Consider the following 288358-nt stretch of genomic DNA (forward strand, 5'->3'; position numbering starts at 1 on the left):
AATTGTCTACCTGTCCATACTGTAGTTTTTTTATGTCGATAAATCCCCTTCCTCCTTCCTTTCTGCTTAATGTGAATCTTTCTGTTGCTGAATGTATGTGATGTATTCTATATTTGTTATTGTTATTAAGCTTAGTTTTCGTAACCAACTGCAAAGTCCATGGCGACTTTGGTATTTTTTTCATTGTCTATTCTTCCATAAGTGGGGTCAGATATCTGAAAATGAAAAATTATTTAGGTTTTACAATAACAGAACAGAGCTGACACCCACACAAAATATAAATAAGAACATAATTAGATGAACGGATTTTCACTGAATAACTTTTGAAGTTGAAAAGTTAGCTGTAACGAAGGAGATAAATACAGTTATTTATGACAGTATTAGTTATGCAAAAAAAAAAAAAAAAAAAAAAACAAATGCTGGCTGGAGTGGCTGTGCGGTTCTAGGTGCTACAGTCTGGAACCGAGCGAGCGCTACGGTCGCAGGTTCGAATCCTGCCTCGGGCATGGATGTGTGTTATGTCCTTAGGTTAGTTAGGTTTAATTAGTTCTAAGTCCTAGGCGACTGATGATCTCAGAAGTTAAGTCGCATAGTGCTCAGAGCCATTTGAACCATTTTTGAACAAAACAAATAAGCTAAACATGTTCTATTTACTGCCTTACAAATATTGCTTGATGTGTTTGTATGTATATATTTTCGCTAAAAAGAAATGTCAATGTTCGGTAATGGCGAATGTACCCAAAGTGCAGTAAAAATAATTTGTGAGAGTAGTTAAAAGTTTGACAAGTTACAAAATTAAATGTAATATGGTATCTGTAGGTCCATGAATAAGCAAGAGAAACAGCAAAAATAGTAATTTAAACTGGCAACTTAATAATGGTTACAAGTATGTGAAGTATGAAATGTGATTTATTAATCTCATTGCATATCATTTTCAAATAATTTCATTCGATGTATAGGAGACATGTCGAGTTTTACAATAAGAATATTTTAAGAGAAATATGACATTGCTGAGTATAGCTTCACAAATACTTCTTATGGTTTTCAATAACCAAAAACAGCATAAATCTCTTGTTAAAACTGTGCAACTGTCCTCAATGAATTCGTTAACAGAAAAATAGCACTTTTCTACCAGAAGACGAAAGAGCAATCTTTCCAGTCAACCAAACTCCATGTTGAATATATTACTGCCTTTTATTGTATTGTAAATTTTAACCTCATATACTCTGATGTCAGTTTGTCAGTTAGAGGGAATATTTTGAAGAGTTGCTCAATGTAGGTGAAAATGCGATCAGTAATGTTTCAGATTTTGAGGTAGAATGGGATAGGAATGATGATGGAAATAGGATCACATTTGAGGAAGTGGAAAAAATGGTCAATAGATTGCAGTGCAATAAAGCGGCTGGTGTGGATGAAATTAAGTCGGAACTCATCAAATACAGTGGAATGTCAGGTCTTAAATGGCTACACAGGATAATTGAAATGGCCTGGGAGACGGGACAGGTTCCATCAGACTGGACAAAAGCAGTAATCACACCAATCTTTAAACATGGAAACAGAAAAGATTGTAACAACTACAGAGGTATCTCTTTAATCAGCGTTGTGGGTAAAATCTTCGCAGGTATTGTTGAAAGGAAAGTGCGAGTATTAGTTGAGGACCAATTGGATGAAAATCAGTGTGGGTTTAGGCCTCTTAGAGGTTGTCAGGACCAGATCTTTAGCTTACGGCAAATAATGGAGAAGTGTTATGAGTGGAACAGGGAATTGTATCTATGCTTTATAGATCTAGAAAAGGCATATGACCGGGTTCCTAGGAGGAAGTTATTGTCTGTTCTACAAGATTATGGAATAGGAGGCAAACTTTTGCAAGCAATTAAAGGTCTTTACATGGATAGTCAGGCAGCAGTTAGAGTTGATGGTAAATTGAGTTCATGGTTCAGAGTAGTTTCAGGGGTAAGACAAGGCTGCAACCTGTCTCCACTATTGTTCATATTATTTATGGATCATATGTTGAAAACAATAGACTGGCTGGGTGAGATTAAGATATGTGAACACAAAATAAGCAGTCTTGCATATGCGGATGACTTAGTTGTGATGGCAGATTCAATTAAAAGTTTGCAAAGTAATATTTCAGAGCTAGATCAGAAATGTAAGGACTATGGTATGAAGATTAGCATCTCCAAAACGAAAGTAATGTCAGTGGGAAAGAAATATAAACGGATTGAGTGCCAAATAGGAGGAACAAAGTTAGAACAGGTGGACGGGTTCAAGTACTTAGGATGCATATTCTCACAGGATGGCAACATAGTGAAAGAACTGGAAGCGAGGTGTAGCAAAGCTAATGCAGTGAGCGCTCAGCTACGATCTACTCTCTTCTGCAAGAAGGAAGTCAGTACCAAGACTAAGTTATCTGTGCACCGTTCAATCTTTCGACCAACTTTGTTGTATGGGAGCGAAAGCTGGGTGGATTCAGGTTACCTTATCAACAAGGTTGAGGTTACGGATATGAAAGTAGCTAGGATGATTGCAGGTACTAGTAGATGGGAACAATGGCAGGAGGGTGTCCACAATGAGGAAATCAAAGAAAAACTGGGAATGAACTCTACAGATGTAGCAGTCAGGGCGAACAGGCTTAGATGGTGGGGTCATGTTACACGCATGGGAGAAGCAAGGTTACCCAAGAGACTCATGGATTCAGCAGTAGAGGGTAGGAGGAGTCGGGGCAGACCGAGGAGAAGGTACCTGGATTCGGTTAAGAATGATTTTGAAGTAATAGGTTTAACATCAGAAGAGGCACCAATGTTAGCACTGAATAGGGGATCATGGAGGAACTGTATAAGGGGGGCTATGCTCCAGACTGAACGCTGAAAGGCATAATCAGTCTTAAATGATGATGATGATGATGATGATGATACTCTGATGTTAGGATGTAGAATTTCGAATAGTATGGTGGAAGTTGGAATGATCTCTGTGGTGAGTTTTGTAGTTGTGGTGTAAGTGGAATCTTTCAGGTGTGTTTTTGTATAAGAAAATTAGCATCTCATATATGAAAGGAGGATATGCATAATATTTTTAAAATTTTAATAGTGATTTGGAGGATTCCCATTGATTGACAACATATATTCTCTAATCATTTTCTTTTGTGGTATTTGAATAACTGAGACATATGCTGAATTTCCATGGAGGATTATGCCACAATGAATAATCGACTCAAAGTAGGTCTCATATACTATCTACCTGGTGTTTGTGCCAACTGAGAAAATATACAGTGAAAATGTTAAGTTGTTTCATTTATTTGCTAAGTGGTCAATATATACCTTCCAATTTAAATTTTATCAAGGTTCAGGCTCACAAACTTCACATGGTTTGCTTCTGTGAGATCCTGATGATTACAAGTTACTTTTATTTCGCTACATTGTAATGATTTAGTTTCAGATTGCATCAATATAGCTTTAGTTAAATTTAGTTTTAGTCCACCTTGATGGAAACAAGAGTCAGGTTTTTTAAAGAGTTTTTGAGATTTTATTTGGTCACTCTTCTGATTTTAAACACTTCCGTTGGCCACCAAACTCCCCAGATATGAACGTTATTGAGCATATCTGGGATGCCTTGCAACGTACTATTCATTAGAGATCTCCAACCCATCGTTCTCTTACGGATTTATTGACAGCCCTGCAGGATTCACGGTGTCAATTCCCTCCAGCAATACTTCAGACATTAGTCGAGCCATGTTATATCGTGTTGCAGCACTTCTGCATGCTCGCAGGGGTCCTACTCGATATTAGGCAGGTGTACAACTTCCTTTGCCTCTTCAGTGTATATTCTGCACTCATTGTATTGTAACTCCTGTTAGCTTCATTTTCTGTTGGTCCTGGACTTTCTTCATAGAAAGATTTTCATTCTAAAGTTATGTGCGATGCTTTGATACATTTTAGTAGTCCCTAAATAAGCTTAGCATCTGAGATTGCTTGTATGTTTAACAAGTGACGATTCCTAAATATCTCTGCACTTTTGTTACTAGGAGATATGATGGGGATATTCGTACAATCCACAGCGCCTAAAATACAAGGAAAACGCTATATTTGATAAAAAAAAACCATGCTGCGTTTTCGTCATGTTATTTTTTTCCATATGTATTTTGATGAAATCTTTCTTTGGTCAGGCAACGCAGGCTGATACCTTTGGGACAACTCTGCAAGCTGTGGCCACATATGTTTGAACAAATCGCCAGCCGTCATCTGTAGCACAAAATCTTAATGTTAAATATAGCATGCATGTTGGAGTCAGTGGCTGGTTTCTTCTCAGCAGTTTCGTACTTCCTCAACCTTAGTTCTAACTGCTACACAGTTTTTTTTTTCAAGCATAAATAATTTCTCACTTAATTTCGAGAATGAGTTCACCCTTTCTAGTCCTAAGCAGACACATCAGTGTACTGAGATCTATACAAAATAAACAAAAGTAGACAATATACTGTTATTCACATCGTGTAAGTTCCTTGCACACAGAATGCTGCTTACCACAGTGGTACAGTATGCTTGGAAAATGGAAAGAATTATGTGTTTTCAGAATGTAGTGTTGTCATAATTATCTTTATGGCCAATACAACACTGAAAATAGTGTCAAATGGAAAAAAGTTCCTGGAATTAAACTGTGATTTGAACTTGAGGTCCTTCATACGAGAAACCAAAACACAAGCTCTGAGGTATCGGTGTATGGAACTTTGGGTCTGGCCATGAGTCGTGCTCAGATACCCAAATGGTATGCAACCAATCTTGATAAGCGGGAAATCTGGATTCGATTCCTGGACTGGGACAAATTTTCATTATCGTCATTCCATTAACACTTGTAGGAATTATACATGATATACAAGTAAAACAACTTGCTAAACCAGTTATGTATACTTGCTTATTTCTCAATTATTCATCAGTGCTCATGCAGTTGCCATAGCAGTTTATTCATGTCTTCAATAGTTTAAAAAAATAATACTCATTGTATAGTTACTGCTACTAGAACTGAGAGAGAACATATTTATAATGAGACTTTCAATCATTATTGGCTGTTGTCAATATCAATTTTCCTTTCTTACTCTGCTGCTGAGTGTATATAAAATACGTTTAAATTAATCACATGAATTGCGAGATGTCTCTGTGAATTGTTATGATATTAATTTTTATCTGCACTCATATGTACAAAACTGATAAGTCCCTTAACCTAACCTTAGAGATCGAAAAAACTATTTCGAGCTTCAGCAGTGTGGGAATAGCATATGTGTTAATAACAACTTCTTTATTATTTCGTTTTGTATTTGCACAACACAGATGTATTGTTCTGTAATGTCACTTATTTAAACTGATGATTACATTTGAACCTGATTCTGATCTGCAAATTTTCGCCAGTCAAATTTGACCCTACTTCACCATGATATAATCTCGAATTAAAGTTTATACAATGCAGATTTCAGAGTTAAGCTTGAGCTGATTTAATTTTCTGTGTTAATCTGTTCTAGCAATTAAAATGCTTTATACAATCTGCCCTAAATCTGACTGAACCTGTGGTACATTCCTGGGCATTAAGATTTTGTTTTGTTGTTGCCTTATGCGAACGAGCTGTCAAAAGTGTTACTGTAGAATAAGTTAATCAGGGATAAACTTGGGTAGCTTAATAGCACTGTGTTTTAGTTGTCTGATGGCAGTAATTATGAAGATTAAACAGCAGTTAGAAGTTATGTAGCTGACCCTACATAAGTTGATGTTTTCTTTGGTACAATGAGTGTTTCAGTTGTTATTTCTGATTATGGCCAAGTGGCAGACATTGTAAACTCTTATATTGTTGCTGGTTGCCAATATAGGGTAAGAGTGAATTGCTCCAAATTTGACACTTTTCTATTATAGTTAACAGGATGATCCGTTTTGTCTATCACATAATCATAAGTAAATGAATTGTTAGATCAAATAAACTGTTCTAACAAATCATATGTACATAATATTTTGTAAATAATTTTCTTTCGCTAATAAAGTTATATTTCATGTATATTTTCCCCTTATATCACAAATAAACTTTGTAACATGAATAATTTTAGCTTAAAAGCTGCATTTAAAATAGATAATGTAATCACTGCTAAATAATTCTAAATTAAGACTATGTACTAAAGCAAACAGAGTTAGAAATCACTTAGCTGCTTTGTTTGATGAAACACATTTCCTTAATAGAATATTTTAAGAGGAACCTAGCAGTCAAAATACACAACTTGAAACATCATTAAATAACTTACAGCAAAGCAAAAAAAGGTGATATTAGATTTTGATTAAACTTTTTATAAAATAACTTGAGTCAGTCACCATTTGGTATAACCATTTGATATATTCTAACTACCATAGTACAACTACAAAAAAAGCAGCTCACAAAACTCAAAGAAAAAGAAAATATCTGTTATGCAGCATTGCATGGATTTAGGAAAGATAAATCTAAAAAATGAGAGTAGTGAGTGAAAGATAATAATATTATTGGGGAGGAAAGAAAACTATGGTTTTGTTTGTACTTTCTTAAAACCCTTTGGCAATGCTCGTATTTTGCTTTATGCAGCCCTCATTATTTTTGTGGATTTTCTTGTTTCTGTTATGCTCTAGAAGCAGGTGGAAACCGACACCTGACATTGGCATTAATAAAAGAGGTAGTCATTGCAACTAGCCCTGAATGGAAATGGCGCAACAGATAATTGGGGGAGGGGTACTTGAGAACGCTGCCTAGAGAACAGAGCATGTCCTATTTTGCACATTACTAAGCAAGGGGCTGAAGGGCTCACACGCTGATGTGTGGGTCCTTCGATTCTATGCTTTTTTATTTTATAACTCTTTTCCTTCTATAAATGAATGCTCTTTACATTGACTTCATTGGGATTTCAGGGTATGTTTAAGATTGATGATCAGTGATAACCTATTTATTTTAAACATAAATGTTCCACTTTATGACAATTACAGTAATTTTTCCACTTTACAGAGATTACAGTTTTACAACATATAGCTTCGCTATATTGTATGGTAATCTGCACACACAGTGTTGTTTTACAGACAAGACGGAACTGCAGTTGGCCAAAATGTGTTCTGCAAAATTCTACCATTACTTTACATAGAACATCCACTATGTGAGAGAGGATAACGGACAGGCTGGGGACCAGAGACATTAACACAGGGGGTCGAAGGAATTTAGCGGAGTGATGTCTGTTTTGTCGCTATTTGAAACTCATGCCCTCTGGCAACAAACGATCGACCAAGTGGAATTACAGTTCATCCAACTCCAAAGGGAGTGGAAATGACAATCAATTTAACTGTGCCGTGAGGTGGTGAATTATGCTGTGACTGTCCAATGCTATAATTGACTACCCAATAATCAACCACATTCACTATTACTAGCATAGGGCATACAACGTGTTCTAAGACCCCTTCACACAAAGAAACATTTTTACGGTTCAATTTTTCGACCAAAGTAAGTCACTTGCATTTGAATATATTTCGTTGCACTCGATTTGCGCGATAGAATTTATACATTGGAACTACTGATGAGACTTTGTAGCATACGACACCATGTGGCTTTGTACAAAGGATGGGAGCCTACTCTGTTTCTACACGAAATTTCCGAAATAAACGAGAAAGCAAGCATTGCATACATTCGTTTCCCTACATAATCTGAAGCTGGAAATAAAAATGCATCAGTTCCAATATTCAAATACCCTTATTCCTGTGAACACCAAGACAGATGCACTGAGGGCATGTTTGTTCACTACCCACTTTCTGTAGAAGTTCTAGAATATGGCAGGCATCCGGAGGTCTTCCTGGATCCCAGTGGAGGGGATGGCCGAAGCACTTGGCCGTGACCAACCTCTCCACCCCAAATCTTATGATACTGGAAAACCTTTGACTTTGACCTTCCTGTGCTGTATCTATGATCCCCTACCCAGGAGTACAGTTGGCACTACTACACTACAGAACTACTTCTGTTGCTTCCCAACTAGTATTTGGCCATGCTTTATGGAAAGATGGGAGGAGGCTTCGGAATGTTCAATTGCATGATTTGCATTCAAGTACAAGTAATACATGAAACACGACATATATAAATACGTATAATGAGGACTAAAATATAGCTGTCCACGTCATGCAATAAAATGGCGGCAGAGCCACCTCAGTTTGTATTCCTGGTGTGAGTGAGCAGCAAAACCTGCTGTTTATGGAGCGGTAACTACTGTACCATTTCATCACCCCCTGCATGGATGGAAAGATATGATCCGGAATGTTCTTCTAATGGGAGGACAATTCCAGTTCATTTCTTCTGCCAATGCTATGTTCCATGATTACCTGAAAAATGGAAACATTCGCAAACAATAGCCTGCACTATAGAACAAGTTACAAAAAAAAAGTTTGCATGGTTCTGCTCTCCTGCTACAAGTGGAACAAATATGAGGCCACTTGGCATAAGGCGATGTCATGTAAACAACATAGCAAGTGAATAACATAGGAAATGTCTAAATTAACGTCCTAGGCAAACAATATTATGACCCTTACAAATCATTTGTAAAGATGATCTGATGAAATAGTTGAGTTAACATGAACAAAAAAAATGATATTTGTAAAATCAGATGGTGCTCACATACATTTAAAAGTCTAAGTGGAAAGCGCAAAATCAGAAAATCATTAATAAGTTATGTGAGCATGATGTCTAAAACTTAATTGATATAAACAAACAAACACAATGATGCTAAAATCTTTAATACAAGTGGAACAAAAATAAGGCCACTCAGCATAAAGTGATGTTATGTAAACAATGAATAAGTTAACATCGAAGGCAAACAAGTGATGATCATTCAAAATCATTCATCATGTGATGAAAAAAGTTAAGTTAAAATGAGCCAAAAGAATGCCATTTGGAAAATCAGATGGTGCTGACATACACATAAAAGTCTAAGTGAAAAGTGCAAAATCAACAATCAAATGAAATGATGCTAAAATAATTAATTAATACATGAAATTGAGGGTGATCAGCGCGTAACCACTGACGTTGTAATGAAAATGTCATACAAAACGAAACATATAATCTTAGAATAAACCTTTGGTTGACCAGTGGAATTAGCCAAGAAGGCTGTCTACCTTTGTCCTTGATTGGAGAAGCTGAAGTGTTTGCTTCCCATTAAGTTATATTGACATTTCCCAAATCGGGCTTAAATGAAATTTTGACTGATTAACTCAACTGCTAAAATTCAGAGTCCATAGTGAGCAATGTAACTGTCAATTTTTTTTATTTAACTCATCAAACATTTGAACTCCTCTCTGGGACCCTTATTTCACTTGTTCATTTGTTGAGAAGTAAATAACCACACATGCAAAAAATACACAAACACATATAGAAATGAACTCATCGACACCCTATTTTTCTGCAGTTTTGTCACACAATAGTTTCACTGGGTATTTTTTCGGTGCTGGGGTTGACGTCTCTTCTAAAGGCGACTTGGAGGATAGGCTACTAGGGAACCACAACACTGAAATGGGGAGTTTGCAGCAGCATTGGGTGTGACGTCTGTCGTGTCGCCCAGGTTGTCATCTCTATATAGCAGCCTGCAATATTGCCTCTCATCTAGTTCCACCTCCTGTGTCCATACAATGGGAGGGGTCGACGTTGGAGTTTGGCAGGACCTCATTGTTTGTCGACCCTGTCTCGTTTTCGAGAAGCCAGCTTGGCGGTTGGCGTCTGCATATTGTGGAGGGATGTGCTTGACGACACACGCCCCCTTCTTCGTCACATCATCTCGTGGTCACTGTCAGTTGGTGTGTGTGGTATTGGTGACACGCCCCCTTCTGCTGGTGTGTGCCAATGGTGAGACACACTCCCTTCGTTGTAGCATCATCCTATGGTCGCTGTCAGTTGGTGTGTGTTATTGGTGACACGCCTCCTTCTGCTGGTGCGTGTCAATGGTGAGAAACGCCCCTTTCTAAAATGTTTTTAGTTATGACTGGTCTCATTGGTGTACAATAATAAATACATCATTGATGACATATAAAACAAAATACATCTGCCAATGTGGCATCACATTGTTGACAGTTGCAGCACATACCATATTGGCTTACAATTGCTCTTTCTAATTTATTAGCTCCTATCTGTCTGTGATATTATGTCTCATGACATAGGTAGAGTATTGGAAATGGGATCAAAGTGGTGTCAGGTGGTTTTGGATAAGTTCCATCACGTCTATTCTACATTTAGATCAAAGCTATTCTCACAACTACCAAGAAATATTGACGTGAGCCAACATAGCCTTTAGGCATGATTACATGAAAAATGCCACTACCTAATACTTGGTCGCTTTCCCTGTGTTATTACGCACATCTAGTTCAAATCGCCAACTCTTTTTCATGCGTTTAAGATACATATATGAAGCTACTGTTCAAGCATAAAATAAGCATAAAAAACAGTGGGCGCCTATTTTACCCTAATGGCAAAACAAAACAAAATGTTGTCATGGAATGACACAATACTATACCAGCTTTACCACAGTTGTCCTGTGTTGGCCTCTTGAAGGTTTCCAGCTTGTAGTTAACATGGTTACCCTTACTTCGTTTTGTCAGTGGGACGTTGGGAACGAATTACCGCTGTTTTAGCAGGTTGTTGTCTCCTGTATTCATTTAGTCGCTCTTTCCTTTGGCTCTGTAGGCATAATTCAGACACATATAAAACATATATTCTCATTAGGTGTACTAGATCACCAACATTTAAAGTAAACGTTTGAAACAGTATATCTAACATTTATTAGATTGCACTCATTGTTCTACATTTAAAAGATATTTACTAAGAGATGTATGTATACCGCCTGTCCCATTTATTTGTTTACGGTTTCTTTGTGCAGATTATTGGCGTTATTATTTGCCTACCTCGATTCCTCTTTTACTGCGGTCTTGCTTTTATCATTCATGTCGCTTGTCTTCACTGCATGCCCAAAACAAACACTGCAGGGCTTTCCTTCTATGAGCGTCCGTTCTACAAAATCACATTACAATGTAAAATACACTCCTGGAAATTGAAATAAGAACACCGTGAATTCATTGTCCCGGGAAGGGGAAATTTTATTGACACATTCCTGGGGTCAGATACATCACATGATCACACTGACAGAACCACAGGCACATAGACACAGGCAACAGAGCATGCACAATGTCGGCACTAGTACAGTGTATATCCACCTTTCGCAGCAATGCAGGCTGCTATTCTCCCATGGAGACGATCGTAGAGATGCTGGATGTAGTCCTGTGGAACGGCTTGCCATGCCATTTCCACCTGGCGCCTCAATTGGACCAGCGTTCGTGCTGGACGTGCAGACCGCGTGAGACGACGCTTCATCCAGTCCCAAACATGCTCAATGGGGGACAGATCCGGAGATCTTGCTGGCCAGGGTAGTTGACTTACACCTTCTAGAGCACGTTGGGTGGCACGGGATACATGCGGACGTGCATTGTCCTGTTGGAATAGTAAGTTCCCTTGCCGGTCTAGGAATGGTAGAACGATGGGTTCGATGACGGTTTGGATGTACCGTGCACTATTCAGTGTCCCCTCGACGATCACCAGTGGTGTACGGCCAGTGTAGGAGATCGCTCCCCACACCATGATGCCGGGTGTTGGCCCTGTGTGCCTCGGTCGTATGCAGTCCTGATTGTGGCGCTCACCTGCACGGCGCCAAACACGCATACGACCATCATTGGCACCAAGGCAGAAGCGACTCTCATCGCTGAAGACGACACGTCTCCATTCGTCCCTCCATTCACGCCTGTCGCGACACCACTGGAGGGGCGTGAGCGGAAGACGGCCTAACGGTGTGCGGGACCGTAGCCCAGCTTCATGGAGACGGTTGCGAATGGTCCTCGCCGATACCCCAGGAGCAACAGTGTCCCTAATTTGCTGGGAAGTGGCGGTGCGGTCCCCTACGGCACTGCGTAGGATCCTACGGTCTTGGCGTGCATCCGTGCGTCGCTGCGGTCCGGTCCCAGGTCGACGGGCACGTGCACCTTCCGCCGACCACTGGCGACGACATCGATGTACTGTGGAGACCTCACGCCCCACGTGTTGAGCAATTCGGCGGTACGTCCACCCGGCCTCCCGCATGCCCACTATACGCCCTCGCTCAAAGTCCGTCAACTGCACATACGGTTCACGTCCACGCTGTCGCGGCATGCTACCAGTGTTAAAGACTGCGATGGAGCTCCGTATGCCACGGCAAACTGGCTGACACTGACGGCGGCGGTGCACAAATGCTGCGCAGCTAGCGCCATTCGACGGCCAACACCGCGGTTCCTGGTGTGTCCGCTGTGCCGTGCGTGTGATCATTGCTTGTACAGCCCTCTCGCAGTGTCCGGAGCAAGTATGTTCTGGAACAAACTGAAACTCCGTTCACAATTTAACCCACCAATCGTGTCTCTCTGTTCGCCCTCGCGCGAGAAAAGGTCATTGCACTAGCTTAACCGCATTTCTTAGAAAGCCCCAGAAAACGTTAAGATTCTTGGGAAGGCTCCCTTAGGCCAACGAGGCGCCGTCCCTCGAAGGCCTGCTTGTGTTGTCCGCGCAACGGGTGCCTACCTGCTCCGGCGGCGCGTCTCCCCCAGTGGGACGCTTTCGCATGCCGACTCGTAATGGTCGGTTGTAAACTTCTGCACCCCTCTGCCCTGCCTTTGAGCAGTGCCGTTCGTCCGCTCCATCCAAACTCCGTGAAAATATCACCTGAAGCCCGACTTCATGATGAGTTGGTTGTGTGTCAGTATGCTGTGCAAGATGGCCCAGGGCACATCTGGGTGGGTGTTTTGTGATAGTGTGATAGATATACCGTATGGTTAAATAAATTGTTTGAAAAAATAAATAGAGTGCTGTCAATCATTACACGCCCCTGCAGCGCAGATCAGAGTGATTGGCTTTCCGTCACCATCTCGTTTGCAGGCGAGTACTAAGTGTTTTAGCGGCGGCGTTAATTGTGGGTGTAAACAAGCTATGGGCTATTCTGTCTATAGACGTGAAGGCGGGTTCAGACCTGAGACGCCGGCGGTATACATGAGAAGAATAATGCAGCTTTCAGATGTGTCAGAGGAGAGTACCCTTTCTGGTCGGCTGTCACGAGCACGCGGAAGCTGAACTTGGTTGGAGGCTCTGGAACCCCCTTTCCCGCCGACCGCACGCGTGCGCGGCCTGGCTTGGAGCGTAATCTAAGGCGCATAGGTGATATCAGTTTCTCCGGTGTTAGGCGCGAATGCGACTGTGTTGAGGTCATGTTTGGGGGAGGCCGTGCAGAGACTTTTGGTCGGTTTGGCAGCTGGGGGTGTTTGAGCGCGTCACTTGCACTATTTTGCGAGCATGTCTGTGCACTGTGCTGTGCTTTATTTGGAGAGTTTAAGCGTACAGAGCTCATCTGCCGATATTGTGTACTGCATAATTTAAGAGCAGTTTGCTATTGTGTGGTGAAATTAGGAGTTGTTTACGTGTTTGTGGCCTGTGTCAGATGACCACAGTCGGATCAGTGCGGGTGTTTTGTGACAAATATACTCCACGACTAAATAACAGGGCTCGAAATAAATAGAGTGCAGTCCTTTCTCACTTCCCCGAGCAGCACAGTGCAGTCTGAGCGGTTTTTGCGCAAAAACGGCAATCTGGTCAGACTGTGAGTGAGTCAACAAATAACTGGACTAATTTATCTGCAGAGGAGTTACAGGTCTGGATTGGAATGAATGTCTTGATGGATGTGGTTGTGTTGCCAAGTGTAGTGCACTACTGGAGTTCAGAACCTGCCTTAGGTCAGCCTTACATATCGAAACCTATGAGATGCAAAAGTTTCAAAAAGCTATGTCCCAAACAAATGAAGTACACTCCTCCCTACTCCCATCAGCCTATGCACTGAAATTATTTCCGAAAATTAGGAGTTGTTTGGCTATTTGGAGGTAAATGTTTTGCATTATTTACGAGCGGTTCGCATGTCTGTAGGCTGTGCTATGCGTTATTTTTAACTGTTTACAATTAGCAAGCGTGTGTCTAGAGCATTATAAATGAGTTATGTAGGAGTGGTTTGCAGGTCTGTATGGTGTGTGGGACATGTCAGTGCGTGTGTTCTGTAATACATATACTCCATCCCTAAATAAAGTAAATTCGTTCCTCCATCCATGGGCCTAGTGCAGGATGAGTCCTTTTACCTGAAACATGTAGGAAGAGGTTAAGTCCTGGTGGCTTAGTTTAGTGGTGATGAGCTTCGTTTGCAACAAGTTTCTTAGGTTGGTGGCAGAAGCGCAAGTGAACTTTGTTTACTGGCAGAATTCAAACTTGACACTGGTACCTAGGAGGAAGTGGCGGTCGTAGGCTGAGGTTAGTACAAGTGCCCTTTCTTTCCAACTATTTTCTTAGGTTGGTAGAGAAAGCGGAAGTGACGTTTCTTTACTGCCACAATTCAAATTCGGCACTGGTTCCTAGGAAGAGGAGGCGGTCCGGTTCTCGAAAAGTAGTTGAACACCTTTGCATATGTATATGAAATTGTAAATTGAATTATTTAATATGATTAAAATTGAAATGGAATTAAGTACTTACGTAATTGATAGGCAAGATGAGCGATGTGGGAGTTTGCATATTTACAGAAGACTATGTTTGTCGCGTGTATGGAGAGCGCGTGACGTAAGCGGTCGGACGTCAGCGGGGCGGCGGCGCGGCGGCGCGGCGAGTGTCCAGTTATAAGGCGCGAGAGAGAGTCAATTAGCGAGCGTTCTCGTGGCGACCAAACGTGCTGTTATACAGTCATGGCGGATTCCACTGTCGAGCAAACTTTGGGGCCAAAAGTGTAGCACGGCGTTCTCGGTCGCACAAAGACACATGGTGGACGGTGAACAGTCGGCATCGACAGGTTTGAACGTGTCCAGCAAACAGCTTTGGCGCCAACTGGTCGGTGGGGGCAGAATCCCCTGTCCACGAAAACATGTTGTTGACGAGAGCGCTGGACCGGCCGTGACGTAGGGCGATGCAGCCGCTTCCTTACCTGTGGCGCGCAGGGCTATGATGCCGCTCGCTCGGCAACCGTGTCGCCGGGGAGATGGGGCCAGGTAGGGCGACGATTTCAACTAATTCACTCGTAGCGTGGACATCGTGTTGACTGCACTGGGATCTGGAAATGTGTACTGATTGTGTTGGAGAAAAAGTGATGACCATACTGCTTGAAATAATGACATAAGTCTTTTTTTCCCACACAAAATCAGAGGATGTGAATTAGGTTACTATCAGTGAACTTTATTATTGGACGCGATTTTGATAAGTTGAAAAAAGATAAGTGACGGCAAAAGTTTGTACATGTGATAGATTATGGTGTTCGAATTTGAACTTGTGACAGATTTTTTGCTATGAATGTAATGCAAATGGCTTTCTTCCCACCGAAATCAGATATCTTGAATAAATAATAAATGATAATAAATAGAAGTACAGTTTTCGAAACATTATCGTGTTGGAGTTCGAATTTGGTGCAATTTTCTAGTGGAGGTAGGCCAATAATAATAATAAATGATAAATGATAGTGAATAATAATCAATAATAATAAAGACAAGCACGGTTTTGCAGCCATTATCGTGCTGGAATTTGAATTTGGAGCGAATTTTTTAGTGGAGGTAGGGCAATAATAATAAATAATAATATTAATAAATGATAATAAATAATAATAAATGATAATAAATTATAATAAATGACAATTAATTATAATAAATGATAATAAAGACAAGCACGGTTTTGCATGCATTATCCTGCTGGAATTTGAATTTGATGCCTATTTTATGGAGGGGCAGGGGTTAGGTTAAGTTAATTGACGTAGCCCAATTGGTGTATTTACCCGCCAAAATTCAAAATTCCCGCCATTTTTTCTGGGGGTTAGGTTAGTGCACGTAGCGGAGTTGGCATTGTTTCTCGCCAAATTTCTTATTTCGTGCCATTTTTATGGAGGGTTAGTTTAGTGGACGTAGCCCAATTGGCCTATTTTCCCGCCAAAATCCACCATCTTGGATGACGTCAGCGCCGCCATCTTGAATAAATTTGGTGACAATGCAGAGTGAAGCCGCACCTCCCTTGCCTTCCTACTGACAATATATTGATAGCAGAAAATACGTGGGAGAGACATAACAATCTCTTAGAAGAAATGTTAAGCAGTCTGAAAAGGTATGGGGTGACCACAAACATTCTACATCTGCATCTACGTGATTACTCTGCTATTCACAATAAACTGCCTGGCAGAGGGTTCAATGAACCACCTTCATTCGATCTCTCTACCAATCCACTCCCAAACGGCACACGGGAAAAACGAGCACTTAAATTTTTCTGTGCGAGCCTTGATGTCTCTTATTTTATCCTGATGATCATTTCTCCCCATGTAGGTGGGCTCCAACAGCATGTTTTCGCAATTGGAGGAGAAAACTGGTGATTCGAATTTCATGAGAAGATCCCGTCGCAACGAAAAACGCATTTGTTTTAATGATTGCCACTCCAATTCACGTATCATGTCTGTGACACTATCTCCCCTATTTCGCGATAATACAGAACGAACTGCCCTTCTTTGTACTTTTTCGATGTCATCCGTCAGTCCCACCTGATGCGGATCCCACACCGCACAGAAATACTCCAGAATAGGGTGGACAAGCGTAGTGTAAGGAGTCTCTTTGGTAGACCTGTTGCATCTTCTAAGTGTTCTGCCAGTGTATCGCAGTCTTTGGTTTGCTCTACCCACAATATTATCTATGTGATCGTTCTAATTTAGGTTATTTGTAATTGTAATCCCTAAGTATTTAGTTGAATTTACAGCCCTCAGATCTGTGTGACTCATTGCGTAATCGAAATTTAGCTGATTTCTTTTAGTACTCATGTGAATAACTTCGAACTTTTCTTTACTCAGGGTCAATTGCCACTTTTCGCACCATACAGATATCTTATCTAAATCATTTTGCAAAACGTTTTGATCATCTGATGACTTTAAAAGACGGTAAATGACAGCATCATCTGCAAACAATCTAAGACGGCTACTCAGATTGTCTCCTACGTCGTTAATATAGATCAGGAACAATAGAGAGCCCATAACACTTCCTTGGGGAACACCGGATATTACTTCTGTTTTACTCGATGACTTTCCGTCTATTACTATGAACTGTGACCTTTCTGACAGGAAATCACGAATCCAGTCGCACAACTGAGGCGATACTCCGTAGGCACCCAGTTTGATTAGAAGACGCTTGTGAGGAACGGTGTCGAAAACCTTCTGGAAATCTAAAAATATGGAATCAATTTGACATCCCCTGTCGATAGCACTTATTACTTCATGAGTATAAAGAGTTATTTGTGTTTCACAAGAACGATATTTTCTGAATCCGTGTGCCTATATGTCAATAAATCGTTTTCTTCGAGGTACTTCATAATATTCGAATACAGTATATGTTCTAAAAACCTACTGCAAATCGAAGTTAGTGATATAGGCCTGTAATTCAGCGGAATACTCCTACTTCCCTTTTTCGGTATTGGTGTGATTTGAGCAGTTTTCCTGTCTTTAGGTACGGATCTTTCTGTGAGCGAGTGGTTGTATAAAATTACTAAATGTGGAGCTATTTTATCAGCATACTCTGAGAGGAACCTGACTGGCATACAATCTGGACCGGAGGCCTTGCCTTATTAAGTGATTTAAGCTGCTTTGTTACACCGAGGATATCTACTTCTATGTTTCTCATCTTGGCAGTTGTTCTTGATTGGAATTCAGGAATATTTACTTCGTCTTCTTTGGTGAAGGAGATTCGGAAAACCGTGTTTAATAACTCTGCTTTAGTGGCACTGTCATCAGTGACTTCACTGTTGTAATCGCGCAGTGAAAGGTATTGATTGCGTCTTGTCACTGGTGTGCTTAATGTATGACCAGAATCTCTTTGGGTTTTCTGTCAGATTTCAAGACAGAAATTCGTTGTGGAAATTATTAAAAGCTTCTTGCATTGAAGTACGCGCCATATTTCGAACTTCTGTAAAACTTTGCCAATCTTGGGGATTTTGCGTTCTTTTAAATTTGGCATGCTTTTTTCGTTGCTTCTGCAACAACGATCTCACCCATTTTGTGTACCATAGGGCATCAGTACCATCACTTATTAATTTATGTGGTATATATCTTTTAATTGCTGTTGATACTATCTCTTTGAAAACATTCCATAACTTTTCTACACTTACATGATCAGATCGGAAGGAGTGAAGACTGTCTCTTAAAAAGGTATTAAGAGCATTTTTATCAGCTTTTTTAAATAGATATACTTTGCGTTTCTTCTTGATGGTTGTAGGTGTTAAGGTATTCAGCCTAGCAGCAACTCCCTTGTGGTCGCTAATCCCTGTATTCGTCACAACACTCACTATTTGTCCAGGATTATTTGTTGCTAAAAGGTCAAGTATGCTTTCGCAACCATTTACGCCTCAAGTGGGCTCATGAACTAATTGTTCAAAATAATTTTCTGAGAAAGCATTCAGTACAATTTCGGATGATGTTTTATGCCTGCCGCCGGCTTTAAACGTAAATTTTTTCAGCATAGGAGGTAGATTGAAGTCACCACCAACTATAATTGTATGAGCGAGGTACTTATTTGAAATGAGACTCAATTTTTCTTTCAACTGTTCAGCAACTACGTCTTCTGAGTCAGAGGGTTGGTAAAATGATCCAATTAATAGTTTAGTCTGATTGTCAGGTATAACCTCTACCCATACTATTTCACATGAACTATCTACTTCAATTTCGCTACAACGCAAACTACCTCTGACAGCAATAAATACTCCACCACCAACTGTATTTAATCTATCCTTTCTGAACACTGTTAGATCGTCTGAAAAAATTTCGACTGAACTTATTTCCGGCTTTAGCCAGCTCTCTGTAGCTACAACCATTTGAGCTTCAGAGCTTTCTATTAGGGCTTGGAGCTCTGGATCTTTCCCAACACAGCTACTACAATTTACAACTACAATACTAATAGTTTGTACAACTACCTTACTGTGTTTTACCTGCCCACTTTCTGACGGACGCCCCTTCTGTGGTTCCCTGAGACCCTCCAACCTAAAAAAACCGCCCAGTCCTTTCCACACAGTCCCCGCTACCTGTGTAGCCGCCTCCTGTGTGTAGTGGACTCCTGACCTATTAAGCGGAACCTGGGAACCCACCACCCTATGGCGCAAGTCAAGGAATCCGCAACCTACACGGTCACGGAACCGCCTGAGCCTCTGATTCAGACCCTCCATTAGGCTCTGCACCAAAGGACCATAGTCGGTTCTATCGACGATGCTGCAGATGGTGAGCTCTCGGAAGCAAGACTGGCAGTCTTTACCATTTCCGCAGCTGCCCGAAACCAGACAGAATCTACTCCGATCCAAAGCGACACACGTCATTGGTACCGACATGAGCCACCACCTGCAGTTGGCAGCACCCTGTACTCTTCATGGCATCCGGAAGCACTCTTTCCACATCCGGAATGACTCTCCCCAGAACGCACACAGAGTGCACACTGGCTTCCTTCCCCTCCTTGGCAGCCATGTTCCTAAGGGGCCCCATTACGCGCCTAACGTTGGAGCTCCCAACTACCAGCAAACCCACCCTCTGTGAATGCCCAGACCTTGTGGGCCGAGAAGCTTCCTCTGGAACAGGATGGACGACTGCATCCGGCTCAGAGACATCGTCAGCCACAGATAACGCCCGAAACCTGTTCGTCAAACGAACCGGGGAGGCCCTACGATCGGCCGCACGGAAAGTTTTTCGCTGCCTGCCAGACTTTGGAATGGTCTCCCACTCGACCACGGGTGAGGGGTCAACATCAGTGCAGGGAGTACCCGGGGAGGTCACAGCAGTGGACCGATCGGAGGACACGTGGGACGTGCTCGACGTCCTTCACATCCCCGCATCCGATCCCCCTCAGTGACGCCCCTTGGTAGCAGCCTCAAGCTGTGTGACGGAAACCAACGCAGCCTGAATCTGTGAGCGAAGGGTCGCCAACTCAGCTCGCATCTGTACACAACAATCACAGTTCCTATCCATTACTGCACTACTCCTGATTGAAGCTCGTAAAAATATGTAAAAAGCGAACGATGTACTCGCCATATTAGTAGCAGGAACTAGCAGTGCGCTCTCGCTGACGGTCTGACATTGAGAAGTCTTGTTTTGAGAACAGTAGGGTCAGGTCTCTGTGACACGTGATAGCAGGAGAAGGAATTAGTTCCGACCCAGAGAGGATGGTGGCAATCGCAAAGTTTACCACTCCTACAACCAGAAAACAACTAAGAGGGTCTCTAGGAATAATAAATTTATATAAGAAGTTTATCTATGTGGAAACATTAGCAAGTCCCCTACTCTGCCAATTAACGGGAAAAGGAGCACCCCGCGTGTGGGATGAGTGTGCAGACCGAGAATTCAATAATTTGAAGGCGGCATTCGTCAATGCTACTATTTTATCACATCCTGACTTATCATAGGGTTCTTTCTGGCCACTGATAGCGCGAAGACCGGTCTGGGAGCTATGGTGTTTGAAGAGTTTGAACAAGATGGCAAATTAGTACACAGAACAATCGCCTTTGGTAGCAGGGTACTATCCAAAAGTGAAAGGAATTACTCTTTTACCGAACTTGAGGCCCTCGCAATAGTATGAGGATTTAAAAAGTTCAGGTACTTTCTGTTCGGTAGAGAAACAAAAGTCTATACGAATCATAGGGTCCTAGAGTTCTCCTAACCGCCAAACTTCAGCATGGAAGACTAGCGAGATGGGTAGCTGTGCTTGAGGAGTAACAATTTTCAACGATCTATGTACCTGGTCCAACAAACGTCATTCGTGACGCCCTGTCCCGCTCACCTATTAGTATAACAGAATAGACGGCTGAAGCATTAGAGCAAGAGCACTTTTCGTTGTTCTACCTCAAAGGCGTGACATTTGAAAACTTCGTTACTGGAACGATGCGGAATATTCAGAATGAGCAAGACAAGGACCCAGATTGAGTCCAAATAAAAGAAAATGAAGGGATCGGACGTAGGCCTGCATAAGACAGCACTACCTCTTGAGAAAAGGGATTCTGTTTTATAGGGCAAACATTAATGATTCACTGTGGGTGGTGTGCATACCAAATGATTTAATAAATAAGTTTATACGGTATACACACCTAAGTTAAGCACATTTCGGCCCACGAAGACGTTTTATGAAAATGAGGAGTGTCTGCTACTTTAAAAACATGGAGAAACGCATACGGAAGGTACTAGCCATATGTAAAAACTGCCAAAAGGCGAAATCCATAACTGAAGGAACCCAGGATTCTTTATACCCAATTATTCTTGAGACGCTAAGGCATATGGCAGCAACGGACTTAATGGGACCATTACCCAAGTAATGTATTGCAGTAGTTCAAGTAAAGAAGATTTTTGTGAGGTAAGTGATTCATGAAAGGTATAGGTTATTGTTAGTCAGGGCCATTCTTTTGTAGGGATTATTGAAAGTCAGACTGCGTTGCGCTAAAAATATTGTGTGTCAGTTTAGTGTTGATCAGAATAAGTAAAGAGAAAAATGTCTGAGTATGTTCAGTTATGCTCAGCTGTTTGAAAAACAAATAACGTATAGGTTTTCCAGCACTATCCGTTCATAAATTTTTCTAAGGGGACGTTACACAGTGCCATAAGATTTACTATTTCCTTTAAAAGAAATGACAGAAAGGCAACCATATTTCTTTTGCGGACTCAGACATTTGCTTTTTGGTTTCATGAGATTTATCTGACAGCACACAATTCACAGTATGGTAGTTGCAGTGAGGCTTTGAGAAATTCCGACAACAGCGAAAGAATTGAAACCACCACTTAACCAGCTGAGCACCGCATCTCGTACCCAATAAGCCGTGGATGCAAGGAGGAGCTGATCCTGCGAAACTCGTATGGTTTTCTCAGCTGTGGAACCAACGTTTGCTTAAAAGTTTAATTTTTACCATGGATTATAACTACAAATATTTCGGCTTTCATAGAATTCTGCGAGCTCTACGCAGCTATGGTGGAAGGGCTGCACAAAACTGTTTGCCCACTCTTAGTCAAAAAAGTACTACAGTCTGTGGCTGCAACCGTCAGGAGCATAAATGACTCGAACAACGGAGATGGCTAAGGTAAGACCGTTCTGCCAGCCACTGGAAGTGAAGCCAGACGATATTCAACAATTACCCAGCGACATTTCCCAGTTTCCATTGTTTGTTGTTTTGTTTCGATTATACTTGTACACAGGACAGCTTCTGTAAAGTTTGGAAGGTAGGAGACGAGATACTGGCAGAAGCAAAGCTGTGAGGACCAGGCGTGAGTCGTGCTTCGGTAGCTCAGATAATAGAGCACTTGCCCGCAAAAGGCAAAGGTCCCGAGTTCGAGTCTCGGTCGGGCACACAGTTTTAATCTGCCAGTAAGTTTCATATCAGCGCACACTCCGCTGCAGAGTGAAAATCTCATTCTGGACAGTGTATCTCCTACATACTCCGCTAGCCATCGAACCGTGCATGGGGGAGGGTACGAAGTGCCCCTACTAATCGTTTCTTCCTGTTCCACTCACAGATAGAACGAGCGAAAAACAAATATGTGTATACTTCCATACGACCCCTAATTTCTATTATCTTATCTTCATAGTCCTTACGCAAAATGTACGTCGGCGGCAGTAGTACCATTCTTCAGTCAGCTTTAAATGGCGCTTCTCTAAATTTTCTCAATAGTGTTCCTGGAAAAGAACGTATTCCCCCTCCGGGATTCCCATTTGATTTCCCGAAGCATCATGTAATATCTGCATGTTGATCTAACGTACCGGTAATGAATCTAGCAGTCCGCCTCTGAATTGCTTGGATATTCTGCCGTAACCGGACCTGATGCAGATCCCAAACACTCGAACAGTACCCAGGAGTGGGTAGCACTAACGCTCTATACGTACTCTCCTTTACAGAAAAACCACTCCCAATAAACCGGAGCTGACCATTCGCCTTCCCCATTACAATTCTTACATGCTCTTTCCTTTTCATATCGCTCCCTATGTTACAGGACTGCTTTGTGTCTTAGGGTCATTAAAGATACACGAGTGGGCCTTCGACTCTGAAACCCCATACCGACGATGTTTCATTGAATGGTTAACAGGCTGAACCTTGTTGATGGCCCAGCATTGAAATCCGCAGTAATTCGTGGAAGCGTTGCACCTCTGTCACGCTGAACGATTCTCTACAGTCGTTGTTAGTCCCATTCTTGCAGGATCTTTTTTCGGTAGTAGCGATGTCGGAGATTTGACGTTTTACCAGATTCCTGATACTCACAGTACACTTGCGAAATGGATCTTATGGAAAAATCCCCACTTCATTGCTACCTCGAGATGCTGTCCCATCACTAGTGCGCTGACTATAATACTCACTTAAATCTTTATAACCTGCCATTGGAGTAGAAGTAACCGATCTAACAACTGCGCCAGACACTTGTCTTATACAGTCCTGGGCCCATCAACACCGACAATGGACTGTTCATGACTGGAAACATATTGCCTGGTCAGTCAAGTCTTCTTTAATTGTATCGAGTAAATGGACTTGTAGCAGTATCGAGACAACTTCATGAATCCATGGACCCTGCATATCAGCAGGGGACCGTTCAAACTGGTGGAGACTCAGTAATGGTGTGGGGTGTGTGCAGTTGGAGTGACATGTGACATCTGATGTGTCTAGGTATGACTCTGACAGGAGGCGTGTACATAGGCATTCCCTCTGATCACAGTTAGATTAGATTGTGTTAGGTTGTATTAGGTTGGGTTGGGTTAGGTTGGATTGGGTTGGTTATGTTAGGTTGGATTAGGTTGGGTTGGGTTGGGTTACATTAGGTTGGGTTAGGTTGGGTTTGGTAGGGTTAGATTTGGGTTATGCTAGGTTAGGGTAGGTTAGGCTAGGTTAGGTAAGGACAGAGGTAGGTTCGGTTAATTTAGTAGTATGTTAGTGTTAAGTTAGTGTTACGTTAGTGTTAGGTTAGTTTAGATTAGGTTAGGTTAGGTTAGATAAGGTAAGGTTAGGTTAGGTTAGACTGAGTTAGGCTGGGTAAGGTTGGATTAGTTTGAGATAGGTTGGGTTAGGTCAGGTTGGGTTAAGTTGGCTTAGGTTAGGTTAGGTTAGGGTAGGTTGGGTTAGGTTAGCTTAGGTTGGGTTAATGTAGGTTATGTTAAGTCAGCTTGGGTTAGGTTTTATTAAGTAGGGTTACTTTGGGTTATGTTGGGCCCAGCTAGGTTAGGTTGGGCTAGATTGTGCTAGGCTGGGTTACATTGGGTAAAATTAGGTGGTGTTAGGATAGTTTGGGTTGGGTTGGGTTCAGTTGAGTTGGGTTGAGTTGGATTGGGTTGAGTTAGGTTGGTTTGGGTAAGGTTAGGTATGGTGATAGGTTAGGTTAGGTTAGACTAGGTTATGTTAGGTTAGGTCAGGTTAGGTTACATTAGCTTACATTAGGTTAGGTTAAGTTAGGTGAGGTTGGGTTAGGTTGAGCTAGGTTGGGTTAGAGCAGATTAGGTTGGTTTAGGTTGGAGTGGGTTGGGTTAGGCTGAGTTAGGCTGGGTTAGGTGGAGATAGGCTGGGTTAGACTGGGATATTCAGGATTAGGATAGCTCAGGCTCAGTTAGGTTGGGTTAGGCTTGGTAGTTTGGGTAAGGTTGAGTTAGGTTGGATAAGGTTGGGTTGGGTTGGGTTAAGTTTGGATGGGCTGGGTTGTGTTGGGTTGGGTTGAGTTGTGTTGGGTTGGGTTGGCTTGGATTGGGATGGGGTGAGTTGGGTTGGGTGAGGTTGGTTTGGGTTGGGTTGGATTTGATTGAGTTGGGTTGGGTTTGTTTAGATTGGGTTGGGTTGAGTTGGGTTGGTTCAGGTTGGGTTGGGATACTTTGGGTTAAGTTAGGTGAGGTGAGTTGAAGTTGAGGTGAGGTGAGGTTAGGGTAGGTTAGGTGAGGTTAGGATAGGTTAAGATATGTTATGTTAGGTTTATTAGGTTAGGTTAGGTAAGGCCTGGTTATATTAGGTTAGACTTTAGTTTAGGTTAGGTTATATTATGTTAGGTTAGAGTAGGTTGAGTTAGGTTGGGTTCTTTTGGGTTAGGCTGAGTAAGGTTGGGTTAGGTTGGTTTATATGGGTAAGGTTAGGTTGAATTAGGTGGGTTAAGGTTGGGTTAGGTTACAATAGGTTGGTTTAGGTTGGGTTAGGCTGGGATAAGCTTGGTTAGGTTCAGATAGGCTGGATTACACTGGGTTGGGCTGGGTTAGGATGAGATAGGCTGGGTTGCACTGGGTTATTCTGGGTTATGCTGGGTCAGGTTGGGTTAGGTTAGGTTAGGATTGATAGTTTGGGTTAGGTTGAGTTAGGTTGGGTTAGTTTGGATTAGGTTGGATTGGTTTGGATAAGGTTGAGTTAGGCTTGGATGGGTTGGGTTGGGTTGGGATGGGTTAGGTTACTTCGGGTTATGTTAGGTGATGTGAGGTGAGGTTAGGTGAGGTTAGATTACATTAGACAAGGTAAGGTTAGGTTAGGCTGGGTTAGGTTAGAATTTAGGTTGGGTTAGATTTGGCTACGTTAGGTTAAGTTAGGCTAGATTAGGTTGGGTTAGGTTGGTTAGGTTATGTTAAACTAGTTTAGGCCAGGTTATTCTACATTACGTTACGTTGGGTTACATTATGTTGGATTAGGTTGGGTTAGGTCACGTCGCATCGGGTTGGGTTGGGTTGGGTCGGGTCGGGTCTGGTTGGGTCGGGTAAGGTCAGGTTAGGAACGGTCAGGTCAGGTCAGGTCAGGTCAAGTTAGAATAGGCTAGTTTAGGCTAGGCTAGGCTAGGCTAGGTTAGGCTACATTAGGCTAGGTTAGGTTAGCTTAGCTTAGGTTAGATTAGATTAGGTTAGGTTATGTTAGGTTAGGTTAGGTTAGCTTAGGTTAGGTTGGGATAGGTTAGGTTAGGTTAGTGTTAGATTAGTGTTAGGTCAGGTTAGTGTTAGGTTAGGTTAGGCTACATTATGTCAGTTTAGTGTTAGGTTAGGTTAGGTTAGGTTAGGTTAGTGTTAGGTTAGTGTTAGGGTAGGTTAGGTTGAGTTAGGTTAGGTTCATGCAAAGTCTTAAGGTCCTCAGTAAACTGCAAGGCACCAAAACCGGCCAATAATTGAATTTTCGATAGCTAAAACTTGACATGTACTACTTCTTACTTGCCGATTGCATGACCTTAGATGCTTCTGTTTTGTTGCTTGTAGTGCCACAGCATACCTCAGAACGCGACATAAGTTTCCAGACGATAAATGTAAACGTTTCCGAGAGAAAAGCGACCAATGTGACGATGTAGCATTATGTCATTACGAAAGCAAATGACAAAAAAGGGAGGTTTTCTTAGGTTTATACTACATACGTTTCGCATTTTCTCGTGTAATGTGGCTGCCAGACCTCGGTTCATGCAAAATCTTAAGGTCATAGATCAAATGCAAGGCGTCAAACCCGGACAGTAATTGAATTTTCTATATCGAAAACTTGACATGTACTACTTCTTACTTGCCAATTGCATCAACTTTGAAGCTTCTGTTTTGTTTCTTGTAGTGCCACCGCATTCCTCAGAACGCGACATAAGTTTCCAGACGATAAATGTAACGGTTTCCAAGAAAAAAGCTACCAATGTGACGATCTGGCATCACTTCTATACGAAAGCAAATTACGAAAAAGGGAGGTTTTTGTACGTTTTTACTACATATTAACACGTCTCGCATTTTCTCGTGTAATGTGGCTGCCTGACCTAAGTTCATGCATAATCTTAAGGTCCTCAGTCCACTGCAAGGCACCAAAATCGGCCAATAATTAAATATTCGATAGCTAAAACTTGACTTGTACTACTTCTTACTTGCCGGTTGCATCAACTTAGAAGCTTCTGTGTCGTTGCTTGTAGTGCCACCACATTCCTCAGCATGCGACATAAGTTTCCAGACGATGAATGTAAACGTTTCCGAGAGAAAAGCAACCAATGTGACGATCTGGCATTACATCATTACGAACGCAAATGACGAAAACGGGAAGTTTTCGTAGATTTTTACTACATATTAACACGTTTCGCATGTAAAGTGGCTGCCAGTCCTCGGTTCATGCAAAATCTTAAGGTCCTCGGTCAATTGCAAGGGACCAAAACCGGCCAATAATTGAATTTTCGATAACTAAAACTTGACATGTACTACTTCTTACTTGCCGATTGCATCAACTTAGAAGCTTCTGTGTTGTTGCTCGTAGTGCCACCGCATTCCTCAGCATGCGACATAAGTTTCCAGACGATGAATGTAAACGTTTCTGAGAGAAAAGCAACCAACGTGACGATCTGGCATTACATCATTACGAAAGCAAATAACGAAAACGGGAGATTTTCTTAGGTTTTTGCTACATATTAACACTTTTCGCATTTTCTCGTGTAATGTGCCTGCCAGACCTCGGTTCATGTAAAATCTTAAGGACCTCAGTCCACTTCAAGACACCAAAACCGGCCAATAATTTAATTTTCGATGACTAAAACTTGACTTATAATACTTACTTGCCGATTGCATGAACTTAGAAGCTCTCTTTGTGTACTTGTAGTACCACCACATACCTCAGCACGCGACATAAATTTCCAGACGATAAATGTAAACGTTTCCGAGAGAAAAGCGACCAATCTGACGATCTGGCATTACGTCATTTCAAAAGCAAATGCCGAAATCAGGAGGTTTTCTTAGGTTTTTTCCTCATATTAACACCTTTCGCATTTTCTCGTGTAATGTGGGTGCCAGACCTCGGTTCATGCAAAATCTTAAGGACCTCAGACCACTGCAAGGCACCAAAACCGGCCAATAATTGAATTTTCGATAACTAAAACTTGACATGTACTACTTCTTACTTGCCGATTGCATCAACTTAAAAGCTTCTGTGTTGTTGCTTGTAGTGTCACCGCATTCCTCAGCACGCGACGTAAGTTTCCAGACGATAATGGAAACGTTTCAGAGAGAAAGCGACCAATGTGACGATCTGGCTTTACGTCATTACTTATTTATTTTATTTTTATTTATTTATTTATTGTTCCGTGGGATCAAATTAAGGAGAAATCTCGATGGGCATGGAACGAGTCAGTACTTGGAATTATAACACGATAGTAGAAACAGATAAAATGAAATACAAGAAAGGTATTCAGGCGACAATTCGTAAGTTCTAATAATGAAAATGAACATTGTAACACTGGAATTTGCTTAATTTTTCAGCTCTTCCAGGAGCTCCTCGACAGAATAGAAGGAGTGAGCCATGAGGAAACTCTTCAGTTTGGACTTAAAAGCGTTTGGGCTACTGCTAAGAGTTTTGAGTTCTTGTGGTTGGTTACTGAAAATGGATGCAGCAGAATAGTACACTCCTTTCTGCACAAGAGTCAAGGATGTGCATGCCACATGCAGATTTGATTTCTGTGTAATATTAGCTGAGTGAAAGCTGCTAACTCTCGGGAATAAGCTAATATTGCTAACAACAAACGACATTAAAGAAAGTATATACTGTGAGGGCAATGTCAGAATTCCCAGACTATTGAATAAGTGGTCGACAAGAGGTTCTCAAACTTAACACCACATATAGCTCGAACAGCCCGTTTTTTATGCAAAAATACCATTTTTGAGTCATAAGAATTACCCCAAAAAAGACAATATGACATAAGCGTATGAAAATATGCGAAGTAGACTACTTTTCATGTTGAACTGTCTCTTATTTCAGATACTGTTCTAATGGTAAATAAAGCAGCATTTAGTTTCTGAACATGATCCTGAACATGGGCTTTCCACAACAGCTTACTATTTATCCGAATGCCTAGGAACTTTAACTGTTCCATCTCGTTTATAATAAGCCCATTCTGTCTGATCAAGATATCAGTTCTTGTTGAATTGTGAGTTAGAAATTGAAAAAACTGAGTCTTTCTGTGATTTAGCATCATATTATTTTCCACAAGCCACGAACTTATTCCATGAACTGCATTATTTGATAATGTTTCAATATTACACACAAGATCCTTCACTACCAAGTTGGTGTCATCAGCAAACAGAAATATTTTTGAATCACCTGTAATACAAGAGGGCATATCATTTATATAAATAAGAAACAGCAGTGGCCCCAGCACCGACCCTTGCGGAATGCCCCACTTAACAGTGCCCCATTGGGACTGAACATCACTACCACTCTCAATATTGTGGAGAATTACTTTCTGCTTTCTGCTCTTAAAGTAAGAGGCGAACCAATTGTAAGCTACTCCCCTTACTCCATAATGGTCCAACTTCTGCAGTAATATTTTGTGGTCAACACAGTCAAAAGCCTTCGTTAAATCAAAGAAAACACCTAGCGTTCGCAACCTTTTATTTAATCCATCCAAAATCTCACAGAGAAAAGAGAATATAGCATTTTCAGTTGTTAAACCATTTCTAAAACCAAACTGTGCACTTGACAGCAAATTATGTGAATTTAAATGCTCCAGTAACCTTGTGTATACAACCTTCTCGATAACTTTATCAAACACCGATGGCATAGAAATAGGTCTACAATTGTCAACATTATCCTTGTATCCCTCTCGAAATACACCGAGGGTCTCACTGAAGCCTTCACTGACCACAATTATCCACCCAACCTTGTATAAAAACAAATTGCCTGTGCCTTATCCTTCCAGTCTCCCACCACCTCCCAAAGCCCACCACCTGGCCACAGAGGAGCATTCCCCTCGTAACTCAGTACCATCCAGGACTGGAGTAACTGAATTACATTCTCTGCCAGGGTTTCAATTACCTCTTGTCGTGCCCTGAAATGAGAAATATCCTGCCCACTATCCTTCCCACCCCTCCCACAGTGGTATTCCACCATCCACCGAACCTACACAATATACTCGTCCATCCTTACACAACTCCTGTTCCCAATCCCTTACCTCATGGCTCATACCCCTATAATAGACCTAGATGCAAGACCTGTCCCATACATCCTCCCACCACCACCTACTCCAGTCCGGACACAAACATCACCTATCCCATCAAAAGTAGGGCTTCTTGTGAAACTAGTCATGTGGTCTACATGCTAAGCTGCAACCACTGTGCTGCATTCTATGTAGGCATGAATGGCCATTGACAAACTGTGGCCAAGAAACAAGTGGACCACCCTGTTGTTGAACATGCTGCCAAACATGATTCCTTCATTTCAATGACTACTTCACAGCCTGTACCATATGGATCCTTCCCACCAACACCAGCTTTTCTGAATTTCGTGGGTGGAAACTTTCCCTGCAATACATCCTACATTCCTGTAACCCTCCTGGCCTCAGCCTTCGTTAGTCGCTGTCCTCACCTATCCAGCCCCCTGTTCCCATTCCAGCACTACACAGCTGTCATTCCACCACCACATCCAGTCTTTTTTTATTTTATTTTATTTTTATTTATTTCTCTCTATTTCTCTCCTTTTCTGCTACACCCCCCTCCCCCCCTCTCCCCACCTCACGCCTGGCCACTGTCCAACCTGCAGCACTTCACTGTCTGCCATCCCCACCGTACTATCCCTCTCCCTCCCCACCCTAGCTTCCTCCTTTACTCCACTCAGTCCCCACTCCCATCATGGACTGGTGCTGTTGCTCGCAGTGTGGTTTCAGTTGGCTGAGATTGCAGTCGTGTGTGTGAGTTGAGTTTGCATGAATGTATGTGTGTGTACGTATGTGTGTCTATTGTTGACAAAGGCCATTGGCCGAAAGCTTTAAGTGTGAAAATCTTTTTGTTGTGCCTATCTGCCACTCAGTATGTCCACTATATAGTGTGCACAGAAATTTTTACAAGATGGAGCAAGATTCTAAAATTGTCAGTTTTGATACACTATATGATCAAAAGTATCCAGACACCCCGAAAAACATATGTTTTTCATATTAGGTGCATTGTGCTGCCACCTACTGCCAGGTACTCCATATCACCGACCTCAGTAATCACTAGACACCCAACTACCTGACCACGTTCAAGGTCCGTGAGTTCCCTGGAGAACCCCAGCTCCATGGAACTCACGGACTTCGAACGTGGTCAGGTGGTTGAGTGTCACTTGTGTCATATGTCTGTATGCAAGATTTGCACACTCCTAAACATCCCTAGGTCCCTTGTTTCCAATGTGATAGTGAAGTGGAAAAGTGAAGGGACACGTACAGCACAAAAGCGTATGGCTGACCTCATCTGTTGATTGACAGAGACTGCAGACAGTTGAAGAGGGTCGTAATGTGTGATAGGCAGACATCTATCCAGACCATCACACAGGAATTCCAAACTGCATCAGGATCCACTGCAAGTACTATGAGAGTTAGGCGAGAGGTAAGAAAACTTGGATTTCATGGTTGAGTGGCTGCTCATAAGCCACACATCACACTGGTGAATGCCAAAAGATGCTTTGCTTCGTGTAAGGAGTGTAAACATTGGATGATTGAACAGTCAAAATACATTGTGTGGAGTGACCCCTTGTTGTTTTGCATGGCACTATCACAGCACAGACCTACATTGATGTCTTAAGCACCTTCTTGCTTCCCACTTTGAAAGGCAATTCGGGGGTGGTGATTGCATCTTTCAACATGATCGAGCACATGTTTATAGTGCATGGCCTGTAGCGGAGTGGTTACATGACAATAACATCCCTGTAATGGACTGGCCTACACTGAGTTCTGACCTGAATCCTACAGAACACCTTTGTAATATTTTGGAAAGCTGTCTTTGTGCCAGGGCTCACCGACCGACATCATTACCTTTCCTCAGTGCAGTATTCCATGAAGAAAGGGCTGCTATTCCCCAAGAAACCTTCCAGCACCTCATTGAATGTATACCTGTGGGAGTGGAAGCTGTCATCAAGGCTAATGGTTGGCCAACACCATATTGAACTCCAGCATTACCGATGGAGGGCGCCACAAACTTGTAAGTAATTTTCAGCCACGTGTCCAGATACTTTTGGTCACATAGTGTATCATGGGTTCAGTGACATTGAAAATGTGTCATACCACAACATCAAAATTTGACAAGAAGCACAGAAAACGTATTGCACCTAAAAATTGATAGTTATCCACTATTTTTAAGATAGAGTACTTTGATACCTGAACGGTAAGTGTATTTCAATAATATATGGAGAGTACATTTTTTTCCACACACTGTTCATGAGTGGAAAAGTGAGGAAATAGCTTGAATGTAGTTCAGTGAACCCTCTGGCAAGCACTTAATTGTGTACTGTAGAGTAATCATGTAAACAGAGATGCAGATGTAGAAAATCATATTTTTCAACATTATTTCCATTGACTGTGACAGCTTTACAGCAACTTGCTGGGAGGACCTGTATGGCCACATGGTACAACTGTACTGGTGGAAGCTGGAGCCTATGTCTTGCTGCATGAATAGCCTCCCCATCATCCATGTACTGCTTCAAGTTGAATGCATCCTTCATTGGGCCAAACAGATGGAAGCAGAAAGGTGCTAGACTGGGGCTGTAAGGTGGATGAGGAAGAACAGCCCAATGAAATTTTATGAGCTGCTCTCAGGTGTGCAGATGTCATGGAGAAGGAAAATTTCATTTGCATTTTTGTAGTGATGAACACAGTGATGACATTCTTCAATTTCCTGGGAGTAGCACAATACACTTCCGAACTAATTGTTGCATCATGATGGAGGATATCAAACAGAATAACCCCTTCAGAGTCCCAGAAAACCATCACCATGACTTTACTGTCTGAAGGTGCGGGTTTGAACTTTTGGTTCAGAGGAGGGATGGTGGGGAGCCATCTATGGACTGCCATTTTGTTTCCAGTTCAAGTGATGAACCCATGTTTAGTCATCTGTGATAATGTTACACAAAAAATTGCCAAGATCAGCCCCATAGGGAAAAAGCAATTCCACACAGATGGTCCTTTGTGTCTTCTGCTAGTCAAATGTTCAAATGTGTGTGAAATCTTATGGGACTTAACTGCTAAGGTCATCAGTCCCTAAGCTTACACACTACTGCATTTCTGGATGAGGTATCAAATATATTGCTTCCCCCTACTTATACCTCCCGAGGAGATCACGAATGTAAAATTAGAGAGATTCAAGCATGCACGGAGGCTTTCCGGCAGTCGTTCTTCCTGCGAACCATATGCAACTGGAACAGGAAAGGGAGGTAATGACAGTGGCACATAAAGTGCCCTCTACCACACACTGTTGGGTGGCTTGCGGAGTATAAATGTAGATGTACTTAACCTAAATTATCCTAAGGACAAACACACACACCTGCCGCACAGTCCATGACTGCAGTGCCTTAGACTGCTCAGCTAATCCCGTGCGGCTTTCTGCTAGTCACATAGGAACCCTGAGGGCACACACCTTTAGATTACCCCAACTTGTTGCTGAGTGAGCCATCACTACCAAAGGAAGACGTCCAGTTGTACAGCTAGTGTTGATTGTAGCCATTGATCATCTTGAAGGGGAGTGTCTGCACTTTCCAACATTCTGTGAGTCACAGCTGTGTGTGGCTAGCCAGCAGATCGAACAAGTTTGCGCAACCTTGCGATGATGACAGACGGCTTGCCTAATGGCTCACCATGCTTTTGTTCAGTGACAGGTCTCCAAAGACATTCTGCAAGCTCCTAAGAATATCTGCAATCCTCTGGTTTTCCACCAAAAGAAACCCACCAGCTCTTTGTTTGGAACACACCTTTGTTGCAGATGCAATTTTGAAGGCTACGTATAGTGCCACCACCTATAGAAAGTTCATAAAACTATAGGGGTTAAAGCAAGAATATTCCACAATGTCCCACAACAAACTGCATTTTTCAACCAAAACTGCTGAGAAAAAAATGTGTTGCATTACTTACTGAAGCACACTATTAATACTGTATTCAAACATTATGGGATTGTTTTTCCTACTCATATGCTTTAATTCAAATTTTTCTACATTAAACAATAGCTACCATTTTCTTTGGTTACTGATGTCTTTGAGCTGTGGATTAAATATAGATATACACATGTACGTTGTTGGGTTCTTCAGAGTCTTTTACAGTAGTTGTGCCATGTAAAACTGGATGTGGAATTAGCAAGCCATTATAATCTTTGTTGCAGGTGCATACGAACGAGTATCACAAGTAATATTATGCAAAATAGTGGCAGTTTATTGTTAAGATTCTGCTATCCAGCGATACCACAGAGGTGTCGTGCACAAAATAGCAATCGATGGCCGGTGACACCACAGTGGTGTCGTGTGCATAGTATCACTCAGCAGCCGATGACACCACAGTGCGGTCACGAGCATAGTACTGGGCAGTGTCCGACAACAGCACTTTTGTATCTTTTGCATTCTGTTGGTGTTTTGTTGAGGTAACAATAAGTTACACACGTCAAAAAGTTTTTTGTTTTTATACGTACTTGTGCCCTTTCATTGTGGCAGTCAAAAGAGACGATACAATTATTTACGATGAATGTGCAGAGCAAAACTTGGAGGTTGCCACTACATCATGTACGTCTCATCATGATCTGCTTGACAGACTTTCCAATCATGTAAAGCAACACCAAGTAATAGGCCTACGTATTTCCGAAACCAGTAAACGAAAACAAAGAAACTGCCATGTATGTTACAAAAAAAAAAAAAAAAAAAAAAACTTAATGTGCAAGTCTTGTGGAGTTGGATTACATCTTGGAGACTGTTTTGCTGTGTGTCATATAAAAGAGAAATATTAAGTACCAAAGACAATGCAAATAAACAAATATATGAAACAAACAAATTTTGTATTTATTTACATATGTATATCTTCGAAATCCCATGAAAGTAGGGGAACAGGGTTGAGAACTTAAGAGAACTAATGATGAGATTAGTAAAATGTAACAATTTATAATCTCCCAATAATGTCAAGAATGGCCAGCAACAAGCCAAGTAATCCAAATTAGCGCTGCCAGCGCCAACCGAATAAATTTGTACAAGTCGTGCGGATGGCAAAGTGTTAATACGTGTACAGTAAGTTTCTATAGATATATTTATTGACTCAGTCTGCATCCATGAAAGTTCTCTTTCGTAATGGGATCTGTGGAACAAAAATGATAAATGAACTGAATGAATGATTGTTTCGACACTACGTTGCAATAACACCAGTCAGGCTGCAGGACTAGGAGACAACAGTGGTTTCTTGTTGTGTGTGTGTGTGTGTGTGTGTGTGTGTGTGTGTGTGTGAAGACAGTTTGATTAGATTAGACACAGTTTTCATTCAATAGACCCCAAAAATGAAATGATTCTCATGGGTGTGGAACATTTCAGAAAGTATAACATAAAAAAATTGAATATAATACTTACTACCCTGATCATTTGTCAGGAGACAGTTGAAATAGGTTAATACAATGCAGTGAACTTGAGCAGCTAAAATTTACAGAATTAATGCACTGTGAGAATGAAACACTGTTGTGCACTATTAATAAATGTATCACACACAGAATACCTGATCTTGACTGTTGTGACCAAGTGTTGTCAAAACTGAAATCTAAACAATATTTTTACTTAAGCTGGCTTAACAGTCTCTGTTGAGATATTCATTTATGGAGTAGAAGGAGTTGCCTATCAAAAAGTATTTCAAACTCTGTTCAAACCATGCTTTACCTGAAACATTTGACATTAGGAAATTCATAATTGAATTACAAAGACCTATCCTTCTAAAATTTAACCAAATATTTAGATTCTGAGTCTGCAAATCCCTGTTACCGCTATAGCAACCACATTTACTGAAACTAAAACTTCATTCCCCCAATAATTACACCTATTATGATTCATAATGCTTACGTAATTGTTAATTATATACAAGGTCTATTCAAAAATTTTGCGCCAATGGTACGCTGGAGTGAAATTCAGTTGGCATCCCTGCACACTTCTGTGTTTAATGTATAACTGCCAGAAGTTTCATTGGTGTATGTCTGTTAGTCATTTTTCAATGCTGTATTGAGTAGAAAATTATGTCATTCAGTTAGCAAATTTTGGGATGGCAGAATTAGAGGAGCAACATATCTGCATTAAATTTTCCATTAAACTCAAGAAAACCTTTACATAGATACACCAAATTATGCAGAAAACTTACGGTGATGAGTGCTTAAGCCATATACGGTGTAAAAAATGGTTCATATGGCTTAAAAATGGCGAGGTGGAAGTTAAAGGTCACCCTCATTCAGCATGTCTGCTGATGAAGCTCATGTAAAGAATGTAATGAAATTGTGCATGCCAATCATAGATGACTATCTGAGAGATTGCAGAAGAATTTAACATTTCAGTTGAATTATGTCATGAAATCCTGATACAGCATCTTCAAATGGATCATGTTGCCGCCAAGTTTGTCCCATGACTCATGAGTCAAGACGAGAAAGATCTTCACCTCACAACCTGTGAAGAGCTTTTGGATTGCACAAATGAGAAAGAGATGTTCCTTAAGAGAATCATAACTGGTGATGAGACATGGGTCTCTGGTTATGATGTTGAGACCAAGGTTCAGTCTTCAAAATGGGTAGGGAAAGGTTCTCCAAGACCAAAAAAAGTTTGTCAAGTCAAGTTAAATGTCAAAGCCATGCTAATAGTTTTCTTTTACTTTGAAGGATTAGTTCATCATTAACTTGTGCAATGGGGACAAACTGTTAATCAATGGTACTATCAGAAATTGTTGCAATGCCTGTGAGAAAATGTGAGACGGAAATGGTCTGAAAAGTGTGAGGTGATTCATGATAATGCACCCACACATTCAACCCTGTTAGTCCATGACTGCTGCACAAAAAACGAAATACCTGTGCTGCTCATCCCCCATACTCATCAGACCTGGAACCTGTGGACATTTCTTTTTATTTCCAAAGTTGAAAACCCCATTGAAAGGAGAAAGATTTGCAATGATAGATGAGATAAAGGAAAAATTGCAGACAGCGTTTTGTGTGCAATCCAGCAGGACGCGTAACAAGACCGCTTCTGGAAATGGAAATAGTGTTGGCAGCAGCATGTCAATTGTCGAGGAGACTATTTCAAACGAGACCATATACAATAAGTGAAAGGTAAGTGTAGAAAAATTTTGTGGGCCAAGTCCTGGGATGTTTTGAACAGACCTAGTGCTAATAAATAGATAGAACTCTTTTTCCCCAAATGAGTTAATTTTATGCTGACTGTTTATGATACAAATTCATAACATTTTTAAATGTAAATAAATCTCAACAAATAATGGGAAACTAAATATCATTAGTGATAGTAGTTAATGTAGTCATCAAAGGAAACTAATCATAGCTGCAGTGTTTTGTGGTAATATACAGTTTGATTGTTCTCCATCTCAAATACTTTTCCTAATGACAGATATGTAGAAAATGGTGCAAATGTGTGACTAATTAAAAGAATGTGTGTATTAAAGCATGTACAGAATTCAAAGACTGTGTGTCACGCTAAAGAAAGGAAAAAAATATTCATTGTTGTAGGTAGATATTTTATTGTCTTACAACATTACATCATCTGTACTCTTTGGTAGACCTGTATTTCCTTAACTATTTCAATTGTACATTAGTAAAAGTTTCATTTTTGTATATAAAATTATCACAGATAATATCAGTTATTTGAAACTGATAACTGTATTAAAATCATGTTGATATTTTGAAAAGAAAGACTACTCTGTGTATATATAAATTGGTAAAATGCTATTATTCTATTACAGTAGCCCTGTAGAACTTCACTCCTGAAAGAAGTAAAAGAAAAGCAGTAGTTAGAATTTCATGTCTTTCAACTCAAAACAACTATTTCTTTTTATGATGATATAAAAGCCAAAGTCTAAATATGAAAGTCAAGAATGATGGTCTGAAAATAGGAAATAGTTTGACATAAATTTCTGATCACCCATAGCTTGGAAAATAATTTCACTGAGTACTGCACACACAACAAAGCATGTTACAATGTGCCAGCCATGGTTTATGATGCAAATGGCCATCATTGGTATATTTCACTGTAAAGAAACCAATTTCTCATCTTCTTCTCATGTCTTGTTCATATACTTGAAAAAGTCTACCTTCCTTTCCCTTGCTTATTGTGGCATCCCATATTCCCAGGGCTACCTGACATTCATCCCTTGTCAACAATATTAGGAGACATCCCAACCTGGAGTTTCCTTTGTTCGATCCATGTCATATATTTTACTAATATCCTTGAATATTCTCTCTGTTCTGACATTAACAGCTTTGGTGCAAGCCTGGAAATGTATATAATGTTAGTTTGTAATTGCTTTGTCCCAGCTGTGAGAAGAATTTGTTTGCCATTGCACTGCTTCCAGCAATTTATCCTTTAGCCATTGTCCTGCTAAACAAGTTGCCAACAGCTACTACATTAATCACTGTTGCTATTCTATAACTGACCAAAATCCTTGGCAACATTTCCCATCTCTCTTCTTTCAATACAGACATATTTATTCCCCTGAGTACATCCCAAAATATTTGTGTGTTCTCTGCTTTGTTGTATTCTTTAGTGGCTTTTCCTGATGTAACAAGTGAATGAATTATATTGAAACAAATCTGCTACATATATTTTGGCTCCCCTATCTTAAGAGGATTTAGGAGCACTGCTTTGTTTTTTAGCATTAGAAATATTAATATTTTATATGTTATATTATAACAGTAACTATTTTTCTGTTTGCCTTCAATTGTGATCTATCAATAAATTATATTTTTCACTAGTTTCTCATCTCTGTACAATGTTGCTTCTTCTCACATAGCCCAGCAGTATGAGATTTTAGATAATTTTTTTATTTATATCATTATTGTTCTCTGTTGGCCCCTTTGAGCTGCAAGCATTTCTGTCAGAGGAAGAGAGTTTATTTTGTAGGCTATATTTCATCCTCCACTTTGCTCATGAAGTGCAGTTGTTTACTTATTGTTAGTGAAATGTCTATTGAATCACAGTGACCGTCAGAAAATTTTTCAAACAATTAAGTATAAAAACCTTCTAAGGCCAAGGTCGCATAAGTATTTCTTTATTTACAGCAACTGGTTTTGACAGATTTTGCTGTCATACAGGTCCTCAAATTTTTTGTTACAAAACATGTTGATTGTGAGCTGGAACCTCATGGCCAGTTGTCAAATTAGTGAAAAAAAAGATAGCACATTATACAAAACGTTTGTCAGGAACAAACAAACCGTTTACTATCAAAATGCACCTTGTGCGCATGGCCATGTCCATACATGTAATGGTTCAAATGTCTCTGAGCACTATGGGACTCAACATCTGAGGTCATCAGTCCCCTAGAACTTAGAACTTAGAACTACTTAAACCTAACTAACCTAAGGACATCACACACATCCAAGCCTGAGGCAGGATTCGAACCTGCGACCGTAGCGGTTGCGCGGTTCCAGACAGTAGCGCCTAGAACTGCTCGGCCACTCCGGCCAGCTCCATACATGTAATGCTCACAGATGATTGTTACATTGTAAAAATCACTTTATGCAATAAAATGCATATTACCACAGCAGTTTATGTTAGCTTGACATGTTCTGTTCAACTATGATCCACCCTATACAGCATATATTGTAGTGTCAGCATTACATGTATAGTCATGGCCATGTGCACAAGGTGCATTTCGATAATAAATGTTTTATTTCTAACTAACATTTGTATAATGTGCCACATTTTATACAGTAACATGATAACTTGGCATGAGGTTCCAACTCACAAGGAAAACGTTGGCTAGGAATGTGGGAGGGGTGGCAAGTATATGAGTTGGGACCCCGTACTGGCCTGAGGAAAGTAGCACACACAGAAGGCAATGTGAGGATGTGAAATGGGATGGGATGAAAGGACAGAGGAACCAGAGACTGTTGGGTGGAGGGACAGTGATTTAGCTGAGATTGAGGTCAAGACAATTATGAGAGCAGAGGAAGTGCTATAAGGGTAACTCCCACCTGTGTAATTCAGAGATGCTGATGGTGGAGGGTAGGATCGAGATCAGGGATAGTCATCCTTTTTTACCTAACACCCACTTTTGTATCCCTGTTAGTAGCAAATCTTTCTAACCGCCCACATGTACCATATTAATGGTGATTTATAGACTAGGGAAGTAACTTAAGTTCATAAAATTTATAAAGCAGAGTTACAGTAAGTTAAAACAGATAATAATAATTATTTATTTTAGGTCAAAATTTTATGAAAATCTGTCTACTGCCCACCATGAAAGCAAGAATACCCAATAGGGGGCAGTTGGGAACAGGTTGATTACCCCTAGATGACTCAGGTTGAGAAGCAGCCACTGAAATTGAGAATGTTGTGCTCAGCTGCATGCTGTACCACCAAGTGGTCAACTTCATTCTCGGCAAGAGTTTGGTGATGGCCATTCAGCCTGGTGGACAACTGGTTGGTAGTAATACCAACATAAAAAGCTGTGCAGCATGTGTGGCAGACTTTGTGTATGACATGGCTGCTTTCACAGGTGTTCTGGCACCTGAGGTGATAAGTCTGTGAGAGGTGCTGAGTGGGTGGATTTGGCGGATCTTTTGGTCCCTGTGGCAAGGGGTTGGTTGGTTGGTTTTGGGGAAGGAGACCAGACAGTGAGGTCATCGGTCTCATCGGATGGGGAAGGAAGTCGGCCATGCCCTTTGAAAGGAACCATCCCGGCATTTGCCTGGAACGATTTAGGGAAATCACGGAAAAGCTAAATCAGGATGGCCGGACACGGGATTGAAACATCGTCCTCCCGAATGCGAGTCCAGTGTCTAACCGTGGCAAGGGGTTAGGAGTGGGACTGGTCTAAGGGTAGACTAGGATGTTGTTTAAGTTGGGTAGGTGACAGAACACCACTTTGGGAGAGGTGTGAAAGATCTCTGGTAGAATGTAGCTTTTATCAGCGCAGGATGAGAGATAATTAAAGCCCTGGTGAAGGATATGTCTCAGTTGTCCCGTTCCAGGATGATAATGGGTGATGATGGTGGTGCTCCTTTGTAGCTGTTTCTTGGGGGTGATGGGAGGATTACGGATTTGTGGGGATATGGCATGGGGATCTGTCTGTGGACTAGATTTGAGGGGGGGGGGGGTATACTGCCTGTCTGTGATGGTCTTTGTGAGGCCTTCAGTATATTGGGCAAGGGAGTTCTCATCACTGTAGATATGTAACCCAGGATACGAGGAGAAGGTGGAGAGAGAGCGGTGGGAGGAGGAGATGGCCAAAGAGATGGGGGAAAAACGAGATGGGGAGAGAAAGGGAGGCAGGCATACTCGGGCGATGCCATGGGTAAAACACTAGTTATGAGAAAAATTGCTCTCCTTTGTTTATTAAAAAGCTCAAAAAGTAACATCAGCGTATAATGTCAGCCTCAATTGCATGGTTGAAGCTACAGTCAAAACTGTTCCCAGCTCCCCCCCACCCCACCCCACCCCCTCAATAATACTACATAATCTTCTTTGCCAAGATCTTCACCCAGAGAGCTTAAATTACAGGTGTCACTGCTAAGCCTTGCACTTGACCTAAAAATATTTGTTACCTGATATTTTGTATCCAGTGAGTTCTGTACTAACTTGAACATTTCCTTGCCATCACCACTTTCTAACAGAAGGGCCTCTTGGTCCTTTAATCTTCAACCACTACTTAGCTGAACTTGCCCTTTTTCCTTGTCTTGTCAGACTGGTCCTGAACTCCTTAGTTAGTTCACAGACTAATAGAGCAGTGAAGCCCTTGAAAGATGTTTAGATTAAAGCCAGCAAAGTTCTAGCTTCTCTTAAACCTCTTGCATTATTTGACCACAGTCTACCACATTCATAATCTTACTACTGTCAAATGCAGCTCTGAACTTCTTCCTCTTCTTCTTTTTTTGCCATACAGTGATACATCACATTTACAAAGCATTTTTCTGAATGCTTATTCCACTACACGTATACATCATGTGAATTGCTATTTACAAAAAAAATTGGGCATGAATAAATGATTGATACATGTCACCACTATAAGCTACTCATGAAGTGATTATACCATGTTAATAAAAAAAAAAAAAAGAAAATGTAACATCGCACAAAAATTCATACATCATGTAAACAGTGTCTCCAGATCACATACATATATTTAAGTGGTTGAACATCAAATTTAATACTAGTGTGCACTTCTCGGTTGACAACAACATTGCAGCCAGTGTTGGAAGATAAATCTTTGCATTAACATATGTCCTGATAAAGAATTTTTGTTGTGCCTTTTTATTATAACCCCCAGTGGCTGTCACAATGAAGGCAGACAAGCTGACATGGGTAGAACAGCAGAGTAGTTCTAAAAATCTGCCGTAAAGGGCACACACATTGTATCATATGGGCAGACCTGCTGATGGATGTGTTTGCTTACAAGTGGCAGTAAGTAGAGCAGGGAGTGCTCCTGTGAAGTTTAACTCCATGGACCTAGCCTTGCACTTCATGCCAAAAGTTGTCATGTGCTCAGTTGAAAGCCACCCGTATCAGCCACATGCTGAGTATGTTTCTGTTCCCCAGTTGTCACTGAGTCATCATTGTGTGAAGTACCCACCCCAACTATGGTGAGTAGCAGCAATGTCATGCGTTCTGCAGACACTGAAGTCTTGTACCTGGTCTGTGAGAATAGTAGATGATTCACATACCCTAGTTCATTGCATAACCACACAAAGTAGATTCAATCCTGCTCAGAACAAGTGCCTTGGGTCTCAAATTCTGCCTATGATACAGCCTTATCTGTTTTCAGTTTTAAAGTCAACTGCTCCTTGGGTGTGGGTTGGGTGGAGAGAAGAGCACTGTCTGGTGGAATCCGCAGGGAATACATGGAGGCATGACAAGACATTGGAAGGCTGTGAAGCAGGGAGAGCAGGGAAGGGGAAAGTTGGGCGGGTGCATTAGATAATGACAAAGGATGTGTTTCAGTTGTTCCAGTCTGTGGTGGTATTGGTTGACTATGGAGACACTTCTTTGTAGCTGGTTCATGAGGATGGTGGGAGGATTTGGGGTGTGTGGGGAAAGGCACAGGAAATCTGTTTGTGGGCTAGGTCTGAGGGATAGTGCCTGTCTGTGAAGAACTTGATGAGAACTTCAGCATACAGGGCAAATGAGTTCTTGTACTGGATGGCTAGGCTGGATGGGAGGGACTTTTTGTTTTACATAAGGAGGACCAGGTGAAGCGTATGGGAGAGTAGGTGCTGAGGTTGCGAAGGAATGTGGTTAGGGCTTCTTGACCTCGAGTACAAATCCTTCTCATCCCTCCTAGTAGTGTTCCATTGTCCATCCAACCTACACAACATCCTACTCCATCTGTATGCCACTCCCACTCCCAACCCTTGCTACAGGGATCATACCCCTGAGGCAGACCAAGGTGCAAGACCGGTGCAATCAATCACCTAGCACCTCCTGCCCCAGTCCTCTCACAGGTTTATCCTACCCTGTCAGAGGCTGTGTCACCTCTGAAAGCAGCCATGTCATATACAGACTCTGTTGCAAACACTGCACAGTTTTTTTTATGTCGGTATGGCTACCAACCAACCGTCCACCAGGATGTATGGCCATCACCAAACTCTTGCCAAGAACAAAGTTGATCACCCAATGGCACAACATGCAGTTGAGCACAACAAGCTCAATTTCAATGGCTGCTTCACAATCCAGATCATCTGGGTTTTCCCCTCCAACACCACCTTCTCTGAACTGTGCGCGAACTATGCATCAAATCACAAGCTCCAGTGTGCCACTTAAATGTTAAAATACATATTTATAATACATCCTTCACCCCTGTAATCATCCTGGCCTCAGTCTCAAGCAACCCTTTGTCCCCACACTCTTTACCCATCAGTTTCCCCTTCCCTCATCCTGCCACCCTCTCCTAATTCATGTCTCCGACTACAGCATGTACCGCTCCCCACCACCCTCTACAATTGTGTGTTAAATGCCTGGCCCATATACATGCTATCCCTCCCTGTACCATTCCTAGCTGGCAAAGGAGCTGGCACCCACCGAGCTACTAGCCACAGTACTCCCAGCATCCCACCTCCCTCTCGCCTTACTCATCCCATCTGACAGTACCCCACCACAACCAGTCATCCTGCTGAACTACAGCTCTGGCAGTGTGTGTGTTTCCTGTGTGTACTTACTGTAGCTCATAAAAGAACAACTCTGAAAGCTAGCTAGTTTTCTTTCTTTTGTGTGTGTCTATTGACATTCATCACTTCTACATTCCTGTGAGTGGTCTCCTTTAATCCAAAGTATTTACAGTCTTCAAGAACTTTCCTACACCACAATGTTTTAAGTGTAGTATTGGTGATTATATACACTCATGCTCATAAATTAAGAATAATGTGGATACATGGTGAAACAATGCTCTGGCAGGTGGTTTGCGGGTTTAAATCACCTCGGGGTATGACCATGTGGTGCTTTTGACCTGCAGTTGTTGCACGGTGGTGCTGGCAGCAGTCCACATATGCAGAAGTATGTTGGTGCATGTCAGAGTACAGTGCAGTGAGTAAGTCTGCAGGCATTTTCAGACGTGCTAATGGTGACTGTGTGTAGAAAATGGCTCAAAGAACCCATATTGATGACATTATAAGGGGTAGAATACTAGGGCGACTGGAGGCTGGTCAAACACAGCAGGTCGTGGCATGGGCCCTCTGTGTGCCACAAAGTGTGATCTCAAGATTATGGCAACAATTCCAGCAGACAGGAAACATGTCCAAGCACTACAGTATGGGATATCCACAGTGTACAACACCACAAGAAGACCAATATCTCACCATCAGTGCCCGCAGACGGCCATGGAGTACTGCAGGTAGCCTTGCTCGGGACCTTACCGCAGCCACTGGAACAGTTGTTTCCAGACACACAGTCTACAGACGACTGAGCAGTCATGGTTTATTCACTCAGTGCATGGTCATTGGAACAATGGTCCCAGGTTATGTTCATGGATGAGTCCAGGTGTAGTCTGAACAGTGATTGTCGCCGGGTTTTCATCTGGTGTGAACCAGGAACCAGATACCAACCCCTTCATGTCATTGAAAGGGACCTGTATGGAGGTCGTGGTTTGATGGTGTGAGATGGGATTATGATTGGTGCATGAACACCCCTGCATGTCTTTGACAGAGGAACTGTAACAGATCAGGTGTATCGGGACATCATTTTCCACCAGTATATCCACCTTTTCAGGGGTGCAGTGGGTCCCACCGTCCTCCTGATGGATGATAACGCACGGCCCCACTGACCTGCCATCGTGGAGGAGTACCTTGAAACAGAAGATATCAGGCAAATGGAGTGGCCTGCCTGTTCTCCAGACCTACACCATATCGAGCATGTCTGGGATGCTTTCGGTGAAAGTATCGCTGCACGTCTTCAGACCCCTACAGCACTTCAGGAGCTCCAACAGACACTGGTGCAAGAATGGGAGGCTATAACCCAGCAGCTGCTCGACCACCTGATCCAGAGTATGCCAAGCCATTGTGTAGCCTGTGTATGTGTGCATGGTGATCATATCTCATACTGATGTCGGAGTACATGTGCAGGAAACAGTGGCATTTTGTAGCACATGTGTTTTGGGACGGTTTTCTCAACTTATCACCAATACTGTGGACATACAGATCTATGTCGTGTGTGTTCCCTATGTGCTATGCTATTAGTGCCAGTATTGTGTAGTGCCACATTGTGTGGCACCGCATTCTGCAATTATCCTTAATTTATGAGCATGAGTGTATATGTACATAATCAGAAATGTGTACAATTTTACAAATGTTCATTCAAATAGTTTGATGGAACTGTGGTTTTAGCAAAGATATGTAATCTTATTTAGAGTATTTAAGTTGAAGAAAAAGAAGCAGCTGAAATGAGAGTTAATTATGAGTCATACTGGGAGCAGACAGTTACCTGTTGGCACCACTCTTAACTGCAATGTGTCATTCTGGCTGATAATGAATGTGTCATTGCTGCTGAAGAGCTCCTACAACACAAAAAGTGCATTTATTTTATCAGTATTTACTTAATGTTTCAGAAATAATATGTAAATTATGTAATGTAGACTACAATAGATTTTTAATACCTGAAATGTGTAGCCATTGGGATTATTGAGATTCAACTCCTGTAAAGTAAATTGCAGTGGATATGGAATACCATCCGTTCGTAGACTCACAAATGCAACTGCATAAGAATACTGCTCATTGACAACAGGTGTTATTGGTCGAATCCATATCTCTATATTTTGTTTCTGTGTAAAAAGAAAAAAAAAAATTATCACATAGCTGATCTCCATATTACCTTGAGTGCTTGAAGCAAGTTAAAACCAAGTATAAAGTACATTAAAAAGAACAATGAACGTTACATTAAATTATTAAAATACTGCAAGCTGGATAGACTTTCAGTTTGGAAAAGAAAAAGATAGATTTTTATGGATTTTGCTCTTGCAGAAGCTTTGCAGTAACTGTAGTGTTCTCACAGTTACATGGACGAACATTTTTATTTCATTCAGTTTTTATTGATCCCAGAAATTCTTATGTGTGTTGTTACAAAAGGATATGGGACAATTCACAGTTACAGTTACAGAAATGATCATATGGTGTTATTGGCTGGAAAACCCCATTTGGGTGTGTTCACCCACCTGGTACAAGTCTTTCTATTTGATGCCATTTTGGTGACTTGCACATCAATTAAGATGAGATGAGGATATTAGAACAATACAAGCACCCAGTCCCCAAGTGAAGAAAATGCACACCCAGTCAGGAATCGAGCCCGTAATCCAGTGATCTAGAGTCAGCAATGCTAACCACTAGACTACAATTTGCAGATTATGAATATTATGACTAGCTCATATTAAAGAACACAACAGTTACATTTGTAGAGTGAAATAAATCAGCTAAAAGCTGATAGTATTTAAGGAAACATTTAACTTGGTTCTTCTAGATGCATAATAAGAAAAATAACTTTAGAATGAACTAAAACAGTTATTTTCTTACAAAGATTTAATTTTGTTATATTAGGTGCACATTCTACTGTAAAAAAGCAGTTCTTACAAAGTAGCATTTTTACTTTTTCTCTAAACCCTTGTCATTTGACTTTAAGTTTTTGGGTAGCTTGTTGTATAGAAGGTCTGCCATGTACCTTACACTGCTGTGTCCTTTACATAGCTGTTGGCTAGTTATAGATAATGAGGGGCAGTTGATGAAAACTGAACACCCACCACAATGAGACTAAGTTATGGTTCCACTCAAAAAGAAATCATCATATGTATTAAGACATTTATCCCACTCAAAGATGAGATGATCAGTTGCTGTTTCATAGAATGCAGTAAGCCACTGATGGCTCCACAATTGCACCCACTCCTGTACTTCCTCATCTGACTGAAACCAACACCCATGCATGTCTTTCTTCAGGTCACAAAAGATGTGGAAATCACACGTTGAAAGGTCCGGCTGTATGAAGGATGTTGCACTGTTTTCCAAACAAATAACTGAGGTGCAGCCTTCATCTGATTTTGTAGGACAGGACTTTATCATGCACATAGAATGATTCCATCTGACAGCATCCCTGAGCATTCTGACTTTATGATGTGTCACTCTTTCTGCAAAGTCTCTTCATAGTGCTGCACTTTGATTGTGGTTACACACTCAAGGAACTCAGTAAGTAGAGAGCCCCTACAGTCAAAAAAGAAAGTCATCATGACCTTACTGGAAGTTTCGCAGGAGAGCTTCTGTAAAGTTTGGAAGGTAGGAGATGAGATACTGGCAGAAGTGAAGCTGTGAGACCGAGCGTAAGTCGTGCTTCGGTAGCTCAGATGGTAGAGCACTTGCCTGCAAAAGGCAAAGGTCCCGAGTTCGAGTCTCGGTCGGGCACACAGTTTTAATCTGCCAGGACGTTTCATATCAGCGCACACTCCACTGCAGAGTGAAAATCTCATTCTGGAAACATCCCCCAGGCTGTGGCTAAGCCATGTCTCCGCAATATCCTTTCTTTCAGGAGTGCTAGTTCTGCAAGGTTCACAGGAGAGCTTCTGTAAAGTTTTGAAGGTAGGAGACAAGATACTGGCAGAAGTGAAGCTGTGAGACCGGGCGTGAGTCGTGCTTCGGTAGCTCAGATGGTAGAGCACTTGCCCGCGAAAGGCAAAGGTCCCGAGTTCGAGTCTCCGTCGAGCACACAGTTTCAATCTGCCAGGAAGTTTCATATCAGCGCACACTCCACTGCAGAGTGAAAATCTCATTCTGGAAACATCCCTCAGGCTGTGGCTAAGCCATGTCTCCGCAATATCCTTTCTTTCAGGAGTGCTAGTTCTGCAAGGTTCGCAGGAGAGCTTCTGTAGAGTTTGGAAGGTAGGAGACGTGATACTGGCAGAAGTGAAGCTGTGAGACCGGGCGTGAGTCGTGCTTCGGTAGCTCAGATGGTAGAGCACTTGCCCGCGAAAGGCAAAGGTCCCGAGTTCGAGTCTCCGTCGAGCACACAGTTTCAATCTGCCAGGAAGTTTCATATCAGCGCACACTCCACTGCAGAGTGAAAATCTCATTCTGGAAACATCCCCCAGGCTGTGGCTAAGCCATGTCTCCGCAATATCCTTTCTTTCAGGAGTGCTAGTTCTGCAAGGTTCGCAGGAGAGCTTCTGTAGAGTTTGGAAGGTAGGAGACGTGATACTGGCAGAAGTGAAGCTGTGAGACCGGGCGTGAGTCGTGCTTCGGTAGCTCAGATGGTAGAGCACTTGCCCGCGAAAGGCAAAGGTCCCGAGTTCGAGTCTCGGTCGGGCACACAGTTTTAATCTGCCAGGAAGTTTCATATCAGCGCACACTCCACTGCAGAGTGAAAATCTCATTCTGGACCTTACTGGAACTTATGTGAACAGCTTTGAATTTCTTTTGTGGGGGATATGTGGGATGTTTCCATCGTTGGCTTTGCCATTTGCCCTCAGGTTCTCAAAGTGCTGTTGGACGGAATGATCTTGTTGCATGATAATGCCCACCCCCACACTGCTGATTGGACAAAGGCTACACTTTAGGGATTTGGTTAGGAAACACTGCAATATCCTCACAGCCCAGATCTTCACTGTGTCATTTTCACATCTTTGGCAACCCAAAGAAAGACATGTGTGGATGTTGGTTTCAGTCAGATAAGAAAGTCCAAGAGTGGGTGTGGTTGTGGAGCCATCAGTGGCTGACTGCATTTTATGAAAGAGGAATTGATTGTCTCGTATCCCTGTGGGATAAATGTCTTAATGCATGTGGTGATTACTTCTGAATGGAACAGTTCCATGGTTTCGTTGCAGCAGGTGTTTGGTTTTCATTTGACTGCCTCTTATATATGACTGGAATTACAGATCTGGTGATGTATGTCTTCATTTTTTTTAAAAAAGTATGTAAATTTTCATAAACAAAGCATACTGTTTCATGAATATAAATACAAGGCACTGGCAGGCTACTGAGCTTCAGAAATAGATGTTTAATGGTGAAGGAGTGAAGCTTGTGTCTCATTATCTTAACTACTCTCTTCTGCATAGTGAATATCTTTGTGTGAGATTGTGTATGTCCTGTCATCCCACTTTAAACAATATTTGAACATTTAAATAGCACTCTGGCACTTGTGATCTGATTTGAGACATTGTCGTGGCCAGCATGGGCATGAGGCAGTCAGCTCTGGTTGTACCTGTGTGACCAACTAGACAGTGCAATATCATAAAGTAAATCATGTAGCACAGAACATATTCACATTTCCTCAAAGGCTTTGTTGCAATGTAGTTTGAATATTGTGAAAAATTAGACAAAAACATTTTCATAGAAATGTACTGAATTTGATAACTAACGGAAAGTATTAATGTTCGCATTATTTATGTACATGTGAGCATGAATAATTATCAAGATATTTGTGAGTGTGTCACTGAGAAACTTCAGTAACATTAAAAAACTGAACACTGCTTGTGTATAAATGTGTTCACCAACAGTACGATGCCAACATAGATGTCTGCAAGGGGCAGGCAAAACGGGCCATTTGCCTCATCCTGTAATCTGGAGCACAAATTTTTTGTTGAAAACAGCATTAAGTATTCTCATGTATTTCTAGCAACTCTAGTAAACTGTGGATTTAACATTCCCAAGCACAACAGGAAATACTGTGAATTTAATAGTCACAATATATCTTCACTTTTTTTATTGGCATGCTGTTTATTGGAAATTATAGCAACTGCTTGGTATGGCACCAGTCTCATACTATTATTATTTCCTCAATATTTTGTCTGTAGCTTCCTATGATAAAAGAAAAAAATGTGAGACTTCAAGGTTGAAAAGACATCCATTCCAAACTCTTTCTCAGACTCAGTTGTGTGCAACACTGTGCCACATACAGTCACAGAATTATGAATATTATATTATGTCATGGCTGCATAATAATATGACAAACTGAAGATGTGAAGGCAGATCAATATGAGGGTGGTTTTGGGGGACTTCCCACATTCATCTAGTTGTATACTGACACTGAGTTACACTTTATCCAATCAACACAAAACAGCTTACAAAACATAATTTGTTCAGCTTCAGCTATACCAGTCTATATCAGGAAATAGAAATCATGAACTAAAAAACTAAAACTCCTCCCAAACAGGCCATGAAGGCCCAACGGTACCGACCGGCCACCGTGTCATCCTCAGCCCACAGGCATCACTGGAAGAAATCATGAAAGTAATGTAATAAATTCACCTGTTAAATCCAGCATGCAAACAAAGTGTCCTCAGAGCTGAATAAACATTTTTGAAGTTATTCCCTGTTTCTCCACTTTGAGGAGCATAATGTCCCATTTTTTGTTAGTTATTGCACTTGTTGTGGCTTTTATTTTTACTTTTCTAATTTTCAGTGTCAATCTAACATTAGAGTGCAAACAGTACTTCTGTGAATATTTTCCACTTATGTTTTTAATTCATTGGATGTTGTGAATTTAATCATATTAGAATTTAAATTTAATATCATTGGATTGAAAAGGTAGCATCCATATTCACAGTAACAATATAAAAGATGCATTTTTCAGATGCTATTGAAATATGCTTACCACTTTGGTACCAAAGTATACAACCTTAAAAGTGCTAAGTGGATAGCTATCAACTGAAAGAGACAGAATAAGTTTGGTATACATCCTGTCAAAACATGTGTTTTGAAGTGAAGAAACTTTCTATACTCTCTCTGAGAGATATGACCTAAGCCAATCATTGCATTCTACATCTACATCTATACTCCGCGAGCCACCTTACGGTGTGTGGCGGAGGGTACTTATTGTACCACTATCTGATCCCCCCTTCCCTGTTCCATTCACAAATTGTGCGTGGGAAGAACGACTGCTTGTAAGTCTCCGTATTTGCTCTAATTTCTCGGATCTTTTTGTTGTGATCATTACGCGAGATATATGTGGGCGGTAGTAATATGTTGCCCATCTCTTCCCGGAATGTGCTCTCTCGTAATTTCGATAATAAACCTCTCCGTATTGCGTAACGCCTTTCTTGAAGTGTCCGCCACTGGAGCTTGTTCAGCATCTCCGTAACGCTCTCGCGCTGACTAAATGTCCCCATGACGAATCGCGCTGCTTTTCGCTGGATCATGTCTATCTCTTCTATTAATCCAACCTGGTAAGGGTCCCATACTGATGAGCAATACTCAAGAATCGGACGAACAAGCGTTTTGTAAGCTACTTCTTTCGTCGATGAGTCACATTTTCTTAGAATTCTTCCTATGAATCTCAACCTGGCGCCTGCTTTTCCCACTATTTGTTTTATGTGATCATTCCACTTCAGATCGCTCCGGATAGTAACTCCTAAGTATTTTACGGTCGTTACCGCTTCCAATGATTTACCACCTATGGCATAATCGTACTGGAATGGATTTCTGCCCCTATGTATGCGCATTATATTACATTTATCTACGTTTAGGGAAAGCTGCCAGCTGTCGCACCATGCATTAATCCTCTGCAGGTCTTCCTGGAGTACGTACGAGTCTTCTGATGTTGCTACTTTCTTGTAGACAACCGTGTCATCTGCAAATAGCCTCACGGAGCTACCGATGTTGTCAACTAAGTCATTTATGTATATTGTAAACAATAAAGGTCCTATCACGCTTCCTTGCGGTACTCCCGAAATTACCTCTACATCTGCAGATTTTGAACCGTTAAGAATGACATGTTGTGTTCTTTCTTCTAGGAAATCCTGAATCCAATCACAAACCTGGTCCGATATTCCGTAAGCTCGTATTTTTTTCACTAAACGTAAGTGCGGAACCGTATCAAATGCCTTCCTGAAGTCCAGGAATATGGCATCAATCTGCTCGCCAGTGTCTACGGCACTGTGAATTTCTTGGGCAAATAGGGCGAGCTGAGTTTCACATGATCTCTGTTTGCGGAATCCATGTTGGTTATGATGAAGGAGATTTGTATTATCTAAGAACGTCATAATACGAGAACACAAAACATGTTCCATTATTCTACAACAGATTGAAGTAAGCGAAATAGGCCTATAATTATTCGCATCTGATTTATGACCCTTCTTGAAAATGGGAACGACCTGCGCTTTCTTCCAGTCGCTAGGTACTTTACGTTCTTCCAGCGATCTACGATAAATTGCTGATAGAAAGGGGGCAAGTTCTTTAGCATAATCACTGTAGAATCTTAAGGGTATCTCGTCTGGTCCAGATGCTTTTCCGCTACTAAGTGATAGCAGTTGTTTTTCAATTCCGATATCGTTTATTTCAATATTTTCCATTTTGGCGTCCGTGCGACGGCTGAAGTCAGGGACCGTGTTACGATTTTCCGCAGTGAAACAGTTTCGGAACACTGAATTCAGTATTTCTGCCTTTCTTCGGTCGTCCTCTGTTTCGGTGCCATCGTGGTCAACGAGTGACTGAATAGGGGATTTAGATCCGCTTACCGATTTTACATATGACCAAAACTTTTTAGGGTTCTTGTTTAGATTGTTTGCCAATGTTTTATGTTCGAATTCGTTGAATGCTTCTCTCATTGCTCTCTTTACGCTCTTTTTCGCTTCGTTCAGCTTTTCCTTATCAGCTATGATTCGACTACTCTTAAACCTATGATGAAGCTTTCTTTGTTTCCGTAGTACCTTTCGTACATGATTGTTATACCACGGTGGATCTTTCCCCTCGCTTTGGACCTTAGTCGGTACGAACTTATCTAAGGCGTACTGGACGATGTTTCTGAATTTTTTCCATTTTTGTTCCACATCCTCTTCCTCAGAAATGAACGTTTGATGGTGGTCACTCAGATATTCTGCGATTTGTGCCCTATCACTCTGGTTAAGCAAATATATTTTCCTTCCTTTCTTGGCATTTCTTATTACACTTGTAGTCATTGATGCAACCACTGACTTATGATCACTGATACCCTCTTCTACATTCACGGAGTCGAAAAGTTCCGGTCTATTTGTTGCTATGAGGTCTAAAACGTTAACTTCACGAGTTGGTTCTCTAACTATCTGCTCGAAGTAATTCTCGGACAAGGCAGTCAGGATAATGTCACAAGAGTCTCTGTCCCTGGCTCCAGTTCTGATTGTGTGACTATCCCATTCTATACCTGGTAGATTGAAGTCTCCCCCTATTACAATAGTATGATCACGAAACTTCTTCACGACGTTCTGCAGGTTCTCTCTGAGGCGCTCAACTACTACGGTTGCTGATGCAGGTGGTCTATAGAAGCATCCGACTATCATATCTGACCCACCTTTGATACTTAGCTTAACCCAGATTATTTCACATTCGCATTCGCTAATAACTTCACTGGATATTATTGAATTCTTTACTGCTATAAATACTCCTCCACCATTGGCGTTTATCCTATCCTTGCGGTATATATTCCATTCTGTGTCTAGGATTTCGTTACTGTTCACTTCCGGTTTTAACCAACTTTCCGTTCCTAATACTATATGCGCACTATTTCCTTCAATAAGAGATACTAATTCAGGAACCTTGCCCTGGATACTCCTGCAGTTTACCAATATTACGTTAACTTTTCCTGTTTTTGGTCTCTGAGGATGGACATTCTTTATCAACGATGATAATGTCCTCTCTGGTAAGCCGTCAGGTATTTTATCGTTTCGCCCAAGGGGGGGTCCCTCTAACCTAAAAAACCCCCGTGTGCACGCCACACGTACTCTGCTACCCTAGTAGCTGCTTCCGGTGTGTAGTGCACGCCTGACCTGTCTAGGGGGGCCCTACAGTTCTCCACCCAATAACGGAGGTCGATGAATTTGCAACCATTATAGTCGCAGAGTCGTCTGAGCCTCTGGTTTAGACCCTCCACACGGCTCCAAACCAGAGGACCGCGATCGACTCTGGGCACTATGCTGCAGATATTAAGCCCAGCTTGCACTCCGCGTGCAATGCTGGTTGTCTTCACCAAATCAGCCAGCCGCCGGAAGGAACCAAGGATGGCCTCAGAACCCAAGCGGCAGGCGTCATTCGTTCCGACATGTGCTACTATCTGCAGCCGGTCACACCCAGTGCGTTCAATAGCTGCCGGAAGGGCCTCCTCCACATTACGGACGAGACCCCCCGGCAAGCACACCGAGTGCACACTGGCATTCTTCCCCGACCTACCCGCTATTTTCCTGAGGGGCTCCATAACCCGCCTAACGTTGGAGCTCCCTATAACTAATAGGCCCGCCCTCTGTGACTGTCGGGACCTTGCCGGAGAATCGGCCACTGGCCCAACAGGCGAGGCATCCTGTGGTGGCTCGGAAACGATGTCATCACCACTAGGAAGCACCCCGTACCTGTTGAAAAGGGGTAAGGCAGCTGCCACGTGGCCAGATCCCACCTTCGCCTTTCGGCCAGGCACGCGCGAGCCCACCACTGTCCGCCATTCACCCTGGAGTGATGGCTGACCGGTAAGATGCTCACTGCCGGAAGACGCAGCGACATCAGGGGTTCCATGTGACTCCAAGGCCACCGAAGTAGGCATAGGTCTCACCACAGTTGCCCCAACGCCACTACGAGCCGACGCCTGCGCCTCGAGCTCGATGAGCCTAACAGACAAAGCCTCCACCTGCCCCCGAAGAGTGGCCAATTCTCCTTGCGTCCGCTCACAACAACCACAGTCCCTACACATGACTATGTTTACCCTACTCTATACGATGACAAATTCCCAAGATAATCTTCTGATGAGCTACTCTGATAATCAAGAAACACTCACTGAAATACGAGACGCGAAAACTACGCTAGGTTTTCCCAGAAAAACTATTTAAAAGCTAAGCGCAGCAAATAAGTACAAAAACGCTTTATACAAACAGTACTCGCTGCTGCTGGTGCTCTCGCTCTGGCTGTCACAAGACAACTGCTGATTCAAGTGACTAGTGGCTAACGGCCGCGAAACAAACAAAAGACGGTTTTAGGGCGCTTTCTGTTCTAAAAGATCAAGAAAACACTAAGAAATATAACACGAAAACTACCTAAAGTTTTATCAAGAACTGTTAGTTACTATGCAGAGCAGATAAACACAAATAGAATCCCTTCCTTAGTGGAAGGTCGTAAACAAAATGCAAAATAAACGCTTTATACAAACAGTACTCGCTGCTGCTGGTGCTCTCGCTCTGGCTGTCACAAGACAACTGCTGATTCAAGTGACTAGTGGCTAACGGCCGCGAAACAAACAAAAGACGGTTTTAGGGCGCTAAATAATATGCCTTCGAAGACAGTTCTTTACCAACTGTTTAAGTGCTTCTACCTCTGATGGATCAGCACAAGGGTGGTAAAGCATTACAATGCCACCATGCTCCAAGCTATGCAACCACCTCTGCCTTGGAACAAACTTATATTCTCCATATATTGGCCAGAGTGGACGATGTGGACCAAATGTAGGCAGGTCTCTGTCATACTCCAAGTGTTTATCCATGCAATAATGCTGTGCCACATATGCCTTTGGAATGTTTTCCTTTTCAATCAATGGTGGAGAGGTTGGATCTGGAATGTACCTGTCTTTAGGAGTGAAGCATGTATAGTTCACTGGAGAGTAATTCCAATCTACTGTCAGGTTTGTCTCTGCATCATCACAGAACCTCGAAGCAACGCCCATTTTAACTCCATGTTTAGCATCCTTTAAATTATGATTCACATCATGAGCAGCTTCCGTAGTTCTTTCAGGAAGCCACCGTCCCGTCCAAGTTTCTGGTTTCGAGGTTGTCATGCTCTCGCATGGTTTCATCGCCATTATTACTAAAAATACTGATATAAGGAAACACCATTCCGTTCCATGGCCGACGACCATTTTTTCTGTCTTATGCACGTTTGAAAAAGTTATATACAAAAAAAAAATGCTCTTCCGCAGTTCTTGATTGTGAAGCTTCCCTCCCAACTGTCACTCCCCCTAATTCCAAACATTAGCACTTTATCTATGAGTAATTCAAGGCTGATGAAATGGAAGTCCTTTGTAATATTGAGAAATATTCCTTTTGTATGCTTTCTGTTACTGATGCTCTATAAAATTCAGTTAGAAATGAAAGTAGGGCACCATGTATTGATCTCTCTTTACAAAAGTCAAACTGAAGAGGAGTCAATAAAATGCTTTCTGGCAACTTAATAACATAGTCATATACTGCTTTCTCAAGAACCTTTGTTAGTTTGACACTGTCAGGTTTAGCTCAAGAGGGATCTGTAGTTATCAACATCACTCCTTTCTAAAGAGAGGTATTGGCCTGACAACAAGGAGCATTTTATTATATCTGATATGGGATAAACACATTATAGCAGATTTGTTTGAAAAAGTAATCAGATATGCTATCAGAACCACATGTGTGAGTTTAGTTTCTTCTTTATAGCAGCTCAGATTTTGCCTCGTGTGAATGGATTGAGAAATAATGTTTTGATGAATAACTCTAGCTCTGAAGAGAGGTGTAAAATAGGAGTACCAATTTGCTACCAATGTTTATGAAGTGGTTGCTGAATGTTTCATATATTTCTTTAGGGACAGAGATATACTTTTTGGTAGCATTAATACTTCATAATGTTTGTTGTGGTAGTTGATAGCTGTGCACAGTTGTCAGGTCTTTGTCAGACCACACATATGTAGTGGTCTCTTTCCCTTGGACAAAAGCATTGGGGACATGTTCTGTGTGTGTGTGTGTGTGTGTGTGCGTGTGAACACATGTTTGATGCTGAGGTACTGTCAGAAATATCTTGTTTCTGTGCTTTTCATCAGATCAATACTTCATTTATATGCTGAGTGATTTGTATTTCTTCACATAATTTACATTCCATCCAGTATTTTCTGTTATATTATAGGATGATAGGATAGTACCAGATAAACTGTGGTATATGTAACAATAACACATGACATAAAAACTTATCTAAAGTCTGGATCCGAAGACCTTAACAATTTTCTTATAGCCATAAAACAGAAAATGAGAAGAAACTCCCTGGCAGATTAAAACTGTGTGCCGGACCAAGACTTGAACTCGGGACCTAAGTCTTTCATGGGCAAGTGCTCTACCAACTGAGCTACCCAAGCAAAACTCACAACCCATCCTCACAGCTTCAATTCTGCCAGTATCTCATCTCCTACCTTCCAAACTTCACAGAAGCTCTTCTGCGAAGAGACGAGATACTGGCAGAACTGAAGCTCTGAGGACAGGTTGTGAGGGTAGCTCAGTTGGTAGAGCACTCGCCCATGAAAGGCAAAGGTCCCGAGTTCAAGTCTCGATCCAGCACACAGTTTTAATCTGCCAGGAAATTTCATATCAGTGCACACTCCGCTGCAGAGTGAAAATTTCAATCTAGAAAATGGAAACTGTACCTTATAATTTACTCCAGTAAATCATCTGAAAATAGTATCTACAGGGCCAAAGGTAGTTTTCTTATAGCGATTGTTATCGGCCAATAATATTGGGCTGGTGCACAAGTTCACAGCATTTTTATATGATCTTAATAAACACAACAGATAACATAAAAGAGACTTTAGTCATCAATAATATAATCTCCCAAACTATTTATAACAGTCTGTCAGTGCTCTGATAACTTTTCATTTCCTTGACTGTAGAATCACATGATTTTGAGGTAAAGAACTCATAAAGCCATGTTCAGAACACATTTTCATCCAGAAAGTAATTTCCTTGAAGGTTGTTCAATAGAGACTGCAAAAGGTGAAAATCTGAGGGTGCAAGATCAGATGATTACAGTGAGTGAGCAATGACTTCCCAACCCAACTCCTGTATAGTGCTGTTTGTGAGTATAGCAGAATCCATGTGGGCATTATTGTGAGGTAGCATCACTTCACACAGCCTTCCTGATCATTGTTCTTGGATTGCATTTGCAAGACCTCTCAGTTGTTGGCAAAAAATGTCAACAGTGATGGTTACATGTAAGTGAAGTAATTTGTACTAGACCACACCATTGCTGTTCCACCAGGTAGAATCTTTTCTGGATGTGCGTAGTTGTACAGGGAGTTGCTGCTTTGTTTGTACTCAGCCATTCCTTTCTTTTCCTTACGTTAGAATGAGGACACTATTTCTCCTCACCATTAATGATACAGGATAGTAATGGTCAGTGTTATGTATGAGCCAATTGATGACGAGCAAACAGTGATATGCATATGGCCACCTGCCAATTTTTATGATTTTGGCATAGAGCATGCAGTAGCCATACACCTTCCACATTGCATCAAAATGTTGCAAAATGGTGGAATGATCACAGTTCATTACATTTACCAGTTCTTGAATATACTGACATGGATCATTGTGGATTAATGCCTTTAAACGATCATCATCAGACCCCGAAGGTCTCCCTGAACATGGATTGTCACTAAAGTCAAAATGACCCTCCTTAACATAAGAAAAATCATTTTATTGTCATGGTCTGTCCATTGGCATTATCTCCACACATGGCACAAATGTTTCTGGCTGCCTCCACTGCTGTCACCCCTTTATTGAACTCAAACAGAAGAATATGTTGGAAATGTTCCAACATCTCCACTTGACACTCCATTTTCTGATATCCACAGCTCCACTCACTATCTCCAAATTGACAAAATGGCAATATGTAAACTCAAACAGCAACAGTGAACTACAAATAAAAATGACAATCAATGAATGTACCCATAGCAACCAGAATAGCAACATGCAAAACAAAAATGCTATGAACTTATGCACCAACCTAAGATGAACATTAAAAAATAAATAAAGTGCTCCTAAAAATATTAACTAATTACAATATTTACCTTTCCATATCTTCTACCTTGAATACCAAGTGGATCTTGATTGATAGCAATAGCATCTGTATTCTGAAGAACTGCCTTGAATTGTGGTTCAACAGCACTCAAGTCATTTGACATAAGCAATGGTGCTGCAAGTATAGCCCACACAGCCATCTGAGCTTTACTCTGTTCCAAGCTTAATCCATAATTTCCAATAATCAGCTAAAAGAAAGAAACAGTAGCATAAGTGCAAAAACAGGAAGATATGTTAACAGTAATCCACAATCCATATAAATATGTTTCTAATTGGGGAAAAGGTTATATGAACCTTTGCTGTGGTACTGAATTACAATCTCTTAGTAAGCGACAACATACTGAATTCAATTATTTGCCTTGATTCATGGCTTCCAGGTCATCATGTGGGAGAAGTTCACATGTTGCATTTCACATGAAAGATGTTTTCATGATCCATGATGGTTGGCATGGAGGAGGTCATTCTGTTAGAGATATTTAATTAAATTTGAACTCAGAATATGTTCTAACATTCTACAGTAGATGAAAGTCAATGATATTGGACATTAGTTCTTTAGGTCACTTCTGTAACAAGCCTTATAAATTGGTGTGGCCTGTGCTTTCTTCCAGCAACTTAGTACAGACATTAATTGAAGGAATGCCCAGTATATTACTAGGAGAGGAAAGCAAAGGAATTTCCCTGGGCCCAGTAGCCTTGTTCAATTCTAGCAGTTTTTTTTTCATTTTCCATGTCAGTGGCACAAATATGTATCTCATCTGTATTTGCAATGGTGCAAGAAGTAACTGGAGGAGTGTGCCCATATCTTCCTTAGTAAAGGAGTATTTTTGCTTTGCTGCCCTTGAGTTCAGTTTTTGTGTTGTTCATGAGTGCCAAAACAGTATCTTTTGTGCCGCAGACAGCATTTACATATGATCAAAATTTCTTTGTTTTGTGAGTTGTGTTTCAATAAATTTGTCCTGTGGTAGTTATTGAAAGCTTCAGCATTGTCCCTTTGACAGATAAATGTGTTTCATTTAGCATGTATCTGTCTCTAATTTTGTGATTTGTTTTACACATATTATGCAATAGTTACTAGTGTCTTAGAAGTTACTACCATCAAGAACTGATCTACTTGGTGCTTGATCAAATATTCCTTTAAACTTGAACCATAGTTCCTCTACAGCCTACATATTTTCCCCAGAACTAAAGTGCCATCTCTAAGAGGTCAGGTCTGTTCCCATTAGATCTAGCACATTTCCATCATGAGTGAGCTTTTAATCTCTTTCTACTAAGTAGTTTTCAGAGAGGACATTTAGTATAGGTTTACAGCATGTCTTGTCATGCTCTCCAGGACAGTTGATTATTGGAAGATTAAAATATCTTCCAATGAAGACAATGCAACAAGTACTAGTAAGCTAAGGTTTCATCTGTAGTTTTTGGTTAATATTGCATTTCCAGCAAGGTACTTAAAGCTTGTTCCCCACAGATAAGTAAGATTCTCAGCCACGTATGTAATAGCTCTTTGGAGCAGGGTGTTTTCCCCGATAGACTGAAATATGCCATTGTAAAACCATTGCATAAAAAGGGGGATCGTCGGATGTCAACAACTACCACCCAATCTCTCTTCTGACAGCTGTATCAAAAATTTTTGTGAAAGTAATGTATTCAAGAGTAGCCTCCCATATTTGTAAAAATAAAGTACTAACAAAATGTCAGTTTGGTTTTCAGAAAGGCTTTTCAACAGAAAATGCTATATACACTTTCACTGATCAAATATTAAATGCTCTGAATAACTGGACATCACCCATTGGTATTTTTTGTGATCTCTCAAAGGCCTTTGATTGTGTAAATCATGGAATTCTTTTAGATAAGCTAAATCATTATGGTTTGAGGGGGGCAATGCACAAATGGTTTAATTCGTACTGAACTGGAAGATTGCAGAAAGTTGAAATAAGTGGTTCATGTAATGTTAAAACAACAGCTGATTCCTCAAACTGGGGGCCTATCAAGTACGGGGTCCCACAGGGTTCGGTCTTAGGTCCTTTACTGTTCTTGATATACATTAATGACTTACCATTCCACATTGATGAAGATGCAAAGTTAGTTCTTTTTGCTGATGATACAAGTATAGTAATAACATTCAAAAACCAAGAACTAAGTGATGTAATTGTAAATGATGTTTTTCACAAAATTATTAAGTGGTTCTCAGAAAACGGACTCTCTTTAAATTTTGATAAAACACAGTATATACAATTCCGTACAGTAAATGGCACAACTCCAGTGATAAATTTAGACTTTGAACAGAAGTCCATAGCTAAGGTAGAATTTTCAAAATTTTTAGGTGTGTCCATTAATGAGAGGTTAAACTGGAAGCAACACATTGATGGTCTGCTGAAACGTTTGAGTTCAGCTACGTATGCTATTAGGGTTATTGCAAATTTTGGTGATAAGAATCTCAATGAATTAGCTTACTATGACTACTTTCATATGGCATCATATTCTGGGGTAATTCATCGTTGAGTAGAAAAGTATTCATTGGTCAAAAATGTGTAATCAGAATAATTGCTGGAGCCCACCCATGGTCATCCTGCAGACATCTATTTAAGGATCTAGGGATCCTCACAGTAACCTCACAGTATATATATTCACTTATGAAATTTGTTGTTAATAATCCAACCCAGTTCAAAAGTAATAGCAGTGTGCATAGCTATAACACCAGGAGAAAGGATGATCTTCACTATGCAGGGTTAAATCTGACTTTGGCACAGAAAGGTGTAAATTATGCTGCCACAAAAGTCTTTGGTCACCTACCAAACAGCATCAAAAGCCAGACAGACAGCCAACTAACATTTAAAAATAAATTAAAAGAATTTCTAGAGGACAACTCCTTCTACTCATTGGCTGAATTTTTAGATATAAATTAGGAGAAAAAAAACCTTAAACATTAGTGTCATGCAATACTTTGTGTAATGTAATATCTTGTACAGACATCTTTTATTAACCTGACACATTCCACATCATTACGAAGTGTCGTATTCATGATCTATGGAACAAGTATTAATTTAATCTAATCCAATGCAAAGGTAAGTCTTGGTCAATAGAAAGATCCAGTTATAAAGTGTTTTAAAACTCTTGGTATAGAACCTTGGCTAACAGTCTCTCATGTGCTTAAATTTCTTTCTCAATAACTTGTCCATTGCAAATGGATACACTTCCTCCATTTTCCACAAATCAGTTCATTTAATATATACTTAAATTTGTCTCCATAATATCTTGGCAGGCAATCTTGGGTGTTACCCACTTCTGTACCTAGTATTATGTGAACTCCACTGGTAGAACTAAACTCTCTCAAAATAAGTTTTGTACCATCATCTTCACTTGCATGGCTTGTGATTTTTGATTGAAAACAATATTAATCAATGCTTCTTTCATTACAGGAAATTGCTGCAAGGGGTGGACAAAAATAAGAATAGACCATGAACAGCACTTGTGCAATACATTGGAACTGTCAGCTGTGGTCAGAAGAGTCTTGGTTTCTTTATTAAGCATTACAGAGTGGCAGGCTGCCCCCTCCCCATGTCCCAGGGTGCATGGGAGTGGAGGAAAGAACTGCACTTGAGTCCTGGCATGGTCAGTCAGCCTCTACTTTGGGGGCCATATGGATGTCTCTCAGCTAGTAGCACTCACAGCACATTCTGGCCAGTAATGGGTCACAAGTGGAATTTAATGGTATGTACTATCTCTGTTTATGAGACCATCATTAGTCCTAATTTCAGTAGCTCCCTATATTAAGCTTACTTTACATGGAAACACTGAGTTGAAAAAGTCATTGTTTGAAGTCAGCATTGTGAAACTAGTTTAGCAAATGGCTGTCTACACATTGGCATCAATTCAGGTTTGTCTGTCTAAATCAGTACAAAAGAAAAGGAGCAAATGTTTCTTGATGTTTGGTGCGACTGTACCTGGTGACTGTACTCATTCTGTTTCATGTGAAATTCTAAAGTACTGATTTCATGTCAATTTTGTGCTGTTTCATACAATATGGTGTAATATTTTGATATAATCTTAAATGGAGCACTCATAAATTCAAAACTAGCAAAAATGAGCCACGTAGTAAGAATTCTTTGCAACAATACTAGTGCAGAAATGGTTAGGGCTGTATGCTTTGCTCATGCACATTCAATACTGAAGTATGGTATTATTTTCTGGGCAAATGTACACCAGGCCATAGCAGTTTTCAGGAAACAAAAGGCAATTATAAGAATAATAAAAAAAGTGAGCAGCAGAAAACCATGCAAACCTTTCTTTAAAGATCTAAAGATCTGTATACTGAAAGTAGTCATACATGTCAAAAAAAGTATACTGAGAAAAGAAAACCTTTTTCCTCAAAACAAAAGTGTCCATGATTACAGTACCAGATCAGACAGTGACATACATGTTAATCATTGTAACACCACACTATGCCAAAAAGGTGTATATCATGCAGTGACAAAACTATACAACAGATTACCAAGACATATAAAATCTCTTCGTGAACTACAGAGCTTTAAAAAGTCTGTGACAGCCTACCTTCTGAAAAACTGCTACTATTCAATCTTGCAGGATCTCACGCAAGAAAAAAATGTAATTTGTATCTTTAATTGTAGAAATAAGTTAAAAATATACAGTATTTAAAGAAATTGCAATTATTATCTGTATGGATCCAATTTGTCATAAAAATTTAAATAGTGTAAGTTTGATGTTTGAAAAACCAAAAAAAAAAAAAAGGGTTTTCGTCCAATATCTTGTATACGATATATGTACTGAAAAAGAGATTGATGTGGATAGATAAATAAATAAATAAAAATATTTCCTGTTATTTTTTGACTGTTCACTCCATAGATATTTTATATTTGTTTGAATTCATGACTGAATACAGAGAAGATTTCAGCTTAGATTCTCAGTGACAAAATTTTGGTAGATTACTCCAGAAGCTACATCAACCATCTAAAAAGATCTCAGAACAATTCACAGTTCTTTACAGAGTTGAAGGTGCTATAAGGAATGGTCACTAATGCATGGAGCATTATCATCAGAACTGAAACTGGAGAACACACAGTGTTTCTTTTCAGCAAGTAGAGATTTTTGTTCCTCATCTCCTTAGCATCCATATGGCATTCCAAAGTTCCTTATCTCTGACTTTTGGGCATGAAGTTATTTGGGTTTCTTCCCATTCCATTCATGTGTGGAGCACTGGAAGAATGATTGTTTGAATGCCTCTGTGTGTGCAGTAATTATTCTTATCTTATCCTCATGATCCCTATGTGACAGATATGTAGGAGGTTGTAGTAAGTTGTAGTATATTCCTAGAGGCATCATTTAAAGTCAATTCTTGAAACTTTGTTAATACACTTTCTTGGAATAGTTCAGTCTTCCTGTTCAGTTCCTTCAGTGTCTCAGTGACACTCTCCCATAGATCAAACATATCTGTGACCATTTGTGTTGCTCTTCTCTGCATACATTCAATATCCTGGAAAGGAAAGATGCTACTCAACATATAGCAGAGATGCTGAGTCGCAGAGAGCCACAACTTGGCATCTCCATTATATAGTGAGTAGCAACTTTCCTTTTCACAATATTGTTACATTACATCCTAGATTTTCCATTGTTTGATTACATTCAATATCCTCTGTTACTCCTATTCGGTACGGCTCCCATGTGCTAATATTCTAGAACTGCTCATACAAGTGATTTGTAAGCAATCTCCTTTGCAGATAGATTGCACTTCCCCAGTATTCTACCAATAAACTGAAGTCTGCCACTTGCTTTACCCACAACTGAACCTACGTGATCATTCTATTTCATACCCATACAAAGTGTTACACCTATGTATTTGTATGAGCTGGCCAGTTCCAACAGTAACTCATTGAGATCATATCCATAGGATACAACTTTTTTTTTCATTTTGTGAAGTGCACAATTTTACATTTCTGAACATTTAAAGCAAATTGACAATCTTTGCCTAACTTTGATTCTTACCAAGATCTGATTGAATACTTAGGCATTTTCTTTCAGACAGTACTTCATCATAGACAACTGCATCATTTGCAAAATGTCTGGGGTTACTATTAATATTGTTAGCAAGGTCATCAATAAACAACATGAACAGTAAGGGTCCTAACACACTTCCCTGGGGTACAACTGAAGTTACTTGTACATCTGATGATAACTCTTCATCCAAGATAACATGCTGCATCCTCACTACCAAAAAGTCCTCAGTCCAGCCATAAATTTCGCTTGATATCCCTTATGATCATACTTTGGATGATAAGCATAGGTATGGTACTGAGTCAAATGCTTTTCAGTAATCAAGAACTACTACATCTACCTGACTGTCTTGTTCCAAGGCTTTCAGTATGTCATGTGAGAAAGGTTCGAGTTGGGTTTCACATGATCAGTGTTTTCTGAATTCATGCTGGATGGCACTGAGGAGGTCACTTTGTTGGAATATGTTCTAAGATTTTACAACAAATTGAAGTCAAGGATATTGGATGGTAGCTTTGTGGATCACTTCTACTATTCTCCTTGTAGATGGCTGTGATCTGTGATTTTTTCAAAGAACTGGGCATGGTTTTTTTTCTTCATGGGACCTGTGATGGATGTTAGTTAGAAGAGGGGCTAACTCAGCCACAAATTCAGTATAGAATCTGACTGTGAGATTCCATTGGGTCCTGGAGCTTTGTTCAAAATCAACAATTTCAGCTGTTTCTCAGCACTACTGACACTAACACTTATTTCATTTATCCTTCCAGTGGTATGAGGATTAAACCTGGGCAATTCTCCTGGGTTTTCCTTTGTAAAGGAAAATGGAGTTAAGCATTTAAATGGAGTTAAGAATTTCAGTTTTTGCTTTGATCCCCTCAGTTTCAGTTCCTGTCTCATGGCCACTAACTTTGGTGACACCAACAGCATTCATATACAACTAGAATTTATTTGGGTTTTGTGAAATATCATCTTTAAAATTCTGCTACATTAGTCACTGAAGGCATCATGCACTACTCTCTTGACAGTCAAATTCATTTCATTCAGCATCTCTCTCTGTAGTCCTATACTTTGTTTAATCCCTGTTATGCAGTAATCTCTGTTTCTTTAGAAGTTCCTTTCCTGTGACTGTATACCATAGAGGCTCCCTCCCATTATGAACTGTTCTACTGAGTACATACCTACCCAATGCATGGTTAACTATTCTTTTAAACTTGAGCCACACTTCCTCCTCATACTCTGCCCTGTGCTGAAAGTTTCAAGTTCCTCATTGAGAAACAACACTACAATTTTTTATCTAGCTTACTGAACATATATATCTTTCTGTTTGTTTTAGTTGTCCTTTGTACTAAGGTAATTATTGTTACCACAACCACGTCATGGAGTGTGACGAGGGCCTCCCGTCGAGTAGACCGCTCACCCGGTGCAAGTCTTTCGATTTGATGCCACTTTGGTGACTTGCACTTTGATGGGGATGAAATGATGATGATTAGGACAACACAACACCCAGTCCCCGAGTGGAGAAAATCTCCGACCCAGCCGGGAATCAAACCCGGGCCCTTAGGACTGAAAGTCTGTCGCGCTGACCACTCAGCTACCGGGGGCGGACAACCACGTCATGACCACTGATAACAGTTTTGATGTGGATATCTTCAAAGAAGTCAGGTCTCTTTGTTGCCATTAGATCCAATATATCATGAAGAATTGTTCAGGTGCAGTACTGTATAGCACTTCATCCTTGTAATGATTAGAATTAATGTCCCACAAGCACCTATACATAGCATGAATACCGAGAAACCAATAACTTTCTTGGTTCCAGACCCCATGTTGGATTTATTAAAGAGACACCTTAAATAAAAATTAATAAGAATAATAGTTTTGTATCATGGAAGTTGTAACACGCAGAAACTGAATAGTTTGCAAACAAATTTTGCCACTGTAGTCACATCTTCACAGCTCCTGAGTGCACAGTTTCAAAACTTAGTTTCACAATATGGTGTCTCCATGTAAGCCTGGCTTCATCTCTCCCAAAATCCACTGCTCTGCCCTGCCCAGCACTCTCACCTATCAAAATCAAACACATTCCTTTCTCCCAAGGTGTGCACTGCAAGCGCCAATTTGTTTTTCTGCCCCCAGACAAATGAACTAATGTGCTCCAAGTGGTGCTACTGAATACAGCGTTATATCTGTGCAGTATACCACACACTCATATTGAGTGCTTAAGATGCCAGGTGTATGGAGTTCCACTAGGTCCTTGACAGAGTGAACTAGATCTTTAATATGCTGTGATGGTCAGAAGATTGTTCTAACAACATATTACTTAAAGGTCCATGCCATCTCTGCTGTTTGTCATTCAACATAAGGAAGAAACAGCAATTGCTTGACCTCTTCCTTTGTTTATTTTGGAGCTGCATGTTGTATCCTTTGTCTTACTAATTTGTGTGTCATTGTAGCCAGTCTTCAGACACACTTTCCTCACATGTTCAATTTGGGAAAAGGCTTTAGCATAGGATGGAGAAAAAATATCAAACAGAAGACATTTCTGGTGATTAATGGCAGACACAGCTATGTCCTAAGCTACTATTTATAAGAAATATTAGTCACTAGTAAAATCAGACTCAGTGCAAAGATCAGTCAGAAATGCAGGATATAGGACCATTGTCCATTGACTTCCCAAAGCAGAATCTTATAGTGGTAGTGAGTGGGATAGGGAACAGTCTGGGTAGGACTGTGGCATATGACATCAACAGTAACATGGAAAACATTGCTTTTTGAGACTCATGGTGCAAATATGTATTTTTCCAGGTTGTTTTGGCTCTTTGAGGTGAGGTGGGTGAGTGCACAGTTGCGAATGGCTACACTTAAATCTGGCATAGGCTTCATTCAGTTGGTATAGGTTTTAGAATGTTGATAGATGGGGATTTACAAGGCACAGCATAAAGCTAAATAGGTGTGGAAAATGGGTGCTTGTCCATCTTATTAGTCAAAGTGCAGTGGGTGGGACTGAGTTAAATTGTGGTGTTTCAAGTAGTTATAGGCAAGAGAGATAAATCATTCAATGGAGACTCTAGGACGGAATAATGACACTATTATGAAAAGGATAGATTGCTACTCAAAATGTATTGGAAATGTTGAAACACAAACAGGCACAACAAAAAGACTGCTAAACAAGTAAGCTTTCAGCTAAAAAAACTTCTGAATTAGACACACACACACACACACACACACACACACACACACACACAGAGAGAGAGAGAGAGAGAGAGAGAGAGAGAGAGATATTTAGCCAGAGAACTGGTCATGTGTGTGAGGGTTCAGAAGAAGGCTTTTTGGATGAATGATTACTTGCTTAGCAGTCTATTTGTTGTGCTTGTCTGCAACTCAACATTTCCACCATATGATGAGTAGCACTCTATTCTTTCCATAATACTGTCAGAGATGAATCATAGTCCATTTGAATGTGGCTTACAAGTATCTCTGCTGATGTGGGCTACTTTATAATTAAAAATGTTTGGCCAGTAGTTACAGAAAAAACATCACAGGTCTTTTATTAAATCATTAGCAGACTGCAGTGGCTGATATATGGTGTTTCTTGTTTCAAATTCTCTGAAGTGAAAAGTTTGTGTGATTTATTCTGTAGGAAGGACCAACTCTACCTACAGATATTCCTTGCAGATGGGAGGAGTTACCTTTTGTGCAAAATACATTGCTTGTTGTTGTGGTCTTCAGTCCTGAGACTGGTTTGATGCAGCTCTCCATGCTACTCTATCCTGTGCAAGCTCCTTCATCTCCCAGTACTTACTGCAACCTACATCCTTCTCAATCTGCTTAATGTATTCATTCTTGGTCTCCCTATATGATTTTTACCCTCCACTCTGCCCTCCAATGTTAAATTTGTGATCCCTTGATGCCTCAGAACATGCTCTACCAACCGGTCCCTTCTTCTTGTCAAGTTGTGCCACAAACTCCTCTTCTCCCCTATTCTATTCAATACCTCCTCATTAGTTACATGATCTACCCAACTAATCTTCACCATTCTTCTGTTGCACCACATTTTGAAAGCTTCTATTCTCTTCCTGTCCAAACTATTTATCGTCCATGTTTCATTTCCATACATGTCTACACTCCATACAAATACTTTTAGAAATGACTTCCTGACACTTAAATCTATACTCGATGTTAACAAATTCCTCTTCTTCAGAAATGCTTTCCTTGCCATTGCCAGTCTACATTTTATATCCTCTCTATTTCAATCATCATCAGTTATTTTGCTCCGCAAATAGCAAAACTCCTTTACTACTTTAAGCCTCTCATTTCCTAATCTAATTCCCTCAGCATCACCCGACTTAATTCGACTACATTCCATGATCCTCGTTTTGCTTTAGTTGACATTCATGTTATATCCTCATCTCAAGACACTGTCCATTCCATTCAACTGCTCTTCCAAGTCCTTTGCTGTCTCTGACAGAATTACAATGTCATCAGCGAACCTCAAAGGTTTTACTTCTTCTCCATGGATTTTAATACCTACTCCAAATTTTTCTTTGTTTCCTTTATTGCTTGCTCAATATACAGATTGAATAACATCGGGGAGAGGCTACAACCCTGTCTCACTCCCTTCCCAACCACTGCTTCCATTTCATGCCCCTCGACTCTTATAACTGCCATCTGCTTTCTGTACAAATTGTAAATACCCTTTCGCTCCATGTATTTTACCCCTGCCACCTTTAGAATTTGAAAGAGAGCATTCCAGTCAACATTGTCAAAAGCTTTCTCTAAGTCTACAAATGCTAGAAACATAGGTTTGCCTTTCCTTAATCTATTTTCTAAGATAAGTCGTAGGGTCAGTATTGCCTCACGTGTTCCAACATTTCTGCGGAATCCAAACTGATCTTCGCCGAGGTCGGCTTCTACCAGTTTTTCCATTCGTCTGTAAAGAATTTGCGTTAGTACAGGGCTATTACAAATGATTGAAGCGATTTCATAAATTCACTGTAGCTCCATTCATTGACATATGGTCATGACACACTACAGATATGTAGAAAAACTCATAAAGTTTTGTTCGGCTGAAGCCGCACTTCAGGTTTCTGCCGCCAGTTCGCTTGAGAGCACAGTGAGACAAAATGGCGACAGGAGCCGAGAAAGCGTATGTCGTGCTTGAAATGCACTCACATCAGTCAGTCATAACAGTGCAACGACACTTCAGGACGAAGTTCAACAAAGATCCACCAACTGCTAACTCCATTCGGCGATGGTATGCGCAGTTTAAAGCTTCTGGATGCCTCTGTAAGGGGAAATCAACGGGTCGGCCTGCAGTGAGCGAAGAAACGGTTGAACGCATGCGGGCAAGTTTCACGCGTAGCCCGCGGAAGTCGACGAATAAAGCAAGCAGGGAGCTAAACGTACCACAGCCGACGGTTTGGAAAATCTTACGGAAAAGGCTAAAGCAGAAGCCTTACCGTTTACAATTGCTACAAGCCCTGACACCCGATGACAAAGTCAAACGCTTTGAATTTTTGGCGCGGTTGCAACAGCTCATGGAAGAGGATGCGTTCAGTGCGAAACTTGTTTTCAGTGATGAAGCAACATTTTTTCTTAATGGTGAAGGGAACAGACACAATGTGCGAATCTGGGCGGTAGAGAATCCTCACGCATTCGTGGAGCAAATTCACAATTCACCAAAAGTTAACGTGTTTTGTGCAATCTCACGGTTTAAAGTTTACGGCCCCTTTTTCTTCTGCGAAAAAAACGTTACAGGACACGTGTATCTGGACATGCTGGAAAATTGGCTGATGCCACAACTGGAGACCGACAGCGCTGACTTCATATTTCAACAGGATGCACTTCCATCATGATGATTGGCATTTCTTAAACAGGAGATTGGAAAACCGATGGATCGGTCGTGGTGGAGATCATGATCAGCAATTCATGTCATGGCCTCCACACTCTCCCGACTTAACCCGATGCGATTTCTTTCTACCAAGAAACGTGCCAGAACTGCGAGCTCACATCAACAATGCTTTCGAACTCATTGATGGGGACATAGTGCGCCGAGTGTGGGAGGAACTTGATTATCGGCTTGATGTCTGCCGAATCACTAAAGGGGCACATATCGAACATTTGTGAATGCCTAAAAAAACTTTTTGAGTTTTGTATGTGTGTGCAAAGCGTTGTGAAAATATCTCAAATAAGAAAGTTATTGTAGAGCTGTGAAATCACTTCAATCATTTGTAATAACCCTGTATTTTGCAGCTGTGACTTATTAAACTGTCAATACCTGCTTTCTTTGGGATTGGAATTATTATATTCTTCTTGAAGGCTGAGGGTATTTCGCCTGTCTCATACATCTTGCTCACCAGATGGTAGAGTTTTGTCAAGACTGGCTCTCCCACAGCTGTCAGTAGTTCCAATGGAATGTTGTCTACTCCCGGGGCCTTGTTTCGACACAGGTCTTTCAGTGCTCTGTCAAACTCTTCATGCAGTATCGTATCTCCCATTTCATCTTCATCTACATCCTCTTCCATTTCCATAATATTGTCCTCAAGTACACCGCCCTTGTATAGACCCTCTATATACTCCTTCCACCTTTCTGCTTTCCCTTCTTTGCTTAGAACTGGGTTTCCATCTGAGCTCTTGATATTCATGCAAGTGGCTCTCTTTTCTCCAAAGGTCTCTTTAATTTTCCTGTAGGTGGTATCTATCTTACCCCTACTGAGATAAGCCTATACATCCTTACATTTGTTCTCTAGCCATCCCTGCTTAGCCATTTTGCACTTCCTGTCGATCTCATTTTTGAGACGTTTGTATTCCCTTTTGCCTGCTTCATTTACTGCGTTTTTATATTTTCTCCTTTCATCAATTAAATTCAATATTTCTTCTGTTACCCAAGGATTTCTACTAGCCCTCGTCTTTGTACCTACTTGATCATCTGCTGCCTTCACTACTTCATCCCTCAGAGCTACCCATTCTTCTTCTACTGTATTTCTTTCCCCCATTCCTGTAAATTGTTCCCTTATGCTCTCCCTGAAACTCTACAGTTCATAACCTATAGATTGTGGTCAGAGTCCTCATCTGCCCCTGGAAATGTCTTACAATTTAAAACATGGTTCCTAAATCTCTGTCTTACGATTATGTAATCTACCTGATACCTTTTAGTATCTCCAGGGTTCTTCCATGTATACAACCAAAATACACTCCTGGAAATTGAAATAAGAACACCGTGAATTCATTGTCCCAGGAAGGGGAAACTTTATTGACACATTCCTGGGGTCAGATACATCACATGATCACACTGACAGAACCACAGGCACATAGACACAGGCAACAGAGCATGCACAATGTCGGCACTAGTACAGTGTATATCCACCTTTCGCAGCAATTCAGGCTGCTATTCTCCCATGGAGACGATCGTAGAGATGCTGGATGTAGTCCTGTGGAACGGCTTGCCATGCCATTTCCACCTGGCGCCTCAGTTGGACCAGCGTTCGTGCTGGACGTGCAGATCGCGTGAGACGACGCTTCATCCAGTCCCAAACATGCTCAATGGGGGACAGATCCGGAGATCTTGCTGGCCAGGGTAGTTGACTTACACCTTCTAGAGCACGTTGGGTGGCACGGGATACATGCGGACGTGCATTGTCCTGTTGGAACAGCAAGTTCCCTTGCCAGTCTAGGAATGGTAGAACGATGGGTTCGATGACGGTTTGGATGTACCGTGCACTATTCAGTGTCCCCTCGACGATCACCAGTGGTGTACGGCCAGTGTAGGAGATCACTCCCCACACCATGATGCCGGGTGTTGGCCCTGTGTGCCTCGGTCATATGCAGTCCTGATTGTGGCGCTCACCTGCACGGCGCCAAACACGCATACGACCATCATTGGCACCAAGGCAGAAGCGACTCTCATCGCTGAAGACGACACGTCTCCATTCGTCCCTCCATTCACGCCTGTCGCGACACCACTGGAGGCGGGCTGCACGATGTTGGGGCGTGAGCGGAAAACGGCCTAACGGTGTGCGGGACCGTAGCCCAGCTTCATGGAGACGGTTGCGAATGGTCCTCGCCGATACCCCAGGAGCAACAGTGTCCCTAATTTGCTGGGAAGTGGCGGTGCGGTCCCCTACGGCACTGCGTAGGATCCTACGGTCTTGGCGTGCATCCGTGCGTCGCTGCGGTCCGGTCCCAGGTCGACGTGCACGTGCACCTTCTGCCGACCACTGGCGACAACATCGATGTACTGTGGAGACTTCACGCCCCACGTGTTGAGCAATTCGGCGGTACGTCCACCCGGCCTCCCGCATGCCCACTATACGCCCTCGCTCAAAGTCCGTCAACTGCACATACGGTTCACGTCCACGCTGTCGCGGCATGCTACCAGTGTTAAAGACTGCGATGGAGCTCAGTATGCCACAGCAAACTGGCTGACACTGACGGCGGCGGTGCACAAATGCTGCGCAGCTAGTGCCATTCAACGGCCAACACCGCGGTTCCTGGTGTGTCCGCTGTGCCGTGCGTGTGATCATTGCTTGTACAGCCCTCTCGCAGTGTCCGGAGCAAGTATGGTGGGTCTGACACACCGGTGTCAATGTGTTCTTTTTTCCATTTCCAGGAGTGTACATTATCTGATCAATATATGGCAAGGCAGTATATATGCAGCATGCAGGTAAATTCACAAGTGTTATTTCCGCTTATTTTCAAAGTTTACAAAAAAAAAGTGGAGAGAGAGACTTTTGTACACAGTGATGAGGCTCAAGAGATACCAATAAAGCACTTGAGAGACGAATAAAAGTATTTGTATGTCACCAGAATAACAAAATGTCACACAATGCATGGGCATCAGTGATGACTGTATGGTGTGTTGTAAACATACATGGAGATTTGAAAATATTGTATCTCAGACATGAATTCTGTAGTCTGTATGTTTAATTTTTTACAACTTTACTGGCTTTAAAAGTCATGGGCCAGTAATACTGAAGATTCTTCTGTACTAAAGACTACAGCATGTAAGAGACAGGTAGAGAAGGTAGGCAGCTAAGGTAGGCCACTTTAGACATATCAAGAGTGAGTAATTATATTGAGAAGTAGCTATAGTAGACAGTGCAGCACATTTTCTGATGTACACAGATAATTTTTAATGCTTATAGAAAATGATCATATATCAACCAGATATCAGAGCTACATACCACTGTCCCACACTCAGGAGAAGATGGTCCACAAACATCAGCCTTACTTCACCAAATGTGAGTGCACACATAAATAAGTATAGTCCATGTGTTTATTATTATGACTGTTATATCAAGTGCTCAAAAATGATGATGTTGAGCATTGATACGAACAATAAATAGGTTTCAGACAGACACAAAACTCATTGTCATTTTGTTGTAGACCTCTTGTTCCAATTTTCCACACAGACAAAAATGCAGAGGTGTTGAGTCTAGTGACCATGCAGGCCATTTTGTGTATCCTGACCTACTGATCCAATGATCTCCTAATGTTCTGTTAAGAAGGTCTACAATTATCTGTGTGAGATGGGCAAGATGTCCAACATACTGGTACCATATGGATTGCCTTATATCCATTGAGATGTCTTCCAATAACTGTTGCAGCATATCTATCAGAATCTGTAGACACATTTTGCAATTTAGAATCCCTTCAGTAAAACAAGGACCAATGGTGTAATTCTTGAAAAGCCCGCACCACATATTGATGAACCAAAGTCATTGTTTATTTTCTCTTAGCCAGCATGGATTTTCAGATTACCATTAACATGTATTGCAAAATAGATTTTCCCATGGTTTGTAAAAGATATTTCATTTGCAAATACACTCATTCATAAAAATGCTTCATCTCTTTCCAGTTTTTGTAGGTACCATTCAAAGTACAGTAATTGATTTTGAACATCATTGCTGTGCAGCTGTTTGATGGAGTTAGATGTAGAAAGGATGAATTGCAATGGAATCTAGTATTTGCAAAACACTCCTTTGGCTGGTCACATTTTCACATTATAGATGCCTCATTGTGACATGTGTATTGTGTATTACAGCTGCTAAAATGTTAGTTATATTACCACTGCTAAAATGTTACCTCCATTTCTTTGATCAGTTGCTGTTCTCTTTGGTTGGTATATTTTATTCTTCACATTTACAGTTTCCTATCGAATGAGGAAAATGTATGAGAGAAGTATGAGGATGGAGATATAAATGAAGGAATGACCCAAAGTATAAGTAGGAAGAAGTCGAACACACGATGAAGAAAATGAAAAATGGGAAGGCCCTAGTGGCAGACCAAGTCCCAATAGAAGCATGGAAAATTATGTGAGAACAGGGAACTGATATTTTCTGGGATCTAATGCAGAAAATCTGGAAAGGAGAAAGATTGCTACATGTGTGGAGAAGCAGTATACTGGTTCCAATATATAATGGAGTAGGGGATATCCAAAACTGTGGCAATTATAGTGGGATAAAACTGATGTCCCACACAATGAAGATCTGGGAAAGGATAATTGAGAAGAGGTTGCATCTAGAAACTGAAGAATGTGAAGAACAGTTTGGATTTAAGCCGGGAAGAGGAACAACTGACGCAATATTTGCACTAATGCAACTGATGGAAAGGCACAGAGAAGTACAAGCCAAATTGCATATGGCTTCTATTGATCTTGAGAAGGCATATGACAGAGTGCCAAGGCAAGAGATATGGAGATGTCTGAGAAGTAAATGCCTGCCAGAAAAATATATCAGGGTGGTAGAAGACATGTATGAAGGTGCGATGATATGAGTCAGGAGCAGTGTAGATGCACCAAAGGCATTTCCAGTGAGAGTAGGGTTACATCAGGGATCTGCTCTCAGTCCATATCTCTTTGACCTTGTCATGGATGTACTAGTCAAAGATTGGGAAAAAAAAGAGGCACCTTGGAGCATGATGTTTGCCGATGATGTCGTAATCTGTGAATCCACCCAGGAGGCACTTCAAGACAAGCTTGAACAGTGTAGAGAAGCTCTAGAGGAAAGAGGAATGAGAATTAGCAGAGTGAAAACAGAATATATGTGTAAAAAGGATGCCAAAGATCTATATATTAACCTGCAAGGAGAACAACTGACACTGATCAAGAAATTTAAATACCTAGGCTATTACATGCAAAGTGATGGAAGACTGCAGGCTGAAATACAGCACAGGATAAATAGTGGATGAATGAACTGGAGGAAACTGACTGGAGAACTGTGTGAAAAGATAGTTGGCTGCAGAATAAAAGGAAAGCTTTACATGTCTGTGGTGAGGCCTGCAATGATGTATAGTGCAGAAATTTGGCCAATTACATAAGCCCAAGAGAAAAAGATGGATGTGGCAGAAATGAGAATGTTAAGGTGGATGAGTGGGGTGACATGAAAGGATAGACTAAGGAATGAGTACATCTGGGGAACAGTGAAACTGGGGCCCATAGGGAAGAAGATCCAAGAACGTAGGCTAAGATAATAGTGAATAGTGACTAGTGTAGTGAATAGTGTTTTATTCGCCTCATAACATACAATTTCTAATCATATGATTAGTGTACAGGAGACATGTCAAAAAATGGATAACACAACTTAGGCCTAATTCGTACAAAGAATTTTAACATTAATATAAACTTTTATTTTTCTTTCCTCCCTTTTGTGAAGGACAGATACATTTACACACAAGACTATATGTAAATTTATCCTGCTCAAATGTTCAGTTCATCCTTCATGAACTCCTCAACAGTGTAGTAGCAGCGTTTGACAAGTATATCATATAGCTTTGTTTTCAGTGTCTCTAGGTTCATATTCAGGACATTCTTTCCTTTTAGCTTGTTATGAATTTTCATTGCCATATACTGAGGAGACTGCGCATATAGGTTTAACCGATGAGTGGGAAGCATGAAATTGTCTTTGTTTCTTGTGTTATATGAGTGATTGAAGCAGTTTTTCTCGAATAACTCTAAATTGCTATGTAGAAAGATGATAATATCATAGATGTATAAGGAGGGAACTGTTAATAACTGTTGTTTTTCAAATAGTGGGCGACATGATGTCCTTGGATGGGCGATACACATGTTCCTTATTATTCTTTTCTGTAGCTTTAGTATGCGCAATATATTGCTTGAATTTCCCCAAAAAATAATACCATACCTTACAATTGATTGAAAGTAGCTGTGGTATGCAATTTTCCTTGTATTCATGTCTGTTGCACCAGCTAATATTTGCATAGCAAATGCAAAGCTACATAATTTGTTTAACAGGTAGTCAACATGTTTATTCCAATTTAAATTTTTATCTAGGTTTAACCCTAAAAACTTTACAGAATCTACTTCCTCTATATCCTGATTTTTATGAGTTATTTTAATTTCTTGGGGCTTTGACTGTTTTGTTCTGAACTGGACCATGTGGGTTTTTGGGGATGTTCAATCTTAATCCATTCAGTTGGAACCATGTTTCTAGTTTGTTCATTGTGTTTATTATGTAGAGAGGGATGTTTTCTGGCTCCTGGTTTTCAATTAATACAGATGTGTCATCTGCAAATAAAATTGATGGAGCATTTATATTGTTCGGTAAATCATTAACATAGAACAAGAACAAAATAGGTCCTAGAATCGAGCTTTGAGGGACACCTTGGGCTACTGTTTTCCATTTTGAATAGTAATTTGCTGAATTTGATGAGACAATCACTCTTTGTTTCCTATTTGATAAGTATGAAGTAAGCCAATTTAGAACATTACCCTTGATCCCAAACTTGTCAAGCTTATAGATAAGCAGTGCATGATTTACAGAGTCAAAGGCTTTTGTGAGATCACAAAAGATTCCTGCAACTTTATTATGGTTGTCTAATGATGTGCTGATCTTGTCGATAAACTTGTTAATTGCATCAGTAGTACTTTTGCCACGCTGGAAACCAAATTGGTTTTCCGTAATAATATCATATTTCTCGATAAAATTTCGAATCTGCATAGCAGCAGCCTTTTCAAAGATTTTTGAAAGGACTGGAAGGAGGGAGATGGGACGATAATTCCCCATATCCTCTCTTGACCCTTTTTTGAGCAACGGTTTTACTTCCGCATACTTCAGCACCTCTGGGAAGCTTCCTTGTTCAAAGGATTGGTTTATTATTTTAGATAGTGGGTATCCTATTATTTTACACACAGACTTAAGGACTTTTGCTGGTATTCCATCCCAACCTGCAGAATTTTTGTTTTTTAGTTTTAATATAATTTTTTCTACATCTATTGTTGAAACTGTTTTGAATTTTGTGAGGCATTCAGAATTATGATTTAGTCCAAAGGGACATACATTGTTCCCATAATCTGCAACATTAACCTCTGGTTTCACTACTTTAATGAAGAACTCATTGAAGCATTCTGAAATTTGAGCCGGATTTACAATGATCTCATCTTCAAGCTTAATTGTACTAATTCCATGTCTAGAGGCTTTGATACCTAATTCGTGTTTTACAACTGACCACACTGCCTTTGATTTATTCTCATGTTTTAAGATTAATTTATTATTTGTCATTTGCTTCGCTGCTTTGACAACTTTCTTAAATGTACTTTTGTATCGTTTAACATATTCAATAAATTCAATTTTTTTATTATGTCTTAGTTCCTTATGTAGCTGCCTTTTCTTAGCACCTTTAGTGATCCATTTTAATTTTGTCATTTTATTAAAATAAGTTTTTTGTGGAAACATTTCATTGAAAACACTTAGAAAATATGGACATGTGCAGAGAAGATGGGAGTACTACATGGGGAGAAGAGTTGAAGACGTAGAAATCAAAGGATGAAGGAGAAGACGAGGACCAAAACTGAGATGGAAAGCCAAGGTAGCAGGGAGCCTATGGGAGAAAGGATGGCTCAGAGGAGAAGCACTGGATAGGCATTTATGGAAGAGAAGGATCCAGCAAAGCAATGCTGACCCCACATGATGTGGGAAAAGGGTGAGATGATGATGATGATTTACAGTTTTATGAATTTCTTTTTGTAAGTTTAGCAAAAATGTATTTTGAGGGCTTGACACAGTCAGAAAATCTTTCAGCATACACCCAGACCACTGCTCTAACAGTTTGTTAACATTTGCCACAAATGGAAACAATAGCCAGTTTCCTGACTGTCATACAAATTATGATTGTCTGAATAGCTCACATTCAAGTTGTCAGATTACTGCAACAGCGGAGCTCAGTCTGATGGACTTCAAGTACATGGGTAAACACATTAAGGTTGTCTTTAACACAAAAAGGGAAGCACAATGCTGCAACTAAAATCTTTGACCACTTACTCAGTGATGTAAAGTGTCTGACAGATATAAAAGTAAAAACTGAAAACAAACTGAAAAAGTTTCTCCTTAACAACTCCTCCTGTTTCACAGAAGAAATTCTGTTATTGTAATGTGTAAATGGTGGTGGACAGGAATTACTAACTCACATCTGTATATTAAAAAAACAGTACTTATAGATTTCTGCATGTTACTGTATTTACAAATTAATTTTCAATGTGAATGTAAAATGGCCCATTCCACATCATTACAATTTATTGTGCAAAATGATCCATGGAACATGAAACTAATTAATTGTACTTGAGTTATGTGTTTGCTTACATTTATCACTGTTGGGCAGGCATTCATGGGACCTTGTAAAGGGACATCCTCACTAGCATTACTTTTCCTCAACAAAAGTAGTCGATACCAGAAATATTTTCGACTTTTAGACAAGTCAGTATTATCTCAGCTGATTTTCTAAAAAATTTCATATGATTTTGTTCACAATGTTTTATATTTAAAGTTAAAATCTGTAAAAAGAAATTACCTTACTTTCCTTTTCACAATCAATTTGTACTAGCTCTGAATGTACAGTTGAAATTACCTTTTTTTTTTAGAAACATTTGAAATTATGAAATATTTGGCGCACTTAAAATTTCTGTTATAATTACTCAATCTGATATTGTTTATTATTTTTATTTCTGGATTCACTTATAAATTAATATAAATTCATTTGTCAAGAAAATTTGTAAATCCTTTGGAGTATTGTTATTGCTGCAGAGTGAGGAAGTAGTAGCAGGCATGCCTCTGATGTGATCACATGTGCTTTTGTATTTTGGAAAAATAATGTTATTTTGGCTTTGTTAATGTGAAAATTCAAAAGACAGAGTGATATAGTAAAATATGAGAGAATAAATTATCATAAAAACAAAAAATCTGCACGGGCACTCTTCAAAGTCAAATATGTCAATTGGAGCCATGAGAACCTCCAATGTCAAAAACTTCAGCTTCAAGAATAAGCCCCTAGACATACAGAACTGGAGACAACTATGAGAAAAGAAGATAAGTAAAAAGTTTACTGTAAATCTTACTCCTCTAGTATTTTTTTAAAAAGACTTTACCATCAGCAATAGTAGTGATGGCAACCTCTTATACTGATGGCAGGACTTTTATCTTGTTACAATATGACGAAGTTTCACAAGTGTTAGGTCATCCAAATCTTCTTTGAATATCCTTTCAAATACCATTGAAAAAGTACATAGTTTCATATAAACCACAAAAAGTATACCCCATTATAGTCACTCATTCTTGATATATTTGGGATGGGCTTTCTTGGGGATTGCATATAGAGGGGACAAGTAGCCACATTTTAACTTCAGGCATTGACATGTTTAAAATATTGTCTGCAAAATTTCGTGGGAGTCACTTTGCAGACCAGAGAAATGTCAGTAGAAAAAATATGCACGAAATATGAATCATCAAAGCATTTTTCTTAAACTAGTAAATCTGCTAGTTAGTTTTACATCATGTAAATCATATTCAGGGTGAATATTGTGATGGGAACTTACCATCTGAACTAAAATTGCATAGACTGTATGATAAAATGTTGGTCATCTACAATTTTTTAACTAACTACTTATTTATATTGGAGTTAAATTTTGAAATATTTGAGAAAAAAAGACATATCTAGATGGAAGACTGTAATTATTAGATGGATCACAAAATGTATACTTATGGGCAGAAAGACATGGGTTGTGATGCTACATTGGAACAATGTTAGGTCTATCAAATGTAGAAGACGATAAAATTTCAAGGAGGCAGAATGGCTGACCAGTACTTCAGTAGGTGAAAGTCTAAGCACTGCACACAGGTACATATAAATGTGCAAAAATCTAATCTAGCTTTCAACAATGTTAGTACCTTTCTCTGGGAGAAGAAAGAGATAGATTGGGGAAGTTTATACAGGAGGGGCAGGTGACTCAGGTTCCAAATTCAGATGGCCCCACCTTTTGTAAGGGCAAGGGAAGACAAAGATGGAGGAGATTTCAGAGAGCTCATTAAAAGGAAATATTTTTAAAGCAGACAACCCTGCCTTATCTGTGTTTTAAAATCAGTATCATAAACTAGTTCAGCTATACAAAGTTTGAATAGCAATTCTATATAGCTTGCAACATCACAACATATTCCTCATCATTATTTGTCTGCAAAACTGTAAATTTATGTTTACCAGAAATCTTAATTTTTTATTGTATTAAGTCTGTCTTATTTTTCACTTGTCACACTTCTTTATCTTTTGCATGAAATTCTGTTCTCAGACTTACCATGTCAGGGTCATTCCAGTGGCCTGGTCCAGCATGATGTGCAATTCTGTCTTGATTTGAAGAAAAGTAGCTCATTATGCTTGTAACACTGTTCCATGAATCATCAATATCACCATAATTGCGCCACAGATTACAATATTGTTTTAAGAGCTCAAAATTAACCTGAAATAAAAAGTGCAGTTTTGAACTGAATGATCACTAAATACATAGGAAAATATAAAATAATTTTTTTTTCTGTCTGTTTAGCTGCAGGGCTGTCTTTTTACTATCCTTTCACCTCAAAGGCTATTGTTTGGTTTCATTTGTAGTTTATTTGATTGACTAAATTATCTAACTGCTTATGCAAATAATTTGTTTTAATCATCCAAAATATCAACTCAATTGAAGAAAACAGCTGTTAACATTAAAAACATAGCTTACCGGAAGGCCATCTTGCTCTTGATATACAGGCCAACTGCAAGAATACACCATAGGTCGACCAGTTGCATTCAAGTACATGCCAAATTCTGGATACCCTGTTTGAGATGTTCAAATTCTATTAGCTTGCAATGAACAAAAATGATACAATAAAACTGCAGACTTTGAGCATTGTTTTGCTATTTATTAAATACAGTTTCTTTGTCTTCAGTTTGTTTTTCTTTTCTTGTGCAGCATTCTACTTCTGCTTATCATACACCAAATTCTCCATCACTAAATGCTTATTGAAACAAAAGCTATCAATAATTCATTTCTGTCTTCATTTTCCCATACAATTTTATTTTCACAGCTTACTTCATAATTGCATTTACTAAGCTTGGATGTTTTAAGAAAAAGTTTATTGGAAACCTTCTGACACATTAAAACTGTATGTTGAACCAGTACCTAAAGCAAAAACCTTACCTTTGACAGAACTACAACAATGAAGATGGGTGGATAAGTCATATCTGTATCAATAAGACAACTGTCTGTGAAAGGCTAGGATCCATATTCAAGTCCCCATCAAGCTTAAAGTTTTAATTTCTCAGACGATCATAGAGCGCTCTCCTCTGTAGAGTGAAATATTAATTATGAAAACAAACCCCAGAATGTGACTGAGCAACTTCTCTGCTATATCCTTTTTTTAGAGGGTGCTGGTCATCAAGATGTGTAGGAGAACTTCTGAAGTGTTCAGAACCTAGGAGAGAGTTACTTTCAGAACTGAAGCTGAAAGGGCAGGCTGTGAGATATGCATAGATAGAAACTCTGTTGGTGAGACCATTGACCGTAAAAGGTGTGGGTTTGGATTATGATCCAGCACTTTAATCTGCCAGAAAGTTTCACAGTAGTGCCCACTCCAGTATAGGGTGAAAGACTCATTTTGGAACAGTTTGTTTGCTCTGTTCTTCTAAGTAGCAATTTTTTTTTGCCATAGTTGGATTATTAACTTAGTTTCTATCATACTTCTGTAATGTAAGGAGTTGCTCTCTCTGTTCCAGGTCAACTTTTAATGTATTCTGATCCCTACTACACCTTCTTATCTTTTTTTATTTTATTTTCCCAATACAAAATTGCCTATAAGTAATCATTTATTAACCTGTAGAACATTGGATGTATGACTGGGTCATGTGATAAGTTCTCCATGATGCTAGACTGACCACCATCCTTTAGCTGAAATTTTCACATTAACCTTGAATCTGAATAATGATAATCTTCCACATGATAAGCCCTCATATCCTGAATTTTTCCTTTAGGTTTATTATTGCTTATTGAGCGTGTAAGTGTGCTGCTATCATAGTAGAATTCCATTTTTTCTAGTATTTTTTTATTTTTCTGGCACTTTGTTGTAAGGTATTAATATTTTCAGTTGTAACTCATCATCTTCTTCATTGTCATCACCATCACCACCACCATCATCATCATCTTCTGCTTCTTCTTCTTCTCCTTCTCCTTTCAAGGAGTAAGTGATTCATCTATTTCAGTCACAGAGGAAATTGTTGGCAACATTTCCTTGATTTTCCCGTGAGTCAAACAAACCTGTGATGATTCGTGCTGTCCTCACTATATATGTATGATATCCCCTCTTAATCATATCTGGTTATATTTGTCACACTTGAGAAGGGATGCTCAAGTGTTCTATAAGCAATCTCCTTTGTAGACTGCCTGCATTTTCCCAGTATCCTGCCAATCAACCTATGTCTGCCACCTACCTTCCCTTGGACTGAGCCTATCTGATCATTCCAGTTAATGCTGATATTCTTTTTCTTGCATTCTAGTCAGGTGTCAAAGCTGCCTGTTTTTATTTTTACTGATTCTATATTGTATTTTAAAAATATCCAATTCTTTCTGATCATCACCATTTGTAAATCTATCCAGTCTCAGGCAGACTTTTATGAGTCTCAGAAATCTTATTTCTGAGCCTTGTATCTTACCAAGATATTTAGCCTCTTCAGCGGACACTGCCTTGTAGGGGTACTGTCTGTGAGGTCAGAAAGGTTTGCATGTTTGAAACAAGCTGAGGCCTATGCCAGTGGTAGCACAGCTACTAGCAGGGTCTCTCATACTGGACAGACCTCAATGGATGAACCAGAGAAAAGGTGTCCCAAAATGCCTCATCTTTCCCCTATCCACTTCTATACTCCTTCCTTAATTTGATAGATACCCAACCCAAGATATGATTCAATCTGTGTCAAATCATGCATGGCACAAAGGAAAATGTGTCATTGATGGAGCCTAAGTGATACCGAATATCCTCCCTGACTAATTAGCTTTGCACCATGTGGGGTTCCACGGTGTCAACCCAATGGACCCTAATTATCGTGGGATCAAAATGGAGAACATGGAAAATAAAATAGAAACTCAGGGACTTGATGAGACAAGTCCAAGAAGTGGAAACTGTTACTGAGAGGCTGGACCAGGACAAGATCAGATCCTTGTCTGAGATTCAGAGGATGAATTTCCTCAAAGTACAAAAAGAAAAGGAAGATAAAGAATGGCTTCCTAAATCCTCAAAAAATATACCTATTCAAAAAAGCAGATAAAAATTCACTTGACACCTTCCTATGAGAAAATCTCCACTCATTCCAAATTAATAATATAAGTGTAGACCAGATGTGGCTTAAATTCAAAGAAATAGTATCAGCACCAATTGAGAGATTTATACCAAATAAATTAACAAACAACGGAGCTGATCCTCCTTGGTACACAAAACGGGTTAGAACACTGTTGCAGAAACAATGAAACAAACATGCCAAATTTAAACAGATGCATAATTCCCAAGATTGGCGATATTTTACAGAAGCTCAAAATTTAGCACGGACTTCAATGCGAGATGCTTATAACAGTTTCCACAATGAAACTTTGTCTCGAAACCTGGCAGAAAATCAAAAGTGATTCTGATCGTATGTGAAATATGTTAGCGGCAAGAAACATTCACAAACAATAACAATGGAGATACCATCGAAGACAGTGCTGCCGCTCGCGGCATGACTTGCTTTTGTGCGCGCTACCGCTGCATTAAAAAAAAAAAAAAAATGGCAAGAGACTGCAGTTTGTTGTTACTTACACTGCTGCTTTCTTTGATAATGATCAACAAGAACCAAATAATAGACTGCGTATGATAGAACATGTTCTGAACGAGAGTTAGGCGCAAATTTTTCTCCGTTTGAAAATCTTTGTGGCCGCTTCTTTAGTACATCAAATCCTACACAGAAATTAGTCATCTTACATTTAAAATCTAGTCAGTTGCCGTGCTTCATTTCTGACTATATCACTATTAGGCATAAGAATAATACGAATATAAACATGACACGATACGTATATTCTTCCGCGTTTGCTGTTGTTTCACTCTAGTTTCGTAGTTTATTAGGCAGACAGGATTTAAATGAGAGCAGCAAACATGAAAGAATACATGGCAAAATGTTTATTTTCGTATTATTCTTATGGTGAAGAGAATACTGCATGTGATTCACATTTCATCAGGTTACTATTAGCAACCATCTCTTCTCACGGGTAGGAAAAAACTCGGAACGTAGAGTTGGCCATATTGACAAACATCCCTAACAGTCTTGCCAGTCGGATTTTCATAGTACATTGAAATTCTGCTACATTCGAAGATGAACAATACGGAATTTGTATTTACTTCGTTGGACAATGTATGAAAATGCAGTGGTCGAAACTCGGGGCGGAGAAAAAAAAAAAAAAAAAAGGTTTTGGCGCCAGTATTTATCTTTGTGCCCACAAAGCATCCTTGTGTAGCGCTACATATATTCGACGGCAGAAGTTAGTTGCGGCGGCACCTACCAACATTTTTCAGAACTTCCGCTTGCTTTGCACTCGATTCTAAGCCGCAGGCGGTTTTTTGGATTACAAAAACCGGAAAAAAAGTGCGGCTTAGATTCGAGTAAATACGGTATGTTCTGATAACTATACTGTTTGTAAAAGAAAATATGGAGCACCCATAAAATGTAGTAATAAAAGAGCAACAGATCATAGTCCATTTTCTGCTGGAAGACATTGCCAAATAATATAAAATTGTTAAAAGGAAACATATTTAAGACAAAATTAAAGCAACTGTTAATCGATTAATGTTTGTACTCCATCAAAGATTTCTAATGTTACTGTGTATAATTTTAATGTTCTTGTGTTTGTAAACTGACTATGTCCATGACTGCTAAGTTATTACAGACAAATAAACCATTTATTATTATTATTATTATTATTATTATTATTATTACTTCTTTGTGTCTGTTTCAGGTGTTAGCAGCAATCACTGGGCATGCTAGGAGTATTTTTCTAAAACAATCTAATGTGGAATTACCACCTACAACTAATTGTAGGAACAATATTTGCCAGGCTGAGATTCATTGGAAAAATCATAATGAAATTTAATTTACCTACAAAAGAAATGGTGAATAAAACATTTGTTTGTTCATTCCTCGCATACTGCTGATCAGTCCGGAGTCTTTACTGGCATGATTAATAGATGTGATGTGTAAGATACAAAAAAGAATTACATATTTTGTCATGGGTTCATTTAGAGGACATAAGAGTGTAATGGGGATACTCTTCAGATTACAGAGGCAGATACTGCAGCAAGGGCTTAGTGTGTCATGGATAGTTTTGTCAAAAATACATTTATGTCAATCCACGTTGTATGAGTGTTTTGGTTTATTTTTGTTAGAAACTTTAGTAATGCTTGCTGCTACTAGCGAAAATGTATTATATTATCTGTTTGTTCTTCAGCTCCAGACAAACAATGAATTAACATGAAATATTATGATTCATGTCATGATGATGTCAAGATAGTTCTTGTTACTTCAGATTTACTGTTAAGAAAGTTATATATTTGAACAACATTGTTTATAGTTCTTGTTTCTTGTGTTCTAAGTACAAAATTTCACAAATTATAAAATAACGACAATAATATTGTACACAAAAAATATGAAGCTATTTTTAACAGCTTAAAAATGAAGGGAGTGCATAAAGTTCTTATACCTTCATTCATATCTTTTGTGTCCGCATAACAACCATCTAGTTTCACATAGTCTACTTCCCAGTCAGCAAATGTCTGAGCATCTGTTTCCAGGTGCCCCAGAATACCAGGATATCCAGCACAGGTATTTGTCCCATAGTCTTCATATATTCCAAATTTTAGACCCTTTGAGTGGACCTTTAAAAATACATATGATTGATATTTAATACACAGTTGATTGTTTAGTCTTTAAGCAAATGGAAAGGGATATGGAAAAAAATGGTACAATAATAGACATTCCAGAGCAAACAATAAACAAAAGTGGGGAAAGGCTGTAGCCTTAATTAATTCTACGTGTGGTACAAAGAAACATGTAACAGGACAAATGTGTTAATAGATTTCAAGCTATCACTCTTTTTCTACCACAATCATACTCCCACAGACATCCAAATGGGTCTACCCATAGCTGGAACAACACTGACTGGTTACAAATCTGTGCCACTGTGGGAGGATGCATTTGGTGTGTAATTTCAGTAGAAAAAGAGTGATAGCTTCAAAGGTATCCCTGTGCTTTTATTTGTCGCTATGAACCATGCATGCAGTCTGCAACAGGCAAGTTGTTGCCTTTTATCATTTCTATTTACAGAGACATAAAATTACTCTCTAGGGGAATATGTAACTTGATATCAAGATATTCAACTCACGTAATCAGCCAATGCTTTAATACCACTTGGAAAACGATCTGGATCAGGCTGGAGGCGACCATTTGCATCTCGTGATGATGCCAGCCAACAGTCATCAATAATGACATACTCATAACCAACATCAGCATATCCTTCAGAAACCATCAGGTCTGCTGTTCTCTTGAACAACTGCTCACTGAAACATGATTTTACCCAGTCTACTTATTTCCACATAAAAAGAGCATTCCCCTTTCAGCTTATTTGTATATAAGAAAAAACAGATAAATATATAAAATGTCAAATCCTTTAATTGCCTTTGAAGATTTCACTTGCAGTGGGTCTTTTTGAATAAATAACTAGGTAAATGGCAATAACTTCAAGAAATTAATACATGATAGATACACTCCATGAATTATGGTTATACTATACAGATTGTTGTCTATTCATAGTTGATTAGTATGAAAAATGTAGGCTATTTGTTACACAGCTCTGGAATCCTCGAGCAGAGTAAAATCTTTTACTTTTTATCTACTAACACATTTATTTAACAGTTCAACAACAATGCAAATTCCTGGTTGGAACAAAACCTAAAATAAGAAAAAGGCAACCACTCACCTATATCAGACTGAAGTTTGCAGCATAGAAACACATAACAACAAACAGTTTCAAACTCTTGCTCTTCTTGTAGCAAAAGCCCATCTATTCACAGAAACAACCACACAGACATTCAGATGAACACTATTGAAGCTGAGGCAGGACTAATTATTAATTACTGATTATTAAAAGCAGTTGCCTGGGATAATGAATGTGATGACGGGATAGGGAAGGATGAACGAGGCAAGGAATGAGTAACAAAATTGAGTGGGGCAGGTCTTTTGACAGACAACTCAGAGACTGCACAACAAGACGAAAGCACTTGAGAGGGTAAGGTATATAAGAGATACAGAGAGAGGGAGAGGGAGGGGGAAGGAGAGAAAGATGGAGATGGAGAGTGAAAGGGGGAGAGAGAGAGAGAGAGAGAGAGAGAGAGAGAGAGAGAGAGAGAGAGAGAGACTGCCCGCATGGGAGGAGACGGGAGTGAAGTAGTGGGACAAGGCAGTACACAATGTGGATGGGAAGGAGTGGTGTGGACAGAAGATAAGGGAAAAGGGAAAATGGTAGGTGAGGTAGTGGGAAACAGGTTAGTGGAAGCTTGGAAGCTGGATCAGGGGGATTGCTAGAACATGGGATATGCTGGACAGACAATTTCCGCCTGCGTAGTTCACACAAAATAATGCTGGAAGGGAGTACCCAAATGACACAGCTGTTGATGTTATTTGTGTTGTATGCAGTATGTTCAGCAGCTGGATGATCACGTTTACAGTCTGCCACAGTTTGGTGGTGGCCATTCATGCAAGTAGACAGTTGGTTATTTGTCATGCCCACATAGAATGCTGTGCAGTAATTGCACCATATCTAATAAATAACATAGCTGTTTTCACACATGAACCTGCATTTTATTGGGTAGGAAATGTTGCACCTGAATTGTGGTAGGAGTGGTGGATGGGTGTAAGGAGCAGTCTTGCACCTGTGTTGAGCACATGGAAATTACCTATGGGGCACAGAATTGGGACCAGAATTGGAAGAGGGATGGAAAAGGATATTCTCGAGGGTGGGTGGTGGAATGCTACTTTTGGAGTAGTGTGGGTAGGACGTTCCTCATCCCAGAGCATAACCAGAGCCTTATAGACAGACAGATGCTCTGGGCTTAAGATGTGGATGAGTATTTCCAGCAACAGGGTGTGTGATTGTAATAATCATACTGTAATGTGATGTATGATGATAATGTGTAGTGGCCTATAGACTGTCACACACTTACTTTCTACATCTGCACCTATACTCTTAAAAACCACCATGAAGTGCATGGAGAGGATACATTCCATAGTACCAGTTCATAGGGGTTCTTCCAATTCCATTCACATTTGGAGTTCAAGAACAATGATTGGTTAAATGCCTATGTCCATGCTGTAATTATTCAAGTCTTGTCCTCACGATCCCTACATGGGCAATACATAGAGGGTTGTAGCATGTTCCTAGAGTCATCATATAAAGTAGACTCTTGAAACTTTGTAAGCGGGCTTTCCCAGGATAATTTACACCCATTTTCAAGTCTGCTGGTTCAGTTTCTTCATCATTTTTGTGACACTCTCCCACAGATCAGACAAAAATGTGACCATTCATGGTGTTCTTCTCTGTATACGTTCAGTATCTCATGTTAATCCTATCTGATACAGGTTCCACACACTTGAGCAATATTTTAGGATGGGTTGCATGAGGTTCCATTTTTTTTAAAGAAATCTCATTTGTTGACTGATTGCATTTCCCCAGTATTCTATTGATAAACTGATGTCTACAACCCCTTACCCACAACTGAGCCTATATGCACATTCTATTTCATATCCTTACAAAGTGTCACACTCAGGTTTGTTTTTATGAGTTAACTGATTCCAACTTTCTCACTGATATTGTAATCAAGGAATTCTATGTTTTTTTTTGTTTTGTGAAGTGCACAATATTACATTTCTGAACATTTAAAGTAAGTTGCTAATCTTTGTATAACTTTGAAGTCCGAATATTTATGCACCTTCTTTCAGAGAATACTTCATTGTAGATAACTGCATCATCTGCAAAAAGTCAGTTATTATCAATATTGTCCACAAGATCATTAATATACAGCATGAGCAGTAAGGGTTCCACCACACTTGCGTGGGGCACACTCAAAGTTACTTCTACATCTGTCGATGCCTCCTTGCAAGATAACTTGCTGCACCATCCCTACAAAAAAATCATCAATTCACTCACAAATTATGCTTGATACCCCAAATTAATATACTTTTGATAATAAGTGTGGATGTGGTACTGAGTCAAATGCTTTTTGTAAATGAAGAAATAATGCATCTACCTGACTGCCTTGAACCAAAGCTTTCAGTATGCCATTTGAGAAAAGTGTGAAGTGGATTTCACATGATCAATGTTCTCAGAATTCAGGCTGGTTGGTGTGGAGGTGGTCATTATGCCAGAGGTACCTCATTATGTTTGACTTCAGAATGTGTTCTTAGATTCTGCAACAAACTGATGCAAAGGATTTTGGATGGTAGTTTGTGGATCACTCCTACTGCCCTTCTTGTTAGTGGGTGTGACATGTGCTTTCTTCCAGGTACTGGTAGAGTTTTATGATTGGGAGATCTGTGATGGACTATAGTTAAAAGAGGGGCTAACTCAGCCACAAATTTTGCACAGAATCTGATGGAGATACTATCTGGCTCTGGAGGTTTGTTGAATTTTACTGACTTCAGCTGTTTCTCAATAACACTAGCATTAACACTTATTTCACTCATCTTCTCAGTCATATGAGGATTAAATTGGCGCAATTCACCTGGATTTTTGTTTGTAAAGGAACATTTGAAAATGGAGTTACGCATTCCTGCATTTGCTTTGTAGCCCTCAGTCTCAGTTCCTTTCTCATCAGTGAATGGCTGGATGTTAACTTTGGTGGCACAGCCTTTACATGCAACCAGACTTTCCTTGGGTATTGTGAAAGATAATTTGACAATATTCTACTATGGCACTCAATGATGGCTTTGTGCATTGCTCTCTTGACAGCCAAACACAATTCATTCAGCATCTCTTTATCTATCACCCCATTATTAACTGTCCTATTGGATATGTATCTATCCAGTGTATTCTTTTAAACTTGATCCACAGTTCCTCTACATGCCCATGTCCTGTGCCAAAAGTTTCAAGTTCTTCCTTGAGAAATGACACTACTGCTTTTGTATCTAATTTATTGGTTCAAATGGTTGTGAGCACCATGGGACTTAACATCTGTGGTCATCAGTCCCCTAGAACTTAGAACTACTTAAACCTAACTAACCTAAGGACATCACACACATCCATGCCCGAGGCAGGATTCGAGCCTGCGACCATAGCAGTCGCGCGGCTCCGGACTGAGCGCCTAGAACCGCTAGACCACCGCGGCCGGCTAATTTATTGCATATACATATATTTCTATTTGTTTTAGTTGCCCTGTGTACTTTGGTAATCATTGTTGTCAAACCCATCTCATGCACTTCCTATGCATACTACATATGTTTCATCAAGCATGTATATTCCAATTCTTTCTACATGTATCTAATATTTACTAAATTTGTGTGCATTACTGATTGCTATTTTCAGTATCATTGTTCATTTGCAGCCAATTGGTAAGTGAAGTCCTGTGACTACTGTTGATTGTATATTCTGGGTGAAATCAGACACATTTTGTTTCAATTATGTGGTGTCATGGATGCTAAATAAATATAAATCCATAAATCAGTATGGGTCCACCAATGCTCTGTATTAGATTGGCTATAGTGGAAGAGTCCCCTGTCAACGTCAATAATTTTATTATTGTGGTTTTCCAGGTTTTCTCAGTGCAGTTCAGTGGTTACGAGTTTTTGGGTTTGCAGCCAAGTTGTCAATATATTTGCAAAATGTTCTGACAATTTCCCCTAATTGTCTTCCTCAGATTGCAGTGTGGACTTCAGCCAGGCTATGAATTGAACATGTTATGTTGCCCAAGCAATTATTTTCTGCTGCCATCAATGAACATGAGGGGGAAGTTCAGGTTGGTTACACTAAACAACACTCATTTTGCAATAGTACATTTATTCACCTAAACACATGCAAGGCTCACAAAGAACTGACATGGCGGAACTGCCCAAAGAGAATGTTCAGATTCCAAAGACGAATGCATATCGATGCTGGTGGTGACCTCATCGGCGCCACAAATATAACAGTCTCACAGAAATGAACATGACAATCTGTAAATAATGTAGAGAAAAAGACAGCTGAGCTGTAAGCCCAAAAACTAGTTATTATTGAAGGAGAACTTCAAGGTGTATAGGAGCTCAAACATACTTTTATTCAACTTGTACCTTCACCAGCAGTATGCTTTGTATAATTATCAACATAATAGTGATGGCTGTAAGAGACCTCCTCAGAAGGAAAAAAAGGGGAGGTAGTTTTGAGTTCAGTGAAGATGATAAGGCAGGATAGAATAACACCCCACTGATGGAATGTATTCATTGAGATAAAACATTAGACAAAGTTCATTGATCTAAAAGGTGACTTTCAAAAATATGTTAATTTTTTTATCTAAAAAAAGTCATATTGCTGTTCCAGAACACTGAAGACAGTGTACTGTACACAGTTCTCTTGTTATCCAGTGCACTTACCAAGATAAATGTCAAATGCCCTGCAGGCATTTCAGTCAACAATTCAGTGCCCCCATTATGGATACATGAGATGCGGGAGATGACAAGAAGACCTTTGATGCTGTTTGTGATACTGGCAACATCCAGTAATCAATTGTGGTAAGATGTGGAAATAGAGTGACCTAAGAGGTCATCTGACAACTACATGATAGACTTTTTGCACAACTGCAGGACTGCAATGCAGCTAGGGGAAGCTATACACAGTTCTGAACTTGCTATCCAAGATAGTCAGTCACATTTCATCTGTGTGCAACCATTACTTCAAGATGTACTGTGACCATTTGTTCAGAGTGTTTATTTGTCAAATTGCACTACCAGTATGATATTAAAAACAAATGCTAGTTAAAAAGTGTAGTATGAAGTAAAGACAAGAATTAAATGATCTGTGAAAAACATTGTGCAAGACATATATACAGAAGAGCCAAAGAAACTGATACACCTGCCTAATATCTTGTAGGGCTCCCGCAAAAACACAGAAGTGCTACATGATGTGACATGGACTCGACTAATGTCTGAAGTAGTGTTGGAGGGAAATGACGCCATGAATCCTGCAGAGCTGTCCATAAACCCGTAAGAGTATGAGGGGTGGAGATATCTTCTGAAAAGCACGTTTCAAGGCAAGCAAGAGTGTCTCTGCAGCCAGTCAGTAGCAATTCTGGACATGTGGGATGTTGAATTGCCCTGCTGTAACTGCTCAAGTCTGTCGGAATGCACAATGGACATGCATGGGTGCATGTGATCAGACAGGATGCTTACGTACTGTCACCTGTCAGTCATATATAGATGTATCAGGGGTCCCATATCACTTCAGCTCCACATGCCCCACACCATTACAGAGCATCCACCAATTTGAGCAGTCCCCTGCTGAAATGCAGGGTCCATGGATTCATGAGGTTGTCTCCATAGCTGTACACATCCATCTGGTTGATACAATTTGAAATGAGACTTGCCCAACCAAGCACCATGTTTCCAGTCATCAACAGCACAATGTCGGTGTCAGCTGGCCCAGGCGAGGTGTAAATCTATGTGTTGTGCAGTCATCAAGCATACATGAGTGGGCCTTTGGCTCTAAAAGCCCATGTTGATGATGCTTCATGGAATGGTTAGCATGCTGACACATGTTGATGACCCAGCACTGAAATCTGCAGCAATTTGTGGAAGGGTTGCACTCCTGTCACGATGAATGATTTTCTTCAGTTGTTCTGCAGGACCTTTTTCCAGCTGCACCAATATAAGAGATTTGATGATGTTTTACTGGATCCCTGATATTCACAGTACACTTGTAAAGTGGTCATACAGGAAAATCCCCATTTCATTGCTACCTTGGAAATGCTGTGTTCCATTCCTCATGTGCTGACTATAAGATCATGTTCAAACTCAATTAAATCTTGATAACCTGCCATTGTAGTAGAAGTAACTCAGTAACTGATCCAACAACTGTACCAGACACTTGTTGTCTTATATAGGCATTGCTGACTGCAACACCATATTCTGCCTGTCTACATATCTCTGTATTTGAATACACATGCCTATACCAGTTTCTTTGTTGCTTCAGTGTAGTTACCTGTTTAACACAGTATTATTTTTGGTCATGTATGTTGATTATTTCTTTAGTAACTTAATTACCATTGAAGATAATTTCATATGACATCCTAAGTACATGTGTCTTAAATAAGCTGATATTTTTGTCTTCAAATCAACACAATTACAGTTACTACTAAATGCACAGAAGGGTGACAGGAAAGTATGTGACAACTGTCGAGGGATCACACTCATATCCCAAGTAGCAAAAATAATGGCGAGGATACTGGAAAGATGAGAGAGAAAAAGTGGAAGGGTAGTTAGAAGAGGAGCAATATGGCTTTCGCCATGGTAGATCAACAGTGGACCCAATCTTTAGCATGAGACAGTTGATGGATAGACATTGGGAGCATGGGAAAAATCTGGTGATGACATTTCTTGACCTAGTGAAAGCATATGACAGTGTTCCCAAGGAAAAGGTATGGGCAACCTTGAAGAGAAAGGGAGTTGGAAAGCAAACACTTGAAGTCATCCAGGGAATGTATGAAAAAAGCTTTAGTTGTGTGCAGACACCAGTTGGAAGAACTGAATGGTTGAAGAATGTTATTGGACTAAGATAAGGAAGTGTGATATCACCACTACTATTTATAATGGTGATGGATGAAATAGTCAAAGAGACGAAGGAAGCCCATAGAGGAAGGGAGATGAAGCTGTTACTATTTGCTGACGATATTGTGGTGTGGAGAACAAGCAGTAAGGAGGTACAAAAACAAACAGACATCCTAAATGACAAGTTCGAGAAATATGGAATGAAATTTAGTGTGGAGAAAAACAAGACCATGGTGGTAACCAGAGGGGATAGAGAGGGCAAGGGACCAATTCATATTAAGGGAGGGGATATTGAAATAGTAGACAACTTTAAATATTTAGGAAATGTATTAACGGGGAATGCTTGTTTGGAGACAGAAATTAGCAAAAGAATATAACAGAGTAGTACATTTTACCAGTGCGTGAGGGGCTTGGTGTGGGGAAGGGAAGTGCCAATGAGGTACAAGCTGGTGCTATACAAGACTTACCTCACACCCGTATTAACCTATGGCTCAGAGACTTGGACTATGACTGGACGAGAGAGAAGAGTAGGATACAATACACTGAAATGAAGTTTCTGAGAAATACACTAGGAAAGACATGGAAAGACAGAGCGAAAAATGAATATGTTAGGAAGGAAGTTGGAGTGGAGAAGTTGACTGAGAAAATTGAAAAGAATAGATTAAAATGGTTTGGGCATGTGAAGAGGATGGGAGAGGGAAGAATACCAAGAAGAATGATGGAGTTCAAGATTGAGGGCAAGAGGCCAGGAGGAATACTGAGAACAAGATGGATTGATACAATAGAGATGAGTTTAAGGAGGAGAAACCTGCTATGGAACCAAACTGTGGAAGAAGAATGGTGGAAAGACCGAGTAAAGTGGCAAAGTGCCATTGATGCCCCAACCTGACCAGATGTTGGATAGAGGGGAAACGAAGATGATGATGATGATGATGATGATGATGATGACTAAATGCACAGCAAAGAAAATTGAGCTGCTTGATTATGAAAAGGATAGATTGCTTCTCACTGTAATGATGACACATTTAGTTACAGACAGGCATAGCAAAAGACTGTTGCCCATTGAGCTTTTGGCCAAAGCCTTTTTCAGAAAAGAAAACACACATACATTCACTCAGGTAGGCACACCTCAGGCACACATGGTCACTACTTCCAGATTGGTGCTTTCATTCAATGTGAGAGTTGTATTCTGGCTGGAGTGGCTGGAGATAGCAGTAATGTGTGCACAAGGTGTGTCTCCTTGTGTGAATGAGAGTGTGTTTTCTTTATGGTTAGTAGCAATCTATTCTTTTCATAATGTTCTTGATATTCCGATCTGGACATCCCATTGTTTGAGCTACTTGACTAGTTTACATATGTATTCAAAGGGAAAATTGACATGAGAAACTGTAAATTTGTGAGATGGAATTGTTGGCCAGTACACCTTCAGGAGTCAAAATATTTGGTACTGACAGGCAGTGCAGTGCCTGAGAGAAAAGGCAGCAGCAAGAGCAGTTGAGTCAACTAGTAACTTATAGCAGACTGGAATGAGGTGGACACAACCAGTGCTCTGGTCTATAGCTGGTAAACAATACTGCATCATTAACAGAGCAGGCACAAACCAGAAGTATCAAAGGGAGAAAGTGACCTCTGTGTCTCAAATCCAGAACATGCACAATGTTAAGGGACTGATGATACACAATGTGGGAACTGCCAGTAATGTCTGTCAGCATAGCCCAATACTAAGGGATGCAGCTGTGAAATGTCTCTGCACAGGGGATCCATTTGCTCTACAAAAGCTGCAAAGCTCACTGGAGTCACCATTACAAACAGCTTGCTCAAGCATGGCTGGGATGCTGGTTCCACTAGTGGCAGGGAGCATTGTGAATGCATATATAAGGCTACTGAAATTCAACTGCATGGATTCAGTAATGCACGAGACAGCAAGTTCAGAAGGACTTGATGTCCACTGAGCCTCAGGTCCAGACTTAGAATTTGCTGTCACTTTTTTGCTCAATACTTAGCCTCACGTACCTCATTCATGGGAACTTCAACTTTGTACTGAGTTAACTCTTGTGCCTTCAAGCATTCACTAAGGCAAAAATGAAAGGTAATCAACTGAAGTTTGCATTGTTGTACACAATGATCTTGTCAATGTTTCAGTTCTAAATATCCCAAGAAGAAATGCACAATAAAAATGTAATGCTGTCTACAAATGACAAGCTATAAGTTGTGTAATACATCTAAAGTTACCAACATGTGAGGCACATAAACAAATGTATGCATCCATTTTATTTCCAAATTTACTACAAAACTAGAATGTTTAGACACATCATAAATGAACAACGTGGAATGACTATCTCAGTGATACATGTCTCAACTCTGTACTGTATGAAAACTAATGTAAAATATTTCACAATAATTGATCTTTTCACAAAATAAATAATTTTGTACCAAAAGTTTCTTTACAGGTTAACATGTAACAACATTCTTGCAACAATAAAATAAACATATAAACCCACTGAAGATACCACAAAAAGTGCACAAACATGTCTGGGTGAAAACAAAAGTAAAAATAGTGTCTTGCATTAAGCAGAATTCCTCTCCGATATTGTTGTTCATGTTCCCTTCCCTGTCTACATCTTTGACCTCCTACACACACTCTCTCTCTCTGACAAAACCCCTTCTCCAATCCCCCACCCCTTCTTCATCTTTGTCTCCTGTGGTCCTCACAACAAATGGGTCCCATTTACCCGGTGTGAGTGACCTGCCCTTCCTTTCCAACCTATTCGCTCTCCTCCCTTACAAAGAAACAATTAATGCTGGAAGCTAGGGTAATATGTATTTTCACTTATGCCTACCGGCAGTAACAAATAGTTCATCTTCTGAAAATAAGTAATAGCCAGAAATTCAGTGTTTTATTTTTGTATTCACTACATTTTAATTTCTAACCTGGTTGGACATAAAAAATAGCAAACGTAGTGTTTCACTTGCTGTATGATCCTGCATCTTTGAAGGGATAGGAAGCAACTGATTTTGGAATTGAGTGTTGATTTTCACAGCACAGATGTAGGAAGTCATTTGTTCTGCTATACTAATCACCCAGATCTACTACCAACAACACTGCTTCCAGATGCTGTAGGTGGGAATTGGCTATACAACAGATATTATATTCTTAATATTCACCAACTCTTAATTTATATTTATCTATGCATGCTTGTCTCTTTCTTCTTTTCCATTTTCTCACTTACATTCTTCACTAAGTGCCTCTCTATCTGTTTATAAATGTTAGCTTATTTCCTTTCAGTTTATTTTCTCTGCTCTTCCGAATGCCACTTTCTAATCTTCCTTCTCCCTCTCTGTTTTTTTGCTTGTCTCTCTTTTGTTATCCATTCACTCAATTTCATTTTACCAATCCTTTACCTCTCTTTTTTGCTCCTCCATATCCCGTTTTACATTGTTATCTCTCTTCTTTTACTTACATCTGTAGTTTATATTTTTGCCCTTGTTTTTAAATATTTTTTTCTCTTTACTTTCTCCATGTTCAGCTGTCACAGTTTTTATTTCTGAATCTGGCCAACATGGACCTTTTATTATTTGTTTTTTTCTTTTTTACATCAACTTCTGTTCTTAACTTTTAACATTTGTAATACATTACTAGCAGTGCTTTATAATTTAAAACTGGACTTTTTTACCTCTTCTTTATTCCTCTGGACAAAGTAACTTCTCCTCCTGTGTCTGCAGTGATTTATATCTCTTCAGCATAACTCTTTTCTTTTTCTTTTTAAATACTGACAAATTAATTTATAAAATTTTAAAAACTCAAGAGTAACAATACTTTTTTAAATTTGTGGGACTTGTCAATGCACATCAGTTTGTTCTGTTTTATTTGCTTACAAATAAGTGCTCCTCCTCTATCATAAATATTGTTGGCAATCTTTTTATTATCATTTTGAGGCAAAGTCAACATTATTCAGTTTAAAACAGTTAACAATAAACTGTAGGTCCTTCAAATAATTTTTAATGGAAAATCATTAACTCAAGATCACTGTTTAAAACCTCCTAATGTATAGATTAAATGGAATAGTAATGAGTTCAGCACACTGCACTCCTGGCTATTGTCAACATTCTGAACTTGGTGCCACTATCTCTTAATCTGGTAGCTCCTCATTTGGCATCACAATGTTAAGTACAGCCAGGTCCAGGCCTCCCAAGGAAAAATTTCTTGCAGTACAGGGAATTGAACCCGTGTCCCCAGTATGAGGGTCTGTCACGCTGAGCAGACAGCTATGGATGTGGACTGATAATATGATTAGAGAACTTAATTTCAGTGACATGGTACATACATGTCAGTGTGACATTTTTTGATAATGAAAAGAAAAGTCAGATGACACATACCTATTACATCCTTATCTACTATTGAGGTGCAGTTTGGTATTGTAGTACAGAAAGATTTAATGAGTGTAAAAAAGGGATTATGTAAATAGCCACAAACAGCAACTGAATAATACAACTGCAAAAAGTAAGAATTATTTTCAAACAATAACAAAATTTTCAAAAAATAAAAATTATTTTCAAACAACAGCTTTTAAAGTTTTTGAACACCTTTTGATTTGCAGAAATTTTAAAATACAAATAAAGTTGTGCTGTGTAGTCAGTCATTAACATGAGCTGATAGTAGCTGTAACATGCAAAACTGGTCTAAACACCTTTGTATCTGTGTTCTCCTTCCACTGTGATATATAAAGAACAAAATCAGTGAAAGAATGTAGTGTCTACTTCCGGAGAGGCGCACACATCAAAAGATATTAATGTTAATAATTAGTCAACATGTACTTACCTAATACATTCATCAGGATAGTTTGTACAGTCAATAACACAGCGAAATCTTTGCCATGCTAACCATCCCATTGGAGGTGTCAATGCCAAGCCATTATCCAAGGCGACTGAAGTTTCAGCCAGAATTAAAGAAAGAAGCAGCAATTCTATTCCAGCCATATCTGGAAAGAGTAAGACCAAATCAATACCAGTTATTTGTAATGTGTCGGGTTTATAACGATATCCAAATGTTATCAATTGTTTCTTCTCCGTGTTATCTGTTTGATAATAATTTAATATATTTAATGTAAAGATAATGGGTACTTGGAGAAGGTGTCCCCTTAAGAAGATAATACATTACAGAAATGTGAAGAGTTGTTTTCAAATCTCTTTCACCTGCCCTCAGTTGAGGCCTTGAAAGCAACTGGTATCTGCTTTCTTTGCTAGTGTAGTATTATCAAACCTTCTCTATTGATATAATCTCTTGATAAAGTTTTAATGCTTCTTAATTGAGGTGAATGGTCGTTTCAAGAGTGGTTCTTGAGAGGGCTGACTTTCCTAACTGATATGAGCACTATCAAGAGCTGGCTACAAAAACACTTTCAAATGCCCTAAATTGTGGCCTGTACAGGGTGATGTTATCTGAACTCCTTTCTTTTGTTTGCTGTCAACTACAGTTAAGTATTTAGTTCAACATTTATCAGGAACAAGTATAAGTACATTTCTATGCATTATGAAATCCTAGTTTTATGAGGCAAGCATTATATTATTTTAAATTTATCCACTGGATTTACATTAATGCAAACAATTACTGATTTCACCCCATTATCTTACAAAGAGGAGTAAAGTATTTGCTCGATCTGTCTATTTTACAGACAGCGAGAAGCATTGTCACATCAGTTTGGATCCTTAAAAATTCTAAAATTTTGTTTTCGTTTTCATTATGAGAATATTTAAACTAAAAATTTTCATGCACTGGCGATTCCTAAAAACAAGTACTGTACAAAGTAAATGGCATCTCCACAGACAGTTAACTGTTTTATATCTGTATCAGTATCTCTCATCATGCCTATATATTCTTTATATCACAAAAAATGAAGAACTTACAGTACCTATACCATATGTTAGATCCCTGTGGTTTCATGTTGTAGGATCTACAAAGAGGTGATTTTTTTTAATTATACAGGAAATCTCTTAAATCATCACTGTTTCATGCCTAATATTCGCAAACAATGGAAAGTCAGTGTTCCCTGTTGAGTGGCACAGGGACAAACAGTGAGTGTGGCAGATTGGGGCATAATTGTATACAACATGCAATCTTGACTCCAGAGTATTGAAGGCAACCTTACTACCTTGTCACAATTCTTCAGTAACCATAGTTGAAGCTCCATGGATTTAGATACAAACTAGGAGTGTCTCCAAGGTCCTATTGTGTTCCATAATTCAGAATTTAGAGGCTCTGACTTCAGTATTCTGGGAGCTCACTGCAAACCATATCCAGTTCTGCAATATCAGTATTTGTGTTCTCATTTGTATAATCTGTGGTATGAGGTCCATTTCAGACACACATGTCCTTTTTGGGATTGCAATTTTCATTAATGTTGAAATATTTATATGAAGTAGTTTTTATGAAAACTGTCACTTTTATGTACATATAATACTTCAAACTTCTTTTATCCCAGGCAAACACTCTAGTGTGTGTATCTTAGCCCTATTATCCTTTATTCCAATCAATAGATTTTAATGTCATGTTGAACCATTTTTCCAATACCAAGTTCATACAGAAAGATTTAAATGTTAATTTTTCCCACACACTGCTAGACAGTGGAACATACTACACTACATCAATAGATCAAGAAGCTCAAGCTGTTAACTAGAAATAAACCACAAATAATAAATGTTATACATTTTATCAAACTATTTGTAAAGGACATTAATATGATAATGAAGAAATAATTAGGGTGCTTTTATACGAAGCATGTCAGACAAAATAAAAGAGAGTAAAATAACAGGAAAATATCCATTTCAGTTAGTGTAGGCAATAAAAACATAATCATAGATCATGACAGGGTCAGAGTGTTTAGAAAAAAAGAAATTTTTTTGTTATAAATATATTAAAGAAAGGCTTTTATTAGTAAAACTTTTATTAAATTCAAATGACTATGTTCATTAGCAGAAATTAAGCTACCACATAAACAGTACTACATAATATTCCAACTTCATCAGGCTAATGGGGAATTCAGTCAGGCCATGAGATTATACATCACCAAAACAATTTTAGTATCACTACAGGAAAAACAGGAAACAGGAAAAAAGCAGATGGAATACTTGTTTGTGCAATATGCATGAATCACTATCATTTTGTTGACTACATTGTACTGTTTGTTAGTGCAGATAAGCTTCAATAACTAATGGAAATGCATAATTGAAATAGTTTTAAAGAAGACCTAAAAATCATTTATAATAAGACTAAAATAGTGTATGCAGTAATAAAAATACAAAAAATGAGTAGTACAAATTAACAACAAAGTAATAAAACAGCTCGTGACATGTCATATAAAGGCCAGTTGGAAACAATGATTGGATTGATAGCAAAAGATATAAGAGTAAAATGGCCTAGAGTACTTTTGGTAAACTATGCAGAGTTTTAAAACTCAGCTTCTGGTGTGTTGCAATGGAAAATTAAGAAACAGTGATTGCCAGTTTTCACTTGGGACATGCACTTACAATGCAAAAATTCTTCAAAAACTGATGGTTGCTCAGTGAGTAATGGAGAGGAACATGTCAGGCAGTACTAGGATAGACAGCAAAACACAGGAATAGAAAGGGGAACAAATTGAAAAGAGAGATGTAATTATGCTTGTAGTCAAAGTGGAATGGAGGGGTTGGACAATATCCAAGCAAACTGAAAGTTGAAGGGCCTAGGGAACACTTTCCTGGTTTTTTACAGATAAGACCTAAAAGATGATCTGGGAACATTAAAATCTTGCAGGAAATACAAGGATGCTTATAGCTGGAGACTGTAAAGCATGGAGAAGTCTGGAGGAGGTTGCAGATGTCAAATGGCTCATGGTGAAACACTGCTTCACTGAGTCATAGAAAGACAGAAAGAATGCTTTTGTATCTGAAAGGGCATGTCAATGTTGCAAATCCACCCTGTCAGCACAAATGTCACTACTGTAGCCAACAGTGGTTGCTCGACCCAAAGGCTGGGGAGATGGCCCCCAGAAGAGAAAAACCTTGGCATGAGGGTCAATCTACAGAGGAGCATAGAGACTGGAATGGAGAAAAACACAAAATGTGACCAGCACAAATGACTGAAACTAGCATGTGGAACCAAGAGCCTGGTGTGACATGAAAGCCAGGTCCATGTTAGTTGATCTCAGCATAAGAACTGACTGGCCCGGCCTCTCACCACTGGCAAGTAAACATCTGGGTCAGCAGTTCTGTCATATGGTTCTCTGTGCATACTGTCCATGGTAGCATTATGCATTACCCTGCTGCCAGCTTATCTGTGTCAATATGTATGTCCACTGACAGGGGATAGTAAATTCCTCTCCTCTAAAAGGCCATGTAGGATCAAAAATGTCTCAGTTTCTGCCGTGATCTCCATTGCGAAACTGGAGAGGGCACAAGATTCTCTGGCAGTCAGTCTACCACAGTAGTGGGCAACGATGACTCAGTTGACTCCATTTTGAACGAAATTATCCACATTGGCTGTGAAATACTTTTTACTGAAACTAATGACCAGTTTCATTAATTGAAGATGTATCCTCAGGTGACAGAGATTCTTTTTAACAAACTGTAGGTGAAAGGCAACTGTCTTAGAGCAACTCTGTATCATTCACTTCAAGATATAAACAAATTATGCACTTAAAGTAGTAGCTGACAGTTAAAATGAAGGGTATAACAGAACTGTGCCACCATGAAGGTTGTTAAGCCGCAGAAAACCAGGTAATAACATGTTCAGCCAGTAGATGTATCCCTGTGTTAAGGCCTTCATAGAAGAAATAGCTCAGTGTGACATCAGCTGGAGTATGCGAGGACAAAAAGCTGAAGGAATAATGACTTGATAGTTTTGCTTCTGTGTGGTAAGTATGAGGACCCCTTGAATAATGTTGAATTTACTGCATGGTAGGAAAGATGTATGCCACACTAAACAGGCACATTTGGGCCACCCCATCTAGACTGTCATACGATTTTCCAGAAAAACAGGAGGTAGTCATGGTAGTTGTGACCAGCCATGCCATCAAGGGACAATCCAGCAATGTCTGCTGCAAGTATTGTCCAGTGTTGAAATGAGAGCCTCCTGTTGATGGAATCTGGATCAGGTCCCACTGGCAATAGCGATAATGCATCTGCATCAGCAAGCTGAGCAGTGAACTGGTAAAGAATGTCATACAAGTGCCCACCTTTGCAGTTGATGTGCAGGCCTATCAGGTAGCTTAGAATAGGAGCCAAATAATGAAATCAGTGTTTTGTGTTGGTGATGAGTATGAACTTAGCACCATACCAAAAGCACAAAACTTTTAATGCCACAAATGTAAGCCAGTACCTTCTTTTCCACCTGTGAATAGTTACTTTGCTCCACTGAAAGTATCTTTGATGCATAAGTGATGGGCTGCTTGGTACCATCTGGGTTCTGATGTGATAGAACTGCATCAATGCCATACTTGGATACATCAAAGGCCGGGGTTAATTGCTTACCTGGCTTAAAAGAAGTCAAACAGAGAGCAGAGTATGAACACTGCTTGAGGAAGTGAAAAGTGCACTGACAATCCACAGACCACATAAATTTGACCCCTTTTGATGAAGCTGGTTAAGAGGTTGGCAGATGTATGTGAAACCTAGGGAATGAACTTAGCATAATAAGAAATCTTGTTCAAAAAGGAGTGGAGCTCCATCAGATTCTTGGGGCTGGCAGGTGGATGATGCATTTGATGTGCTTGTGTGTAGGGATAATGCCATATTTGCTAAGCACATGACCCAAAAAATGCACCTTTGGGGCAAAAAGATACATTTTTCAAATTTGCCACAAAGACCACTGTGCAGAAAGCTGCCTGCAGATTCCATAAATGCTCCTCTTGCCATGGAGCCTATGGCCCAGAGGTCATCAACTTAGGTGACGCAGCAAGGATGTCCTTAATCAAATGCTCCAAATACCTTTGATAAACTACTGGGGCAGCAAAATTCTAAAGGGTAAGAGAATAAACTGGTAAAGCCCATGGTGGGTTGCTGTATCTTCACTCCTGACATGTGTGATTTCAGAGATCGCACATCCATACAGTTCACAGGCCCACTTATAAAGGCTAAATGGGTCGGCTCCCTGACACGTTCTGGTGAGCCACCAAAGAAACAGTATTATTTAAGCAATCGCAAATGAGTGCTCAGCCTATTCTGTAATCTGTATTACTGTTGTCCATTCAATGTGTTCAGTGCTATGCACACCCTGTACTGTACTGCATCCTACATTGGCTCTATGAAGTACTACATTCCATAAATCACGTATGTTCTTGCTATAACAAACTTGGTGATGAGGGAGGGTTACTTTTTCTATGTGTGTTAGTGTCAGTGTTAAGTTTCCCAACAAACATATTGATGGAAGAAATACTCCAACATATCACAGTCCAAGAGCAAGCTTTTGTGGAACAACAGTAGGCTCTTATCACTGTTCTCAATTAAGTGGTATGCACTTGTTCACAGCAGATCACTCTTCCATCAGTACAACCATCATGCTTCTTGGCATATGATGAATCAGCTGAAGATTGGGACCCCTATGAGACATGGTTATGCCAATGTCTCCAGGGTTTTTGCATGGGTTATGCGAACTTTTGTAGCACTTTCTTTCTTTCTTTCCTGGCTTTTGCCGTGCATGTATCAGTTGTTGTGCCAATATTGTGAAAAGGAAAGTTGCTGCTCACCATATAGCAGAAATGCCGTGTCACAGACACGCACAACAAAAAGACTGTCACAAATATAGCTTTTGGCCAGTAAGGCCTTCATCAAAATTAGACGACAAACACACATGTACACATGCATGCAAACACAACTTGCACATACATAACTGCAGTCTCAGGCAACTGAGGCCAACTTGCACCTCTGCAAGAACTGGCCAGCTTGCCATTTGGTGAAATGTGCAACTTCTCTCAACCTATTACTGTGACAGAACACAATGTCACTGAGATGTGTGTAGAATTTTACCATTATCAGAAATGTGCAAACCAATCTTACAAAGTCTGGGCTGCAGAATTACACGGGTTGAGCCATCGTCATAAATTTGTCATTGGTACCCTTCATCAATCCTATGTTGATAACATGGTGCATGACGTTATTATTCATCTACCCTGGATAGGGAAGTGTGTGAAGAAGCACTTACGTATGAGAATCTCACACTTACGTATGTGTTTAATAGAGCAAAGTCCTTTGAAGCATCATGAGTCACAGGTGATCAGATTGCTGCATGGGGAAAGGTACTGGAAGTTACTCAGTCATGCCAGTTGGGCACACAGCAAATGTACAGGCAAGTTGGAAGCCATGCATCAGAATAACCTTTGACTCAGTGTCATGAAGGGCAGCATCGGTTACAGCCACAGCAGCAACGGGATGTATCACAGCAGTGATCACTTGCTGTCTTTCTGTCTTGCCTGTACAGCTTTATCCAACATAAGTGTGCTGAATGCCCTAAGAACTGGGCTGTTTGCAACAAGTGTTGAAAGAAAGGCCACATTGCATTGGTGTGTAACTTCTCTTCAAATGTGGTGGGCACAATAGTACTGATGGACATAAACTGTATCTCTACAGTGACTGTCCCCCTGAACAAATTGTTTATTGACTTGCATATGTTTAAAAAATGGTTAAAATGGCTCTGAGCACTATGGGACTTAACATCTATGGTCATCAGTCCCCTAGAACTTAGAACTACTCAAACCTAACTAACCTAAGGACAGCACACAACACCCAGTCATCACGAGGCAGAGAAAATCCCTGACCCCGCCGTGAATCGAACCCGGGAACCCGGGCGTGGGAAGCGAGAACGCTACCGCACGACCACGAGCTGTGGACATATGTTTAATAAATTGCTAAAAATACAAGTGGACACAGGAGGTGCGGTGACTTCAGCAAAATCACAAACGTACATGGACTTGGTCTCCCTTCTCCTCTCACAGGTTTTACAGAAGTTGATTAGCTACAGTAAACAGCAGATTCTGATCCTAGGTCAGTTCTCCACTCCCATCTCTTACAAATCTGTTGTTTGCCTTCTCATCTTCCTTGCTGTGGATCTTTCTCATACCGCAGACCTGTTCGGGTTAGATACATTTAACGCTTTTGGTTTCTCCATTGCCGATGAGGTAAATTTACTGGCAGATCAAGTTCTGTATCAGCAATTGGAGTCCCTCTGCTCTGAATTTTCATCAATATTTTCCCCTGGGCTCAGTTGTACTACTGGTTTTCAGGCCCACATTACCATGAAAGAGTCCACCTGCCCTCCTTTTTTCTGGGTGCGGCAGGTGGTTGTCATGTAATATGACTCTGTCAGGGCTGAATTGAACCATTCAATGTCACATAATGTCATTTGGCCTATTTCTCCCCGTGATTGGATACACAACTGGTCTTCGTTAAGGTGCCAATGAGTAAGCTTCACCTCTTTGCTGACTTCAGTGTCACGATCAATGCACAATCTATGATAGATGTATATCCTTCGCCCCGCTCTGACGAGCTGCTCATAAAATTATCAGGTGGCCACTTTCCACTGAAGACCACCTTACCAATTGTTTTACGTTTTGTAGTCTCAAGTACAATGTTGTTTTTAAGTTTTCTTACACAGTGGTCAAGCTGTTGCCTCATCCTGTCGATGCAATTATGGCTTTGCAGTGGCTGACCTCTGTTAAGAAACTCCAGCCATTTCTAGGTAAAGTTACATACTACGGTAAGTTTTTACTGGGCGCATCCACTGTTGTTCAGCCCCTGCATGCACTTTTGCATAAAAATGTGCCTTTTTTCTGGTCTCCAGCTTGTGGTCGGGCATTCAATTTGCTTAATTCTAAGCTTCAGTCTGTCCCATGTCTGGTCACTTTTCAGCCAGGTCAGCATCTTGTGTTGACTGAAGATGTCTCTCAGCATGATCTTGGCACACAGATATGTGGACAGGTCTGACTGACCCACTGCTTAAACTTCTAAGCCTTTAACTCCCACTCAGCAGAGGTATTCTCAGATTGAAAAGGAGACTTTAGTGATGGTGTTCACCATCAAGAAATTTTACATCTTCTTGTGTGGTTCTAAGTTCCATTTAATCATAGATCACAAGCTATTGGTTGCTCTTTTTAATCCTTCAGCTTCTGTACCAGACAAGGCTCTCTTCCTCTCCTGTTATCATTATCATATCATTACAAGCCAACTGCGCAACACGCCAACACTGATGCCTTATCTCACCCTCCAATTGGGCCGGATCCGTAGCTCGATCAGGACAAGTTGATTTGTTTATACGTAGATACTGAGAACCAGAACATGGTCAATGGTTTTCCCATTACTAGTGCTACAATAGTGTCGACCATCGCCATGGATCCTGTACTCAGTTGGGTCCTCTCTTTTGTGTTGCACAGGTGGCGAAAAAAACTGCGGACTGTGCCTCATATCCTTTGCATATTTACTTCTCCCTTCAGCATCACCTTTCTGTGTTTGATGGGGTTCTTCTGTTAGCTATGGAGGATGCTGCTCCCCAGGCTGTGATTCCCTCTTTCTTACACTATAATGTACTGTGGCTTCTGCATGTCGGTCACTGGGAGACCTCTCACACCAAGACTTTGGCCCACTGACTTGTGTGTCGGCCGGGCATGGATGGGGACATTACATGGCTCATTGATGCTTTCACTCACTGTGTTCAGCAGCAGGTGGCCCCATGGGCATCTTTCTAACCCAGCCAAAGCAAACGCAACAGCGCCCTTGGAAGCAACTAGCCGATTTTGCTGGGCCCTTCCTACAACAGTGTTAGCTCATTGTAATGGATGCCTATTCCAAGTTCACCCTACATAGTGTGTTGTTGGTCCACATCCATAGCAGGCATTATTTTGGCCCTGTCTAAGATATTTGCAATTGAGGGACTTCTGTATATCACAGATATTGTTAGCAGCCCCCCAGTTTGTTCCTCGAGAATTTACATCTTTTTGTCAGGCTACTGATGTTCACCATACCACAACTCAACCATTTCAACCTCAATCTAATCATGAGGCTGAATGCATGGTTCAGATGTTTACAACTCAGATGTGGAAGTATGTATCGGGCAGGTCCCCTGAAGTTGCTTTAACCCATTTTTTCAGTGTGTACCATTTCATTCCAGTGGGGGACAAGAGTCCAGAGGAGCTGCTACACGGATGCCAATCATGGACCCTTCTTGACCTGCTGCTTCCTACACAATGCTTGTGTCGCCAGGTGTACCTGTCTCGGCTCGTGATTTCGGTCACATGCCGAACTGCATTCCTGCCTTCATCAGGCTTCACTGGGCCAGAACCTTTGCATCATCTGCACTCCTGATGGGCATCACTTCAACCAGCTGCGGATGTGCATGGGTGGGGTGGGGGTTCTGTCCTGGAGTGCCCACCGCCACTCCGTGCCCACCACCACCGATGCCTGTTCCTGTGTTGCAGATGGTCTTGTTCATGCTGCTGCAGGTGTCACTGTCATGGAAATGCTGTCCCTCGTCCTGCCCTATGGCCTTTCAGGAGAGGGGGCAATGGCAGGCCAAACTGCTCCCTCACCACTTCCGCCCGTACCTGCCAGTGCCTGCCCACCACATGCTGCAGCAGCCACCATCATTGGGAGATGAAATGGATGTTAGCAGCATCTTTGGGGTTTTCTGTGACTAGTAATATCACTGCCTTGTGCAATCAGTGCTTTTTTACTACCAGCGCTTTTTTGGTACCAGTGCTTTCTTGCTACCAGTGCTTTTTTGGGACCAGTGCTTTATCAGTACCATGAATTTTTTCTGTACCACATATTTTTCTGTGCCTAATGTTTTTATGCATGTATACGGTTTTCCCGCCCCCTACAAGAGAGGACTGATGTATCATCACTCATGATGCACGTGATTTCAGAAATTGGGCATCCATACAGTTCACAGGCTTGCTTGTAGAGGCCACCTGGGTCAGCCCCCTGGAGCACTCTGGTGAGCTGCCAAAGAAACAGTATTATTCAAGTGAGCACAAACGGGTGCTCAGCCTATTCCGTAATCTGTGTAAGTGTTGTCCATTCAATGAGTTCAGTGCCACACAGCCTGTACTCCATCATTGCATCCTACATTGGTTCTATAAAGTACAATATTCCATAATTCATGTTTGTACTTTCTATAACAGGGTTATTGAGCTCTAAGATGTGTTGAGAAGTGGAGCCCAATGGCAATTGCAGGTATGTATTATGCAGATTGTTGTGGGGGAAAATACTGGCCTCTGACAACTTAACCATCTTCTCCAGACGTGGAGTGGCATATGAGTCTGCAACAGATTGTACATTGACTGTTTAAAATTGCCACAAAGGCACACAGCACCACCTGAATTTTGGACCAGCACCAAAGGGGTGGGTAGCTCACTGACTAGATGGATTAGGAAAAATGACACCAAGTTCCTGCCAATGCTACAATCTGTCCTTCACTTTGTCACATGTGATGAAGGTAATGGGGTAGGTGTGACAAAATTTAGGTATTGCTGATGACTGAAGGAAGACATGGGCCTCAAAATTTTCTGACCAACACCAGGTATTTTCAAACAGCTGACCATACAACCATAATAAAGAGACCAAATCTTGGAAGGGGACCAGTTGGGAGACTAAATGGATTCTGTCAATGATCTGGACTCCAAAAAGGAATCCAGACCAAAAATATTTTGTGCCGACAGTGAATTCATCACTAACAACAAAAGTGTCCATTCCACACTCTTATAATATACAGAGATGAAGAATTAACCCCACAGTGGAATACACTGTTTACTATAAGATACTGCATGATATAATGGTCACTGCAATGCAGAGCAGTCCAAGAGTCTGTATGTGTCTAATTTAATTAGGATGACTGGTGCCCCATATCTACCTGAAACTCAAATCATTCAGAACCAACATAAGCAGAATATGCTGCGACAATGCTTATGGAATATGTGCTCTGCTCACACAACCATGTACATTCAAATGCACCCACCTGCAGCACCAGTGACAGTACTCGCACTAGAAAGGGAGTGGTAGTTCGAAAGCTAGAGGCACACACGTGCGCGCTAATGCAACTCACACACAGAGACTGTGGTCATGTGCGTGTGTGTGTTTTTCTATTTCCATTGAAGACCTTGTTGGCTGAAAGCTTATTTGCTGACAGCTCTGAACCAACTTATGACCTAGATGCAGGTGCAACTAGGAATGTTGTATATGTAAATAAGTCATCAGCTAGAATCTAGTGTATTACAAAGGGCTTAGGAAAACTATTTCACATTTTTGCATACTCCCAGATTTACATGAGCTGAAACAGAGAAATCAACTCTTCATCCTTCAAAAATAAACAGGACTTATACACCGCAAAAAGCAACTACCGTATTAAATATGTAAATGTTAGAAGGCAGAATTCAGGCTGTTGGACAATTGTCTCTACCTACACTGCTCTAAATGCTCTCATATAGGATAAATTCATTGAACTAAACATTTTATTAAAAATAAATGTTTTTGTTAACGAAATGTCATAATGACAGTGTTACCAGCTGTATGTAATATACACTGTCAACTTATTTGACATTGTTATGTAATTTTGTACATATATAAATGAAATAAACAATTTACTAACAATGATTTGGTAGCCACCCATATCACATAATACACATTTTGTCTTTAAAAAATAACTTTATCCTTTATTTAAGCATATGTTTAAACTGTTGACCAGGAACTGAAAGGCACATTTGCAGTCACCATTTGAAAGAATGATGAACAGATGTAATTACAGTGGATAATATGGTAGAGCATGCACTGGTGATTTGACTACACATATTGTCTGGTGTAATTGGGACTTTGTCATAGACTGCATCTTTGAGTGTTCCTCAAAGAAATAAATCAAGAGGAGTCAAATTAGGAGACCTCGTAGGTCAACTGACAACAGAATTTTGTCTTATCCAGTGTCCAGGAAAATTGTCATCTTTAATTGTGTTGCAACACAGGATGAGTGAGCTGGACAACCATTGTGTTGCAGCCACAAACACTGTCAAATATCCTGTGTTACCTTTTCTAGAAGAAATGGCAGGACAGTTGTCAGAAAGTGCACATATGAATGTCCATTTAGAATGCCTGATATGAAGTAAGGTCCCACAGTGTAATTTCCTATGATGCTGCACAATGCTTTTATGCTCCACAGTCATTGATGTTGCACCTGTGCCAGTGTGGATTTTCAGCTGCTCAGTAGTGCATGTTATGCACATTTACATTAGCATGGTTAGTAACCATTGCTTCATCATCACTAAAGAGCACACATTGAAAAAATGAAGTGTCATCTCTCAGTTGTTGAAGAGTAAACCGGTAAAATTCTGTATGATGTTTGAAATTACTGCTGGCAAGTGCCTGACATAGTAACAGATGATAGGAATTGAAATGCTGTCAATGCAGACGAGAATGACATTTATCTGGCTGATTCCATGTTCCTTGGCAATATGTCTCCTACCACTGTGTGGATTCATTAGCATCATAACCAGAACACCTTTTTTGTGTTCTCTGTCCATTGCAGTCTTCTTTCTTATACCATTTTTCACATTAAAGCAACCTGTCTACACTAGACTCTTAATAATTCATGCAATGGCCTGCTGTGTCAGACTTGGGGATGTGGATGGATAGCCCTATTTCACTGTACTGTTTCTATGAGATTTCTTTTACATTCATCATATAAAATCAGTATAGTCAACTTCTTCTCATTGATGTACTGCAACAAATGCTGAATCAGAAATGAGCAGCCTGCAGTGCAGATGAGTAAACAGGCAAATGTGTTGGCATTCTGACTCAATGTATTCAAATTCTGACACAGTGCAGCATGAGAGCTCTGCTTGGCAGTGTTTGCACCACTAATGCTAATTCCAGCCACCGTGCCCTGAAATTCTAGGACATTTCTCAAATTTGTTGATATTTTATCATAACCATGACATTTCTTCCTTCTTTTTTGTTTTAAAGATTTTATGGTGGACATTGCTTATACTAGTGTAATAAGTGTCATATTAATATTACTGAAATTATTTGTGATAGCTAACCTGAGGTATTCAATGGCAACATACTATGAACCTGACAGCTCCATCTTTTGAATACTGTTGTGAAATGTTTATTAAATAGTTTTGCAGTACTGTACACTCTGTTACCAATGTATTATTTACCCTTAATGCTATCTTTTCATCTTCGTTTTTAGTTCTATCAGTTTTCTTCTTCACTATATCCCATATTGTCTTTATTTTGTTACCTGATGTGCCTATCTTTTTCTTGTAATGCATTTGCTTTGATGTCTGTATTACTATTGTCAACATTTTGCAGTGTGTCTTGCAATGAGCTACAACATTAATAACCAAGCTGTTTATGACTGACAGATGCAGTTTCCTTTTGTCTTAACAAGGTACCTTTATTCCTTTAATAATCTGTGACTTCTTTGTAGAGTTTGGCCTAATCTGGTCTACTTTTTGGGGAAAACAACTTTCAGACAAGGTGAGAACTTCATCAGTAAAGCATTGTATTTTTCATTCATACCATGAGTACTGTATATACCGGTATCACTCCAGTTCATCTCTTCAAGTAGTTTCCTAAGATAATTTTTGTCTTACTGACCAACCTCTTGAACTCAGTAAATTTTGTATTCTGAGCAGTATGAACTTTTAACAAAAGAAACTGGTATTTCATGGTCTTAGATGCCATTGACAATTGGTTTTGTAATATAATTTTGTTTTTTTAGAAATTTTTATAAAAATATTATCACTGAGTGATTTTGAAGAGTTAGCTATCCTAGACAGGAAGTGTACTATAGGAATTAAGTTGAATTATAATTTTCCTGACTGCAATAAATTCTTACTGGAAGAATTTTAGGATAAAGACATTATCAATGGCTGTTTTGAACAGTCAACTATCATAGTTGAGAAGGAATTAAGTTGAATGATAATGTTACTGTTCGCAGAATTTTTAAGAAAATCTACCACCAGAAACCACTATTTCAAAATTTATGAATGTCTATGTTCTTAAATTTATGATACTTTCTGAAGAATGTGGCAACTCCTCATCTCCCCATTTCTTATGTAGAAAAGTAAGATGCTAACTGTAATTCTGTAACACTTTATACATCTATACTAGTGGTCATATGATGATCATAGAGGCAGATTATGTCGACTGGGTTTGATGACCCTAATTAATCAATGGAAATAAGTACTTCATTAATTTTACTTTACACTCCTTTAACATTTTGCCATTTTGTTTCAATAAAGATAGCTAGTAGTTAATATATAACTGGGTGGAAAATAAAGTTTTGGTGATTGGTGAAAATTTTGAATCTACAGCTGGTTGTTCTGATGCAGCATGCCACAATTATTTTGTTTAGTTTCTTTCTCATAGTGAATATCTGTTTCAAACTTAACCTCTCTTAAAACTTTACTTCTTACTGTCCTCCCTATAGAGATTTAATATATTTCTACATTCAACATTTATGAATATGCAGCACTCACCACTGAGTAGACAGAAAGCAGTATCTCCTAGAATGAAAAGTGCACTGGCTGGTCACAAGAAAAGAAGCTGCTTGTTGTTATTAGTTGGTACAGGTGTAGTGGAACATTAAAAGTATGGAAAAAACAGTGCTCATTATATTGAAGTGGTATGTTGTCCTAATGATCTTTGTGCTGCACAGAAATGGCTGTATGATAGCTTTTCAAATGCAAAATGTTTTTTGTATGCAAATTACGCAGGACCTCTCATTACAGATGGAGATTGTTCTCTCCAGGTAATTGCAGGAAGAGACTTTCCTGGTTGTGCTCAAACAGTGTTGACAGACAAAGTTAAAATGTCTGTTACCATTGACTCATTTTACAAACACATTATTAATATTTGTGGCACTGTCAAATACTTACCTGTAGGATTATGATTTCAACACTACTTAATTAGCTATCTAATTAAATTTTTTTGTAGTTGAAAAAAGATACATTACACATATAGCTCAATAAAATTTAAGACAAGAGTAGAATTTTGATCATAAGAAATTAGTTTTTTGTGGATCACTGCAAAACAAGCTTTACAGAGTTACAACAAGAGACATTTTCTATACAATGATATGAAAATAAATCAGTATGTGGTGTGAAAATAGTGGTAGTATGCTATTTGACATATTGTATTCATCATGTCCCAGGCAACTAGTGAATAGTCCCAAGTAATAGTATTTTTAAGTTAAGTGCAAGGCTCAGGAATGTGATCTGTGATGTGCATTCTTCAGGGGCTGATCTTGGGAAAGAAGATCTTATAACAATAGTAGTGGGTGCCAGTAACAGCTTTGACAGTAACCTTAATAATCTCAGCAGGGCAAAATTCGAAGCCCAGAAAACTCCACATTAGATACCAAGAAAAGCATGACAGTAAATAAACATCTTCAGTTACAATCTGGTTAAAGAAGACTGGAATGAAATTCAAAGTGCCAAAGGAAGTGCCTACAGTTTTGGTTTATGCATAACCAAATATTCTGAACATATTAAGGAGGCATTCCCTATTAAAAATTGAGGCATAACAAATGAAGAAAGACTACAAATAAGTAATAAAATACACAAAGAAAATTGATGTTGAATAGGACAATATAAACTGAGACAACAAGGGAAAAACAGTGGGAATGATCATAAATCCAGTAAAAATACAAAAATAAAAGCCCCTAAGAAATTAGATGGAAAAATTCTCTACAGAGAAACCCAGAAACTATAGCCAAAGCATTTAATGACTACTACATACATGTGTGCAAAAATCTAACAAAGGATATGTCAGCTCCAACAACAAGTGCTACAAATGCTTTAATAGAGAAAAGACATCTACTACAGAATTCTATAGATCTATATCCAACAAGTGAAGAAGGAGTAACGAGAACCACAAAAAAGTTGAAAAACACAAAGTCGCAGGACATATATGATATCCCAAATAAGATTATCTAACTTTCATCCAAATTCATCATTAAACTTTTGACAAGCATGATTAATGAAGCAATCACAGAAACTATATACCTATAGTTTAAAAATTTCTAGGGTACAGTTCAAAAAGGATAACACTACAGAACCTGAAAATTACAGATCTGTTAATATTATACCAGTAATATCTAAAATCTTTCAACACATTCCGCATAAAAGATAATTAAACTTCTTCATGTCATAGCCAGAAGCCAAGATGGGTTCCAAAAATATAAATCTACCAACTCAGTAACACAAGGACTTGTGAACCATTTACTGCTAACATTTGACAAGGAGGAATCCATAACTGGAGTATTCACTGATCTACCAAAAGTTCTTGACCTAGTAATTAATAACAACATTCTCCTCAAAAAAAATAAAATTCTAATGGTTGAGAGGCAATGCATTCAATCTTATAAAATCCTACTTAATGAACAGATACCAAAACATAGAATTAACAGATGATGAGAGAAATAAATACTACCCAGGTATGGGTGTGGTCCAAAATGCTGTGCCATAGGGAAGTGTCGAAGGGCCACTGCTGTTCTTGATGTATATTAATGACCTACCAGAGGAAATTAATTAAAATCAGTACTATTTGTAGATGACACAAACATCTTAATTAATGGAATGGATCTACAGGTAGCTACACATAGAGTTAAAAGTTTATGCAGACAGGAAAACTGGTTTAGAAATGTTGTTATTGTTGTGGTCTTCTTTCTGGAGAATAGTTTGATGTAGCTCTCCATGCTACCCTATACTGTGCAAGGTTCTTCATCTCCCATTACCTACTGCAACCTACATCCTTCTCAATCTGTTTAGTGTATTCATCCCTTGATCTCCCTCTGCAATTTTTACCCTCCACGCTTCACTCCAATACTACATTGGTGATCCTTTGATGCCTCAGAACATGTCCTACCAACCGATCCCTTCTTCTAGTCAAGTTCTGCCACAAGTTCCTCATCTCCCCAATTCTATTCAGTACCTCCTCATTAGTTAAGTGATCTACCCATCTAATCTTCAGCATTCTTCTGTAGCACCACATTTCGAAAGCTTCTATTCTCTTCTAGTCTAAACTATTTATCGTCCATGTTTCACTTCCATACATGGCTACACTCCATACAACTACTTTCAGAAAGGCCTTCCTGACACTTAAATCTATACTCGATGTTAACAAATTTCTCTTCTTCAGAAATGCTTTCTTTGCCATTGCCAGTCTAAATTTTATATCCTCTTTACTTTGACCATCATCAGATGTTTTGCTCCCCAAATAGCAAAACTCATCTACTACTTTAAGTGTCTCATTTCCTAATCTAATTCCCTCAGCATCACCTGATTTAATGTGATTACATTCCATTACCCTAATTTTGTTTTTGTTGATGTTCATTTTATATCCTCCTTTCAAGGCACTATCCATTCCGTTCAACTGCTCTTCCAAGTCCTTTGCTGTCTCTGACAGAATTACAATGTCATCGGCGAACCTCAAAGTTTTTATTTCTTCTCCATGGATTTTAATACCTACTCCGAACTTTTATTTTGTTTCCTTTATTGCTTGCTCAATATACAGATTGAATAACATCGGGGAGAGGCTACAACCCTGTCTCACTCCCTTCCCAACTACTGCTTCCATTTCATACCCCTCGACTCTTATAACTGCCATCTGCTTTCTGTACAAATTGTAAATAGCCTTTCGCTCTCTGTATTTTACCCCTGCCACCTTCAGAATTTGAAAGAGAGTATTCCAATGAACATTGTCAAAAGCTTTCTCTAAGTCTACAAATGCTAGAAACATAGGTTTGCCTTTCCTTAATCTTTCTTCTAAGATAAGTCGTAGGGTCAGTATTGCCTTGTGTGTTCCAACATTTTGATGGAATCCGAACTGATCTTCTCTGAGGTCGGCTTCTACCAGTTTTTCCATTTGTCTGTACAGAATTCGTGTCAGTATTTTGCAGCCGTGACTTATTAAACTGATAGTTTAGTAATTTTCACATCTGTCAACACCTGCTTTCTTTGGGATTGGGATTATTACATTCTTCTTGAAGTCTGAGGGTATTTTGCCCGTCTCCTACATCTTGCTCACCAGATGTTAGAGTTTTGTCAGGACTGGCTCTCCCACAGCCGTCAGTAGTTCCAATGGAATGTTGTCTACTCCCGGGGCCTTGTTTCGACACAGGTCTTTCAGTGCACTGTCAAACTCTTCATGCAGTATCGTATCTCCCATTTCATCTTCATCTACATCCTCTTCCATTTCCATAATATTGTCCTCAAGTACATCACCCTTGTATAGATCCTCTGTATGCTCCTTCCACCTTTGTGGTTTCCCTTCTTTGCTTAGAACCAGTTTTCCACACGAGCTCTTGACATTCATACAGGTAGTTCTCTTTTCTCCAAAGGTCTCTTTAATTTTCCTGTTGGCTGTACCCCCAGCAATATATGCCTCTACATCATTACATTTGTCCTCTAGCCATCCCTGCTTAGCCATTTTGCACTTCCTGTTGATCTCATTTTTGAGATGTTTGTATTCCTTTGTGCCTGCTTCATTTACTGCATTTTTATGTTTTCTCCTTTCATCAATCAAATTCAATATTTCTTCTGTTACCCAAGGATTTCTACTGAGCCCTCGTATTTTTACCTACTTGATCCTCTTCTGCCTTCACTATTTCATCTCTCAAAGCTACCCATTCTTCTTCTACTGTATTCCTTCCCGTTCTTGTCGATTATTCCCTAACACTCTCTCTGCAATCCTCTACAACCTCTGGTTCTGTATGTCCACACAACTGCAATAAACACTGGGTCTGTGTAGTGCAGCAGTTAACACAGCTGCCTTGTAAGCAGGAGATCCTGGGTTGAGATCCAGGTCCAACATACATTTTCACTCATCACCACTGATTCCGCATAAAATCCTGATGTAGATGACACCAATAGACCCTTACCTTTCTCCCCCTCCACCCTTAATTTTCATAAAATGTTTCACAGCTGCAGATCTCTTGTGGAGTCTATTCAACAGCTTCAGTGTGGATGTGCAATTACTTCCAACCTCCTGTGGGAACCTTAAAGTAACTAGAATGGAAGATGTGGACAGGGACTGCAGATAGGCAACGCTAGGTGGGAATGTGGGTCAGCTGGGAGGTGTGCCGAGATAGTCCACATAATTGCTATAAACATTGTGTCTAGGTGGTGCAGTGGTTGATGCAACTGCCTAGTAAGCATGAGATCTCAGGTTCAGATTTCGCTCTACACACATTTTCACTCACTGCCGCTATTCTGCAAAAAATTCTGATGCAGATGACATCAATATTCCCTTCCCTTTCCCTTTCTTTCTCTTCCTTCCACCTTCAACTTACATAACATGTATCTCAGCTGCGGAATCAACATGGCGTCTGTTTAGTTTCGGACATGTCTGAAGTAACAGACACCATGCATTCATATAATATTGTGTAAAGCAGTTAACCATATGTCATGCAGAAGACTTTTTAATGATCAATGAATTCATTACTCTCACTTCCCAACATATTTACTTATTAATGAGTTTTGCTGCTATTAATAGACTTTACCCTCTTGCCTAGGACTCAGATTGGGGTCATGTTCTCTGGTAGGAAGATATTCAGGCTCCCAGCAAAAGTAAAACAAGAAATTGAGAATTCCTACCAGTTCAAAAGAAAATAAAAAACAAACCTCTTTAAGCACTATTTTTACAAACTATCTGAACATTTAGGATATAGGAGTTGAAAGATTCTGTTTCAGCTACATGGCAACTAGCAGTATTCATTGTAAAGCTCAAGACAAGTAGTTATGTATTGTATTGTAAATAGGACTCAGTATTTATATATTCATGTGCATATTTCCTTTCAAATATAACATCATAATCATGTAAATATTAACCTGCTAACTGCATATAAACAGCAAGTTTAAAGTACAAATGAGAAGGCAGGTGCTTTCTTTCTAATTTATTCAACTAAAGTTTGATAGCATAAGTGTGAAGAACATTTAGCAGCAATATTTTTCAAATAGAACACAGGTTAAATTTCTTTGATTTCCTTGTCTTTTATTAATGTGAACCTGGACTCATTCAACTTCACTGTAGATCTTCCTTGAATGATGCAGGCAATGAACTGGCAAATGACAGAGTATCAGAATGTGCTTTGGCTTAAATATTTATTTTACCTGTCAAAAGTTAGAGGAGTTTACATGCATTTTCTTCTGTAATGACAACATGGTACTTATCAATTAGAATAAAATACTGTGCTCACAGATTTTCCTATGTGGAGATGGAGAAGAGTAAAATGACTCAAACATTAAGGTGCAACACATGATAAAACGTGCAGTGGAATACGGGAGATCAAATGGGGAGAAACAGCAGCCTTATGTGGTATATGGAAGTTTTAGCTAAAGAACTAGCAGGAAGAAACATAGTAATACAAACACATAAATACTGACAGAGAAAATTCTGAACAAAGAAACAGATAAGATGGTTGACAAAGGAGATTAAATTAGAGAAAAACAGGTCATACACAGAATCTATGTCACCAGCATGTTGTTGTTGCCCTCAGTCTGAAGACTGGTTTGATGGAACTCTCCACACTAGTCTATCCTGTGCTAGACTCTTCATAACTTTCGCAACCTGTATCCTCTTGGACTTGCTTACTGTAGTCAAGTCTTTGACTTCCTCTGCAATTTTTACCCTTTACATTTCCGTCCATTACCAAATTAACTATTGCTTGATACCACAGGATGTGTCTTTGTTCTGTTTTGACATTTTTGTGCCACAATCACATTGCTTTCACAATGCTGTGACCAGGTTTGTTTGGCCAGTATCTATCTTGACCATCAACAGATAAAAAGAGGAAACAAAGAATCATTATAGAACATTTAACATATGCAGCACATACTACAAGCAGATTCAAGGTCACCATAGGAAGAGGTTGAGGGTTTGTACATGGAATTAAATTCTCTTTTTCTCCATTCGCACATTTTTATATTTACAAAAGGAATATCTGCTTTGGCAGTATCTCATTTTTTTCAAAAGGATGCATCTTATTTTAGTCACTTTGTCCCATACAGTTTTTTTCCTAATTAATTTCAGTACTGCTTCAACAGTTATATGATCTACCCATCTAACTTACACTATTTTTCTGAAGCATTTATATTCAATGTTAATGCTCTTTCTCAGTAAAGTTTCCTTTTAGATCTGCATTTTATATCCTCTTTACTTCTGCCATCATCAATTATTCCCCTCTTCCAAAATAGCAAAACTCATCTACCGTATTTGATATCTCATTTCCTAAAATAATTTCCTCAGCATGACCTGATTTAATTTGATGAAATTCCATTACCCTTGTTTTACTTTTGTTGATGTTCATCTCATAACCTCTTTTCAAAACACTAGCCATCCCATTCAGCTGAACTCCGAAGTTCTTTCCTGTCTCTGACAGAATTATAATCTTACTGGCAAATCTTGTCATTTGTATTTCATCTTCCTATAAATGTCCAGATGTACCATTATTGTTACCCTTGTCCAGGCTCCTACTTTTTGTTTCCCCACTGGTTACACACACACACACACACACACACACACACACACACACACACAGAGAGAGAGAGAGAGAGAGAGAGAGAGAGAGAGAGAGAGAGAGAAATCATATCATACTATTTTGAGAAACATTATCTTCCAACAGTTCTATAAGTGGGGTTCTTGTAGAAATCCATCAACTTGTGATTCTTCCTGTACAAATTTATTGGGGTATCTGGTTGGCCGTGTTCTGTCTGACCACTTCTGGGATATTCTAGCAAGACAACAGTGTCCACTAAGGGTACATTTTATAAGGGGTGTTCAAAACGAAACAAACTAGATGCACAATTACAGAAACCAGTACTTGTATATTAGAAGTATTGACCCTGGCTGTTGAGACATTTGTCCCACTGTGACACAGGGTCGTGAATGACTGTCTCATAAAATTCCCGGGGCTGCGATGTTAACCAGTTCCGCACGTACAGCTGGATGTCGTCATCCGAGGTGAATCATTTGCCCTCAGAGCCTTTTTAAGGGGACCAAAAATGGCATAATCACAGGTATAACAGTGAATGCCCAACATTATTCACAAACCTCGTCCACCCTTTGCCAAGCGATCAAATCAAAATGATCAGGCAATCTCAACCATGGGGTCATCCTGCTCCACAAAAACGCAAAGCTTCATATGGCCAACACAGTTGCGGTACTCCTGCAGAAATTCAAATCGGATATTCTCAGCCACCCTCCATGTGGTCCGGACTTCTGTCCCTGTGATTACACCATTTTTTGTCCTCTTAAAAAGGCTCTACAGCTCTGAGGGGCAAAAGATTCACCTCTGTCCCTCTGATTACACCATTTTTGGTCCTCTTAAAAAGGCTCTACGGCTCCGAGGGGCAAAAGGTTCACTTCGGATGACAATGTCCAGCTGTACGGGCGGAACTGGGTAACATTGCAGCCCCGGAAATTTTATGAGACAGCCATTCACTGCCTTCTGTCACAGTAGTACAAGTGTCTCAACAGCCAGGGTCAATACTTCTAAGATGCAGGTACTGGTTTCTGTAATTATGCCTCCATCCATATGTAGCCACATTCACTGTAGCTATTAATAGTATATTATGAAGGTAAGTCAATAATTATCTGAAATTTTGCTCTACTTGTCTTTAGTTTGGATCTACACCTTTGTGTCCTCATGAGCCACTAGATGGCACCATTGTCTTTGCCTTTGGCAGGTTGCAGTATTATCACATCAGTTGGTTGGTTGGTTTGGGGAAGGAGACCAGACAGCGAGGTCATCGGTCTCATCAGATTAGGGAAGGACGGGGAAGGAAGTCAGCCGTGCCCTTTGAAAGGAACCATCCCGGCATTTGCCTAGAGTGATTTAGGGAAATCATGGAAAACCTAAATCAGGATGGCTGGACGCGGGATTGAACCATCGTCCTCCCGAATGCGAGTCCAGTGTCTAACCACTGCGCCACCTCGCTCGGTATCACATCAGTCCACTTTGCACTATTGTGATGTAAAGATGGCCACACCACTCACTGTTCACACCATAAAAGAACAACATTCTGTAATCCATTATTTTATAGTCTAAATGTGTACCAGGAGTGGAAATTCATAGCAGATTTCCAGAACAATATGAAGAGATTTTTGTCACAGCAAAGTGTTTATAAAAGGATTGAACACTGCAAAAGTGGTTGAATGAGCATGATGGATGAGGAAAGAATGGTGCGTTCAGCTACAGCCACAAGTAATGCCAATATAGAACAAGTCTGTGCCACAGTTCTAAATAACAGGTAAGTGCCTGTTGATGATGTGCAAACCACATGCAGATCAGTCACAGTTCTGCATATGAAATCATGTTGGAAGGTTTTCTTTTCTTGCATGACAATACACATCCACATCCCCTGTCCATGCCATTCACACTCCTCAGATGCTGCGTTTTGGGGTGTCGCCACTATGTTGAAAAATGATATCAATAAAAATTGTGTAATCTAGTTATAATAAAGTCTAAAAATTGATTACAGATACTTATTGACTTAGCCTTACAAACACAGTACAAAGTCCCATTCATTATTCACTTTCTGGTAATGATTCTGCTATCTGTTACACCATCCAGTCAAGCTACCATGATTTTCCAGCTTTAGCTGTTGAATTATGGCCTGGAATTTCTAAAATCATTGGGAAAAGTGGTAGCAAAATGACTACTCAAGTTACTGTATATAATCTATGATACTGGCAATGTACCATCATAATTTAGGAAAAATTTCAGTCACACAATTCTAAAGATAGCAAGGGCAGATAAGTGCAGCAGCTACCAAATGATAAGCTTAACAGCTCATGCATCCAAGCTGCTGACAAGAATAAAGTACCAATGAATGGAAAATAAAATTGAGGATCTGTTAGATGACAATCAGTTTGGCTTTAGGAAAGGTAAAGGGACCAGAGAGACAGCTCTGATGTTGCACTTGATAACGGAAGTGAGACTGAAGATAACTCAAGATGCACTCATATGATTTGTTGACCTAGAAAAAGCTTTCAGCAACATAAAATGGCACAAGAAATTCAGAAAAAATGGGCATAAGCTACAGGGAAAGACAGGTAATATAAAAATGTACAAGAACCAAGAGGGAACAATAAGACTGGAAGACGGAGAACGAAGTGCTTGGATTAAGAAGGGTGTGCAACAGGGATGCAATCTTTCAACCCTTCTATTAATCTACACGTCAAGCCTTCAGATTCCTTGCCACCTGGGTCACTAATATACACTGATAGATACTTCACATCTGTCCCCTTACTAGACAGTTTCCTAACTCATAGGCCAATCTTAGCAACTGGGACTATCTTGGCTAATTGTCTTCCAAAATCTGTAAATTTCAAGAGAGATTTAGATTTGAAAATAGAGGGCAGAGGTTCTTTTGATCAGGTTGTAAGGAGTGATGAAAAAATACCTGCAATGGAATGATTTGACAATAAACCTATTTACGTTGCATCTTCTGGATTTGGAGTTCATCCCACTGCCCAAATTCAATGTTGGTCAAAGAAAGATAAGGTTTATGTCCAAATTCCAAGGCCAAATGGTTTATGTCCAAATTCCAAGGCCAAATGCAGTTACCAAATATAACAAATATATGGGTGGCGTGGATCTCCTGGATGGGTAGTGAGAAAATACCCAATGAGAAGCAGAACTAACAAACGGACAGAAAGTGTGAGCCACCACTTCATAGATTTTGCTGTTGCTGCAGCTTAGCTAGAATACAGGCAAGCAATGCAAAGTAATAAATTTATGAGGAAAGACATCATGCAATACAAGCTTGATGTTGCACAAAATCTTATTTTCTATGGTGTGCCAGAAAATGAGCAAAGATCAGACTCGAGCAATGATGAAGATGAGGGTGGTGATGATGAAGGTCCACCAGCAAAACGGGCAAGAGCACCAAAAGCTTTACCATCTTTGCCATTCAGGGTATCAAGTGCTAAACACATGCCTCAGATGATGAACAACATACAGAAAAATAGATAAAAATGCAGGTTAGAGGCCTGTAGAGGTCTAATGTTTGTAGAATGTTTTGCTCTTTTTCACAAGACGTGAATTTGAACTTATGTTATGTTTCTCACACAAAAACAGAATTATTTTATATGTTAAGAATAATTTTGTTGTGACACTCACATGTATTACTTTGTATTAACATAGACCGCAGGTATCACATATGATACCATCTGAAAAATATATGTAAAAATGTAAATAAAATTTTTCGCTGTATTTTTGACTTATTTGTGTCCTTATCGCTTGTGAATATCAGTTTCAGTAAAATCAGACTTCGGACCAACCTTCAGGACTCTAGAGGCTAATAAATGTTTTAAAGAAGTCAGCTGCTTATATTATGTAGGTGTCCTCTTAACAAGTGATAATAATAATTGAGACAATGTATTGGAGAAATGATACAAGCATGAAACAGTCAATTAGGCAAAGTCACAGATATTCATGAATTTTCTACTTGCATGATCAACCAAGTTAAGAGTACAGTAGTCCCTTGTGTGACCAGTTTTACCTATGGGTCAGAAATGCGGATGATGACAGAAGCAGATATGAACAACCTAAGGACATTTGAAAGGAAAATCCTGTGAAATATTTATGGGCAAATGTGAGGCAAAGGGTTGGAAATACAGTACATTATATAGGGGACAGATATAGTGAAATTTGTTAAATCTCAAACAATATGCTGGTTCGGACATATAGAGAGGATGACAGATAACAGGATGATCAAATGAATAATGAAAGACAGATTACATCCCACCATGAGCTACATGGCTGGAGAATGTGTTGGCTGCCCTTATCAAGATGGAGATCTGAGGATGGAAGAGAAAAGCAGAGATGTATGAAGATAGGGTTGAAGTGCCAAAGAAGAAGAAGAAGAAGAAGAAGAAGAAGAAGAAGAAGAAGAAGAATAGGCAAGATATACGAGACAAGTGAAATACTTTCAAGCTTCAAGAGGAATGCAATAATCCCAATCCAAAGAAGGCAAATGCTGACAGTTGAACCACCAATTTAATAAATCATGCTTACAAAATAATAGCACAAATTATTTACAACAGAATGGGACGACTGGGAGACGACGATTGGGTGGGGGGAGATTGATTTGGGGGGAGGCGATACCATCTCTACAATGTATCTTACAAGAAACATTTCTATCACTGAAACTTCCTGGAACAAGTATTCTACTGACTGAGCTGTCCAAAAACAACAGGCTTCACAGCTTTACTTCTGCCAGGATCTCATCTCCGACCTTCCAAACTTCACAGAAGTTCTCTTGCCTATCTTGTGGGACAGGCACTCCTGGACGTAAAAGCTCTGTCGATTGACCACTTACTTGTGAAAGGCAATGGTCTCAAGTTTGTGTCCCAGTCCAGCACATAACTTTGCTGTGTTAAGAAATTTAAAACCATCCCACACTCCACTTCAGGCTGAAAATTCATTCTGGCAACAATCCTCGTGGCTGTAGCTAAGCCATGTCTCCACAATATCCTTTCTTCCAGGAGTGCTCATTCCACAGGGTATGAGGAGAACTTCTGTGAAGTTTGGAATGTAGGAGATGAGGTACAGGTGGAACTAAAGCTGTGAGTGTGGGTCGTGCTTGGATAGCTCAGTTGGTACAGCACTTGTCTATATCTACATAGATACTCTGCAAACCCCAGTAATGTGTGTTGCAGAGGGGACCCATACCACTACTTCTCATTTCGTTTCCTGTTCCACTTCCAAATAGAGTGAGGGAAAAACAACTTTCTATATGTCCCTGAACAAGACCTAATTTGTGGTCCTTACATACAATGTATCTTGGCAGCAGTAGAATCATTCAGCAGTCAGCTTCAAATGCCGGTTCTCTAAATTTTCATAATAGTATTTCTCAAAAAGAATGTCATCTTTCCTCCAGGGATTCCCATTTGACTTCCTGAAGCAGATCCGAAACACTTATATGTTGTTCGAACCTACTGGTAATAAATCTAGCAGCCCGCCTCTGAATTGCTCCGATGTCTTCCTTAAGTCCAACTTGGTATGAATCCCAAACAATTGAGCAGGATTCAGGAATAGGTCACAACAGCATCCTATATGGTGTTTCCTTTACAGGTGACTCATTCTTTCCTAAAATTCTTCCAACAAATCGAAGTCAACCATTCACCTTCCCTACCACGCTTCTCACATGCTAGTTTCACCTCATATCACTTTGCAATGTTACACCCAGATATTTAAATAACTTGACTGTGTTAAGCAGGACACTACTAATACTGTATCCAAACATTACAGGTTTCATCTTCCCATTTATCCGCAGTAACTTACGTTTTTCCACATTTAGGACTCGACCATTCATCACACCAACTGGAAATTTTGTCTAAGTGGTCTTGTACCTCCCTATAGACACTCAACTTCGACACCTATTATTTATGAAGTCTTCGAGACATTCACAGATATGTCAACTTATTCCACATGCCTATACCTTCATTAACAGTGTACAATGGGGCACTGTGGCAAATGCTTTCCAGAAATGTAGAAATAAGCAATCTGCCTGTTGCCCTTCATCCATAGTTCTCAGTATATCGTGCAAGAAAAGGTCAAGCTAAGTTTCGCACGAGCGACGCTTTCTAAAAACATGCTGATTTGTGGGCATGAGCTTTTCTGATTTGTGGGCATAAGCTTTTCAGTCTCAATAAAGTTTATTATATTCAATCTGGGAATAAGTTCAAGGATTCTACAGCAAATAGAAGTTACAGACATTGGTCTGTAATTTTGCATGTCTATTCTTTTACCCCTCTTATATGCCGGAGACACCTGTGCCTTTTTCCAGTTGCTTGTGGCTTTGTGCAGGGTGAGAGATTCACGACAAACGCAAGCTAGGTAAGGAGCCAGTGCCATACAGTACTCTTTGTAAGATCGAACTGAGACTCCACCCAGACATGGTGATTTGTTTACTTCCAAATCTTTCAGTTGTTTCTCTAAGCTAGGGATGCTTATTACTATGTCGTCCAAACGGGAGTCTGCCCGATGGTCAAATGATGGTATATTCCTTCACATGATTCTCCTGTATGAACGATTTCTTGAATGTGAGATTCATCTATATCTACATAAAAGTTCCGCAAGCCACCATATGGTGTCTCCAAAAGCAGACACCCCACATTTGATTTCAGGCCCAGCACAGTTTTACTGTATCAGGAAGCTTCAAATCAGTGCACACACCATGCAGAGCAAAAATTCATTCTGGAAAAACGTCTACCATTCTTCGCACACCATATGAAATTCTCATACATTTCTACCTATGCAGTACCATACATGTTGTTTACCAAGTAACATGTGTTCACTGCAAAATGTTTTATATGAGAATGGCCACCACTGAACTGGTTGAGTACATGAATGACAATATTATGAAAAGGATAGTCCTACTCACCATATAGCGTGTGTAGCAGAGGTGCTGAGTTGCATATAGGCACAACAAAAAGTGTGTCAAACACACACACACACACACACACACACACACACACAGTGTCTCCGGCTGCTGGCAGACTCAGTCTGGTCTCAGCAGCCATAGACTGTTGTTGTTGTTTGTGTGTGTGTATTTCTGATGGAGGCCTTGTTGACCGAACGCTTAATTGCTGACAGTCGCTGGCCACTGCGGCTGAGCGGTTCTAGGTGCTTCAGTCCGGAACTGTGCTACTGCTAACGTCGCAGGTTCGAATACGGCCTCAGGCATGGATGTGTGTGATGTCCTTAGGTTAGTTAGGTTTAAGTAGTTCTACGTCTAGGGGACAGATGACTTCAGATGTTACAAAAAGTCCCATAGTGCTCAGAGCCATTTTGAACCATTTTGCTGACAGTCTTTTTTTTGTGACTATCTGTGACTCAGCATATGGTGACATATATGACCCTATATGGTGAGTAACAACTATCCTTTTCATAATATTGTCATTATTTTATCCCAGATTTTCCACTGTTTCAGTACATGAATGGGCATAGAAGAACTCTCTACTTTAGGGCACCAGTATCCAGCTGCTGGTGCATGCCCTACAGGATGACTGAAGGGACATGAGTGTCACTGAAAGAGTTTCAAAGGAACATGATGGATTCTCTGGAATGCATACTGAAACTTACACACAAAATGAATGCAATAATTCATCCAGTCATGATACCCAAGACCAGAATGGGAAAGTGAAGTCTGTGGACCACTTTATGAGAGAAAAAAATCAATATTAGTACAAGCCTGTGTAGGAAGAAACTGACTGTGAATTCCTAAACCAAACAACTGGAGGGAAAAAAGACACAGTTCATGGTTTGCATCTAAAAACAGCACAATACTGGTAATAAAGCATGCACAAACAAACAAGAGAAAAATGACGGCCCCCAATTGAAAGAAGCAAACAAGAATAGACATACATTTAACAAAAACAAGCAAAAAGGAACAGACAGCAATACACCTGGCAGCTAAATTTCAAACCTACGGTACAGCAAAAAGACATTAATGAACAGAAGGGTAAAAAGGGATTGTAGTAGAGTGAAAGTGATCTATGACTGCAGTGATTTGAATAATATCAGAAATATAAATAACTTTCTAGGATGAATGTCAAAGGCTACGAAGGTAATAAACCTTTCACATTGTGCTGTGTGCTAAAAGCATCACTTGAATGGGAAAGCATTTACAGACAATAAACAACTAACATAAATCTCTTACTATAAAGCAAACATACAATCTCTGCATTAGGAAGAAAATATTAGAACATTTTTGCAATGCTGAAAATGTTGATGATGTATGTATTGTCATAACTATGGCTGACAGACAGTCAGGTAGAATATTTCATTTCTCAAGGCTATTCTGTTGCAGACATTATGTGCAGAAATGAAAGCAAGAATGGAGATGGACGTGTACACACGTATGTGTTAGTTGCATTGCATTTGCATGAGTGTGCGTGCATGTGATATATTGTTGACGAAGGTCTTACTGGACAAAAGCTTTATTTGTGGAGTCTTTTTGTTGTGCCTGTCTGTGACTAAGCATCTCCGCTATATAGTGAGTACCAAATTTCCTTTCCATAATATTGTTAGAGATACAGTAATATTTTCTAAGTTGGATGACGGCTGTTAGCTTTTACTGCACAGAAATGGATGGAGAATTTAGTTGTACAAGACTGAATGCAAAGAATACCATAATTGGTGGGTTACATAGATCTCCAGGTTGAGACTTACACAGATTTTTTAGGAAAGATTTGAACTATTTATGAGGAACATATTAAAATCTAAAACAAAATTTCAGTATTGAAATGGCTAATGTTAATGAAAATGTTAAAAGAACATTTTGCAATATCTTAAGATCACTGAATTTCCGCTGTACAAGCTTCAGCCCCACGAAAAACAACACTTTCTTGGATAATAACATAGTTAATTTTCCAAGAGGTATGTATGATGTCAGACTTGCGGGTGGACCTCTGTCAGATCATGAACCACTTTTTTAACATTCTACTGTGAACAATGTTATAAGTTAGACACAACAATCAACAGCAAGTAAGGGTTACATTGCTAAGAGAGCAGAAAGATGAATATATTAATTTCTTTATTGACAGATTATATTATATATACCTGTAGGGTTAGCCGAGAGCGCTAATGCGCTGCTTCCTGGACTCGGGTAGGCACGCTGGCCCCTGGATCGAGTCTGCCTGGCAGATTAATGACGAGGGCCTGTGTGCTGGCCAGCCTGGATGTGGTTTTTAGGCAGTTTTCCACATCCCACTAGGTGAAAACCAGACTGGTCCCCATGTCTTGACACAGTTACATGCTTCGCAGACATTGGAAACACGTTCACACTATTTCATCGTTTACACTAGACCCAGACATTTGGGGTACACTCATTCTTTCCCGGGGGGTACGGGGTGGTGGCAGGAAGGGCATCCGGGCACCCCTTAAAATCAACCATGCCAAATCCGATTTAACAATGCCGACCCTGTGCAAAGATGCAGGACAAAGGCGCTAGCAAAAGGAGAAGGAGAAGAAGAAGAAGAAGAAGAAGAAGAAGGAGGAGGAGGAGGAGGTTAGGTTATATAAGCTCAGACTCGATACTCAATACTCAAACTGCGAAGGGCATTTTCGAAACAACACATTTATTTTGTCAACTTCATTCTTTCATTTTTAACACCTGTTTAGGATCCGGAGTTTTCTCTTAAATCTCACACCAGCTAAAGTGGTAACAATCTTTGAAAAGGGAGTTAAGCTTCTGGCCTCAAATTACAGACCAATTTCTGTTGTCCCAGGTTTCTTCAAAAGTTTTTGAGTCTCTAATGTACAATCAGCTAAATAATTATTTTGAAGAGCATGAGCTCCTCTCAAACAAGCATTCTGCGATTCAAACACGCAAAAAATTCTACTACTACTGCTGTATCTTCTGGTTTGTGATCTCAGCAAATCTTGCATTTCCTTCAATATCCCACTTGATAAACTGGAATTTTATGGCAAGCACAATTCATTTTTAGATGTCTCACTTAAAAATAAATACTCTTTGTTGAAGGAAATTCATACTGGAGTGCTGCAGACTCATCAGTGCAATTAATAACTAACCTTGCCATGCAGGAGCTAATTCAATCATGTGCTACACAGATAACAAACACTGCTCAGTACATACCATGACACTACTGAATTGAATCAGGCTACATAAGAAAAATTAGAACTAGCAATGAACTGGTGTTCTTCCACTGAACTCATTTGTAATCTTGATAAAACACAGGAACTAATTTTGGGTTAACTAGAGCACTAATTTACATCAAAAGTAATGCAGATGAGTTTAACACCAGGGAAAACGTACACCTTCACAGCACTAGACACAAACTGGACTACTGAGACATAGGCTGATAAAGAGTGCTAATCACATAAAATAACATGCTTCAAACTTTTTAATAAACTTTCAATATCTGCTCAGTGCTGGTCATGTAACATTTTCAAATTTAAGATTTATGACTGGTTACTGAAACACCCATTTGACAAGAAAGCAGAACTATTTGAAATAAATATTATTGACATTAGTTTTTAAGAATATTTTAAAAGAAGTGGAATTAAACTGTAATGACTTCTCTGTATAAAATTTTATTAATTGTATATTTAATGTCTAACCCCATTCTACTGTAAGTGCTGTCAGTAGTGAATAAAGAATTAAACTGATACATAACACAGATTATTTGGATGGATTCTTTTGCCTGATACTAGTTTCTCTGAATGTTGATGTGCCCTTCAGATAGCCTTGTACCCTGACAGCCTGGTACCCTGTACCTTCACCTCAGCATACAAAGGAGGCATTGGGTCACAGATTTTTGGACATAGTCCTTCTTTGGCAGTAGAAAAAAAGACAGTGGCCACACGTTGAGTTGTGCTTTTTTTTGTGTGTGTGTGTGTGTGTGTGTGTGTGTGTGTGTGTGTGTGTGTGTGTGTGTGTGTGTGCGCGCGCGCGCGTGCACGCGTGCGCTTGCGAGCGTGTGGGTGTTTGTGTGTTTTCTACTGCAGAAAGAGGACTTTGTCCAAACCTTGAAAATTTTAGCAGTCTTTCTCACTTCCTGTATGTGACTCAATGAAAGGTGATTAGCAATCTACCCTTTCCACATTGTTGTTATTCCATACCAGAATTTCCATGGCCACATTATAATTTATTTTTTATTTGTTTACTCAGTTATATTCTGGATTGATTTACAGCTTGTTTTCTTCTGCTCTCTTCTCCCTCCCCTTCTCTTTGTTTTGTCCCTCACCTTATTTTCTTCCTAGTTCTTCACTGGACCATTCTCTCTTCTTAGTTAATCTTCAGTTTTCACACTCTTCTACTATCTTTCTGTAATGAAGCTTACACTGGTGTGCACTGTCTTCTACCTCAAACTATCTCTGATGGCTCCCCCTTTCACTCTCCAGGGAAGGTACTAATAGTCCTGGAAACCATGATAGTTTCTTAGACTCTTATGTGTGCCTGGCAGTAGTACTACATTTTTGCCTTCTGACGATTCATCTTCATAATTCAGTAGTTCTCTCAAGTGAATTTTCCTTCTGATACAAGTGCAGAGCTGTGTCAGACTGGAAAAGCAAATTTGTATCATCTGCAAAAAAACATGGGCAAAGTATTTGGGAAACTAAATGGAAGGTCAACGTAAATAATAATAATAATAATAACAGAAAAAAGAAAAGTTCCAGCACTGACCCTTGTGGAACTCCACAGCTTGTCAGAATAATTTTTTTTTCAGGTCCTTCAGTTGTGATTTCTACTATTTGCTTTTGTTTGAAGATGTATATATGAAATAACCGAATTCTGTATCTCCTGTACTGTATGATTCTAGGTTCTGAAGCAACTCATGAATATTTATTGACATTAAAAGCCTTATTTAAGTCAATAAAAGGTCCAGAAGAAAATTCTTTTGATTGAAGGATTAAAGAAATTGGTCCGTGAAACTGAAATCTGCATCATTATCAGTTCTGTTTTAACTAAATTAAAATTGGTGTTTGGTCAATTATTACAAATTATTAAGAAATTCTGTAATTTGCCTTTTAGACGATTATCAATCATCTCAGATACAGCTGGGAGTACAGATATAGGATAACAATTGTTTACATCATGACTGTGCCTCTTCTTGAAGACTGGAATTATCTTTTATGTCTTTAACAATATTATGAAAAGAAAGTTGATACTCACCATATATTGGATATGCTGAGTCGCAGATAGAGACTCCCACAATTAAAGTTTTCGGCCAGTAAGGCCTTCGTCAACAATAGACGACACACAACACACACACACACAAATGCAACTCGCACACACAACTGCAGTCTCAGGCAACTGAAACCACACTTTTATGTCTTTAATACACATGGAAAAGTCCTCTGGTATTGAATTGTTTATCATTTTAAACAGGGTATAAAAATTTTAATTTTTACAGAAATATTACTTAATAAATAATCTGGGGTACATGAGTAAGATGATTTTGTAGCTCTTGTGATTTTTAACAACTTCTTGTTACTGAAGCTCTGAAATACTTGTACTTTGTGTCTGACTTTTTTAGTGTAAGACATTACTAAAATACAAAACTAAATACTTTCCAGACTGGACCCATATGTGTCTATTTCACCAGATGTTCCAGATTCAGAGAGATCATAATCAAGCTAGTGCAAAAAATGGTGACTGTTCTGCTATATCATTTGAGAACTCTAGTGCGATCTAAGCACTGACACACTGATGAGAAAATTTATTCTAATTTATTCCCCTTATGCTTCATAGACTCTTTTCATTGTTGTGCAAAACATTGTGTGATGTAGTAGAAATCAATAAGTACATTATTATGTTTGATAATGTGTCTCAAGCTGTGCAAATAGCTCCTGAACAAGGTTGACATTGTTTGGTCAGGCATGCCGCTACTGATGCTGAAAATTATGAATGAACTATGCAAGTACTTCTTAAGTACGAAATTGTACGAGTATAAACATGTACAGCGACTCCTACTTCTGAATGTAAAGCGAACTATAGTTTTGCACACTTCGCATCTGAAATTATGCACTGCCTACCATTTTTGTGTTGACACCTGTTTGATAGACATGTACTGCAAATGTGACAATGTATTTTTCTCAAATGAGGATTAAATGTCAAGCTTTAAGCAAGAAAATGTTCCTTCTGAGTACCACATATAGTCTATTTTTATGACAGAGACATATATAAACTAACACGAATAGTATAGCAAACACTTAACAGTTTCTTGCAGAATAAATATACTAGTTGTGTCTTTACTATTTTAATTTAATAAGTTAGTCATAATCTTTTGGTACCATTTGCAGCAACAAAAGCATGAAGTTTGTTATAAAATTGTAAGTTTATGTAAACTAAGGAATTATTATGGTTATGTGTAAGTCACCTAAAAATTGCAGTCTTTTGTTCAATGAACAGTTTCCTGGCTGAGACATTGTTACAGTCAATCACAAAAGGTCTATAAACACAAATAATCCTAAGTCATGCACAGACTGGTCAAATTTTTTTGCAAAACTACAACATGGCGGATGACAAATTTTTTGCAAACTGCAATATGGTGGTTGATACAGATGGCAAAAATCTGAAAGTGTATGGGAGGTTCCTGCTCCAAGGTCAAAGTCCTTTCTCCAGCTAGAATAGGGATCACTGACAGGTACTTTACAGAAAAGTTACTGAACAAAGATGTTGTCTCTATAGAAGATAGTTTCCTTTTTTTGGAGAGAAATTCTTTCTTTAATTACATGCCTACAAACACACCCTCCAACACTTCATTTTTCATTATCCTTAAAATGCTTAAAAAACTTGACAGAACTCCATCTTGTAAGACAATGTTGTCATTGGTAGAAATTCAATGAATATGAAAGTTAAGAACAGACCCAACATGTAATACATTGCAATAAAATAAAGTGTTACCTGAAAAAGATGAAATGGATATTTTTACTTTGTTGGCAGCAACAACATTTCCCTGCCTTTGTAGGTTTGCAGAAACATTTCGCATTAGCAAGTTTATTGAAACAACTCAAATGAAACTTCACTAAATTTTCACACAGAATCTATTCGTATGTTCTTACACATAACATTTTTTATTTAAATCTTAGTCTTCTGAAACTGGAAAGTAGACAAAAATTTTGTTTCATGGTTTATCGGTACTTAAGATTTTTCCACTTATATTAATTCTGTTATTTACAGCAGTAGATCAAAGATACTTAACTATGTGGTATACAGTTGTTTACTCTATGCACAGAATTATAACATGTGTACTTCCTGGCAATGGGTGTAATAGTCTGAAAACCATTTTTAGTATAAAAGTGAAACAAAGTGAAAAACCTTTTGAGGAAAGCAGACCACTGCAAATTAAAATCGAAATGCAATATTGTTTATATACACATGTTATTCACTGGTAACACAGCATCAAATATTCAGGAATTGGATTTCAGTTTGTGGGCTTGTACACTTTCATCAAGTATTCCAGTTCTTCTAATTTGTATCTCATTTTCTCTCAATTCTTATCCATTTCTTGGTGAGTTCTATTTATTCTGTTCAGATTACAAAGGAGAAAGCATTCTTTTCAAATGTAGCCTGTTACCAGTCCTTGGATGCTGATTATCTTACTATGCTCATTTTATGCGTCATATGCACTTCGTGACCTTTCATTAGTACATGAAATATGAACATCCTGCTTTCGAAATTGGCTACTTTATACAATACACTAAATTATTTAGAACCATTTACTTAATAACAAGAACAACCTTCATTTGCAACACAAACAACTGTAAGACACTGATCTTAGTCAGTAGGGCCCTGAACTGTTACCAAACAATGTTGAGAGCAGCTGGCATATGGCACATTTCACACGAACTATCCAGATGACAACATTGTAACCAAACAGACTACATGCAACAGAAACATCTAAAAACATTAATTTAGTGTTCTACAACCTATATGGATTTTGCATGAAGTGCAAAGTGCAAAAATGGATATCTTTCAGGAAAACGTGGAATATTTATGACACATTGTTAGCAGGGCGGGCACTGTGTGCCACTTAGCCATTATTGACACCATGGCGCTCCCAAGAAATTTCACAGATGATCAGATATCTTTCAGAAAAGTAAATTACTATGCGAAATTAATTCCACAGGTAGCTAAAATAATGTAACCCTTTAGTCACCTTAGATACAAAGGCATTCATTTGAGTGGTCTCCTAAGTGTGAAAAGAACTTTTCAGACCCTGAAAGAGGAACTGCAATTAGCTCCGTGCCTGGGTGTCTGCAATCCGGAACCGCGGGACTGCTACGGTCACAGGTTCGAATCCCGCCTCGGGCATGGGTGTGTGTGATGTCCTTAGGTTAGTTAAGTTTAAGTAGTTCTAAGTTCTAGGGGACTTAAGACCTAAGATGTTGAGTCCCATAGTGCTCAGAGACATTTGAACCTGGGTGTCTACGCTCCGTGGAAACTCTGGCTGCAGCTGATGCCTCACAGTGGAATGTACAGGCAACTGTAGCCCATTGAAAGACTGACAGTGCCAAGCAGCCAATCGCATTTACTTACAAAAATGGTGATATCTCCCCAATGTAATGATTCCCAAATAGCAAAACAGGCTTTCACTGTATAGCATATGTAATAGGCTTGAAAAGATGATACAGACTGAGAAGCAGATCTCTAGTACAAATATGAAGCTGACAGGATGTTCAGCCCCAGCTGCAGAAAATTTACCTTCTATCAAGGGCAATGGCCATCTTAAATGCTGTCAGCACCCTCTGTGGTAGTATAGTTGAGTTGCACACAAAAATATGCAACTAGCAAACACCTCTCAAATTTGACATCGCCATGTCCCAATACTCACCATGGAGTATACACCTATCTCGTGGGTCTGTCAATGGCTGCAAGACAGTTTCCCTACTTCTGACACCTACAGAAGAGGTGACACAAAGGCAGCCATACTGCCTTTACATGTCACTCCCAGGGTGAAGGGATTCAGTGTCCCACCACAAGAATGACTGAGACATCCTGCTAGAGCTCATGCACATTGATCTTATTCAGGTGGCAGGGTCACAGCAATTTAAGCACTCCTGTCGTGCAAAACATGTTAATGTGTGATTTATTTGTCACATCTGATACTGTAATCAAGAAGGTCCCAACTCTTTGCTATTGGTGCATGCCAATAGTAGATTGGCTGACTGCTGGTTCTCTATTAGTATGTGCGTGTATGCTCTGTCATCTTTTTCTGTGCTATAAGTAGAGTTAAACATTAGTCGGTACTGTCCTTTCCTACGAGTTTGTGGCATGCTTGTTCGAGTAAATTCTCACTTTAGCTGCATAATTGTGTAGCTGTTTATAATTTTTACTGTGCAATGAAAGGTCTATGAAGTGAAGACAGAAGAGAAGGTAATAAATAATATTTGGGCAACACTGGTACAAGCTGGCAAGGAAGGAAGGAATGTTAATGACCCATCAATATGGAAATCATTTTATACAAAATGTTAGCTCAGCCTTCTGGTTCAGTTGCAGGGATCATCCCAACGCAAACCTGAAGTAACGAGTTGAAACACAGCCGCAGCAGTGATCCAAGAAGCTATTTATATATTTTTATTCCAGATTCGGATCACAAAAAATGTTTTTTTGCGCATCAGCTTGTTAATATCAACCCATACTGACCATCTTCAGACCAGAGTACACAGTTTACTACCGTATTTACTCGAATCTAAGCCGCACCTGAAAAATGAGACTCGAAATCAAGGAAAAAAAATTTTCCCGAATCTAAGCCGCACCTCCAAATCAAAACAAAGTTGGTCCATTGTAATATGAGACACAATTTAGGTCGAATGAATGACGATACAGCTACAGTAGTTTGGTTCGCGTAGTAAGCTAAGCAATTAGGCTTTACCAGGTAGCCATAGCTATGCGTATGCGTCAGGCGTTCCATCCATAATTATACGGGTACCCTTCCTTTTTCACGTGCTTCGTCTGGTTTGGATCGATTGCTTATTTTTCTTTGATCTTATAAGTGCTGTTCTCTTTGTTATAGGTGTTTACGTCACTCTAAGCTGAAAATGCATTACTGTACTGTGTCATGCACTGTTTGTCGCATTCTGATAATCAGTGTTTACGGCCTGTCGCCGCTCGCGGCGTGGCTTGCTTTTGTGCGCACTACCGCCGCTTACAATTAAAAAAAGAAAACGAGAGAAATCGTCTCATTAGCGAAACAATGGCAAGAGACTGCTATTTGTTGTTACTAACACTGCTGCTTTCTTTGACGATCAACAAGAACAAAATAATAGACTGCGTATGATAGAAGATGTTCTGAACGAGAGTTTAGCGAAAATTTTTCTGTTTGAAAATCTTTGCAGACGTCTCTTTAGTACATAACATTGTGCACAGAAATTAGTCATCTTAGATTTAAAAATCTAGTCAATTGACTTGCTTCATTTCTGACTATCAGTATTAGGCATAAGAATAATACGAATATAAACATGAAATGATATGTATATTCTACGGCGTTTGCTGTTGTCTCACTCTAGTTTCGTAGTTTATTAAGCAGACAGGATTTAAATGAGATAGCAGCAAACACGAAAGAATACATGGCAAAATGTTTATATATGTATTATTCTTATGGTGAAGAGAATACTGCATGTGATTCACAATTCATAAAAGTTCCTATTAGCAACCATCTCTTCTCATAGGTAGAAAAAATTCAGAACGTAGAGTTGGCCATATTGACAAACATCCCAAACAGTCTTGCCAGTCGGATTTTCGTAGTACAGTACATTGAAATGTTGCTACATTCGAAGACTAACAAAACGGAATTTGTATTTACTTCGTTGGATAATGTATGAAAATGCAGTGGTCGAAATTCGGGGCGGAGAAAAAAATTCGTCTTCCATCTTTTTTTTTTATTTATTTAGTGACGCAGAGGTTTTGGCACCAGTATTTATCTTTGTGCCTGAAAAGCATGCATGTGAATCGCTACATATATTCGACGGCAGAAGTTAGTTGTGGCGGCACCTACCAACATTTTTCAGAACTTCCGCTTACTTTGCACTCGATTCTAAGCCGCAGGCGGTTTTTTGGATTACAAAAACCGGAAAAAAAGTGCGGCTTAGATTCGAGTAAATACGGTAATCATAACAAGACAGCATGTGTAAAAATGCCACAGTCACAACAATGAACCAAACAATCTGTGTCAGATACATATTTTCTTATCTGGAGTCCCTCAGCTAAACCACTGTTCCCATACTCCCCCCCCCCCCCCCCCCCAGCCCATAGATTCCTCTCTCTCTCTGTCCTGTCACCCCCCCCCCCCCCCTCTTCCCCTGCAGTCTTAACCTGCACATCTGCTGCCTCCCTCCAAGCCCCAGCTACCCCTCCCCTGCTTCCCCCATCTTTCTTCCTTTACCATACCACTTGACACAGCCACTTACCCACACCTGCCTACCAAATTTCAATCCCAGCACTGTGTGTCCACCCAACAGAGAGAGAAGGAGAGAGGGGGAGAGAGAGAGAGAGAGAGAGAGAGAGAGAGAGAGAGAGAGTTTTTTGTACTCTAGCTCATTAAGGATTTCTTCCAAAAGCTGGAAAAGTTTTCATTCTTTTTTGTGTGCCTGTTGATCACTCTATGCTTCTGCTATTCAGCAAGTGGTCTCCTTCAGGAGTAACATATTTACATTCCTCTAGAACTTTCCTTACTGTATTAATCACAAACAAGTTTTCCTTATTCACTGTTCATCTAAATAAAATGTGTAAACATACAACACAACTGCAATCCTAATTACAATATACTACATTAAATAATATTTCGACATAACTACTGCAAAAAAGAAGATATAGACATACAAAGTTGGAATGTTTTATTGGCCACAGTATAAATGACTGAAGCATATTTATCACAATCATTGAAAGTAGCTACGAAAAGACATTCATGAGTACAGAAAGGAAACACCTGCTACGAAACATGAAATACTTTTCATTTTACATTGCAAATAATTCTACCATTAATTAGCAAAAAAACTTCCATGATTCACAAATAAAGCACAAAGTATTTAAAAGAAACAGACAAAATAAACGTCTTGGTTTTCTACTAAACTATACATACATGGATTTGTTGAAGTTTTTGTACATGGTTTAATAGATAATTTCAGGCAAGTAGGTCACATACCACATAAGTCATAACAGTTAAACATATACAGAAGCTTTTCACAGCATGGAAGAAATATTTTCAATCTCAAAGAAATATCTTTTCTTGAGTAGATATGCAAGAATGTGATCATGGCCAGTAAAATGTTCAGTGAGCTGCACCATATAATGAACTGTACATTAAATATCACATTTTAATAACTTGAGAAATATTCAGTGGCACTGCATTTCTTGAAAGTATTGATTCAAGTAGATACAAACTTCCTTCAGCATTTGAGCTTTGGATACATCCTAGTGCTCGCATGTCTGCACAGACTAGGTGAAAAGACAGCAGTAGGAAGTCACCCTCTATGTAGAGATACAGATCTTATTTCCAATCAAGTGTCAAAAATAAAATGATGTTCTTTTCGTATTTTGAATGATCACGTAGCATGTTCTGTACGTAGTCTATATTGCAGCCAAGAGCGCACACACACTTGGTAGTATTTAAAACTACAAATAAATAACAAAAAATACTCATTCATGGAACCTATCACATTATCATTGAGTCCTTGCTGTGGGTACAAAAAATGATACTGTACTTAAAGAAAGACTTTGGCCACATAATGAGGAAATAATAATTCACAAAGACCTTTCTTTTATAAACGTTATTGTACTTCATTTTCACTGTAACGCGTCAGGCTTGGCCTTAAATAGGCTTTTTATGTACACTATATAAAACTATTAGGTCTCGGTTGAAAGATACTGTAGGGATCATAGGGTGTCCTTTGCTGAATGAAGGATTGTCTTGCCGTAGATGGTTCGAATGATGGTTGGACGTCAGCTCGGAGAATCACAACACCTGTAGTAAACAACAAAAGTGTCAACATACATATCCCTTCCCTCAAATGCTCAGGTGAAATGTTTACCACACCATTATTACTGACCTGATGGGTTCACCTTCACTTTAATCTTTGTGTTTGGCACAAGAGTGCCATAGTTGACATCTTCATAGAGGTCCTGTAATCAATTTAGAATTGATGTTTAGAAGTAAATAAACTGAAAAAGATTAGTTTGAAGCTTAGGAAATAAACTAAACAACAGAAGAAAAGAAGACCAAAGTAAGAAAACTGCCAATGAGCTTTGCTCAACAGAACTTTAGTGAGCTAACTAACGTAATTGGAAAACTTTAACATGCTATCTGCTTTCGAAAAATGCCTGGCACCAAGCCTAAATTCTGCAACATTTTAATCCCGTAAAAGTTACGATTTTCTAATATTTTTGTAAACACTAAACTCCACAAAAATGCATTACTTTGTTCAACTTTTGGTAATCAATCACTCACAGAAAAGACTATTTACACCTACTCTGCAGAATTTTGTTGTGGTTGTACTTCCATCAATGATGAATTTAATGAATGTTGACTAAAATAAGTGTTCTGTGCAACACTATTGAGAAGGATCAGCATGACTTATCGTGAGATAGAGGCATCCTTAGACATACTGAAAACTGCAGTACATTCAGTCTTCTATCAATATTTAACTGTGATAAAGATATTCGTTTCGGTGGATTCAGCACAATTTCACCAAAGCTCAAAATAGGCTCACATCAAATGATATACAGAAAAGTTCAAAATGAGCTGGACATTAACAAGCATTCAACTTTTTGAAAGTTATAAGCTTAACTGAAAGCAACAAAAGTTGTTAATTTGTGAAGCACTTCCAACAAACTCGTCGCTTGTTTCTTTGATTAGACTGGGCCGGAGCATTGCAATGAATATGAATCTATCTACATAGACAGACAGAAGCAGTCTGTTGTGATCTGAATTAGTGGCATGCATGCTTCTATTATCCAGAAACCACAAAATCCTCAGTATGTGGTGGGCAAGTGAACCCCATTGCTGGCATACTGAGTAGCAAATTGTATTGATTTCAGATGACTCCTGCTTTTATATGTCCTACAGTTACAGCTGTGACAGGTGCTACCATTATGTCACATTCTGGCACTGAATGCTATTGTCACAGCAGACAAACTGCAAGTGCGATAGCTTGGGGCATCATTGGATACAATATACTGGAAGTAATCTAAAAGCAACCACTACATCAGTGGAGAGTTAGGGCCCAATGAACTGCCCTTCCTTCAGGCAGATGCACAAGCCATACTTCAACAGGACAAAGTCTGTCCACACGTGGCAAGTCATTCAGAGAACAACCTGTACCATTGCTTCTCTCAGCTGCATGTCCACCTAACATAATCTGTCACACATGTCTGGATAACTTATTACAGTCATCAGTTACCACTGCTGAACCTTTGTGGACTCACATAACTATTATTTGAAGGGAAATTTCTCATGAACATGTCCAGATGTACTTTTGTTCCAAGTCAAGACATTTGGAGACTCTGTTTACAGAACACAGGGAGTTTTGTAAAATGGAAGACACCATGTTTTAAGGTATCGTTGATAGTCAGACCATCAGAGAGGAGAACACAAATTCAGACTTGGTAAAGATGAGAAGAGGGAATTTCAGAATAGTGTTGTTCAGACTGGGATTTACTAGCAGACCACAGGAATACACCCCCCCCCCCCCCTCCCCCAAATTAGCTTTTTTAAGCACAGTGCCATTTAAGTCACAAATTATTCCATCACCAACTGCTGATCACATATCATGTTGCTCTTGTAGTAATCTTTAAAATCATGAATGACAGTAAAGGAGTGCCCTCACTACTGTCAAAACTTGGTAAAAATGTACGCGTGATTCTCTTGACTTTGGTAGTGAGGTGATATTTTCACGTGACACAACAATGCTAGTAAGCTGTACAAACTCATTATCAAACAATTTACGTTCAGCCATTGAAGTAACCATTGTTTCAGAGCTAACTCATGCAGAGTTTTATTTTTCCTTCCAAATGCCAAATTTACAAAGGTACATATTTATAGGCGAAACATTACACACAGAAGGCTAGTCTAGAATATTAAACCAAGAGATCATCAGTGCCCAAATAATGACAACATGAGATGAACAATTTTATTTGTCACAGAGTGATGATCAATTACCGTATTTACTCGAATCTAAGCTGCTCTCGAATCTAAGCCGCACCTGAAAAATGAGACACGAAATAAAGCGGAAAAAAAAAAAAAAAAAAATTTCCCGAATCTAAGCCACACCTGAAATTTGAGACTCGAAATTCAAGGGGAGAGAAAAGTTTTAGGCCGCACCTCCAAATCGAAACAAAGTTGGTCCATTTTAATATGAGACACAATTTAGGTCGAATGAATGACGATACAGCTACAGTAGTTTGGTTCATCGTCGTAAGCTTAGCAGTTAAGCTTTAACACGTAGCCATTGCTATGCGTCAGGCGCTCTGTCCGTATTTATATGGGTACCCTTCCTTTTTCACGTGCTTCGTCTGGTTTGAATTGATTGCTTATTTTTCTTTGATCTCATAAGTGCCGTTCTCTTTGTTATAGGTGTTTACGTCACTCTAAGCTGAAAATGCATTACTGTACTGTGTCATGCATTGTTTGTCGCATTCTGATAATGAGTGTTTACGGCCTGTCGCCGCTCGCGGCATGGCTTGCTTTTGTGTGCGCTACCGCCGCTTACAATGAAAAAAAAAAAAGAGAGGAATTGTCTCATTAGCGAAACAATGGCAAGAGACTGCTATTTGTTGTTACTTACACTGCTGCTTTCTTTGATAATGATCAATAAGAACCAAATAATAGACTGCGTATGATAGAAGATGTTTTGAACGAGAGTTTAGCGAAAATTTTTCTCCATTTGAAAATCTTTGCAGACGCCTCTTTAGTACATTACATTCTGCACAGAAATTAGAGTCATCTTAGATTCAAAAATCTAGTCAATTGCCGTGCTTCATTTCTGACTGTATCACTATTAGGCACAAGAATAATACAAATATAAACATGACATGATATGCACATTCTTCTGCGTTTGCTGTTGTCTCATTCCAGTTTTGTAGTTTATTAGGCAGACAGGATTTAAATGAGATAGCAGCAAACACGAAAGAATACATGGCAAAATGTTTATATGCTTAATATTCTTATGGTGTAGAGAATACTGCATGTGATTCACAAGTCATAAAAGTTCCTATTAGCATCCATCTCTTCTCACAGGTAGGAAAAAATTCAGAATGTAGAGTTGGCCATATTGACAAAAACCCCAAACAGTCTTGCCAGACAGATTTTTGTAGTACAATGAAATGCTGCTACATTCGAAGATGAACAATACGGAATTTGTATTTACTTCGTTGGATAATGTATGAAAATGCAGTGGTTGAAACTCGGGGCGGTGAAAAAAAGCTCGTCTTCCATGCTGCATAATTCGACGGCAGAAGTTAGTTGTGGCGGCACCTACCAACATTTTTCAGAGCTTCTGCTTACTTTGCACTCGATTCTAAGCCGCAGGCGGTTTTTTGGATTACAAAAACCGGAAAAAAAGTGCAGCTTAGATTCGGGTAAATATGGTATGGTTTTTATCTTTAAAAGCGACTTTGAATGAAGCTCTGTAGGATGAGAGGAAGGAGTGACAGCTCTAAATGGTCAAGTAATTACCTCAACTGTGTATCCACCAGGGTAAGAGAGGCCCAGCTCTCTTAGGGTAACTGCAACATCTGATGGTGTTCCATCAGTCCTACGGTTAAGAAAAGCCACAGCATACGAAAAATAGTTTTGATAGACTGGAGTAATTGGCCGAGCCCATATCTCAATACCATTGTGCTGAAACAAAAATGAAATATGAGCTATGAAATGATGTGTACACAGCTCTTTCATCTCACAGGCTGAAAAATGACACTCACAAATGAAAATACAAATGCTACATAGACTAGGCATACTGTGTCAGGGGAACATAGTTTTATGACCTGAGGGTGAAAAATATTTTAACAAGTTGTATGTTTAATATACACTTGTTCTCTTTGATCAATGCAAGGACTTTGATTGTAGATTTTGTCATTATTTCAATGCTTTGTAGTAATGGGCAATAAATTTATTTATGTAAAACATGATGCACCATATGATATAATTAGTTTATATATAATTAATTGAAAAATGGTATTACTACTGTGTGTACATATTGAAAATGGATACTAAATAATTTATGGGTATAGGAGACCACTCACTGAATAGTAGAAGCTAGCAAGTTTTTATTCTTTTCAGTAAACCTGTCCTCAACTTAACACTACTTCTATTCAACCAGCAGTGCCCCTTACTCCTACATTATTTACATTTTACCAGAACTTTCTTGCAACACTTATAAAAGCAGACACTACTCATTCACTTTGAAAAGTATCTGCCATTATATGAACCTCGCTGAAAACAAAATCAGGAAGTTCCATTTAATGCTGAACATTTCAACCTATAAAACATTATTGGAGAAGAACCACACCATTAACAAGATGATAAAACATAACCTTGGCAAAACAATTAAAATGGACACAGAAATATTCATTCAAAATTAACTTACCTTGTATATTCTTCGACCTTGTATGCCCAATGGATCTTGATCAACAGCTATAATTTTCTTGTTCTGTAATATTGCTTTGTACTCAGGACGAATAGTGCGCAGGTCAACTGACATCAAAAGAGGCGCGGCAAGGATGGCCCAAATCGCCATCTGAGTTTTGCTTTGCTCATAACTAAGGCCAAAGTTCCCGATAATAAGCTGCAACAAGTACGAGAGGCTATGATATTAACCCTAGGATACTAAACTTTCATAAATTTGTTATTAGCAGTACGGTATAAATCAGAAGATTTTTTACTCAATTTGGTGTGTAACATAGTATTAGAGATATAATAAGGGTAATTAACTGATGCATAACCTATAAATTATGACTTCCTTTGAATGAAATATGAAGAGGAAACTTTGAATGATTTAGTAGCAGTTTAACTTTTCTTCCCTTTAGTGTTCATCGGTTAATACTGCAAACACTAAATGTCAGCAGACACTGGATAAGATCCAATATGAAATTGCCTCTTCCCCCCTCCCCCCCCCCCCCCCCCCTCTTTTCCCAGGACTGGGCAGAGGACATATGGAGGGAGAAAATTTGCAGCTTTCTTTATCAGTTGAGGTGTATATGGGGGGGGGGGGGGGGGGGGGGCATGCAAGCATGTGTGTTTGTTTTAGGACCTCAACATCATGATCATCAGAGCCACTGATCAAGTAGTTCAAGACTAAAATGTGTAAAGCTTGAAAAAATTAGGTTCACTCTTTCCTGTTTATGTACCTCGACCATTTATGCTCTCCTTCTCCCTAATGATGCAGTATAGTCAGTGTCTAATAAATAAATGCTGTCCACTACACTGTAATAGCTTTACTAACACCTAGATCCTCCCCCATGAAACATGGAACTTGCCGTTGGTGGGGAGGCTTGCGTGCCTCAGTGATAACAGATAGCCGTACCATAGGTGCAACCACAATGGATGGGTGTCTGTTGAGAGACCAGACACACATAGGGTTCCTGAAGAGGGGCAGCAGTCTTTCCAGTAGTTGCAGGGGCAATAGTCCGCATGATTGACTAATCTGGCATTGTGACATCAACGAAAATGGCCGTGCTGTGCTGGTACTGAGGATGTCTGAAAGCAAGGCGAAACTACAGCCATAATTTTTCCCAAGGGCCTGCAGCTTTACTGTATGGTTAAATGATATATTCCAGAGGTAAAATAGTCCCACATTCGGATCTCTGGGTGGGAACTACTCAGGAGGATGTAATTATCAGGATAAAGATAACTGTTGTTCTATGATTGGAGTGTGGAATGTCAGATCCCTTAATCAGGCAGGTAAGCTACAAAATTTAAAAAGGGAAGTTAGATATAGTGGGAATTAGTGAAGTTTGGTGGCAGGAGGAACAAGACTTCTGCTCAGGTGAATACAGGGTTATAAATACAAAATGAAATATGGGTAATGCAGGAACAGAAAAAAAAAGAGGGACATGAATAAGCTACTACGAACAGCAAAGTGAACGCATTATCGTAGCCAAGACAGACACGAAGCTCACATCTGCCACACCAGTACAAGTTTATATGCCAACTAGTTCTGCAAATGATGAAGAGATTGAAGAAATTTCTTAAGATAGTTAAGGGAGCCGAAAACTTAATAGTCATGGAGGACTGTGAGTAGGGAATGAAAGAGGAAGCTGGCTGGTAGAATTTTGCACAAAGCACAACTTAATCATAGCTAACATTTGGTCTAAGAATCATGAAGGAAGGTTGTACACGTGGAAGAGGCCTGGAGACACAGGAAAGTTTCAGATAGATTATATAATGGTAAAACAGAGATATCAGAGCTAGTTTTTAATGGAAGATATTTCCAGGGGCAGATATGGACTCTGATCATAATTATTGGTTATGAACTGTAGATTAAAACTGAAGAAACTGCAAAAAGGTAGGAAATTAAAAACATGGGACCTGGATAAACTGAAAGAACCAGAGGTTGTAGAGAGTTTCAGAGAAAACATTAGGCAATGATTGACATGAACAGGGGAAAGAAATATGACAGAAGAAGAATGGGTAATATTGAGAGGTGAAATAGTGAAAGCAGCAGAGGATCAAGTAGGTAAAAAGATGAGGACTAGTAGAAATCCTTGGGTAACAGAAGAGATACTGAATTTAACTGATGAACGGAGACAATATAAAAATGCAGTAAATGAAGCAGGCAAAAAGGAATACAAACGTCTCAACAATGAGGTCAACAGGAAGTGTAAAATGGCTAAGCAGGGATGGCTACAGGACAAATGTAAGGATTTAGAAGCATGTATGACTAGGGGTAAGATAGATACTGTTTACAGGAAAATTAAAGAGACCTTAGGAGAAAAGAGAACCACTTGTATAAATATCAAGAGCTCAGATGGAAAACCAGTCGTAAGCAAAGATGGGAAAGCAGAATGGTGGGACAAGTATACAGGGTGTTACAAAAAGGTACGGCCAAACTTTCAGGAAAAATTTCTCACACACAAATAAAGAAAAGATGTTATGTGGAAATGTGTCCGGAAACGCTTAATTTCCATGTTAGAGCTCATTTTAGTTTGTTCTTCCACCTATGCTCAATGGAGCACGTTATCACGATTTCATACGAGATACTCTACCAGTGCTGCTAGAACATGTGCTTTTACAAGTACGACACAACATGTGGTTCATGCACGATGGAGCTCCTGCACATTTCAGTCAAAGTGTTTGTACGCTTCTCAACAACAGATTCGGTGACCGATGGATTGGTAGAGGCGGACCAATTCCATGGCCTCCACGCTCTCCTGACCTCAACCCTCTTGACTTTCATTTATGGGGGCATTTGAAAGCTCTTGTCTACACAACCCCAGTACCAAATCTAGAGACTCTTCGTGCTCGTATTTTGGACAGCTGTGATACAATATGCCATTCTCCAGGGCTGCATCAGCGCATTCCATGCGACGGAGGGTGGATGCGTGTATCCTCGCTAACGGAGGACACTTTGAACATTTCCTGTAACAAAGTGTTTGAAGTCACGCTGGTACGTTCTGTTGTTGTGTGTTTCCATTCCATGATTAATGTGATTTGAAGAGAAGTAATAAAATGAGCTCTAACATGGAAAGTAAGCGTTTCCGAACACATGTCCACATAACATATTTCCTTTCTTTGTGTGTGAGGAATGTTTCCTGAAAGTTTGGTCGTACCTTTTTGTAACACCCTGTATAGAGGGTCTGTACAAGGGCAATGTACTTGAGGGCACTATTATGGAAATGGAAGATGATGTAGATGAAGATGAAATGGGAGATATGATACTGCATGAAGAATTTGACAGAGCACTAAAAGACTAACTCAAAACAAGGTCCCAGGAGTAGACAACATTCTGTCAGAACTACTGATAGCCTCAGGAGAGCCAGTCATGACAAAACTCTACCATCTGGTGTGCAAGATGTATCAGACAGGCAAAGTACCCTCAGACTTCAGGAAGAACATAATAATTCCAATCCCACAGAAAGCAGGTGTTGACAGGTGTTAAAATTACTGAAAAGTATTTGTATGGAGTGTAGTGTAACACCCCAAGAAACCCGAAAACCCAAATAAGAATGTCATGATAATTTAAAGTATGGAACAGTGTTATCCTGACAGGTACGACAACTTTGACAATAATATAACACCTTGAAGTTTTGATGAACATCAATTTCAATAATTACTGAGTATGTCATGATATAAAGGTAGAAAGAAAGAAAGGTTATTTTTAATTAGCTATCAAACATCTCAGTAGTAACTGTAAATCAGTATGATGAAAGTTAAGTCCAAAGTAATATGTTGGTCAGAGATAACATTTATTGTGAAAGAGAGTTGTAAATGTGGCAAAAAGGAAATTCAATGCATCTACAATGCTCGATCATGGAAATGTTAGTCGCTTGCTAGCTTGCTTGCTATCAAGTCATGAAAGAGCATCGTCTGTTATAGTACTACAAACAGAATGCTAAGAGATTGTTTCTACTTAAAAGAGAGAGAGAGAGAGAGAGAGAGAGAGAGAGAGAGAGAGAGAGAGTAATATTGTGTGATAGAGATGCGCAGACTTTGTTCTCAGTTATTCTGACTTGAGAACTTGAACTGAAGTGATATTCTGATAGTGTACAATGAGTTAATGAACTTTAATTATTGAAGATATTATTGTTGGACTCAAGCTTCATCAAAGTGAACAGTTACAATGAAGAATGGACATAGTATCGAAGTCTGCAACACTTGATTAGCATGGAGTAGGAAACATTAATACCACCACACAAAGATAATACAAATACGCCGATTGTAAAAGTTGTCATAATTGTCACGATCACCAAACTGAAAAGAATCGTAATTGATCTGATCCATTGGTGTGCGTGTGGTGTGATGATTATAAACTAATTGCTAAGAAGGAACAATAAAATTGTTCGTCAGTAATGGATATCTCACGTGTTGGCTCCATCATTAATTGGTGACAGTTGATGATCAAAATTAATTAACTGTGAACATTTTAAGTGAAAGAGTGACTTGATGAACCTATCTCTGAATTTGAGTCGTGCCGTAGTGAACAATTCTGCCTAGCAACGTAACAACTACTATTGATACTGAACCGCAAATGAATTTTTCCTCGCTTCAGTGGTGTGAAACGATGCCGATGATGAATGATTCACTCAATACTGCAATAAATAACTAACCGGGCATAGCAACTGATCACAATACCATAACAGACAATTAAAATCAGCAGTTTGCATCGCTGAGAAGACTGTGCGGACTCGCAAACAGACTTTCATACATTACACGAGGAACAATTTTCTTTACAGATTTTCAGGTGCTGTTCCAGGTTATCCGACAGGGACAACCATCACTGCACGTCGTATCTCCATTCCACTGACCGAGCTGTAGCAGTAGCGGCTCAACATCAACAATGACAACAAACAGGGGAGAGGGGATGTCACAGTAGCCATGTATGGAAGTGAACGTGGACGATAACAGTTTAAACAAGAAGCTTTCAAAATGTGGTGTTACAGAAGAATGCTGAAGGTACATCATGTAACTAATGAGGAGGTACTGAATAGAATTGGGGAGAAGAGGAAATTGTGGCACAACTTGATTAGAAGAAGGTATCGGTTGTTAGGATCTGTTCTGAGGCATCAAGGGATCACCAATTTAGTATTGGAGGGAATCATCGAGGGTAAAAATCATAGAGGGAGACCAAGAGATGAATACACTAAGGAGATTCAGAAGGATGTAGGTTGCAGTAGGTACTTGGAGATGAAGAAGCCTGCACTGGACAGAGTAGCATGGAGAGAGCTGCATCAAACCAGTCTCTGGACTGAAGACCACAACAACAGCAACTACAACAACATGACTGCCACCTCTTGACTTTGTACTTTACAGTTTATGACAACAGTATCTGTTTACTCCTAACTAACAATCCTTCACAGTTACAAAGCCACTTATGTAAAGCCTATAATTTGGTAGAAGAATCACTAAGCTCTTGTAGACGATGAGTGGTCGAGCATAAATGGTTTACAAAAGCAGAGAAGCTTGGTGCTGAGTAGTCTCTGTAATGTATAAGAAAGAAGTTTGTCAGTTTCACCATGGAATTTTGGATACATTATATAACTTAAGACTTAAACAATGGAAACTACATGTAAGAATTTCAACAACACAGGAAAAGTTAGATCGCTACTTACTGTAAAGATGATACATTAAGTTGCACACAGACACAATTAAAAGACACTTACAGAAAGCTTTCAGCCACAGCCTTCATCAGCAAAAGAGAAACACACACTATTCATACATACAAGCAGGCATACCTCATGCACACATGACTGCCAACTCCAGCATCTTGGGTCGAAATACAACTACCTTGTGGCACCAAGCAGCAATCTTTTGGGGATGGGGAAGGGGATGGGATAGTAGTGTATGGGTGGGGAGAGGGACGAACACTGTCTGGCAGAATGTGCAGGGACTGCAACGCCAACAGGTACAATGTCACGAGGTTGTGGTGGAGGGAGGTGGAGAAAAAAGAAGCAAAAAAGGAGGAGTGGATCAAGATGGGCAGATGTGTTGACAGAGAGCAGCAAAGAAAGAGGACCATAGGTTGAGGTCAGGACAATTATGGGAGTGGACAATATGTTGTAAGGATAACTACCATCTGCACAATTCAGGAAATCTGGTATTAGAAGGCAGGACTCAGATGGCTCAGGTAGTGAAGCATCCACTAAAATAAAGTGTGTTATGTTCAGCTGCATGTTGTGCAACAGGGTTGTCTACTTTGCTCTTGACCACAGTTTGGCACTGGTCATTCATTCTGGTGGACAGCTGGAGGGATCCAGGAGGTAAAAGGGAGAGTCGGTGAAGGAAATGGTGTTGTTGTTGTTGTTTTTTTTGGGGGGGGGGGATTAACTCCAACTTTGCCTCACCATCCTTCCCCAGGTCCCTTCCTCTGAACACCAACCTTTCAGTAGAAGAAAGAATAGCCAAGCACAACCCCAAAACAAATCCTGACCTAATCACCCTACCTGCAAACAAAGGTTCCACCATTGTTGTTATGAATCACAGTGACTACCTTGCAGAATGCCAATGCTGCTAGAGTCATCCAATCCCAGAAGTTCAACACAACTTCCAGTCCCTGCTTAAAGCCTTAGGCCATTCCCAGAACCACTCGCCTTAAGCTATTTCACTCCTCAACCTTACGACACCCCACACACGCACCTTCTACATGCTCCCAAAAATCCACAAATCCACACAATCCTGGGTGCCCCATTGTGGCTGGTCATTGTGCCACCCAGTTAAAGAATCTTGGTCCTCAGTGACTGACTACTCCGATCAATTGCTCGTAATCTAACTTCCCACGGCAAAAACACCAACCATTTCCTTCACTGACTCTCCACAGTATCCACCCCTTCACTTCCTGAATCCCTACTCATCACTGTTGACACCACCAACCTATACACCAACATCCCTCATGCCCATGGCCTTACCACTATTGAAAACTACCGCTCCAAAGTCCTTCAGAATCCAAACCCAGCACCTCATTCACCATACTACTGTTATCCTAACCCACAACTCCTTCTCCTTTGATGGGAAGGTATAGAAACAAATCCACGACACAGCCACGGGCACTTGCATGGCACTCTACTATGCCAACCTATTTATGGGCCATCTAGAGGACACCTTCCTAGCCTTCCAAAATTCCAAACCCCTAGTATGGTTCAGGTTCACTGATGATATCTTCACGATCTGGACTCAGGGCCAAGACACCAAATCTTCATTCCTTCACAAACTCAAACACCTTTTCTCACAACTGCTTTATGTAGTCCTCCTCAACCCAGAATGCCACCTTCGTGGAAGCTGACCTCCTCCTCCTCTTTAATGGTTCCATCTGCACCTCTGTTCACATTAAACCCACCAACCAACAGTACCTGCACTTTGACAGCCATCATCCCTTTCGCTCCAAAAAATTCCTCTCGTATAGCCTCGCCACCAGGGGTCAGCTTATCTGCAGTGCTGTATGCTCAGTGTGCTGAGGGTCTCACCAAGGCCTTCACAAATAGTCATTTACCAGCTCTGCTGCAATCAATGCACATGTTTTTATATTTTGTGACTACTAATCAGCTGTCCATCAGGATGAATGGGCACCTCGAAACTGTGGTCAAGAGAAAAGTAGACCACGCTGTGGCACAGCATGCAGATGAACATAACAAACTTGATTTCAATGGCTGCTTTACTACATGAGCCATCTGGATCCTCCCCTCTACCAACAGCTTTTTTGAATTGCTCAGATGGGAGTTATCCTTACAACACATTCTCCGCTCTTGTAATCATCCTGGCCTCAACATACGGTAACATAATGCCCCACACCCTTCACTCATCAGCTGCCAGCCCCTATGTCCTATCATCTCCTCCTCCACTCTCATCTCACACCCTCTGCCTATGCATCCATCGATCTTTCCCTGCTCTTCTTCTTTTTCACTCCTTTTCGCCCACATCCATGCCCCACTACTTCATGATGCTGTGCCTATTGGCATTCTAAGCCTTGCATACTCTGCCAAACAGCATCCATCTCTCTCTCCCCATCCATACTCCACTATCCCTTTCCCTTCCCAGCCCCCTCCAGATTGCTGCTTGCATCCCACGTGACAGTTGCTTTATGGCTTCAGATGCTGAAGCTGGCAGTCACGTCTGCATGAGGTGTGCTTGCTTGTGTGTATGAATAGTGTGCATTTCTCTTTTGCTGATGAGGGCTGTGGCTGAAAGCTTTCTGTAGGTGTCCTTAAATTGTGCCTCTCTGCAAGTTAATGCATCTTCTTTATGGTAAATAGCAATGTATTTTTTCCTACAGTGTTTATATAATGGTAGGACAGACATTCTGAAATCAGAGCTTAAACTGCAAAGTACATCCAGGAGCAGACATGACTTCTGACAACAATTTACTGATTGTAAACTGCAGATTAAAACTAAAGAAATGATAGAGACATAGGAAATTAAGGAGATGGAGTCAAATAAAGTAAAAGAATCTTATATTACTGATAGCTTTAACTGTCTGAAAAAAGTGAAATGAATACAATGAGTGGGTAGCTGTGGGATGTGAAATAGGGAAGGCAGCAGAGGATCAAACAGGCAAAAAGGCAAGCTCTAGCAGACATCCTTGGTAGCACAGTAGACACTGAATTTGACTGATGGAAGGATAAAATATAAACATGGAGCACATTTAGCAGGGCAAAGGGTATACAGACATCTAAAACACAAGAGATACACAGAAAGTGTAAAATGTGAATGAGGAATGCCTAGAGGAGAAACGCAGTACCAAAGGAACATGAATGAATATAGGAATGATAGATGCTGTGTATAGAAAAATTAAAGAAACCTTTAAGGAGAGACAGCAGTATGAATATCAAGAGTTCAGATGGCAAGCCAGTACTAAACAAAGTGGGGAAGTCCGAAAGATGGAAGTAATATAATAGAATGGCTTTATTATAGGAAGAAAGTTTAAGATGTATAGTGGAAAGCGATGAGGAAGTAGATGAAGATGAGAAGTGTGATGAGATCCTGCGAGAAGATTTAGACAGAACTGAAAGATCTAAGATGAAAAAGGCACTTAGAGTACAGAACATTCCCTTAGAATTACTGAGATCTTGGATCAATAACAAGACAAAGCTATTCTCCCTAATATATAGAAGCACGTAATAATTCCAGTTCCAAAGAAGGCAGTTGCTGAGGATGTAAATATTATTAAAGTCACAGCTGCAAAATACTGACACGAATTATTTACTGAAGAATGAAAAGACTGATAGAAGCTGACTTGGGGAAGATCAGTTTGGGTGCTGTAGAAATGTGAGAATGCATAAGGCAATAGTGACCCTTTGACTTATGAGATGAATTGAAAAATGACAAATCTATTCTTATATTAGTAGATTTTGCTTTTGAAAATTCTTATAATGTTTGTAGATTTAGAGACAGCTTTTGGAAATTTTGAGAGGAATATAATCTTTGAAATTCTGAAAGTGGCAAGGATAAAATACAAGGAGTGGATTATCTACAACTTGTACAGAAACCATACTGTTATTATGAGAGTTGAAAGACATGAAACAAGTGACATCCTGACAGACTGTGAATCACAGTTTTGCACATATTAATCATAGGTGGCCAGTAAAATCAAAATTACACTGCAGATCAGAATTTCTAGATCCACTATTACAGGGCCCAGGGAAACAATGTGTAAAATGAAGTTTAAGAGCATAATTTATAAACCAATTACAAAATTTTTCATACTGCACGGAAGAGATAAACCTAGATAAGAAAAAAGATGACAAGACTTTAAGTTCACAATGCAGCATCCTTCACAATGCTCAGGAGCTCAGTGAGTGAATATGTTGATTATAGCTTTTCATTGTGTAATGTTGGCTTCTGATGATCTATTGTGCCATATGACGCACAGAAGATGAGTCAAGAATTTAGATATAGTCTGTCACTGAAGCATATACAAATGAAATGGTGGTCCTACCACATTGTAAGAGAGCTACAGTGAAAGGAAAAATGCAATACAGCAATAAAGTCAGAGAATTATGAATCTGACTACATTGCTACCTGAAATCTATTTTTAATGCTTCTTACATTTACTGACATCATCTTACGAAATGTAATGAAGTGAGTATAAAAAACAACTCATACACATGAATAACTGACAACACAATAATTTATATTTGCAGTCACTTCTCTGTATGCCGTTTCTGGTGCTATTATCAATAGTCACACTGTGCAGATCTGATGTAAAATACTCACCATATCAGGGTCATTCCAATGACCTGGACCAGCATTGGGCACAATTATGTCTTGATTATTTCCATAATAATCGATAATACTTTCAACACTTGCCCATGAGTCCTGGATATCATCAAAATTTCGCCACAAATTACAGTGTTCTATAATGGAAGAAAAGTTTGGCTGAAAGGAAAAGTAGCATTTCAGAGGAAATTTTCTAGCAGCACAGAAAAAAATTATCAGAATTATCACTATGTATATGTAAAGGAAAACGAGGACAATGTAAATATTATCAGTGAAGAGAAGAACCATACCGACATTCCTGCATAGATCTGATAAACAGGCCAACTACAAGAATAGATCATTGGCCTTCCAGTCCTGTTCAGGTAGTAACCAAACTCCGGGTAACCTGGGAATCAATAATGCACTGTCAGTAAAATGTTAAAGCACTGAGGCTAAATAATTGTACATATATCTATGATTGAATTTGTCTGAAAGAAATGCATTGAGCATGTGGATAATATATAGCAATAGTGTCACACTTGACAATAGACAGGTCGGGGCACACTGATCTCTCCTACCACATCCCAACCACTGCCACATCTTTCATCCTTCCCAAAACTAAAATAACATCAGTCTTCAATGATCCCATTGCCTACAGAAAAAAAACCTCCATTTTCTATTCGAGGATAGGAGAGCTTGCCCAACATCTGGTATGGTATTGCTGATTACTGCTACAGGAAGACAAAGGTGAGAGAATAGCAGAATAAAGGGTGATTGCTGTGAAAACTGTGAGACCAATTAATATAACTACTCTCTGCGTCTCGCATTCCACAGCCCTGTTTCAATGGAACGCTCACAGAAAACGCTGTAAGCAAATTGGGAAACAACAGAAAATCTACCTGGATGGTCAGATGGAATTTGAACTACTGTCCTCTTGAACATTAGCACAGTGTCTTATCACCTATACAGCTCTTTAAGTCACAAATTACTGTCGGAACCAATATGGAGTGTGAAAACAGTGATCTTCACTATAGTCCAATTATATTACTTACAGTTGATGGGTGTCACTTGTTTATACAATGTTGCCACATCAACTGCTGGCTATCATTCAGTTGTATGTGACACACAAACATGGTGGGTCACTTTGCAGATGCTGTTACGCGTAACATGGAGCAATGTTGGAAGTGGCCGATGTGAGGTATGTCGGAAATGCGAGAAGTGCTGTCGACAATTTATTTTAATTGAGCAATGACTAAACTGTGGCAGACAATGCATTTTGCAGGCTTGAATTTAAACTAATGTCCTAAGCTAACCACAGCCTCATGATGTGCAATGTAGTCGAGAAAACTGTGGTCAATAGCCTGCAATTGGTCACTGAGGTAGAGTTATGGGTGGAATATGATGATGACAGAAGTGCATGTCTTGGTGGCTGAAAAACGGAAGCCTTGGATGAGAGCTCCAGGTTGTGCCTTTCATAATGGCACCCTGTAGTCAGTGTTCAGCAAAACCCACAGTAGAGAAGCAATTGTAAATGCAAAAACTGTCGGCATACGGGGGGGGGGGGGGGGGGGGGGGGGGGGGGGGGGGGGGGGGGGGTGAACTTCAGACCCGACAATTGCAGCTAGACCATTGACAGCCACTAGGAAAAGAGGCACACACAATACAGAAGCCTGCTGGACACCTTTCTCTTGTATATGGGGGTTTTACTGTGGGAAGCACTAACTTCAACCTGGAAAGTATTGTGTGACAAGAAGTTCCAGACAAAAATCTAGAGTGGGCTCCAGAGACCCACTCAGGTGGGATAAGGAGGATGTGAAGACCACGTGTGGTATCATAAGCCTTTTGCAAATCACAGAAGACAGCGATAAGGCTCCATTCAGACCAAATTGTCAGCTATAGAACGGCCTTGGCAAAAACTGCCCTGGGGACAGAGTCAAAAGACCCAGACACTCAAGATACCAACACAGCAGCCGGTTCACTGTATCTTCAAGCAACATGCAGAGAACATTCTGAGACTAACTGGACAATAGCTGTCCATCTCAAGGGTGTGTTTAACCGATTTCGGTACTGGGACTATCATGCTTTCTTGCCACTGAGACGCATAATCGCTCCAGGCATGGTCAAAAACAACAAGAACGTGACACTGGCACCGAGAAATACACACGCACTGAACAAAGAATTATATAGTACCAGGTGATGAATCATGAAAGATAAGTGAATTTGTTCCACTCACTGTTTGTGAGCACAAAATTCAGACTGATGATTCTTAGATGCAGAGGACAGTGATTTCTGAAGTTTGCCAAGGTACTCTCTTACAACGAGGGGATCCCAAGGAATTGGGGCTCGCTAAGTCTGATGCTAATAGAATGCCTATGGTTGTGCTCTGGACAGCCACATTGATACCTCTATGTGGTGGGGTGCTAAGTGTGATGGCAGAGGCAAAGGCATCCCAGTCAGTACTGTTGAGTGCCCATCTGGGTGGATGCTGAGGGAGGGACACGACGATTGGAAAATGGTCACTGTCATATAGGTCATCATGGACTCTCTAAATAGATGGAGGGGAAGGGACCAGGGCTCCAAATGAAAAGATCAATGAGTGAATAAGATCCAATTGTCACACTTAAGTGTGTGGGAGCACCAGTATTAAAGAGACAAAGATCGATAACTGCTGTGACAAAGCAAGCTGGGATAATTTACTTCCCCTCTTGTTTTGCCATCTGCCTCCTTAAAATTCTTTTTTTCAATTTTAACTAATTACCATTAACATATGTGAGTATACACTGCATTTTCATAAAAGAGAAATGCTGGCCCTGTTTTGAAGAATATAACACCAGATCTAATTTTGTGCTTAGTTTTATGTATGTAATTGATTTTCTTATTTTATTTCAACTATTCCTAGTTAGTACCTTTTATTATAGGGCAAAATCAGTAATTGTTTCGAAACTTAAATTCTATTGTTGACTTATAAATAAATATAAATACTGTAATAATTGTAAACACTTGGAAAACAAAATGCTAGTAACCTTAAAAGTATCTATTTGGCTCTATTCAAAAATATGTTAGCAAAGCCAGCTCTTAATTAATTCCAAAGTAATTAACAGGCTTTTCAAAAGTATTGTTTGCATAACTCTATATGTTAATTTCATGATTTAAACAAATAATTCAGCTTAACCCCCGTAGTAGAAGAAACTTAAAAAGAACCGATTTTTTGATGTTTTCAACTAATTTAACGAGTTAAGTTTTAATAGTAATTTCTGTAAATTTAACTTCGAACAGTGTGCAAGTTCAGTACCTATTATTGTAATCATATATAAGGGCCCAATTTTTGGCCATGGGACAGTCAGTCCACAGCCGAGAAACCTGTATTGATTAGAACAACAATTCCTCAAGTTAACTGTAAAATAAGTGTTACACAATAAGGCCGTGTGTTAAAAAAATGACAGTGTCTGCTCTGTACGTACCTTTCTACTCTTCAAGAACATTGAACTTTGTGGTAGGGTTTTTGCTGCTCGCAGATGTTCAATAGTGAAATATTATAGCAGTATGTGGAGGTTTGCCTGCAAACTGTTAATGAGGCTTATGGAAAGTTTAAACAATGGTGCACTGGCCATATATAACTCTGTATTATTGAGGGGTTGTGAACAGTGAAAGTAAAAGACTGTGAACTGCAACTGTGCATCTGTCAGCTACATCATTTACAGTAAATAGCTGTTGCACTTCCACCCCCTATTTTTTCAGCCAGTATGTCGACACCAAGGACAATCAACGAAGAAATCAAAATAGGTGAACCGTCACAATGCGAGCAGAGTTTCAATAACTTCACCGTGGCCAGTGGTCGTAGTTCCACCCCACAAGTGGTTGTAGACATTGTAATCATCCAAAATGAAGGATGGGAGGAGCATCAATGCCGACAAAATGGTATGAGACACTGCACCGGCAGGAGGGAGACACACAGTCACATGGTAAAATCCAGAAAATATTCTCACACAAACAGCCACAGCCTCCAAAGTAATATCAAGTGGCATGTGTTTTCTGTAGACAGAGTCCAGAACATACACACAAATTCCACTTGACAGTATCTCACTTCTTGAAATAGCTCTGACAGCTGCGGAGGGTAGGGGTTTGCAGTGCTGGGAACCGAGTTTTCTGGAGTGCAATGTGGAAATCAGTGGAAACACATAACAGATGCCAAAGTTCAGCCAGGTGGTGGAAAAAAACCACTGCAGTTCCGCTGGAGGATCACGCTATCAGTATTCTTTGGGGGCATTGAAGGGACCAAGGAGGCATGTCACGCCCTTGGTTTGCCTGCTGCCACTGGTTGTGAGGATAGAGCACCAACACACATTGATTCTGAAGCAGTTGTGGGATGATCCAGTGCCACAGAAGCCATCAGCAACTCTGCCTCATATACAGAGTCAGAACATGCAGGATCCAGCTGTATGGAAACCACCAGAACTGTCTTTGTCTTGGAGGTCTTCTTTTCGTCCCTCTTCTCGTTTGAGAATTTTGATGTCCATGAGGACTTGTCTGCCCTAGTTTTAGGGACAGGGGAGGAATACAAAGACCTATGACCAGCAGTCTGTCTGTGGATCCTTGGTGCGAGATGCAGGAGGAAGGTGTCCCTCCTCTGGCTGGGGGTTGGGCATTGACATCACCAGTGGGTGGGCAGTCAACGCTCTTAAAGTGGGTGTGTGGGCAACAGTATGAAGAGGCGCCTCAACCACTAGGAGAGCGGGAGTAGTCAAATGACCCCGAGGACCCAACATGGAAGACACCAAGAGCAAGGGTACTATCACTGGAGAGTATGACGTCTTTGTAGCCATAGTAAATGTCATCGCCATATGTACAAGATGCAGACAATCATATTCCTTCTCAGTCTCCTAATGTGTGAGGTAGTCAATAGCATTATATTCTTGGATTTTCTTTTATTTTTGGAAGACACTGCTGTCCGGCGAACAGGAGGAATGTTGCTACCAATATTTGACACAAACCGGGAGGTCTGGGGGTGGGGGGGGGAGGGGGGGGGGGAGCACAAGGAGTGTTCATGTGCAATGTACGTCTACAATCCCAACAGATGGGGCTGGCATTAAAACATGAAGACCTGTGCCTCCAGGAAATCAGTGATCATACGGCAATTATAGCATCAATGACTAAAGATGTCAATAAAAAATAAAGAAAGTATAATGAGAAACAGATTTCTTATTACCTGAGCAGTCAACACCAAGCATTCATCTCAGAGACTGAAAACTTTGAGCATAAATGGGTGAAGTTCACAAGAGTATTGTACAATTTGCCTTATGGAGATATGTGCCAAGCAAAATTCTGAGGAAGGGAAAAGATCTGCCACATTAAAAAGTTCCTCCAGAAGCAAAAAGGCTTCTTCACAGATTTAAACAGAGACAAAGCCTTTTAGACAAACAAAAAAACTAATCAAAGCCAAAATTAGCAGAAGGAAAGTCATGCATGAAGCATTCAAAGGAATTAAAAATAACATTCTATCTACTGATCTGAAAGAAAATCCTAAAAAGTTTTTGTCTTACGTTCAATCAATAAATGGATGAAAGCCATCTCTACAGGTATCCAGTGACCACTCCGGCACCGAAATGAAGGATGATAAAGAGGGGCCAAAATACTAATTCTTTTTTCCTCCTTTCAATCATCACCAAAATAACAGATATGAAAAAAGTGACTGTGGGACAGAAAATCAACTAAAATTGTTCAACAGAGGAAAGGTGCCTGACCTCATAGGATACCTACCTGCTCAGCTTTTAGGGGCAGTTTGCTATAGGTAGCACACAAGCAACAACCAAAAGGCTGGTTACTGTATGTTACAAAAACTGTTTAGTTACCTCCAAAACCAGTAAACTCACACACCAACATGTTATGGGATCAACTACATAGACTAATGAGAAAATGTTGTTGTTGTGGTCTTCAGTCCTGAGAATGGTCTGATGCAGCTCTCCATGCTACTCTATCCTGTGCAAGCTTCTTCATCTCCCAGTAACTACTGCAACCGACATCCTTCTGAATCTGCTTAGTGTATTCATCTCTTGGTCTCCCTCTACGATTTTTACCCTCCACGCTGCCCTCCAATACTAAATTGGTGATCACTTGATGCCTCAGAACATGTCCTATCAACTGATCCCTTCTTCTAGTAAAGTTGTGCCACAAACTTCTCTTCTCCTCAGTCCTATTCAATACCTCCTCATTAGTTATGTGATCTACCCATCTAATCTTCAGCATCCTTCTGTAGCATCACATTTCAAAAGCTTCTATTCTCTTCTTGTCCAAACTATTTATCGTCCATGTTTCACTTCCATACATGGCTACACTCCATACAAATACTTTCAGAAACGACTTCCTGACACTCAAATCTATACTCGATGTTAACAAATTTCTCTTCTTCAGAAATGTTTTTGTATACTTTGGTGTTCGGTCAATGAATCCAACAGAAGAAAAATGCTCCTTTCGGAGCACAAAAACGAGAACATTCTTCTGTTTAGAAGACTCTGACTGAAAACTGGGGAACCAGCTGCCTCATTCTGCCTTCCTCAGCACTTTTAAAAACTTTCATGAAATTCTCTCTCTCTCTTTCTCATTCAGCCCAACTCGTTGTTATTATCTCTTTATGCCTCTCTAACTGTCAGTGTCTCCCGTCTCACAACCATCCTTCATTCTGCCCTCCCCATACTATCCCCTCTCACTATCATGGTCTCTCTCTTGCACTCTCTTACTGCTACCATCTCATTATTCCTTCCCACTGCTGCTATCTTTTCTCACTGTCACAATCTCTCTCTTCCTTTTTTTCACTGTCATATATTTGTCTTGTTAAGTATTGACTGTATTTTTCTTACTTGTCACTTCTTCTTCCATGTGTTTTTGCTTTTAGGAAGCTTTAATTGTCGAGTGCTAATAATAGTGTTCCATAGATTTCGTGTTTGTTTTGAATACAGTCAGAGAGAATCCCTTTAGTCAGCCATAGTGCCAGCAGTGCTAGTGTTTGTTTTGAATACAGTCCAGAGACAGGTTGTGCTATTTTCATTGTTTTCTAAAAGAAGTGTCTAGTAACCACAGGTTAATCAACTATCAGCTGCCTTTAGTGATTTACCAGTGTAGTTAAAAGTTGATTAACTCTCTACAGTAAATTGATTTCTTAGGAGGGATAGGATGTGTGACTGCTGTGTATGGACGCAGGAGGAGCTGGCCACTGTTCGCGAACAGCTGAACGTGTTGATGACCGCGGTCAGCCGCCTTCAGGCTGCTGCCTCGGAGTGTAGCGGCAGTGGGGAGTCTGGTGCATCGCATGGTACACCCCAGGTGTTACATGCTTCATCCATTGTCCCTGCTGACGTACATCTTCGCGGGTCCGGGCGCAGTTGGGCCACCCTCTCCCCAAGGGGAGTGGCGGGTTCAGCGGCGTTCGCGGCACGCGAGGTGGAGGGTCAATGTGGAGGCTGGCCGTGTGGCATCGCCCGCTCTGCCTGTGAGTGGACATGTGGCCGTTCCTTCAGCAAGGTCCGAGCAGGCACACGGGGGGAGGGGTTTATTAGTGATTGGGAGCTCCAACGTTAGGCGGGTCATGGAGCCCCTTAGGGAAATAGCGGAAAGGTCGGGGAAGAAGGCCAGTGTTCACTCTGTCTGCTTGCCAGGGGGTCTCATCCGAGATGTGGAGGAGGCCCTGCCAGCGGCAAAAGAGAGCACTGGGTGCATCCGACTGCAAATTGTTGCTCATGTCGGCACCAATGACTCCTGCCATCTGGGTTCAGAGGTCATCCTCAGTTCATACAGGCAGTTGGCGGAGTTGGTGAAGGAGGAAAGCCTCGCTCGCGGGGTGGAATCTGAGCTAACTATTTGTAGTATTGTTCCAGAACCAATCGCGGTCCTCTGGTTTGGAGCCGAGTGGAAGGCTTAAACCAGAGGCTCAGACAATTCTGCGGAGATCTGGGGTGCAAATTTCTCGACCTCCACTATCGGGTGGAGAAATGTAGGGCCCCCTGAATAGGTCAGGCGTGCACTACACACAGGAAGCGGCTACAAGGGTAGCGGAGTACGTGTGGAATGCACATGTGGGTTTTTTAGGTTAGAGAATTCCCTCCCTAGGCCCAACAAGACGCCTCCTGAGACGCGGCAAGGTAGGAGTAGGCAAAATGCAACAGGGAATAACAATATTAATCTGCTAATAGTAAACTGTAGAAAGGTCCCAGAACTGCTCTCATTAATAAACGGTCACAATGCCCACATAGTACTAGGGACAGAAAGTTGGCTGAAACCAGATGTAAACAGTAATGAAATTCTGAACTCAGATTGGAATGTATACCGCAGAGACAGGCTGGACAGTGAAGGGGGAGGCGTGTTTATAGCGATAAGAAGTGCAATAATATCGAAGGAAATTGACGGAGATCTGAAATGTGAAATAATTTGGGTTAAGGTCACGGTTAAAGCAGGCTCAGACATTGGATGTGTCTATAGGCCCCCTGGCTCAGCAGCTGTTGTGGCTGAGCACCTGAAGGATAATTTGGAAAATATTTCGAGTTGATTTCCCCACCATGTTATAGTTCTGGGTGGAGATTTTAATTTGCCGGATATAGACTGGGAGACTCAAATGTTCATAACGGGTGGCAGGGACAAAGAATCCAGTGAAATTTTTTTAAGTGCTTTATCTGAAAACTACCTTGCGCAGTAAAACAGAGAACCGACTCATGGCGATAACATATTAGACCTTCTGGTGACAAACAGACCCGAACTATTTGAAACAGTTAACGCAGAACAGGGAATCAGCGATCATAAAGCGATTACTGCATCGATGATTTCGACCGTAAATAGAAATATTAAAAAAGGTAGGAAGATTTTTCTGTTTAGCAAAAGTGACAAAAAGCAGATTTCAGAGAACCTGACGGCTCAACACAAAAGTTTTGTCTCAAGTACAGATAGTGTTGAGGATCAGTGGACAAAGTTCAAAACCATCATACAATATGCGTTAGATGAGTGTGTGCCAAGCAAGATCATAAGAAATGTAAAAGAGCCACCGTGGTACAACAACCGAGTTAGAAAACTGCTGCGGAAGCAAAGGGAATGCCACAGCAAACATAAACATAGCCAAAGCCTTGCAGACAAACAAAAATTACGCGAAGCGAAATGTAGTGTGAGGAGGGCTATGTGAGAGGCGTTCAATGAATTCGAAAGTAAAGTTCTATGTACTGACTTGGCAGAAAATCCTAAGAAATTTTGGTCTTATGTCAAAGTGGTAGGTGGATCAAAACAAAATGTCCAGACACTCTATGACCAAAATGGTACTGAAACAGAGGATGACAGACTAAATGCCAAAATACTAAATGTCTTTTTCCAAAGCTGTTTCACAGAGGAAGACTGCACTGTAGTTCCTTCTCTAGATTGTCGCACAGACGATAAAATGGTAGATACCGAAATAGACGACAGAGGGATAGAGAAACAATTAAAATCGCTCAAAAGAGGAAAGGCCGCTGGACCTGATGGGATACCAGTTCGATTTTACACAGAGTACACGAAGGAACTTGACCCCCTTCTTGCAGCAGTGTACCGTAGGTCTCTAAAAGAGCGTAGCATTCCAAAGGATTGGAAAAGGGCACAGGCCATCCCCGTTTTCAAGAAGGGACGTCGAACAGATGTGCAGAACTATAGACCTATATCTCTAACGTCTATCAGTTGTAGAATTTGGAACATGTATTGTGTTTGAGTATAATGACTTTTCTGGAGACTAGAAATCTAGAGTAGATTTCTAGGAATTTCTAGGAATCAGCATGGGTTTCGAAAAAGACTATCGTGTGAAACCCAGCTCGCGCTATTCATCCACGAGACTCAGAGGGCCATAGACACGGGTTCCCAGGTAGATGCCGTGTTTCTTGACTTCCGCAAGGTGTTCGATACAGTTCCCCACAGTTGTTTAATGAACAAAGTAAGAGCATATGGACTATCAGACCAATTGTGTGATTGGATTGAAGAGTTCCTAGATAACAGAACGCAGCATGTCATTCTCAATGGAGAGAAGTCTTCTGAAGTAAGAGTGATTTCAGGTGTGCCACAGGGGAGTGTCTTAGGACCGTTGCTATTCACAATATACATAAATGACCTTGTGGATGATATCGGAAGTTCACTGAGGCTTCTTGCGGATGATGCAGTGGTATATCGAGAGGTTGTAACAATGAAAAATTGTACTGAAATGCAGGAGGATCTGCAGCGAATTGATGCATGGTGCAGGGAATGGCAATTGAATCTCAATGTAGACAAGTGTAATGTGCTACGAATACATAGAAAGAAAGATCCCTTATCATTTAGCTACAATATAGCAGGTCAGCAACTGGAAGCAGTTAATACCATAAATTATCTGGGAGTACGCATTAGGAGTGATTTAAAATGGAATGATCATATAAAGTTGATCGTCGGTAAAGCATATGCCAGACTGAGATTCATTGGAAGAATCCTATGGAAATGCAATCCGAAAACAAAGGAAGCAGGTTACAGTACGTTTGTTCGCCCACTGCTTGAATACTGCTCAGCAGTGTGGGATCTGTACCAGATAGGGTTGATAGAAGAGATAGAGAAGATCCAACGGAGAGCAGCGCGCTTTGTTACAGGATCATTTAGTAATCGCGAAAGCGTTACGGAGATGATAGATAAACTCCAGTGGAAGACTCTGCAGGAGAGACGCTCAGTAGCTCGGTACGGGCTTTTGTTGAAGCTTCGAGAACATACCTTCACTGAGGAGTAAAGCAGTCTATTGCTCCCTCCTACGTATATCTCATGAAGAGACCATGAGGATAAAATCAGAGAGATTAGAACCCACACAGAGGCATACCGACAATCCTTCTTTCCACGAACAACACGAGACTGGAATAGAAGGGAGAACCGATAGAGGTACTCAAGGTACCCTCCGCCACACACAGTCAGGTGGCTTGCGGAGTATGGATGTAGATGTAGATTATCATTGGTTTTCACTCATTTCCACTTTCTCTTTATTCTTTTCCCACTAACAATGTCTTCTTCACTCGTTTCATAGCAATGTTCTCTCACTGTCAATTATACTCCATATCCAGTGTGCCCCTCTTTTTCTGTCACACTGTCATTTTGTCCTTTGCTCTTTCTAAACCAAAACCACTATATTTTATCTTCCAGCATTTATTACTTTTCCATCTCTTCCCCACTGCCACTGTCTCCTTCTCTCTGACCATGCGAAAATTATGGTGAGAATGAGGCAGCTGGTACCCCACATTCAGTCATTTTTTTTTTTTTTTTTTTTGCCAGGACATATTTGCCTTTTTGCCTTCCAATACGAGAATTTTTCCGCAGGTTCTCTTTTTTCCCTGCAGCAGCAGGGCACTTCACTCACATGAAAAAAAAAATTATAGGTATGTAAAATTTTGATAATTTACTTACATGAAATTGAAATAATGCAAAACTAATTTTACACTTCATACCGGATTTTGCATTCACAAAAATTTTGCATGTGCTTCAGTACTACAGCAAGGGGTTTCCAGAGCACTTATGATAACAGAGATACATTACAGCATATTTCTCAATGCTATGTCATTTTGTAAACTACATTTTTGCCTCACACTGGATTTTGTGTGTGTATTTTAAGTGTACAAGTACTGTAACTTTGTACCTCTGTACCTTGGAAACAGATAAAGAAATTATATTTAAAAAAAATCATGGTTGTTTGAGTTCGGGATCTTATGACAATAATGCAAAAATCTCAGCCATTTGCTGTGCATATCCGTCTTGGAATCTAACGCACAGCTTTGGCACAAAAAACAAAAACAGTACAAATACCTCCTTTTTGGGTGTTATGTAAGGAACCTGCCATGAACTACTGGTTTCTCCATAAGCCCCTCAAGTCCACTGAGGGCCATATCAAATGCAAAAAGAATAAAGTGATTTGCTCTATTTGCCTGAGCAGAGGAAGTGTGTAATATTCATACATTGACCCTGTATTGTAGGGTAGAGAAACTAAGATGATGCTTGTGTTGGGTATGTTATGGTCCATAGCCCAAGGGCTATCCAAAACACTTGACCCCACTTTTCTATTACCAATAGGATCTGAGGTATTTTTCTATTACCAATAGCATCTGAGGTATAAGCCCCAGAAGAATTCCATTTTTACGTATGGCATTTTGGAACATACTGGTAGCACATGCTGTCTCATGCATACAGATGTGAGACAGTTTTTTTCTATTACATACAGTTTTGTCAGAATTTGGACTTGGTAATACACAATAAAATTTGTAAAACACTTGTAAATGGAATGAAAAGTAGTATTAATTTTTTCGTATAGGGAATTGTTTTATTGAAGTACAAATAAAATTTCTCTTTATTACATTAGAATTGTGTGCTCCCAGCTTCTTTCTTTCTTTCTTTCTTCTCCTTAAAGCTTCTAATACAGCTTTATCTCTGATGAAGTATCTGCCTGCTTAGCTGAGTGGTAACATGTTTGCCTACCATACAGTGGACCCAGGTTCGATTCCCATGTTGGAGATTTTCTCCTCATCACTGATGCGCAAGTCGCCCAATGTGGCAACACCTGAAATGAGACTTGCAACCCAGCAACTGAACTTTCCCGGATGGGGCCTCCCTGCCATCAATGCCACATGATAATTTCTTTCTGATGAAGTGATCAACAGTATTCTCTGACCATACAGATATTCCACAGCCTTGATACCATCTTTTCATGACTTTAATGTCTTGATGGAACACTCACCCCAATGCTTGAAAGTAACATGCTCCTAAAATAGCATGAACACCTCGAATTATTTTATGAGCATAACATAATGTCATAGGAGCAATGATGTATATAACATAATCTGCTATTAAAAAATCACCCATAAAATACTTGAAATGACCTGAGGCGAAAATGGTAAACTGTAAAGGAAATGAAGAGAATGGCAGCTGAAGGCTTCAAGAAATCTTTCAAAAAATCTCCCTTGTTCATCTGGACAACACCCGTGACTGTTCAAAGAGTGAATCTCGTAGTTCAACAAAAAGCGTAACTCCTAGGACTTTTCCTGTGGATCTAATAACTTAATTAACAGCTTCCTGAAATGATACCCAAGCCTCCCTCTGACTCACACTAATTTTCTGTTCCTTTCTACCCAAGATTTAACCAAAAGTAATGTTTCAAATGTAGGATCCAACAAACACAGCTTCTTTCAATTTCTGACAGGTAACAAAACTTCCCACAGAGATACTCAAAACATTCTCCATTTTTGGATTAGGCTTTGGCAAACTGCTCTGCTACAGCCAAATTAATGTCCAGAGACAGTGTCGTAGTAGTTACTACGTTTACTAGACAGTATTATCACTGCCACTGAAATTTCAACTTCATCTTCTTATTAACTGAAATATTATATCACAATAATGGACATTCCTGATGAAGCAATATGTAAAATAAAGGACAAGCAATCACTCGCTTATAGTGGAGTGATGTGTGGCACACAGAGACATGCAACAGGAAACAGCAGTCACACTAGCTTTCGAGCTCTTGCTCTTTTTCTAGTGAAAGTACGCACATTCATACACACAGGCACAGACACCCAAAAGTGCACTACCATGGCCTTATGTGTGTTAATGTGTGTTCTTTTCCTGGTAAAAGAACAAGAGCTCAAAAGCTAGCGTGAATGTTGTTTCCTTGTTATGTGCATCTGTGTTCCATGCATTGGTCCACTATATGCGAGTGGTTGCTTCTCTCTTACTTGACATACTGAAATATAATATGAAATACATTATCATTAAAAACCACTAAAAATCATTTATCAAACATTGAGTATTAATTGCAAAACATGATAGCTGATAATGCTTTTTGTTATTATATTAGGATTCCACCCACTAACCACCCCAAGAATAAGCCACTTTCATTAAAAAAAAGTTCTCTCACCATTAGCCTGTATTAAGTGTGGTTCAGTGATAAAATGCCAGACAACAAATCAAAAGGCCTCTGTCACTTATTACTTCTTTCACCTCTGACAATGTTTGTTGATGCGAAAAAATGCCGAGTTGCACCTTGGTTCAGGATCCACATTAAACTGATTGTACTACTAACTGGCTGGGTACATCAGATCAGAGGTTGGAAGAAGACAATGGAATATTGCCTCCAACAAGACCATACCTAGTAAAGCACTGTAATGGTCAAAACACTCTATGGATTGGTGACTGCTTTACTTTACATATGGTTTCAGGGGCTCTCATATCCTTGTAACTTCATTTCAACCTTACTGTTGACCAATGGGATCATAAATCTGATAGAAGTTCTGTTAACGGCTACTGGCACTAGTCCAATGTTACACACTATGCATCCAAAATGAGATGATACATCTGGCCAGTTGTTACAAACAGAAGCTGCATGCTCAAGCTTGATATAAGCACAAATTGTTACACTGCGGTGTAGGCAGTTTCAGTAGCTGTGACTATGGAAAAATGTTGTTCATGATTTCAATGTTTCTGCTTCAATTTCCTAACTACAAATATTACTTGAATTTTTATTGCCTACAACATTGCAAAGGTGCCGCTTTTTGATGCTGAATTCAATGAAGAGTATAGAACTTCTGTTTTAGTCACAATTGAGGAGGAAAACTTGAATCAAGTTAGATGCACCTTTATGTAATGGTGCAACTGAACTTAATGAAGAGGATCCTGTCCTGCTATCAGTTGAGCTACAAGAACACCATTGTCTAGGATGCATTTTTTCTACACACAAGTTCTTTCTGTATATGAGCTCTTTCTGTATATGAAATTTCAGAAGACTGGACCGAGTGAGGTGGCGCAGTGGTTAGCACACCGGACTCACATTCGGGAGGATGATAGTTCAATCCCACATCCAGCCATCCTGATTAGGTTTTCCGTGATTTCCTTAAATCGCTCCAGGCAAATGCCAAGATGGTTCCTTTGAAAGGGCACTGTCGACTTCCTTCCCCATCCTTCCCTAATGCATGAGACCGATGACCTCGCTGTCTGGTCTCCTCCCCAAAACAACCCAACCCAGAAGACTGGGTTCTTTAATTAAACTTTGCTTGGAGGTGCATGTTGCTCAGATCACTATCTGCATCATCTTGGTCGGATGCTATATGCATGACATTGCAAACTAAACTAATGGTGCACAAATTCTTAGATTGTGAGCACATGAAGTTTCACACTCCTAAGATCCTCCAGGTACACAATACAGGCCTTGAAAGATTTGTTCCTCTTTTGCTGATGATAAATAAATCTTAGTCTAGCAGCCACTATATTTGTTTGTTTCTGAAAACATGATTGTAGGAAACCACACAAGCTGTCAAATGCCAAGCAACAACAAGTGGTCATAATCTGCAAAGCACCTTGTATATTTAACAGCTGAAAGACAAAAGCAATGCTGACTGATTACCAGAATTGTAAAATGTTAGTGGTATGGCAAAACAGCAAAAACCAATGCATATAACGCTACCAAAGTCTCCTTCTCATCGAAGTCAGAAACATAGGTACTGTCAACACTGGCATAGGGACCAGTGTTGCTGCCATTATTGATGGAACTTTGTCCCCTTGACTATGCATGTCAGTAGCTCATTCTGCAGCTCTTGCAAGCTGACTTTACCTCTGTGGTCTGAAGAAGTGTACAATTTTATTAGTTAAACTACAATGTTCAACTTTGCTATTTCAATGATAAGCCTATCTTCTTCTTCAATACAGTGAGTGGTAATCTTGACACATTCCACTGTTTATATTAGACTCAGGCTTTTGCATTATCACATAGGCAAAACAAAAGAAGATAAGCATGTGCATAATGATTATGGGTTTACTTGATTAATCACAAAGTCTTTCACAGTGTATTTGTTGTGTTAAAAGTCATATCTCTGTCATCTGACAACAAGGCCCCATTACGTCCACCACCAACACCTCCGACGGCAGGTAAGAGGTTCCAGCGGGCCACCACATCGTCCTGGCTGCTAATGTCAAGCAGGAGATGAAGCCCACCTAACAGGCTGCTGTCAAGCAATTTCAATCATGCTGTGCTAAAGTCTCTATCTCGCTTAGAAAATTTCTTTTACGATTGGCCCCGTTTACTGGATTTCAGCTGGAGTATGCTTTGGACTGCTGTTTTTGACAGTTTGCTCGAACCCAGACTATCTAGGTTATTATCTCGACGTGTTGCAACTTACGACAACCCAGTGAGAGCTGGAATTGTCAACTACCAACTTATTATTGTGTGTTCATATTATGTGGGTAATGACAAGTGTGTTGCACAACAACAGGTGAAATATTGGCAATGTAGAGTCAAACTTAGTGTTTGTGTAACCACAACAGACTAAGTTTGTTGATTATGGGTCCAGAATTCATGAAACTGTGGCAGCACTGGCTGCAACTTCAAATGGAACAACAGCAGCACTTCAGAGCAGAACAGCAACCACCACCACCACACACAATATTTCACGAAGAAGAAGAAGAAGAAGAAGAAGAAGGCTGAGACTTGTACTACCGACACCTGCACTCCGCTTCCAGGTGAGTAGCACAGCTGATATTGCTAAACAGAGTGCTATTCTGCGATCTATTAATCCGCAAAATACAAATATTGTGTTCTCTTGATAAACCTGAGTTTTTAGATTTGTGTGAAATCCATGGTCTCTATTATAAGCAGCATACAAATGTTGCAGCAGGTAGGGTTACATTTTTCCATTATCGCAAGAAGTCACATTGTATGTAGCACAGACAGCTGATCTCAACGGGCTGACCCTCAAGTTTCAATTTTTGTATAGAAATGAAAACTGTAAATAACCAGATACTGAACTGTTAGCGTGTGATGCAATAACTACGTATACGGTGAAAAATAACAGTGCACAGGCACTGCTATTAACAACAGCTACTCTTGAAGAATATTAACAATAGCAAAAACCTTTGAAATATCAAATGCAGCACAGCACTATTTTCAGAAAAGCAGAGCGTCTTTTGTAAAATCATTTTAAATATTGACTGAAACACAGAAAAATATTGATGAAAGTTATGTAAATTCCATAAATCATCATTCCCATTCACATCACAGTAAAGTCATCAAAATCATCTGCGTCATCCAACTCCGGATTTGAACCCTGACATACATTTAGGGACAAAGCCCAAACAACAAATCAGCAGTGGCATGTATTTGACTCACAATCTTCAAATAGTTCCTCTGCTGCCAAATATTGATATAACAGCAGCAGAAAGTGGTATTCAGCATGCCCTGATTGATTTGCTAAACATACGCTCACTCAGTGCCTGCATACGCACTGCGTGCAGTGCTGTAAACAAGCAAATGCTTTCCATCCCCAGAACTGACTTCCAGCAAGGACCTGGAGACACAAACATCAGCTGCAGCTAATGCCAGCCTCAGCTCTCAGTCCCCGCTGCAGCAGAGGACACAGCGCCACCACTCATCGAAATGGACAGAAAAGATTTAGCTGCACTGCCTGCCCACATCTCCCCTATAACAGTACAATCATCATGGCACCAAAAGGAACACTTTCAGCCCTATGCACCAAGTAATGAAGGGAGGGATGCTACGTCTGCCGTCTGACAGCGAGATTAATACCCAGCAACATTCACTATCAATCACTCCAATGAGAGGTACCAGCATGTCGACAATGAACCCAGCTGCTGACATCAAGGCAGGGGTAAAACCCAGGAGGTACCTAACCACTGCAAGACACCTTGACTCCTCTTTTGCTAAAGACTTTACCTTGTTTACGACATACTTTCACGACACTTTCATTTCAACTGGATTATGTTTTGGATAGCTGTTCTACAAATTACTTAAGGACTTGTCTGAACTTGAACCATCTGGATTGTTCTCTTGGTGCATTCTCCAATTTACAACAACCCAGCATGATCTAGAATTGCGAACTATCAAGTAATTACAGTGCATATTTCCTGGGTAACAAAGAGTATGTTGTATCATAGCAAGTGTAATAGTGAACATTCTCAGTGTGCTAGTCGGATAAGTTCTCTATAAAAAACTGAGCTTTTGACACTATCCATAACTTTCACAAGTAAAGGTTTCGGCCATTGGCCTTTGTCAACAATAGAGGTGTGCACGCGCACTATACTGCAGTCTCAGGCAATTGAAAGCACATTGTGAGCAGTAGCACCAGTGCATGATGCGAGTGGCGACTAGGTGGGGGTAAGGAGGAGGCCGTGGCGGGGAGGGGGAGGGACAGTATAGTGGGGGTGGCGGACAGTGAAGTGTTGCAGGTTAGACTGAGGGCGGGGGGGGGGGGGGGAGTGGCAGAATAGGAGATAAATAAAAAGACTGGGTGTGGTGGTGGAATGATGGCTTTGTAGTGATGGAAGGGAAGGGGTTGGGTGGGTGAGGACAGTGACTCACCCATTCAACCCCTTGCCTGTTCCCATTCCACCACTACACAGCTGTCATTTCACTACCACACCCAGTCTTTTTAATTTCTCTCCTTTTCCACTACTCCCCCCCCCCCACCCCCTGCCCCCCTCCATCTAACCTGCAGCACTTCACTCTCCACCACCCCCACCTCCACCATACTATCCCTCCCCTACCCACCCCGGCCTCCTCATTACCCCCAACGTGTCACCACTCCCAAAATGCACTGGTGCTGCTACTCACCGTGTGGTTTCAGTTGCTGAGACTGCAGATGTGTGTGCTAGTTGCATTTGCGTGTGTGTGTGCGTATGTGTATTGTTGACAAAGCCCACTGGCCGAAAGCTTTAACTGTGAAAGTCTTTTTGTTGTGCCTATCTATGACTCGGCATCTCCACTATATGGTGAGTAGAAACTTTCCTTCTCATAATATTGTTACATTCCATCCTGGATTTTCCATTGTTTGATATCCATAATTTTATTTGTTAGGAATGCAGCCGACTACCAGATTTACTTTGTTTTTTCTTTAATAAAGCACATTCAGATTCATTTACAGACCCATTCCTTAACACACTTTTGAGGACAGTGAAACAGTTTTAAAGTCTTTCTGGGCAAAACATATTGGTGTATTAATAAATTTACATTAGACTCTTAATTAACTACTCATTTTTGAGCTCAAAAGTAATGACAAGAATTGCACAAATTTCCCAGTAAATGATAACAACATGATAACTTTATCATCACAGTTTATGTCAATATTAACCTTTCAACTCTGGTGAGCAAAATGTGGTAGATGTGCCTTGGGTGCTGCAACATCACACTGCTTTTGAAGCCCCCAGGCGGAGATTGTTTTGGATATGTTTGGCATTTTCCATCACACCTTTTTATTACAGAATTTGGGCAGACACTGGGAGAGTTTGTAGCATTTCTTTACACTACTTCTGTTCATGTGTGATGTGTTTTAATCAAAGAGATAAACAAACACATTCACACCTATGATATATATATTTTCATAAAACGTAACATAAAGTAGATTATTTACTACTGATTTTGTCATTCTGTTATATTTTAGGACACAAAGAGGTAAAGACAGTTTAACTTCATTCTTAACAACAGAGTTTTACTCGAGACACCATCTCTTGGGTATTTGAGATGCTATTTGTTGTGGATTTCAGATTTGTTGGGTTTATAGCAAAGTATTCAGTATGGCGTGAGTCCGCCAATAGTGCTGACAGCAAAGTGATGGTGAAGTAACATACTGTAAGTTGAAAAACTATGTGTCAAGTGTGGCACGAGTCTGTCAATAATGCTGCAATTAAAATGTTGCAGAAGTCTGGCACAATTAAGCAATAACGAAGTATGAATCTCAAAATATCAACAGCAGTTGACTGAACCTGCAGCACACCGATGTCATGTGTCACTTCTGTGGCAGTCAAGGGCATAGCACTACAACCAGTCACTACAGCCAAAGGATTAAAGAAACATGTCAGAAGTAGTGCAATAACTTCAGCCGCAAAAATCAATGAAGCATACCTCTGTCCATCTCCCTGGGATGAGAATAACAACCATCAAGTTTGACATAATCAACATTCCAGTCAGCAAATGTTTGTGCATCAGTTTCCAAGTAACCCAAAATTCCAGGATAGCCTGCACAAGTATAATTTCCATAGTCCTCATAGATGCCGAATTTGAGGCCTTTTGAATGTATCTGCAACAAAAAGAGCATTTTAGTATAAATACAAATCATACATAAACCACAGTGATGATAGATTGGAATCCATACTATAAAAGTAGATATACGAGCTCGATTTAATAAGTATGGTAAATTTCCATGAAAGAATACAGCATTTTTGTTGCATCTTCATGGTTGGTAAGCTTGATTATTTCAAGGATTGTACAAGGAATTGCGATGATGCACAGTGTACGGTTCAATGTTGACAACCGCCTGAATTGGTCATTGTGTCAACTGCGATTGAAAATGGAGAAAAAACGAGTTTTGTGCTGTTATTAAACATTTTCATTTGAACGACTGGACTGCTGTGCAAATCAAAACAGAACTGGATGAAGTTCACGTGAACTCTGCACCATCACTGAAGAACATTTGCTTTTGGTTTAATGAGTTTAAACATCGTTGGACAAGCACCAACAATGAAGTACGCTCAGGCCGTCCAATCGAGGACACCACAAAGGAAACCATTGACAAAAATCTATGATATGGTAATGCAAGAGTGCCAAATAAAAATTCATGAGGTAGCTGAGACTGTAGGCATCTAAACTGAGCAAGTGCGTAATATCCTGCACGAGAACTAGCTACAAAGAAGCTGTGTGAGAGGTGGGTACCGCAATTGCTCAGCTGACCAAAAGCGCATCCGAAAAAACATTTCAACACAATGTCTGGTGATTTTTAATTGCAATGCGCATGACTTCTTGCACTGATTTGTGACTGTTGATGAAGCCTGGATCCATCTTCATGCATCAGAGTCAAAACAGCAGTCAAGACAACTGACAAAAGGCTGCTGAAAGTGCACCGAAGAAGGCAAAGACCATTTTGTCTCCTGGTAAGGTTATGGCCACTGTTTTTTGGGCATCCAGATGAATAATCCTCATAGATTACCTGTAGGAAGCAGAACCATAGCTGGATCCCATTATGATCCATTATTGTATCATTTCACTCTTGCTGAAAATATACCAAGGATGCTATGCAAAAATGTGCTCTTTCACCAGGCTAAAGCACCGTCCCACACACCAGTGATGAAAATGGAAAAAGTGCATGAACTGGGCTTCGAATTGATTCCTCATCTAGCCTATACACCAGACTTAGCCCAAAGTGACTTCTTTCTTGTTCCTAATTTGAAACTCTGGCTTGCTGCAAAGAAATTTTCATCAAATGAGGAACTGACAGTTTGACAGAATTTATCTTTCCAGTGGAATGAAAGAGCTGGAGGATAGCTGGATCAAATATATATTCCACAAAGAAAACTACGTCCAAAGATAGGGTGAGTTGATTATGAAACACAGATTTTTTCTTGCTGTTTTACCAGGCTCTCCAAACTAGCCTTGTATGTATGTATGTGTACGGGGCAGTAAAATGAAAAACAAACCCTACACAATGGTGCCATGGAATAGTTCCATTCAAAAGTAGCCACCACATGCGTTAAGACATTTAACCCACTGGAAGAAGAGAAAATCAATTCTTGTTTCGTAGAACATGGACAGATGCTGAAGGCTCCACAACTACTATACTCCTACACTTGATGGTCTGACTGAAACTGACATCCACACCTGTCTGCCTTCAGCTCGACAAACATGTGAATTCACACTGTGAAACATCCAGAGTATACAGAGGATGTTGCAATGTTTCCCAACCAAATTGCTGAAGCGTAGCTTCATCCAATTGGTAGTGTGGGGCAGGCCTTATTGTGCAACAGGATAATTCTGTCCACACGTATTTCTGGGCTTTTTCTTTCCGACTTTATGGTGTGCCATAGTTTCTGCAAAGTGTCTTCATAGCAATGCACACTGATTGTGGTTTCACACTTGAGGAACTCACGATTGAAGGGACCCTAAAATTGAAGGAGTAGGTCATCATGACTTTATCAGAACTTATGTGAACAGCTTTGGATTTCTTTCGCGAGGAGGATGTGGGATGTTTCCACTGTTGGCTTTGTCATCTGTCCTATCTGGCTGTAGGGGTGCTGTCTGACAGAATCATCCTCTTGCACGACAATACACCTTCCCAAACTGCCAATCGGATGAAGGCTACACTTCAGCAATTTGGTTGGGAGACACTGCAACATTCTCTGTACGGCCCGGATCTTTCGTTGTGTGATTGTCACCTCTTTGGCCACCTGAAGAATGAAACACATGGATATCGGTTTCAGTTGGACAAGGAAGTGAAAGAGTGGGTGAGGTTATGGAGCCATCAGCAGCTAACTTGTATTCTATGGAACAGGAACTGACAGTATTGTCTTCCAATGGGATAAATATCTTAACATGTGTATTGATTACTTGTGAATGGAAACATTTCATGATCCCACAGTGGAAGTAGCTCTGTTTTCATTTGACTGCTCCTCAGATGTATTTATGTTCCACACACTACTCCTAAATCACTGGATCAATCTCAACCAAACTTAGTATACATATCACTTACTGTCTGGAAAGAACCACTGTGGGGTAAGAGCCACCTCTCAAAGGGTTGGGAATGGGGGTGAAAATGAAGCTTAGCTCATAATGTGCAAATAGCCAGCCCACATTCATCCAGTATTTGCGAATGACAGGACCTACTGACTTGCAACAAACTTGAATCATAATTTCAAGTCTTAATGAGACTTTTTATTGCTCACACACCTCACAAAATGATGAAAGGAAAAAAGTTTAATACTTGCTACATTTTTGCTGCTCATACAGTAAAACTGCCAAATGTTTCAACTGGTGACTTCTCAATTACTAACTCTGAGGAGGAGATGGATGGAGAGAAGGGGGAGTGGGAGATGGACATAGAAGACAAGAATAGATGCTCAGTGATAGGGGGGAGAGGAGCAGATGGACAGAGGGGGGGGGGCAGATGGGCAGGGGGGAGGTGGAGTAGACGGACAGAGAGGGGGTGGAGTAGCAGATGGACAGAGAGAAAAGCAGGAGGAAATGTGCACAGAGTGGGGATGAAGGAGATGGACAGAGAGAGGGGCAGGAGGAAACGGACTAACAGAACTGGAATAAATACACAGCTAGTATGTAATAGAAACAAAAACAGGCAGTTGGCCGTGAGCACAAACAGATGAGAAATGTCTGCGGGCTGAGGAGAGGAGCAAGGGGAATAAATCACACCTCCCTTTCTCTGGGCTGGCAGCCTACTCCAGGTGAGCTCAATGTGTATATTTTGTAAGTCTAGTCCACTGTTGTGAACAACACATCCATTCTCAAGACTAACTGAGTAACACTACAAAAAAAAAATCACCTGTTGGGCTTCTCCTTTACCTTTCAACAAATAGGAGAGCAGCATCACGTCTGCCTTAGGACTGAAGACAATGACAATGGCGACAACAAGTCCAAGATCAGACATCCTGTACTGCTGCTGGAAGTGGCCAATGATTCATTTTGTCTCTATTAAAATACATCTCCATATAGAGAAATGCTATCAGCATTCTATCAAGGCAAATCATTAATTAGGTGCACAATTTTAAAAAGACACTCCTGATTTTCTGCCTAGGTTCTGACCCAATTTTACAGACTAAGGCTGAAACCTCCTCATATTTAATGCAATCTATTCTACAATGCCATTACTCAGGAAAGACTTGTGGTATATCTTGCAAAATTATGAGACAGAGCTGCTGACCAGTAATGGAAGCAATATTTCAGTACTGCCAATACACACATATAAATGTACAAACACTATCCTTGCTCAAGGCACTAACAGCTATTCCTCACAGAGGAGAGAGGGATAAGGCGTAGATGGTTACAAAGGAAGGGCAGGCCACTCAGTCTTCTGATGTCTGTACACTTGTGAGTGTCTATGAGCAGTACTGAAAGCAATTACTGAACAATATTTTTGTCTTGAAATTTTATTTATTTATTTTACATGTGAATTTTCTTTCTGTATACTTCGGAAGTTTTTACTAACACTATTACCATTTTGTTCTATTAAAATAACTAACAATGCTTTCTTGGAAAGAGGAACAATACAGGCCTAGGGGACAAAACAACTGTTGTTTGACAATATACTACAAAAATAATTACCTAAAGCCTTAGATATTGTTGCACAGTAGAATAGTATACTTGATGAACCTAGAAACATTTCAAAGACCTCCCCTCACAACGCCACACATGAGCAGAGCAGAACGGGTCGATAACCAGGTGAAATTCCAATGAGAAAGAACCACTGATGGTGCAGCAGCAAACATGGAAGCTGTTGTGACACCCTGAATGAGCTGAGCACTGTAGGAGCAATGGTCTTATGACAACATTGTTGCTGATGCCACAAACTCTGCTGCTGTGGCTATGGGCTGCGCCCTTGTCAGCACATACCAGAAGGCACTTACGGTCTATGCTCCCACTAGTGCTGTCTGCCTGAATGTCTACACAGGAACTGTTGCATTTTGTGGACATTAAATATTTAATATCGTAATTCTGTTTTAATAACAGTCTCTCGGCATCAGACAGGCATCGGCTAACCAATGTCTCTCAGGTAGTCAACCATCGATCTCCTAACCTCAACCTAATCTCACACACTGTACCATTCTACCTCCAGTGGGCTACAGTATTCTTATTCTACTTTTAAGTATATTAGTAAACAACTATTTTATGAATACATATTTAACTGTTTTCTACTTCAAGAGAAGTAACCAATTCAATTGTTGTTGTTGTTGTCTTCAGTCCTGAGACTGGTTTGATGCAGCTCTCCATGCTACTCTATCCTGTGCAAGCTACTTCATCTCTGAGTAACTACTGCAACCTACATCCTTCTGAATCTGCTTAGCGTATTCATCTCTTGGTCTCCCTCTACAATTTTTACCCTCCACGCTGCCCTCCAATACTAAATTGGTGACCCCTTGATGCCTCAGAACATGTCCTACCAACTGATCCCTTCTTCTTGTCAAGTTGTGCCACAAACTCCTCTTCTCCCCAATCCTATTCAATACCTCCTCATTAGTTATGTGATCTACCCATCTAATCTTCAGCATTCTTCTGTAGCACCACATTTCAAAAGCTTCTATTCTCTTCTTGTCCAAACTATTTATCGTCCATGTTTCACTTCCATACATGGCTACACTCCATACAAATACTTTCAGAAACGACTTCCTGACACTTAAATCTATACTCGATGTTAACAAATTTCTCTTTTTCAGAAACACTTTCCTTGCCATTGCCAGTCAACATTTTAAATCCTCTGTACTTCGACCATAATCAGTTATTTTGCTCCCCAAATAGCAAAACTCCTTTACTACTTTAAGTGTCTCATTTCCTAATCTAATTCCCTCAGCATCACCTGAGTTAACTCTACTACATTCCATTATCCTCGTTTTGCTTATGTTGATGTTCATCTTATATCCTCCTTTCAAGACACTGCCCATTCCATTCAACTGCTTTTCCAAGTCCTTTGCTGTCTCTGACAGAAATTACATTGTCATTGGCGAACCTCAAAGTTTTTATTTCTTCCCCATGAATTTTAATACTTACTCCGAATTTTTCTTTGTTTCCTTTACTGCTTGTTCAATATACAGATTGAATAACATCGGGGAGAGGCTACAACCCTGTCTCACTCCCTCCCTTCCTAACCACTGCTTCCCTTCCAATTCAATTGGAAGAATTAAAAAGTTAAATCATAAAAATATTAAAGGCAAAAAAGTCTGTCACAAAATAAGCTTCTGGTCAACAAGGCCTTTGTCAAAAATAGGCAAACACACACACACACACACACACACACACACACACACACACACACACACACACACACACACACACTGTCTTCAGCTGCCAGAGACTGCAGTCATGTGAGAGGGGTGTGTGTGTGTGTGTGTGTGTGTGTGTGTGTGTGTGTGTGTGTGTGTGTGTGTGTGTGTCGTCTATTTTTGACAAAGGCCTTGCTGGCCAAAAGCTTATTTTGTGACAGCCTTTTTGTTGTACCTATCTTCTGCGATCCAGCATCTCTGCTATATGGTGACTAGCAACTATCCTTTTCATAATACTGTTACATTCCATCCTGGATTTTCCATTGTTTGATTAAAGATGAAAGAAAAACAAAACACAAATCCCAATTTGTACTGAAAAAATATGGCAACTTATGAGGTCCCCACTGTGGTTGGAGTTCAGAAATACATTGAACATTGTGGCATCTCATTTAACTAAACACTTAGTTTCAAAACCCTGTATAGTATTATGCTGTTAGCTTAGCATCTGAACTGTTCGTATTTAGTTTCACATCAAGTCATGTAGCTTCCATCACTTTTCAAAGGGACCCGCACTGTGATCTGCTTGTTACTTTCTAGGTGGCTGATGGACTCTTTTCAACTACCTTTGGGCTTTCAACATTGTGTTGTTTGCTATCTATACAGGATGTCTGGTGAGGAAAGGTCAATATTTTAAACAGTGATGGTATAAGTAATTCTGAACAAAAAATGTTATATGAACATGGGTCTGCAAACGCTTCATTAGGGAGGTATGGGTATTGAAAGGAACTTTAAATCTGCAAAATTTATGTGCACAACGTGAACGGATATGCAATACAACTGGACCGTAACGTGATTTTCTTGCAAACAATGCACAGGTACATTCCATGTTTATGTTGTGCAACCTACCTCGTATTATGGTCACGTGACGTACGTAGTACAATCATCTGTTGTTTCGCATATGTGCCGTGTAAGCCGCACTGTGTAATGTACTGGCGACGGATCAGTTAGCTGTGTAGTGTATGGTGTTAAAGGGAGTTAGAATGTAAATTTTTTTTCACATTTTTGGATTTTGATCTCATTATAAAATTTGAAATTTTCCAAATAAAATGATATATGTATCACTTATAAACTCACATGGGAAGTATTTTCTTTTCTTTTCTTTTTTTTAATATAATCTACACTGGTTGGAAATGTTAAAATTTTTACGTGCATTACTTCAAGATCTAATAAAATAGATAATTTTTTATATAGAAGGCTGTGGATTGCTTTGTTATAAAGGTTAAATTTCGTGTTTGTATTGGTGGCACTGTTAAAAACAGTATTGTATCTATTCATAGAACAAACAAGTGTTTTATGTCGAAGTGCTAATGTTTTTCCACAGAAAAGTGACAAATAGATTGGTAAATCTCTCAAAAAGTAAAGTATGATGTCAAAACGAAGAGATTTTAAGAAACACGGGTTTCATGGTAATAGATTTTCGAATAAAGGGAAACATTTTGTTCAAAACATGGCATGTGAAGTTAAGACAATGAAATACAGGCAAACTCATCAGTATCCAGAGAAACGCCCATTAGTCCTTCAAAGATTGAAATAAAACATTGTGATACACAGTTTTCTTAAAACGAAAGTGATGTAAATGGTAAGTTAGGTTATATTCTGATAGATTTACACATCCTAACATGGGTGTTAGGTGAATGTGTGTGTGTTGTAAAATATGTGGAGGGCCAGTTAGTTTACATGAAGATGGTGAGGTATCAAATGGACTAGCCAGGAAGATTAGCATTAATTGTGCCAGTTGTAAATATACTCATTCATTTTGGAATTCTGATAAGTGTAAAGATTTAACTCTTCAGGCTTTCCTGGCGATCTAATGACATCTTGGGTTGTCGGGTGTTCTGCCGGATATCAGCGTCGTACTTGCACGATATTTCGGTCACGTAGCTCGTGACCTTCATCAGGTGTGACCTGAGACTGCTCCTCGAGTGGACCTGGTCCAGTATTTATGCCTATGGCCTTCCCTCTCCACCAACGGCTGCAGGCGCTTCCTGTGTGGTCCACGCCCGGTCGCAGGGAACGGGCTCTCTTACGAGCAGGCATTTTTCATCCAAGTGTGCAAGTTAACAAACTATGCAAAAGCAGGAAGAAATTACTGCAAGTGTTGAGCGAAGTCCCAGTACGAGCATACGAAGAATGTCACTGCGTATGAATGTCCCACAGACAAGTGTATGGGAAACATTACATGTGGAAAACCTGTATCCATTTCACATACAGCGTGTCCAAAATCTCCACATTGGCAACAATGCCCAATGACTTCAATTCTGTTGCTGGGTAATTGAGAATAGTCATTGTTTCCATACATGCTATTCACTTACGAAGCCCAGTTTTCACGATACGGAATAAACAACATACGCAATAACCATCGATTGTGACGGGAAAATACACACGATTCAGTGGGTAGCAATTTCCAAGTTCGTTCTGCCATAAATGTTTGTGCGGCATGATCAGTAACCTTTCGATAGGTCCATTTATTATCTATCAGTGATTGACGGGGGAGAGGTACCTGCATTTTTTTGAAAAACTCATTTGTGGAACTACTGTGACATTCCTTTAGCCAAGTGAACTGGAATGCAGTTTCAGCATGACGGTGCCCCTCCACATGTTAACTTACGTGTGAGGAACTGTCTCAACTGCACCTATCCTAATTGCTTGATTGGCCATGGCGGTGCTATTAACTGGCCTCCAAGATCACCTGACCTTGCACCTTTAGATTTCTGTTTATGGGTTTGGATGAAATCAGAGGTGCACAAAGTGAAGGTAAATACACGAGAAACTGCTTCGTCACATCATGGGCCTACTTAACTGATTAGGAACCAATCACAGGCAATTGAACAAACAACACAACATGTTATTGCTAGAGTGCAAAAGTGCATTGAAGTTCATGGTGGGATATTCAAACGTGTTCTGTGAACTGTACAACATCTGTACGATAAGTATTAAAGCCGTTTGTAAAAGATGTGGTACACCTTTCTCAACTGAATACATGTAACATGCATGTTGCAGTGCATTATGTACTAAATGCAAAGTAAATAAACATTATGAAGAAAGGTGTAACATAACTGTACTTCTCTGTAACATTGTCTTGAAGAAAATCATGTTACGGTCCAGCCATATTGCATATAAGTTCGCACTGTGCACACCAATTTTGCAGAATTACAGTTCCTTTCAATATCCGTACTTCCTTAATGAAGCATTTGTGGACCTATGTTCATATAACATTGTATGTTCAGAATTACTTGTACTATCACTGTGTAAAATATTGACCTTTCCTCCCTAAACACCCTGTATACTATGGCCTCGCAAACTCAAGTATTAACTTCAGTTGTGCCTGTACATAAAAAAATTACAAGGCTGTATATATTCCAGTTACAGGATGTTACTGTAAATCTCCTTATGAAGTGAAATGGTTTTGCATGCTGAGACAGTTGGGAAACTGACAGAAAGTTACTAACAATAAAAACAGTAAAATATTGAGGTACTTATGCAACTGCAGACATGAGTAGATTAATATTTTACATAAATAATGCAATGAGTCACTATCTGAAGAAGGCTGCCAATAAAACAGTTTAACTTTGAATAATGCAGTTATTTTTAATGTGTTTCATCCTCCTGATAATAATTATTTTATACATGTAAAAGTTCTCTATTTTAAAAAAACTGGTCACTTTCTAATATCCCTGCCTTAATTATGAATATCAACAGTCTGTTACTCACATAAGAAAAGTAACACACATAAATTTAGTTCAAAGGAACAATACAAACAGTGACTCACTGAGCTCATTTTATTTCCAGTTTATGAAAAAAGTTATCAGTAAACACAAGAAAGAAGAAAACAACATATGACTGGAATCTTTTATCAGTTATTTCATCAGAGTAAATGAGAACTACAAGTAATGTAAGTACAAAAAGATGTCTAAGTTTTCAAGGAAAGGATATGCCACTTCTTCATTTGAGTCATAGCAAACGAACTGCCAGAAAAGAACTAGACAAAGCAGTTGGTCATAACATCTTAAATTTTAAAACTAAATCACAGGCAATTGATGTATCAAATACAAAAGTTGAAACAAAAGAAATCATGCAGAACAGCAGAACAGATAGAAAGAAAACAGGTGAGAGAATTATGGATGGAATGAGATGGGAAGGAAGGGGAGAATAAAGTAATAGCAGTTTATTACCAAGAAACTATTAAAATGATAAAAACACAAGACATACATATGCTGATGGTAAGGCAGACCGATAATTCAAAGTGCAAAAACAAAAGCAGACAAGCAATATATGTTAGAAGAGCAGAGAGGAGAAATGTCACTAAAAAAATACAGTAGTCAACCCATTGGCGTAGAATGTACCCATCATTATGATCGCATGCATTTATGCACAATGACATACGGCTATCACCATGCAATTGCCATGTTGTGCAGTGTTTAGGCATGTACTTCAGTACTGATGGTTATATTTTTAGAATGCTCAACTGCAGATAAACGGTATAATGCAAAGTTGGCACATTTTTGTAGATTGAGTAAAGCAACATAGATGATCCGTATGAGATCCAAGGCAAAAGAATACATTATCTCTCGAAGAAAGTGATTTGAGTGACACTGATGATGAAATAGATTCTGAACACAGTGAAAGCACAGAATCGGAAGTGAGTGACAACAGTGGTTGTGTTGACAAGGAAGATTTTTTCCTCGACAAGCCAGATGCCGTAGCAGAGCCGGCAACAGGTATATCGACAGTTACTGATACGTGGAACTGCGATAATGTTTGCAGTGATCCTTACATTATCAAAAGTAGCACTGGAGGCAAGATAGATTTAACTATTCACTGATCCCTAGGCCAAAACCTATCAGAGTTGAATGTAACCGATCAGTTTTTGACGCTACAGCTCTGGGAGTCAGTGGTCGAGGAAACAAATTTATTTGCTGCTGAAACGTGCACAGAAACAACTGTACATGCGGAACAGAGAAGAATGGTTGACAAATCACACTGCTTTCCTGTGGCAGTAGATGAGATGAAGGCCCATTCTGTACTCTGCATACTTACATACAAGATAACTGGTCGAAGAGAAAAATAATACAAACTCCTATTTTTGATAAAACCATTCCCTTTAGGAGATTCAAAGCCATTTCAAGGTGCTTTATTTTGCTACTGATTCTGCAGATACACAGTGTGACAAGGTCAGATCAGTTATTACTCTTCTTCTTGGCAAATTTCTGAGGGTGTACAAGCCTGGATTTTTTTTTTTTTACCGATGAGAGTTTGATGAAGTTCAGTGGCATATTGGTATATGTACACTACAATATCTGGTTTGAAAATATATAAAATCTGCTCATATGACAATGGATACTATTACTTAAAATTTATACAGGTCTTGAGCAAGAAAGTTGTTCTGCATTTGTGTGAGACTTTACTGGAAGAATGGAGAACAATATATATATGGATAATTGCTATAGTTCTCCCAGCTTGTTTCTACAGCTATTGGAGAGGAAGACCTACACAGTTGGAACTATAACATCAAACATGAAGAATATGCCACCACAGTTCAAGAACTCAGTGCTGAAAAAAGGCAAACTGACTTTTGCAACTGTGAATAAAGTTTGTGCTGTGAAGTGGATTGACAAAAAACTGGCGCACCTTCACGATCGACCTCACTATGAAGACCAGCAAAGAAATGGGAAGACTAAGCTGAAACCCAACTGCATCAGCAGTTACAACAAAGGAATGGGCGGAGTCAATGCACACGATCAACGCTTGGCACCATATCCTCTTCTGAGAAGATATGTGAAGGGATATATATATTAAAAAAAAAGTTTTTATATGTCAGGCAATGCAATTCAAATATAGTACACTACATGATAACTCCAGTAAAAGAAGAATGAGGTTCACAGAGTTTTCATCAAAACCTGGCTGAAAAACATTTGACGTCCGGATTACAGGATTTGTGGATGCCCAGGCCGAGGCCAAGGAACAAATCCATTAAGATTACCAGAAAGGTACTGGGAGCATTCTCTCACAAAAATAACTCCAACTGACAAAAAAGCAGCACTGTCCAGAAGATGTAAGATCTGTTACAGCGGAGGATAGCACGGAGAAACCTGTTTTGATTGTGACGAGTGCAAGTTGGTTGGTTGGTTAGTTTAAAAGGGGGGGGGGGGGGGGAGGGGGACCAAACTGCTAGGTCATCGGTCCCCCCACTCCGATTGAGATAATTCTCAGGTGGGTCCCCAAGACAGAGGAGGTAACCACGCGTTAGTCACGTATGACCAATGTGGAGCCAGCAGAGGACAACTGATTCCCTGCGAGCGGACTGCATGGAAGACTTCCACACATTCATAGTCTCCTTAATGACAGGCAGTTTATTGTGCGTACTGTCAAACAATTCCGTCTCCCGAAGCCGAAAAACCCTGCGGCATAAGACAGAACGCACGTCAGTTTCGGAGATGTCCATCTCCAGAAGCTGTTTCCATGTAGCCTGTTTGGCCAGCCTGTCGGCAAGTTAATTGCCTGGAATTCCGACCTGTCCTGCGGTCCACACGAACACCACTGAGCGACGGGACCGATCCAGGACGGACGCAACCAAAGGATGGTGATGGTAACACTGGTCGATAGCTTGTAGGCTGCTCAAGGAGTCAGAGCACAGGAGAAATGACTCACCAGGGCATGAGCGGATGTGCTCAAGAGCACGAGATATGGTAGTCAACTCTGCAGTAAAAACATTGCAGCCATCTAGCAAGGAGTGCTGTTCAGTATGTCCTCCATGCACGTATGCAAAGCCTATGTGACCATCACTGTAAACCACTTCATGGCCCCGGTACATGTCGAGAATTGGGAGGAAGTGATAGCGGAGAGCCGCCGCAGGGTTACCGGAATCCTTAGGCCCATGCGAAAGGTCCAGGAGAATCTATGGCCTAGGTGTACACCTAGGAGGTGTACGTGACCGGACCTCGAGGAGAGGTGGTAGCAGGAAGGACTCCAGTTCAGACAGAAGGGAGTGGACACAAACTGCAATCGTAAGCCCTGACTTGGGCCGCCAATGTGGGAGATGAACCGCCGTGGTTGGGAAAAAGGGACAGTAATTCAGATGCGCAGGATAACTATGAATGTGTGCAATGTTAACTGGTGAGCAGATGTGCATGCCTAACCTTCAATGGAGGGATTCCGGCCTCCACCAGGACACTGGTCACCGAACTTGTTCTAAAAGCTCCCATTGCTATGTGAATGCCACAGTGGTGCACTGGTCGAGTAAACGCAATGCAAAGGGTGCCGCTGAACCGTAAACCAAACTCCCACAATCAAGGAGGGATTGAACAAGGGCTCTGTAGAGCCGCTGCAGCGTAGAGCAATCTGCACCCCAGTTGGTGTTGCTCAGGCAGCGGAGGGCATTGAGGTGCTGCCAGCACTTCCGCTTAATCTGACTAAGGTGATGTAGCCAAGTCAATTGGGTGTTGAAAACCAGATCTAAGAATGAACACGCCTCCACTACAGTAAGGTTCTGGTTCTGGATGAATGGTGTGATGCCAACAGAAATGCACGACACACGACTTCGCGGCTGAAAACTGGAAGCCGTGGGCTAGAACCCATTACTGCACCTTGTGAATGGCTTGCTGTAGGTGCCGCTCAGCAACACCAGTACTGGAGGAGCAGTACGAAATGCAGAAATCATCCACATACAGAGAAGGTGAGGCCGACAGCCCTACAGCTGCTGCTAGGCTGTTAATAGCCATTAAAAATGGAGACACTCAATATGGAGCCCTACGGAATGCCATGGACACGGAAAGTACAGAGTGACAGGAAGTTTTGCATAAAAATTGGGAGCGGGTCCCGGAGACTTATACAACGTGGCAAGGATAGAATGTCGCCAGGTCATGTTGTATGCTTTACATAAGTCAAAAAAGATGGCAACCAGATGTTGGCTTCTGGAAAAGGCTGTTGCCGCTTGGCAGACTCGAGGGACACAAGATTATCAGTGGTAGAGTGACCCTCGCGGAAGCCACCCTGACATGGAGCCAGTAGGCGGTAGCGTTCTCGCTTCCCGAGCACAGGGTCGCGGGTTCAATTCCCGGCGGGGTCAGGGATTTTCACCTGCCTCGAGATGACTGGGTGTTTGTGTTGTCCTCATCATTTCATCATCATCCAGGAAAGGGGCGAAATTGGACTGAGCAAAGATTGGGTAATTGTACGGGCGCTGATAACCACGCAGTTGAGCGCACCACAAACCACACATCATCATCATGGAGCCAGTAGGTCATGTGACTCCAGGACCCAACCCAACCACCAACACACATTACGTTCCAGCAGCTTACAATGGAAGTTGGTGAGGCTGATGGGCTGGTAGCTATCCACATCAAGTGGGTTTTGACCGGGTTTGAGCACTGGAATGATGGTGCTCTCCCACCATTATGATGGAAAGACACCATCACACCAGATCCGTTTGAAGATGACGAGGAGATGTCACTTTTACTTAGACAAGATGTGTTTAATCATCTGACTGTGGATCCAATCCGGCCCAGGAGCTGTCGGGGCAATGTGCAAGGGCACTGACGAGCTGCCACTCTGTAATGAACGAGAGGACTTTCCTTTCCAACTGCCGTTTGAGGGTGCGAAAGGCTGGCGGGGTAGTTCTCTGCCGCAGAGGCTCGAGCATAGAGCTCAGCAAAGTGCTCGGCAATCATGTCTATGTCGGTAGATAACACGCCATTGATGTTAATGCCAGTGACACCTGTTAGGGTCTGGTACCCAAAAAGACGTCTGATCTTTGTCCAGACTTGGGAAGGTGACGTATGGCACCCAATGGTCGACACATACCTCTCCCAACACTCCTGTTTCCGTCGTTTTATACACTGGTGAACGTGGGCACAGAGCTGCTTAAAGGCTATTAGGTGCTCTAGGGAAGGGTGCTGCTTATGTCGCTGTAGAGCTCGCCGACACTCTTTAATTGCCTCAGCGGCTTCCAGTGACCACCAAGGGCTGTCTTTTGCCAGGGGCACCCTAAAGAACGAGAGACAGCGTTTCCGGCCGCAGAAACGATAGTTGTAGTGACCTGCTCAATGACAATATCGATGGAACCATGTGGGGGAGATTCAGCGGTGACAGCAGAGGTGAAGGCTTCCCAGTCTGCCTTGTTTAAGGCCCATGTAGGTAGGCGTCCATGGGCATGACGCCAGGAGAGTGACAGGAAGATGGGGCAGAGGTCACTACCACACAGATCATGTGCTCGCCAGTGGATAGATGGGAGAAGGCCTGGGCTGCAAACCGAGAGATCAATGGCTGAATATGTGCCACATGTCACACTGAAATGTGTGGGGGCACCTGTATTTAAGAGGCAGAGGTCGAGTTGTGACAGTAAATTTTTGACCTCCCTACCTCGGCCAGTAAGCAGGGCACCACTTGACAAGGGGTTATGCGCGTTAAAATCTCCCAAAAGTAAGAAATGTTTAGGGAGCTGATCAACCAGTGTAGCCAATACATTTAGGGATACTGCACCATCTGGAGGAAGATATACATTGTAGACAGTTATTTCCTGTGTCGTCCTTATCCTGACAGCCACAGCTTCAAGAGGCATTTGGAGGGGCACAGGTTCACTACATACTGAGTTCAGGACATAGACGCAAACTCCACCTGACACACGATAATAGTTGCTACGGTTCCTGTAATATCCCTTATAGCTGCGGAGGGCAGGGGTCCGCATTGCTGGGAACCAGGTTTCCTGTAGGGCAATGCAGAAAGCAGTTGCAAAGCTTAACAGTTGCCGTAGCTCAGCCAGATGGTGGAGAAAACTGCCGCAATTCCGCTGGAGGATTATGTGATCAGGAGACTGGGAAGACATGAAACACTCAATGAGGCAGTCTACGCCTCAGGGTCACCTGCTGCCATCAGATGAGTACCTGCGTGATCAACATCCATTGTGTCTGAGGGCCCAGCGAGATCTAGGTCCTCAGCGGACGCCAGAATCTCCACCTCATCCTCAGACACAGAGCTTGCAGGTAGTGGTGGTGTGGGTGCCACCACAGTACCTTGATTCTTTGGGATCTTTTTCTTTTTAGGTTTCTCTCGCTGTTCCTTAGGTTTGTCCGGCTGGGACGGCATCACTGATTCAGTCTCAGGGACTGAGGAGGACTGTGAAGCCCTACGATCAGCTACCTGTGGTTGCTTCAGCCACTGGCAGGTGTCAGCTTCACCACTGGGAAGGGAGTAACCCAAGGGATCCCTTCCTGGCGAGAGGAGCCGAAGAAGACTTATCCTTCTCCAGCTGAGAAGTGGGGACTGACATCCCCGATGGTTGGGGGGGGGGGGGGGGGGGGGAGGGTATTGCTCCTGAAGTAGGTTGTGCAGGAGCACTAGAGCCAACTGTATGCAGCGGAACGGAAGATGGCAGAACCGCTGTCCTAGCAGCGGCATAGGTTGACGTCACATGCACAGAATGTAGCCTCTCATATTTTCTCTTAGCCTCAGTGTAGGTCAGTCTGTCCATGGTCTTGTATTCCATTATTTTTCTTTCTTTGGAGAATCCTGAAGTCTGGCGAGCAAGGTGAATGGGGCTCTCCGCAGTTGACACAGATGGGAAGCGTGGCACAGGGAGTGTTGCGATGTGAAGGACGTCCACAATACTGACAGGTGACGCTGGAAGTACAGCAGGAAGGCATATGGCCGAACTTCCAGCACTTAAAAGCACCACATTGGGGGAGGGATATAAGACTTTATGTCACAGCGGTAGACCATCACCTTGATCTTCTCAGGTAATGTGTCACCCTCAAAGGCCAAGACGAAGGCATTGGTGGCAACATGATTGTCCCTTGGACCCTGGTGGGCGCGGCGGAGGAAATTGACATCTCACTGCTATAAATTGGCGCACAGCTCATCGCCAGACCGAGAAAGAAGATCCCTGTGAAATATGACACCCTGGACCATACTCAAGCTCTTATGGGGCGTGATGGAAACAGAAACATCCCCCAGCTTGTCACAGGCGAGTAGCGCCCGTGACTGGGCAGAGTATGCTGTTTTGATCAAGACCGACCCGGAGCACATTTTGGACAAGCCATCCACCTCCCCAAACTAGTCCTCTAAATGCTCCACAAAAAACTGAGGTTTCATTGACAAGAAAAATTTCCCCATCAACTCTCATACATACAAGGTACCAGGATGAATCAGCTTCGCTGCCATCCTTAGCCTGGCATTCCTCCCATGGTGTGGCCGGGCGGAGAGGGGGGAGGGGGACAATTTCGGGTTGTATTTCTTAGCATTGAAGTTAGACCTTGACTGCTTAGAGACTGGTGATGTTTGATCACCAAGAGATGACGTATTACGCTTCATGGTGTGTCATCCACCCTGATACCACCCACTCCGACCAGTGGCCCTCCCCACGGGCGCCACCCAGCCGCAGCAAAGGCCACCTGGCAGGATGGCCATTGCTGGGAGTCCCTATACCCCAGGGTGACAGGCATCTACTCCTTGGCATATGTGGGGAGTTAACGGCACACACATCAGCAGAGTGATCCCTGTGTGGTCAGGGGGCTACAACCAACAGAGCTTGCAGGTAGTGGTGGTGTGGGTGCCACCACAGTACCTTGATTCTTTGGGATCTTTTTCTTTTTAGGTTTCTCTCGCTGTTCCTTAGGTTTGTCCGGCTGGGACGGCATCACTGATTCAGTCTCAGGGACTGAGGAGGACTGTGAAGCCCTACGATCAGCTACCTGTGGTTGCTTCAGCCACTGGCAGGTGTCAGCTTCACCACTGGGAAGGGAGTAACCCAAGGGATCCCTTCCTGGCGAGAGGAGCCGAAGAAGACTTATCCTTCTCCAGCTGAGAAGTGGGGACTGACATCCCCGATGGTTGGGGGGGGGGGGGGGGGGGGGGGAGGGTATTGCTCCTGAAGTAGGTTGTGCAGGAGCACTAGAGCCAACTGTATGCAGCGGAACGGAAGATGGCAGAACCGCTGTCCTAGCAGCGGCATAGGTTGACGTCACATGCACAGAATGTAGCCTCTCATATTTTCTCTTAGCCTCAGTGTAGGTCAGTCTGTCCATGGTCTTGTATTCCATTATTTTTCTTTCTTTGGAGAATCCTGAAGTCTGGCGAGCAAGGTGAATGGGGCTCTCCGCAGTTGACACAGATGGGAAGCGTGGCACAGGGTGACAGGCATCTACTCCTTGGCATATGTGGGGAGTTAACGGCACACACATCAGCAGAGTGATCCCTGTGTGGTCAGGGGGCTACAACCAACAGGGTACATGGCGGCACTAACACAATGGACTGGCTATCGTGCTGGATATCAGGCACGAACAAGCTAAGAAGTCAATTATCGTTGACAGCACAGAAAGCGATACTACACAGAGGACGGAGGAAAACTCACCCAAGAGGGTGACCTCGCCCAGCAGCTGAAGAATGAGTGGAAATGCAGATTCACTTCAACAAAGGATGTGAGAGGTCTCAGCACATGATGGACACTATGCACCATGTAAGGCACCCTTTCCCAGTTGGCTTGCTCTTCGAGAAAATTTTGAAAAATGGAGGTGAAACCCTACAGGGGACCATCACATAAAGGCCGAAACATGTGAGAGTCCTCCTAGTCGCCACTTACGACAGGCAGGAATACCTCAGGCTTATTCTAACCCCTGGAACCGCAGGGGGGACGAGTGCAAGATTTGTCTACACGTAGGTAAGTGTTTTAAGCTTTATCACATTTAGACAACAGTGTAATAGAGAACTGCAATAAATAGAATGCTTTAATACAGCTTATAGTACATTGCTGTAAAAATGAGGAAAACAGCTGCAAAATAAGTTAACTGCTGTGTCACGTCAATGAAAAAAATTGTATGCCAATGGGTTAATAGTGAGACAGCAAAAGCTAACTATGTTGTTTGATACCAAACTCTCATTTCCACTACTAATCTGAATCACTGGTCTTGAGACAGGGATCCAAATGAATTAAATGACCAAGAAGACACACAGGCTTCTGTTGAGGTCCACGAAATATGACATCCCATGATGCTAGTGTGGACAGTTCATTTGAGGCTAGTCATAAAGAGTGAAGAGCCCCTGACAATGCAGTGCTGATTAATGAAATCCCTGGCAGTAAATTCTTTAGGTAAAGAATGGAATAAAATTCTATCTTGAGTGAGCAAGAGAGAGAGAGAGAGAGAGAGAGAGAGAGAGAGAGAGAGAGAGAGAGAGAGAGAGGGAGGGAGGGAGGGAGGGAGGGAGGGAGAGAGAGATTGAGATTTATCAAGCTACCAACATACAGAAAATTCACGACACATTTGGAGTCTTTGGGGCACATCTTCAGGTGTTTTATATTGGTTTTTCATTAATGCTTATACTTTTAGTACATTGGGCGTAAACACCTTAGTTGTAGAGAAGTTAAATCAGCACTAAAATAATATTTTTATATGCCTGTTCTTACTGGTTCTCATGGTGATTACAATGAAGTGCAGGGCACATAACTGACATTTATTACAATTATTTTTGCACAGTATTCAGTTTCATTTAATATAGAAATTAAAAGGAAAACTTTTTTCCCCAGAAAACAAGCTAAATGAACGTAAAATTTCCATAAGATACAACTATATTTGTGGCTTTACATAACTATTTTTTCCTTAATAAAGACAGTCTCAAAATTAATATACATGTGCAGCATACGACTAACCATGAAATCTGCAGAAAGCTACCATTTCACAAATGTGAACAGGTGGAAAATCACCACTGGCTAACCTGTTTACATTTAATAGGACCAATGGAAAGAAAAAAGTTAATATGAATGAAAAAAGCATGTAAAAATCTTAAAATTAGCCCCTAGGGCTGTAAATATAGGGTTGGTGCATAAGTTTATAGCGTTTTTCTGTAAGTTTAATAAACACGATAGATAAACATAACAGAGACTCTAGTCATTAATAATATACTCTCCTTCACTATTTACTACAGTCTGTGCCAATGCTGGGGTAAGTTTTTGATTCTATGACTGTATGTGGCTTCAAGGCGAAGTACTTTTCGACCCATGTTCAGAGTGCATTTTCATCTGGCAAGGAAGTTCCTTGAAGATTGTTCCATAGAGATCGGAAAGGGTAATAATCTCAGAGTGCAAGATCATGTGAATAATGACGGTATGAAATGCGTTCCCAACCCAACTCCTGTATACTGTGTTTTGTCAGTCTAGGAGAATGTGGGCAGACGTTATCACGGAGTAGCATCACTTTACACAGTCTTCCTGGTCGTTGGTCTTCGACTGCATCTGCAAGATGTCTCAGTTGTTGACAATAAATGTCAGCAGTGATGGTTGCACCTCGGGGAAGCAATTTGTAGTACACCACACTGTCACTGTTCCACCAGAAGCCTAACATTATCTTTTGTGGATGAACACAGGCCATTGTACAGGGAGTTGCTGCGCTGTTTGTGCTCAACCATTCCTTTCTTTTTCTTATGTTAGCATAAAAACACCACTTCTTGTTACCAGTAACAATACAGGATAGGAATGGTTAGTGTTGCTCAAGAGCCAATTGATGATTTGCAAGCAGAAATGAACATATGGCCACCTGCTGATCCTTGTGATTTTGGTTTAGAGTATGCAATACCCATACATTTTTTTACCTTCCCTACTGCATGCAAAAGTCATACAATGGTGGAATGATCACTTTTGCCAGTTCTTAAGTACAAGGATGTGGAACATTGTAGATTAATGCATTTAAACGATCTTCCAACCCCTGGGATATTCCTAACATTGAGGGCCACTAGTGTCAAAACAATCTTCCTCAAAATGAAAAAACCATTTTCTTGTCATGCTCTGTCCAATGGCATTATCCCCATACACAGTGAAAACGTTTCTGGTTGCCTTCACCGCTGCCACTCCTCTATTGCATTCAACCAGAAGAACATTTCACAAATGTTCCCATTTCTCCACTTGGCATTCCATTTCCTAGCAAATACAACTCCACTCACAGTCTTCAAATGACAAAATGACTGCACATAAACTCAAATAGCAACAATGAACTACAAATAAAAAATGACAGTTGATAAATAAGCCTACAGCAACTGGAATACCAACATGCAAAACAAAAATACTATGAACTTATACACCAACATAATAGTATATCATGCATCTTCAATAAATTATGAATGAAAATGAACTTTCATCTATTTTTCACATAAGTAACAATGCGATATCTTTCCCGCCAATACTCATGGACAAAATTTAAAGAAATTTACTTGTGCCTCCTGAACAAATTACAAACACATTACCTGTATAGGGTCTTTGTTTACAAGAAGAAACCCAAAATTTCTTGTATCCATCTGGTCATGTACATTGATTACAGCCATAGGAAAATATAACATATAGCTGAAAAGTAAGTGTGATACAACAAATTGTCCTTTGAGAAAATTTGCAGAATTGTGATAATCACTCTCAACTTCCACAAACTAAAATTGTAGTAAGTAAGTAAAAAATGATTAGACAATGGCTACACACAATTTACATTTTAGACATTTCTACACTTTTTCACATGTTTTCTCATGATATTATGGAAGTCAGTAACAACAACAGATGAGAATATTTAGGAGTAAAGGGGACCACTCCTGTAATCCTCCTGGCCTTAACTCCTGCTAATCCACAGTACCCACGTCCTCTACTCAACAGTTTCAGTCCCTCTGTCCTGTCACTCACTTCCAATCAGCATGCTACAGCTCACTGACTTTGGTACCTGTGTCTCACACGTCTAGCCCACGCACCTATCACTGCTCCTATTTTTCACACCTCTCATCTTGCTCTGAGCCACAAGCTACGTGTCCCCAAACCCCTCTTCCTGCCCCCCCCCCCTTATCCCTCTAGCCAACCCTCCGACACAGCCCCTGTCCTCAGTCCATCTGGTGAACTGCAGCCCCAGCATTATGTGTCCAGCAGCATGCACAATGTAGATGCACAGGTGTGTGTGTGTGTGTGTGTGTGTGTGTGTGTGTGTGTGTGTGTGTGTGTGGACCAGTACCATATGCTAAAGCTAAAGAAAGGGAAGATAAATTTCCCCTGGAAGGTTTAGAAGTAAGATTTATTTACAGTACATTTACATTTTAAAATTATATACTTACATAGTCTGAAAGATCATGTAGCCCACTTGGAAAGCGGCTACGATCAGGAACAAGCTGTCCACTCAAACTCCTCTCTTTCTCCAACCAGCAGTCATCAATGTTTATAAATTCATATCCTAGTGCAGCATAGCCCTCAGAAACCACGAGGTCTGTCATAGTCCGGAATAAGTTTTCACTGAACAGAAAGAAATATTAATTAGAAAAGTGATCAATAAGACCCTCCTCATGTAAATATTAGATTTTCTAATTTATTACAGCTTTTTCACTATCATGGAAATTGTTTGAACAAATCATTAGCATATGTTCAATTACCTACTGAGAACAGTACATCAAAGGTCCCTACATATGATGAAATTTGCTTTATTTACAGATTAATTATAGTAATTTTCTTTTCACAAGATTCTTTCACATAGGGATTGCCACCAGTTGGTTCGTTAGCTGCATATTCTAGATAATATGCCTTATTCATGATTAATTTTATGACAATTGCACGCATTTATTAAAAAAGATAAATTTATATAATTTATACTTTACTTATCAAGGTCTGACATTAATATTGTCCACAAGGTTATTAGCATACAATATGAACAGCAAGTGTCCCAACACACTGCTCCAGTAAAGTGTGTTGGGACCCCCTTGTTGTTCATGTTGTATATTAATGACCTTGTGGACAATATTAATAGTAACTGCAGATTTTCTGCAGATGATGCAGTTATCTATAAAGACGTATTGTCTGAAAGAAGTTGCATGAATATTCATTCAGATCTTGAAAAGATTTCAAAGAGGTGCAAAGATTGGCAACTTGCTTTAAATGTTTAGAAATGGAGTGTGCACTTAACAAATCAAAAAGTTATAGAGAAGGAATTACAAAGAAGAAATAAATTTAATTTACATTTCAAAACACTACGATAATCGGCAAGACATTTCCTTTCTGTGACTTTCTTTGCCTTTTGGGGAAATAGAGCAAAAAGTAGTCCCTGCATCTGACATTCAAGAATAATGTTCAATGTTCAAGAGCAGTGGTCACTGCAACCAAGAATTTCCACATGCAGAAGGGCAGTTCTGTGCAACACTTTAACACTTTCCATTTGTCTACAATTTCAGCCAAAAACATGGCATAGCAGAAACAATTTCAAAACAACCTCAGTTTAACTCTGCATTGATCATCTGATGTTCTGTTACAAATTCCTTGTGTACCAAGAAACACTGCCTTAATCATAAATGTTTGGAGATATTTTTTGGGATACAGGGAAGCCAGTGAACATACTTCATTTCTCTCTCTCTCTCTCTCTCTCTCTCTCTCTCTCTCCCCCTCCCCCCCTTCTTTCTCTTTCTTCGTCACAAACATGGCGCCATAGCAACTGATAGAATGACTTTTGCCACTTTGCAAGAGCTGAGGCACATGCAATTACTGGAACCATGTTCTGTGAAAAACTGGCATGGAGTCACACCTGCAGACCATTAAACAGCTCCCCGAACCCCACAACACACACACACACACACACACACACACACACACACACACATACTACATTTGGAGCTGGCAAACCTTAATTACTTCTGATGGTTCAACCAGAACGCTCCCACAATTTCCATTCTATTAACAAAGCTGTGTAAACACAACGTAACACTTGCAAATGTTGACTGTTCTGAGCTGTGTGCCCTACTCATTTCTTCCCTGTGCATCCTAAATATGGCAGCAGATGCTTCTCCATACTGCCTTGGTTTAGTGCTGCCCCAACATGTGGGTTACACGAACACATAATCTATACTTAAAAACCTTGTCAATAGCTCAAACTCATACATTGAAACTGGACTACTTATTCATTTACAGAGCCTAGAAATTCCATTCAAAAGTGTGCATGCACACTGGAACACTGCTGTGTACCTATGAACTCTTTAGTCCATTCTGCACTGCTTTGCACCACATGTTTGCACAAGGGACTCTGGTGTGGATGCAACTTAAGAAGTACAGTGCCCTGCAGCAGCCTTTTCTCTATCAGGTGTAACAATCATTTCAGTTTTCCACCACAGGTTAGATTCTGGTGCTTAACTTTCCTTATGAGCCCACCTAATTTTCAACATTCTTCTGTAGCACCACATCTCAAATGCTTCTATTCTATTCTGTTCCGGTTTTCCCACTATCTGTGTGTCACTGCGAGACAATACCGTGCTACAAACGTACATTCTTAGTAATTTATTCTTCAAATTAAAACCTACGTTTGATACTAGTAGACTTCTCATGGCCAGGAATACCATTTTTACCAGTGATAGTCTGCTTTTTATGTCCTCATTGCACTGTCCGTCACTGATTATCTTGCTGCTAGGTAGCAGAACTTCTTAACTTCATGTACTTCATGACTACCAATTATGATGTTAAGTTTCTCGCTCTTCTCACTTCTGCTACTTCTCGTTACTTTCGTCTTTCTCTGATTAACAATAAATCCATATTCTGTACTCATTAGATGCCATTCAACAGAGCCTGTAATTCTTCTTCACTTTCACTGAGGATAGTAACGTCACTGGTGAATCTTTAAATTGTGTGGATGATATTTTTACAAAAGTCTAACAGTGGATTACCAGTCTCATACAACCTATACACTGATCTGAATCATTGCTTCATTGCCACTTCTCCCAAGATTTTCGAAATTCCAATGGAATGTTATCAATCCCTTCTGCCTTATTTGATTTTAATTCTTCCAAATCTCTTCTAAATTCTGACTCTAATACTGGGTCCCCTATCTCTTCCCTATTGACTCGTGTTTCTTCTTCTATCACATCTTCACGCAAGTCCTCCCCTCACACAAGCCCTCAATTTCCACCTATCCCCTTTCTTCTCTGCATTTAACAGTAGAATTCTCATTAGACTCTTAAATGTTATTGCCCTTGTTTTAATTTCACCTCAAGTTGTTCTGAATTTTCTATATGTTTAGTCAGCCCTTCCAACAATTATTTCTTTTTCAATTTCCACACATTTTTCATGTAGCCAATTCACCTTAGCTTTTCCATACTTCCTATTTATTTCATTCCTAAGTGACCTGTATTTCTGCTTTCCAGAATTTCCCTTTAACATTTTTGTACTTCCTTCTTTCGTCAATCAACTGAAGTATTTCTTCTGTTAGCCATGCTTCCTCTGCACTTACCCTCCCTGCACCAATGTTTTTCCCTCCAACTTCTGCAATTGCTCTTTTTAGAAATGTCCATTCCTCTTCAACTGAACCACCCACTGAGCTATTCATTATAACAGTATATGTAGCCTCAGAGAACTTCAAGCGTACCTCTTCATTCCTTAATACTTCCATATCCCACTTCTTTGCACATTGATTTTAGTCTCTAAATTCTATCCTATGACTCATCGCTACTAAATTGTGAACTGAGACTACATCTGGTCCTGGCTCCACCTTACAGTCTTTGTGTGATCATGATGTAATCAAACTGAAATCTTCCTCTATCTCCTGGGCTTCTTCAAGTATACATCCTCCTCTTGTGGCTCTTGAACAGAGTATTCACTATTACCACATGACATTTATTGCAGAACTCAATAAGTCTTTCTCCTCTCTCATTCCTGCAACCAAGCCCATATTCTCCTGTAATCCTTTCTTCTCCTCCTTACCATACAACCATATTCGAGTCCCTCATCACTATTATATTTTCACCTCCGTTTACTTACTGAATTACCTGTTCAATATCCTCATATACCTTCCCTACCTCTTCGCCTTCTGCTTGAAATGTCTGCATGTATAGCTGAACTATTGATGTCGGTGTTCATTTGCTGTTGATTCTGATGAGAACAGCCCTATCACTGAATTGTATGCAGTAACTCATTCTCTGTCCTAACTTCCTATTCATAATGAATCCTACTCCCATTATACCATATTACCCTGTACTCATGTAACCAGAAATCCTTGTCTTCTTCCTAAATCATTTCACTGACCCCCACCCCTCACTATACCTAGACTGAGTCTTACCATTTCCTTTTCAGATTTTCTAGCTTCCCTGCCACATTCAGACTTCTGATATTCCACACCCTGTCTCATGAAATGTTATCTTTTGATTGGTTATTCAAGTTTCTCCTCATGGTCATCTCCCCCTTGGCAGTCCTCTCCTGGAGATATAAATGGGGGACTAGTCTGGAACTTTTATCCAATGGAGAGATTAACATGATACTTTTAAGTACAAGCACCATGTCCTGTGAATACATGTTATGTGTCTTCAATGCAGTGGTTTCCATTGCCTTCTGCATCCCCTATGCCGTTGATCACTGCTGATTATTCCGCATTTTAGGGTCAGTTTCCCACCATCACAAAGGCAAGAGAGTTCCCTGAAACTCTGTCTGCTCCTCTGACCTTCTTGACAAGACTGTTGTCAGAATGAGAGGGACTCCTTATACCGGATGTTTTTGGCCATCATTGCTGATGACTTTCATTCAAAATTTAAGCAGTGGCATGACTTGAACCCAGTACTGAGGATGTTACGATTACGAAACAAAGGCAGTACCCCTAGACCATGGATACATCATAATTCAGTCGCCAGTACATTAATTATTTCTGGCCAACAGTCTGTCATTTCCAACCACAATGCATAAGTACAGCTACAAATCCGACAACAACTGTTTTGAGACCTCTGTTTGGGTTTTCTGACAGGCCAAGGATCTACCAGCTGAAGTGCTGAAAAACATCCTACTCAAAGCATCATAAGAGGTGGCTGCAATGGCCACACATAATGTCCTGCAGAGACAAACATATCTACATTCATTATTCCCAGCCCCAGGACAGTGATACAACACTGTCAGAAGTCTGTTCCCTCCAGTCATTTGCTACAGCTTCAACAAGGATTTCTTGCTTGCTCATCTGCCAATACCAACTGGGTCGTTGTTTGTTACACCATCCAGGCCACAGAGAGACATTAAGGAATGCAACAGATTTCTTCACCTTTGAGCATTTTCGAGAAGTCAGTGACATCAAAGTTTAAACACAACCACAATTACAAAAATACTTTATACATTAGACTCTACACATCACTTTACATTACATTTGGACACTAGACTTTGCACATTACATATTGATTTGCTTAAAATTGTGTATTGTGTAATACTGCATTTTATTATCTCATAAAAGCAAAGCTCTTATTATTTTGTCATGAGATTCTTTCAGTGCATGGTATTCTTTGGTCTTAAACCATTTTCCAATTTTATTTTTAAATTTATTCACACATACTGTAGGGGTGGGAGATTGCTAAAAAAAATTGCCAAAATGTTTATAGGTGTGGAGGATTTTTACTAATCTGTTGTCCATCATGTCAACCGCATGTGCATTTCTAATGTGATGGTGATGTACTGATTTCCAAGATTAAATTGATTTATATTTTCCTTAGTATCGACTACTTCCTGAAACTAATTGCAGCAAGATTATTATGGTGCAAGTCCCTCAGTACATCTAAAAGCCTTCACTGTCATTTAAATATTATTTTCGCACCATTCAACAGGTACATTAACCTAGAGAATCTGTTGCATAGCTTACTTGTATGAGTATCCCATATAAGTCTTTCGTCAATATGAAAACCAAGAAATTTTACTAACTTATTGTTCTGTTTAAGAGCATTTAACCTGAACAACACATCTTCAGTTTTTTATTTATTAGGTTGGTACAAAAGATCGTAGCAATTTTGTTTCGTGTGTTGGTATTTCGACTGCTACGAGTTTATTTATCAATGCCATTTTTTATTTGTAGTTCACTGTTGTTGAGTTTACATACTGTATTTTTGTCATCTGGAGATGGTGTATGGTGAACTGTGACACTAGAAAATGGAGTGCCAAGTGGAGAAATCAGAACATTGCCATTGCCAAATATTCTTCTGTTTTGAGATCAATAGAGGCGGCCAGAAACATTTGCGCCATATATGGGGTAATGCCATTGGGCAGAGCATGGCAAGAAAATGGTTTTCTCATTTTAAGGAGGATTGTTTCAACATTAGTGACTCTCCACATTTAGGGAGACCTACGGGGTTCGATGAAGATCATTTAAGCACATAAATTCTCAATGATCCACTTCAGCGTAACCGAGAACTGGCAATTATCATCTGTGATCATTCCACCACTGCGTGACATTTGCTTGCAATGGGAAAGATTCAAGAATAGGGTGTATCGGCACCACATGCTCCAAGCCAAAATCACAAAAACGAGTGGGTGGTCATATATGCACCTCTGCTCACTCGTCATCTAACTGGCTTGTGAGCAACACTAACTACTGCTATCCCATATCATTACTGGCGATGAGAAATCGTGTGTTTATGTTAACATAAGAAAAAGAATGGAATGGTTGAGCCCAAACACAAGCAGCAACTCCCTATTGCTGTTGCTACAGATAAGTTGTAGTTTCTCCAGCCTGGGTACTCAATCAGGGTACTGCCATTTACACAGGGCACTTTCAGAAGTCAATGTCGTTGGAAAATCATTATACAATTATTATTATTATTATTATTATAATTAATAAACCAAATTCAAATAATATCACATCACAGCCGATACAGATTAAGCGTGGAATATACCAAGGAGACTCATTGAGTCCTTTCTGGTTCTGCCTTGCTCTAAACCCACTATCCAACATGCTAAATAATACAAATTATGGATATATATTTAAAAAGAAAGATGATGAGACTTACCAAACAAAAGCGCTGGCAGGTCGATAGACACACAAACAAACACAAACATACACACAAAATTCTAGCTTTCGCAACCAACGGTTGCCTCGTCAGGAAAGGGGGAAGGAGAGGGAAAGACAAAAGGATTTGGGTTTTAAGGGAGAGGGTAAGGAGTCATTCCAATCCCGGGAGCGGAAAGACTTACCTTAGGGGGAAAAAGGACGGGTATACACTCGCGCACACACACACATATCCATCCGCATATACACAGACACAAGCAGACATTTGCCTTTACAAATGTCTGCTTGTGTCTGTGTATATGCGGATGGATATGTGTGTGTGTGTGCAAGTGTATACCCGTCCTTTTTCCCCCTAAGGTAAGTCTTTCCGCTCCCGGGATTGGAATGACTCCTTACCCTCTCCCTTAAAACCCAAATCCTTTTGTCTTTCCCTCTCCTTCCCTCTTTCCTGACGAGGCAACCGTTGGTTGCGAAAGCTAGAATTTTGTGTGTATGTTTGTGTTTGTTTGTGTGTCTATTGACCTGCCAGCGCTTTTGTTTGGTAAGTCTCATCATCTTTCTTTTTAAATATATTTTTCCCACGTGGAATGTTTCCCTCTATTATATTCAAATTATGGATATAATATTACTGGAACATACCAATACAAAATCACACATTTGCTATACATAGATGATCTAAAACTACTGGCAGCAACAAATCAACCAATTACTAAAGATAACAGAAGTATTCAGCAATGATATAAATATGGCTTTTGGAACAGACAAATGTAAGAAAAATAGCATAGTCAAGGGAAAACAGGCTAAACAAGAAAATTATATATTGGATAACCATAGCGACTGCATAGAAGCGATGGAAAAAACAGATGCCTATAAATATCTTGGATACAGATAAAAAATAGGAATAGATAATACAAATATTAAAGATGAACTAAAAGAAAAATACAGACAAAGACTAACAAAAATACTGAAAACAGAATTGACAGCAAGAAACAAGACAAAAGCTATAAATACTTATGCTATACCAATATTGACCTACTCATTTGGAGTAGTGAAATGGAGTAACACAGACCTAGAAGCACTCAATACACTTACACGATCACAATGCCACAAATATAGAATACATCACATACATTCAGCAACCGAAAGATTCACTTTAAGCAGAAAGGAAGGATGAAGGGGATTTATCGACATAAAAAACCTACATTATGGACAGGTAGACAATTTAAGAAAATTCTTTATAGAACGAGCAGAAACTAGCACCCCCCCATGAACCATGGACCTTGCCGTTGGTGGGGAGGCTTGCGTGCCTCAGCGATACAGATGGCCGTACCGTAGGTACAACCACAACGGAGGGGTATCTGTTGAGAGACCAGACAAACGTGTGGTTCCTGAAGAGGGGCACCAGCCTTTTCAGTAGTTGCAAGGGCAACAATCTGGATGATTGACTGATCTGGCCTTGTAACAATAACCAAAACGGCATTGCTGTGCTGGTACTGCAAACGGCTGAAAGCAAGGGGAAACTACGGCCGTAATTTTTCCCGAGGGCATGCAGCTTTACTGTATGATTAAATGATGATGGCGTCCTCTTGGGTAAAATATTCCGGAGGTAAAATAGTCCCCCATTCGGATCTCCAGGCGGGGACTACTCAAGAGGATGTCGTTATCAGAAGAAAGAAAACTGGCGTCCTATGGATCGGAGCGTGGAATGTCAGATCCCTTAATCGGGCAGGTAGGTTAGAAAATTTAAAAAGGGAAATGGATAGGTTAAAGTTAGATATAGTGGGAATTAGTGAAGTTCGGTGGCAGGAGGAACAAGACTTCTGGTCAGGTGACTACAGGGTTATAAACGCAAAGTCAAATAGGGGTAATGCAGGAGTAGGTTTAATAATGAATAGGAAAATAGGAATGCTGGTAAGCTACTACAAACAGCATAGTGAACGCATTATTGTGGCCAAGATAGACACGAAGCCCACGCCTACTACAGTAGTACAAGTTTATATGCCAACTAGCTCTGCAGATGACGAAGAAATTGAAGAAATGTATGATGATATAAAAGAAATTATTCAGATAGTGAAGGGAGACGAAAATTTAATAGTCATGGGTGACTGGAATTCGAGTGTAGGAAAAGGGAGAGAAGGAAACGTAGTAGGTGAATATGGATTGGGGCTAAGAAATGAAAGAGGTAGAATTTTGCACAGAGCACAACTTAATTATAGCTAACACTTGTTTTAAGAATCATGATAGAAGGTTGTATACATGGAAGAACCCTGGAGATACTAAAAGGTATCAGATAGATTATATAATGGTAAGACAGAGATTTAGGAACCAGGTTTTAAATTGTAAGACATTTCCAGGGGCAGATGTGGACTCTGACCACAATCTATTGGTTATGACCTGTAGATTAAAACTGAAGAAACTGCAAAAAGGTGGGAATTTAAGGAGATGGGACCTGGATAAACTGAAAGAACCAGAGGTTGTACAGAGTTTTAGGGAGAGCATAAGGGAACAATTGACAGGAATGGGGGAAAGAAATACAGTAGAAGAAGAATGGGTAGCTTTGAGGGATGAAGTAGTGAAGGCAGCAGAGGATCAAGTAGGTAAAAAGACCAGGGCTCTTAGAAATCCTTGGGTAACAGAAGAAATATTGAATTTAATTGATGAAAGGAGAAAATATAAAAATGCAGTTAATGAAGCAGGCAAAAAGGAATACAAACGTCCCAAAAATGAGATCGACAGGAAGTGCAAAATGGTTAAGCAGGGATGGCTAGAGGACAAATGTAAGGATGTAGAGGCTTATCTCACTAGGGGTAAGATAGATACTGCCTACAGGAAAATTAAAGAGACTTTTGGAGATAAGAGAACTACTTGTATGAACATCAAGAGCTCAGATGGAAACCCAGTTCTAAGCAAAGAAGGGAAAGCAGAAAGGTGGAAGGAGTATATAGAGGGTCTATACAAGGGCGATGTACTTGAGGACAATATTATGGAAATGGAAGAGGATGTAGATGAAGATGAAATGGGAGATACGATACTGCGTGAAGAGTTTGACAGAGCACTGAAAGACCTGAGTCGAAACAAGGCCCCCGGAGTAGACAACATTCCACTGGAACTACTGACGGCCTTGGGAGAGCCAGTCCTGACAAAACTCAACCATCTGGTGAGCAAGATGTATGAAACAGGCGAAATACCCTCAGACTTCAAGAAGAATATAACAATTCCAATCCCAAAGAAAGCAGGTGTTGACAGATGTGAAAATTACCGAACAATCAGTTTAATAAGCCACAGCTGCAAAATACTAACACGAATTCTTTACAGACGAATGGAGAAACTAGTACAAGCCGACCTCGGGGAAGATCAGTTCGGATTCCGTAGAAATACTGGAACACGTGAGGCAATACTGACCTTACGACTTATCTTAGAAGAAAGATTAAGGAAAGGCAAACCTACATTTCTAGCATTTGTAGACTTAGAGAAAGCTTTTGACAATGTTGACTGGAATACTCTCTTTCAAATTCTAAAGGTGGCAGGGGTAAAATACAGGGAGCGAAAGGCTATTTACAATTTGTACAGAAACCAGATGGCAGTTATAAGAGTCGAGGGGCATGAGAGGGAAGCAGCAGTTGGGAAGGGAGTGAGACAGGGTTGTAGCCTCTCCCCAAAGTTATTCAATCTGTATATTGAGCAAGCAGTAAAGGAAACAAAAGAAAAATTCGGAGTAGGTATTAAAATCCATGGAGAAGAAATAAAAACCTTGAGGTTTGCCGATGACATTGTAATTCTGTCAGAGACAGCAAAGGACCTGGAAGAGCAGGTGAACGGAATGGACAGTGTCTTGAAAGGAGGATATAAGATGAACATCAACAAAAGCAAAACGAGGATAATGGAATGTAGTCGAATTAAGTCGGGTGATGCTGAGGGAATTAGATTAGGAAATGAGACACTTAAAGTAGTAAAGGAGTTTTGCTATTTGGGGAGCAAAATAACTGATGATGGTCGAAGTAGAGAGGATATAAAATGTAGACTGGCAATGGCAAGGAAAGCGTTTCTGAAGAAGAGAAATTTGTTAACATCGAGTATAGATTTAAGTGTCAGGAAGTCATTTCTGAAAGTATTTGTATGGAGTGTAGCCATGTATGGAAGTGAAACATGGACGATAAATAGTTTGGACAAGAAGAGAATAGAAGCTTTCAAAATGTGGTGCTACAGAAGAATGCTGAAGATTAGATGGGTAGATCACATAACTAATGAGGAAGTATTGAATAGGATTGGGGAGAAGAGAAGTTTGTGGCATAACTTGACCAGAAGAAGGGATCGGTTGGTAGGACATGTTCTGAGGCATCAAGGGATCACCAATTTAATATTGGAGGGCAGCGTGGAGGGTAAAAATCGTAGGGGGAGACCAAGAGATGAATACACTAAGCAGATTCAGAAGGATGTAGGTTGCAGTAGGTACTGGGAGATGAAGAAGCTTGCACAAGATAGAGTAGCATGGAGAGCTGCATCAAACAAGTCTCAGGACTGAAGACCACAACAACAACAACAGAAACTAGCAAAATACACAAAGCAATCACTCATATAAATACATCGGCTACACCATTGCAATTTCATAACCACTTTTACAACCCTTTAGATCACATAACATCAACAGATACGAAGAAAGGAAATTGGAAAAAGAAAACACTACATGGCAAGCACCCACATCATCTAACACAGCCACACATCGATCAAGACACATCCAACACATGGCTAAGAAAAGGCAATATATACAGTGAGATGGAAGGATTCATGATTGCAATACAGTATCAAACAATAAACACCAGATATTACAGCAAGCATATTATTAAAGATCCCAATATCACAACAGATAAATGCAGACTTTGCAAACAACAAATAGAAACAGTAAATCACATCACAAGCGGATGTACAATACTAGCAAATACAGAATACACCAGAAGACATGACAATGTAGCAAAAATAATACATCAACAACTTGCCATACAACATAAACTAATAAAACAACACGTTCCCACATACAAGTATGCACCACAAAATGTACTGGGGAATGATGAATACAAATTATACTGGAACAGAACCATTATAACAGATAAAACAATGCCACATAACAAACCTGACATCATACTCACCAATAAAAAGAAGAAATTAACACAACTAATCAAAATATCCATACCCAATACAACAAATATACAGAAGATAACAGGAGAAAAATTGAAAAATACATCCAACTGGCTGAGGAAGTCAAGGACATATGGCATCGGGATAAAGTTGACATTATACCAATTACACTATCAACTACAGGAGTCATGCCACACAATATCCACCAGTACATCAACGCAATACAGCTACATCCAAACGTATATATACAACTACAGAAATCTGTAATAATTGATACATGTTCAATTACCCGAAAGTTCCTAAATGCAATGTAACATATACTGTACAGTTAAAAGGAAGGCATGCTTGATCAAGGTCCACGTCACTTTCCATTTTTAACCAGACATAATGTCTGAGAAAGGAAAGATACCTAACACAACCTGGAACAACAACACCCCAATTCAGTAGTTAACCTTTCCTCCAAGCCTCTCTCCCAATCTGAAACCTCTGTCCTATCCAAAGGCCTCACCTTCAGCCGTACTCCCAGTTTCAACCAAACAGCCCTCGTCAAAGGTTTACTGTCCTACACACGTACTTTCTGCTGGAAATATCACTTTGCCATGAAGAAAAATAACCCTGATCCTACTCCTAATGATCTAACTCCCCAAGACACTATCCAAATTGAACCCTGCCTGGAACGGTTCCGTCCTCTGTCACAGCGGGACCCATCTCCTCTTCCTCAAAATCACCCTCTCCAGGAATTTCTCACTTCCAGCCTTGCCTCTCAATCCTTCTTGAAAAACCCTAATCCTATTCCCAACATCACCACAGCTGAAGCCCAGGCTGTCCGTGATCTGAAGGCTGATCAATCCATCATCATTCTTCTGTGCGGACAAGGGTTCCACGACCGTGGTACTTTATCACCAGGAGTATGTGGCTGAGGGACTGCGTCATCTTTCAGACAACACTACTTACAAAGTTTTCCAGGGTAATCCCATTCCTGATGTCCAGGCAGAGCTTCAAGGAATCCTCAGAACCTTAGGCCCTCTACAAAACCTTTCACCTGACTCCATCAACCTCCTGACCCCACTGACACCCCGCACCCCTACCTTCTACCTACTTCCTCAAATTCACAAACCCAATCATCCCGGCTGCCCCATTGTAGCTGGTTACCAAGCCCCCACAGAACGTATCTCTGCCTACGTAAATCAACACCTTCAACCCATTACATGCAGTCTCCCATCCTTCATCCAAGACACCAACCAATGCCTGGAATCCTTACCCAATCTGTAACCCCCGGAAACCATCCTTGTAACCATTCATGCCACTTCCTTATACACAAATATCCCGCACGTCCAGGGCCTTGCTGCAATGGAGCACTTCCTTTCACGCCGATCACCAGCCACCCTACCTAAAACCTCTTTCCTCATTACCTAACTCACAACTTCTTCATTTTCGAAGGCCAGACATACCAACAATTAAAGGGAACAGCCATGGGTACCAGGATGGCCCCCTCGTACGCCAACCTATTTATGGGTCGCTTAGAGGAAGCCTTCCTGGTTACCCAGGCCTGCCAACCCAAAGTTTGGTACAGATTTAATGATGATATCTTCATGATCTGGACTCACAGTGAAGAAGAACTCCAGAATTTCCTCTCCAACCTCAACTCCTTTGGTTCCATCAGATTCACCTGGTCCTACTCCAAATCCCATGCCACTTTCCTCGACGTTGACCTCCATCTGTCCAATGGCCAGCTTCACACATCCGTCCACATTAAACCCACCAACAAGCAACAGTACCTCCATTATGACAGCTGCCACCCATTTCATATCAAACGGTCCCTTCCCAGCAGCCTAGGTCTTCGTGGCAAATGAATCTGCTCCAGTCCTGAATCCCTGAACCATTACACCAACCACCTGAAAACAGCTTTCGCATCCTGCAACTACCCTCCCGACCTGGTACAGAAGCAAATAACCAGAGCCACTTCCTCATCCCCCCAAACCCAGAACCTCCCACAGAAGAATCCCAAAAGTGCCCCACTTGTGACAGGATACTTTCCGGGACTGGATCAGACTCTGAATGTGGCTCTCCAGCAGAGATACGACTTCCTCAAATCCTGCCCTGAAATTAGATCCATCCTTCATGAAATCCTCCCCACTCCACCAAGAGTGTCTTTCCACCGTCCACCTAACCTTCGTAACCTCTTGGTTCATCCCTATGAAAACCTCAAACCACCTTCCCTACCCTCTGGCTCCTACCCTTGTAACCACCCCCGGTGTAAAACCTGTCCCATGCACCCTCCCACCACCACCTACTCCAATCCTGTAACCTGGAAGGTGTACACGATCAAAGGCAGAGCCATGTGTGACAGCACCCACGTGATTTACCAACTGACCTGCCTACACTGTGAAGCTTTCTATGTGGGAATGACCAGCAACAAACTGTCCATTCGCATGAATGGACACAGGCAGACAGTGTTTGTTGGTAATGAGGATCACCCTGTGGCTAAACATGCCTTAGTGCACGGCCAGCACATCTTGGCATAGTGTTACACCGTCCGGGTTATCAGGATACTTCCCACTGACACCAACCTATCAGAACTCTGGAGATGGGAACTTGCCCTTCAATATATCCTCTCTTCCCGTTACCCACCAGGCCTCAACCTCCGCTAATGTCAAGTTGCCGCCGCTCATACCTCACCTATCATTCAATAACATCTTTGCCTCTGTATTTCCGCCTCGACTGACATCTCTACCCAAACTCTTTGCCTTTACATATGTCTGCTTGTGTCTGTTACGTGCGGATGGATATGTGTGTGTATGCGCACGCGCGCGCGCTAGAGTATATACCTATCCCTTTTCCCCCCCACGGTAAGTCTTTCCGCTCCTGGGATTGGAATGACTCCTTACCCTCTCCCTTAAAACCCACATCCTTTCGTCTTTCCCTCTCCTTCCCTCTTTCCTGATGAAGCAACCGTGAGTTGCGAAAGCTTGAAATTTGTGTTTGTGTGTGTGTTTGTTATTGTTTCTATCAACGTGCCAACACTTTCGTTTGGTAAGTTACAGAATCTTTGTTTTTAGATATAACCTAATAATAATGTAGATATATTATTATTATTTTCTTTTTTTTCCCTGGACCTTTGAAGTGTAAGAGGGTTGAAAGGGACACCTAAATATGAGAAAGGAAAATGGAAATTAACTCCGAGTACTGCAGACGTGATATGCTGCGGCACTCCACCTTGTTGCGGGGCCTGCGGACGTTGTTTGCGCTGAAGTGGGCTTTCCTGTGGGCCCTGTAGATGGCATTCACCACATGGCCAGGCCGGTACTGGAGTTCTAATGATGTCTTACACTGCAGCCGGTTCCACTGCCTGTGGGTCTGCGGACGTCCATAGCCCCTCAGGGTAGCATGCCAGCCCGTCGCAAGTTCTTTTGTCCCGTGCACTCCCTGGGATGGATGTACATTATTTATTATTCTGTGCCACTGTCCCTGCTATCTGGGAAACACTCTGCTACGGATATTGCAGTTGCTGTTCGACATTCGTGCTAGCTGGTTCATGTGATCTTCCACATTCTGCTTCTGTGGTATTGTTTAGCTATCTGCTGTTTCAAAAGGATTTTTAGACTAATGTCACTTTTGAGTTCCACAGACAAACTGCACATTGGTGTCGTTGCACTGACGAGAGATACTGACAAGGAGTAACAGTGACAGTGAGTGAGGCATCTTCAATGAATGTAGTGACGATGAAGACTCATCAGAAGAATCTCGTAGTAATACACTTCCACATACTTAACCTAGTAGAGCACGCCAGGACAGCTCTTCTTCAGATTCTTAAAAAAAGATGAATCGATCTGTAAAAGGCCACGCCGTAGTGAGAATGAGAAATCTGATTGGTAAAAACGTGATTTCAGTCCAGCACTTCATGCATTTGCTGACTCATCTTCAGGACATAATTCCCTGATTCAAATGTTCTATCCTTCTATTTCTATCAGAAGATCTGTTGAAATTTATAGCACTTGAAACGAACCTATTTTTCACTTTCACCATGTCAAATATGTCGGAATCAGTTTGTTTTCGACTATCCACCTGGAAAGATACAGGTTTTGAGGAAATGTATAGCTTCAATGGTATGGTATTTGGCTTCTCACGGCTCATGTTAAAAAGTTGAGAATAAAGGAATATTGGTCCAGAGATGTACTTTTGAGAATGTTGCATTTGAGTGACAACTTGGCCAATTGTGGAGATGACTGTTTGTTTAAAATTAGGAAAATAATTGATACAGTTCGTGTGGCATTCCGCAGCACATTTAATCCATACAGAAAACTCTGTGCTGATGAAAGCCTATTATCGTTCGAAGGTCGCTTACCTTTTAAACAGTACATTCCTTTGAACGAAGTAGATTTGGAATCAAAACATTCGTGTTGTGCAATTGTAAAAATTGAATATGTCTTGGATTTCATTGTATACACAGGCACAACAACAGAAATTGAAGTCCATAATTTGGGGAAATCTGGTGATATTGTGGCAACACTAATGAAACCATACCTTGAACGAAGACATACCCTATATGTCGACAATTTGTATACAAGTCCTCTGGCTTCACAACCAGAGAACAGCAGCAACTTTCCGAAGCTACAAAAGAAACTGAAACGAGGAGAAGCTGAGTTTATGTCAACTGACACAATGCTTGCTGTCAAGTGGTACGACAAGAGAGAAGTGTTCATGCTGACTACCTGCAACATTATAGAAATGCATGACACAAGAAAGACAAACAGGACGACTGGCAAAAAAGTAATGAAGCCACAATGTGTTGTTGATTACAGTGCAAATTGCTATTAAGCTCTGTTGCATCTATGCGTAAATCTGTTAAATGGTACAAAAAGTTTTTTTTTATGTTGTGGACCTTTATGTTTTGAATGCTCACACTCTTCACAGATCGGTGACAGGGAGCAAAATATCATTAGCAGATTTTCATTTATGCCTGGTACGAGAACTTGTGGAAAAATTTGCTACAGAATGGAGAAGAGATAGGAAAGGAAGACGCTCTGATGACAAGAATCCTCTTTGCTTTACCGGGATGCACTTTCCAAATGTCATTCCAAGTGACCAGTCCAAGAAACGCAGACTATGGCATAGATGTGCAGACTGCTCGAAACAGAATGTGCGTCAAGAAACAAAATATGAATGAAAAACATGCAATGTACCTTTGTGCATTGACCTAGGTTTTGAAACATACCACACAAAGAAGAACTTTTAGCAAGTTGCTACAGCTGCAAGATGAAATGAAGCCCTTACTTCTGAAAAAATTACTTAAAAAAATAAAAATAATAAAAAATATTTTTAACTTCGCCATTGCCGGTCCAAAGCCCAGATGAGAGAGAAGGATGGGAAATATAACTGTGCAAAAAATCACCGATTATCTGAGCTTGAAGAGCCTCTACAGATGAATTACTTTGCTGTCAAACACCTTATGTATGAACATGTAAAACATCCAGTCTGTACTGACAAACTGGATGCTTCAAATGTTTGTACAGAAGGTGCAAAAATAAAAACTTGATACAAATTTATGGATTCTTCCATAACTTCTTGGTAGAAGTTAAACCTTAAACTTAGTGCAAATATCATTAATTAAGCAAAAAATTCTGGCATTATTATTATTAGAAAATTGTAGCCTGGGTTGCGGTAAAAGATATTTATTTAAGCGGTAACTAGTTTCGAGCGAAGCCCACTTTCAAACCACCACAAAGACTGTGACAACCATGTTATAGCTGTTGATGAAACCATACAAGATGGATAGCTATCGATACTCTATGGTTTTATTAAAAGCTATAATGTGTTTGTCACATTCCTTTTTGAAATGGTTGTCACCACTTGAACAAATATGTTTTACCACAACCCAGGCTACAATTTTCTAGTAAAATTCAGTAACGGTTTTCTAGTAAAATTCAGTAACGGATTGCTGTCCTATTTTTCCAGGACAATGGATTTGTGAAAAAAATTCTAGGCCTACACTTGGACAGGATGTCTCAGCACACGTTTGTCAGTTGCACACACTCACCCGTTTCTGAAGCACAGGTCATTAGGAAATAAAAGTTACATTTAATTAGGTAGTTTAGAAACTTGAGTATTTCCTTATCTAATTCTTAAACAAAAGTTATAAATCATTGTTTATTTCTACTGTACAATAACAAATGCATCCCATATAAAAAGAATTCAGAAATGTTGAATTTTTGATTTTGAAGTTTCCTTTGGGATAATTTATTGGGTTAATGCTCTCAAAATATAGTGATTAGCTTCAAAAGTGTGCCTCGGCATCCAGACGCTTCCCTCGAAGGTTGTTTGCAAGCAAATTATTGCGCTAGTACAGAAGAACGTCAACGTTTGGTCGTTACGGATTCCACAGTGTTTACATGCACACAAAAATCTGATAATTAAGTATCAGTATGCCAAATAAAACACAGATGTGTACTGAGACCTTATGACAATTCTCAAGAACTTATTGCAAGTGGAAGAAAGGCTTTGATGAGGAGTTACATTTTAGCAGCGTAAGCACTTTCAGTGTTACATTAGGTCTGTCGAGCAATTCATCTCCAGATTAAAAGCTATGGAATAAGTATCCAGATATCCTGCGTTTATTTGTAACGTCAGCGATCACACTAACTGCGAGACTGTTATGACAGCCATAGTTCCAGAAATACTCAGGCCAGGGCGAGGAGGGCTGAGCAGAGAGCTCAGGCACACAACAGTCCGCAGAAGTGGCTGCCAATGCAGGTACATGGATTAGGCGGCCCCAAGGACAGGCTTGACAATGTCAGCCACACGTGCCGGTGCAGCACTCAAAGGGTTAAGAAGTAATAAAGAAGTTTATGAGAAAGTAGAGCAAATATCAGACACAATGAGGAAGGGAAGAGTCGCATTCTATAGACACCTAAAAAGGCTAGATGAAAACAGGATAACAAAAAGAATTCTTAACTTCTTCAACAGAAACCCCAAAAATATCAATGATATGGATAAAAGAAAGCAAACCTGAGGGTAATGGAAATAATGGAGGAAGAAACAGGAGAAAGGTTCAGAGCAAAAGTAAGATGTTTGTAGGGCTTCCAGGAGAAAGCAAAGAAAAAGACAGGTGTAATAAAAACAGAAGAAAGAAGGGAAAAGCATAGGGAAAGAATGAAAAATTACTGGAAAGAAATAAGCAAGAAAAGAAATAATATGTAATTGCAAGCCAAACCAATTACAAAATGTAGGTATAATAATGGAACCTTTTTTATAGGATAAATATGTTTATGTAATAGAAGGGATCTGTTGATTTAATGGAAAGATACAGCATGCGAAGCCCAGATCGCCAAATACTATTTATTTCACAATGATCAGTTTTGACAGAAGCTTCATGTCGTCTCCTGATCTATAAATGTAATAAAGAATAAATGACATTAAAAGGTGACTTTCACATTTCTGTACAAGAACAATTTTCCAGAAGTTGGGCACTGCATAATAAGCAAGTTACATACAAATCAGTCACAGCTGGAACACATTCTGCAAGTAATACAGTGAAAGCACATTGATTTATCAGTAATAATAATAAGAAGAAAATACCCATAACTTCAAATGTGTTTGCTGAAGTGAAATGGCATAGGTATTGAATATAATGTCATAAACTGACAACAAGGTAGGTTACCATGAGTGTAGTTTCAACTCTCTGAGACTGCAGACGTTTGTGCAAGTTGTGTGTGTGTGTGTGTGTGTGTGTGAGTGTGTGAATCTTTTTATTGTGCCTATTGCGACTCAGCATCTCCGCTATATGGTGATTAGCAACTTTCCTTCTCTGGTACTGTTATCATGATATTTCAATCTCCAACTTCCTCTTCTGAATGTGAAAATATTTTGTTGATGCCAACCCACATAAGGAGAAAAGATCATCATCATAAAATTGGGGAAATCAGAGCTTGCAGCACGGGAAGATATAAGTGTTAGTTTTTTCCATGCACTTTTTGAGAGTGGAATATTAGAGAATTAGTGTGAAGGTTGTTCAAAGAACATGCTGCCAGGCACTTAAGTGCGATTCACATAGTAGGCATATAGATGTAGATGCAGATGTAGGAACTCAATGAGGTGCAGCTCAGGGCAGAGCATGCACTTAAAGAAACTATCAACAGGTGGTGTTGGCACACCAATACATAGCTTAACTTACACAAAATAAATTTTAATGCACAATGTATTCTGTGAATCATGAATATACAGAAGAAATTTTGTATAAGAAAGAGAAATTTACTCGCATCAACACAGAATATTAATGATAAAACAATCTTATTAGCAAGTTACTGACAGCTTGGCGTGTACCCTAATTATATTGAATGAGAGGAACAAGATCAATGTCAACAATAACAGGCGTACCCAATACAAATAATTTACTGTTTCATTAATAAATGAAAAGAAAAAATATTTAGAAAAGTGTTCGTGAAGCAGAAGAGTGATATTGATAACCGTGCCACTGACAGTTAACAGCACAGGTCAATGTGCATTCAACGTTATTCAAAAAGTTAATTTATAAAAGTTAAAGGTCGAGTATAAACAAACATCAAATGACAATTAGAAATAAAAGGATGATAACTGTAAAAACAATAATCATGTAGAAATAATTAAAAACAATAATCATGTAGAAATAATAGAAGCACAGTGCCATACGATTACCTCATTTCATTAAAATAAGGTATGTAATAATGTATACATGGATACAGTTATACTAAGTCCGAAGCCATATAAGCCACACATTAGACTTATTACAGGTACATTAGCCATCTATGTACATTTTCCTTATACTTCAGTAAAGTTTGTATGCCTGTGCCTAATTAACCCTCTATACAAAGAAGTAATTATGACCAACGTCAGTAACAATATAGGATAGAATACAAGATTTTCCAAGCATTCTAGGTAGGAACCTTCATGTAATATGTTGTTTATATTTGTTAATGACATTGATATTTTTTTCTTACTTCTCTGAATAGAATGCTTGAGATACCATAATACGCATCAGCTCTCAAGTTACTGAGTTTGTCTTTTGAATCATTAACTTCACGATAAGTTATGTTACTCCAGCTAAAACTACGACTTATATTATTATCTATAGTTGACATTAGCACTTAAAGTGTTCTACACATCTTCCCCCCAACTTGACGCCTGGACGAGGTTGGCAAAATGTGTTTTTTTTTTTTTTAACACATCTGGTGGGACTGACATAGCACTGGTTTCATTTTATTACCTTACCTCTGTTTTAATGTCTTTTTAGGCTGCCTCACATCTGTCTGGTGCACTAAGAAAGCTTTCATAATTTGTTTTACATTTAGCTTACTTGAATTCTGAATACTGACCCATATATTCAAGATAACCGAAATTTAGCGGTGTTCCATTTCCAATTATTTTGCCGTTGGCAGGATATTAAAGGCTTTGCAAATTTTGTTTATTAACTCCACTTTAAGATCAAGAGTTTAAAAAAAAACTGGGTGTGTACACTTCAAATTTATTTCTCTACTCGTATCACTAGTAATTTTACTGGAATTATAACAAAGCCCTGAAAGATAGATGTAATGATGCAAAAATAATGAACTCTAATAAGAAGATATATTCTCTATGAAATTAGATCAAGTCAGGGATTCATGCTAGGAACAGAAAGGGAACCAAGTTCAAGGTAGACAAAGAGAATAAAAGACACTGACATCCCCTCTCTCCTTTCTCCCAAAACACGTTAGTTGATATACAGGTATACTGAAGGCAGCAATGATACTGCAATACTAAGATGCTGATTATAATCTGGGCATCATTCTGTACACTTGGTGTCATTAACCGATTATGATTATACTCTCTACATTTGAAGTCTGTTTCTGTGACTCTTTACTTGTCTGTGACACACATTTCTGTATAAAGGATCAATAGTGCTTTTACTGAATTCCCTTCTTCACATCTGTGTGACTGATTATGCTCCACAAATGAAAGAAGAGAAACATGTACAGCAGGCAAATAAAGGGTCTTCTTTTTAGATGCAAAGACAGACCTCAGATAAGGTAATCGTAATCTGTGACAGTTTATCACATTACAGAACTAAATTTAAAGTCATATCTGTAAAGACAGTGAGTTATCACGAAGCTATTAAGCTTGGCACATATATGTAAACTAGAGGAACTGTTCCAGAGCATGAAAAGATAGAACTCCTCATGAGACCAACCTATCAACAATGGTAAAAGAACAAAACATACATGCTTAAACTTGGAATGTTTGCTAGCTTTTATCATAGTGGTTCAGCGACACAAAAAAAATGATGGTTAATAATTGGTTATGACGTACAGGGAAGAAAAGGGAATCCAAAGGGATTCAGAGAATTAACTGTGTGTCTTATTAGACACTTCTCCCACAGATAATCTGATTCAGCACCCTATGGCAAGACAGAGACTTCCCATTTTTGTTTATTACTGGTGATGACTCTTACTTATTACATGCACTTCGTAACATCTAAGAATGTCAAAACTACCTGTGCCCAGTAAAGCAAATACTGCAACTGAAGCTGACATTCTCATTTCACACTTCTACAGTTGCAGGCGGCTAAGATATTTCTGTTCTTCTACAACAAGACAATAATCCATTCTTTTGTATATTTGCAGTCCATCAAAAGTTATTAGAACAAGAACATTACTTCTTTCTCTTTTTCTCTCCCCCAATGTGTGCGAAGGAGGGGGGGGGGGGGGAGGAGGAGGGAGGGGTAGGAACAATCCTTCCTCCCTTCTGCCAACAAAATGATAGAGTATGATCAGACTTGTCTGTGATGTCTTTTGACACAATGAGGTCATAACCTCCAGCTGCTCATTCATAATAGGCTTAACTTGTTTCATTTGTTACTTCAGTCACCTTCCTGACTCATGACTATATTGCACTGATATCACCTGCTCACACAGCACAAATGATTGTTGTTTTTTGAAAGAAAATTTCCTGATGGGACTCATGGTATTCACTATATACACAATACAGTTAAAAGCCTCAGCATTAGATTTCAACCGTTTACTGCTTACTCTTGCTTTGATTTTGTTTTTGACAGTGTTAGCAGTACATAAGCAGTGACACAATTAGGTACTATGTGTTTGTAGTGTGACATAAGTTTTTTTTCCCTTGTCAGTCATATAATTTTATTTTGAATTTTTTAAATGGCAAGGATTGAGGAGTGGGAGGAAACTTGTTAAAATTTTTGATGATGTTTCACTTCATGGGAGTTTCCTGTTATTACTAGCCTGTGCCTTGGAATGTCAATGTTTGTCTTATTTCTATTTGTTCCTGACAAAGAGCGCAGACATACATATATACAGATTCACAGCTATTAGTATCCCAAGCCTGGTAAAAGGAGGGTGACAGTGCTCTATAGAATCATCCAAGGAGTTTGTGCCCATATGAGTAGGACAAATGAGATATAAAATTGAAAGAGCTCAGTTTCCACATGAACTAGAACACTTATATGATCTTTGTACAAACTTGGTTGATTTGCTATTCACAGTTGAACATAGCATCAATATTTATTCCTAAGAATATGACACATTTATTTTCTATATTCAACAATAAAAAATAGACAACACACACGACTGCAGTCTCAAGCAACTGATGCCACACTGCGAGCAGCAGCACCCGTGCATGATGGGAGTGGCGACTGGGTGGGACAAGGAGGAGGCTAGGGCACGGAGGGGGAGGGATAGTAGAATAGGGGTGGAAGACAGTGCTGTGCTGCTGGGGAGCGCGCAGGGACGAGGTGGAGAGAGGGCGTAGGGCAACTATGTGAGGTTGGGAGGTTAGACGGAGGGCGTGGGAGAGGTGGGGAGGGGGTAGCGGAAAAGGAGAGAAGTAAAAAGACTGGGTGCAATGGTGGAATGAGGGCTGTGTAGTGCTGGAATGGGAACAGGGAAAAGGCTGGACGGGTGAGGACAATGACTAAAAAAGATTGAGGCCAGAAGGGTTACAGGAACATAGGATATATTGCAGGGAAAGTTCCCACCTGCACAATTCAGAAAAGCTAGAGTTGGTGGGAACGATCCACATGGCACAGGCTGTGAAGTGGTAATGGTAATGGAGGATGTCATGTTCGGCAACATACTCAGAAGCAGGGTGGTCCATTTGTTTTTTGGCCACAATTTGTCTGTGGCCATTCATGTGGATGGGCAGTTTGTTGGTTGTCATGGCCATATAGAATGCAGCGCAGTGACTGCAGCTTAGCTTGTAGATCACATGACTGGTTTCACAGGTAGCCCTGCCTTTGATGGGAAAGGTTATGTTTGTGACCGGACTGGAGTAAGTGGTGGTGGGAGGATGTATGGGACGGGTTTTCCATCTAGGTGTATTACAGGGGTATGAGCCATGAGGTAAGGGGCTGGGAGCAGGGGTTGTGTAAGGATGGACGAGTATATTGTGTAGGTTTTGGTGGATGGCGCAACACCATTGAGGGAAGGGAGGGAAGTATAGTGGGCAGGACATTTCTTATTTCAAGGCACGATGAGAGGTAGTCGAAACCCTTGCAGAGAATGTAATTCAGCTGCTCCAGTCCTGTGTGGTACTGAGTTATGAGGGGAGTGCTGCTCCGTGGCCGGACAGTGGGACTTTGGGAGGTGGCGGGACACTGGAAAGATAAGGCATAAGAACTTTGTTTTTGTACAAGGCTGGGAGGATAATTACGGTCTATGAAGACTTCAATGAGACCCTCGATATATTTTGGTACACCTACAGACAGAGGTTATATCACTGTTGTTTTGAACCGCAAGGATTACCGGGCAGGACTCCGCCAGCTGTCAGATACATCCACCTACAAACCTTACCACAGTCACCCCATTCCAGGAATCCAGAAGGATCTCCAGTCACTCCTCAAATCCTTAGGCCCATCCCAGAACCTCTCCCCAGAGTCCATCTCTCTGTTCACCCCTCCCACTCCCCATACTTCTACCTTCTACATGGTTCCTAAAGCCCATAAACCCAACCACCCAGGATGCCCCATTGTGGCCGGTTACTGTGACCCCACTGAGAGAATGTCCTCACTGAGAGAATCTCTGCTCTCAACCTATTACCCGGGAGCCACATTTCTACATACAAGATACCAACCATTTCCTGCGCCGATTCCCCACAGTTCCTGTCCCTTTACCGCAGAGTACCATGCTCGTCAATATTGATGCCTTTACACTAACAACACTAATGCCCATGGCCTCACCGCTACTGAACACTACCTTTCCCAATGCCTGATGGATTCCAAACCAACAATCTCCTTCCTAGTTGCCATGACCAACTAGATCCTCACCCACAATTACTTCTCCTTTGAAGGCATTACCGACAAACAAATCCGAGGTACGGCTATAGGCACACACATGGCACCATCCTATGCCAATCTGTTCATGGGCCATCCAGAGGAATCCTTCCTAAACACCCAGAATCCTGAACTCCTCACCTGGTTCAGATTCACTGATGACATCTCTGTGATCTGGACCAAGGGTGAGGACAACCTATCCACATTCCTCCAGAACCTCAACAACATCTCTCCAATTTGCTTCAGCTGTTCCTACTCACCTCCTCCTCACCTCTCCCAAAGTGGTATTCCGTCGTCCACTGAACCTACACAATACACTCGTCCATCACTACACAACCCCTGCTCCCAATCCCTTACCTCATGGCTCATACCCCTGTAATAGAGCTAGATGCAAGGCCTGTCCCACAGATCCTCCCACCATCACCTACTTCAGTGTAGTCACAAACATCACCTATCCAATCGAAGGTAGGGCTACCTGTGAAACCAGTCATGTGAAGTACACACTAAGCTGCAATCACTGTGCTGCATTCTATGTAGGCATGACAACAAACAAGCTGTCTGCCCACAAAAATGGCGACCGACAAACTGTGGCCATGAAACAAGTGGGCCACCCTGTTGCTTAGCACGTTGCCAAACATGACACTCTTCATTTAAATGGCTGCTTCACAGCCTGGCCATATGGGTCCTTCGCACCAACAACGGATTTACTGAATTGCATAGGTGGGAACTTTCCCTGCAATATATCCTATGTTCTCGTAACCCTCCAGGCCTCAACCTTCGTTAGTCATTGTCCACGCACATCCAGCTCCTTCCCTGTTTCCATTCCAGCACTGCGCTGCTCTCATTCCACCATCGCACCCAGTCTTTTTTACTTCTCTCCTTTCCGTAACACCTACCCACTTCTCCCCTGCCCTCCGCCTAACATACCAACTTAGCATAGCTGCCCTACACCCTCTCTCCACCTCATCATGCTCCCCAGCAGCACAGCATAGCCTGCCACCCCTAACCTGCTATCCCTCCTCCTCATTGCCCAGCCTGCTCCTTATCCCCACCCAGTCGCCAATCCCATCATGCACTGGTGCTGCTGCTCGCAGTGTGGCATCAGTTGCCTGAGACTGCAGTCATGTGTGTGAGGCATTTGCGTGTGTGTGTGTGTGTGGGGGGGGGGATTGACAAAGACCTTACTGGCCAAAAGCTTTATTTGGGACAGTCTTTTTGTTGTGCCTATCTGTGACTCAGCATCTCCGCTACAAGGTGACTGGCAACTTTCCTTTACATTCCATCCTGGATTTTCCATTGTTTTATTTTCTATATTCTTAGACATTCTTAACACAAGCTTGTGTGTGTTGTCTGTACTGCAAACAAGTTTATTGACTGCAAACCAATATAATGTTGAGTCAAGAGTTTCTAGTGTAATCTTATCAAGAGTTCAGATGTCATGACGCGAAGTAAAGTCGTACCATCAGCATGGCAGATAACAGACTGATATGCGGCATGTCACTGATAGGCACAATTAAAAAGAAGAAAACAAGGACAAAGTCTAGTGGAACACTGGTACCAATTTTTGCTAAGGGGATTCCTATTTCTAATTGAAAGAAACTGTCTTTTGTTGTTCATGTAGGAAGAAGTTACTGCTAACGCAGATTTGTGTACAACATAATACTCTACTTTTGTTAGTAATACATTAAAAGGAATGCAGCCAAAAGCTTTACTTAGATGACATTATACAAGTGACACCATATTCTTGTTTTTAAAGGCAGTTCAAGTCTGATCAACGATTTCCAGAACAGCAGCAGTGGTATTTTTACATGGCCAAAACTCTACTGCTTGTTGCAAAGGAGATCACACTTCTCAAAATGATTCCTTAATTGAAAGTATGTGAGTGATCCAAATATTTTTAAGAGTTAGAACTGCAGCGTTCTTAACAAAGTGAACCAACCCTGCAAATTTTGGGACAACTCAACTATCTGAGGATTCTGCTGAAGAAATCAGAGGAGAAACCTGTCAAGCAATTATGAAGCACCGTCCACAAAGAAGCAATGTTTCCAAGGAAGAAAGATGTGCGATATGAAAGCTGCGCGAGGATACTGATACAGTCATCCTGCGTGCTGATAAAGGTAATGCTACTGTCCTTTTGCCTTTGGAGGTCTACAAGGAAAAGATATGTGGTCTACTTAGTTCTGGTGCATACCAGAAGATTAACAAAGATCCTACTAACAAGATGACAATAAGGACTGCGGCCTTACTGAACGCTTCATCACTACTGAAGGAAGTCATAAGAAGTTTAAAAGTACGAGGTGCAGTACCACCAATATTTTTTGGTCTTCCTACGGTTCACAAGATTGGTAAGGATGAGCGTCTAGAGAACTTGTCTATGAGACCTATAACGAGCACTACTGGTTCAACAACGTATTTTTCTGCCAAATATTTAGCTTCCTTATTAAACCCATTGGTAGGAAAATGTAGTCACCACATTCGTAATTCTATGGATTTTATTCAGAGACTTAGCAATGTCCGGCTAAATAGTACAGATGTGCTTGTTAGTTTTGACGTTGTATCATTATACACCAAGGAACCTTTAAAGGACTCTTTATCTCTTATTGGCCAACATTTTGATAAAAAAATTACGGCCTTATTTGAACACGTGCTTTAATCATCTTATTTTCAGTTTAATGGTGAATTTCATGAGCAAATTGATGGTGTTACTATGGGAAGCCCCCTCTCCCCTCTGGTAGCTAATTTATTCATGGAAGACTTCGAGGACAAGGCACTGGACTCAGCAAGTTTTAAACCAACGGACTTCTGGAGGTACGTGGACAACACATTTGTGGTATGGCCCCCCAAGGGATGGATGAATTAAATCGATTTCATGAGCATTTGAATTCCATCCATGCTAACATTAAATTTACTATGGAAACAGAAAAAGACGGCTACCTCCCCATTTTGGATGTTGTTGTTCTCCGTAAAGGTGATGGCACATTAGGATATGGCGTATATCGGAAACCGACACACACAAATCTATATCTTCATGCCAGTAGCTACCATCACCCTCCACACACCATAGATGTCCTTAAGACCTTAATGCATCGGGTGCACTGTATATCCAATAAAGACAATTTGCAAGAAGAGCTCACATACCTCAAGGGTATTTTTAAATCGAATGGATTTTCTCCGCAACAAATTCGTAGAGCATTTGATGAAAAACCTAAAATGCAGGTATGTGATGGGGAAGAATATAGTAATTCCTTCAGATCTAGTGCGTTTTTGCCCTATGTGGATGCTATTTCCTCGAAGATAGGCCGTATTCTTGAGAAATACTGTGTTAAGGTGATTTTCCAGCCCCCCACGAAGAATGCAGCTTTACTCTGCTCTGTGAAGGACAATTTACGGCTTCGTAAAGCTGGTATGTATCAGATTCCTTGCGGAAATTGTGAGAAGTCATACATAGGTCAAACAACACACACCGTTCATGAGAGGTGTGTGGAGCATCAAAGATACACACGCTAATTACAGCCAGACAAGTCAGCTGTGGCCGAACATTGTATTGATAGAGGGCATTCCATGAATTACAGTGATGTGAAGATTTTAACAACCACCTCTTCTTTTTGGGAATCTGTCTTCAAGGAAGCTATAGAGGTTAGATTAGCTAATAATAGGAAGCTATAGAGGTTAGATTAGCTAATAATTTAATAAGTAGAGATAATGGTTTAAGAATGAGATTTTCACTCTGCAGCAGAATATGCACTGATATGAAACTTCCTGGCAGATTAAAACTGTGTGCCTGACCGAGACTCGAACTCGGGACCTTTGCCTTTTCGCGGGCAAGTGCTCTACCATCTGAGCTACCGAAGCACGACTCACGCCCAATCCTCACAGCTTTACTTCTGGAAACATCCCCCAGGCTGTGGCTAAGCCGTGTCTCTGCAGTATCCTTCCTTTCAGGAGTGCTAGTTCTGCAAGGTTCGCAAGAGAGCTTCTGCAAAGTTTGGAAGGTAGGATACGAGATACTGGCAGAAGTAAAGCTGTGACGAGCGGGCGTGAGTTGTGCTTCGGTAGCTCAGATGGTAGAGCACTTGCCCGCAAAAAGGCAAAGGTCCCGAGTTCGAGTCTCAGTCGGGCACACAGTTTTAATCTGCCAGGAAGTTTCATAATGGTTTTAATTTGGACAAAGCATGGAATCCGGCTCTTGGGGTAATTAAACTTCACAGAAGTAGTCATGGTGTCACCGCTGCCGATCACATATCGATAAGCGAATCTAATGTCTGTACGCCTACACCACAGGCGGCACATGTGTAAGTGTATTTCTCTGCCACCGACTAGCATCTGTGACCCGCATGCGCAGTAATGCCACGGTGGAGCATATAAGGCCGTGCTTGGCATCTTGTTGTCAGTCTTGTGACTCAGTCTGAGGATGACTGGACGATATGCGGCCAAAATATCAGTGAAGGAAATTTAATGGACTATTCATTACGCCACGAGAAGTTGAAAATGCACAAAAGAAAATTTAATTATAGTAAACTTAAGAGGGCATTAGGAAATGAAAACTGGGAACCAATTTACAATGCATCAAATGTGAATGATAAATGGGAAAACTTCTATAAACTATACAATAAAACTTTAAATTAACCATGTCCTTTAGTAAAACAGGTAAACAAAGCTATTAATTTCAAAGCTGAGAATTTCCCTCCTGAAATCACTGAACTGAGAGAGAACATTCAAGACTGTTACATACTCTTTGGAAATGAAGTCCCATCCTTCTTGATAGAGTGTAGGGGAACAATGCAGGAGACCCACACCGTCGTACTAGGCAAGGTCCTAATGGAGGTGGTTTGCTGTTGCCTTCCTCTGACCGTAATGGGGATGAGTGATGATGATGGTGAAGATGACACAACAACATCCCGTCATCTCGGGACAGGAGAAAATCCCTGGCCCCGCCAGGAATCGAACCCGAGACCCTGTGCTCAGGAAGCGAGAACGCTACCACGAGACCATGAGCGGCAGACACACACTCTTTAGAGATACTAAATTACAATACTCCTTAACAAGACAAAACTGCTCAGAAAAAAACACAGATTGCTTGATTAACCTAAAAACTCATAACTATACCTATCAAATATGCAACTCAACTTGTGTTAGGCATAATCCATATCGCTTCAGGCAGGGGGTTTACCTTCAGAGTCTTGGATGTTATTGAATTTAGCATCTGTTAAAATTCAGGAGTAAGTAAGAAACGCATTTTTTGTTGTTGTCTCCAAAAACATTCCTGCCCTGAGATACAAGTCTCCAAAGATGACACTGCGAACACCAGTTTGAAGATGCAAATTTTGGAAATTTTTTTAAAATGCTGTATTTCTGTAACAGATTAGAGTCTTTTTTTTTTTTTTTTTTTTTTTTTTTTTTTTTTTTTTTTTTTTTTTAAATGCCAATCCAGAAAAGTTACAATTTTTTCTGTTGATTAGTATCATGTAGTACTATATTCTCTGTAAAGAAGAGCTTCCACTTCTAAGTTGGACAAGTTTTATTTAAAAAAATAATTTTTTAACTTTCAAGGGTAATGTATGTATTCACTGAAGTTGCTTCTTACTAATTTCTTTGTTAGAATGTTTATTTCTTATCACTTTCTTTGTTGCAATTATTTCTTTTCACTTTCGTTGTTGCAGATATTCCTTACACTTTGTTGTAGTTTCTGTCAGTTTCTTTGTCGTGGTTATTCATTGCAGGTTTCTGTATTGTAGTTGTTCAGTCCTAATTTCTTTACTGAAGAGGCTTCTAAGAAAACTGAGACCATCCAGTGAGTTCTGTGTCTTCGAGAGGACTTTGCCAGTTAACACAGTTGCAGAATGTTATGTGAAAAGGACTATCTGAAATGTCTTCTGACTGGGGCCACAGGAGAGTAAAGTGTGCTGACTATTCACATATCCATAAAAGAGCGATATACAAGACAAACAAAAAACAGACTTTGTTCACATTGGGAATAAGTGCTCTCATTTGAAGACTCTGTTTCAAAGTGAAGATTTTCCAGTGATGACTTTTTGTGTTCTACATGTTTTGACAGAATAACAATGATAGTATCTGAGCAAGGTGAAGCCTCCCATGGTGCAGATTTGGCATCAATAGAGGAAGACTTAATACCCTAAATCAGTGAACTACAGAGGTATGTGTCAGTCCTGTTAAGAAACTGAGGTCTGTGAAGTCGAATCATAAGCTTTATGCATCAAGAAAGCGCAGACAAATTACTTAAACTATGGATGAATACACTACAGCAAAACTGACCGCACTCTTCAAAGTAGAAATTTCATCTTCAAAAGAAAATGAACCAAAGCACTCTTGCACTTCTTGCCAGGAATTTTTCACAAATATCAATTCAGCTTTTCAATACTGTGCATCCTACAGTGAAAAGGTGCAAGTTTTAACTATTATTCCAGAGACATTTTCAAAGAAAACAATTTTGAACCATGTTCCATCAGTATCAAAGTGCATGGCAGACATATCAAGAAATGTGAGTTTAGTAAAAGGAGCCTTTAGAAGACCAGATGCCTATTATGGTCATCCTGTAGATGCAGCTCTAGTTCAAATAGTGCAGTCATTTTATCTGGAAGATGAATGGGTCTGTTCTCGCCATAGTGCCAACAAAAAAGACACTATAACTGCAACAGTTGAAAGTGAAAGTGTTGTGAAAGTGAAGAAGTACATGACTCCCAGTATTAAAGAAACTTTTGCAATTTATAAGAGCAACTATACAACTCCACAAATTGGAAAATAAAAATTTTATGCACTACAACCTAAGTGAGTAGTTCCACACCCACCTAGACATGTCTGTTTACGTGTGTACTGTGCAAATTTTGAACTTTATCTGGTAACTTTGAAGAACTTTCTGGAGCATGTGACATATGACAACTTGGACAGGCGTGTTAAGTCATTAGTCGTCTGTGACATGAAGTGAGAGACTTGTTTGTTTCAAGAATGTGGTGACTGCCCTGGAAAGGGAGGACTGTCTTTATAGACACTTGGCCTGGAAGATGTAGCACATCTCTGTAGAAATTACATATGCGATATGGCAGGAAAAATAAACTAATTAAGAAAAATGTTGCCTTTGACAGTTTCATTGTAGAATTTGGTAAGTAGTCAGTGAAAGCAGTAACACACCAGCATCTGAAGAAATTGCAACAACAACACATTGCAGAAGTGAAAGAGTGTGTACAGGCTGAAGAACTATGTTTAGTGCTTCACTGTGAGTTTGCTGAGAACTTGTCTGTAATTCTCCCATATGAAGTACAAGGGACTCGTTGGAGTAATGACCAGGTTTCAATTTTTGCAGGAGTGACATATATTCAAAACAAGACCACAAGTGTCGCACTTATAAGTGATGACACAGGACATGACTCGGCACATGCTTTGCTATCAATGTGCAAAATTCTTCAACTGCAAACAGGGGTAGAGAAGATCATCATTATTTCTGACGGTGCTCCAAGTCATTTTAAAAATCATTAGCAGCTGTTTGAGTAAGTCACTTGTGCCACCTGACTGGGTATACAGTGCTACTGGTCACAGGAAGGGGTCTTGTGATGGTGTAGAAGGCCTGCTGAAGCACCATGCTACAAAACATAATTGTTTCCCTAACAAATACAGCTGTGATTCAGAATGCTGAGGATTTTATGAGAGTCGTGAAAGCTTGCACATCCACAACCCTCATTCTTTTGTCCAAAGAGGAAATCAAAGAATTCCGTAAGCAGAAAAAAGAAGAATGGTCCAAATAAACTACTCCTGTGAAAGGAATTCAGAAGACACACTTTTGGACTCAAAGTGATGGGCGAACTCATATTGCATGCACTTTAAAGAGCAAGAAAGAAGAAATTTTGTGCTGGATATAGGTTTCCAGCTGAAGGACAGCAACAACACCATCAGTGCTCATTTCCTGTTCACAATGTTTTGAAGATTGCAAGTGCCCCAGTTTCTATTGGTTCAACAGGAAGGCATAACGTATATCAAAGGAAGATACTGAAGCAGGGGAACACATTTTTATTTCATTGACTGGCCAATTTCAGTGCAAAACAGAGAGCACAGAAGTTGTATAAATTGAAACCTTTAAGCCTTTGGACCTTTCACATACATTTTGGAACCATTTATAATGCTTGAAAAATGAGTCTCTTACTCATCTTTCAAAACTAAAATTATATTAAATAAGGCTAGGTTTTGATTTTTATGAGCCTGTTATGTGATAATGTGGTAATAAAACAGGTTTTATATATGGAATAAAATTCAATTGTTTATAAAACCTGTTCAACTTAAAAGTGGAAACTCTCCTTTTCAGGGAATGTAGAACGATATAGTACTAATCAACAGAAAAAAAATCAAAATTTTATGGATTGGCATTTTTGGAAAAAAATCCATAAATTATTAAAAATGTTCAGAGTGCCATAGTAAAAGAATTTTGACAAGTCAGTCCAAATGGAGGCTCTCTTTGTAATCATAAATCAATTATCTTTCAAATAAAAAAATTAAAAAAACAACCAAATATCTAGAACTGTTTTAAAATTTTGCTGTATTCCAGAGCAGAAATTTTTCTGGAGAACACAAAAAAATGTGTGTTCCTTACTCAGTCCTTCATTTTAACATATGCTAAATTCAATAACATCTGAAACTATAAAGGTAATATTTTTTCGTAGCCTGCCTGAATTGATATGGATTATGCTGTTAGTAAAACAGCCTGAAAAATAATGTATAAAGACTGTGGGAAACAACAGTCACATTATTACACCAGCAAGACATTAAATGAAAATGACAACATAAGAAATGACCCAAAAGAACTGTGTGAGAAATTCATACAGATGTTTAGTACAATTGGCGCAAATGAAACACACGACTGGGCACGCAATTTAGATGTTACAAATACTGGCCAATTATTTTTCATCCATAACATAACTGAGAGGGTCTGCCTAGCAATCATTTCAGAACTTCAAGCTAAAACGTCTTGCGATTGGGATGAAATTTCATCTAAGCTGTTAAAGGAACACAGAGGAGAATCAGTAAAGCCTCTGACACATCTCATGCATGTCCTCCTTTGCCATGGAGACTTCTCTGATCTTTTGAAAACCACAGAAATCCTACCGGTGTATAACAGAATAAAAACTGACATCAAAAACTATAGGCCAATATCATTAACTTCAGAGCTCGGAAAATCACTACAGAAAATATATTAAATCAATTTGAGGCATATTTCCTCAAACATAATTTGTTCAACAATCCACAAGTTGGTTGTAGAAAATGAAGATCTACTGTAACAGCAGTAGCAACTTTTATACATTAAATATTAAACAAGCTAGATGAAGGAGACAAGGTATCAGGCATATATACTGGATATGAGTATATCTTTTGGTACTGTCGATCATACAATTCTACTGCATAAATTAGAAGCATACAGGAGAAGAAGTGTAGCCTTACAACTACTTACCTACCATTTGAAAGACAGAAAACAATGTGTCAAGCAACTTGCAAAAGGAATGAAATCCACAAGATGCCTCACTGTGGTGTGCCGCAAGAAAGTATATTGGGGTCTTTTCTGTTTCTTGTGTATGTTAATGATTAACTGAACCTCAAAACTGCAGGATTGTGAGCTATGCTGATGACACATCTTTTGGCAGCTGGATCCGTGATACGCAAACTTCTATGAACAGTAGTGAAATGAATTTTAATTTTCTGTCAAGTTATCTAATGGCAAATGAGCTACTTGTAAATAAAGAGAAGACAGTGACAATGCAATTTCTGCTTAGCTATAACCAGAACATAAATAGTACTCAACTTACAGCTCAATTGCCCCTTAGCCCCACAAACAAACACAATTTTTTGGGTATAATTGCTGATAAACACCAGTTATGGAAAGAACGTACAGACCATATTTGTATGAAAATCAGTACAAATGTATATCTACTGAAACACTTAATTCCACAATGCAATAGATGAAATTTGATGTTTGTTTATACCGTTATAAAAGAATGTTCTGAAAATATTGTCTTGCTTTTACCTATGAGCACCTGAACACATTTTCTCTGCTAAATTACAGAAGTTATTAATTAGCTAGTATTGTGGCCATGGGAACATGCGTTTGGGTGTCTGTGTGTGTAAATGTGTGTAATATTGGTGGGAAAAAAATTAAGTGCTCGAACGCTAGTGTGAATGCCAATTTCTGTTATGTGCTACTGTGCTCCACATATCTAACTGCTATAAGTGAGAGGCTGCCTTTATCTAATTTTAGGTAACGAACATACCAACTCCTTGTGAATATATCTAGACTTTCTAAAACCTACTCTTAATACATTGATGTCACAGCTTCATAACGTGCAGCAACAAGCTCTTCAGTAGCTCTACTTATTATTTAAACCTTACTTTTCTTGACTACACGATGCTTTATTAAACACACAAAGTTGACACTTGGCGCAATGTCTCATGGGAGCGACTGTAAATGGGAAATGCCTTTACAGCTGCTCCCATCAGCCACCACGCCGAGTGTCAACTTTGTCTACGCGTATAATAGTTCCACTTGGGATCCAGGTTATTCTATATGTTACACTCTACAAGCCACTGTGAAGCACATAGCAGAGGGTATGTCCCACTGTAAAAGTTATTAGGGCTTCTTTCCGTTCCATTCATGTATAGAGTATGGGAAAAAATGCCCAATCTAATGTCTCTATGCGTACATGCTGTAATTAATCTAATTTTATCCTCACGAACTCTTTGGAAGCAATACGTGGTTCTTCAGTACAGTTTGTTTATTTTTAAAAATATTATTATTTATTCATCCATGGATCATACAATAATGAGACAGGATTTGTCGTCATAAAACAATGATAATAAATAGCTCAAATATATAGAAAAATTGAAAACATAAGGATATTTTTATAAGGGTAGTACACGTGATTTGGCTGAGTCCTTGCTGAAGAAACCGTCCTGGCATTAGCCTGGACTGATTTAGGAAAACCATGGAAGCCTAAACCAGAAGGAGTTGACAGAGCAAATTCCATGCTCCTGAATATGAGGTCAGTCTCTTAAAAATAGCACCGCACTTTCAGTTGGTCCCTGTTGTAAATTATTCTTTTGTTCAAACACAATTTGCACCACTGCCTTTAATTCAACAGGTAGTTGTGGTACAGTGGTCACAAATTCGCACAGGCAAATGTTTTGAATACACCCAATCTATTACAATGGTGCATTTGCCACTATGTAATGCACACGAATCACACAAAGTCCCTCTGGAGTGCAAAAAGTTTTACACCAGGAAGAAATACTACACCATATTGACAATGATCCATGCTACAGGAAACTAACAATACATGGAAGAACATGGGAAAACAATCCATGGATATTTTACTCCTAAATAAACACAAACCTGTTAGCTAGTTTAGGAGAGTGTTATCAGCTACATTGTATGTTGCATGCAAGGCAATCATTACTGAAACTGACATGTTCACCACCCACGAGAATTGTCTCATTTTTGGGTCCATGGAACGAAAACTGAATCTAATCTAATCTAGTATGTTCAGATACCAGGGAATGTACTTCTTGGAATAAACATACTCCCTTAAATATTGTTAAAGCATCTGACAAAAGGAAAATAATCCTATGGGTGACAATGACCATGAAGTTCATAAATGAAGAGCAATAATTTTAAAGCATAATATACTATGTACCACAATGGGCATGTCATTCATATTTCCTATGCGAACAGCTTGAAGAAGAGTGTGAAGAACTTCAGGTAATGTCTTTTACGGTGTTAGTCAAGTGTAACAAGAAAAATGAAAACATTCCAGAATATTTTAGAAGTGTATTTATTGGAAAATATAGCTAGTGGACATTTTTGATTTGGCTCAAAGCCATAAAAAATATCACAATGGAGAAATATTGTAAATTAAGGCACACAAGAAGAAAATTCTGAAAGGACTGACAATCAGTTTTAACATTTCGAGCACTATGCTATTAGCTCATTTGCCTAATGCACTTTTCTCCCTTTTTTAAATATATTTTTATACTCACTATATCAGAGAACGCAACAATAATTTTCACTGTTCAATTGCACAGATTTGATTTGTTCAGAACTGACTGTAGACTGGAAAAATATGTGTCAAAAAATTATTTAATAATACACTTGTGTCATTGATACAGGGGACGTACACTATGTTTATCCTTCAGACTCTGTGTGTAAAATTATGGCTTATTTTTATACCATGATCTCCAAACTGAATGCATCTACTATTTGGCAAGGTACAATAAAAAAACAAATAATTATATTTTGACAGTGCTCCTCACTGCTTGTAAGCATCCCTGCTTCTGTCAGACCCACATTCTTAAAGTTGGCCTGTAGAATTTCCTTTCACGCACCATCTCCAAAACACCTACACAACCAAAGCGTCTCTGCAAGTTATGTTATTTTTAGTGGTATATAATTTTGAGAACACAATCAAATCAATTTGTTGTTACCCCACTAATTAGGAGAAAAGAGTATGTGACAGATAACAGATTACAATTTACTTGAACTTGGAGCAAGACAGTTCCAGATCTTTGAGAAATATGGAAAATTGTCTTCCAAAAAACTGTTACATTGTTTGCCTCATATAAGACACACATAATCATATTAAACACACCATCCACTTCAGTTTCCCCATCTTGACATAGAAATGATATATCACAATGTGCATATTTTAACCTCTGCCTACGTTTATAAGGCAGTCATACTTGGTGAATCGTATGTGTCTCATCCCAAACACCTAATACATACACACACAAAATAATTACATGTAATATGATAGTTCTATTGCTGTTAATAAATTTTTATGTTATGTCAACACCTCTGCTTTGAGTTACGCTGTGTGTAATTTACGGATCATCATCATCTGTTAACATTTAGAGTACATGCCTTCATGACACTAAAAGACCACACTCCAGTCCCTTTTCATCACATTTATTATTCCTAAACTTTCATTTAGCAAGTTCCTACAATTTGACACTATTCCTCATAGTACATTATTACTCCCCAAAATTAAATCATCGATATTTTTTGGAATTTTGTATGTATTCTTGAGCCAGATCCTTTTCAGATAACATGAGTTCCACACCATTGATTTTGAATTACACAGTAACTTCGAGAGAAAGGTATCTTAGTGCAGTCCTTATAATCTACGAGTTTGTTAAATTTTGCATCTTGTAGTTTAAATTATACGATGACAAATAATGTGTTTTTCATTTTTTCGCACTGTTTTCTCTTATTTCAAAATGAAATAAAGGCCAAAATCAAGTGTAGTTTAGGAGAGTGGTAGAAGTAAACTGCATAGTTTTTATACGTCAGTAGGCTTCCTGATACTGTAGCACAACGAATCGAAAAAAACGGTGCATCTGGGATAGATCTTTAACTTTCCTGTATCCTTGAAACTGTGTAGAAAAACTACCGAAATAAACATCTCAAGGCAACAAGTGAACACTTGAAATATAGCATGTTACAAATTATTGTCTACTTTCTGTTGAAATCTACAATTCTAAAACAAAATAGCAAAGTCAGCACTGTACACAGAAATAACGTCTGACGTCGATCACTAGTATTCATACATATAAATGAAGATGTCATTTAGTCACAGCCTCATAACTTACCTAATGCAGTTATCGGGATCGTTTTTACAATCGGTGTTACACCGAAACCTCTCCCAAGACAACCACCCCATAGGGGGTGTGCGAGCCAGTCCATTTTCAAGTGCTTCGACGAATGTCAACACCAAGCACAACACTGCGCACACCGCATCACGATTCATGATGCGTTACACTACCTGAAAATAAGAGATGTCATATAGTTTGTTTCACTCGCGCACCGTCTTCGCACACCACCGCTCACCGACTGACTGACTTTATGTAACTACGAGCAGACTTGGCGGCTGCTGCAAGCGGCCGACTCCCACCACTGTCAGCATTCAACCTCACTTTCACCAGTCGGCCCCGTTCCCCGACGAAAAAAAAAAATGTAACTACGGCAAGTCTGACGCTTGTCAAGCCCAGAAAAACGACTGTAATACTTCGTGTCGATCAATCTTGCCCCGTTTCCCCCACGAACTGAATTCAGAAAGCATAATAAAATCAATTTCCGCGAAAAGTAAATACAATGAAACAAGGAGTTTACACTAACACTTACTGCAACAGTTTAAACCACGTCCAACAATAATTTACAGATTAGGCATACTTATTGTCACTGCTGTCGTTTGATTCCGATTTATGTATTTTCATATGACATCTTATTTCTCCGTGATGTCATTGCTTATTTTTACATTTGTTTCTTTTTATTTTTCTAATGCATCTCAACACATGTTTATCTTGTACGACTTCGCTGACTGACATCAAAATAAACAAAAAACCGTATTTCATGTTGTCAATAGCACCAGAGATAACATGATCTCCACTCGAAAAACGTAGCGTTGGTAGTAAGCTATCTCGTGTCGAATTTTTGTGACCGAGTGGTGTCTCCTATGACTGATTTATTTTACCAGATTTTAGTTTAATTTAATGTTCATAAGACGGAGGAAGGTAAGCACGACGCAGGAGGCGCATAGCAGTCTAAATATTATGCATCGACTTTATATAAAGTACGCGTCATAGTTGTATTCCAAACAACCCCACAACTCCAGATTGCAGGCCTGAAATGAAACCCACACGTATTTCACAATTTTTTTTATCACATTCAGAAGTAACGGTTATAAATCAACAGAAAATAAGTCTTACTCCAAAATCTGCTACGCTTGCAAGGATTGAACAGGGCACTCCATTGGTCGTTTTCTCGTTTCCACAAGATCAGTTCACAAAATCAGCGTTTACGAGGCTATAAGTAGCCTACTACTCCGTGAAGCTTTCTTTTGACAGAAGAAGAAACACTATGGATCACAAAAGACACAAAATAAACAAAATCACGTCGAATTGATGGAACACCACCAACAGAAACCAGCTATTGCACCGTAACCTGGGGTGAGTAGGAACACGTAGGTGAATAGAGACAAAAACTGGAAAAATTTAATTAATGAAACTTCACTTTTTTTCGTTTTCTCGTGTTTTCGTTTAAAGTGTTGGATCAATGCAGTTAACATGGCCAGCCTGTTGTCTGCAAAATGTTTTGCTGCAAAAATCATGTTTTTATGATGTTGGCAGTTATTTTAACCTGCTTTAATCTGCACTAAATTTTTATACTTCTAAACTGTTGTATGATGTTAGCTAGTGACTGGATTTACGTTTTACTGGAGTTATATCTCAGTTCATTGTATTTTGGGGTGAGTATTTGTATCCAATAAATGCAATGGCGGAGCACCTGATATTGCAAAATCAGTAACGGACAAAAAAAAATGGTGATAAAGAATTAGAAGAACAAAAAAGCCGTAATTCAGCAATGGAGAAAAAGATGGCGCTGAAATTTAAAAAATGCAAAAAATAATCCATTTCAGTACGTATCCTAATGCATTAAGTAATTTTGATATAGAAAGCAATTAAAAATCAAATACTTTCCTGGTGGTTTTATGATTGATAAATTACATAATAAACAAAAAAAGTACTCTGGAATAGTTAATTTTGACACATCTGATTATGTTGGTACTCATTGGATATTCTATTATAAAAATAAAGATAAAAAATTGTGTTTCTTTAATTTGAAGGAAATATTCCTGAACAACTGGTTAAATATCTTGGCTCAAGTGAGTTGTACTGCAATACACTGATGTCCAAAATTAAAGCAACAGACGGTAAATTTGCAAGGTTGCGTTTATTTTCGCACAAAACAGTATAAATAGGTGATAGTAGAGTGGAAACAATGTAAAGAATACACAACGTAAACGACTGCAACATGCATAACAGTAGACAAAACGTTTCTTCGTTTTTTCCAATTTAACGGTTTGCACACACATTACGACAACTGGTTAATGTGCTCAGTCTAGGGTGCGACCACTTCTGGCAGCAATACAGGCATGACAGCTACAGGGTATGATGTGAATAATGTCGTCAATCTCATGTTGAGGCAATGACGCCCATTCCTCCTGCAGAGCTGCTCACAAGTTCTGAAAAATGGCTGGTGGAAGCTGACATGATGTAACCCATCTTCCCATGCATTCCACACATGCTCTATGGGATTCAAATCGGGAGAGCGAGCAGACCATGCTATTTGTGCAATATCTTCCATTTCCAAGAAACATTAACCACCTGTGCTCCATGAGGTCGAGCATTATCGTCCATCAATGAGAAGTCTGGGCCCACAGCCCCTCGCAACAACAACACATGAGGTTTCGAGATCTCGTTACAATACCTGACAGCAGTTAAATCTTGCTGATTCACTTGCACAATTTCATGAAGAGATGTTCGTGTGGTTAACATAATCCCTACCCACACCATTAGGGACCCTCCCCGGTATTGGTCTCTTTCCACAGTATTTGAGTAATGAAATCGATTTCACATTCCCTCCAGATGCGATTCCGTCGAGAATCACTCTCCAGACCACTCAGGGACTCATGTGTGAAAAGAACATTAGCACCCTGTTAGACCATCTAGGTGGCATGCTGACATTTCCACTCTAGATGTTCCCTTCTGCAAAGACATGTCAGAGGTATGCAACCAGCAGGTCTCTGACAATAAGGGATACTCTTCCAGAGTCTTCTGTACACCGTTTGCCTCGATACAACACGTCCAGTGGATATTGCAGGGTCAGATGCTAGTTGCTGTGCAGTTCCAAGGCGGTACTACCATGTCCTTATAGCCAAATAAAGGTCTTCTGTTTCTGATTTCACAAATGATCGACCCTGCCCTGGTCTTCAGGATACAGTTTTGGTCTCTATAAACTGTCGCCACATCTGAGAAAGAAACGAACGATTCACATTAAGCTATCAGGCCACATCAGTTTGCGACTGTCCTGCTTCCATTCTTCCTATCGCCGTCCACCACAGACAGTCTGGTAGGCGTCTTCTCTGTGCCATACTGCACCATCTGTGACTGTGTATACAGCAATTGTGACTGAGAGACTATACGGCTAACATGATCCCATTTTATAGATGCCCTGACGTCATTGTTGGTATGGTTATGCATTAACCGGAAAGCCAGTTTCCGTGGAGAACACGATCGTTTAGACGTCCGTTACATCGTGAATTAGACGCAAAACAGCGAAATAGCGGTTTGTTGCTTTAATTTTGGACACCAGTGTTGACAACGAATACAAAATTTTAATGAAGTAATTTGTGGCCATTTGAGTATATTTATTTTAAAACTGATGTCAGATAATAATAAGTTCGATGAAATTTACAGTGAAGCGCCAAAGAAACTGGTATAGGCATGCATATTCAAATATAGAGATATGTAAACAGACAGAATATGGCACTGTGGTAGGCAATGCCTATACAAGACAACAAGTCTCTGGCACAGTTGTTAGATTGGTTACTGCTGGTACAATCTGGAGTTGTGGGTGTTTGGAATACAGCTATGAAGTGTACTTTGTACGCTTTCGATGTATAATATTTAGACTGCAATGCGCCTCCTGCATCATGCTTACCTTCCTCCGACTTATAAACATTAAATTGAATTAAAAGGAAATCAGCCATAGGAGACACAGGCAGGATATCAAGATTTAAGTCAGTTTGAACATGGTGTTATAGTCGACACAGCATCTCCGGGGTAGTGATGAAGTGGGGATTTTTCCCATACAACCATTCCATCAGTGTACCATGAATATCAGGAATCCGGTAAAACATCAAATCTCTGACATTGCTGTGGCTGGAAAGAGATCCTACATGAACAGGACAAACGACGACTGAAGAATTATTCAACGTGACAGAAGTGCAACCCTTCCACAAATTGCTGCAGATTCCAATGCTGGGCCATCAACAAAAGTCAGCGTGCGAACCATTCAACAAAACATCATCGATGTGGGCTTTTGGAACTGTAGGCCCACTCATGTACCCTTGATCACTGCACGACACAAAGCCTTATGCCTTGCCTGGGCCCATAAACACCAACAGTGGAGCGTCGATGAGGGGAAACATGTTGCCTGGTCGGCCAAGTCTCGTTTCAAATTGTATCGAGCAGATGGACGTGTATGGTTATGGAGACAACCTCATGAACCCATGGACCCTGCATGTCAGCAGGGGACTGTTCAAACTGGTGGAGGCTCTATAATGGTGTGGGGCATGTTTCAGATGGAGTGATATGGGACCCCTGATACGAGTAGATACGACTCTGACATGTGACATGTACGTAAGCATCCTGTCTGATCACCTGCATCCATTCATGTCCATCGTGCATTCCAACGGACTTGGGCAATTCCAGCAGGACAATGCGACACCCCGCACCTCCAGAATTGCTACAGAATGGCTTCAGGAACACACTTCTGAGTTTAAACACTTGGTCACCAAACTCCCCAGACATGAAAATTATTGAGTATATCTGGGAAGCCTTGAAGTGTGCTGTTCAGAAAAGATCTCAACCCACTCATTCTCTTATTGATTTATGCACAGCCCTGCAGGATTCGTGGTTTCAATTCCCTCCAGCAGTACTTGAGCATTAGTCGAGTCCATTCCACATCATTTTGTGGCACTTCTGCGTACTTGTGGGGGCCCTACATGATATTAAGCAGGTGTACCAGTTTCTTCGTCTTTTCAGAGTAGAATATAGTAAATTAAAATTTTGGAAAAAAGCTGCAGCCTAAAGTTGGCATCAATAATGGGAAAATGAACTTAAATGAAAGTGATCTAAAAATAGAAAATATAATCAAATAACTTTGTAAGTAATTACATACCTTTTTTAAAGTAAGTAATGGGTATGTTGATTTTAAAGGTAGAAGATTAGTAGATTTAAAAGATTCAATAAGCGGTTATGATGCAGCTACCAAACATTACTTAGGAAAAGAATGTGTTACAAGACCTGAATATATAAGTTTTCTAACACATCTTAATAATTATGTCACTGCAAAATACACACATCAAAAAAAGTTTTGCATCACCTCAGTTCCGAGAGTCCCAGAACATGTACAGAAAACTGGAATAGAGATCAACATAAACATCATTTCTGCTCTTTTTTTTGCTCATGAAAACCGCACATTGCATGTTATACCATCACACAGTGAGACCTTCGGAGGTGGTGGTCCAGATTGCTGTACACACCGGTACCTCTAATACCCAGTAGCACGTCCTCTTGCACTGATGCATGACTTATTTGTCATGGAATACTACCCACAAGTTCAGCAAGGTACCGTTAGCCCAGATTGACCCACACCTCAACAGCGATTCGGCGTAGATCCCTCAGAGTTGTTGGTGGGTCACATCGTCCATAAAGAGCCCTTTTCATCTATCTCAGGCATTTTCGACAGGGTTCATGTCTGGAGTACATTTTGGCCACTCTAGTCGAGCATGTCGTTATACTGAAGCAAGTCATTCACAAGATATGCACAATGGGGGCGCGAAGTGTCGTCCATGAAGACGAATGCCTCAGCAACATGCTGCCAGTATGGTTGCACTATCGGTCGCAGGATGGCATTCATGTATTGTACAGCCGTAACAGCGCCTTCCATGAGCACCAGCGGCATACATTGGTCCCACATAATGCCACACCAAAACAGCAGGGAACCTCCGCCTTGTACTCGCTGGACATTGTGTCTAACGCGTTCAACCTGACCAGGTTGGCTCCAAATACGTCTCTGGCGATTTTCTGGTTTAAGGCATATGTGACACTCATCAGTGAAGAGAACGTGATGCCAATCCTGAACGGTCCATTCGGCATATTGTTGGGCCCATCTGCTCCGCTCTGCTTGGTGTCATGGTTGCAAAGATGGACCTCGCCGTGGACGTCTGGAGTGAAGTTGCGCATCATGCAGCCTATCGTGTACAGTTCGAGTCGTAACACGAAATCCTGTGGCTGCACTGAAAGAATTATATGATGGTGTTGCTGTCAGGGTTCCTCCAAGCCATAATCCGTAGGCAGCGGTCATTGACTGCAGTAGAAGCCCTTGGGCGGTCTGAGCAAGCATGTCACTGACAGTTCCTGTCTCTCTGTATCTCCTCCATGTCCAAACAACATCGCTTTGGTTCACTCCGAGATGTCTGGACACTTCCCTTGTTGAGAGCCCTTTCTGGTACAATGTAACAATGCGGACGCGATCGAACCGCGGTATTGACCATCTAGACATGGTTGAACTACAGGCAAAATGAGCTGTGTGACTGGACTGATCAGTTATCAGACCCCGTCTGTCTAATTGGCGCTGCTCATGCATGGCTGTTTATATCTTTGGGAGGTTAGTTAGTTAGTGAGTATCATGTTCCGTTGATCAATAGCATGGAAAACTGTTGTGATGTGGAACATGTCAAATGCACAAGAAATGCGCACAGGAAACAAGTTTTTTTTTCTTTTTTTGTTTACATTATAGTGTTATACCTCAATATTTCTATTGTCTATCCCATTCCCTTAAATGGCACAAAATGCATATACTATATCTCCAGATTTATTTGCTCATATTCAAGAATTCATCTGTGATATAGAAGGAGTTGTCAAGGAGGTATGATTTCAATTTGTTTTTGAAACTATTACTACTGTCTGTCAGACATTTTATTTTATCTGGTAATCTATCAAAAAGTTTTATAGCAGCATATTTTACCCCTTTCTATGCCAAAGATAGGTTAAGTAAAGAATAGTGTAGGTTTTTCTTTTTTTCTGGTAATGTAATCATGAATGTCGCTGTTGATTTTAAACTGGTCCATGTTGTTGAGAAAAAAATTCATTACTGAGTAAATGGACTGTGAAGCAGTTGCAATAATTCCTAACCTTTTAAGCAGATGCCTACAAGATATGAGACTATGAACCCCACACATTATTTTAACTACTTTCTTTTGAGCAGTGATTACCTTTTTCCTAAGTGTTGAGTTGCCCCAGAATATTATTCCATATGACATCAGAGAGTAGAAGTATGCGAAGTACGTTAGCTTACTAATTTCTACATCCTCAAAAGTGGCAATTATTCTGACTGCAAAAGCTGCTGATCCTGGTAGCTTTAGGAAATCCAAAATATGAATTTTCCAATTAAGATTCTCATCTATATGTACACCCAAAAACTTACTATGCTCTACCCTGGTTACTGACTTCTTTTGATGTGTTATGTTTATTGAAGGAATTATGCTTTTTGCAGCAGAAAATTGGATGTACTGTGTTCTTTCAAAGTTCTGAGCAAGCCCATTCGCAGAAAACCAATTAATAACTTTTCCAAAGACCTTATTTCTATCATTTTCTATAGGACCTTCTTTTACTGGATTAATAATTATGCTTGTATCATCAGGAAACAGTGTCAGTTCAGAATCCTGTTTCACATAAGAAGGGAGGTCATTCACATATATCAAGAACAGGAGGGGACCCATGATCGAACCTTGTGGAACACCTAATGTAATTTCACCCCAGTTAGATGAAGTGGCAAACTCCTTTGAATCACTTGAAACATATAAAGGGACTTTTTGCTTCCTGTTCTGTAGATATGACTTAAACCAATCATATGCTGTTCCACTTATACCATAGGATTGTAATTTCTCTAACATAATGTCATGGTTCACACAATCAAATACTTTGGATAAGTCACAGAATATTCCTACTGGTGACATTTTACTATTTAAAGACTCTATTATGTGGACAGTGAAATTGTATATTGCTGCCTCAGTGGAACAGCATTTCTGAAATCTGAACTGTGATTTACTAAGTATCCCATTACTGTTGAGATTGCTAACCACTCTTGAGTACTTTACTTCCTCAAAGATTTTTTAAAATGCTGTAAGCAACGATACTGGCAGGTAATTATTGACATCTGTGGTTTCCCCCTTTTTGTAGAGAGGTCTGACAATGGCATATTTTAACCTATCTGGAAAAATACCCTGAGTCAGTGATGCATTACATATGTGACTCAAAAGATCAGCTGTAATTGCTCCACATTGTTTTAATAACTTGTTAGAGATGTCACCTACTCCAACAGAATATTTATTTTTCAAAGATTTAATAATTTTCCTTATTTCACAAGAGGTTGCTAGATGAGACTTAATCTGACTAAAATTTTTCAAAACTGTATTTTCTTTTGAACTATTCTCACCAATTTTTTCTCCTACACTTAAGAAGTGATTTTGAAATACATTGTCTACCTGTGTACTGTTGGTTAAGATGGTCTCAGTCTCTTTAACAGTAATACTACCTACCCCAGTGGTTACTTTTCCTGTCTCCCTTCTAACAACACCGAGTGAGGTGGCGCAGTGGTTAGCAAACTGGACTTGCATTCGGGAGGACGACGGTTCAAACCCGCATCCAGCCATCCTGATTTAGGTTTTCCGTGATTTCCCTAAAATCATTTCAGACAAATGCCAGGATGGTTCCTTTGAAAGGGCATGGCCGACTTCCTTCCCCATCCTTCGCTAATCCGATGAGACCGATGAGCTCACTGTTTGGTCTCTTCCCTCAAACAACCCAACCCTTCTAACAACATTCATTCCACATTGATTTGATTTTATTGCTGGAGTTGTTAATTTCTTCTCTAACATACATATTTCTTGATTTCCTTACAAATTTTCTCAGTATGTAAGAATAATTTTTATAGTGTAAAACTACTTCTGGATCTTTACTATTTCTTGCTGTCTCATACAGTTTTCTTTTTCTTTCTGAAGACACTTTAAAACCTGTAGTAATCCAAGGTTTCTTTGAAAAGTTTGTGGTGTTACATTTAGTAATTTTCTTTGGAAAACAATGTTCAAAAAGGACTACAAATTTATCAAGAAATATGCTGAATTTATCATTAGCATTTGGCTCATTATATACATCTTCCCAGTTTACATTCCCTAACTTTCTCTAAAGTGATCTATAGATATTGGGTTGAGAACCCTCACAGTTTACTTAATGGTTTCTCAAGTGTACACCCTGTTAGGTTTTGTAAGTTAATCAGTTGTGCATCATGGTCAGATAATCCATTTACCACAGGGAAAGCATGTGTTGGTTCCACATCCTCTTGCTGTACAAATACATTATCTATTAGAGTACTAATGTCCTGAGCTATATGTGTAGGGAAATTGATCCCTAATTCTAAGTTATATGTTGTTAGCAACACTTCTAGTTCACTTTTCCCATCAGAATTGCTTAGAAAGCTAACATGAAATCACCACAGATTAATAACTTCTTCTTTTTGTCTGACAGACAGCATAATAGGGAGTCAAACTTTTTCATGAATAGCTTCCAATCTCCTAGTGGAGACCTGTACGCTGTTGCTAATATCAACACAATATTATCTAGCTGAATTTCACATGCACAAACCTCAAAGTGCTGATCAACACAAAATTTGCTTACTTCAACAGTTCTGGTTCAAATGGCTCTAAGCACTATGGGACTTAACCTCTGAGGTCATCAGTCCCCTAGAACTTAGAACTACTTAAACCTAACTAACCTAAGGACATCACACACATCCATGCCTGAGGCAGGATTTGAACCTGCGACCAGAGCGGTTGTGCGGTGCCAGACTGAAGCGTCTAGAACCGCTCAGCCACACTGGCCAGCCAACAGTTCTGTATTTATACCCTTGTTTTATGAAAATGGCAACTCCTCCTTTATCCATACTAGATCTACAAGTGTTAGATGCTAAATTATACCCATTCATACTGACATTTTGCATCCCCACAGTTACATGGTGCTCAGACAGACAAAGTATATCAATCTCATTCTTATTTTTGAGATCATCTAAACACATTATCAGCTCATCTACTTTATTTTGTATTCCCCTGATATTTTGGTGAAATAAGTTGATACCACCCTTAGCTTTATCCCTATTTGCTGTGCATGAAGTTTCTTTCCTTCTATTTTCCTTGGTTGTTGTCTGTCTGGAATTTGGCTTTAATCTAAACAATCTGTCTGCCTGGTCCCAATAACAACAGGGATCACCCCTTGTGTGACTGTGCCCCCCCTTACAGTATCTGCTAATAGAGAAGCTAACTTATCTTTCCCCTTGCTATTAAGGTGAAGGCCATATGTAGTGTAACCCTACCTACCAATAGCATCAACTCTAACAGCACTCATGTGAGACTTTCCTGGTGTCTGGAGTATCTCGTTCAGTTCAGTGTTAACATGCCTTACCTCAGTGTTTACCCAGGGCAGGTCATGATGCTGAAAGACCTCCACAAACCCCACATTCGTGTGCCCAGTTTCTGCTCCTATTTTATCCAGGTCACTCCTAATACTATGTCTTGGATTCATAGCCAAGCTGTTTCCTGCTCCCCTAACTATAATTACGTGATCTTCCTTCTCAAAGTTATTGCATAGTTGATCTAAGTTTTCTGTCACCTGGCTAAGGCTAGCACTTGGTTTCACAAAACTTGTGACCTGGTACTCTGTCCCTAATTTCTCTTGAAGCTGTTGGCACACACCCCTCCCATGACTGCTACCTATAATCAGAATTCTTCTTTCCCTATTCTGGTTTGATCCCGACCTGTCTTTTTTTCTTTAAGCTAGTATTCTGCTACAACCTACGTTCAACTACACCTGAATGAGGTCCTTCCACCACTAATTCAGATAGCAAGCCAAATTCATTTGCTAACTGAATTTAAGAAGTTTTATCAATTGTTTCCCTTTTTCGCCCTTTGATTGCTACTGTTTCCTAGCGCCCAGAGTCCTTTTCCTCCCTTAGCTTACATAATTCCAAATTCGAGATTCCTAATTCAGCCTTAAGGGCACAAATCTTTGCCTCCTGTTCCACGATTTTTCTGTCCTTTCTACATAACCTACACTGCCGTGGAAGAGCCTTATTATCTACCTCCGTTTCCTCTCCGCTGCACTCGCCCCAATGAAACCACAACCATACAGTCTATACAGAATATCCCCTCTTTCAAATTTCTACGGCAACCACCACACTTGGGACACATGATTTGATAGTAAAACGTAACACAAAAGCAGAAAATAACTTCAACAACACAACTGTTTCGTAACCTGTACTAATACGTAACTAAACACTAATGTAAACAAACTTATAAACTTTTAATTAACCACACAAATTCTGGATGAGAGACACGATTAATTTAACTTTGAAACGCTAAGTCTACTCAAAAACAAATATCTTGTCTCATACGAAATTTATGCCCAAGTATGTAAACAAACTCGTGACTGCCAGGTTTAGTGCCATCTCTGAACAGTCAAAGGGACTGCGTCAACGTCTATCTTCAGGAGTTCTGGGAATTGGGGTGATGCAAAACGTTTTTGGTGTGTGTATATCAATGAAAGAACTAATCTACTTCATAGTGATAACTATAAGAATACAAAAATTCCAAAAAAGTAGAAAAAGCTTTTACAGATTATTTCACAGTTAGATTTAACCCATTTTTAAACCAATGAAGCACTCTTCAAGCTAGACTGTATGACACATATAAACTGAAATTTAATTTTGTTACTTGAGATGAAGTATTAAAATACACATTTGGTTATGATGTGAAAATCATGAGAATTACTTTATTTGAAGCAAATGTAAATGATAACCTGGTACATAATGATTTTAAAATAAAAATATATAATGTCGATGAACTGCAAATTTTACATCCAACACAATTTAGTAAACCTTCACTTGAAATGAAAATGAAAGATAAAATATTTACATCTATAAAAAAATTTGTTAAAGCAGTACTGTTAGGGTGAATAACTCTTGTCTGATGATTATTTTTAGGACCAAATGACGATAATAGAATGTATCAATAAATTTAAATCTGATTAAATCCTAAAGTATATAAATGGTCAGTCACATCTGGTGCTTTAAGTGCAAAAAATTTACTGAAACACAAAATACTTAAAGAGTAAGAACTAAAAATGGAAGACAAAATATTGGACGTCTTTGCACAATATGTAAAACTAAAAAGTGTAAATTTGTTAATTTTTTTGTAGATATAGGAGTGGGTGATTCACCCAGACCTTTAAATGTTTATCAAGAAATTATTAATGCATTATATACACCAATGAGAAAAAATTGTGAAAGAAGAGATGTTATTTGTATAGTTCACTCATGTTGAGCTGATGTAGTAGAAATAGATTCTGGAAATTTGAAAAATAAATAAAGAATTTATATATTTATTAATTGTTAATGTGTTTCAAAATTTGCTTGAGCTATACCAGATAAAGGTAAAATTAGTACAAATATTCCAGAAACTTTTCAAAAGATGTCCAAGAAATTTAAAAACAAATAATGGTAAAGAATTCCATAACAAAGATTTTCAATATATAATGAAAATTATAGCATTAATCAATGTTCTACTTTCACTAAATTAAAAGCATCTGTTGTTAAAAATCTAAAAAAACTCTTAAAGACAAGACATGGAAAAAGTTGCTCTTCAAGTGGATGGAACTAGCTGAAAATCTGGTTGATGAAAAATTATATGAACTATTCAACAATAAAAATGAAGGCAACAGAAGTAAATGACAAAAGCATAAGCCACCCTCCATTGTATCTAATGATAAACCTGATATTTAGAATTGACAATAAAGTTAGAATTAGTAAACTTAAAGAATTTTTGAAAAAGGTTACGCACCTAATAAGTCAACAGAAATTGTTGAAATTGAAGACTTAATTCATTCTGATCCCATCATGTAAAAATTAATGGTCCTGGATGAAGAAAAAGTAAAAGGAAATTTTTATGAGTATGAACTACAGAAAACTAATTATCTTGATGTATATCTAATTGTGAAAATTATGAGAAACTAAGGCAATCAAGTGTGTGTTATATGGTTCAGATCTGATAATTCACATAATAGTTTCATATAAGTGACAGCTAAAGCAGTGTTCAGAATGTGTCAATAATTTCTTTCATCTTGTAAAATTTGTTGCTCAGTATATCAATAATTAATGAGAAATAATTTCTGTAAAAATTAACATTCTGATTCAATTCTTCATTCAGTTCACTGTACAAGTTAATGGAGTTTGGGTTACAAATGGTTCAAATGGCTCTAAGCACTATGGTACGTAACATCTGAGATCATCAGTTGCCTAGACTTAGAACTATTTAAACCTAACTAACCTAAGGATATCACACACATCCATCCCCGAGGCAAGATTCGAACCTGCGACCATAGCAGCAGTGCAGTTCCAGACTGAAGCACCTAGAACCACTCCGGCTGGCCTTGGGTTACATTCTATTCTTTTAATTTCTTCACCATTTGAATATGTGCCTGGAAGATCATTAAACAATTTTTGTAGCTTTCTTCACTGACACCCAATCATATAGTAACTATACTCAAACTCATTATCAAATAACTGAAGAATAAGAAACATATTTCCCAAATTATTTTTTTCAGTTTGTACAACAACATGAGGGTGCATTTCGATAATTTGTCCTACAAGTAATTCTTCATGTATTTTTAAATCTTCAATTCGTTTTTGTCCAGATTCATTGATAAACATGGTTCTTTTATCAAGTTAAACCTAACGAAGTGCTGGGTTTCGAGTTATTTTCATATTTGGTTTATCATCACTATCTTATTGTTTTCAAACAGCATCATTAGTGTCTTTATACTTCAAGAATCAACCAATTATCACAAACACTTCCTTGTTATTACACACAATCCTCTTGTTATTCTGAAATACAATATATTCATTTAAGATACTTCAGCAATACCTGCACTTGGGAATTTTTTCAGTTAATAGAAAACAAATTTATTAGATTTCTTATTTTTATTAAGAGAATATATATATATATATATCCATATATATATATATATATATATATATATATATATATATATATATATATATATATATATGGATGTATTATGCAATACAAATGCGAAATATAACACTTTCATATTTTCTCTTTGTATTTTATCCTGATGATTATGAATCCCCATTAATAGATGAATTAAGTAATAAGAATGTGAATTATTATATAATCTAAATGGAGAAGAAATATGTATCGTTTATGAATATTACAAAAACATAGCAAACATTTGTATCCTGCTTTATTTCCAAATATTTATTTAAAAAATTAAACATTGGTTCCCTTCTATCTATTTACTTCAGTATATTCTAGGTTGTATTTTTTAAAAGAATCTAGTAAATGTTCTTTTTTTATTTTCTCAGTGTTCCAGCCTGTGGTACGCTGGAAACTGAAATACTATAATGAATAAAACATGAAATATCATTAATAGCCAATACATTTTTCTCTTCAAACATCTCTCTTCTGGAAACAGATAGTTATATACATATTTTAAATAAGAGATAAATGTTATAAATGGGGAGACTAAACGCAAGCAAATTAAAAGTTAGACCAAAATAACTACGCATGAAAGATTTTTTTTAAAATGATAAAACAACAACTTATTGATCTTATTAGCAATAATATTAACAATAACAAAAATAATGAACTACCAGCTAAAGAACAACAACTTATTTATCCTATGTAAAAACATTTATATTTTGGCCAACTATATGAATTTAATTTAACAAATGAATCATATGGAGATATAGTTGCTGGTCAAACAAAAAAGAAAAATCCATTAACTGAATTTGATTGGATATATATATCAAAGAAAGAAAAATTATCTGAAGATTTAATGAGAAATTTTAAAGAAAAAATCAGATTGGAATAATATATCAAGGTATCAAAAATTATCTGAAGATTTTGTGACTGAGTTTCAGTATAAACTAAATTGGTTATATGTATATGTGTACCAGAGATTATTTGTAGATTTTGTGAGAAAATTTCAAGATAAAGCAAGTTGGGATAGAATGTCATACTGACAAAAAATATGGGAAGAATTTATTAGAGAATTTCAGGATAAAGTGAAATAGCTGTACACATCAAGTGAACAGATGTTATCAGAAGATGATATGAGAAATTTCAAGAAAAAATAGACTAGTAGCAATCCCAGACAGACAAACACTGTCTAAACATCTTATGAGAGAATTTAAACATAGAAAAATATGGAGAATATATCAGTGTTTCAGAATTTATTTGAAGATTTTATGACAGAATTTCAAGGGAAAATATAACAAGTGATTAGGTATTGCCAGAAGATTTTATAATAGAATTTAACGATGAAGTTAACTGTGAAAATATTTTAAGCTACCAAAATTTATCAGAATCTTTCATACAAAAAAATAAAACCTTTTGAAATAATTAAACAGACTGAAGGTAGCGATTGTATACAACTTTAATTGATCAAAATAATCAGTCTGTTGAAACTAAATGTAATCATGTGTTTCATAAAGAATGTATTGATAAATGGTTAGTAGGTCATCCTTCTTGTCCAGGATGTAGAAATGCTGTTAAAAATTTGTAGACTGACTCAATTTTGATGCAGCGACAGCTAAAGCATCATATCCTTAAAGATCAGGAACTTGATTTGCATGGTTGATTCTATTCATCAGTCATCACAAACACTTGCTTGTTCTCATATGCATGCTTGTTGTGGATGATGTCGATGAATGACTTCATTTGATAGAAATTTTTATTAGTAATATTTGTTGCTGATTTTTCATTTCCTTTCAATACCTGCAGTCTTGATCTTAATAATTTTATATATTTCATTAAAAACAACCTAAATATTAAAAAATTTTGCATCTGGATTAAATCTAATGAATCTACATCACAACTGATCCTTAATGAATCTTTCTCTTCCTTTGTTAGGATCTCTATCGCTATGATTATATTCATCACATTCTATAGCTAATGTATGTTCAAGAAAATACAGATATGTCCTCTATTTACCAATATTAAACTATGTAGTGTTTCTATGGATTCATTTTAAAGCAGTTATTGATAATGCTAATGAATTCTTGTTCCTTACTCTTAGAGTCTACATTAAAACTAAGTTCAAAGTCTTTGATTTATCTATCTGTAGTTTCCAATCTTGTAATTGTTTTATGATTTTGTATGTGAGAAAATAATATTTTTTATTGATAAATACTGTATATGGTTCTATATTTAAATATTTCGATATTTTATTAAATTACAGTCACTATACCTTTTCTTACCTTTATAATCAACATGTTTGACAGATTAATCTGTTTTCTTGTATTGTAAAATTTCAATTATTCTTTTTGCATTTTGCTTCTACTGAAAACTTTTTACATTGCATTTTATATTCTTCATGTCCATGTTTTATAACAGCATTTCTAGTATTTTTGTATTTTAATACTTCAGCAATTTCTTTAGCTTTAAACAACTAATTATTGTTTTCATCAATAATCACAAACACTTGTTTTTAATTATAATAAGCTTATTATTGGTGATATCTGCAATCAGCTTCCTTAAAAAAAATATTTATTATTATATCCATGTATTTTTATTTTATAATTTTAAGTCTATATAAATTAAGGTGCTTCTACTATTGTTGGTTATAAAAAAGTAGTTTGAGATGCCAGGTGTAAAGAAATGAAATATTTAAATGAATTTGGGTTAATGGAGTATTCTGACAACAGAGAACAATTCAATTCAGTAATGTTGTATTTAGAGACACATTAATGTTATTTCAGGATGCACATGGTTGTGAAATGTATGTGAGTTAATTGAAGAAACATTAAATTTGATGAATAAACTTAGGTGCAGCATAAAAATACAAATACACACTACAGAACTACTATGTATAAATAGAACAAGAAAATTAGAAAATGGTATTATGAAGGGGCAAATAGAGAGGCATTACAAGTAACATAGACAGCATTTTATTTATGGCAAAAGCATGCTGACATGTAATGGACCCATGGTCTAGGGGTGGCATCTTTGATTCATAATCAAAACGTTTTAAGTTCCAGGTTCGAATCGCGCCACTGCTTAAATGTTGATTAACAATCAGCATGGGTGTCAAAGACTTCTGGCATAAGGAGTCACCCTCATTCTACCAAGGGCCTTGTCGAAGAGGGTGCAGGAGCAGACAGAGGTTCAGGGCACTCTCTTGTCCTAGGGGTGGAAAACGTCCCCTAAAGGTGGAAGAATCAACAATGATCAATGGCATGAGGATGTAGAAGGCAATGGAAAGCACTGTATTAAAGGAACATAACGTGTATCCACAGGACATGTGGCCTGTAATTGAACAAGTGTCATGATTTTCTCTCGATTGGCCAAAGATTCCAGAATAGTACCCTGTTCAGATCTCTGGGAGGGAACTGCCAAGGGGGAGGTTACCACGAGAAAAAGATTGAATAATCAATGGAAGGATAACGTTCTATGAGTCGGTGCATGGAATGTCAGTAGCTTGAACATGGTAGGGAAACTAGAAAATCTGAAAAAAGGAAAATGCAAAGGTTCAGTCTAGATATAGTAGGGGTCAGTGAAGTGAAGTGGAAAGAAGACAAGGATTTCTGGTCAGATGAGTATAGGATAATATCAACAGCAGCAGAAAATGGTATAACAGGAGTAGGATTCGTTATGAAGAGGAAGGTAGGGCAGAGAGTGTGTTTCTGTGAACAGTCCAGTGACAGGGCCATTAGGGCCATTCTTATGAGAATCGACAGCAAACCAACACCAACAACGATAGTTCAGGTAGACACGCCGATGTCGGAAGCTGAAAATAAAGACATAAAGAAAGTGTATGAGGACATTGAAAGAGTAATACAGTGTGTAAAGTGGGATGAAAATCTAATAGCCATGGGTACTGGAATGCAGTTTTAGGGGAAGGAGAGGAAAAGGTTACAGTTGAATATGGGCTTGGGACAAGAAATGAGAGAGGAGTAAGAGTAATTGAGTTTAAGTTTCAGCTAGTAATAGCGAATACCCTGTTCAAAAATCACAAGAGAAAGAGATATACTTGGGAAAGGCCAGGTGATTCAGGAAAATTTCAGTTAGGTTATATCATGATCAGACAGAGACTCCAAAATCAAATACTGGATTGTAAGGCATACCCGGGAGCAGATATAGATTCAGATTACAATATAGTAGTGATGAAGAGTAGGCTGAAGTTCAAGACATTAGTCAGGAAGAATCAATACGTAAAGAAGTTTGATACGGAAGCACTAAGGAATGATGAGATATGCTTGAAGTTCTCTAAGGCTATAGATACAGAAATAAGGAATGGCTCAGCAGGCAGTACAGTTGAAGAGGAATGGACATATCTGAAAAAAGGGCCATCACAGAAGTTGGGAAGGAAAACATAGGTACAAAGAAGTTAACTGTGGAGAAACCATGGGTAACAGAAGAAATACTTCAATAGATCGATGAAAGGAGGAAGTACAAAAATGTTCCGGGAAACTCAGGAATGCAGAGATATAAGTCGCTGAGGAATGAAATAAATAGGAAGTGTAGGGAACCTAAGACGAAATGGCTGCAGGAAAAATGTGAAAACATCGGAAAAGAAATGATTGTCGGAAGGACAGACTCAATTAGAGGAAAGTCAAAACAACCTTCAGTGACATTAAAAGCAACATTGGTAACATTAGGAATGCAATGGGAATTCCACTGTTAAATGTAGACGAGAGAGTGGATAGGTGGAAAGAATACATTGAAACCCTTTATGAGGGGGAAGATTTATCTGATGTGACCGAAGAAGAAACAGGAGTCGATTTAGGAGAGATAAGGGATCCAGAATTAGAATCAGAATTTAAAACAGCTTTGGAGGACTTCAGACCAAATAAGGCAGAAGGGATAGGTAACATACCGTCAGAATTTCTAAAATCATTGGGGAAGTGGCAACAAATCGACTATTCACATTGTGTGTACAATGTATGAGCCTGGCGACATACCATCTGACTTTCAGAAAAGCATCATCCACACAATTCCGAAGATGGAAAGAGCGGACAAGTGCGAGAATTATCGCACAATCAGCTTAACAGTTAATGCGTCCAAGTTGCTTACAAGAACAATACACAGAAGAATGGAAAAGAAAATTGAGTACGCACTAGATGATGATCAGTTTGGCTTTAGGTAAAGTAAAGGCACGAGAGAGGCAATTCTGACGTTGTGGTTAGTAATGGAAGCAAGACTAAAGAAAAATCATGACACATTCATAGGATTTGTCGATCTGGAAAAACCGTTCGACAATGTAAAATGGTGCAAGTTGTTCGAAATTGTGAAAAAAGTAGGGATAAGCTATAGGGAAAGGCAGGTCATATAGAATAGCCAAGAGGGAATAATAAGAGTGGATGACCAAGAACGAAGTGCTTGTATTAAAAAGGGTGTAAGACAAGGATGTAGCCATACGCCCCTACTGTTCAATCTATACATCAAGGAAGCAATGATGGAAATAAAAGAAAGATTCAGGAGTGGAGTAAAAATTCAAGGTGAAAGGATATCAGTGATATGATTCGCTGATAACATTGCTATCCTGAGTGAAAGTGAAGAAGAATTACATGATCTGCTGAATGGAATGAACACACTAATGAGTATGCAGTATGGACTGAGAGTAGGTGGTGGTGGTTAGTGTTTAACGTCCCGTCGACAACGAGGTCATTAGAGACGGAGCGCAAGCTCGGGTTAGGGAAGGATTGGGAAGGAAATCGGCCGTGCCCTTTCAAAGGAACCATCCCGGCATTTGCCTGAAACGATTTAGGGAAATCACGGAAAACCTAAATCAGGATGGCCGGAGACGGGATTGAACCGTCGTCCTCCCGAATGCGAGTCCAGTGTGCTAACCACTGCGCCACCTCGCTCGGTGACTGAGAGTAAATCAAAGAAAGACGAAGGTAATGAGATGTAGTAGAAACGAGAACAGCGAGAAACTTAACATCAGGATTAGTGGTCATGAACTAGATGAAGTTAAGGAATTCTGCTACCTAGGCAGTAAAATAACCAATGACAAACGGAGCAAGGAGGACATCAAAAACAGACTCACTATGGCAAAAAAGGAATTGCTGGCCAAGACAAGTCTACTAATACCAAATATCGGCCTTAATTTGTGGAAGAAATTACTGAGTATGTATGTATGGAGTACAGCATTGTATGGTAGTGAAACATCCACTTTGGGAAAACCAGAACAGAAGAGGATCAAAGCATTTGAGATGTGGTACTACAGACGAATGTTGAAAATTAGATGGACTGAAAAGGTAAGGAATGAGTAGGTTCTACACAGAATCGAAGAGGAAAGGAATATGTGGAAAACAGTGATAAGCAGAAGGGACAGAACGACAGGACATCTCTTAAGAAATGAATGACTTTGATGGTACTAGAGGGAGCTGTAGAGGGCAAAAATTGTAGAGGAAGACAGATATTGGAGAACATCCAGCAAATAATTGAGGACATAGGTTGCAAGTGCTACTCTGAGACAAAGAGGTTAGCACAGGAGAGGAATTCTTGGCAGGCCACATAAAACCAGTCAAAAAAACTGACATTGTGTTTTATAAAAAAAAACAATAATTATAAATAAAAGACAAGTGCATAGTAATGAAATATATGGTCAATGTTATCCAAAGGATCTGGATGGGAATGTAATACGTTAGGCCATGTATTTTTTTGGAATCTGAGTAACGATCCACTGGAAATACATATTGATGTAGAAGAGTTGAGGTACTTGGAGATTTAGGGGAATACACCAATAAATAAAAGAAATCTACTTAAAGGTCTAGTTCATGAAGCTTGCCACATATTAGGTCTAGAACACGCTGATTAGAATTACCTCAAGAGGATGTCGATGCTAATCAAAGCTTGCATGGTAAAAAAGTTGACACCAACACACACATCTATACCAAAAAGAATTCCAGATGTTTCACCTGAACCAATTGAATCATTCTGTCAAATTAAAAAGTTCGATCACTTTTTATTTGTGAATGGAATTTTACACATTTTTCATCAGAAGTGGGTGTGGATAGATATTAAACTAGAGCTAAAAGCTAACTGCTTAACATTTTTCCCATAATTTTTACAAAGAATAGATAGAATATGTCAGAGAGCCAGTTTTGAAGTTTTTTTATTTGTTGACACTGATATATATGATAAATTTGAATATGTTACAATTAATCCCAGGACATCCAAAACCACTAGCTTATTCAGGATTATGTCATGATTTTAAATTAACTGGTTTAGTAAAAACATAATCAGGTAAAACACATATATTCTTTAACAATGTTTCTTCCATGCACGAATGGATGACTGTAGTCTTAAAAATAAAATGCATGACACTATAATCAGTCTATGTTCTGGATTGCCTACAGGTACAAATTCTGCATTTAGGTACAAATTCTGCATTTAGGTACATTAATGGATCGTTGTTTTTTAAGGATAATACATTCTATGAATATAATTAATTTACGAAAAAATTAGTTAGAGCTGGTACAGTTGATTTATTTTCATTTGATATTGATTGCAATTAACCATCAGTATTACTTTTTCTGTGGTGATAAATATATTAAAAACTACATATGTAAAACTAGAAAATTTTGCTTTTTTTCTAATTAAATTTTTATCTATTTAAATGGGGAAGGTTCAATCTAAAGCCACTAAGTATTGCATAACTAAGAAGTCAGTTGATAATTTTGCTCCACAGAAATACACAAAAGATCGTTATAGGACGATGTGTAGACTTGCATAATGGAATAAATATATAAGAGTATACAATAGTAAACGAATTCCTTGTGTGTGCAGAAAAAATTTATATATTTTATTATACAAATTACATCCAACACATTCCAGGTGAAGAACATTCAAGGATATGGTTGTCCATGGAGAATGATGAACAAGAGATTGTTAAGAGATTAAAGAAATTGAATGTAATTACTCAAACTCGTGGTATAAAAATAAACATTCAAGTAGATGTAAGGAATGTACTCCGGAAAAAGCCAAAAATAAGAAAGCCCACTTCCATATTCCTTTTAAATTCTTTTTTATTAAATAGAAGTGTGAAATGGATCTATTCAAGATTACCCACCTTCGTGATTATTGTAAAAGTAATATAACTAATTAAACAGATTAAGTAAAGATGAAATAATTACTTTAATTATATCACATTTTTCTTGGTGCTACAAGGACTCCCAATAATATGAGACTAGTTGAACTCAAAGCTACAGCTAAAAATCTTGGTATTAGAGGCTGAATTAAATTAAATTAATCAGAATTAATTAATTATATTAGAAGATTTTCCATTTCATCAAGAATTATTTCAAGAGACTAAATCAACAACAAAGTATGTTACAAATATAAATTATTTTTACACATTTGAAAAACTAGACCACCACAACATGAAAAATAGTGACAGTAGATCAATTATATCCATTCAGTACTAAACTATTTGAGTAAGAAAAAGAAGGCAAACTGCCTGAAAAGGATTTATTTGAGATTAAAGAAATAAGATCGAAATTTACTGAAATATTTTAATTTCGGTCTGTTGACTATAATATTGTCTTTAATTATGCTAATATTAGTAAACTCAATACCAATAGTGAGAAAACAGGTTATATAACGAAAGAATTTAATTCTAAGATGCAAGTAGTTAAACACATAACTAATTTTTTTAAATAGGAAGATAAGTTGAATATAACAACAGCAAATCCAAAATGTTTTATCCAATTTCTACGAGATGTAAAGCATAAGATAATACTAAACAATCTGTTCAAGTTTTGTGCAATAAAATCAGAGATATATTGACATCCAATGAGTCTGTTGTTATAGCAAATACTATATTTAATTGTCACATGTTACCAATTCCAAGAGGTAGCGAAGGTATTAAAATAATAAATTTAGCTGATGATAAAAATACTAAAATATGCGTTAGTAGAATTAATAATAGTAATAACTTGCATTGTCATAGAACAATAATAATTGCATTAACACATTACACAGATTTTATCTTAGACAGAGAACTAACTATTGGATAAATTTAGAAAATTAGAGGAGAGAAATACAAATTACCAAAATAATTAACCACTGTATTGTGCAATAATTTAGGCAAATACAACAAGGAAGGATTTACTCTAGAAAAGAAAACTCTAGAAAAGAAAACATATAACAATAAGAACGAACATTAATGAAAACTAGAAAGAAAAATATATATATTCTGCAGTGTTAGAGAACACAACACTGTGGACAATAAGATATATTGTGAAAACTGTAACAGACACTATTATAATGAAGAATGGATAAACAATCACCATGATGTTTTTGGTATAGCTAATGAAAGTGAGAAATGTAAAACGATTTGTTTGCGATCTGTAGAACATAAATGAAATACATCGAAATTGTGATCTAGAAGCAGAAACTAACAATCATAAATGTTATGTGCAATACCAAACACAAAAAGGTGGTGTACATGAAAGAAAACTTAATGAAAAATATAAAGTAAAAAGCTGACAATAATAAAGTAAAAATGGTTGTTCTGTTAATGCAGAATGTAAAAATTATTACATTTTTGAATCTTCAATGTGCAATATTATAGTTACAGGGAAACAGTTTAAGTGTTGTAAAAAGGATTCCCAAAGAGAAGTCCTTGTACTTATATTGAAAAATGCATATGGTTCGATTATAAAGCTCAACAAGAAAAAAGAATCAATATTGCAAATCTCATAATAGTTAACAATATTAATGGTGATACTGTTCATAAATGATGAATTTTGCAGGTGGATTAATCTAATAAACATAATGATTACAATTTACAGCTCATTATACTGATGACTGTTATTCATTGCATTGAAAATATATAGCCATATATTACCTACACATGAATTAAATTAATGTTATTGGAGATAGCTTAATTAGGTTTAAAAATTATAGATTGCAGCATCTCATACAAGGAAAACATAGTAAATTTCCAGAAGCATTTGATTTGAAATGATTCAAGAAATGTTACTTCCCAGACTTATTCAATACCCAGGAGAATGAAAATTACATAGGACCAATTCCTGATATCAAATGTTATTGTGTTTATACTAGAAATCGAAAAATAGGGAAATATTACCCAAATGGCATAGTCAAAAACTTAAAGAAAATTATGAATTCAGTATGAAGAAAGAAGTTAATGAGTACTGTAACTCTGACGTAGATATATTAAATAGAAGCTGTTCAGAACTAGAAAACAATTTCTAGAAATAGCTAATATAGATCCATTCTCTCATTTATCAATTGCTAGATTCTTTATGGCTATATACATATGTAAATAAAATTGATGCATTGGCTGGAGAACGAAAGAAAAATTACAGTAAAGAGCCTATAACTTGGTTAAATACTTTAAACAATAACAACATTCAGCTCGCTCTTGATGGTGGTGAAGTAAATACAGATGGAGCAAAATTAGATAGTTTTTATAAAGGAATACTGTTTATCAATACCACAACTGTTTTTGGAATAGTTTAAAAATGTTTTAAAACTGAAACGATTAACAACAAAAACCAAGAATCAGTAGATGATTTATGTCAAAGGGCTTTAACAAGAAGTACAGAAATACAAAATTGAGGGTATAATGTGGGAGAAATGTGAGAATGTAATTGGATCAACTCACCTATGTATAAAAATCTTAAGAAATTGAAACAGTTACCCAAAGTAGTTGAACCACTGAATCCAAGAGATGCTATTTATGTTGGTCATACAAACACAATAAAATTAAGAGCCAAAGCGAATGATGTTAAGACAAAAATAAGATATATTGATGTATGTGGTTAGTACCCAGCTGTACAATTAATGATTGTTATCCTGTAGGTATTCCAAAAAATGTATAAGCCAAGATGTTATTCTAAAAATGGTATAGGTTTGTAAAATGTAAAGTAGAGGCACCTAGTGGATTGTATCGTCCTGTTTTACCTGTTCAAATGAAGGTTGATAAAAATGAACAAGTGTTGTTTCCTGTATGTGTAGAATGTGCAGAAGAAAGAATAGATATATGTAATCACAATGATCATGAAAAGAGTTTTATTGGAACTTGGACAAATGAAAAAGTAAAGAAAGCTATAGAAAAAAGGATATAAAATTTAGATGTCTATGAAGTATGATTTTAGAAATAAAAACGACATGTAGTTTAAAAATTACATGACAGACTTAATGAAGATAAAATTAGAAACTAACTCGCAAGTTTGAAGCTAATAAAATGTAGGTTAAATATGTAAACAAAAAAAGTATTGACTTAGATTTAAAGAGATTAAAAGTAAGCCCAAGAAAATGAGCTGTTGCTAAGATATGTCTGAATTCATAATGGGGGAAATGGGGACAGCATCAAAATATGAGTAAAACTGAGTATGTTACATATTTACTAAATTTTATGAGATGCTACTGGATGATCGATTAGATAATATAGGCACAAATTTTATTAATGACAATATGGTTCAGATGAAGCACAGTTTCAAGTATTATTATGCACAAAATAAAACAGCTATAAACATTTTTATAGCAGCATTCACTACATCAAATGTAAGACTAAGATTATATGATATGTTAGTCAGGCTAGGAAAACCTCTTACATATTGTGATATAGACAGTACAGTGCATATTGATATGAGTTGTATGTTAAGTAAATGGAACATTGAATTAAGAAAAAACTGGATTGCAGATTGGGCTTCAACTCGACCTAAAAGTTACTGTTTTGAGAAAAATGATAAAAATGCAGAGATTAAAAAACATTCACTTTATACCACAAGAAAATTCAAAAACTAAATAGTGAATCAATGACAAGATTAACTGATGGTGAAATTAAAGAAAAGATACAATAATAGTACAAACAAATAACTAGAGATGTCAATACTATAAATTGAATAAACAAAACGCTAAGAAAGAATTCTCATTTCAGTATGATACAAGAATAGTTCTAGAACATTGTGATATAGCATAGATTTTAAATTTTAGTAGTAAATTTCTACTTTTTTTAAGCAGAAGCCTTACTGAAGCAGCTCAACAAGGCTGTCATTGCTAATTTGTTTAAAAAGATTAGTGAGCTACAAGTAAATTTTTATATAATATTAGTGATTGTGAATATTTGAATATTAGAAATGGAGATAAAATATGTTTGTAACTGAATAATGAATTTAAAATTATTTTTTTAGACAGATATTGGAAATTAATTAGTAGTTGGGTTTTCAGTTTTTATAAGGAGGGAATATTAAAGTAAGATGTAAAGGAATGAGGAAGCTTAAAAATAGTGATAATGAATTTGATGATCTAGAATTTTTGCTTTAATTTTTTTCAGATTTTGATACATATGGGTTCTGTTCTCTTTCTTTTTTCTTTGTGGGAGCTTGAAAGAATGTTAATGAATTTGCACCCAAATGCACCAAGTGAACCCACTCAGTAGTTAGAATTAGAGTTGATAAAAATTAATTGTTTTCAAAGAGTAAAGTGCTCTTTTTACTTTTGGTTTAATTTCATTTTTTTTAAATTAATTGTAGTGCAACAGAAACTCGAAACTGATGCATATTTTTATATAGTTATAGTAAGTGAATGTTTTTATTGCACATCCTTTTTTGATGTATCAATTAAATTAAATTTATCTTAATATGAATTAATTAAAGTAATTTATTTTAATTTTTATTTAATTAAAATTTAAAATAAAATTAATTTAATTGGTTAGTATTAATTCTAAATGGAATTTCATTAAATCACGAAAAAAGATGTGCAATAAAAACATGCCAACATGCCAACATAACTGCTTACTACTATATACTTTTATCTTAAGTATGTCCTTATATGAGCGCAATATGTGCTGATTCCAGAGAATATTACAAGAATACTGGAGCAAACAGAGCTCATGTCATGGGTAAATCTCTTCAACAACTAACTGTTGAGGACAATGCATAGCAAATTCCATCTCCTGAGCTGAATCCCTTGTATCATGTTTGGAATGTTCTCAGAAGACGACAAACAGAATACCCTCCCCCCCCCCTCCCATCCCAACACCCCAACATCTCACTCTCAAATCCTTTTCCATGCCAAGAAGAATGTTAGGAAGTGTCATGTGACACTATATCACTTACACAGATGATCAGTTTAAATAAAAATTACGCAAATAAAGCTATCTCCTATTCTATTCACATAATGAGTGTAGAAGGAATAATTACTTATTGCCTGTGTACAAGTTAAATTAATCCAAACTTATTTTTAGTACCTCTACACGAAAACCCTTATTTCTTTTTTTCTTTCGCCTAGTGGCTATCCTGTCTGGTAGGGGGTAGTCTAGGCAAATGGTGGTCTGATCTCAACCTCAGAAATAGTATACACAAACAGTTAAAATACAATAATGAACAGAAAACAGTTTATGTGATTCACAGACAGATGCCACACCTGACTTCCTTCTCTTACGTTACTGTGATGTTTGTGGCATAAGAAAGGGCATTCAGTCATAGAATTAAATAATAAAATAAAATTTGCCAATTTATGGAAAATTGACAAACTGAACCACAGTCTGGATCCAGCGAAATATTTAATGTTCATGTCTCGCTCCATGAGATTGGTCTAAGGTTGGAAGGCAAGATGAGGGCATTCAATAAGTAATGTAACACTTTTTTTCCTCGACCAATTTCGGCTGAAAAAAATGCGTAATTTGTTGTGGGGCATCTTGGAACATTCCCACTTCAGTCCCTACAGTATAATGAAGTTCCGGTAGGTGATGGTGCTATACACAGCCCTCAGAATGGCATATGTAACGGAAATACATTCGAAGCAGAGAACTATCAATCAGTTCCTGTTGGCGGAAAACCAGAGCATTGGAGGTATTCATGTGCGCTTCTAGAATGCCTACGGTGACCTGACAGTGAACAATAGCATAGTGAGTCATTGGCTGAGGTGTCTCTCATTATCGTATCAAAGTCGTGCAAATCGGTCCGATGTCCTTCATGCTATCTGCTGTGACTCCTGCATTGTTGGAACGTGAGGACACTCTCATTTGAAGTGATCATCGGATTACAATCAAACACCTCGCTGCTCAACTGGACGTCTTCGTTGGTAGTGCTGACATAATCGCCCAAAGATGTGTGCCCAATGGATTCCACACTCCCCACTCCACATTCCGCACTCCGCGAGAAGCAGTATGTGGTTGTCGGGGAGTTTCTTGATGCAGCAAGGCGTTGGCTCCGATGTCGACCAATAGACTGGTACCATGCGAGCGTGCAGGCACTCCCAGTAATGTAGCTTAAGGCCTTCGCACTGAAAGGACGTTGTGTTGAAAAACATGGTTTCGTAAAATACGGTATATTGGAATCCTGAATAGAACCAACCCGATTTCAGAAAAAAAGTTGAATTACTTACTGAATGTCCCTCATACCTATGGGCTTCGAAAGAGCGACTAAATGTGTGAAATATTCAAATAACTTTATTGTTCGTTGCTTCTTCTGGTTTGAACAGGTGGTTAATCGTCATATATCCACAGTGCATTTATGAGAGCGATCACTAATTGTTTACTGTACCGAAAAATCTTGGTATCAACATAAGCTACTAAAAGCAGTTGTACCGCCCTCATCAACACGATAGTTTACTATTTGTTGATCGGTAACTTCTTTCTCAATAGTCACCAATAGTGAGTGAATGGCACAATGAGACTTCTTACTGTTCGTCCTGTCAACACCTCTCGAAGCTTAATTTAGACCTTATATCTAGCACACATAGTCATTTTATAGCAAGAAGGGTTTTCAATATGGGAATTTGCTTGGCCAAATTGACGTACATCACAGTGACGTCATTCGAGCATTCAATGGATATCATTAAACACAAAACATTGAATATCTTCCTCGTAGTGGTTGTCCACAGTCAGTAACAGCAGCTGTTGACCACTACTTGTACTTCATGGTCATATGTATGCTGAGGAGAAAGTAACGTTAAATAAGTGCCCACTCCTTGGAGGCAACTGGGAGGATTAAGTCGATCCAGACAGCGCACGACCATCTCCACAGGGTCAGGCGCACATTACGAAAAACAGCAGACCTATTCCTCGCCTTAGCTCCCTCACACATGAAGAACATGGGCAAGAGAACAGCTGGAATTGAACCTGAATCAGTGGCGGTGGTTTCTCTTTTCCATGTCTTCTGGCACCCGGTGAAGAGTGAGACAGCGGCCATACACCAATGCGTGACTCACGCATGCAGTCCCATGGGTTTGGCAGGGAGATGGATCAGTCATATTTTGGACCAGTACCATGTGCAGATGTGACATGAGGGTAATACGAGAGCTGTGGAGCACTGGGAGAAGATACTCCAAACTACTCTCCAGTTCTACAGTCAATATTTCGACGATCTGCTCGTCTTTCAAGACGATAGTGGATGACCACAGCGCACTATCACAAAAAGTAGAGGACTGAATGGCAACCAGCAGCAGATTTTTGGTTGCATGGATGTACAAAGATGTACAATTGCAAACAAACTGCATTTACGTAGGCCTTTTTTTCAATTTCACAGTGAAATTACCCTTTTAGTCTTATGAATCTTATTCTTCAAGTCCCTTCTCAGCTCGATTCTAATCCCGCACACATTTGCAGTTACACAGGTGTTGCAAACCTCTTCTTTAGGAAGTTATTAGTTCGGCTAAACCACGGAGTGTAACGTATTTGCGTAAAAAACAAGAAATTTTATGTTATAATTAGTGGGTAATGCCATTTATTAAACTATTTTACATACTTTTTAGACTAAAAACTAGGAATACTATCTTCCTTTACTTACCTTTAGCGCAGAAAATAAAATTTAAATAATTTTAACAAAGTAACTCACCAGAAGGCACTCTGCATGTGCAATGGAACAAACTTAAAAATTCCATTTTTTTTAATTTCAAAAGCTTTTGGATCTTCACGCTAGAAGATTTTAGTGATGCTGGGCTCTACAAATCCACAGGTCTAGTGTATAAGTCCCAGTGAGTCAAAGGATTTTTGCTCTTTCAGTTAAGCAGTGCTTTCACCTCTGCTAATGATTTATACAGGGTGGACCAAAATTCGCACACTAATACACCACAGCGTGGAAAGCGACTCCAACAAAATTTCGTGCCGTTCATATTTTCGGCAGAAAGCAGACTTCAGCGAAAGGGAGTTTGGCAGCACTGCAACCTCAACTACGGCCAGCGCCTTCAGTCATTAATGAGTAACTGCGAACTGCGCTACTCAGTTAGTGCATTGCTAGAATTTTGGGTCAAAACATTCGAGTTAGGTAGTTACATTCAATTTTTTTATTTTATTTTCTTATTTTGGACTGTGTGATAAGGTATCTGGCTTTCCATCGTTACACAGCAACAGCAAGCACGTCTTATACAAAACACGTGCAATTATCTGAGACTCTCACAAAAATTAGAGGAGAATCGTTTTTACATTGAAGAGCCAAAGAAACTGGTACCCCTGCCTAACATCGTGTAGGACCCCCGCGAGTACGCAGAAGTGCCGCAACACGTCGTGCCATGGACTCGAATAATGTCTGAAGTCAGGGCTTCATTTCGGCAAGAACGCGCCGGCACGCGTTTCGGCACCTCCCAGAGACCCTATTTTTTTTTCTTTAACAGTTCAGCGCCGGAGATTTGAAATAGTACACGTGTATTAAATCACAACGTAACTATAATTTGCCGCTGCACCAGCACAAGTGTACGTGACAATGGGTCGCCAACGTGATGTGACGGGCAAGAGGTACTGTGTGTGTGTGTGTGTGTGTGTGTGTGTGTGTATACGCACGTGCAATATACCCAAGATAAGTTGAGTATCATTCCAAAGTTGTGATCCGTACATATCGCCTTTTGTTTACGACTGCCAACAACCTCAGCGATGTAGTAGCAAGGCGACGTCTCTTGTTATGTGTGTCAATGAGAAATAAATAACGTAAGCCGTGTTTGAATGTGAACGTCTGTACAGGGTGGTCGGAAATTCCCGTTACAGACTTCTAGGACTTGTAGATGGGCGTGAGTACATCGTATTTTGAATAGGAACCCATGTCCGGAAACGTCATCCAACGAGACTACAGAGCGTCAGAGTTATAGGCGCGGGCGTCTGTAAATGTGCGTATACCGGGGCGATTCCGTGATGATGTTACAGACTTACTAGGATGATAGAGAACGATAAATGTATTAATTTGAAGTAAGGATCCCTGTACCGGAAACGAACGAGTCGAAAGTTATAAACGAAAACAGTTCTGATACCTCTGACAGTTGAATACATGTACCGGTTCTTGTGTTGCGAAGAGTGTAGGGTTAATAACTTTCAGTGGTAGTAGTGTGGACAAAAACTAGAAAAATTGTCCAGTAAACGTGATCTCTTAAGTGCGTACCTTAACAGGTATGAACACTTGCTCAGTAGTGATGTGTTTCACATTAGCGAAAATGAACGAGTGGTCATATATACACTCCTGGAAATTGAAATAAGAACACCGTGAATTCATTGTCCAAGGAAGGGGAAACTTTATTGACACATTCCTGGGGTCAGATACATCACATGATCACACTGACAGAACCACAGGCACATAGACACAGGCAACAGAGCATGCACAATGTCGGCACTAGTACAGTGTATATCCACCTTTCGCAGCAATGCAGGCTGCTATTCTCCCATGGAGACGATCGTAGAGATGCTGGATGTAGTCCTGTGGAACGGCTTGCCATGCCATTTCCACCTGGCGCCTCAGTTGGACCAGCGTTCGTGCTGGACGTGCAGACCGCGTGAGACGACGCTTCATCCAGTCCCAAACATGCTCAATGGGGGACAGATCCGGAGATCTTGCTGGCCAGGGTAGTTGACTTACACCTTCTAGAGCACGTTGGGTGGCACGGGATACATGCGGACGTGCATTGTCCTGTTGGAACAGCAAGTTCCCTTGTCGGTCTAGGAATGGTAGAACGATGGGTTCGATGACGGTTTGGATGTACCGTGCACTATTCAGTGTCCCCTCGACGATCACCAGTGGTGTACGGCCAGTGTAGGAGATCGCTCCCCACACCATGATGCCGGGTGTTGGCCCTGTGTGCCTCGGTCGTATGCAGTCCTGATTGTGGCGCTCACCTGCACGGCGCCAAACACGCATACGACCATCATTGGCACCAAGGCAGAAGCGACTCTCATCGCTGAAGACGACACGTCTCCATTCGTCCCTCCATTCACGCCTGTCGCGACACCACTGGAGGCGGGCTGCACGATGTTGGGGCGTGAGCGGAAGACGGCCTAACGGTGTGCGGGACCGTAGCCCAGCTTCATGGAGATGGTTGCGAATGGTTCTCGCCGATACCCCAGGAACAACAGTGTCCCTAATTTGCTGGGAAGTGGCGGTGCGGTCCCCTACGGCACTGCGTAGGATCCTACGGTCTTGGCGTGCATCCGTGCGTCGCTGCGGTCCGGTCCCATGTCGACGGGCACGTGCACCTTCCGCCGACCACTGGCGACAACATCGATGTACTGTGGAGACCTCACGCCCCACGTGTTGAGCAATTCGGCGGTACGTCCACCCGGCCTCCCGCACGCCCACTATACGCCCTCACTCAAAGTCCGTCAACTGTACATACGGTTCACGTCCACGCTGTCGCAGCATGCTACCAGTGTTAAAGACTGCGATGTAGCTCCGTATGCCACGGCAAACTGGCTGACACTGACGGCGGCGGTGCACAAATGCTGCGCAGCTAGCGCCATTCGACGGCCAACACCGCGGTTCCTGGTGTGTCCGCTGTGCCGTGCGTGTGATCATTGCTTGTACAGCCCTCTCGCAGTGTCCGGAGCAAGTATGGTGGGTCTGACACACCGGTGTCAATGTGTTCTTTTTTCCATTTCCAGGAGTGTATATATATGATTTTTTTTATGTGTGTGTGTGTGTGTGTGTGTGTGTGTGTGTGTGTGTGTGTGTGTGCTGCCTTGTAAAGCAGTTACAAGTGATATTAGGCTCATCAGTGAGGTATATTAATATACTGAGTGAACGAATACCAGCCGGCCGGTGAGACCAAGCGGTTCTAGGCGCTTCAGTCTGGAACCACGCGACCGCTACGGTCGCAGGTTTGAATCCTGCCTCGGGCATGGATGTGTGTGATTTCGTTAGGTTGGTTAGGTTTAAGTAGTTTTTAAGTTCTAGGAGACTGATGACCTCAGATGTTAAGTCCCATAGTGCTCAGAGCCATTTGAACCATTTTTTTTGTTATTGTTTCTATGTCTTTGTAAATCTCTCTGGTTGGCCTCTTCATCCAAATTCCTTCCCGAAACACTGGTCCATATATTTTCCCCATATTTCCTGTTTTTCTTTCCTGTTTTTCAATCTCTCTGACCTTCGTATGACCATGAATCACTGTAGTTTCTGCAGCATAAAGTGCTTCTGGTAGGACTACTGTGTTGTAAGCCTTAGTTTCTCATTGACAGAAATAGATTTCTTATTATAGTGATTCCAAGTGAGCTTATACGCTTTTTGTAATCTGGAGATTCTATCTTCATGGGATATTGAATTCAGTCCTGATGGCTGGATTATCTCTCCCAGATATCTGAAGCGGGCAACTTATACCACTTTTCCGTATTGGGTAGTAATGGGGGGATTGTCTACAAGTTTGTTTTCCATATACTGTGTTTTCTCGTAGGAGATTTGTAGCACAGTTTTCTGTGAGATTTCGTGTAGTTTTTCCAATGCAAGTTTAGCTTTCTCTCTGTTGTTCGTTAGAATGGAAAGATCGTCCTCGAAAGCCAGATACTACGCCCTGATTCTCTGCTCTTTTTTAATCCCAAGCTGAATTCCTTTTATTTCCTTTTCCCATGTCCTTACAATTTTTTCCAGAACCATGTTAAACAGAAGGGGGTACATTCCATCTCCTTGGCGAACACCAGTATGGATATGAAATGCTTCTGATATTTCTCCCATGAATTTAACTTTGGAAGTTGTATCTGTTAATGCCTGCCGGCCGCGGTGGCCTAGCGGTTCTAGGCGCTCAGCCCGGAACCGCGTGACCGCTACGGTCGCAGGTTCGAATCCTGCCTCGGGCATGGATGTGTGTGATGTCCTCAGGTTAGTTAGGTTTAAGTAGTTCTAAGTTCTAGGGGACTGATGACCACAGATGTTAAGTCCCATAGTGCTCAGAGCCATTTGAACCATTTTTGAACCTCATCTCGTGGAACGAACTCTGAATACTATATCCCCCAACACAGCATGTGGGATTTTTATGAATCAAAGTATAGTTTAGTAAGTCATGTTTGCAAACAATTGACACAAATTATTCAAAGAAAATAGCAAAAGTGGTAGTGGCAGATCAGTTTGGCTTCTGGAGAAGTGCAGAAACTCTCTAGACAATATTCATTCTTCAGCGTATCTTAGAAGAGAGGTTAAAGAAACGTAAACCTACGTTTCCAGCACTGTAGATTTAAACAAAAGATTTTGACTATATTGGCTGGAATACACTGTCTGAAATTCTGAAGGCAACAGGGATAAAAAACAGGGCGTTAGGACAGCTATAACTTGTACAGAAACCAGACTGCAGCTATAAAGGTCGACAGACATGAAAGGAAAGCAGTAGTTGGGAAAGGAGAAAGGAGTGACACATGGCTGTCGGCTAACCGAGGTGTTGGTCTGTACATAGAGCAAGATGTGAAGGAAACCTAGGAAAAAATTGGAGAGGGAATCAAAGCTCAGGGAGAAGAAAGGAAAGTTTTGATGTTTGCCGATGACATTGTAATTCTGTCGGAGACGGCAAAGGAGTTGGAAGGGCAATTGAACGGATCGAATAGTGTGTTGAAAAGAGGTTGTAAGATGAACTTAAATAAAGGTAAGACAAGGGTAATTGTACGTAATTAAATTTGGCGGTGTTGGGATCTTTACATTAGGAAGTCGGGCACTAGAAATAGTGGAAGAGTTTCGCTATTTGGGTAGGGAAATGACTGATAATGGCCAAAGAAGAAAGAAATGCTGACTGACTAAAGCACGAAAAGCATTATTGAAAAAGAGGAATTTGTTAACGACTACGAAGGCGTGCTGAAGAGTAATTTCTCTCTCTCTCTCTCTCTCTCTCTCTCTCTTCTCAGCGATCACAGGCCCTGTAGACCACGCGCTGCATCAACGATCTGCTTCCACCGCCTTCTATCTCTCGCAGCCTCTCTCCACCCTGCGGAAATTCCTAATGCTACGATGTCCTTCTCTATGTTATCTTTCCACCTTGTACGAGATCGGCCCAATGGTCTTGTTGCCTGGAAAGTTCCTTCAAATGCTTTCTTGGCGATTCTGTTGTTTTCCAGTCTGGCCACATGTGCAGCCCATTGCAGTCTCCTACTTTTTAATTTCTGGATGATAGTGGGTTGCTTCATTAACTGATAAATTTCATTGTTCTTTCGAATTCTCTATACGCCATTCTCCAACACAGGTCTCCAGAGTTTTCTCATTACTTTTCTTTCAAAAATATTCAGTTTTTCTCTTTGATTCTTTGTAAGATAATAGTTGTAGTAATAGTATTATATATCTTCATCTTTGTGATGATTGACAAAGGTTTACTTTTGAATGGGCTGATTAGTGAGTACAGACATCTTGACCCTGAGGCTATTCTTTCATTTGTATCCATTGTTACGATATTTTTACTGTTGAAAAGTGATCCAAGATATTTAAACTGGAGAACTTTTCTGAATTTAGAATGTTCGTCAATTTCAAAGTAAGGATTTGGGTTTATGACTCGATCTATTTCCATATATTCGGTTTTCTCTTGGTGAATCAAAAGCCCGATTTTGCTGGCGCTCTGCCTGAGAGATCTGTACATGTCTTTCAGTTCTTCTTCAGTTTCACTCAGAACACTATATCATCTGCATAAGCCAGGAGTTTTACTTCACTGTGTTCGAATCAGAGGCCATTTTATAGATGTAAATTGCTCTCCCGAACCACTTTCTCTAATGCAAGATTGAAGAGGACACATGAAAGAGCGTCTCGCTGTCGTAAGCCTGTTTTAATTGGAAAGGTGGAGGATATGGATCCTCTGAACTTCACTGCTGCCTGGGAGCCATCCATGCACAGTTGTATCATCTTAATGATTTTACTGGGTATACTAAATTCTCGTAAGGTGTTGTAGAGGCTGCTTCTGTGGATTCTATCGTAGGCTCGTTGGAAGTCAATGAAGAGACAGTGGATGTTTTTGTTAAATTCCCAGTATTTCTCAAAGATCTGTCGTATAGTAAACACATTATCAGTTGTGGAGCAGTTTGCTCGAAATCGAGCCTGGTAATCTTGAATAATGTTTTCTGCGTAAGGTTAAGTTTTTACAGAATGGTCATTGACAGGAATTTGTATGTTATGTTCAGCAAACTGATTCCTCTCTAATTTCCATATTCCATTCTGTTTCCTTTCTTGTGTATGGGACAAATTATTGCAGTTTTCCAATCTTCGGGCAGCGTTTCAATTTTCGAGATCATTGTGATAAGGTTATAAATTTCTTTGTGTAGTTCGCTTCCGCCCTCTTTTAACATCTCTGCTGATATCTGGTCCTCGCCTGCTGCCTTGTTGTTTTTGAGCTTCTGAATGGTGTGGATCACTTCCTGTTCTGCGATTCTACAATCGTCACTATTAATGCTGTCACTCTCAGACATTGCGTAATTGAAGGTTATGTGAAAAGTAATGCCTCTGAATTTCTTATGTGAAAACTCTCAAAGTTTTTTTAAATAAAACAAACTGCATCAACATTCTACATCTTCTTCCTTCATGTCTAAATATTTTCTTCTCATCCAGGCGACGGACTCGTTTCTCCCAACGAGAGACCGGTTTGTTGATATTGTCACAGTAGAAATTTTGACTGTGTTAACGGAGCCACAACCTCACCTCTGCTTGCACCTCTTCATTACTGTCAGAGTGAAGTCGTCGAAGGTGGTCGTGAAGTTTCGGAATCACATGAAAATTGCATGGGGCCAAGTCGGGACTGCTCGGAGGATGATCGATGACAGTGAACACAAGGCGTCGGTGTCTCAGCGGTCGTGTGTGATCTGGCATTGTCATGCTTCATGTGTGGACGAACTCTTCGAATTCGAAACTCGATTACAGCGGGCTGTTTCTCAGGCACCGGCATAGTTACGTGACATACCACTATGTTACATACTACAACTGGGAGCCTTCTAGTGGCAGAGGGCCAACGGGCTTGCCGCAATGGTAGCACCGGTTCCCGTCAGATCACCGAAGTTAAGCGCTGTCGGGCTGGGTTAGCACTTGGATGGGGGACCATCCGGTCTGCCGAGCGCTGTTGGCAAGCGGGGTGCACTCAGTCCTTGTGAGGCAAACTGAGGAGCTGCTTAATTGAGAAGTAGCGGCTCCGGTCTCGGAATCTTACATACGGCCAGGAGAGCGGTGTGCTGACAACATGCCTCTCCATATTCGCATCCAGTGACGCCTGTGGGCTGAAGATGATACGGCGGCCGGTCGATACCTTTGGGCCTTCATGGCCTGTTCGGGAGGAGTTAGTGGCAGAGGGCTGCAAATACGTAGACATGAAGAATATAGATTAGAATGTTAACAGAGTTTATTTTAAAAAAGCTTTAAGAGTTTTCACATACGAGGCGTTACTTTTCGGCACACCCTTGTACTTCTAATTTAAGTGTTAGAATGTCATTTCTGAAGAGGCTCATCTTGTACAGACACGAAACGTAGGCGAGATGAGAACAGAATGTAACCTTTTGAATAGTGATGCTACGGATGACTCCTGAAGATTATATGGGTAGATTGAGAAAGTTATGAGGAGTCACTGAATCGAATTCAGAGCAAAATAAATGCTTGGCACAACGTGCCTAGAATAAGCGATCGGTTGATGGGACATGTCCTGAGAATGAAGGGGTCGTCAGTTTGAGTTTGTTAATTGAAGGAAATGTGTGTGTGTGTGTGTGTGTGTGTGTGTGTGTGTGTGTGTGTGTGTGCAGTTGATAGGACACGTCCTGAGAATCAAGGAATCGTCAGTTTGGTAATTGAAGGAAATGTGTGTGTGTGGTGTGTGTGTGTGTGTGTGTGTGTGTGTGTGTGTGTGTGTGTGTGTGTGTGTGTGTCTGTGTCTGTGGGTGGGTGGGTGGGTGCGGAGGTGGCAAAAATTCTTAACGGAGACCAAGGGGTGAATAGTCTTCTTTATCGCGTCTAGTCGGCATGTTAATCTGCATTTGGCAATGTTAGTGGTATAGCGTGGCCATATGTCCTTCCTGTCTCCAAAATGTAGACTTCAGGTATCCGCCGAGTTACACATCGTTGGGAGAAATACATCGCTTTGAAGCGCGAATATGTAGCGAAGGACTGTCACCGTCGCCGGCCGGAGTGGCCGAGCGGTTCTAGGCGCTAAAGTCTGGAACCGCGCGACCGCTACGATCGCAGTTTCGAATCCTGCCTCGGGTTAGGATGTGTGTGATGTCCTTAGGTTAGTTAGGTTTAAGTAGTTCTAAGTTCTAGGGGACTGATGACCTCAGAAGTTACGTCCCATAGTGCTCAGTCATTTGACTGTCACCGTCATCACGTTGATGGTCGCGGCTTAGTTTTTGCGAAATGATAATTAAAGTTTAGTGGTTGCTTCTCGTACGTAAGATTACAGCAGCATGAGACGAAGCGGTCGCGACCTAAGTTCGGATCGCCGCAGTTGGAGAGCAGCTCTTCTTACCTTTAAACCAATGGCCGCTTAGGACGGAAGGTGTATCTGGCTGGCTGCCCGGAGCTCTAGAAAGCAGGAAGGCGGGCCCGCCTTTCCCGATCGCGGGGGAGTGAGCGGCGTGCACGCCCGCCGCACGCACGAGGAATGGCGCACGGAGGCGCCGCGCGAATGCAAACGCCTGCTGCCACACGGCCGCCGCGCGCGTGTTTTCACTTTTCGCTATGCCCGGCGTGACGCACGGGCGTGCGCGGCCGCGCGCGCGCAGATATACTCCTAACGGGACAGGACGGCAAAAACAGCTGGCCGCGCGCGCAAGAGCTTCCGACGCAGGCAGGAAGCGAGTCCGCGATAACTTCGCTTTCACTCAGCTCTGCCACAGAACTGCATAACCAGGGCGAAGGCCGTTCCGAATGCACAACGCGTTTATGCCGTTAAAAAGTTTCGAAGCGAAATGTACTGCGAGGACGGCTATGCGAGAGGCGTTCAATGAATTCGAAAGTAAAGTTCTATGTACGACTTGGCAGAAAATCCTAAAATATTTTGGTCTTATGTCAAAACGGTAGGTGGATTAAAACAAAATGTCCAGACATTCTGTGACCAAAATGGTACTGAAACAGAGGTTGACAGACTAAAGGCCGAAATACTAAATGTCTTTTTCCAAAGCTGTTTCACAGAGGAAGACTGCACTGTAGTTCCTTCTCTAGATTGTCGCACAGATGACAAAATGGTAGATATCGAAATAGATAACAGAGGGATAGAAAAACAATTGCCGGCCGATGTGGTCGAGCGGTTCTAGGCCCTTGAGTCAGGAACCGCGCGACCGCTACGGTCGCAGGTTCGAGTCCTGCCTCGGTCATGGATGCGTGTGATGTCCTTAGGTTAGTTAGGTTTAAGTAGTTCTAAGTTCTAGGGAACTGATGACCTCAGATGTTAAGTCCCATAGTGCTCAGAGCCATTTGAACCAAAAACAATCAAAATCGCTCAAAAGAGGAAAGGCCACTGGACCTGATGGGATACCAGTTCGATTTTACACAGAGTACGCGAAGGAACTTGCCCCCCTTCTTGCAGCGGTGTACCGTAGGTCTCTAGAAGAGCGTAGCGTTCCAAAGGATTGGAAAAGGGCACAGGTCATCCCCGTTTTCAAGAAGGGACGTCGAACAGATGTGCAGAACTATAGACCTATATCTCTAACGTCGATCAGTTGTACAATTTTGGAAGATGTATAACGTTGGAGTATAATGACTTTTCTGGAGATTAGAAATCTACTCTGTAGGAATCAGCATGGGTTTCGAAAAAGACGGTCGTGTGAAACCCAGCTCGCGCTATTCGTCCACGAGACTCAGAGGGCCATAGACACGGGTTCCCAGGTAGATGCCGTGTTTCTTGACTTCCGCATGGTGTTCGATACAGTTCCCCACAGTCGTTTAATGAACAAAGTAAGAGCGTATGTACTATCAGACCAACTGTGTGATTGGATTGAAGAGTTCCTAGACAACAGAACGCAGTATGTTATTCTCAATGGAGAGAAGTCTTCCGAAGTAAGAGTGATTTCAGGTGTGCCGCAGGGCAGTAGGTCGTAGGGCCGTTGCTATTCACAATATACATAAATGACCTTGTGGATGACATCGGAAGTTCACTGAGGCTTTTTGCGGATGATGCTGTAGTATATCGAGAGGTTGTAACAATGGAAAATTGTACTGAAATGCAGGAGGATCTGCAACGAATTGACGCATGGTGCAGGGAATGGCAATTGAATCTCAGTGTAGACAAGTGTAATATGCTGCGAATACATAGAAAGAAAGATCCTTTATCATTTAGCTACAATATAGCAGGTCAGCAACTGGAAGCAGTTAATTCCATAAATTATCTGGGAGTAGGCATTAGAAGTGATTTAAAATGGAATGATCATATAAAGTTGATCGTTGGTAAAGCAGATGCCAGACTGAGATTCATTGGAAGAATCCTAAGGAAATACAATCCGAAAACAAAGGAAGTAGGTTACAGTACACTTGCTCGCCCACTGCTTGAATATTGCTCGACAGTGTGGGATCCGTACCAGATAGGGTTGATAGAAGAGATAGAGAAGATCCAATGGAGAGCAGCACGCTTCGTTACAGGATCATTTAGTAATCGCGAAAGCGTTACGGAGATGATGGATAAACTGCAGTGGAAGACTCTGCAAGAGAGACGCTCAGTAGCTCGGTACGGGCTTTTGTCAAAGTTTCGAGAACATACCTTCACCGAAGAGTCAAGCAGTATATTGCTCCCTCCTACGTATATCTCGCGAAGAGACCATGAGGATAAAATCAGAGAGATTAGAGCCCACACAGAGGCATACCGACAATCTTTCTTTGCACGAACAATACGAGACTGGAATAGAAGGGAGAACCGATAGAGTTACTCAAAGTACCCTCCGCCACACACCATCAGGTGACTTGCGGAGTATGGATGTAGATGTAGATGTAGAAGTGAAGCCGCGGCATGATTTTCAGGACGATTGAAAGGCTTGTAACAAAAGCCCGTTTTTACAGGAGCAACTTTCCAGCCTCATTCGACTACTCATGGCGAGTGCGTCTACTGTAGCGGCCCGGCTCTTACAGTGAGGTGGCGAAAGTCATAGGATATCTCCTAATACGGCGTCGGACCTGTTTTTGCCCGGCGTAGTGTATGTTGCTGGTAGTCCCCTGCAGAAATATTGAGTCATGCCGCCTCTACGGCCGTCCACAATTGTGGAAGGGTTGCCGGTGGAAGACTTTGTGCACGATCTGACCTCTCGATTATGTCCCACAAATGTTCGACGCAATTCTAATCGGGCGATCTGGGTAGCCAAACCATTCACTCGAATTGTCCAGAATGTTCTTCAGACCAATGGCGCATAATTATGGCCCAGTGCCACGGTACGTTGTCATCCATAAAAATTCCAGCTCGAAAGTTCGTGTGAGTTGTAACGTGCATTAATAATACTAACACCGGCACCAAATTTCACCAGAGTTCTGCTCAACGCCACCGTGGACGTGTCGCACGAGGGGAAGATCGACACCCCCTCTTACACAGACTTCACCCCATTTTTACGGCTATGCGACGGAGGTCAGAACCACGACACAGAGCGTCCAGATCACGCTGTTTTCGTCTGGGTGGCCGAGCAAAACATTGCAGACTCACCGCCTCTCAGAATCGACACAAAAAAGGCGTCAGGGGGTGGTATAATGGGCCCCAATGAAACAACCCCTTCCCCTGACACGTTGATTTCCAGACATTTCGCGGTCGAAAATGACAGTTAGTCTTGCCATGAGCGACAGGACAATGTTCTCGGCAATGTTCGACACTGCTGCCACCGTCTGGGCATCTCAACCCTACCCTAAAGCCGTCGGCACACGGACCGTGCATCCGAACGTTGAGCGTTGAGCGTGCCGAGTTTCTGACGTCATAGCGTGGAATATCACGCTCGGGAGTCTTTCCGAACGTGCAGAGCAGTATCTGGCATGTCAGATATTCCGAGCGTGCGCCTGAGCGTTGACCAAAGAGATGGCACAACGCCACCTACGTCACATGCACGCCGTCTCCCTTCAGCACAGAGTTGCGAGGCGCCATATTGACATTCATTTCAAGCCTGTACGCATATATGCCGTTTCTGAGCACCAGCAAATTGAGAATCACTGCAAAACCGGTTGTTACGTGTGTGATTCGTTCCAATAAAATAATGAGAAACAGTATATTCGTGGTAGAAGAATTACAGTAACTTGCGTATTATGAGAGTAGGCTATTAGAAGGCAGCGACACACTGAAGATCCACGCAAAACGCATTGTTCTTGGTACAATTTGTTATAATTAAATTTCAATCAGTAACATATCTACCATTAAGCTTTTCAGCGTGGCGTAACAGAATATGATTAAGTACAAAAGATGTGACGTTGGTTTAGCGTAATGAGTAACTACAGTGTCCAGTATAGAATTGTTGGTTGGGGTGGTGGTTCACGTCTTGACCCTTCCAAAATTTTTTTCTAACATTCGCGTTTTTATTATACTTTATTATTAGTTTAATATAAGTATATGTTACAATATTTGATGTTATGTAAATATAGCTTCACCTTTTTTTGAGGGGTGACTTTCTTCGATTGGCTTAATCTACAGGACAGCTTGCGCTACTTGTATATTTTCCTCCTTTTTCTTTTACGCTTCGTAATTCACATGTTGCAAAGATTCTGCTACTGGGTAGAAACAGTGATCAAGCAAGACTGACTTTGGGGTTTTACTAAAATGTGGCAATGATGAAATAATGTTTATCTCATGCGGAGAAGTATTCCAAATTTGTACCGCACTGTTTGTGGTTCAAATGGCTCTGAGCACTATGGGACTTAACATCTGAGGACATCAGTCCCCTAGAACTTAGAACTACTTAAACCTAACTAACCTAAGGACATCACACACATCCATACCCGAGGCAGGATTCGAACCTGCGACCTTAGCGGTCGCGCGCTTCCCGACTGAAGCGCCTAGAACCGCTCGCCCCGCACTGTTTGTAATCGAACTTTTATAAGCCTGTGTCCTTATTGATTGGACATTGTACTTTCCTTTTCGTGGACGATGGAGGAAATGTGCGTTTTAATAGAGCTAACGTGGGAATTTTACGCACGCCCGTTGAGTAAACAGTGTGATTTACGAACTAGAAACATTCCGCAGCTGCCGCTGGAGTGCGTTGCGATCGCGTATACCACGTTGGGGCCCACGTACCGTATGCACAAGTCGCATCGTTCCTGAGCGTTCAGCAGCACGTTGAACTTGGCACGCTCAACGTTAACGTTCGACAGCACGGTCCGTGTGCCGACGACTTAAGGACACGGCAGGTGTGAGCGTACAAGCTGTGGCGGGAGTTTAGAGCGGCAGTTTCCCGCCGCCGAGTACGTGGCTGGCGGTTGCTACGGGCCCGTGGCGGGCGGCTAGCATTAAGCCGTCGGCACACGGACCGAGCATCCGAGCGTTGAGCGTGCCGAGTTTCTAACGTCATAGCGTGGACTAGCACGTTCGGGAATCTCAGATATTCTGAGCGTGCGTCTGAGCGTTGACCAAAGAGATGGCACAACGCCACCTACGTCATACGCACGCCGTCTCCCTTCAGTCCAGAGTGGTGAGGCGCCATATTGGCATTCATTTCAAGCCTATATGTATATCTGCCGTTTCTGAGCACCAGCAAATTGAGAATCACTGGAAAACCCGTTGTTAACTCTGTGATTCGTTTCAATAAAATAATGAGAAACATAATATTCGTAGCAAAAGAATTATTGTAACTTGCGTATTATGAGAGTAGGCTATTTGAAGGCAGCGACACACTGAAGACCCGCCCAAAACGCGTTGTTCTTGGTACAATTTGCTATAATTAAATTTTAATTAGTAACATATCTACGATTAAGGTTTTCAGGAAGGGTAAGATAATATGATTAGATGCCCTGTTAGTGTACTTGGTTTAGCGTAATGAGTAGCATCACTGTTTTGTTTTGAGTTGTTTGTTGGGCAGTCTGGAGCAGCGCGTCCGCTACGGTCGCAGGTTCGAATCCTGCCTCGGGCATGGATGTGTGTCATGTACTTAGGTTAGTTAGGTTTAAGTAGTTCTAAGTTCTATTGGACTGAAAAAGTCCCATAGTGCTCAGAGCCATTTGAACCATTTGTTTGTTGGGGTGGTGGTTCGCGTCTTGATCTTTCCAAATTTTTTTCCTAACATTCGCGTTTTTATTAGGTTCTGATACTTTACTATTAGTTTAATATAAGTATGTACTATAATATTTGATTTTATGTAAATATAAGTTCACCTTTTTTGAGGGGCTTAATCTACAGAACAGCTTGTGCTACTTGTATAAAGATATTTTGCTCATTTTTCTTTTACGCTTCGTAGTTTACATGTTGCAAAGATTCTGCTACTGGCTAGGAACAGTGATCAAGTAAGACTGACCTTGGGGTTTTACTAAAATGTGGAAATGATAAAATAATGTTTATCTTATGCGGAAAAGTATTCCAAATTTGTACCGCACTGTTTGTAATGGGACTTTTATAAGCCTGTGTCCTTATTGATTGGACATGGTCCTTTCCTTTTCGTGGACTATGGAGGAAATGTGCGTTTTAATAGAACTATCGTGGGAATTTTACGCGCACCCATTGAGTAAACAGTGTGATTTACGAACTAGAAACATCCCTCAACTGTCGCTGGAGTGCGTTGCTATCGCGTATACCATGTTGGGGCCCACGTGCCGTATGCACAAGTCGCAACGTTCCTGAGCGTTCAGCAGCACGTTGAACTTGGCACGCTCAACGTTAACGTTCGACAACACGGTCCGTGTGCCGACGGCTCCGATCGGACGCTCGGTAGATTGATAAAAACATAACTAAGAGTGTCACACAGGTGCGAGTTGGCACTCATGGACAGAAAAATGTGTTAAGCTATATTATCTAGACGCGCCACAAACATTTAAAATAGTTTAAAAGTCATTGTTACCTTAAAAATTGTAAATTTATGGAAGTTCCAAAGCTAATATCTCGGCAGTGCTTTGGCCGATTAATATGAACAAAGTGTTTACGTATGCGGCTAGCAGAGCTGCATAGAGCAATCATAGCCGATTTATCATTTTTGAATGAGAGATCGGAATATGGGATTCGACTGAGAGAAACTGTATTTTTGGTAATAAATAAATTTAAAGAGACGAAACTAGCGGCAGCAGTCTAAAGTTTAAAGAGGTAGATGAGTAATTAAGTATGTATTTTTATTTGTTTATTTATGTTTATTATCAAAAGTCCGGGAAAAGCAAAATCACGCCACAAGAACATTATTTGTGAAAAAACGGTGGCAGATACAGAAAATTGGACTTTAAATTGTTATTGCCCGGAAATTTTCCATATATTTCAATGTATCATATGCGTTTGTGTGTTTAGTTTTAGAATATGCGTAATTCTTTTTGTCAAACATTGTTTTGAGTTAGGCAGTCGTTTCGAGGGTGCATAGGGCGGCCATCTTTGATGACAGGGAGTGGGTTCAGAGCGACGCTAAGAGCCGGACGTGCCGCGCATCTGGGGATAGTAGTGGGTTGGTAGCCACGTTCTGGGACAAGTACGTATGTAGCGACGTTAGAAAGCGATCAAGTGGAGCGCAGACAGCAGACAACAGTGTATTTTGTGAATTGTGAACAGACTGTCGAGTGCAACATATGAATTTTAGAGTGATCTAGCATCAGTTGTTAAAGGCCGCCCTCACGTAAAAGCCCCTCAGACTGCATTTTAAGTGTTTAGTGAATACATTGAAAAGTAGAAATAAACTACCTGTTCAAGTTATAAATCAACGTGAGTGACTCATTTTTTCAAATTTCACCGCACTACCTGCCTGCATGGTTTTTTATATTTCATTTCAGCTTAAAAATTGAATTTACAACAGTTGTGGGCTGACACCTGTGACAAGAAACGTAGCCAAACATTGAGAGCAGCCACATCTCTGGGCCCTTCAATTAAGCTGGTCCGAAAAAGACTATAGTGCCTGTTTCAAAACATTTCTAATACGATTTTAGCTATGCATTGATTAAGGGGAAGACTATTTTGACTAAACACTGAGATTTTTTTGAAAATGATCCATGACTTTTATTTTTCGTAGCCGCAGTCGTAGCGAAACTGACACACGCTGTGCGTACATCATTTTATATTTGTGCCAAACTGTTGTGAGCCTAGTACAGTAACGCCGAGCAAAAAAAATTATAAAAAAAACCTTATATGTTAATATCTCTCCATAGATCCTAAGTGACATGGTCCCCAAAGATGAGAAAAAGTTTCACAAAACTTATGACATACATGTAAATACATACACTGAAATACAGACACAAGTGAAATACTGTGTTTGGATTCGACAAAAAGGGACGCTCTCCCGGAAACTAGTTGTACTGTCAAAGAACACAGCACCCTTGAGATACTTCAGACTTTTACAGGACATGCACAGTAATGAATCGAGTCCAGTGTGCTGTGAAGAGTACATTAAGACTCATCTGATTCACGGGACCCCCATGGTGCAATCGAGGATTTCCGAATGTCCAGACAAGTACCCCGCCAACGTTCGACGATTCCTAAGAATGGAGTGACTGGCAGCAGAATCTAAACGACGTGGAGCGAAAGCTACGCCGTGTTCACGTGTGAGCCGGACTGTAGGGATGGGCCGATCTCCAGCAAAGTGCCTTTCGCTCGCTCAGCGTTCAGCCTTGACTGCCGTCAGCGAGGTCGGCCTGGGAACGCCTTGAACACTCTCAAGGCAGGTCGGCCGTCTGCTGTCTGCCTGGCGCCATTCGATACTGCAGACTCTCGTCCACATTCAATTGTACTTCTCTTACGTTCGCCACACAAACACCCCCGAGCGTAGATGTAGACACACTCGCGACAGATTCACAGCTGTCATACACAGCAGTAGGTCCCACGAGGAACTATCATTATTCAGGGATATGACAGATACGATGATTCAAAGCAAAAATATCTGGTAAAAATGGGCTCTAAAACGTTTACCTTAAGAGCTATGTGCTTTTATTTAGTAGAAGAGATGTTTCACAGAATCGAAGATGAAGCTCTTGACGTATGCATTCTATAGCCCACGTTTACTGAATGTTTTTGCTTCGAATAGCCGTTCCTGTCATATTCCTGAATACTGGCCATTCCTCCTGGGACACCCTGTACGATCTCGTCGTCCTTTTTCTTGTGATAACAGAGAAGTTTATATTTCAGCGTTCCAGCAGTAACACGATTGAAAGAACTCCTTTTACAGCAACAAATAGAAGTTAAAGTTGTCTTCTGCCCAATGGTTTGAGCTGTGTTCTTCCAGCATCGGACATATTAGTGTACTAGAACTATTATAGACATTGAACAAACGCAGCGTAAAGACTACTTACAAACCGACAAAGAGGATCAATGTCTCAGATCGGCAAAGGAAAGAAAGGACCCACTTGCAATGTCGGGAATATACCGCATATCACGCACAGGTGGAAAACTTTATGTTGGAGTGACTAGACGATCAATGAACATCAGGATGACAGAACATAAGCGACATTGCAGGCTGCGGCAAGTGGAGAAATCAGGCGTGGCAGAGCACGGGCTGTGTGAAGCTGAGCACATACACTACTGGCCATTAAAGTTGCTACACCACGAAGATGACGTGCTACAGACGCCAAATTTAACCGACAGGAAGAAGATGCTGTGATATGCAAGTGATTAGCTTTCCAGAGCATTCACACAAGGCTGGCGCCGGTGGCGACACCTACAACGTGCTGACATGAGGAACGTTTCCAACCGATTTCTCATACAAAAACAGCAGTTGACCGACGTTGCCTGGTGAAACGTTGTTGTGATGCCTCGTGTAAGGAGGAGAAATGCGTATCATCACGTTTCCGACTTTGATAAATGTCGGATTGTAGCCTATCGCGATTGCGGTTTATCGTAACGCGACACTGCTGCTCGCGTTGGGCGAGATCCAATGACTGTTAGCAGAATATGGAATCGGTGGGTTCAGGAGGGGATATCCGGAATGCCGTGCTGGATCCCAACGGCCTCGTATCACTAGCAGTCGAGATGACAGGCATCTTATCCGCATGGCTGTACGGATCGTGCAGCCACGTCTCGATCCCTGAGTCAACAGATGGGGACGTTTGCAAGACTACAACCATCTGCACGAACAGTTCGACGACGTTTGCAGCAGCATAGACTATCAGCTCGGAGACCATAGCTGCGGTTACCCTTGACGCTGCATCACAGACAGAAGCGCCTGCGATGGTGTACTCAACGACGAACCTGGGTGCACGAATGGCAAAACGTCATTTTTTCGGATGAATCCAGGTTCTGATTACAGCATCACGATGGTTGAATCCGTGATTGGCGACATCGCGGTGAACGCACATTGGAAGCGTGTATTCGTCATCGCCATACTCGCGTATCACCCGGCTTGATGGTATGGGGTGCCATTGGTTACACGTCTCGTTCACCTCTTGTTCCCATTGACAGCACTTTGAACAGTGGACGCTACATTTCAGATGTGTTAGGACCCGTGGCTCTACACTTCATTCGATCCCTGCGGAACTCTACATTTCAGCAGGGTAATGCATGTTGCATGTTGCAGGTCCTGTACGGGCCTTTCTGGATACAGAAAATGTTCGACTGTGGCCCTGGCCAGCACATTCTCCAGATCTCTCACCAACTGAAAACGTCTGGTCAATGGTGGTCGAACATCTGTCTCGTCACAATACGCCAGTCACTACTCTTGATGAACTGTGGTATCGTGTTGAAGCTGCATGGGCAGCTGTACCTGTACACGCCATCCAAGTTCTGTTTGACTCAATGCCCAAGCGTATCAAGGCCGTTATTACGGCCAGAGGTGGTTGTTCTGGATACTGATATCTCAGGATCTATGCTCCCAAATTGCGTGAAAATGTAATCACATGTCAGTTCTAGTATAATATATTTGTCCAATGAATACCCGTTTATCATCTGTATTTCTTCTTGGTGTAGCAATTTTAATGGCCAGTAATGTAGTAAAATTCGCCGACACGGCTGTAGAAATCAAAGATCAAATGTGTGTGAAATCTTATGGGACTCTACTGCTAAGGTCATCAGTCCCTAAGCTTATACACTATTTAACCTAAATTATCCTAAGGACAAACACACACACCCATGCTCAATGGAGGACTCGAACCTCCGCCGGGGCCAGCCGCACTGCCCATGACTGCAGCGCCTTAGACCGACGGCTGTAGAGAAGAGCTACCACACCCGCTTGTTCAGAGAAGCTATGGAAACACACAAGCACGAGAATAGCTTCAACAAGAAAGAACAAAGCCTCAGAGTAATCGGCTCCTGGATTCCTGTGTTGCACGAAACGACCGTTGCAGGTAGCAAGAGGAGAACCGCACCGGAAATGACCGCGGAGAAGCCCTCGGACGTTGGCACGCCAGGTACATATAGTCTGCGACCGCGAGCTCGGCTCCGCTCCGCTACCAGCAACGGAGGTTTAAGCTTTGACAATGCCAGCCACTCGTGCTGGCGAAAGGTTAGAGAAATCATCAGACAAACGTCGGCCGAAGAAGGCGAGACAGAAGCCAACATGCAGTTTGTCTCCTATGGATGGTTTGAGAGCCCGATGGGTAATTCAACTGGTTTGTATAAATCATATACACTATCCGATTAAAAGTGTTGGGACGTTTATGAGAGGTCATTAATATGGGGTGTGTCAACTGTTTGCCTTTATGTCTATTCGAACACTGCCCGAGACACTTCCAAACAGGTGTCTGAATTTCTGTGGGGGAATCGCAGCCCAGTCTTCCTCAAGAATCGAAGCCACGGAAAGTTTTGATGTAGGCTGTTGGGATCTCGACCAAAATCCGGTCCATAACAGAAATGTTATTGTCACCAAATCACAGATACTGATTTACAACAGGGTTCATTGCCATACTAATAAAAACAATCGTCAACTCCAAATTGTTACTCTACGGTACGGATTACATTGCCCTGTAAAATGTGTTCATATCCATGCAATAAGAGGAACTCACTCTAATCACGAAATACACCTCCCCTATACCGTAACACCACCTCCTCTGTACTTCTTTGTTGGCACTACCCATGATGACAGGTAATGTCCTCTAGACATTCCCCAAACCCAAACCGTTCCATCGGACTGCCACAGAGTGTAGCATGATTCACCACTTCACCGTCATTTGTTTACATCATGCCGAGTGTCGCTTTGAGTTGATTTCAGAAATGTATGGCATATGGGGAGCTGGATGAGCGCTGTATTCCTTTCTTTTTAACTGCCTACGCACAATCATTGTGCTAGCTGACTATTAGTGGGACGCTGGAACTCAGGAATGATTCCTTCCACTGATGTCATGCGTTACCAACCTCCTCAGTGTTCGATGGTCACTGCTCATCAGTACTTGACGTCCGACTGGTCTTGGTTTAGCTTGTAACATACCAACCCCCTCCCCCACCCTACCCAGCTTTACTATAATAGTCGATACCCAGAATGTGGCCCGCATCTCGTGGTCGTGCGGTAGCGTTCTCGCTTCCCACGCCCGGGTTCCCGGGTTCGATTCCCGGCGGGGTCAGGGATTTTCTCTGCCTCGTGATGGCTGGGTGTTGTGTGCTGTCCTTAGGTTAGTTAGGTTTAAGTAGTTCTAAGTTCTAGGGGACTCATGACCATAGATGTTAAGTCCCATAGTGCTCAGAGCCATTTGAACCAACCAACCAGCCAGAATGTGTAGCCTGGTATCGATCATTTCAGTTATCAAGTATATTAAATTTAAGACACTGTGGAAGAGTGATTTATGATGTAAAGATATTATTTTGAGCAAGACTGATTTTTAAATACAACGACTAACAATTATATAATATGTAAATGTGTAACATAATAATAACT

General features: G+C 40.0%; 2 protein-coding genes and 1 pseudogene across 4 annotated transcripts; 1 reads left to right on the plus strand and 2 right to left on the minus strand.

Moving 5' to 3' along the window:
• Positions 1–37499: 37499 nt before the first annotated feature.
• On the minus strand, positions 37500–114864 carry LOC126094599 (alpha-N-acetylgalactosaminidase-like). 3 transcript variants are annotated; one of them, XM_049909071.1, is made up of 10 exons: positions 114799–114864; positions 100125–100284; positions 87903–88077; positions 87222–87396; positions 82191–82285; positions 81771–81932; positions 59185–59382; positions 46061–46225; positions 45889–45961; positions 37500–37747 (listed from the first exon to the last, which is right to left on the minus strand). In XM_049909071.1, exons 2-10 carry the CDS (start codon positions 100280–100282, stop codon positions 37713–37715), a joined length of 1236 nt encoding a protein of 411 aa, XP_049765028.1. In that variant the 5' UTR covers positions 100283–100284; positions 114799–114864; the 3' UTR covers positions 37500–37712. The 3 variants fall into 3 exon arrangements, with proteins under 3 accessions (XP_049765028.1, XP_049765027.1, XP_049765026.1); XM_049909070.1 differs by lacking the exon at positions 114799–114864 and adding an exon at positions 100464–100507; XM_049909069.1 differs by lacking the exon at positions 114799–114864 and having other exon boundaries at positions 100125–100308.
• A 25752-nt stretch (positions 114865–140616) lies between these two features.
• Positions 140617–237909, minus strand: LOC126094709 (alpha-N-acetylgalactosaminidase). Its single transcript, XM_049909242.1, has 10 exons — positions 237756–237909; positions 237224–237396; positions 198500–198674; positions 176526–176700; positions 156946–157040; positions 156653–156814; positions 146379–146576; positions 145469–145633; positions 141846–141918; positions 140617–141760 (listed from the first exon to the last, which is right to left on the minus strand). The coding sequence occupies exons 2-10, from the start codon at positions 237379–237381 to the stop codon at positions 141630–141632; spliced, it is 1332 nt and encodes a 443-aa protein (XP_049765199.1). The 5' UTR covers positions 237382–237396; positions 237756–237909; the 3' UTR covers positions 140617–141629.
• Positions 237910–274457: 36548 nt separating this feature from the next.
• On the plus strand, positions 274458–274575 carry LOC126095886 (5S ribosomal RNA; annotated as a pseudogene).
• The last annotated feature ends 13783 nt before the right edge of the window (positions 274576–288358 follow it).

Source organism: Schistocerca cancellata, chromosome 8 (assembly GCF_023864275.1).
Source record: "Schistocerca cancellata isolate TAMUIC-IGC-003103 chromosome 8, iqSchCanc2.1, whole genome shotgun sequence".
In the NCBI taxonomy this organism is placed as follows: Eukaryota; Metazoa; Arthropoda; class Insecta; order Orthoptera; family Acrididae; genus Schistocerca; species Schistocerca cancellata.

What these genes read in the sequence shown, in the direction of transcription:
- LOC126094709 (XM_049909242.1), bottom strand. Translation starts at nt 237,381, where the DNA reads ATGAATCGTGATGCGGTGTGCGCAGTGTTGTGCTTGGTGTTGACATTC. An exon ending in AGATCTATGCAGGAATGTCG is followed by an intron (nt 156,815 to 156,945) that starts GTATGGTTCTTC and finishes TTTTCCTTTCAG; the next exon opens with CCAAACTTTTCTTCCATTAT. An exon ending in AAGGTCGAAGAATATACAAG is followed by an intron (nt 145,634 to 146,378) that starts GTAAGTTAATTT and finishes TTTTTGTTTCAG; the next exon opens with CACAATGGTATTGAGATATG.
- LOC126094599 (XM_049909071.1), bottom strand. Translation starts at nt 100,282, where the DNA reads ATGGCTGGAATAGAATTGCTGCTTCTTTCTTTAATTCTGGCTGAAACT. An exon ending in TTAAAGCATTGGCTGATTAC is followed by an intron (nt 87,397 to 87,902) that starts GTGAGTTGAATA and finishes GTATTTTTAAAG; the next exon opens with GTCCACTCAAAGGGTCTAAA. An exon ending in AAGAGCAAGATGGCCTTCCG is followed by an intron (nt 81,933 to 82,190) that starts GTAAGCTATGTT and finishes TTTTTATTTCAG; the next exon opens with GTTAATTTTGAGCTCTTAAA.